Source organism: Tetrao urogallus (assembly GCF_951394365.1).
Source record: "Tetrao urogallus genome assembly, chromosome: 6".
NCBI lineage: Eukaryota > Metazoa > Chordata > Aves > Galliformes > Phasianidae > Tetrao > Tetrao urogallus.
The window spans coordinates 44,197,398-44,485,755 of NC_136819.1; the positions used below are offsets into that span (position 1 = coordinate 44,197,398).

Here is a 288,358-nt window from a genome sequence, read left to right on the forward strand (position 1 = left end):
CACAAGGGCCCTAGCTTTTAATTTCAGACATAGATAATGTAACATTGGGTAAACGTATTGTAGTTTTTGAAACACAAATGATAAAGAGGACTGTGGAATACTATGCCATAAACTGTGTAGGCAAGGAGAGGCTACCTAGAAAGTGAATGAATAAATAACTGATAGCCAATGGGAAAAGTTATATCCATTCTTGTCTAAGCTAAACAGGGTAGACCTTCACTCTGCAGTGAGCTTTTAAAAAGCCAATTGAAGAAGTCCTTTCAATTGCAAATCACAAATGAAAATTGACACTAATGCTGCATATTCAGAAAGTTGGCACTGGTGAGAGACTTATGCTGCCTATTTTCAAATGAAAGAGGTCACTCCTTTACTCATTTGTTTGGTGTTTGTCATAATAACTGTAATTATGAGGCACTACTGTGATAATTTAATGTAATTTAGCATATAATTAGTGAATAAAAATCCTACATAATAATTCTTTCATGGAGCCATGTCGCTAATAAATACTGGCATTCAGTGACATCTTTCCAGTCAGTCAGGGTTGTGTGGGATGCACAGTTCATACAGCCTTCAGTATTTGACTTGTTTTGTTTTTATTTGAAAAAATGAGCACAAGTATTATAGCAGAATTACTGAAATGAAAGCTGCAAAAAAGCCCTGCCCTTCGGCAAAGAGTGCTGATGTTCATTACCCAGTGAGGGCAGCTAAAAGAAGAGTGTTCTCTGAAAGCTTTATTGTCTTTGCAACGTTTCACTGATACTCAATGTCATTGCTACTGATTTCAGAGAAAAATACTTCCAATGGTGGGAATGGAAAAAAACCATTTCAATAAGCTTTTCTGGTGCAGAGTCCTCTTGGTTGATCTCTAATACAAGGAACAATTTCTGATGTACAGTTTATCTCTATGCAGAAAAGAGTGAGTTGAAATGTTTTGTATTTGCTGTGCATACATGTCATAGAAAGCTCAGGCAATGTAGTTGACACATACTAGAATCACAAAGATGAAGTATAAGAACCAAGCAACCCGTCTTTTGATAGACTACAGTTTGAAATTTTGATATGTAACCAATTCTTTGAATATCTCTCAGGGGATCAAATATCTGAAGGTATATCCTGCAGCTTAACATGTTAGAGGAGTGACTTTGTGCTCCTAAATCAGATTTTAAAATTCAAAGACTTCATTCAACTGGTGATCCTAATTCTTACAGAATAGGTAGATTTTATTGTATATGGGCCTGGAAATTCTTCTAGAGTGAAAAATGTTAAAGGGATCGTTTTGTCATAAAATTCATACTGCAGATGTATGTTACAAGCAATAAATTTCTAATAATTTCTCTTGCAGAAAGTAAGTATAATATCAATTTTGTCAAAACATCTCTTCTGGAAGTTCAGTATTCTTGGGAAAACACCAGATGTTAGATAATCCGGCACTACCCAGAATAGTTCACTCTTTCTTCCTTTCTTAAAACACTGTCTTTGTTCTTCACTTGAATTTGTTGGACAGAGATTCTAGTGGTTGATACTGATTGTGTGCTATTTTGTCATGTGAAGACCTTTGGTGTCTATTTTCTTTATGTATGCTTATGCTAGAATCAAATCAAATCTCAGTTTTTTTTTCTTGATACATAGAAAGAGCTCTTTGCATCCACTCAAAATAATTTTCTATGGTCCCGGAATCACCCCTTTGGATCATTACAGCACTATCCTTCAGATTTCTCCTTAAAATGAGGTCCTAAGATCTGTATGCAATTAGTCTTGCAACATTCTTGTAAAAAATCTATCTGAAGGCAGCTTCTGCAGTGTGTTCCTAATCCTACACTGAAGTGTGTTTCAGACCTTTTATCACACTATTCCCTGTGAGCTCACATTCATTTATTTGCCATCCTTGATGCATAGTTTCTTTCTAGGGATTGTAACATGAATCAGTTCTCTCATTTCACTTACTTTATGACAGGACATAAAACATATAAACACTTTTTTGGTACCTGAATATTGAAAGGAAGGAGCTGAACAAACATTCAAATTCATAAAACAAAAAGGAAAAAAATAGTTATAATAGTAAAATACAAATATATGAGGTGTATATTACAGTCTCAACAAAGCAACAATTTGTGCAGATATCTTTGAAGTGACTAATTTTTCCAGGCACAAATAAGTGAATTATGGGACTAGAGGAAACTACAAGTGCAAAATGAGTGTGGTAGTTAAAAACAAAAAACAAAAAACAAACAAAAAAAAAAAAACAGCTGTGAGAAATCATAAATAACTTTCTTTTTTTTTTTTTTTACTATAAAATCCATGGCTCTTCTATGCAAGCAAGTATGGAATATTTATTTATAGCACACGGAGAGTGTAACATATGTACTATATATATGCAGCTATTTGGGACACTGGGAGTAGTAGCCTCCAAATTGCTAGTTGCAAGAAAAGTTGGAAGCCTGTATGCAGTTGCAGGGATCTGACCTCGTAAGGGTCATGAAGATGTATGGCTAACATGGCTGGAGCACAATGGTTTTTGGGAAGGAGAGGAGAGGATGTTGCCCTTTATGTGAGAGAACAGCCAAAATGCATGGAGCTCTGCTTTGGGACGTGTCAGGAGTGAGACAAGAGCTCACAGGTGAAGGTTAGTGAGTAGGTCGACCTGGATGCTGCTATACTGGAATATTCTGTAGACTTATGGTTGCTAATGTTTTCCTCCAGTCACATAACTTATTTCCTTTATTGTACCTGATCATGTAGTCATTTCAAAGTTTTATATACAAGAAGTAGTGGATGATACATTCTTCAAAAAACAGAAAGAAGCCTCAGATTTACAGGCGCCTGTACTTGCGAGGGACTTTAACCACCCTGATATCTGCTGAAACAGTAATACATGCTTTAATATGTATTTTAGTTGTCTTCTCATGGACAGCTGCAACAAAAGGTGCTCTGCTGGGCATGTTACATATAAACAAGGAAGAACTGATATGGGACATGAAAGCTGGAGAGAGCCCTGGCTGCGTTGACCATCAGATCAGGATCCCAAGAGGAGGAAGCAGGGCAAAAACCAAGACAACAGCCTTGGATTTGGGGAACCAAATAATTTTCACTGCTATGCTGGAAACAGACCTTATTTGTCAATCCAAAGTATTTGTTTTATACATTATCGCTTCGTACATCATAGCACTATAACTGCAAGAAATTCTGCAAGAATCAAACCTACCTGTATTTCTGAGATAGAACATTGTTTATTTCAATTTTATATAGAAAGACCAAAGTAGAGATTAGTCAAGCAGCTCGCCTGTTCTTGTGGATGAAAAGTGGCGTTTAAAGTGGAACCTTCAGTGGAACCTGATCTAGGCTTTAGAAATATCAAAGATCTCTGGAAATCTGTAGCTGAATTGAGCATTTGCAACTAAAGGAAATCTGGGGAGAAAGGCAACAGATATGCTAAGAGTAGGGTTCTCATAACCAGATGTTGATTGTATTAAAAAAGGAAAAGGAGAGAACACAATACATGCCTCTGCACTGAGATGTTATTATCCTGCCTGAGTACTGGAAGATTTCAAGCTGCTAGTCCCGCCTTTCCACAAATCCGTTTTCATCATCTCTATTCAAAATCTTTCATTCTAAAGCTGAACTCTCATGGTCCTGCCCTTTCTATATCAGCCTATTGTATGAGGATGTGGTTAATCCCCAGGCCCTTGACCTTTAGTGATTTGTACTGCTGTCGAGATGCATTATACAGCTTTCCAAGCTGCTCTGCACTACAGAAGAAAATGTCCACAGTGGGGTTCTTTTGTTTAAACTAGCATGCAACAGGCACCACTTTTATCATGTAAACTCTTTTTTATTTTTCTACAGGGGAAACAAGCCCCCCCATCCATCCTCCAGAAGATTTTCAGTAGGAATAACAGAGCTGAGAGTTGAGTAGGTGTAAGGGAGCTATCTGCAATTTGCAAAGCAACGGAGATTATGTTAGACCTACTGAGACAGAAGCTGAGAGGAAAATGTGAGCTAAGTATTAATACCTAGGAAGATGATGGTTTGATTTTTCAAAGAAAAAACTTAATCTCTAAAGCACCCATGGCTTTGATGAAAGATGGCTTGCTGAGTTCTATGAGCATCTGCAAGGCACTCAGGGACCTCAGCTCTACTCTTCATGTTTTTTGATGAACGATAAGACTCTGGAAAAGGATACTAAGAACTAGATGGTATTTTTCCTGTATGCACAGAGACGATGGCAGCAGATGTAACAGGTACACAGTCTCCCTACCTTCAGTAATTCCTTCATTCAGAGATTTAATCATAGGATAGCAGGAAAAACAACTCCCTGATGATTCTGTTCTTGTCTCTTTGAGAACTTCAGCACGTGTTTCAGAGAAACTAATGGGAGTTTTGAAAAGGAGTAAAGACAGTAACTGTTTTCACAACTGTCAGTGATGACTTTCAGCCTTCAGTATAAGCTGCATTGTGACATGGAGCTGATACAAGACAAACATCCTGGATTTATTTAGAATTTCCATAAAAATGAGCATTAAAGAAAGAATTGGCTTCCAAGTTTTGCCATGTTTTGCTTACGAATGCTATGCTATTCTCATACCAAAGAGAGATTTCATACCATACCAATTGTTCTAACTAGTATCTTTAGGAATCAATTTCTCACACAAGTTTACCAATAGGAACATTTGCCTTGCTTGGTAACAGAGGTTAACAATCTATAGTTTAAGATGGTTATATTTTCTAACTTTACTCCTAGCCGTACATGGACAGCAATACCATTTAACTTAACTGGCACAATCTTTAGGTTACAGAGGATATTCCTCTGAAAATTGCACCCAGATCAACGGCTGCCAAAAACGCACATGGCTGTTACTAGAGAAAGACCCAAGGACAAAATACTCACATACCATTTCATAGATCCACCTGTAGCTGCCATCTAGAGCTCTGCTTGCAGTTGTGGTGCTGCTGATCTTCAGTGGAATTGCTGGACTCAGGGATGCACTGGGATGATAATATGTGAGGAGCAGCTCTCTGCATGGAGAATCAAACCGCCTCCAATTTTGCTTGTTTATTTTAAAAGAGAGATGACAGGGGTGAAAGATTCGATATCACAGATGATGTAGATAAAGTGAATGGGAAATGCTTATTCACTATCCCCTGCAACACAAGTTAGCTAGTAAAATTATCCATTGACAGATACAAAGCAAACAAAATGAAGTCAGTTTTCCCCACACACACCATACCTCCACACACTATTTTCTATATTTAAACAGTGAGACTCATTGCTGTGGTGGAGTTCAAAAGTTCACATCAGTTCAGAAAGTGATTAGACAAATTCAAGAAGGGTAAATCTGTCAGTGCCTATCAGATATCAAAGCCTGGCTGCAGCCTCAAGCTCACCAAGTTCCTAAATTGCTCATCACTGAAGCAGGAGGTTGTTGCTACAGAGGGATTGCTCTGTCCACGCCCCGCTTTGTTTTTTCCTGAGCATCTTCTCCTGACAACTGCAGGAGATTATCAGGGCTGGGTGGTAGACAGAACTATAGTCAGACTCTATCTATAGTTACCTATCCAGCTTACCACCCACTGTGTTAAACAAGTCTATAGATATTACAAGCAACAATATCCTGATTGCTTGGATAGAAATTGACAGCAACAACAACACAAGGTCTTCAGTGGAACATGCCTGTGATTTGTGCTTTCCTATTGTAACAAAAGTTTTGCCATGATTTCTGCACAGTGCCACAGCTGTACTATGCAGTTTACATTTTAGTGTTTTTGCCTACGCCAGTGTGTTTTGTAATTATACTTCAGGGATTTCTAACCAGTGAAAAGGAAAGAGAGTTTTCTGGTATTCCCTATCCCTGCTGTCTTACAAACCAACTGAGACTTTTCCAGTCCCTGTGTTCCTAAAGTCACACCTGCTTTGATTGATCTTGTATTAGCTGGGGACTGTGATTCAACACCTCTCCCACTCACCCACCTCCCACTGTTCCATTCATACAAAATAAATAGGATTTTTAGAAAGGAGTAAACTGCCTGGGAGAGAAGTACAACAAGTGAGAAGGCAGGCAAGAAGGAAGAAGAAATAAACAGTAGATGGATCTTTCCTGAGGCTCCTACCCAAGATCAGTTCTGTGCCCCTTTGCAAGAAGAGAAGCATGCAGCAAGCCACAGGGCCTAAAACAGCAAGAAGGAGATTGTAATACAAGGCTGAACCAGGCTGGTAGTTCACACCTTTTTAGGGTCTATATCTATCTATGCCCCATGTTTCCACGAGCACACTCCTATGCAATGCCCCTGGTGCTTGTGGAAGGACAAGTTTGCAGAGATCAGCAGGATCTGCTGACCTGAAGGGAGCAGGTGCATCTGAGACCTGGCTCCCAGCGCTGGCCAGAACCTGAGCTTGGCAAGGGCCAAGCTGCCCTTCAGGGGGAGGCTTCTCTTACACCAAGGGCCTCTGAGTTCAAACCCAAGAAGGTGATGACTTAAGAAGCCTTAGCTGGCTGGGAATGGCATGCGGCTGTGAGACAGTCACCAACATCCAACCTACCAGCAAGATGAGGGAGGCTGGATACTGCCTTCTCTCTTAGGAGCATGGAAGGTCCCACCGAGCACTCAGCTGGGCTTGCTGTAACCTTGCTCTGCTGTCAGTGAGCCACACGCGGTGACCTGTGATCCAGGGGATGCTGGCTGTCAGCAGCAAGTGATACCTCCAGTCAGCTGACTGGCAACACATTGCCAGGGTGAGAGGCAAACTGGGCAAGACACAGGGCTCACAGAGAGCTCGGTGGAAGCAGCAGCTGGCACTGAGCTCCTGCAGGTACTCCTGATGGAGCTGCCGTACCCCAGAGTGGCACTACACTCACATTCAGAATCAAACTCGGTGTACAGTCCCACTGCAAAGGTATGTCTATGCATATACCCAAGAGCTGTAGGAATACCTCATTGCTGAGTGTGCAGAGCTACTTTGGTTTGCAAAGCGATATCGATTGACAGAACAAATTATTAATGGAACAGACGCTTGCAGGGGCAGAGAGGTTTGGGAAGCGTTTCAGGATACTCACCCACTCAGCTGCAGCCACGTTCCTCCCTCAAGCCTCGTGTCTGTGTTTCCAAGCTAATTTGTAATCCATTGCAATCACTCTCAGTCTCTCCTGTGCTTTGAGTTTGCAAATCAGTCTGCCTGTCCAAAGCCATATCAAATGTGTTCCAGCAGTTCTGCTCTTTCATCCCTGTCAGCCACACTGACTGCATGAGTAAGCTCAGGAGTAGGGCAGGACCAGCAGACGTGACCTTCTGTGAATCAACTGTGGACGGGCTCCATCTAAGGGGACTAGAGACGCCCTCCAGCAAAACTCCCCATGGTAATTTAAGACTTTACCATCTGCAGCACCCCTTTTTTAGAAGTTGCTATTTCATAGCGGAAGAGGAGAAAGAAAGAAGTACTTGTTTCTGCCTTAACTCGCTTGCTTCACATTCCTTCTGCAAGCCAGGGCACTGGTCATCTGGCACAGGGCTACTTCTTCTACCTCTGCCATAGGATGAGTTCTTCTCCTGCCATAACATTTTCCTCCTCTTGTTACTTAAACCTTCACATGTGGGCTCTGTGATTTTTTCACTATAATTCACTCAAGGGAGACAAGATACCTCAGTTTTGCTTTGGGTGCTGCAGTAGGCAGTGTCAACTCTAGGAACAGCTGTGGGCTGCAGCTTTTCCTAGAATATGTAGAACGAGGTAAATGAGCACATTTTGTAAACCAGTCTCAATTTTCCCAGATTTCTTCAGTAGGAAGGAATCCTGAAAAAGCCTTTTAAAATATAACAGTATTTTTTTTTGAGATGCTTTTAAATATCCTTTTTATTGGAAGCAGTTCTTCATTCAGAAATTTTCTATACTGTTTTGAAGGCTCAAACAAAACATTCTGCCACTTTCGTTTCTTTGAATTCACACAGAAAAATTACCCCCATTTTGGATTGCCAAAAACTGTTGTGTTTTTTTCATTGTGGTTGACCTGAATTCTCAACATAGTTCCAAATTGTATTAGTATTTTTGTATTAGTATTTTTTTAATATGACAATAGAACATCAGCTATTAGCACATCCGAGAGTGCATTTTGGGTGTTTATCTCACAGTAAAGAGGATGCTTTCCTTTGCTTAATTGCATCCTGTTTTATACAGATACCATCTTCTTGTGCTGCTCTGAGAATTTCTCTGCCTCATCCTGGCTGGCCTCACCTCTCCAAGCCTTTGTGTTATATCCTTTTGCTCTATGTAGGTCACTACTGCACTTCCCTGGAGTCTGCCCTTGTCATTTCTGAAATGAGATGCTTCATTAGACACTCTCCACTATTCTGACATTACTGACTTCTGCAGACACCTCTGCTAGTGTCCGTCTTCCTTCTCTTGCTGGTTGCCCTACAGAAATAGTACCAAACACATCCATGAGTCAGAAGCTCTGGGGAATGCCCATTAGCGCCTGCTGTGTTATTCCTGGGTGTGTTTCACACCCCACGTCTTATGGAACCTCATTAAGTTTCTTCTGCATTTAGATGCTTGGCATAGCTAATATTTGAAGAGTGCAGATATGAGGTTGTTAACATTTTGTTTTAATCCTTCATCTCACCACATTTTGAGGGTAAAAGGAGAAGATTTGTAAATCAGAATTAGATCTATGCTTCCAAATCAAATGGCTCTATTTTATCCTGAGAGAACTAAATGAGGAGAAAAAGAATTACATATACGTATAAGTCTATGTCATCCCTTTCCCCACCAATGGGAGGATTGAAACTGAACATAGATGACTGGGATGAGACATTTTAAACGTAGAAAATGCAGAGAACAACACGTGCATGTTCCAGAGCTTTGCACACAATCACCAACAAATAAGCTTGGCTGCCTCTTTGTTTTCTGTAGGAGTGTGCTCCATACAGCTAATCCCATCATCCTGAGTTGCCATTTGGAGTATGCCACAGGCAGCTCTGTGTAACAGAGGTGTTACAAGTGTATGACAAGCAGGGCAGTGCACCGAGGGGCTGCCAGAAACCATGAGCTGCTCTTGCTCATTCACACTTGGGGACTAATACACAAAATGTACTTGGTGAAGGGCAACTGCCTCTTGTGAGAAATCTCCTGGAGATAAAATCCTGCATTGCAATAGCAGTATTTTCCTCCCACAGTTCGCAATATACCATTCAGAGCACCACAGGAACTCCACATCAGGGGGAATTTCAGAAAGCAGGAGAGCTACTGACAGCAAAGAACAAACAAACAAACAACAAAAACAAAACAAAACAAAACAAAACAAAAAAAACCAAACATGCTAAAGCCTGATTAAAAAATGCTTGGCTCTTGCTGTGCTAGGAATGGTCTTACTACTGTCTGAACCCCACAGGAAAGGCCTTGTGGCATCTGGGGGCAGGTGATTATCTGCCCAGCAGTTGCCCGTGGTTCCCATTGCTCCAGAGCACACCTGGGCTCTCTTTACCATTTGTCCCAGGCATCTGTGCCCCAGCAGCTCAGCAGTTGTGATCATGGGAGGTCCTGTGGATCCCTGCAATCTACTGAGCTGGGGAGCTGCACCTCTCTCCTGGCCCCGCACCACCAGGCACAGTCATCCTCCATCCTTCAGTGGCTACTGGTTTTTTTGGGGGGGAGGGGGGGGAAGTGGTGGTGGGGAGATGAGGGGGGGGTTGGGGGCTCTTTACAGCAGCTATTGCTGCTTCTGCTGGATGATCTGTATCTTTTCTCTCCTGTACTTCCCCAGCTTCATTCAGCCTACTAGTTGTTCTCACTTAGCTCTCTTTTATGGTAGGCATGTAAGCAAGCAGAAGTTTCCAAATACCTGGTAAAGCTTTCTTTTGGAAAAGGAAGAAAATGGGTCAAGTGTAGCAGCTAAGTCCTGATGGCTTTAACGTTGCAGAATTATTTGTTTCCTCTTTTTAGGTCTGTACTCTGTACTAGGCTTTCAGAGGAACAACAGCTCCGGGCAGTGGGGGAGCTTCTCACCCATTGATTTCAAAGCTGTCTACTATCAGTGGTGGACTTTATCACACTTCAGGGAAATGGGGAAGGAAGGATGGAGATTTGACATGATTCCTCCTACCTTGCCTGCTTTGCTCTTTTATCTCCTGACAGCTGCAATTTCTTGCCACCTTGAGACCAAGGTTCTCATGTCACTAAACAAGTAGAAAAGCACCCATTCATCTTCTCCCAGTTTTTCCCCTGAGGGCAGCTGTGTTTGTGCAGGCAGGGCTAGTTGTCTCAGAAAGGCAAGTGCTGCCTATCTGCAGCAGTCACCCTTTCTCTAACCCTCTCTAGAGGTCTCTCTGACACCTGCCTGCTGCTTGAAATCCATCACTAGTAAAATGGCAGCCAGGTCACCCTCTGCTCCTGAAACAAAGCACAAAGCCTCTTTGTTGACATTAACCTCAATAATGAAAGCTGCATGTTTGTAAAGAAAAAGAGAAAAATCACAGGCATTTGGTTTATGTGTCCTCCTTTTCCTCTTAAGCCCAAGGTCTTTGATCCATTTTGGGCTTTGCTCCAAAAGCTCATTAAAAGGAAAGTATAGCCAAGTATTAGTCTGAAAGAGAGGGGGGGAAATGGCTTATCCATCAGAAGAAAGACAAACAGTGTCAGAGACTGGTTACTAATTTGCTATTCCTTAGCAGGTCTGCTTCTTTTTAACTAAAAGGAACTGAGTTAGCTTGAAGTTTTCTGACCCCGGGCTCCTCCCTTTCCTGGTGTGGCTATCTCCTGCATCTGTTGACTGCCTTCCCCCTCTGAGGTGGTGGACGGGCACTCCCTGGGGAAGGGACATGTCCCCAGCACAAAGATGGCCCCTACAGCCACCAGCTGAAACATGGCAAATAGGTAAATTCAAAAGAGCAAACCAGCCTGAGCCATAAGCCTAGTAAAGAAAAGAAGGCTTTTCTTTGTTGAGGTTTTATTAAATGTACTTTAGGACAAAACTAATTCTAACAGTGTTATCAGACCAATACACAGCACAGTTTCTGGTAAGGGGAAAGGATTGAGGATGATGTAAAGAGAAAGCTAAATGATCCTAAATTATCTGTTGGATAAGGAATTGGCTGGAGGGCCGTGCTCAACGGGTGGTGGTCAATGGAGTGAAGTCTAGCTGGAGACCTGTTACAAGTGGTGTCCCCCAGGGGTCAGTACTGGGGCCCATCCTGTTTAATATCTTCACTGACAACTTAGATGAAGGGATTGAGTGTACCCTGAGTAAGTTTGCAGATGACACCAAGTTGGGAGGTGGTGTTGATCTGCCTGAGGGCAGGGAGGCCCTGCAGAGGGATCTAGGTAAGCTGGATCACTGGGCTGAGGTGAATGGGATGAGGTTTAACAAGGCCAAGTGTCGGGTTCTGCACTTTGGCCACAACAACCCCATGCAGTGTTACAGGCTTGGGGATGAGTGGTTGGATGACTGTGAAGAGGAAAGGGACCTGAGGGTGTTGGTTGATGCTCGGCTGAACATGAGCCGACAGTGTGCCCAGGTGGCCAAGAGGGCCAACGGCATCCTGGCCTGCATTAGAAATAGTGTGGCCAGCAGGAGCAGGGAGGTGATCATCACCCTCTACTCAGCACTGGTGAGGCCGCGCCTCAAGTACTGTGTTCAGTTTTGGGCCCCTCACTACAAGAAAGACATTGAGGCCCTGGAACTTGTCCAGAGAAGGGCAACGAAACTGGTGAAGGGTCTGGAGCACAAGGCTTATGAGGAGCGGCTGAGGGAGCTGGGATTGTTCAGCCTGGAGAAGAGGAGGCTCAGGGGAGACCTCATTGCACTGTACAACTTCCTGAATGGAGGTTGTGGTGCAAAAGGGTCTGGCCTCTTCTCCCAGGCAAATAGTAGGACCCGAGGAAACTGCCAGAAGTTGTACCAGAGGAGGTTTAGGTTGGATATTAGGAGAAACTTTTTCTCTCAAAGGGTGGTCAGGCACTGGAACGGCTGCCCGGGGAGGTGGTGGAGTCGCCGTCCCTGGTAGTGTTCAAGAGGCGCCTGGATGAGGAGCTACAAGATATGGTTTAGTGCTTGTGGTACTAATAGGAATGGGAGGGTGGTTGGACTAGATGATCTTGCAGGTCATTTCCAACCTTGTGATTCTGTGATTCTATGATGATGTAAATGCTTGTATGGGAACTGTTGTGTCCCGGCCTGAACCACTGATTGATCACCTGAGGCAAGGACTGGGTCAGCCATGGGAGCACAGGTGAAGGCAGTTCAGACGTGTGACTGGAAAACTGGCTCCACCTCTCCTAGACCCCATTTAAGGGCTGACTAACACTAGGGAAGGGTCATTTTCTGGAGATCCTTCCTTTAGAGAGCTTTTCATTGTGAGCCTAAATCTTCTGTTATAGGTGAGCATTCCTTCTCTGTTTGTTCCTTTGCTATCTTACTACGATGCTCTTTCCAACTGTACTTTGTTGACTGTGCGATGCTGCAAGATAGAAAGGAAATATGGAGGTTTATTTTGGTCTAAAAGTAGCCTAAAAGGCTTTTGAACAGAAACCGTGGAAGTGTTGATTTGTAGCACTGGGGAGATGTTTGAAAAAAAGTGGGAGCAAGATGGGGTTTTTACTAATATTTAAAAAAAATAAATGAGCTTTCCATTTATGACCTTCAAGTCCATGTAAAATAACGAAACAGCCAAATAATATTCTTTAGTTAAAAAGGGCAACTAATAAATGACAATTAAAAATGTCAAACCAATTGGAGACCTTTTCTTTGTTGAGATTGTAATTTTGATAGGAAAGATAAAGTACTAACGTACTTTAAAAACATACTTCAAATTTAGTTTTCATTTAGATATTTGCTTTGGGAAAACACAGTATTTTTTTTTTATTTAAAAAAAGTACATAATTAAAGTGGAACATGACCACTGGCTTGGAGAGTGAGTTGGTACCAGCACTCCTGTGTCAGGAACGTGCCCTCGTAAGTGTCTTCAGTCTAGCAGGAAAGAGCTGAACAGCAAAGGGAAGGAAGGAGGGTCCATGGGATGCTTTTCCAAATGATGTGTTCGTGTTCAAGTGAAATTAATTCAGGGAAGTTGTGTGGTCTCTGCTAAAGGTTCTCTTTTCATCTCTTTTTCTTTTTTGAATCCTCTTTTCATCTGAGGGCTCAAACAAATTTTGCCATTGAGTATATAGATCCCTTAGAAATGTCATTCATGTAGATAATAATACAGTTACAGAAGTTGCCTTTATCATAGTCATCTTCTCTACATACTAGAAAACACCCTGCATGGGAACTGTAGATGTGATGGGGTAACCCTGGAAGTCCTATCTCATCCCCTTGGTGCTTGTACCAACTTATCCTCAAGAGAAGGATGCATCCTCTGGTACAGCATTAGTCCTCTGGTTTAGCAATTGAATATTTTTAGTCATCAGAAGAAGGGCTGCTTTAAGAAATACCATTTGAGTCATAGGAAAACTGAACAGCGGTCAAATTTTGCTGTCCTGAGTAGGAAGCTGCACTCCCACTTCCTTCCCAAGTCTTTCCAAAAGATCTCTGACAGTTGTCTCTCTCCTGTGTTTCCGTGACCCAGAAACCTTCCCTGCTCCCTCACGAGCCTCTGCAAGGCTCCAAAATGCTCTCTGCCAAACCTCCTTTGCTGCTTCACTTAGGAAGCTGCCGGTTGTATTTCAGGGGAGTCACTAAACCTGGGCTTCTCTCAACTCTGTCCCCTATCTCTTATGGTGTCATGGTTCCTGGAAAGATGAGAAATACAGTGCCTTCAGGCTGAGAACATAAAAGCTGGTGCAGAGCACCACATCTTTTCCTATTAGAACACCATGCCTTAACAATGCACTTTGTTAGCTTTAATTATTGTATCTGCTGTAAGCTGAATGCTTAGTGTTTAGTAAAGTCATGCATGAAACCGGGCAAGTATGATTGAATCCCATTTTGCAAGCTGGGAAAGTTTAGGCTTGTTGCTGTGATGTCACATAGGGATGTGGCAAGGAGCCAAGAAAGAAGTAGGGTAATTCTTGAGCAGCTTCCTGAGCAGGAAACGGCTGAGGATACACTCATCTGAGTGTATTTAGATGTGTGCATGCTTTGTAAGCAGCACCCAAGGCAGTACTTCCTGCCTCCAGTCTGCTGAGGAAGGAAGCTTTGTGGTAGGAACATAAGGTTTGCAGGTAATTCTGGCTCACAAGCAGGGAGGGAGGATGTGACTCTCCATGTGTCACTGGGGCTGAGGCAGGGGTGGAATGAGTGGAATTGCCAGCAGCAGTCCCCACTGCATGTACAGAGAGTGGCAGCTGTGCAGCTAGGGTGCTGCACCTGGCTGGGGAGAGGGCCCAGGGCAAGGAGAAAGGGTTTGTCTGCCCTGGTGATGAGAACAACCCTGCTGTGTCTGCAGTAACCCATCAAAGAGAGGCAGAAGAGTGGCAGGGGTGGGTTTTCTGGCTGATTTAGTGCAGACCTATATGTCTGAGAGATCTCAGCTTCAGAAACCTATGTCTTCATCACCTTGGCCATCTGTCAGCAGCCTTGCTCAAGGTTTTTGGATGTCAGATCCAATTCCCTGTAGGTGTTAGTCTTCTAGGTTTCCTCAATTAAACTGGTGCCTTCTAGAAGTAGGTAGTAATAAGGAATGAGATTCATATGATTATAGGTATTATATAATTTTAAATGATGGCAATTTTTGTATATGCTGTAATACTGTTGGGTCTATAAACTCATGTGAGGTGAGAATAAAACTGTCTTCTTGCTTCCTGGGTTTGCAAGATCCATTTGTCTAATGCTGATAGAGAGCTTATGTAACACCTAGTTTGTCTGCAATCTTACCTTGTTGAAGGTAACCTCCTGTGGTGCCTCCTGTCCCACATGGGACCGATGTGCCTGGTGCTTCAGCCAACTGGACACCAAATCAGCAGCAGTAGAGAACAGCCTGGCTCTGGCAAATGCTGGCAGCTCCTTGATGCCACTGTTTGCATCTGGCAGCAGTGCTTTCTCTGGGCTCAGCATGTCTGCTCCTGGGAGCTCGCCTGCATGCAGGCACTGGTGTCTGAGTGCCACCCCAATGCTGCAACTCATCCAGCTGCAGCTGAGACACTGTGGACTTGTTCAGCTGCTTGGCTTTCTGGGTTCAGTCTTACTTCATTGTGAAAACTTTTACATAGATTATTCAATCTATCATCTCAGTTAAACCTTTAGATAATTCTATTGCACTGCATTAGAAAAGTAGGAAGTTTATAGCAGTCTGCAAATGGCTGCACATGCAATTGATGTATTATTGAGGAATGAAACAGGAGGCTACGTGTTCTGGTTTGTAAGAAGAAATAAAATTATTTCTTCTGCATCCTAAAAGATTGGGTGTAGCCCAGATTTTGAGCAAAAAGTCCAGGTGATGCCCGTAGTTCTTGTACTGAAACTCTCTCCTTCATCTGTGGTCTGATTCCTTAAATGAGATGTAGTGTCACTGAGAGCAATGGGCACAGAGATCTGTCACTGAGCCTCGGCAGTCATGGGAAATTGCCACTCTGCATCTGTTGGATGCCTGTGCAAGGAGGTTATGATAAGCTTGTCATTCTCTATGAGCTTGTACAAATGATAGACCCATTTATGAGAAGAAAGCAATTAGAAAGCTAGTACCTGGACAAGGTGTACATGACAAAAGCCTCAGACTGGGCTTTATAGTAGTTTTGAGTAGCAGCATCCCACCTGCTGCTATTTTGCTCAGATTTTCCCTAAGCAGAATAAGTTTGTGACCAGAGCACTGCACCTCTGTGAGTCCAGGTAATCTATCTTGAAACTGTTTCTATGGAGACCTTCATTATATCTCTGAATGACACTGAGCTGGCCTAAAGCATTGGTTTTCCAGGGCAGCCTGGGGCAGCCAGGCAGCCAGCTGGTTTTCCTAATGTTGTTCAGAGAGGAATGAAACCAGGGTCTGGACTGAGGGCAAGGGGGAGAAAGGAGGAGGAATGGTATTTGTGGATGAAAGTGAAGGCTGAATGCAATTAGTGCTAGGATATGATGTTGCACTGGAGGAAAGCTTTGGCCATCAAAAAGCCCTGGGATTATAGACTTCTTTGGGATCATGTGATACATTTCAAGGGACTTCACATAGAAAACTAAGTGTTTTTGTTTTTCTCGTATTGCTTCTGCAAGCCCATTCTTTAAATTTACCAACATGAAGAAATTAGTTGCAGGCAAGCAGCAGAAATGACTGCAGAAATAGATGGTGGGTCCTTGCTTGCTGCAACACTGAAGAAGCTTTTCTGCAGAGAAGTCTGGTGCCAAGGAGGAGATCAGGCAGGACCAGGACAGCAGAGGGGAAGGTCTGCTGCTTGATCCTGCTTCCCCCTGACCCTGGTGGCAGAAAAGTGACCTTCTGCAGAAGCCAGACTGGGGCAAACGGTGCTGGGGAGTGAGCCCCACTGCCAGGACATTGAGGTTTCCATACACTGGAATGAATTGGACACCATACAAACAGATGATAGATACTGTGACTGTGCATCAAACTGAAGGAGGATCAGTGGTGGGGATTGCTCTTACCGCAGTGTGTCTCAAAGTAATATTTCTGTGGATGCGTGAGCATGGACTGCATGATATTTTCTTCCTTGCAGAGAAGGACAGACAGTCTGACTAAAAATAAAATCCAAATTCAGACCGGAGTGGATTCCTCCATAATATTGCTTTTGGCCAACTGTTCTGAATTGGACAACAGCGTCTGGAAAAGATTCTGTGTCCCTTGACTGGCTAGACAAAAAACTGTACTTGATCTTGGCAAATATCCCAGCATTCTGCAGAGCACAGAATGCTTCTCTCCTTTTTGACCTCTTTGTTGGACGCTTGAGCCAGCCAGAGTTTAGAAGTTCTCAGTTTGTTTCAACAAACAGGCTGGCAGCTGAGTTCAACAGGTGCAGGAATAAGGCGACTTATTCCTTTTCCAGAAAGGCACAGAAGAGAGCTTTGTCCATTCAAGCATTGACCAGAAAAGGTATGGAGCAAAGGAGATTTCATCAGCTCCAGCCCACAGAAACTACGCTTCCTAGAAGGGAAAACCTCATTCTGAATCACCTAATAGTGCATTGTACTCTGCAGATCAGGAGACCTGTTTGCAAACTGCCCTGTACCCTCTGGGCTGCTGTATGAACAGTTAGTAATGACATGTCACCTAATTTGCTCTGCTGGGGAACTCATTTCCCCCCCCCCCCTTTGAAGCACTGGTTAGTCATCTTTATTAGCCCACCCTTCTATGACGTAGTAGGGAAGTACATTTTTAACTACCATTGTAGTGCTTCATTGCATTAACTCCATTGAAAGGCAGAGAAGCAACATCTGTTTTGAGGGGAAGTACAAATTTGGGTAGAAAGTGCCTACTCTACTGATGCTTGGTGAAGTTAGCTGCTGTGCTCTGCTGGTCTGCTTATGGGGCACGGCAAGGACAGATCCAGCCCTGCTGGGAACAGACATGAGCAGGGTGCCCATCTCTCAGCATAGCCTTTCAGGCGCTAGAGGAAGACACATTGAGACACTCGGCAATAATGCACTAGCAAAACACGTCCAGTTTTCTACCTACCCCTTGCCTGTGTCCTGAGCAGTGCAAGAACTTGGTTTCTGTGCTGTTGAGCAAGCTGGCTCCCAGCCCAAAAGGGTGAATCATAGCACCATCTTATTGCAGCAAGACTTACCTACAGCTGCTCACTCATCAATGGCATGTCTGAGAAGCAGGATGGCCTCTTTGCTCCACCTCCTAACATCCTTCAGGCTTTGAGCAGGTGCACTCTCTGCTGTGCTGCTAATCTTGTCAGGAAAGCTGCAGGGCAATCAAAATGTGGGTGCTCCTAATTAGGCAGTCCTTTCAGTGTATGCTGAGGTGTGTTAGCTTATACAAATCATATGCCTACACCTAAATAAAGTGGAGAACCCTTTTTTGTATCAAAATGACTATTTTGTCTTACGTGGCCAGCCCTTTATTACCCCCTGGTGCTACTTGATCCTAGATGTGTATATCCAGTTACGTAGGTATACGGGCTTTTCAATTTTTCTTTAATTTAAATTCAATTTTTAGAAAGAACAAGATGAGCTCCAAGTAACAGAATGTGATAACTCTGGAATATTACACAGCATTAATCTCAGAAGTGAGTGGGAGCAAGACACTGAGGAATGCACAGCCTGAGAAAACTGGAGAGCTGTATAAGTAGCAGGAACAGATAAAAGCCGACAACTTGGGAAGATACTTAGAAATGAAATATCAGTGTAAAGAAGACAGGAGAGAGACAATACAGGGTGCTTTTAGGGCTGACCTTTCAGTGATGCCAGCAGCTCCATTCTGGATGTGGAATTGTTTCATGGGTTTGTTGTTTCCATGCTCTTGGAAAACTATTGTCTAGGGCCTGACCTCATGGGAAATGCAACTACTTGACACAGCATGTCCAAGAAAAAAATGAAAAGCAAAATATGGAATTCAGTGGTTGACTTTTCCTATTTTTAGCTTGCTGCAAGTTATCCAGAAATGCTTGCAAGTTATTATGGAAGATTTAGGAAGCAGAGGGTTTTGCCAGTTATTGCAGAATTTTAAAAAGCACGTATGCTGCATTTTGTGCAATAGCTTATGATCTGTGAAAGATACCTGTGGAGGCAACATCACTAACAAAGTTTGTTTTTAGGCAGTTGCATTAAATATTTCTCAAGTAAAAGCTGAAGCAATTGATTCCCAGTGTTAAAGAGAGGCATGGAGTGAAGGACAGAGATCCAGCACACACCTGGCTCTATGATGAGGGTCAGAGGTTGTGAAATTCAGAAAATGGACTGCAGCTTCATTGTGGCTTGCATTTCTGAGCCCTCCCATAAGAAATTCCATGGTTACTGTTTGCAGAGATGACTGCTGACTTGGCAGGGATTTGCTAGCAGGATTCATGTCTCTGAGGGTCTGCCTGTGTTACAGTCTGTGGCTCTCCTTGGTTTCTGTTCTGTGCAGACACGAAGAACTCGATCTTGATTTCCTCTGAAGCAGTCTGGCTTACTGACTTCCATTCAGTTGCTCTTTTTGGATAGCTGAAGCTGTCCCTAACCAAATCATAGCTCCATCTGATGCACACAGGCTCCCTCTTTCTTCTAACTGCTTTTAATGCTCAGGGCTTGTTAGCTCCCCGGGAATATTTTTTTTTTTTCTAGTCAAAACAGGAAATCGGCCCAGAATTTCCTTGCACTAGCTCTGAGTGCCAGAGAAGCAGGTGTGGCAGCACCAGGGTTCTGGAGGTAAAGTGCCAGAATGTCATAGCCAAGGGATTTGCACTGTATTCAGCCAGGAGATTGTCGTCTGCCTATGCTCAGGCACTAATTGCTAAAGAGAATATGTGTATGCAACACATCTTGTTTCTAATCATGTAAATAAGTATTTTCCTGGCCTTGGAATTGGCAGCCAAAATGTGATTAAAATTCAGCGAGTTTCCCCCTCTCCTTGATAGGAAGCGGTCCCAACGAGTCAATGAAGGCAGCTGCACTGGCCAGGGCTGTGACCCAAGCCACAGCCTGAACAATGAATTCTGTGAAGGAAGAAGGGCAAACCTCTGGGAATTGCCTGTTTCCTTGGAAGATGTGAGGAGCCTGTTGCTTAGAGGACCTCACTGCATCTCTTGAGCAAGGAAAAGGCAGTGCTGCCCCACAATGGACAAAAGGGGTGCAAGATCCCAAGGTCTCCTTCAGCGTCAGATTTCCAACTTCAGGCGAGGAGGGACTCGAGAAGAGGCAGTCATTCTTTGCTGATCATTTCTGCATCAGCTTAAATCTGATGCACCCACTTCGGGGTTCCTGCTGATCAGACCTTGAATACTGCAGTGTTTGTTTCTCTGATAGTTATCCCCATCCTTCAGTGATGCAGAGGAGTGTGACATCAGTAAGTGATGGCGTGCAGAGAGCTGGGTTGTGCCCTCTGCAGTGCCATCAGCAGAGCCTGCTGATACTCGCAGCCTTTCAGTGATGCACAGAGGGAATTATATTTTACTGGTAGAGGTTGATGGAAATCACTATGTAGATTTTTTTTTTTTTTTTTTTTTTTTTTCTTTCTTCCTTTTTTTTTCCCCTTCTTCTTTTTTCCTCTCTAGCCTCTGGGGCCCTTTTTCCTCCTGTGATCACCTAGGAATTGCTATAAATTGCTTAAAGTCCCATGCTGCCACAAAGGACCTGAACATTGACAATGCCCATGAGGCTCCTCTGCCGTCTTCCTGCTTGCAGTAGAATTTTAACTTTTACCAGGTTTCTGTGGATTTGAGAATGCAGAATGGATATCCATGTTACCTTGCTGGCCTCAGCCAGTCAAAGGGTTCAAGCTCATATCCTAAGCAGATGCTAATTTATTTTGGAGGGCTTGCACCTTTGGCAGATGTTATGCATTTCACTACATCAGAGACTCAGCTGTCAGCAGAGAGGGCAACATACATATTCAGGGCTTTCTTTAATGTCAGCCATCACAGAAAGTGTCTGTCACTCAGCAGTATCTGCTTGAAATGCTGTGGGGCTATTGGTAATGCAACTCAGCTATGCAAGTGGGGATCTTCCTCGTAGGCTTCTTGAATCTCACTCCATTCATTAGAAGGGCTGATTTCTCAGATCTTTACTCTGGGAGACTACTCACTAGCAAGATAGTGAATTCACAACCCACTGGGTGTGGTGCACTCAAATCCTACAGGGATAATGAAATTTAAGCCTTTCTTTTAGAAGTGGCTTAATGTGCTTCTTGAAGTTTGTGATAATTTCTTATTTACTCAGGCTTCCTGGCTTGTAGTTTCATTTTTGCCAAGTCCTGGGGGCTTGAGATGTTGAGTAAAGGCTCTAAAGAACAGCTTAGTGGAGTGGCTGAGGGCCCTTGGTGTGCTCAGAGCAGGCTGAGGGGAGGCTTCATGGCAGCCTACAGCTCCTCACAGGGAGCAGAGGGGCAGCATTCTCTGGTGACCTAGTTTTTAGGTAGTCTTGCATGGAGCCTGATGTTGGACTCAGTGGTCTTTGTGGGTCCCTTCCAACCCAGGATATTCTACCATTCTGTGGCCTATTTGCTCCCGTCTGAGGTTGTATTCATTCATGGTTACCTTCTTCCTCAGGTTTAGAGGTTTGAGGGACTTCAATTGTGTGACAAAACTCTGATGGCAGAGGTGCCAAATCTTCAGCAGTTGCATCAGCAAAAAGCATGGTAAGAGTTTGTTGCTAGGAGTTGGATTCAGAATGAGTTTTTATTATGAATGCTATGCATCTATCTGACAGCGATCTGTACAGAGCAGTGACAGTCACAAATCATCACCAGCAGGCTAGCAGCAGGTCGTTAATGCTGAAGCAGCTTGTCTGCCTCTGGCTCTCAAGCAGGGACCTGGTGCTGCCAAGTGGAGTGGCTGGGCTCAACCAGCACCTCCCTTTGGTGGCACAAGTGAGGCCTCAGGCAAGCATTTGCTGTGATTTTCACTCTGGAGCAATGGGTGAGCACCTGCTTTGCTGCAGCTCCATCGGGCTTGGTGAGCCAATGTACTCAAGCCATGCCCAGCTTGGCACACCAGAGCAGCAGTAATACAATGCAACACTCCTTGTCAGCCCTGCTGGGCTATGAAGGCCCAAAGACTAGAACCTGTGCCCAGTAAATAGGACAGTTCAAGTCTTGCTTAATTTAGATGAAAAACACTTGGACTCATAAGTCCTGTGGCACAGAGGAGGGTAATCAGTCAACAGGGTAAGGAGGAGGGTAATTAAACAGAAAGCGTTCTCCTTTTGAAGCTAGCTGTCTTGCAAGGAAGACGGGATTCATGAAGGCCAGATGGCACACGGAGCAAGGTCCCCATCAGTACCTCGTTAGTGGAGCTCGGAGAGGGCAGGGTCCCTGATGAGTGCAATAGGTACTTTTTTTTTTTTTTTTTTTTTTTTTAATAAAAGTCACTGACTGACTATGATAAAACAAAGTCACTGATACCACTGTAAAATTTCTGCAAAAGATTCAGAAAACCTGAATTGTATCAAATGAGGAAAAACTGGCAATTTGAGAATTGCCTGGTACTATTCTACTAAATACAGTACAATAGTACTGAAACAGTACTTATTTCAGAATCAAGCTGAACCTGAATTCTGCAGCTCTGGCCATCTCTCCACACCATGTAATTATCCTGCCGCTATTCCAGCAAGCTATTTATACCACCCCCACTCCATGTAGGTTGCAGCCTGAGCCTCTGGGGCCTGGTAGGCTGCTCTTGAGAGGATGCTTTCTTCTAGGAATCGGGACACAAAAGCTGTCGGTGCGTATTGTTCACCACTTGCCAGTGAAATGGAAATCTGAGGACAGGGAGCAGGATGGAGGCAGCATTTGTCACTGATTCGTGCTATCTTTTGCACAGAAAGGGCTCTAAAGCATCACATAATGGCAAGGGCATAGGTAAATGCATACTGGGAATAGAATAAAAATAAAAAGGGAGCAAAATCTACAAATTCTTTCGAACTGATTTTAAAAAAAAAAAAAAAAAAAAAAAAAAAAGGTAATATGCACTTCCTCCAAGATGGTGGGAAGTCCAGCTTTTCTGTAGCATGTGCCAGCCTTCAGGAGCTCTCATCACCTGTCTTATGACTATATCCTCTCAGTTAATGGAAACAGTCTGGTGATAACACTAAATACTTGTGAAAATTGATTATTTTCTCACCTTTAGCTAGCATCTTTTAGGCATTTAACTGCTTAAGTGCATTCTGTGCCCTATTTCTCTGTATCCTTATGTGAATTTTCTAGATAGAGCAAGGATCTTTGGGCAAGTGAGTTCAGACAGATAGACCAAGGGGAGCTTGCTGCTAGATTCTTCGGGCATTTCAACAGTGCAGGATCACTGAGCATCAGGTGTGCCTGGAGAATACCTCTGGTGTAGGCAAAATGTCTTTCTGAACTGGCACAGGTCCTTTTTCTTTCAAGCAAGAATAAGATCCATGGGTGACATTGCTCTCTACATGCTCTAAGACAGCATCCCAAATGCTGCTGTTTATCATACTCAGTGGAAATCCTATTAGAAATGTCTGTGAAGGCTGAATGCTGATGTAGCTATCTCAAGCACAGTCAGACTGTTGGTATAGTCAGTCCATTGCGTGCCAGCACCGTATATAACTATTGGCCTACTTCAAACCTGCAAGACAGAGAATGATTAAAAAACTGCAACCCATGATATGCAGTACAGTGTTTGGTGCTAATAATGGCCAAGAATCACAAATGAAACCCATTTTGGGGCCAGGAAGGGAAATAGTTGTGCAACAGCATCACTTCCTACTCAAACGCTCTACAGACTGGGGAATAATCGATGTCTGAGATAAGAATCGTGGGGTGAGGCTGATACACACTGAAGTATGTTGACCATAAGAGTTGTTTTGAGTCCTTGGTTGTGACTTGTGTGATCTCTGTCTCCTTTCCTCCCACATCCGTAGTAAAGCTGGTAGATATGAGTTTACACTCCTGTTAGACAACTACTTATGAATTCTCATGATGTATTTGTAAGTCACTGGAACCAAAGTCAATATTATTTCTGATCGTGGACATCCACTTTTGAAGGCCTGCTTCAAAATAAATGTCTACTTTCTTATGTTGGTCCACAGAGTCAGAAGCTGATGTTGGTGGTACGGCAGAAGAGGCTGAACCTTCCCACCACTATTTCCTTCCGTATTGTTGGCATGTGACAGATGGCAGCATAGGCACAGTCTGTCAAAATGAAAGTGAAGTGTGGATGAAGCAAAGGTGTCACTGAATTCCTCTATGCAGAAAAAATGGCACCTATTGACATTCATTGATGCTTGCTGAACATTGATGGAGACCAAACAGTGGATGTGAGCACACAGTGGGGCAGTGGGTGGTGTTTCAGCAGTGGCGACAGCAATGTAAAAGACGAGCCATGCTCCAGATGGCCGTGCACAGCTGTCACACCACTAAATGAAGAACATCTCAATCACCACGTGAACTGTACCAGAGTATTGTGTACAGAACTGAATATCATCTTAAATGTGTTGGAAACAATAGTGACAATATTGGAATATTGTCAAGCTTGCAGCAGGTGGGTATCATGAATGCTCACACTGGAACAGAAAGAACACTATGCAAGTTTGTCAGGACCTACTGAACCAATACAAGGCTGAAGGTGACAGTTTCCTGGATCACATCATTACTAGTAACAAGCTGTGGTGCTACCACTATGAGCTGATGTCAAAATAGCAATCCACGGAGTGTTGTGAATTCCCCACTGAAGAAAAGGTGCGCTCTGCAGCCTTCAGCATTTAAAGTGACGTGCACTGTCTTTTGAGACAGAAAAGGGACTGGAGAAGAGGAGGCTCAGGGGAGACCTCATTGCACTCTACAACCTCCTGAAGGGAGGTTGTGGCGAAGAGGGATTTGGCCTCTTCTCCCAGGCAACGAACAGGACATGGGGTAATGGCCACAAGTTGTATCAGAGGAGGCTTAGGTTGGACATAAGAAAGAACTATTTCTCTCAGAGAGTGGTCAGGCACTGGAATTGCTGCCCAGGGAGGTGGTGGAGTTGCTGTCCCTAGCAGTGTTCATGAGGCGTCTGGATGACCTGCTGCGTGATGTGGTTTAGTGCTTGTAGTGGCAATGGTGATGAGGAGATGGTTGGACTGGATGATCTTATAGGTTGTTTCCAACCTTGTGATTCTATGATTCTAGGGGTAATCCTTCTTGGAATTTCTGGAACACAGAAAAACCATCTACTCTGAGCACTACATCACAGTGCTGGCTAAGCTGATGTTTGAACTTCCAGAGTCACGCCAGAGAAGAAGACAAGCTTTCTCTTGCAACACGATAATATCAGGCTTCATTCTAGTTTGAAGAACATGGAGCACATTGCCGATCCTGTCTGGACTGTCCTACCACACTCACAATACAGCCTGGATTTGGCACCTTCTGACTTCGTCTGTTTGGGCTGATGAGAGATGGACTCAGGTGACATTTTCCTAGCGATGACGTCATCATAGCAGCCATGAAACAGTGGGTCATCTCTGCTGGTGCAGATTTTTACAAGACAACATGTAGGCTCTTGTTCATCACTGGTAAAAATACATAGCTAATGATGGTGACTATGTTGAAAAACAGTGTTTTGTAGCTGAAAATTTGCTCTGTCAAATAATGTTCTTCTGCTGTTCATATCTGTTTTGCTTTCCATGGAACTAAATAGGAGGCAATGCTTTCAGAGCAGCCTATGTATATTTTTATCTTATGGACTATCTTCATCACAGTTGTAGTAAATGCATTTTAACTTGCCTGAGTATTTCCATTATCACCCAGTCTCTATTTTTTTCAAACTATAATGTTACATGAGACATCAGCAGCATGATACCTCAGGATATTATTCACAGCAAAGGCATCTCAGTTGGGAACAAAATCCCAACATGCTCTTCTCTACTGTGTTTCTCAGGGCAAGCACAGTACTCTGGAGCAAGGACAGCAAGAGAACCTTGCAAGTAAATGTGGAGGAGATACAGCTGGGAACTGCAACACCATTCACCCTACTTTTGCCTTCGTTTTAATGAAAAGGGTAAGGGAAGCAATAGTGAAAATTCAAAATACGCATAATCCAACCTACCTAATTATAGGCTATTGCTGAAAGGGGCTCACACCTCCTCCCTGTTTCCACATTTCCTCCTCCACATTTAAAAACATTTTTAGAAAAGTGAAGGTAATGAGCACAGTGAGCTGGTCTGACTCAGCCGGTAAGTAGCCTTACACTCACAAGATGTAACCAAAAACAGAGCAAAACAGATGTGGAGCTAAGATCTTGTATCCAACAACTATTGCCAGTATTTTGGGTTATGCATAGGATGAAATTGCACACTAACCTGGCATACAATCCATGTTTTGGTTAAGCCTTTGTGTTACTGGAGCTCATTCATGCAGCAGATAATCCTTCAGATGAAGTCTTTAACCCACAATGGCTGACCAAGAATCAGATGCAGTTCTCTGACAGCAAAAGATGAGAACCCTACAAGGGTTGGTTTGTATCTGTTGGTGGGCCTTCTCCAGGGCTTTTCATAAGCCAGAGGCATCTAATGCCTCCTACCTTTCCTTTTAAATCCTTCAGATGCAGTGCTGGATGACTCAGTGCACATCATGGGGTGACTGTTCACATGCAGGTGTGTTGGGCTTCACACTGCCTCTCAGAGGAGGCAGCAGCCCCAAGGCAGGAGCACCTGCATATGCACACATGCCCAGTCAGAATGCTGCCTCTTCCTGCAGTCAGGCCACAAGTGTGAAGAAGTAACACGGAAGCAGGGATGATCAGGCAAGCAGGACTTCTGCCTGAGGCACATGTGTGGAAGAAGTGATTTTGGCTGAAGAGTCCGTGGGTCCTGTGTCAGGCAGCGAGTGCAGCTGCTGCTGCTTAGGTTACAGGACCTGCCCTGCAGTTACAGCCAATATTTCTGTTTTCCAGCACACAGGAGTTTAGCTGTTACCCTAAACACCTGCCTGCACAATAAAACAGGGGAAAAAAAAAAAAAAAAAAAAAAAAAGAGCTGTCTGGAAAGGATCCATAAGAAAAAATATTGCTTAGAATGTTGCTGATCTACTGCAGGTAAAGAGCTCTATGAGCAGGATAGCTGAGAAAGAAGCAAATGGGGCAGCCATGTTTTATGGCCTCTGTTGCCCCCTCCAGTCCTCTGGTAGCAGTTGGTGCTCTTTTGAAAACAACCACCTTGGGAAAGCTTGTACTGATAGTGTCTCAAGCTCAATCGTTTGACATGTGTCTGATCTACACTGGAAGTAAAAATAGGGGGGTCAGAATTTCCTTTTTTTTGTTATCTCCAGCTTTCCATCAGAAAAATAAAACCTGTAGAGGAGACAAACAGCTTTGCAAGAGATGAAGCGAGCACTTACTTAGAGTAACTCAGAGCAATAAGCTGGGAAGGGCCTCAGAGTATAAAATGCATCTGTAACTCTGCTTTCAGCAACGCGAGCACTTGCAGACTGTTTGCAGCAGTAAAACCTGGGAAGAAGCCCAGATCTCCCCTTAGTGGCAAGGAGGGCACAGTCTCCCTGCTGTACCCTGCCCTGGTTCACTTGACCCAGCCCTGTCCTGCTGCGTCACCCTCCCATCAAAAGGGCCTCAGCCCCAGGAAGAAGCTGAAATGCATGGCTGTCATGCATTTTTAAAGCCACATCACTATATTAATAGCCAACAAATATCATCATTACCTATCACCTACTGATTATTTTCTCAGGCCAGCTAGATCAGGCACCTTTGGAATGGTAACTTCATACTCAGTGTCACTTTCCTGAGGAGACAATTTTAGAGGCAGAGCGGGAGCCAAGAGAACAGGGACTGTGTCCCAATGGTCCAGAGCAGGCTCAGAGCTTCATACCTGGATGAAACAAGCAAGGGGCAAGCTCTCCTAAAGATACTCCTGCTGCCTTTAAAGTCACAATGGAAAATGCAGCAAAATGACACACTTATTAACCCTTTAATGTCCAAAATAGATTTTTACACTCACTTTTTCCAAACACATTTTTAAAGCGAATGAAAATTTACCAAGCCAAAAGCCTTGTCTCTCCTACCTCGGGCAGCTTTGCTTTGTGTTCCCACTGTGCCTCAGGGACCACATGCAGAAAATCATGGCAGCTGCTGGACTTTGAAAACTTCAGGCATAAGTAGCAATACAGTGATGGCTGTGTTCATCTGCTCCACAACTGAGTATGGAGTAGGATTTGGTTAGAAAAGATCATATCTTTTTGAAGGATTTAGAAATTAAAAGACACAGCTCGGTCTCTTTGAAATAATAACTACGGAGCTGAGGCACTTTGACTACAGCGATGCTTTAAACAGGGAACTAGAAAGACCAGATGACAAATTTGCGTATCAGGAACACATCTCCCTGACATGTGGAAAATCTTGGTTTGGCCAAGAGCCTTGCCCCATCCTGACACTCATACTCTCTCCCAAAAGTTGGGGGTTGCATTTCTTTCTTACTTGCTTCAGACTTATCTTCTGCCACATCTCTTCCCGCCCTTGCTGTCTCTACAGGTCTGAGGGATTCCCGTCAAGATTCACATAATCAGCAATGACACTGATGCAAAAAATGAATATTCATTATCTTAACTGCTGGCCACAAATAAGATTCATATCAGGTAGTTCTTTGTGATGACATAGATCCATGCAGAATGTAATACATTCTAGCATAGCTTCTACTGCGATCTGAGAATGTAGCCTGGAGATGATGAGCTTAAACAGATGAAATGCTGGAGAAGTACGCCTGCTGAATGAGCATTTTAGCATAGAGGGGTTTTAACTTGGTGCTAGAGGGATAGGATGATTGCCAGACTGATGGCAGGAGAAAACGGAATTTTAATTGATAACTGAACAAAGAATTAGAAGTAAATCTTCAACTCTAGTCTAACCAGGCTGACACTACTGTTCCACAGTAGAACAAAGCATTCGGGAAAAAAAGACTTTCAAGGAAACCTATAGCATTTTTTAAAATAGCCTTTGATGTTTAAAATGCATATAAATAATGAAAAAGATTTCAAAGATATGGTTGGATTGGCCCTCACATTCCTGTAGCTCTCTCTCAATCATGCAATTAAATAATTCCTGAAGTAAAAATGGTTATCTACATCAAAATTAGAGATGAAGTTTAACCAATTAATTGAATTATTTCTAAGTAGTGCAGATTCAAACATTTTACCATGTGCAACAGAGAATGGTAGAACACTGCAGCTTGTGCTCAACACACCAAATTCTACTCACTCAGAGAAGTGCGAGGACACTGCAGAACAGAGGAGGTCTCCTCTGAATGCTGCTGTTCCAGTCTTCTGAAGGAAGGACTGATTCCTGTTCATAGACTGGAGATGTTGAGTTTGTGCAGCTTGTCATTAGTTATACACAGCTGGCATGTCTGACAATGCAATTTATTAATAATGTTAAGCTGGTGCAAGTACAGGCTGCTTTTTTCTTTTCTGTTTATATCACTCCTTATACAGCAGGTCAGATCAGAGAACTACCTGTAGCCCCTACCAGGCCTTCGTGGGAAAGCCAGTAAGACTCTAAGGGGCAACAGAGAAAGGGGCTGGCTGAGTTTTCAGCTGGATCAGTCCCCAGTTTGCCTCATAGTCTACCTGAGCGGCTATTGTTTCTAATATAGGCTCAGGGAGGAAGACTACAGGCAGCTCTGTGCACCCACGCAGAGATTTGACCACAGAGCAAAGCCTGATGTAGGGAGCACTGACCTGGGGGCAGAAAGGGAACAGTTCCCCAGGCCAGGGGCTCACATCGGCACTGCAAGCTCCACTTGTGGACTGAGGTATGAGAGCAGCTTGAGGAAGAAATCTTTCTGCATATCATCTAAAATGGATACCGAATATAAAAAGATTCTTTGGTATTCTTAATTAAATAGAAGGAAAAAATAAAATGGGGGAATAAGTCACACAGTCATAACACGTAGTGACATTGTCTTAAGGTGAAAACTATGTTTAAACAAGTGCTGCTGTTTAATTCATGTGCTGCAAGGACTTCCACTTTAGCCTGAAAACACCCAAATGTAAGGACTTACGGCAATAATCAGCTTTTAAAAATAGATAACTGAGCTTTACCAAGGCTGTTCCCAGGAGGCACAAGGCTGTGGATTTACACCAAAACTGATTCTAGAGTAAGGGAAACAGGAAAAAAACAGCAGCAACAAATTCTCCTTGAAGAGAAGACATGACTCTATTAGAGTACTAACCTTTCCACCTGGGGAGTTTATCAAAAGGGGACAGAACTGTAAATTAAATGAGAAGAATAAATGATAAATTATGCTATTACAGAATTCCTTTACACTCTATTTTTCTTCAAAGTTCTCTTGAGAATGGCCACTGCTCCCAGATCTATGTGCAACGTGCCTTGTTAGAAATGCTTTGATACTATAATAAAAGGTGAATAGATGCTACGAAGGAGCACATCTGTGAAAGGGATTACAAATATAACTGAACTTGGATAGCAGAAAGGATCCAGAGGAACTGAATTAAACAAACAAAGGTTTTGCAGTGTGGTTTGGTAAACCACATAGAAGATACTAAAGACATCAGCCCAGAGCACGCACTTATTATGACGTGGGACTAGAAAAGAGAGAATGGCTGGCAAACAGAAAAGAGAATAGAAACGCCAAGGACAGCATGAAGAAATCACATAGAACTGGCACTTTAGAAGGGAAAGGGAAACTTTGATATTTCTGTAGCAAACAAGATGACAATTGCTACTGATTTTTAAATAGATTTGAAAATATTGCCTATAATGCTTTGGTCCATTTTACAAGGAACATGTGATCTCAGCATTAAGTAGATATAATTTGAAAGCACCCTTAGTCTAACAGGCACAAGAAATGCCAAAGAAAAAGAGATATAAGTGAAGAGTTTCACCAGATTAAGGTATTCTGCCACTGGAAGATTCTCACTGGAGTGCACAGAGCCTGTCTCACAGTGGGGATCCTCGAGGCTCCTGAGTTGAGTAAGCTCTATGGTGAGTTGCAAAGAAAAACACTTGCCATTTTTCTGAATCATCTGCTATCTTGCAGTGAGCATTTTGAAACTGTTTCTTGCGACATATCAGGCACATACCAATGAGCATTCATTTTAATGGGAAGTCTGGAAGTCATCCCAGCTTCCACGAGCCCACTAGGACACAAGGCTGCCCTGGCTTGCACACCTTGAATGCTCATCACAACAAATTACTCTGTAATCTGTGCATCCCAGGAAAACTCTAGCAAGCATTTATCTACATTGTTTGGCTCTATTATATCAATATGGCAGTAATGTTACCAGGCAACTTTTCCTTCAAGGGAAGTAAAGAGTGCAAGATGTTGAGAATAGTGCACAAATATTTAACATGATCTTCCCAAACACTAATAACATATATGGAAAAGCCCATGTGTTATGTGGAAGCAGAATAATCTGGCTTCAACAAGAGCTGGAATGGAAGGAGTGAAAAAAGAGTAGTAGTGAAGACTTAGGGAAACCTGAAATCTCAAATAACTCTGGTACTGGCAAAGAGTACAGCTGCCTCTATTCTCTAGACACTAGTCAAGGCATTTAACTTTGGTGTCGCTGATCATCAAGGTCAGCCAGCCACAGAACCCACATCAATAGCATTCATTCACAAGATATCTATTACCCCCTAGGTTCTTAACCAGGGCACAGAAAAGGTTCCATTTAAAAATCATTTTATTATTAACATAATCTTCCCATTTAGCCAAGTGTGGGTCATGAATAAGGAATGTCGGTAAATACTCCATTTGAGGTTCTTTTTACATATTTCCATTGATAAATAAACTCTGAATTCACATAAAAAAGTTAAACTTAAATAACTAATATATTTTTTGTAACAGGCATACATTGGTAAAATATAAATATTCTTGTACTCAGCCTTTGCTCTAAATAGAGAGAACAGTTAGCCACACATCACAGTTATTAACAACTAAAAACAAGAACTCAACTGATTCTCTGGCCTGGACTAAAATAGAGATGGAAACAGAAAATTCGCATTTTGACTTTGGGCCAAAAGAGGTTGAGAGGCAGGAAGAAAACAGTTTTCATAACAGCCTTGTTAAAAATAGTCTGCTCTGCCACTGAATTTTAACTTGGATATATTATTCTACGTTTGGTAGTTGATTCCATTATAATTTTATGTAACACTCAAGTATCACTAACAAAGTATGGCACATCTTTCAGGAACAATATAATGAACTTTCAAAACTACCAGGGTAAAAACATTGGCGATATGACTGATTTGGCTCTGGTTAGCCATTCTGTCCTCTCAGTTCAACAACAGAATGCATCATGACACTGTTTTGGCCACTTTCCCACAGAAGATGAGTTTGTTACCTGCTGCTCTAAGGTTTTTCAAAATAATCAGTTACCAGGCAGCCTGAAACACTGGGTTTTCACACCCAGAAGTCAGACCAAAATAAGCTGGCCAAGGTATCCTCTCAAAGAACTCTCGGGATGATTGTAAAAGGGACAACAGGACTGCTGGCTTCAAGCTCCAGTGCCGTCAGGAAGCACTCAGTAGCAGCATCGTCATTGCCTTGAGCCTGCAGCACCTCACCCAGGCCGTTCCAGACCTCGTGGGCCGTGGAGTTCACCTGCACAGCATCTCTGAGAATCTTCTCGGCCAAGCTGTAGCGCCCAAGCTGGTGAAGTATCAGTGCCTGCAAAAACACAGCAGAAAAATAGTCGAGACTGGTCACAGTGGGATAACGCTGAAGCTCAAATGATATGTTGCAGCAATTAAACAAACGCAGGTAGTGGATGGGTTCAGAGTGCTATAGACTATATATCATGTGCATCTTTTTCATTTAAAGACATGGAGCAGGTTGATGCAAGCTACTCAACAATAAGTGGCTTTGGACCAGAAACATTGGAATGCAAAAAACAAACTCTGAACAACAAAATCTGTTTATTTCTCCCTGTAAATCTGTCCCTCAAATCCTCACTCTGAAGTACAGATAATTAGAAAACACTGAAATTTTGTGCAAACCCTGAATTGTCCCCGATGCATTTCTGGAATTCTGCTCACCAGGCTGGCTTTCAATCACAGACTGCCAGCTGCATCTTACAGAGCAGCAGAACAGACCATGCACCCCAAAACGACCACATAAGAGACACAGGTACAGTTTGATAAGTAAATAAATAAATACAACAATGGCTAATTTGCTTAGCAGATATTCTGTCATAAAGCTACTAGAGGTCTTCTCTGGTCATGGGTTTTTTGAGCTGTCAAGTGAGTCAGTATTTCCAGAGTGGGTGAAGAATATTTCCAATTAAAAAAAAACAGATAACTTTCAGAGATAGTATTTTTTCCCCACAGGAAAGCGATTACTAGTGACTGGCAGGTATCAGATGGGAAATTTCAAAAAATGAAGCAAGGACATGAAACCTATAAACATACATATGTATATGTATCTGTGTGTGGTTTGCATGCATTCAGTTTAGTATAACCATCCAACCTTAGAAACTTGAAAAGTGTTACTGACTTTCAACACCTGAATCTCTAATTCATTTTCTAAAATTATTTCTGGGGGTGGTGTTGGGGGAGTGCTGATTTCATACTGATCAAATGTGCAAATTGTTTGCAAATTATTTTTTTCCCTAAGTATACCAGACTATTTTCCCCACTTGCTGAAAATTAAGGCTTTTTTTTCAAGACCAAAGGAAGCAACCAAATCTTACAGTTATAATACTGTTGACTGGAACAGAAGTAAGTTATGCTAAATCTGGTCAATTCTGTTTGGAAAAAAAAAGTGCAGTAGAGACTACCCAGCTAACAGAACATAAGTAAATAGTTGTTGCTTGATGGTTGCTATACTCTACTAAGAATATACACCATGCAGCACTTGTGAAGGAACTGCTATGGCTTGGACAATCAGGTTGTGTACCCTCACGACTTAGAGGCCATAGCGTTTCAGAAGCTGACAACCAGACATTCTCTGGCATGGAGAACAATGGATATCCTATCACTGTGATGACAGGAGGATTCCTACTCTAGGCTGCAGCATCCAGGTGACAAGCTTTGCATCCACAGAACAAATGAAGAGGAAATTAGACTCATTTCATGTAAAGCATCAAAAGGATAGCAACGTTTGGTCACTATCGCTGTGGTCTGAGCTCAAACAAGTGATCTGGAGAAAGAAGGCATCATATCCTCTGACTCACTGATTTGCTCCCTCAGAACGATGGTCAGATGTCACACACAGCCAGTGTCCAGCTTGTGTCTCCTTCCCAAATGGCTTCATTAAAATTCTGAGGCACAGAATATTTTTGTCTGTGGTCTTTGCCTGGCTTTGCTCTATGAAGCAGCACACTACTGGCAGTGGGAAAAGGAGCAGGCATGTCAATCATGCAGCAGCATCCTGCAGCGACCCCGCACCATCACCCAGCCAAGAACACTGATCTCCAGACTACCAGCTGTCAGCAAACACTTGCCCTCTGAACTCAACTCTTCAGCAAAAAAAAAAAAAAAAAAAAAGAGAAATAAAAACTCCTCTAAGATTTCCCAACAGTCAATACAGATTACAGTAGTCCTTAACTTGTAAATTTCCTTTGCTTTATAATTGGAACTAAAAACTCCAATCTACTCGTTGTGGCCATTACCCATATACAGACAACATTCATCTGCAGTGTAACGCTAGATCTCTCACTTAATGACTGGAGATGAGCTTGAGAAATACCTCAGCACTGCATAAGCTCCAAGTGACATATGGCTCACACCTGCAGACCTGGCATGGTATTTTAAAAATCACACACACATTTTAGTAGATAGAACCCACAGTGATTCTAGAACCTGAATCAATTAGAAAAGCTGTTATACAATCACTCTGGTAAATAATAAGAAATACTAGTAGGAAAAGCACCTACTCCATAAATACAGAACGAAAAGAGTAAATTACTCAAGAGTTACACAGATATGCCCACTATTTGTTCTCTGTACATTTTAAAATGCTACAGTGCTTCACAGGTTTTTAATGCAACTGTTGGCATTCTGCTAAGACAAAGCATCCCATTGCATCTCTTTCACATGAAAGTGATAAATTTACGACATTTGCTGTTAGCATACTGTTATAAAAGCCTCCACTTTGAGTGGGTTCCTTCAATTTGCAGTAGTTTGGTTTGCTGAATTTGCATGTTTTCTGACAATTTCTGGTGGCTGTTTTTGGCAAAAAAATAAACCCTTCCCTATATTTCTCTGCTAGCCAATTCTACATGCAGAGGTTGATTTTGTAATTCAAAAACAAATAGAAAATTTTCATCAGAAATTGCATAGACAAAAAAACATTTTTTGTTTGGTGTGCCACCATTGCACACCAAGTAGTGTTTCATGTCTGTTTCTGCAATTCATTGCCACTGTTCTCAGAAATTCATGGATTTCAGATTCTGCCTACATTAGGAGAAGCCAATGGCCCTTTATCACACCCAGGCCATTGCTGGGGTTCAGAGACAGGACTAACAAGGACAGTCTAATTTCAAGAGCATACAAGACCTGAGTTCCTAAAATATATATATATATTATTGTGTGCTGTTCATGATAGGGAAATACTTTAGTCACTGGAAAACAAGGTTCTACACAAGTTTCACATCAAAACAGAAAAAAAACCCACCAGGAATTAACAAAAATGAAGAAAAAGAAGTTCCAATTTTCTTCCCTGCCACAGGTTATTTTCAAGATCTTGCAGATCTTTCCTCATTTGATCTCAAGACGCAAAGCCTCCCTCTGTTTAATGATTTCACACGTGCTTGTTCCCTCTCTCAGCATCTTTATACCTCATTGCACATTGCCCCACATAAAGAACTGCTATTCTTTGCTCATTTCTCAAGAACATCTGTTTTCATAATGCTCAGCCAAATAGAGCCCAACCCTCACTGAGGGCCCTTAGCACTGTTGTCAAAACATAAGTCATTTGTTTTTATTCAATATCTCCTAGGTACCTGCACAAACATAGTCGTTAAAAACAGCTATTGAGTCTGAATATACAGAAATATCGTAATGTTCTATCCAAAACATTTGGATGAATAATCTTCATTTGTACTTATCTTGCATATATTATGGAACAGGGATTATATCTTCTGTGTGTTGAACAGCATCTGAGGGCTAATCCTGTTTAACGTTCTGATTAATGACATCACAAGAATGTTGATAAAGCTAAGAGGATACAATACAGAAACAACAGGCTGATCATGAGAACTGGAATAACAGAAATACAGCAGAAGTCATTAACAGCAAGTGGAAAATAACAGGGCAGCAACAAAACTGGTCTGCAGCATGGTGTAAGCCCATCAACTGCAAGTATCTCGGGAGAATGCCTGGCATAGATCAGGCAGCCATAGGATAATAGTGTGAAAAGGTGTCAGTGTGGAAGAGGGAAATGCAGGTGACATCAGGAGAGGTTTCCAGCAGATAGTACATAATGACAAGAAGACATCCTCTGGCACTTCGCGTCGTTCCTGTTCAACAGACATCAGTCAAACTAGAACAAGCATAGAGAATGACTATTGGGATGATCAGTAAAAATCTTAATTTACAAGAGAAGACTGGCAGACTTGGTTTGTTTAACCTGGCAAATCAAAAACTGAGAGATAAATTTACTTGTTATAAATACAGTAGAACGGAATAGAGAAAAACTATTTTAGTTAGAGAATAATGTTGGCAGAGGAATAAATGTGTAGAAATTGGCTGTGAGTAAGATTACCAAAAAAAGGTGTGAGCATTCCTGGCAATTGGAGCAGGGAGTTTTTGCAACGGCGTTCTGCTTGTAGCAGCAGGGTGTAAAACAATTCATGTTTGAGGTTGAGCCTATGGGCTTGCATGCTCTGATGGGTGAGAAGGTGACTGCGAGCCCCCACTATTCCTGATCCAATATCAGGTTTTCCATCAACTGAATACCCACATTCCTTCTGGTCATTAGTGGAAAGTGAGACAATAATGGCATGCTTATATAATGTCATGACTTGATGCTTCCGTTGTTTGAAGGACTTTCTCTTAATTTTTTGGGTTACACTGAAGAAGCAAATGCAGAGAATATCCAATTAATGAATGCAAACATTAAAAGGCAAAATTATGGTAAAATACCCAACTTACTTTTGACGAAAACTGAAATGACAAAATATTGTCTTTTGGGCACAGAAGGATGCACAATGGAATTTTCAAATGCACGTAGCACAAGATGTTTAATTAAGCACTGACTTCAGTAGGACTAAATCTTCAGTCCATCTTGTTAACAATCAGCAAGACGTTATGCACCCATCTGGCCCCTGACACAATACAGCTTCAAAATCTGAGCTATGCAGATAGCAGTAGAAAACCAATCACAAAATTTAGTATACACTTTAATAAGTCAAAATCATATTTTTGACATGCCAAAATTATATTCTATATAGTCTTTTTCCCCCTTTCATTTTCAGTGCAGTGAAGCTATTTCTTATAAGCTAAGTCTAAGTATTTTTAAAAAGAAAAACATTCAAATGAATTCTAATTTCCCAATGCAGCTTGACACAATCTCCATGTAAAACCTTCAGTTAGCAAATGTACCATTATTATTAACAAAATATCACTTGGTCTGAACAACATGATACAATAAGCAATTGTATAAAGCTTAAATAAGCATGCAGTGAAGTCTTCACTGCAGGGAACCTTTTTTCTGCAAATAGGCTTTTTCTCTTTTGCAAATTAACCTGTCATAATGATTAACCAAACAGTCAATGGAAATCATGCATCTAGAAAAATAAACACGGAACAGAAATGGAAAACCACTTAAATAACTGATTTCTGATTTTGAAAACATTATTGGAACTATCTATTTAGATGAGTCGAGGAAGGTCACTTTTTACGTGCTTTTGGGGAAATGGAAGTCTGTAATTTTCTTTCCATGCAACTAACTTTTGAAAAATAATAGCTGTAATTATCACTCGTTTTATGCCTCAGCAAACCAGAGCTTTATCATGCCAAATGAATTACTTGAAATAACTATCAAAAGTAACAAAAGCAAACAAACAAAAACCCAACACTATAAAGATCACTGTGGTTTCTTCTACGTGACTAAAAATACGCTCGAGTGAGCAGGAGGCTTTCTTGAGATGGAATCATCTCACTGCTTGTCCACTAGCCCTGGCAAATAAACAGTTCCCAAACTCAGCAGAAGAACCACTTGAGATGCCTTCCTTCGTCCATTTGGAGATTGAAACAAACAATTTCATTTTCTTTGAGAAAAACACAGCCTCCAAGTAGGAGATGTTCTCAAAAGTCAGATTTTTTTTTTTTTTTTCAAAGCAGAAAAAAAAGATGGAATCTTGGACCATGCGTCTACTTGCAATTTTGCCTTCTTGAGAGATGATGCTAAACTCCCAGCACTGAACTCACAACTCTGCAGAGAAATAAATTGATAAGTGGGAGAAATGTAGGCACTTAACGTGCAAGAAAGCATCAGTTCTGCTGAAGATTTGCATCCTGTTGAGCTGCAAGAGACCTCAAGTATGGGAATTTCAGTTATACCAGGTAAAATTTTCATACTGTATTTTTTCCTAGGTTGATCTATTACAAGAGTTCTCTAAAGAGCTTCTAAATTTGGCCCCTTTTAACCTAAAAATATTTCAGCGCTGAAATCTTCTCTTGCAAAAACAGTAACAAAACTTTATGAGCAAATGAAAACTGTAGTGGATCAATTTTGCTTTTAATAAGGAGAGAGAGAACAGTGAAAACACCATTTGCCCAACTCACTGATGGCCCACAGAAGCCCAATAAGCTAAAAGCTGCAAATGTATGATCAGATACAGAGCTATACTCATGTTGGAAATAATGATTTTGATAATGACATGAAAGACTTAGAGAAATTACCACATCCCAAGTAAGTTTCCCAGTTCTTTATCTTAACTTCTTTTTAAAGTCCCAGCACGATAATTCATTTTCACATAAAAAGACATGGTAGAAACATGCAATCTTATTTAAAAACTTGAAAATGAAGAGTTATGACTATAAACAGTTAAAGCTCAATATGCAAGGCATGTACAGCATATCCATATGCACTGTAAATTTAGCATCACAAAACTGCCCCTTCTTACACACTGCTTTTTCAGCCTATTTTGCAGGTGTTAAGGTGGCTGCTATTTTCAGAGAAATCCATCAAACTAAAGTTTACCAGAGACTTGACAGTGTTGTGCTGTAATAATGAAACAGAAGCATTGGCGAGAGAAAAGTGAGCTATTTTCATGATATGTGGACAAATAAGTAAAATTCTGTACGTGACGTTTCCCATATTCTGCGATTAAAAACACATATTTAAGTACATCCTATGACAAATATAAATGCTGCTTTTTTTATTCTGGGTCTCTTTTGGATTCCACGTACTTCACAATTATGTAGCATGAAATAGCACATTATTTATACACTACACTCTCCTGTTTTCCTCTTAACTGATGAATTTGTACTGTACCATGTCCATCTACTGGAAGTGTTACTTTACTCAAGAAATTGTGTATCAGTTCCTTCTTTGGAAGAAGTGTACCAGGAACAGCTACATGTTTAGTCACTGTAAGTAACTATTTTCTGCAAGTACAGAAAGTTTGAAATGAGCCATTCCATCAGAAATAAGCATAATTCTATGTCTGCTATGACAGATATGGATGCATTTTAATTTAGGCATTCTGAAGGGCATCCGTATTGTAAGGTTTAAAGACAACTGGATTGATCAACACAAGTAACAATCGTTCTCTCTAAATTAAATACATAAACTTTTTGAACTGAAAAAGAAAATGCAATGTACCAGTCATTTGTTTCCACAATGTAGAATCTGAAATCCATTGAAATAAGATAAAAATTGAAATTTGTTTGAAGAAATAAAATGGAATATGCAGAAAATAGAATATTTTTGCAGCTCTGTGTGTTATTCTTTTTGTTTTGTTTTGTTTTATGAGGACAGGCAGCTGATAGCACTACAGCTGATCACTCACTAGAGCAAAGCAACTGATGAACAAATGTGAATCTGTGCCTGCAGCCAACATTTTTGCTCATTGCCTATGCTGAAATATTGCCTTTTTTCATGTTCCTTCCTGCCACTCTCACTTGCCTTATTCAGTCAGCAGCACACCCAGGAATTTAGCTGTGTATTTTGTGTCACCACTAAAGCTCCCAAGCTCCAGTCTGTTACGTTTTACCCTGCCCCCAATCCCAACATACCCCCTCAGGGATCCAATTGCTTCCCCTGCTGCAAAACACTTGTTGCTAGGAGAAAACTTACTGCTTGGCAACAGAATCATGAAACAACAACTTGGGCTTTGTTACTCATTGAACTCTACATTGCCAGTGTGAAATAATGAACATGTGTGATTGTTGGTGCATCTGTGTACTTACAAACCCTCGAAAATGACTGACCCTTTCTAGCAGGAGCATCTTTGCCCTTTAGTTCGTTACTGTGCACTGCTGATAACCCGGAGTTTCAAAATGGAAAGTTTGTTTGGCTTTAAGTTGCTGATTGCAGTCTCCTACTGAGATGAAGCTCTCAGGGAACTTTTTTTTTTCCCCATAAAATAACATAGTTATGCAATTGGCTGCCATAGCTTTGATTTACAATTTATTTGAACTTCATATCAGCTTATAAAAATGCAGCATCACTACCAAACTATATGGTGAGTTCTATATGGTTTGACTAGTTTGACACCAGCAAGTGCAAAGTAAGTGGAAGTAAGACACCTGACTGGTAGAGAGGAAAGCTCATAGCTTCAGAGGTAATAGAATGCTTTATCTCCATTTGAATATCACACTGAGGCTCTTAATATGCTTTGTCTACACACAGTGAAAACACAGCAGTTCTCCTTCCAGCCGTCAGACTGCCACGGCTCAAGCAGTGCTGTACCATCCTTCTGATCAACCAAGTACAGCCTGTCTTCAGACTGTGGTCTGTTCTGAATTTGGAGTATTTGCCTTCTGGTGCCAAATGTTTTACATTTCCTCCCAGCTGTGATATCAGTGCCTCCCCACCTTGCTCATCCCTTTTCTCCTCAAACATTTTATAGATACAAGTGCATGACCTTGTTACACTATACACAATAATGTGCTAATGGAATACTAACATTTTATCAGTAGAATCTGTGGTTGTATCACGACATTGCCTGATTTCAAAAGCAAGGCTGGATTTACTACCGCATCATCATGCTACCTACAGAGCCTCCCAGATGCCACTTTTTACTGATACCATTATTTTCCAACTTCCAAGTCACAGGGTGAGAAATAGTGTGAAGTTCTGTTACTCAAGACACAGGGCTAAGATAGAAGTGTTTTCAATTGTAGAAAGAGGAAAAGCAAATGAACAAATCATCCAAAAATGATACAAATGCAGAACAGACTGAGAAAAAAGCTCAGACCAAGATTATGGAAGGGAGGAACCTGAGATTCAGATTGCTGAGTCCATATTCAAAGACTTGAGCAAAAGCTTTATATTTTAAAGGACCTGAGGATACTGTGAATTGTTTCCTTACTCCACTGTCTAAACAGTAGATTTTATTTTACATTTGACATTCCTGCTTTTGAAAACTTGTTACCCATGCAAAATTATATGCAATGGACAGAAGAACCTGTATTTCTTGATACTGGCCAACCATTGATACCATTAAAGAAGAAATATTAACAAATAGCAAACTAATATTTTAGAAGCTGTATTGCTCTTCATTAATGAAAGATTTTCTATAAAATCACAATGAACCTACAGGTGGTATGTAGCTTGTGTAAGTAGCAATTAGAAAAACTGAACACAATCTAAAGTCTGGTGTATCAAAGAAAAAAAACCAAACAGTTTTAAATCCAATATGAGGTTCAGTGGTTAAAATTTATAATTAAGAGAATTGTTAGAATATTTCAAATCAGTAACTTTGGAAATCATTACCTAAAATATAACTATTTTCAAGGCTATTTCTGTATACATTTAATACTACAGAAACCGACACTAATCTGAATTTTTGGGACTATGGAAAGGTCATTAGAAGTGAATTAAACTTTTCCAGAGTATTTTTGCATTGATGCATGCATAATTCTCTCAAATATTCTGACAAATACTGCATTAACTATTGAGTCAGAACTGCAGTATAAAAGATGACGAATCCTTTTATTATTAAAATAAAATACAAATAGAAATGTAAAGATTTAAATGCATAATTGACATTTTTTTCTCTTACCCTTAGCCAGAGACTTTTGCATATGTACGTGCATTTGTTGTAGCTAAGCTATGGCTACAGTCATTGTTTCAGAAGTGTTACGACACCATAGCAGCACATACTAGACTGGTATTGCAATCATCTCCAAGAACAAAAGGTTAATTCTAATAAAGCAGAGTTCTTCACCAAGCCAAGTGACACTGGGAAGAGTTTCGCACTTTGGCCTAGGAAGAGAGACTGTGAGAGTTCCAACAACATCCCCAGGCAACAGCATTTGCCCACACCAAAGCAAATGCTGAGCTGCCATCTGCTCCTCAGGCCAATGCACTGCAATGAAGAGAGACTGGCGTTTTGCAAAGAGGCTTCCAGCATCTGAGGGCATTCATTCACTTTCTCATCCTCAGACTGTTCAATAAAGGACAGCAGTAGTAGGTGGTAAACCACCAAACTGTCAGTCTGACAGAACAGCTACCAGCAGCTCCATCCATAAGGGATGGATGTTTCAGTACCAACGGAAGCCATACATCCTCTCATCTGTGCACAATCAGGCAGCGATCATAGGAGTCAACCTGCAATCACTGGCTAACATAAGGCCTTTATCACTTAGAAAAAAAGCAAAACACCTCTTTGCATACTGACCTTTCATAAAACCTCAAAAAGTTGCATATGCTTTATGACATTATTTTCCAAAAAGGTAGGAAAAAAATTTTGTGTAATTTTTAGAGAGAAATCTCAAGGAGAAAAAAAAACCAGTAAAACAAAAATGTTTAAAATAGCAGCACATTTCAGCAACTTAGCCTTTTCTAATTCTGGCTTGGAGGAAAACAAGGTGACTACTGTTTAATGCGACCTACCTGTCATCTTTGGAGTGCATGTAAATCGATTCAATTTTCTCACATCTGTCTTTTTGCGGATCATTGTTCACTGTTTGCATAGAACTTGCTAACAAAATATTTTCAGTTTAATCCTGTTGCCACATCTCTCAGAAAATCTTCAGATATTTTCCACAGCTGCAGTTCAGTCACCTGAATGCTCATTGTGGATAAGAACAAGTCTGATACGAAGCTACAGACCCATTTTTTCATCCAGCCATGTCACTTCTTAAAAAATAAGGATAGAGCTAGCCTGGGAGGAAACCTGGGAGGAATCCACACTTCAGCTCACACTGATAGTACACTTGCCCTATTGGTCAGTCTCAGGTACTTCTACTGGATTTTTTTTGCTGTTTTTACTGCGTATTTGGGATCATGTGGTAACCTGTGGAGCACAAACATCACCTTCCTTCCCTAATGGAAGAAGAAATCTGTAGCCTCACAGAATTCATGGTGAGAGCAGAGAACATGATGTCTTGTAGTGGCTTAGCAACTCATCAACAGCTCAGATCAGCCAACAGCCCCAATCCCACAGGCAGAGGCTCCAGCCTTGCTCTTGCATTTTATATTTGTTAGCAACATCATATTTCTGTTATCCAAGGTCTGGAGGTTCTCCAGGTCTCACTTTTCATCAAACTGAGACTTTTCCCCTGTAACTGCTCTTCCCCAGTACAGGTATTACATCGACTGTCCTACAGTCTTTTTGTAGCTTAAGTTTCATCAACTCTTGCTAGACATCTTACTTACTTCACTTCCCTTCCAAGTTCTGCCAGAACTCGGGCTGGATCCTCCATACTCCTCCACCAGCAAGTGGACTCTTACCACCATTTCCATGTTACTAGGTTTGCTTTTGTCATCCATGATAAATACCACATTCCCACTAAAGACTCAGACAAAAAGAGCTTAATGTGGTTCTGGACTTTTTAAGAATGGTTTTTCATCACTGCACTGATTGACACAGCACTTTAAATCATATGCTGCTGTAAGTTCACAGCTCTTAATCCATTTTCTAAACTGTGTGATAAGTTAATGCACAAGGCCTAAATCTGCTGAGAAAATGAGTGTAATTCCAAATGCTGTTTCTCCTTCCCTTTGGTTTGCCAGTACCAGCTGACAGGCTGCTGAATCACACTTGATTCTTGATTCCAAAAGTGTCAGAATTTTGGCCATTTGAACCACTTTTCTAGTTCACTGGAGCACAGCTGGCAGGAAGAACACAAGAATGACATAAAAGGCCATCCCACACAAGGCTAAGATTCCATCAGAATAAGCAAACTGGGAAGCTGATGTTCACTGAGAAAAGAACTGAAATGTAGAGTGGCAGCTTCCACTTTCAAAGATAAGAATGACAGCAGCAGTGTGGTTTTAGTGGGGCATGTGAGAATGCAGGAATGTACAGTGACCTCTGAGTGCAGGGAGATACAAACCCTTCTTATCAGCTCTTACGTTTAACATTCAGAGGTTCTATCTTAGGCAAAAACTATTTAGATGTAAATTTTGTATTAAATCAAATCTAATGCGCACAACAGAAAGAGTGCACCTACTAATAGATTTTCCTACAATTTTAGGAAGCATGAGGTTTGATTCTGGAGCAAATGAGATGACTTCGGATGCCTAGGCTAAAGCTACATCATTTACTTTCAACAGAGATCACCATCTGCTCACACTGTCGTATCACAGTTTTAAAGGAAATTTTGTTTGATGCATCAATTACTTTAATAGATCTGACAGTGTATCATACTGTTTTAGACTTTACATCAAGAACAGCTATTTCTGGCAACTGTAACCTACCAAATTCTGGCAAGGCATTCAATTAACATGACAAAGCATCATCACAGACTGCATCAGTGTCACAGCATTTCATAGCTCTCTGGTAAGTCTTTGGGTCTGTGACCCTCATAATACCATCTGTTCCAGTACCATTGTGGCTATGGCTTTTTCAAATGGTCATAAATTAAAATCCAGACAGAATCCCAGAGAAGCTATCATCAGCTGTCAGGACAAGTTGTAGCACAGAGCATAAAAAAACTGGAAATTGAAATGAGTCTGCAGCTGATAGTGGTTTGCCTGCTCATCTTTTGAGCATCTGTAACTGCTTGATAACATCTGTTTTAAAGTAATACTTGCTTCCTATTTAGAATAAAGGGCTTTGTTTTTAAGTGAGAGTAGGTACTTCTAAAACCTCATCTTTGTTTCCATTTACTTATTCTAAGGTAGCAAACTCCCCTGTCCAGCAGAGAAAGTTTAATTTGGAAAACAAGACAAAAGCAATTTTTTTTAAGTAGGTCAGATCTCCCAGGCCATAAGGCAAGTAGTTTTCCAAAGTGCCCCTTAACACAACTATTGTCTGCATAGACTTAGAGCTCTGAAATTATTTTCATACTGCGTGTTCTATGGAAGCTATAATGAACGCACATGTTGGTTGGTTGGTTGTTGTGGTGTTTTTTTTTAAACACTCATAATGCATGATTTTGTCTAAATATGCTATGATGCCAAGTTAGACAGCTAACCCACATAATACCCAAAACTGCTTAGTTCAGAGATGAGCAAAAAAAAAAAAAAAAAAGGTCATAAAATGTTGTTATGTAGAGAGCATTTTTAGTTTCTGACAACTGCATTTTAAAACAATACATGTCAAAGAATCATAGAATCATAGAATCACAAGGTTGGAAACGACCTATAAGATCATCCAGTCCAACCGAATGTACAAAACTACATTCAATCTTGGAAACTGGACAATGATAAGTATTTATAGTATTTTGAGAAACTTTAGAACTTCTCTTTCTAGATTATCACCCATCAATCACAGAGTGAAGCAGTTACGGTTTGCTATGTCCTACCAAACTAACATAGGATATTACACTTCCATAGGAAAAAGCTGGCCTGAAAAGCCTTACTCAGACTATAATGGTAATATAATGGTAAATACATGAACAAACAAAATTCCCAAAGGATATTTACAATATTAGTTCTTTGAATCCACTCATAAGAAAACATGCAAAGGTTATATATGTGTTCAGAAGTGTTCAGAAGTTCACATTAGGGACTATACTATCTTCCAAGTTTCCCCAGAGGTCAAAAGAAAGCTCAGCTCTTTTTTCCAATACAGGCAGGAATCTGATTTGAAAGACAGGAGAGCACATCAAAGCATAGACCTAAGCAGAGTATCTGAGAAAAACTAGCAACTCATTATAATGAAAGGAGCAATTCTTTTTCCTTCAGGCCTCAAGAGCCTTCAGGTTTAGTGCTGTTTGAAGTTGTTTTGTCTTGAACTTTGAACTTTCCACCGAAAAATAAAGTAAGATAAGAAAAAAAAGATTTATGAAAGTAGTTTACGTTCATAGCCTTTACTGTAACATGGTGCCAAGTTTAACTGAACTCTCAAAACCAGATCAAACATGAATCAAAGTGCTCATGCCACAGATAATACCAAGTCTACTGTCCAAACCCATTGCTTTCATCAGCCACCTCAGCTGCAATGATTTGGGGAATATTGCATTCACTGAGCAAATCTAAGTGAACGTTCACCAATTCTTCCAGAAAGGAGGATAGTTGGGGAACATAAGATGTAAATTGACTGATTTATTATTTAAGACCATTAAAAGTTCTGCAGTGAATATGAAGCAATGGCCTCATTTGACTCTGTGTGATCTGAAATGGCTATCAAGGAGCTACCATGTGTCCCTTTCACTTCAACTGCATGCAAAGACAGTAACTATTAAAATATATATATACACGTATATATATATGATATATATGTGTATCATTTTCACTGATAAACGATCATCTAGATTTTAATAGAATGTCCACCTATGACAAAAAAATAAATTTAAATATCCTAAGGGAAAATCCTCCTAAATTTCTGCTAAGCACTTGGCAAGGAAAAACCCAAAGACAACCCCCTCAGACTCCCTTCAACAAAAGTACCGATGAGGCTGTCCTGTCAAGATTAACCGATACAGTGGAGATCCCCATGGAGAAAATAATTTTCTTCAGAATTCAAATGCATTGGAAAGAATAAGCATGAGAATTAAACATGAGTCTCATGAATGTAACGTACAGAATTAGAAATCAGAAGGCTAATATCATATTTATAGGTAAGTTGCAGCCTCTGAATCTCATTTTCCACATTTCTTGACAGGAAATAAATTACATAGACTTCAGAGAAAAGTACAGATTAAACTCAGTAAGTTAATCACTCAAAGCTGTTTTGAATACAAATACTGTAACCTTTTAAAGATATCTAGGCTTTAGATTTTTAAAAACCCTAATGAGCAAAAGTGATTTCCGTAATTGTCTTATGATCTGCCATGCCAACTGCCTTTGTTGCCAAACTGTCTGCAGCTGTTCAATGCAGCCAGGTACAATTTTACTTCTCTAAACTTGCCCAGATGCTTAATAACAGCACTGTTACCAGTTTACCAGACACTGGCTTGCAATAACAGTGTAGATGTTAATGCTGCATCACTTCATAGCAACAGCATAAAAAGATCCCTTGTGCTCAGCAGAAACCCAAATTAAAAAAGCATCCAGACTTCTGAAATGGAAGAAAAGGAATTTTCTTTTTAAAGCCAACATAGAAACAAACAAACAAGAAATTGAATGAGATCCAGATATTTTGAGAACTGAATTATCTCTATCCTAGAAAAGATAAATAAAAGAAATAAAAAAACTGGCTAGCAAGTTGATAGTAGAGCCATCTTTACTATCAACAAGTGATTTACTACTTGCATGTCAGAAAAAAAATGATTACTTAAGTTTTCTTAAATAACATGCAAGTCCTTAGAACAAATGTTAAAGAAGGAAAGGTAAGCACTTGCGTGATAGGGAAAAGTAGAATAAAACACAGCGTATGTTCATCACTGGTGACTTAGCCCAACAGTTTATTTGATTACTGAGATGAATTGCAAATGAAAAATAAAACAAAACAAAACAAAAGAATGGTCATGGTACCAAGCTGCTGGAGTTCAAGGAGTGTTTGGACAAAGTCTGCCCTACTGAGAAAGCAGGAGACAGCACCTTTCTGATCAACAATTTATTACTCCGTTACCGTTTATTTCTCCTCATCCCAAATATATAGTCTGTTATGAAGAATAATGAAGCAAATTGATCAAACCTTAGAATGAAATACAATTTTAGAGTCAGATGAAATACGCTTCAAATTTTCCCATGGAGCTAAAGCTAACTGAAGTAATTGTTTTATCTATTAGTTTGATTACCTGTGATAAAAAATTCCTGACAAAAAAATTCTGGCACTAAATTTAAAGACCAATTTCTTATTTCTGCCTAAAATCAGATAGCTACTAGAAAATCCATCTATATTTAAAGAAATCTAATATTGGAGAAATTATATTATACTCTTCATACATCTCCCCCAAGTGCAAAGTTCACCTTGTCTTTAAATCATGGAATCATACAATCATTTGAGTTGGAAATCATCCTTAAATGTCATCTGCTCCATCTCTCCTGCAATGAACAGGGACACCTCCAGCTCGATCTTGTTGCTCAGAGCCCCAAACAGCCTGACCTTGAACATCTCCAGGGACAGGGCACCACCTGGGCAAACTGTGGAAGCATGAGCAGAACTAAATACAATATTGACTGGTAGGGAAATAAAACTCCAGTAAATGGAATAGAGGTCTTAAAATGAAATTTAAAATGAGATGGGCAGGAGAAATAAAGAGACAAAAAAAAAAAAAAAAAAAAAAAAAAAAACCACTGGGGATTTGCTGAGAAAACTCTTTACCAGAGTAGATAACTTATCTGTCAATGCTGCTGCTTGAGACAACCCTGGCCAAAAGGAAACATTCAAAAAAATTCCTTGAGGGATAGTTGCTTCTAGATCTCTAGTTTTGTACTAAGGTGGGCCATTTTCTGCTTGAGGCGTACAAGATAAAGCATTTTTACAGACAAGCAGTCACAGCTCCCAGCCAGAAATAAAAGTTCATCGTCATTGACTAGGTATCTCTTGGTTCTCTTTAGAACAGTCTGCTTTGACTATGGCTTATGCCAAAATAAGTCAAGGCTTTCAGAGATAGATGTAAAGCAAAAAGCATAAGGTGATTTCATCAGTCCATTGAAACGCACCTGAGAACTGCAAGAGATTTATAGCAAAATTTATAGCGATCTCCCATGCAGTTTCACAATAATGAGAGACTTGACTAAAGAGCTGAGTCCCAGATGCTTTGACAGAAGTGCTACACCTCTCATTCAGATTACAGTTGATGGTAGAATTTAATTCCATTTCACTAGTATGCAAAGTAATGCTGAGAAAAGAAAAGACGTGAAAATGATTTCATATCTTGCATATTTTTCTGCAGTTGGTGAAATCTTACCTACAGAGTTCTGCAACAGAATCTTTCTTGGGAAGAGGAAAATAAAATTCTTTTTATTCACTTTTTAAAATTGACTTTAGTTGCTCTCTCCAGCCCATTCCATATCCTCTATATTGCTCCCAAAATAAAAGTATTTATAAATGATAAGAAATTATGTCATTAGTTGCCAGCTGTTGACTACAAGCAGAAGTCCTTAGAGACTAAAGGCAAGTGAGCCACATGTACCAGGTGCCAGGCAGCTTCTTGCTGTGCAAGTTCTCAGCTCCAGCCGTAAAGTAATACTTTAATATATTCAATAAGTACATGAATGACCAGGGAAGCAAAATAACCATAATTAGCCCAGCTCATACTTCAGCAAAACGACCTAATTTAAGAAGTGTTTTGCAAAGCAATTCTCATACCAAAAAGCAGTTGCAAAGAAAAAATAAAAACAACAGTTCTGAGATCTATGCAAAAAGGCGCCATCAAGTACCCATGAGAAGGGATGCAAGAGACTATAGAGGATAATAGAGTGTAGCACACTTTTTCAAATTCTTCCAGACCTTCACTTATTTCTACTTTATTCTTTCTTTGTTTAAACACAAAAAACATAAATATCACAAGCAGCTGTTAGTACTTCAATGACACAAGGTCTCCTGGCCATATTTAGTGAATCTAGAGACTACTGACATTTTAGTTCTATCCTATGAGTCTTACTTGGTACTTTTTTCCACAAGTTAAAAACTGTTGTTTTTATCTCTTCTCCATCCTCTTATGTCATCTGTAAATCAACAAAAGGCATGGGAGAAAGAACAAAGATTACACTGGATATCAACAAAGCCCAAGTGACCATAATTTTGAAACAATCAGATATTTGCAAGGTAAGGAAATGGAAACAGAAAAACTTGAAAAGTAAATTTTTCATTACATTGTGATGTTTTTAACAGCTTGCTGGTATGTTCATCATCTCTACCGGGTACTGTGAAACAGTGAGGTACCTTCCATGTAAAACTGTGGTAAAAATATGTTAAGTTACAATGTTAAGCTGTAATATTTGACATAGCTTTGTCTACTGAGACATCAACGTAGATCGTTAGGCTATCCTTGAAACTTCCCATGAGAAAATGATCAGGATAGATCTGGAAGCTCCAAAATTTAATTTGTGAAGTTTCCAAACTGAGACTTTTCAGTTGTGTTGTTTAGCGATTGACATTTTTATATGGACATTCCCCAACTACATCACATGAACAATCTGTGCAATGAGAAGATAACTCAGAGCATAACTGGCAACATTTTGGAATCAACTGGCCATTCCTGTAGTATGCTTCAAAAAAAACCACCAACAAAAAACCCAAACACATATCATTAAAGCTCTAGTATCTAAATTGCTGTGAAACCAAGCATGTAAAAATACCAGGCTGTCAACAACAAAAAGGCATCATTGTTAACTAACTAGCTGTCACAAAAAAAGGCCAATTTTATGGATCACGGGGTGCTTGCAATGCTTACAAAATGGTAATCAACAGACAACATGGCATATGGCCAGGCAGCACCAGACTTTCACACTGTAAAGACAGTAGAACATATTCAAAATAATAGGAAGGCAGGTTTGTAGTACAGAATATATGTATACATACATGTGTATATTAGATATGCATGTAAGATGACTGAAGAGCGTTAAGAAAGATAGTGATCTTTGCACCTTCCTTCCATTACTGCTGATTTACTGTGTAATTCAGGGTGGAAAAATCAAAAGCTATGTTTCATAGGTTTTTACCAGTGGTAATGTAAAGGGAAGCCTTGAGTATTTGGAAGACTGTTAAAAGAATATGTCCACAAACAAATGTTCCCATCATTTTGTCACAGAGAAATCATTTCTTCTATTTTCAAACCTTGTCTCATTCTTCTTCAACCATTACATGCATAAATATGCAGTTAAAAAGAAGATGAACGAACACTAAGATTCAGCATTAGCATTTAGCTCTATCATGATCAATTACAACCCAAACTACCCACAGGACCCAGCACAATGTGCTTGAGACAAGTCTATACAGACTAACCACGATTTTTATAGTATAGTAGCTTTACACTGAAAATCATATGTTTCAGTGAGCATTTCCCAAAAAAAGTCCTTAATAGAACAGAGTATTTCCCCAAAGGAAAAAAAAATACTTCAGGTGGTAGTGTTCTGTTTTTCTGTTCTTAAACTCTCCCGATTCCTTCAAAGGGGGTCTGAGTTCACATCTTTACCATCCTCTGCAGTTTTTCTTTCTTTCAGGCAGCACAGCATCCTTCAGACTCATAAGCATGTGTAATCCATACCTGCTGCTTGCTTTCTTTCAGACAAAGTATTTTGGGGTTGAAAAAAAAGCAAGATAGAAATCAATAATAACAACGTACTTGTAATTGAGATGTAAAGTGCATATAGTTAGCATAAGGCATCTTTAAGAGACCTGACACATATAATTAAAGAGAACTTTAACAGTGTGAAGAACATAATCTTTAAGGTGTTTTTTTTTAACTAATTTCTACATGAGTAATTTTGGATAAGTAATTTCTCTCCTTCTGTTTCAGTTTTCTGCTCTTAGAAACTAAGCTACTAATAGGATTAACTGGAAAGTGCCAAGATGAATTAGTTAATATTGAAAACAAATTCTGGGATTAAAATGATATACAGGTGCCAGAAAAATAATTTCATGTAAAAGCTGCATTTACCTAAGAATTTTTCAGCCCAAGAGAGGATACAGAGATTTGTTTCCTGGACAATGAGTCGAAATATTAATTGCCATTTCAGGCACTACTGAATGATGGTCTGTTTCAGGACTTCTCAGACGTCATCAGTAAGGGTTACTTTCCACAACAGCACTCTGACTACTGGAGATAAAAGTCTGTTTATTCCTTTTTCACAAGGGAGGAAAACAGTGACAAAAGCAGGAAGGCAGCAGTAAGGCAGAAATCTGGAGGTGATGATAAAGGATAGGGAGAATAGAGAAAGTTGCTCAAAGAAATTCTTTGCCAAAATCAGGCAGGTAACAACCAAATATGTGTGACATTCAGTTGAAGCGTGAAACATCATTTTTCAGTTTCATCATTTAACACATTTTAAATTTCAGTGGGTTTCATAAAGAGTTGTTTGAAACCCAGAACAAAAACTGAAGTATTTCAAACCTTTTTAACACAGCTTTGTTCTGTTTCAGAGAGTTTCTTCTACAACCCTTAAAAACAGGAAAGGAGGCTGCATTTCTTCAAGTGCATTGCTGCCACACTCTAAGTACACTTAAGTGATACTGATGTTGCTGCGTCAGTCTTTACATCTTGCAAGAGTTAGATTTAAGTCCAATAGCAAGCTGGCATAGTCCCAGGCTTTGAGAAGATTTTAATTAATGACAAATAGTAAAAAAAAAATTGTATCTGAGAACAAGATGAAAACTGCATAACAGAATGCAGTTAATGAATATATGGATATAAACATTAACTGTATGAGGAATAATTTAGATGCAGAAGCAACTAAAGAGAATTTTAACAACATTTCCCTTTGAAATAACTAGTTCCTGTTATTCAACTGACTGAATTGGAAGCACACTTTGGAAGAGACTGAAAGAGGAGCATGAACACAAACACACTGCCCCCTGCAGCCAGGTTTCTGTTAGAATACATCATGCCTTACGTAACATAATCCAAACAATGCGATTTTCCAGTAAGTTTAAGTGAGCACATAACACAGCTAAACAAGAATCACATTCCCACAACTCTGTGTCATGATGTCTTAGGCACTTCACTAAAAAGGCAAATATTAGCAAGAGTTAACCTCTCTTTCTACACCTTCCATTGTATCATTACTGTTCACCAAGGAAACACTTTCCCCCACTCTTAACAGCTTCAATTTCCACACCATTGCTCATCCCTCCTGTTTTTCTTACTCCTCCATTTCTTATTCTAAACCAGTTAGAATTTCTCTTTTCCTAGAAACTTGTTTCTAATTCACTGACACTTTCATTTTTATAAGCACTGTGATCTCTTTTGTAAGATGATCTTACCATTCTTACCAATTCAAGATGTTTTATCTAGCTTATAGACTACTAGATCAAAAAAAAATTCCATGAATTAAGTCAAACTTCGAAAGAGGTTATCAATGCTTTGCAAATTTCAGAAACACTATCAATGGACATTAAAGACAGTAGCTAAAAAGCCAGGTGAATCAGAAGACAAAATAAATAAATATCTGTTAACAACTAGTAAATGGTTTCATTTATGAGACAAATTTTGATCAGATCTGAGGTTTCAGGTGGTGACTCAGATTGCTTCATTCTTGGGTACGTTGGGAAGGATAGAGAAACCAGCAAGCAACATAGCACTTAACTCACACCCTGCAGAAGGACCAATGTCTGAATTAATCTAGCCAGAATCAGAATAGTGTGCTGTAGGAACCCTGCTACACTCCAGAAGTGAGATTATATCAATTAAAGCATCCTTCTATCAGTTGATGATGAAGCTTTCTCAGTAGACTAAACAGAGTTAGAATCAAGAAAGTTGCACTGGAAAACAGTAAAGCTTGTAAGTTTTATTTATCATCCCAAGTTCAGTTCATTATCCTAAGCCAGAGTAATGTATCACTAAAAGGAGACTGCAAAAGGAGAAATTGTGTATATTCCCAAAAAGCAATTATTTTTCTCCTCTGGCCAACTATACAGAGTATCTCAAATCAAAGAACCATGTTAACATCAAAAAATTCTCAATTTAAATTGAACCAAGTATCAGGTGACAATCATTCTAAAATTGTAATTAGAAGAAAAAGAAATCATAAAAACTGGATCCAAGTTTTAACTATTTCAAGTATGCAACTTGAAGATTTAGGCCTGGATGTGAATGGTACACGTGAGAACTTCCTGGACCATCCATTCGTCTCATTTCTTTCTTATCGTATTTTATAAATTAAGCCATTATGACCTATAACTGGTATTTGTCAAACAATAAATAAATAAATAAATGCAGCTTGTTAAACAAACTTAAGCTCTAAGATAAGTGGTACACTGAAACAGTAGCACTGCACACAAGCACTGCAACAGTAAACAGTGTAAATGTCTTCCTCAAAATATTTTTGTAATTGTCAGCAGATAAGAACAATGCAGATTCCTGTACTTCTCCCTACACTGAATGACACAAACTGGTATTTTTAAAAGTGTACATCTCTAATATTTGTATCTAAGCAGCATAAATCTCTCAGCATAGATTTAGAATAATATCTTAATACAGAAAATGTCTAGAGAAACAGGAAAAGCTTTTAAAAGCAAGATTTTAAATTATGATAATGCTTAAAAAGAATTCAATTTGTTTAAGTGAATAGACTTCTTCCAGACTGCATGTATTTGTCCCAAACTGAAAAGACAATAAGAAGATATTCCAGTTTAAAAAAAACAGTATTTTTCGTTTCTCAAGTCTCTCACAGAGCTAATAGAGTAATGAGTGCTTGCAGACTTTTTATTACAAGGTGGATTCAGAGAGGAGCAAAAGCTACTCATAAAAATGTAAGCCTTCATTTTCACTGTACTACACTGGTTTAAGGTTGACTGGTTCAGGCTTTGCTTTCTTGAGAAAAATTAACCTCTCAGCATTTGTTAGTAGGCTCATATATAGCTGAAAAAGTGAAACAAAAAACTTCATCTGCACTGCCTTCCTATCTGATCTTTTGTCTCATATGTTCCCCTTGGGGATGCATGAGAAATTTCTGTGAATAATTCACAAGTGCCTAGGCACAAACCAGCTTATCCCACTCAACAAAAACGTTGAGCAAGAGATGCTGCTTTGCTGGATGAAAGAGAAACTGTCCTAGTGGAGTAAGAATAAATGTGTGAGTGTGTATAAAATTATATAAACAAACATGTACAGTCATACTGGGGATGGCACCTTTGTAATTAAAGATATACATTTTTTTGAGGACATGATAGATTCCTACAATTCAAAGATCTAAGAAATCACATAGCTTGAAGGTGTACATTGCCTCATGTGAAGAATTCCACTTTTAGACTAGAATTAGAATGACAGGTCTTCCCTCTCGACCACAATGCCCAATTTTTCTGATACCATCCACTTTTATTTCCTAATGGCCCCAATATCTACGATTCTATGAATATTAGGTAGATGCAAATAATTTCTCTTTCCTGCAGTCTGTTAGGATGTAAATACTCACAGTCTCCAGATCCTTTTCATGCTCTATGCACAGAGAAAAGAATAAAAAGCCAGAAAAGATTGTTCTCAAAACTATGAGGCTGCTCCAAAAGTAATGCTTCATTGCATTATTAACAATGCTCTATTATGTTTGCCCATAACGTCAGAGGTGAATGTTGGTGGTGCAGCAGTAGAGGCTGAACTTTCCCACCAACATTCCATTACTTTTCATTGCCATGTGATCAATGGCAGCAGAGGGGCAGTCTGACAAAACAGCATCTGACATGGGAGCACGTAGGAAGCAAAGGGGTGTTCCTCCACACAGAAGAATTATACAAAATTCTACCCACTGATATCCATTTATGCTAGTTGAATGTTTATGGAGATTAAACAGTGGATTAAACATAGTGAAGCAGTGGGTGGTGTGTTCCAGTAGTGGTGACAGAAGATCACCTCCGCTGGTACAGATTTTTATGACAATGGCATGAAGGCTTTTGCTCACTGCCGGCAAAAATACACAGCTAATTGGTGGTGACTGTGTTAAAAGTAGTTTTTTATAGCTGGGAATTTGTTCTACCAAGAAGTGTCATTGTGCTCTTTGTATCTGCTGTAGTTTCCATGGACATAAATAGGAGGCATCACTTTCAGAGCGACCCATGTATTTTGATAATAAGAGTATAGATTCTAATTAGATCTGCAACTCATATAAGCTATGTGGCAGCCATACCAAGTTTGTTAGGGTTTTCCTATCCAATATCACTAGTGGCAACAGAAGAATCTACCAATACGAACTCAAGACTTACCAGCCGCTGCATGCTTTTCACATGAGTAGGACTAATAGATAAGGCCTCTTCATACCAGCGTTTGGCTTCATCAATATTTCCACGAAGTTCAGCCACCTGACCTCTCATGTAAAGCACATAGTGAGACATTGGGAAGAGATTAGCTGCTTCCTGGGTGCATGCAGTGGCCTCAGCAGGCTTCCCAATTCCTATGTAGACTTCAGCTGTGGAAGGAAAAAGTGAAGACCAATGAATGATTCCTGCATCATCATACCATGACCAGATGAGTTAACAAGTGCTTTGTCTGTATGTATTGTTTCATAACAGGCAAAGGCCATTTTCCTCAAGAAATTTTTCAGCTTACGAGAAACTATTACATAAATTGTTTTAAATGGCTGCTTTAAACACCAGAAAACCCTCTGTGGTCTTTTTTAAACTCTTTGTGGTTATTTTTAAATGAAGTCTGTGATTTTTTACTTTATTTTTAAGCATGAGTGCTGCAGTATTCTGATATAATTAAAGAACAGTAAGCCCAACACAAAACTACAGAGATCCTTACAGAACGTAAGAACATGGTACTAATAATGGGCTTATCTGAATTCCATATCAGCCATCAAGAAAGAAATAGCAATTGCTCCAATTACCAATTGTTATAAGTCAAGTCTGGTTCAGCATCCTATTTCAGAGCAAAAATCTTTTTAAAGAAATACAATGCATTTGATGAGAAATGTTTCCTAGCTAAGGTGGCAGAACTGTGAAACGCTTATTCAGCACTCTGACAGAACTTTGTTCAAATCTCATAGATACAAAAGGTGTATTTAATTTAACATAAATCACTCCTGAAGAAAGCATGGGATAGCTTGACATTTGTCTGAATCAGACTGCTTCCGAGTTAAGATACACATTTCTTCCATCGTAGTACAGACCCAAAAAAACCCGAGCCTCAAATTGTATGACTGCATTCTATTGTATCACATTGTACAAAAGAAGTCTTAGATATTAAGAATTAAATGAAAATACTCATTAGAACAGTGAGGCCAGCTCCCCCTGTTCAGGACACACTTCTTTCACTACCCAGTGTAGGGTGTCCCTCTTGGGTTAAAGGCTGTGAGATCAGTATCTCACACCACAGGAGTGGATTTTGAGTTGAGGTGAACCTCTGGCTGGGGTTGACGCTGGTCTGCCTTTGAAGGAGCTTCCTTCTGAGATAACTTTTGCATCAAACAGATTTGCTAGTTGGTATCTGTTATTAGTCAACTTCAGTACAGTACAGTGTATCAACTCCATGCGATATGTTTATATTTTTATCTCTTGCTAACATCAGCATACATACATATTTCTATTTGTTAATATTTAAAATCATAACCCATTTATAACAATGACAAGAAACAGACTTGCAGTATTAGATTAAAAGTCCTATTCATTTCCTTGCTTCTCACTGATATCTGTAGAGTTGCTGGAATAATTACTGCTTTTCACTTGGAGACCTGATCCTGGTGATGAAGAAGAGACATTTTTACTACAAGAGCACTCTTTTTTTGTTGCTTGGATGACTCAGTGATTTCGCAGAACGCATTCTACCTAGCATAAATAGTATACCCACGTGGACATATGGATGAATGCAGTGCATTTTCAAAAGCAATTTAATAAAATTCTTTTTCATGGAAAAATCTCTCAACTACTCTGAATAACTAACACACAAAACTGCAGATCCAGAAATGGAACCAGATTTAGTCAGAGATGGCACTACATAACTGGAAAATAGCAAATCTGGAAGATAATGAAGATATAAAATTTGGAAATCAAAAGCTAATGCTGGGAGAAATCCATTTTTCCTTGGATTTTACTATTCTAACTGTTGGTAGACTCCAAAATTGAAGTTGTTGCCATAATCTGAGAATAAAATGTGAATTCTACTGTGAGGTTGTTTCACTGTTGTTATTTGTTTTTGTTTTATATATACTTATGTATATATCTGTATATATATTTAAAGCTCTAAGTGGTTCATTTCTGAAGTGCTTTTCCAAAATCTGCCTGTCAGTATTACTACAAAATGAACAAGATTTTAGTGGGAATAGAATACACTATATTATTGTAGTGCAATCCACTTGGCCTCTCCTTGTTTTATTGTTTCTTCTCCAGTATCAGACTTGAAACACTTTAAAATAAACACTCCCAACTTGCCAATGAAAATACTGTTAGGAAAAATGTAATTTATATGTTGTGATTGATTTAAGACAAAAAAACCCACAAAAACAAAACAACAACAAGCAGCTTATTCAACACCACCCTGAAAGCACTTATGAGCACTTATGAGATCTGTGGTTCATACTTTCAGTTGTAAGGTAAGGGAGATGGAAGCAGAAGCATAACACAAGGCATGCACAGAGACCTACTGGAACAGTCTATAAAAGGTGCTGAGTAAAAGCTATAAAAATCAGCAAATAACATGCAGAAATTAATCATCTACTTAAGTCATTTTTATCTGCTACCACAACAACTGAAAAGTAAAAAATACGCATTGTTTGGCTAATTTAACGGACTGCAATTGGAACTTTGTGTTCCTTGAGAGGATACAAGTAGGGAAGCAACTCGGGCTTTTCACACTAGCCAGTGCAGGTTACAACACTGCTTATAAAGATACTGTTCTGCAATATAGCACAGTAACTTGACAATTATTAAAAAGTCTCCCTAAAATGTAATTATTTAAATAATTCCCTTCTGTACAAAGGTACTTCATGTTATGCTGCTATGATTCTGCCAGACTATACACTGGCCTTCTCCTATACAGTACCTTAAATCCTAGGGAGCATTGGAAAACTATGAAAGAATGAATAGAATGTGGAACTTCTGGCTAGCTGTTAAGCATAAGAGTTAATCTGAGAAATTTCTGCATCCGGAGCTGTTTCTTTCAGGATAATTTCATGTGATGTATACAAGACAAAGTACATGCCTTAAAATACAGAGCAGTTTATTTAAAATAGAAATTACTTCAAGCTGAGAAAAAAGTTACAGAACAACATGGTAATTTCAAATAAATCAGTTGCAGAAAACTGACAGTGCCAGGTGACTCCACAGGAAAATTTCAGAGAAGAGAAACAGTTTGACGAGAAACCAGATGCCAAGGCTGACGTTCCACTTCTCAGCATCTGCTCTCTACACTCAGAGAATGTCCTCAAGCCCCTCTGAGCTCAAACCCTTCCATCATTATGCTTCTATTTTACTGGCAAAACAATCTACTTTTCAGTCAAGCTCCAAGCATTGCTGAGTTCAGTCTTGACACATTTCTCAGAGCAACCATCACAGCCATTGGTAATTTAGGGTCGGATCTGTTTCTAATATCATTACACTGAAGAATGTACTAAATGCAAAAGTTTTGTTTTGCTTTCATATTCAAAATAAGTCTGAACCTCTGCTTTTACATTGTCTGCCCAGAGATGAAAGGCTGAAAGAGTTCATTTGTAAACACAAGATGAGAAATCTAAAGCCAGTTACTGTCTGCAAAATCAACTTCTTCAGACTGAATGCCACATTCATTTATACTCATGACAACTGGAATGACAGTTTATATCAATATGAAAAAATATTTTCTCTCCCTCCCCATTGTATATAATATTTCAGGTAAATACATGCCTCTAAAACTTATCTTGTCATACCTGCTATTCAGGTATAACTTCTTTGTGTCTCTATAACCCAACATCCTCATTAAAAAAAAAAAAAAGAAAAGAAAAAAAGAAAGAAAAAAAGCACATTAAAGATTTTTCTCTCCATTAAGAAGTAAAACAATACATATCTATGCAGGAAGCCAAACAGTAAGCATGGCATGATTTTCAAAAAGCAAGCAATTTCCCAATGGTAAGTCTTCATTTTTATTTAAAGAATGTGTGTTGCAGGTTAGGTGTTAAGTAATCTTATGGCAGCTTTCTATGAAAATATCCCGTATACACAGATGAAGATACCTTTATCTGATTTCTATGGTGCTTTTTGGAATAAACTTTACTCTGAGTGAATGTTTCTACAGGAAAGAAAACTTCTCTGAAGACTGACAGCAACTGTCCTTCATTTCCTGCTTGATTTTTGCTTGTTTGCTTTTTTCCTTTCATTAATCTCTACAGACAAAGAGTTAGGGCACTCTTTACACTTCGCTGTGTCCTTCCTCTGGATCTTTAGTATTTATTTTGCTCTGCTCCACACTTCACTCCCACTTCTCACCTACGCTTCCTCCTGCTGGGATGAGACTATGGCCTACAGGCCATGCTCACACAGATAGGAATTTTTAAGAGAGGAAAGTGAACTGTGCAACGCAGCCGAAGACCAAGCTGCGGACTACAAAGAAATCAGCAAAGAGCATCCCTTCTGGAGGAAATAGCAGCAGTCATTTGTGTGGACTGAATGGAATGAACTCTGTGGAAAGATTAGGGATTACAGCATTGCAGATGCTAAGAGTTACTGTAGATGGCTATCTGTGTTGGTTTATAAATATTTACAATCAGAAAGGCCATGATGCAAGGCAGGTGACTACAGCATGCCTTGGTAAGCCCCGTCCTGTTTTTAGTCTGTGTGGCCTTGGAGGAACATTCCCTCCCCAAATGAGGTCAGTTATCAATCACTATCATTGTTCTCCCCAATCTCCTGTTGGCATCTGGAGTTTTTTTCCCCTGAAACAGTAATTAATAACTGGGAGCCATTGCTCTGTAATGACCTTCACATAAAAGAATTGTTAATGAAAAACATGTAAATTAAAATGCCAAGAAATGCAGTACTGTATCTAGAATGTAAACAAGAGTATTTCTTACTAAAAGTAATTCCCAAATGATTTGAACTCCAGCACTTTGGAAAATAATATACAACTCTTCCTGACAGAAAGCTTAGCAACACATATACAAGATGAAATATATCTTGGAGTGTTTTTAACACATGGTTACCATTCACAGTAAACATGATAGGAAATATATCACGGCTATACAGTATACAGTGAATATAATGAAAAAATAGTTCTGTCACTGAAAAATGCTCGAGTCTGAGAGCAGAATTAAATAAAAAGAACAACTGCTGATTGATTTCTGAGTAACACTTTTCTGCTGCAAGTATCAATCAAAACAAATACACAGTAATAGTGTAACATTGGTAACAGTGTAAAAATACATACACTGCGGCATCATTATCTGATTAAAAGTTTATCCAGCAGTCACTTGTGATACTGACTTACCCTGTAGCCTGAGCCTGGAAGCAGTGTAACAGTAACAAACCCACTGGAGATCAAGGGACATTCAGACAAATACTGGGTCTTTCACATCAATGAAGCCAGAAAGAAGAGAGCTGAGCAGCTGCCACAGCTGCAGTGGACAAGTTGCTTTACAGTAAAAGGCTGCTACCTTTTTTTTTTTTCTGTCACGTACAGAGTTAGCAATAAATGAGATGGGAAAGAACAAGAAATATTTTTCTTTCATGGTACCTGCATGAAGCCATATTTGAGCTAGCGTCATCCAAGGATGCAGGGGACCTTGTTTAGGGGCACTGCTTTGCAGAGATGAAGCAACTTCAGACAGCGCCTGCTCCACTCTGGAAGCTGCTATTGAAGTCGCATGGATAGAACCTGTACAAGTAATTTTGAAAAATTACAAATCAGAAAAAGAATAGAAGTCAAACATGCTGCATAAAACATTTAATCATAAGCCTTTTCATAACTGGTTTTTCCCCAAAGCCCTTTATGTTCAATTTACATGTGTCATTGCGGAGAATTTTTCAAAATGGCAGGTTAATTTTCCCTGTTACAAAAGCTTTTATACTGTTCCATAGGATTCTATGCTAAAATCACACTCGACAACATATTTGTGTTGCTGCTCTGGATATTCTCTGTTAAACTCATTGTCTCTTTTATCGCAACCTATGATCCAAAAAAAGGCTTGTGATGGTATCGTAACACTGTAATCTTCAGTTAGCTACATGCACTCTGATGTTAGTAATTGCTATGTCTTTCCATAGAGTGCAATTAGATGACTATTTTAAGACTAATAATAGCATTAAAAAAAGAATAAAAATATACAAGATGATCACAACAAACCCCAGCACAAATACACAATTAAACTGTTCTGAATGTAAACCTCAGCTATTCAGGAAGACTGAATTGAAATGCCTTCTGGTAAAAAACCCCTTGCAGGAAGAACATACCTAAAGTTGCTTTGGGTAATTCCCTTAATACAAGGCATTTACAAGTGAGATTAGAACATTACTGGCAAATATTACCTTTTTCCAAGTATTGGAAATGAAAAATCTCCTAGGACAAGAAATTACCTAATGACAATGGTACTTTGTATATCCAGTTATTGACAGTATTCTTAGTTTTGATATAAAAAAGTTTTTTTTTTTTTTTCAAATCAAAACCATGTTTTTTTTTAAGCTATGCTCTTTGTCATCTAACCTTTAATGCATCTCTTGTTTTATGATTACAACTTACAAAATCTCAGATTGACCAGGCCCTAGTTAATAAATAATGGAAGTAAAATATTCCATATTGAATCTGGTAAGAAGTCTTCTACGCTCAGTCACATATCTGTAATGGTCAACAATGGCAGGTAACTCAATAAAAGTCCTGAATCCTGTACAGATCGAAGGCACATCTCCCACAAGCTCAGCACTAACAGTTAAACAATAAATAAAAACTTCACTCTTGTTATCACAGGTTTTCTGAGAAGGTTCCCACATGAAGCACGCATTCTTATGTGCAACAAGATACCAGCAGATTAGAAAAGTAGGAGTTCTAGTACACAAATTAGTTGGAAGGGAAATTTTGTCTAAAAGCACACATCATGTTTCCCTAAACTGACAAAAACAAGGGAAAACCAGCACAGGACATAACAGTATTTCTTAGGCTGTTTTGAACAAGGAATCGCCAGAGACCTGAAAGAGTACCTGGCTATGGAGTTTGCTTTCCTCTGCTGGTTAATGAGAGAATTCGCACTGTAGTCTGCATCCCTGAATATTCACTGAGGTTTCTGTATATCTTATCTTAAAGGCTTCCAAAGAAAGGCAAAACGGAAGTCTAAGTCTAAAGACTCAAGTCTAAAGAAGCATGTGGAGCATATCTGAAAAGAAGCATCAACCAAAGGTACCATAAATATACTCTAGTCTCCCCTCCGTGTCTGTAAATGCATGCCACTGCAGCCTGCCACCTGCTACACCTCCAGTGCAACTCACAGCAAAGGAGTCTCTTCAGCAATTTAGCAGTTTGTTTTTTTTTGTTTTTTTTTTTAAGGTGTGATTTGCTGGTGGAAAGGATATCATCTTCTAATCCCTTCCTTCTGAGAAGCAAGTGTTCAATTTATTATTAAAAAAGACCTACATTTTCTGTAATCTAAGGCATGGACTCTGGCTACTAATCAGACCACAAGTGCTGCTACATTTTAGGTATCCAGTATTTATTTAACCATAAAAGATAAATGGTACTATATTATTATAACTTGTTGCATATCAATTTCTACATAGAAAGAACTATAGTGTGATAAAATTTCTATGAGAAGCCATGCTATGAAAGTATCTCCACCTACGCCACAGTTAAAATGGAATGGATACCAAATATTTTCTATGGTAATTAACTGGACTTTATAGCAGAATAAAAAAAGTCTCTTAATGAAAAAATATGCATATATATTTCTATGAGATTTATTTCATAAAGTGTTATTAAAGTGGCTTGTTATGAAAAGGGGTTACAGGCTGTCCAGAGAAGCTGTGGACACTGCACCCCTGGAGGCATCAGAGCCAGGTTGGATGGAGCCCTGGGCAGCCTCATCTGGTGGGAGGCAGCCCTGATCACATGGAAGAGGGATGGAATTGGGTGGGATTAAGGTCCCAGTATTAGGCTTCAGGAGTCTCAATCAAGCCACTAAAAATATTTACCTCTCAGCTTTCACTAAATTAATACAGCTGATATAAAGATGTATTATATATTCACCGTGAACACTTAACAATCTAAAATTCAACATGTGCCAAGTAACTTAACTTTTTAGAAACTCAGATTGCAGATTATCCAGCATGACCAGCTAAATTTAAGTCATCTCTAAACAACATCCTAAATAAGAGATTTATTTTAGCTTAAGTTTGAAAACCATATTTTAAGCAGAATACAAAGTAATGATGTAACATTCCACAGAGGTATTTGGAAAATCCAGCCTCTGAAATCCACCATGCTTTAGTCTTATTTAAAAGCCTCAAAAACTTAAATACCTTAAACAGCACAAAAGCACCAATGCTTGTGATTTATTTTGTTTCTTTAAAAATCTTCCTTGCAGTAGCTGTTAAAAGTCATCAGGCATATGGCTATACAGTTTCCAAAAGGACAGCTGACTTCCAGATCAGCCTTGTATGTCTAATAAGAACAGTCACTCACCTTTTATCACAACTTTGCACCTTTATTTTCTTTTGTTAAATAAAATAAAGAATTTGAAATAAAATAATTAAAAAAATATATATTTAAAATAAATATATTTTACTTAAAAAAATAAAGTAACCACAGTCGTTTCACAGTGCCCAATTTAGGCATCTTTCAGGTACACTGCACCCATATTAATAGCTCTAACCAAGAAACTCATGAATGCTTCTTTAGCGTTGCCACAATTAGGCAACATCTGACTTATTTCTAACTCTGTGTATTAAAAAGACAGTGAATGAGTCTTCATTCTGTACATAACCAAAGATCACCTGAAATCATCTCCTGTGTGCTAAAAGCTTCAATTAGAAGTGATGAGGATATATAGAGGTTTGTGAGGTAAAAAGTGAAGCTTAAAGTGTGCTTGAGGCTTCAATATGCTGGCAGTTCCCTGGGCTGCCTGATGGCTTTGTCATAAGTTCTCTCCCTTCCCAACCTTACCTGTATTATTCTTATCTCGGTACATATTTTCAAGCATATCTTCACTACAATAGCTATAACTCACTTAGCTGTATCTTCCTTCAAATGCTCAATAGAAATCTCCTGTTTGAAACCTCACCATACCTTAGAAGCACACAAAATTCTTGATCTTCCAAGACATCTTCTAAACCTGCTATTACAGCATGACACTTAAGAATAAAGAAAAAAAAATCCCTTAAAACAACAACAACAAAAAACCACAGGCAGCAGCGTGTCTCTTTTGGGATGCAAAAGAATAAGGTGTGAAATCAGTAAGTATAGCACCAAAATTGATCCCATCTATTCACTTTCAAGCCCTGAGGCTTACTTACACTAAATGGGAAAATAGTGAAACAGGGATTGTCTTAGCAAAATCTAGCATACATCATTTAAATTATTTACTGACTGAGATAGGGAATAACAATTACATTGCACATTGCAAAATGGGACAGAATGTTTCTAAACCAAAAAGCTTCCTGTAACATTTAGCCAGAATTCACAGAATTTCTGCTCACCACACTAGCATAATACGTGCTACCTATATGTGAATACCTGTTTATGTGAATGTTTCAATTCAATAGCATAAACCCTTCCTGCCAACAGACTTGTACAAACAAAATTTAATCAAGAAGTAAAGCAGTCTCACATGGAACCCTTTGTTTTCCAAGATACTCCTACAGTTCAATTTCCATGAACACCGAAGTGCTCAATTCACTTCTCTTTAGGCTTTTCTCAAGATAAATATAGGAAAGTCTGCATGAAACTGATCTTTTAAATATCAACTATAAGTCACACAATGTAAACAGAAAGCGCGTCTTGACTTTTTCTGTTCTTTCCTTGGTCATTCCCCCAGAAATTCTTCACCATGTTGCCTAAAGGATATGAACTAATATATAGACTCAATCAGAACTTGTAGAATGACTACCACTACATCAATTTGCATCAAATTTGCCATCTGAGAATGAATAAAAGAAAACAACATGGATGACATCTTTCATGAAACAGATTCATAACAAGTGACAAGAATACCAAAAAAGGATTTCTTTTTATATCACAAAAGTACATAGCAAAACAATTTTACATTTATCATGTTTTCAATCAACATTTCAGCATTTATATAAAGGAAAAAATGCTTCAACAGCAATGCTCATGCAGGAATGAGGAGGAAAAAAAACATGTGACTGTCAACTACATATTCACGCAAAGCTGCCAGTAGGAACATTAGTGGTGAGGCATAGTGAGAACTGTGCTAAACAAAGCAAAAACAGAAAGCAGAAAGAGGCAGCACCTTCTGCAGGATGAAAACAACTGAAATGATTCATTCAATATAACAAATTGGCAGGTTTAGTCAACATTTTTTTTTTTCCTATCAAATTAATTATGTGTCTTAGATACCTTTCACAATAAAAAATTACTAATCTAGCTGAACTTTCAATATGGTTATACATGGAGATATGCTGTATGCATATGGAGGTAGGGAAGTATGGACAATGTCATTTACAGAGTATTCTTCCAGCTCTCTGGAAAACACATCTCGTGATTTGTCACCATCAAACATGCTGTTTTACATCTCTTCTTATCTTTTTTAAGGCAAACAAATTTAAACTTTACTATCCAAGGCCAAATGTACAGCCTTATAATATAACTGGTTAGAAGGAAAGAATGTTGTTTTTGCACCTGGGTTAAAGCAGAAATTATTTTTATTGATCCATACTCTCAATTTTCTCTAATTTGGCTTGTTTGTATCACTTCTCTATTTTAAAGCAAACACTTAAGAGATCTATTCTACAAGCAAAACTTGTTCAAGAGAAAGTAGTAGTTTATTATGACTCATGACAAAAGTTGCAACGTGTCCTTTTAGACCAACATGCTCCTTAGGAATAGCTGTGGCAAAAAATCTGTAGTACAACATACTGGCAGCTGGCCATTGTGCTATACAAAACTCTCCTAAAATATCTTTATTTGCAGTCCTCTAGAAATAAATACTGCCTCTTTAACTATTAAATGCAAATGTTAGTCAAGTGCATTCAGATCTTGTAAGTTCACAGCCCATAGGGTGACTGAATGAGCAAAAAGCATCAGCCTTCCTAACACACTATTAACTTCTACTACTGATGGACAAAACATGTATGCTTTGTGGTGAAGGAAAAGGTGATTTAAGTCCTTAAGAAATTAATAGAACTTCAGAGTAATACTACTTACAAACTGAAAAAAGGGAGTAAAAACCATGAAAGTAAGCATCTGATGAATTGCCTTTGAATAGATCAAACCACAAATTAAAATCCAAGCTAAAAAGGAGATAAACAAGACAATAAATTGGCAAAAAACCACAAACTCCAAGAAAGCCAGAGGATTTCCAATAATCTTCAAACTGTAAATCATGTTTACAGGGATCCAAATGACAAAATAAATAAATAAATAAATAAATAAAATAAAAAAGGATATTATTATGTACCATAAATATTTTCATAGAACCTTTGCTACATCCTTAAAATCACGTTCCTGTTCAACAGAAATCGAATGTCAAGTTAATATAAAGAGTTTTATTTGCTCTTTCACCAGGAGGGAAGAAAAAAAGAACTAAGAGAACATGAGACTTTCAGTCCTGTTAACTATAGCAGAAAGTATGAAAATCTAGGCAAATTTCTAAACTTTTACTTATTCAAAGATAGAGGGCTTTGACTTTCATATATTATTTACACTATACAAAGGACTCCAATATCTGTTTTTTCATGGTTCCACTATTTCTTGTGTACGTTGGAAGCTTCTTTCCCTGAGGACGAGGTAGCTTTAATCTAAAATGGAAGACTTGGCTCTCCATAATGGTATATGTGCATGAACTTCTACATTCATTCCATTTGCCGCCATTCTTGAGTAATGTTTATTGTAGCACTGCAAAGAACATGCAATTTAATGCTATCTGTACTATTTCTAGAGAAGGCCTCACCAAGTCCAACTCAACAGCACTCAAAAGTGTGATAGAAATTAATCAGCCATTCAACTGCTTCAAGAAGAGTCAGACTTAATCAAACTTTTCTAGGACACGGTTCCTGAAGTCTAAAGGAAGTGCTCTCCTGAATTTCCAGTCATAGGCTTATCTATAAGGCAGTGTTTTCAAAATTCGAATCTTAAGTCAGCTACTAAAATGAGTGAAAGATTTATTCCCTAGGTTTTGCTAGGAATTAATATCTTTGACATAATGCAAGTTACAAGCTAGTATCAAAAGTGAACTTCATAAGACTGGATTAGTAACTGCAGTAATGTAACACAGTGCTCTGCATAAATCAATGAGTGAAGCACAATTTAAAAGAAATAATAACAAATTAAAAATAAATGGAAGACTAATTTAATTTTACACTGCCATTTGAACAATGCTCTGGCAGTTTGACTCTACAGTTTGTATTTAAATGCGTGAATTAATTTTACAGCATGTTTAAACTTGTATCACTTCAATGAAGAGAAGAGCTATTGATTTGGGAGAGCAAAATGCTGATTTTCACTACTCCACTGCCTCTGAATTGTTTCAATAAATCCAACCTGCACTATGAAAATATATGCTGGTATTCAAAGCATTTTTTTCCTTCATGTGAAGTTTCAGGGAAGGTGTGTAAGCAATTACTTAAAGGCTTTAACATCAAGGATCTAGATATGATTAAGATAACACGGAAATCCTTTGAATGAACAGATTTGTTGGACAAATGATGCCAGTAATGAAAATAGTTACAGCTGCAATACAATGCAGTAATGACCAATAGCCTCTTCTGCGAAACACCTACCATTTTCTGTAGCAGTCAAGAGAACAGAATGTGGTCTGTGACTTTTCATTTTTGGGGACCAATAAAAGAGTCTGTTCAGGACAAACTCTTAAAATCCGTTCTGTATTAAATGACCTGCATCTGAAAGGCCAGATTTTACTCACACTCTGTTGAAGCTTAGATTATTTTAAACATGGTTTATCAGTTATGAAGATTATCAGAAAAATACAGCACAAACACATCCATCAGGTAGAGAAAACCAGTTTACAGTGAGAAGGTGAACAGGGCTCAGGAACTTGGTCACAGCATGGAGAGGCTGCATGGGGCCAGACAAAGGTATCTGATTTAGGATGAGGAAGATGAGAAGACACAAACACTTGGAGAGGAGACTCTGCTCTTGAGAGAGAAGATGAGGAAGTATCAGAGGCTAAAAAGTGAAAGAAAGAGAATGATAAGGGTGTGGGGCAAGGGGTGGGAAAGAAATAGATCCAAGAACAGGGTTTAATGGACTCGTTAATGGGTGTCAAAGAATGCAAAGCACTTATTTCCCCATTCAGTAAGATGGAAATGGCTTCTGCATGAACTAAATTGAACTGTTTCTGAAAGCAACAAAAAAATGAATGCTGCACTCAATAATGTACTAAGTAATTGATGTGTACTTAGTAATGTACTAAACTCTACTGTACTAAGCTAGTTTTGAAAATTTTTCCCTCTGTTATAATGCAGGAGTTTGTAAAATATATCTAAAAGGAAATAAAGAACAAATCCCACTGTTAGTTTCTATGGCAAACGAGGTGGACTGTAACAACTACACAGTAGATTGGACATTTTAAAAAGATTGAGTGCAACTTACTTTAACCAAAATAGTCAACTGTCAAATCTCAAGTGAGTTGCACATGCTTATCTACCTTCAAAAAGGAAATCTGTCCGTTCCTCTCTCAGATTTTACTTCAGTGAGTGATTCATAAAGCCTTTTATCCCCCTCCCTCATATTTATTTATTTGCGTAAAATGTACAAACTTGAATATGCAGCTCATAGCAAATCAGCTCAAACAGAAGGAAAGCTCAGAGTAGATTTGCTACACTTCTTGATTGGGCCAATGAATTAACAGCTTAACCTTGTAAAAATATGGGATACATGGTTATTATATTACAAAGATTACAAAAATTTAAGCCTGAATCATTTAACCATTCCTCAATTAATCACCAATTTTATCAGATGGGTAAAAGCTTTATATAAACACTTTTTTCAAGAACTTTTTGTTCAAATTTCAACTTTCGCTAAATTGACATACCTTAAAAGAAAAAGTTTTACACCCCTTATTGCTATCTGAATTTTAAAATGCTTTTTTTTTTTTTTTTTTTTTTTTATACAAACAAACAAAAAGTTGCAAGTATAAAAAACATCACATTTGAATTTTAGGTGTCACTTCATGATACTCAGATTAGTCAAGCAGTGACTAGACTGGAAAGGAGATCATCATTTCCACTGATGGCAATTAAAGTAAGGAAAGGGAAGGTTTTCACATTTTCATGTGTATGTACATACATAAATGCATACGTACGGTTGCACGAAAAGCAGCAAAGATTTCTGTCCCCAGCAACTTTTCTGCATACCCCATCTCAGTACTGTAAATGCCAATTCAGTTTTGCATTTCCAAAGACTGGAAATGAGCTCTTTCAAGTGATAAAGATCTAATATCTAGATTATCAACAGTATCTATTATCTGTTTTTGGTAGGTTTTTTTTTGCACAACATTTCTTCTACCCTGAGTTTTCTCACTCAAACACTATGGTAAACTTGAATTTTTATCTTACCATAACATAATTACTGTAATATTTTTATATGTTTGTCTGGATAAGGAATTTTTTTTAACAAACTCTGACATGAAGTTTTTACATTGATGCTACTGAATCACAGAACTGTAGGTGTTGGAACAGACCTCCAGAGATCATCAAGTCCAACCCCCCTGCCAAAGCAGGTTCCCTACAGCAGGTCGCACAAGTAGGTGTCCAGGCAGGTCTCGAATATCTCCAGAGAAGGAGACTCCACCACCTCCCTGGGCAGCCTGTTCCAGTGCTCCGTCACCCTCACTGTAAAGAAGTTCTTGCGCACATTTGTGCGGAACTTCCTATGCTCCAGTTTCCAGCCATTTCCCCTTGTCCTGTCTCCACACACCACTGAAAACAGTCTGGCCTCTCCATTCTGCCCCCCAAACCTTAGATACTTATAGACCTGGATCAGGTCCCCTCTCAGTCATCTTTTCTCAAGGCTGAACAGTCCCAGTTCACTCAGCCTTTCTTCATAGGAGAGATGCTCCAGGCCCCTCACCATCTTTGTGGCCCTCCGCTGGACTCTTTCCAAGAGATCCTTGTCTTTTTTGTACTGGGGAACCCAGAACTGGACACAGTACCCCAGATACTGTACAGTATATTGTACAGTCTACTGTATAGATACAAAGCCACAGTCTCTACCAGAATTTGAGTATGTGCACTGTAACAAGGTTGTTTCTGCTAAAATTAAAAGCTCAAAACCAGAACAAGCAGAAAAATAAAAAAAAAAGACCCTCCCTGTTCCACCCATCTTAATTACCTCTTATAAGAAAAATAAACAAAAAAAGACCCCAGATTTTTAATTTCCAATCTTGTCCTCTTTGAAAGTAGTGATAAGCTCTAACGCTACAGCTAAGATTCATAACACAAAGGCAGAATCACAGAATCACAGAATGGCCAGGGTTGGAAGGGACCTCAAGGATCATGAATCTCCAATCCCCTGCCACATGCAGGGCCACCAACCTGCACATTTAATACTAGACCAGGCTGCCCAGGGCCTCATCCAATCTGGCCTTGAACACCTCCAGGGACGGGGCATCCACAACCTCTCTGGGCAGCCTGTTCCAGCACCTCACCACTCTCTCTGTAAAGAACTTTCCCCTGACATCCAACCTAAATCTTCCTTCCCTCAACTTATAACATTTCCCCTTGTTCTGCAGTTATCAACCCTTTCAAAGAGTTGATTCCCCTCCTCTTTGTGGGCTCCCTTTAAGTACTGAAAGGCTGCAATGAGGTCACCCCGCAGCCTTCTTTTCTCCAGGCTGAACAAGCCCAGCTCCCTCAGCCTGTCTTTGTAGGAGAGGTGCTCCAGTCATCTGATCATCTTTGTGGCTCTCCTCTGGACCCTCTCCAATGGCTCACTGTCTTTTTTGTACTGGGGGCTCCAGACCTGGACACAATACTCCAGATGGGGCCTCACAAGAGCAGAGTAGAGGGGGACAATCACCTCCCTGTCTCTTCTGGCCACCCCTCTTCTGATGGAAAACTGGCAATCTGGATCCTCAGGAAAAATCTAGGGAAAGTTCTTGAAAAGCTCACTGTTTTGGATGAATGTTAATCTATGCTTAAAAGCTCTGAGGAATATAAAATTTATAAAAGACACCAATTACTTATGCTCTGAAGTGTGGCATATACAAAAATAGGACACCTTGAAGGGTGAAGAACTTTGTGTCCCCGTGGAAAATATGCAAACAAACAAATACAATCACTCAATTCCCATTTTTTGAAAGGCACAGAACAAATTGTCTGTTCTAAACCTTTAAATACACACATGAAACATTCAAACTCAAGTTAGCTCCTTCAAAGAAAACAGTGAGCTAGACTAGAACACAGAATGATTGCTACCAGATTTCATGCTGTTGTCTTATACATTGTAATTACGAGAACACAAAAAAATTCTTTTGTAGGAACAAAGAGGATGAACTATGCCATGCTTCAGAACATGTGATATTACAGTTCTTTTAAACCAGGTGACTTGATCTTTACCATTGAGATGCTTGCCACTATAGCAACCACAGAACTCTTTCTTCTAGTGAACATTAGCTTCAACTTCAACTTTCAGACATGAAATATCTCAAGTGGATTTTTCTCTACTGCACAATTCCAATATTAAGCAAAGATATAGACTACACTTGAGTGCATCTTAGTTTATGCATCAGATTGACAAATTTCCTCATAAGCTGTTTATATTGAAGTATGAATAAGCAGAAATTGATATCTGAAGGATGTCAAAATAGGCATGCTACAGTTCGGAGATAAAACCAAGGAAAGAGGAGAAAAAAATTTTTTTGAAAGCAAATAACATATTATAAAGGTTTTTGCACATCTAGTATCATAACAGTAATTATTTCTGTGCTTTTCACAGGATGTATGGCTCATCTGTTTTTACTTAAATGACTTGATGAGGCATATGAATTTGCCTTGTAAAAATTTAATATATTAAATAAAATGTACAAGTTACATACTGTTAATACTTACTGCTATGTAACAATCATACCTTTTATGTAGTGCAATTGTGAAGTACAATTTCTGCAGTATATATGATTTATAATAAATCTATATTTTTAAAGCTATGTCTAAAGTAATCCACTTATGTAATCCTATTTTAATATAAATAGTGGAGATTTTAGCAAATTCCACAAGTCACATCTTGAGTTTTCTTGAGATTTAGTTTTCTTAAATTTTTGTGATATGCTTTCTTAAAAAAGAAAATATGTGACAAACACTTAATAGGCAGAAAAGGACTTTCGAAAATAGGCTAATAAAGCACATTCATTTTTAGCTTTTAAAAAAAAATATATATATACCACCAGCTCAGTAAGATCCAGACCACAGAAATTTTTGCTTATAGTGAACATACTATAAAAAATACTTCATAAATAAAAGATGGTTCCAAAATGTTTTTTTCAACTCATATGACAATGAAAACATTCTCACAATACATGATATCATTTTACAAAGCATACAACTAATAAAAAAAGTTATGGGAAGTCCATTTTATTCATCCTATTGCTCAAATGCAGCTCTTACCTGTTTCAGGATCACTGAAATCTGGTAATGTAATTGTATTAAGCTGTCGTCTATCGGCAATAGCTCTGTCTAACAGGCTGCTCCCACGTCCAGAATCACTGTAATGAAGTATAAAAATTGTGAGCTATTAAAATATAAAATTATATACTGAGATACAAGTTGCATGCTGCCCTCCTCCCACAGAGGTTCTTGCTATAAAGGTTCTTTCTATGAACAAATTTAGTACTGAGCATCGCTAACCACTCACAGTACATTAAGCCAGCTGCACAAGGACAGAATTAAGCTGAGCAAAACTAAATCCATATTTACTTCAGTGACTTTGTTGTCATTATTAGTATAACCAAGAAGCAAAAACAGACTTAACTCGATTTATAACTAGCAGCTTCACAAAAAGGCTTTATTGTGCCTTAATCTATTCTGTAAGATACAGCACTTCTGTTTCAGCAGCCCAAGACTACAGATGCGAGTCTGAAAATCCACACTTTTCCCACACTAAAGAGAAACACTGAACTCAAGACGTCTAATTTTAGATAAAGATGTCATAAAAACATTATACCTCCATTTTCCTTAAAGGGAAGCACTTTTATCTCTACAGATTTGAGTGATGTGGTGTTTGTGTCTTTTTTTGCTTTTTATCACGTACGTTAGCTATCTAATGCAGAATTTGATCCTAACTGTGGAGTTGGAACACTTTGAACAATTAAGAATAGATCAGGTGCCTAAGCACTTTCCACAGGTTTTCCCTGTTAGCTCTCGTGGAAAAATGCACTCAATTTCCACTTCAGTTGAAACTCACTGCCCCTCAGGCTTCTTGCTGATAGACTTGCTGGAAAACTGACTGGTCCTAGAACTGTGATTAAAGATTCAGCAGAAGAACAGATACTGGAGAATTAATGGCTAATGCAGTAATTCTGCTTTTAGGACTTAGGACTCCAAGTTAGTACTACTTCCTATCAACTAAGATTTTAACAAACATCTTTGTGTTCTTGTTTTTGTTTTTTTTTTTAAGAAACAATCCACAAACTTAAAAATAATGAATTTTAAAATAATTGGGTTGTTAGATCAAATTAGCAAAATGCAAAATTTTGTCTGATTCTTATACCCCACAAAACAGAAAAAAACTCTACAAAATTCCCACCTTAAAGTAAAACCTAACAGATCTTAGTCTAAACTGCAAGACTGGAATTTAATACATCTTTACAGTTGCCCTACATTTTTAAACGTCTCTTTCCAAATTTGATCTGAGAGAAAGGCAAGAAACCTTTCAGCAACTCTTAATAGTTGCACGCTTCAAAAACCAATGAGACAACTTCCTCTCTTTATACAGCTGTTCTTAAAATAATATAAATAAAACTTTGCATTATACTAAGATTATTGCAAGACCAATTTCCTTACAGAACGATGATAGAAATCCACAGGAAACAGAAGGGGACTTTCTAGGACACCTACTATCAGCTTTAGTTGCTACACCAGTAGTTGCATATTTTCTGTATTAATTACTTCCTCAGTCCACAAGAAATGACGTGCCAAATATTGCAGACAAGGAAAGCGAGGCTTAGCATAAATATCTTTAAAGCACATTACTGGCACTGTGCTTTGTTCTGTTTTCTTAAGGCAAACTAAGTACTAGAAAATAATTCAACTATTCAAGGAGCATGCTGAATAGAAACATGGCTGATGTAATCTTTATTTCATACACATTCCGAGTCTCATATCACAAAATGATTTTGTAAGTGTTATTAAACTATTTAAGGAGAAAAATGTGTATATAGAGAATAAAGACAAAATTGTTCTAAATTAGCTGAACAAAGATAAGAGAAAACGCTGCATTTAGCATGTACGCTGGACTGTATCTAGCTGTTCAAAATCTATTTTTAGTAGTAAAAGATTGTTGAGGACAGTGAACCCAAGTTTGAACCACAAAATAAAATTAACTGCAAGAAGAAATATTTGACACTGATCAGCTTATCAGAAAGGTGAGTTCTTATCTCACTGGGAAAGTTATATATGAAAATCAGTTTCGAGTCTAAATCAGAATAAAAAAACATGTTTCACATGAGCTTGAAGTATATTTAAATATTTGAAAATAAACATTTTCAGTTTTAGATTAAGAGAAGAAATGACAAAGAGAACAGTAAAGATTAAGAGACTTATTTTTAATTGTCTTAAAGAACTACAAGAAAAGGCTTCAATTATTTCCAGTGGGAAAATCATTGTCCAACAGTATTTTTCAACAAAATAAAGTTTGTATTAAAATTAAAGGTAGGAAAATACTGATTTTACACCACACTCCTGCATTATCTGTAGTGTAGCTGAATGAAAAGAACTTACCAATCACATTTCAGGCCAGAGTGACATATTTTTCCCTAGGCAGACAAATTAGGATTACTGTGGCAAAACATGAGAGAGTATTCAGCCCTTAAATTTCACCCTGGACAATCCAAGTAAAGGTTTCAGTTCGGCATCGCACTGCTTCATACAACTCAGTGTATGAATCGTGAAATTCATCATGATCCCTATCTATCGTCCTTTCTATTTCATTACCAATTTGATTTTAATTTCTGTCACCAGTGAGTCAGAACTTCAAGACAGTCTTAAGCATCGAGATAAAAAGCACAGTAGAGACTATCAGGCACAATGTAGTCTGGTGTCCAAAACTGGCACAGCCAAAGAGTAGGGTTTTCATAATCACTGCCGACTCCTGAAGGAAGCATTATTTTATATGTCCTTAATGTGGCATAGTAACTCTTAGCACAGCAACAACATAAAAGTAATTACAAGCTATGATTAGAGCCCTGAACTTTGTAGAGAATGGGAGAGAAACAGACGATGAGAGGTCGTGTGGAGTACATTTAAAGCCTCACTGAAATTAAGTTTGCAGAGAAATTTTAACGATTCTCTACAGCACAACCTTTTGATTAAAAATTCTTAAAAGCACCCCCTAAATAATCCCTTTCCCCAAAACCCAACCAAAGAAAGCAAACAAAAACACCACCATCAATTAGCTTAGAAGAAGAAGAAAAAATTCTGACATACTTGCTTTCTATCAACTCTGAGTCCTGCTCCATAGTGCAGCATCAGCCTATATAAATGATCTATGACTGACCCAAGTGGGGGCCTCCAATGCTCTTTCCCCTATTTCCTCCAATCTTCATACCCCCCCAACTTTTTCTGCTCCAAACTGCTCACAAGAGGGAAAAAATTTTCACTAGCCCTAAGGCTCCAGCTCTCCCAGTCTTCGTAGAGGTACATGTGTTTATGTAACTGTGAGATCAAACAAATCATCATACCAGCTATCTGATACAGTCTGGTATGAGTCTCTTCTTACGCAGCATCTCCAGAAATTTTCAAGCCTTCAGACAACCAGATAGCAGAAAATTCTGCTTATCCTCGTTTTCCTGTTGATTTCACAGGTGATCAGAGGTGTGTGTGGCAAAGGACTGAAGTTGTTCGGAAACTCAAAGAGGACTCTTAACAACTTATACTTGCAAAGGCATTTGAAGAACTGTAGTAGGTTCATAAGCCAAACTTCTCTTTTAAAAACAAATAAAATAAGCCATGATGACTTCTCAAGCATGTTGTATTTATCCATGTGATCTCCTTCGTTTCTTTAATCTTAATAAATATTTAGCCCTCCTTCATTCTATTTAGCAAAAGTCCTTTAACTAGATTTTATTCCAGCACTCTGTACACTTGCTGATATAAAAGGTTCTACAATTCAGATCAGGAGGAAAAACAAGACAACGCCAGTACACAGAACCACATCGCAGAGCATGTCATGAAGTTCTGCCCTTTCTGCAATCCGTTCTCATCAAAGCAGAGCATATTAGCTTTGGTGCACATTACTTCAGAGAACTCCAGGTGATTCCTGCCTATCCATCAGGTAGTGTCTTAGCACTTCTAGTTCTCCTTGGGGTTTTGTTCATTCACAATAGCAGATCAAGTAAAAGGAGGACTGCTGACCCAGTACTGCCCTGTCTAGTATTGCACAGTCTAGAATTCTTCAGCACCTTACCTTGGGTTAGTGAGATTATAGCAGGATTTCCAAATCTGGAGCATGTGTTTACAGGTAAGGAGTGCTTCATCTGGGCCTCTGCACAGGGATTCCAATTTGACTTTTGTGAACAGTAATCTAGAGAAAAATGAAAAAGAATTAAGAAAAATAAGAGATTCAAGCAAAACTTCTTTAAAGATATCCAATCTCAGGCCACACTGGGGAAATAACATAACTTCAAAGATGGTGTTAATTCAAATCTTTGTTTCATTAAGTAATTGCAGTAAAGTCAAATAATGAATTATATCATCAAAGTAATAGTACTTTTTATAAGAAACAACAGGATTTAATTTTTTTTAGCTTTTTTTTTTTCAGTTAAGTAAGATAATAGTAGTTAAGAAATTAGCTGGATCATTGAAAACACTATTTTGTATGTTGAAGAGAAGAAATGCCTTCATTAAGGAAAATCTTTACTACTTTTATGAGAAAGGAATGTTTTCACACATGAACTTAGGAAGGAAAACAAATCAGTTTACATGCTATTTGCCTGTAATTCATAAACTTTTTTAGCATCAACTTCTTTTATAAGAAGTAGAAGAGGCTATATTGAAAAGATACCATTAGATCAGATAGGTACATGGCAGTTGATCAGCATTAGTCAGATTAAAAAGTTTATGTAGCACCATGCTATATTACACTGCCATCAGCAGGAACTGAACATTTTTAACATTTTAAAGTGATAACATGAAGAAAGCACATAATTCATTAGGTACACAGCAAACTGTTCCTAATCAGAGCAAGCATTTGCTGGAAGCCACTATAATTTAATTCTGATTTCAAAGTCAATGCTTCTTAAGGCAGCAACACAGATGATGTGCATAACCTCACAAGATGACAACTGCATATTCCTTTTACATGCCACATACTGAGGTATCAGTAGAAAGTTTTTTTGCAGAGATTAACTTGGAAAAACACCTTCCTAGATAACTAAAGATATGAATGCAACAGGATAGCAAAGCCGTTAGTCAATTGGTATGCACATTTATAGACATCACAACATCTGGGAACAGATAATACACTAGAAAAGCACTAATTTAAAAGCAGATTTTAGTATGTTGCAAGATCAGAGAGCACAAAGCAGGAGGAGAAGACACAAATAAAACTGTTAGCCTACTTTCCATTTTTAAGCCCAGGTGTACTTCGGCATTTTATTCCAGTACAACCTCAATCATCCTAAGTGAAAAATTTATTTGATTGGTCATATGGTTTGCGTGGGAAGACTGAGAAGGGTGGGCATGTGTGAAAGCTCAGAACTTTCTTATCCCAAATACAAACTTGAAGGCTGTTAATAGCAACTGCAAACTGCCAGAGGGTTTTCTCAAGAACAAGAAATGATAGCGAGTGCTTCAGCACGCACAGTAGCTAAAGCTACAGCATTGCACCGAATGTCCTTTACAGAAAATACGCAGAGTATGAATCTAAAAGTCAATTCTATAGTGTGTGTGTTGCTGGGACTGAGAAGCAAAGGGAATACAGGTCACTGCATTAGTTAAGGGAATGAGAGCCTGCGGATAAGCAAGTGTAATAATGTCATATGGAGGCTCATCCGATGTTACAAAGCAATCACTCATGCTTTCCTCTTATAAGTAAATCACATTTTAGTATATGGGGATCTATATAAATCATTTAAAGTCACATTCCATTTGACAGAGTGCTGCTTTGTAGATAACACTTTAACTGTACCTATGTAACTGGAAGAAAAAACATTCAGGTCTGTCCACCATTTTACCCAGGAAAGAAGGAAAAAGAAGACAAGCAATGTCCTCTGCCCCTCAGACTGTCACATCTTTTCCATCCCTAACATCCCCCTCCCCAAAGCCAAACCATATCCAAAAATAACAGCAATGTATTTAATGCAACGTTTCCCATTTCTCTGTACTTTAAAACAAGGAAGTGTTTTTAACAGTATTTTTATTAAGAGTGTTAAAAAGGTTTTTGTGCATGTGGTTTTACTTCTTTTTTTTTTTACAGTGATTTTGAAGCATTTTACAAAATGTATGGAACATAGTAAGTTCACTTGCACTGAATTTACAAGTCATTTTAGAAACAAGGTGATTCTAATAAACATCTTATTGCAAACACTTTACAGATAAAACTAACTAACACTAATAGCTTTCAAAAGCATTTAAGACTTCCAGAAATGCCATAGGAGAGAGAAAATAATAGGTCTGCAAACCACTGAATGCTTGCAAGAGGTAAAAGAAGGATTTAGTGGGAGACAGAATGGGAGGAGATGTGATTATTAAGAAATGACTTAAACACACGTGTACAAAATAGCAGGAGTCTGTGCAACAAAAATATAAGAACCTGGACTAGTACACTACAGGACTCAAAGGAAAGACAGAAGGGAAATATTCATGCAAGAATTGAAGCAGTGCATCAGAATTCAATACTGTTCGTGCACCTGGAGCACATACAACATTATCCCTGCTTCTTACAAATTTCAGAAAACAAAAAGGGCCCAAATGGCTGCAGGTTTTCCAGTATAGAAACAATAAATTGAAAGTATGATGGGAAAAGGAAAACACTCATAATTTTGTGAAAGGGTAGGCAACAGTATCTAATGCCAAGATATACTAAACATATGTGTGTGTGTGTGTTTATAAAAGAAGTACCATAGTGTAGGATTACTCACATGCTAAAGCAAAAATAATCTTTTGAACAATAATGCTTGCATATATAAAATCATAGAGAGCAGCTCTCCTGTAACTGTGAAATATTTTGACTATAAATCAAAGAATAACTAAGACATTTTACAAAAGTCAAACGAGCTGTTAAGAGAAAAATGAAAACATGCCAAATAAAGTTTTACTTAATGGATGGCTAACGAAGAGATGAAAAAGAAAGAAAGCAAAGGGCAGAAGCAATACTGTGAGATGAACAGATCTCTCTAGCTTAATTCCTCTGAGTTCTCTATAAACATTAGTGGAGAAATGAGTCAATAACTAGATGAGCAAGCAGCTCAGATATAAGTATTATCAGGAAGGTTTATGAAACCATGAGGTACATCATCCGAAAAAGGATTTTCTTGTAAGGCCAACTTAAAGCATCTGTGGAAACAACTGCCCTGGAACACAGCCCACTTTACTGACACTCCAATTACGGAGTCAAAAGCTTCAGAAGGAATAGTCCTGGTAATTTTCACACACATTTTTACTACACTGTCAAAATTGAGAATGATGAAAATCAATCTGTACATTTTATAAGAGTATCAAACCATTTAGCTCTGTCTGTTTGTAAGAGGCTAATGTTTAAATTAGTGGCACAGAGCAGAACAAATCTCATGGTGGAACAGCACTGATAGCTAAGAATGCAAGTAGTGAGGAATAGACAATATTCATGAAGTGTGGAATGGTATCTGTCAGCAATGTGTGAAACTGGAACAAACAGACACAAAGAGAAATCTGCTTGGGTCAGATCCTTTGGGGAAGAAAAGTAGGTAAAACAGGCTAGGTTTTGTTAAAGATATGTGACTAGGAAGACATTTCGGCATCACTGTTTGATATGGATGTAGATCTTTAGATAAAAACAAAGGGAACTGCATCATTTTAGGAGAATAATTATCCAGACAAAATTGAGAACAAATCGAACTCCTAAGTGAAAAGGCTTTATTATTCTTGGAGCTAATGGCTGATCAATTTACTAAATAGTTAGTGAAGCAGGAAATGACTCCATTACTTTAAGACTGATCTCACTAGCTAATGAGGACATTATAAGACAGCCACTCATAAGCTAATCCATACATTGCTGGATTTTTCTTCAAGCAAAGAGTGAGAAGTCTCAAATGGGTTTATAACCAGATCTTTGAATATTAACAGGATGTGCTGAAATAATGCAATAGCAAAGGTTAGCAAAGGTTAGCAAAGATATCTATGATACAGAGAAGTCTGGACTTTAACAGAAAAGTGTTACAACACTTAAGGATTTGCATCTCAAGTTGAAGGGGTAAAACCCAATGCTTGACAGATCAATCATCAATAACTGTACCAGTAAGATACCAGAAACCTGTAGGGATTCTACAAAGAACAGCAGGAGACAAATGGGGGAAGAGAAAAATCAATAAAGAAAACTACATCTTTGGTACACACTAAAAGGTAAAGCTAAAGTAGGGATATTAAACAACAACAAAAAAAATTAGTCTTTAAAGGCATTTTTGTACCTAAGTAGGTTATAAAAATAATATTCAGGAATAAATACCCTGCCACCATAATCCTTACTTTTGTCATCTCTGACGTAAAAACAAAAATATATAGGGAACGGGAACACTTTAAACTAGAAGAAAACTAACGCATTCAAAAATAGTCCTTTTCCCAGTGTTTTCTCAGAAGAATCCCAGAAGATTTCAGGCAGTAAAAATGTTTAAGAAAATATCGTGTCTGTGAGTATAACGATTGAAGAACAGCAGCTGTATTGCTGGTGTTCTTTTAAGAGAAGGTAGACAGATCATTACAATTTTAATCACACGCAGAAAATTATACAAAAAAGAAAAAATAAGACAGTACAGGAAGGACGTGGAGCTCTTGCAGTAGGTCCAGAGGAGGGCCACTAAGATGATCAGAGGACTGGAGCACCTCTCCTATGAGGAAAGACTGAGGGCTTGTTTAGCTTGAAAAAGAAAAGACTCCAGGGAAACCTCATTGTGGCCTTTCCATATTTGAAATGAGGGTGTAAACAGGAAGGGGAATGGCTGCTTATGAGGGTGGATAGTGATAGGACAAGGGGAATGGTTTTAAACTGAGACAGGGGAGGTTTAGATTAGATATTAGGAGTAAGGGTGGTGACGCACTGGAACAGGTTGCCCAAGGAGGTTGTGGATGCCCCATCCCTGGAGGTATTCAAGGCCAGGCTGGATGTGGCTCTGAGCAGCCTGGTCTGGTGGTTGGCGACCCTGCACACAGCAGGGGGTTGAAACTAGATGATCATTGTGGTCCTTTTCAACCCAGGCTGTTCCGATTCTGTGATCAAATAACATTGAAACAACAATGAAAAAACAGATCATCATGCACACTCAGTAAAGAAAGACTGGAGAAAACAGTCTGGGTAAAAGTTATTCCAAACCAGAGGTGCCTAACAGCCAACTTCATCAAGGTGAGGCTACAGTCAAGAGGGCAGATGTAATTTTGGAATGCAGTAGCTGAAGCAGAAACAGAAAGAAACAGCCTTTCTACAATACCCTTGTGAGGCCACATCTGGAATGCTATAATAATTCTCGTTATAACAGTTACATACACAAAATTTCAAATTGGAGCAGCTGCAGAGAAAGGCTGTGAGGGTTATCAGCTGACTGGAGACTGCAGAGCATGAAAAATATTTAATGTAGTCAGTCTACCAAAACAAAAGAGGTACAATTTCTACATACAAATACAGATGGGACAAGCACCATAGAGGGAAAGCACAGTTCACCTAGAGGACAGTGTTTCCACAAAAAGCTAGTATGTATAAAAGCAATACAGATTAATAGAACACTGAAGACGGAAATCAATTCTTCTATCATTAAAAATGAAATTGAAGAACGGAATGCTTCCTCGGTTTGCTTTCGATAGACTGTAGAAGAGATGGGGAAAAATGTTTAACTGTTCTTAAAACACCTCACGAAAAGCATTACAAAAGTAATGCCTCCTATTTTGTTGTGGTATGGCCTCCATTGCACTCTTTGAACTATGTTTCCCTGTATATTTATTCACAGTGCAGTAGCACTGTTTCTCAGCAGACAGAAGCAGTAGTCAATCCCGCGATGTTTGGTAGACATAATACATGAAGTATCCCATCTTAGGAACACAATGTCCTTACAAAAATGCAAATCCGTAAACTATAATGAAGATAGTTTCTGACTAAAGCCAGAACAAATTAGTTATACTTGAAAACTTTCTGGTTTCCTGTCTTCAACAGCCTACAGCAGCTAGTTCATAACCCAAACTAGGACTCCGTCAATCAAGTTTCAGAGGAGTATCTACAGCCTAGCCATGCCGAGCAAATATAACAGTCAAGAATAATGCCCTAAGGATAATGACAAATCTGTTACATAAAAGAATATCTGCCTATCAACAGCTCCTTGGTTAGTCAACCAGTTGGTAAAAGCACATAATAACAGCTAATACAAAGCACACACAACAGACAAACAAAGACATTATGGAAAGAAAAAACAGAAGCACTGGTGCTCCCTGCAACTCCCTGAGAAGGGGAAGCAGAGGAAGGCAGGGGGCTCTGTGCCTGGGAATCAATGGCAGGATGGGAACAACAAAGAGCTCAGACTGGATATTTGGAATATTTATTTACTGTGAGGGTGGTCAGACAATGGCACAGGCTTCCAAAGTGAGGTGGTTAATGCCTCATGCCTGTCAGTGTTCAAAAGGCATTTGAATAATGGCCTCATTAATATGCTTGAATGTGTGGTTATCCCTGAAGTGGTCAGGCAGTTGGATCCGATGATCTTTGTAAGGTCCCTTCCAACTAAACTACGCTATGCTATTCATGACTAAGAACTAAAAACTTCGAGACTTACAGAAATATCATTCCTGAGAACAAACTTATGCCCAAAACAGAAAAGACCAAAATTAAATGGATTTGAAAAAACTTTGTGTCGGAAGTTGACAAGGATGCATACAACAGCCTTCCCAGACACATGACTTTGGCAAGGCCAACAGGTGACTGCTCTTTGTCCATTCATATATTACTGCACTTTTCTCAAAGAATTCCCCGTGCTCTACTTATCAAGAAAAAAAAAAAAGTGCCAGTTCATCCAACATCACACATAACAGTGCAATTATTCCCAACCTTGGCAAAATAAACTGGTGCAATCTATTCCCTCTAATTGATAAATACATCCCTCCCCCACAAAACAGCTATGAGTGTATCATCATACACTCCATGTACCAGTAGCTCTTATGTTATGCCTACTTGGACAACAAGAAATTTGCTAATCAATGATTTGCAATTCTGAGATATTTACTGTAGCTCTGGAGTCCTGCAGAGTCAGTAATGAAAGAGTTTAATACTTTTTAGTGAAGAATGATACACTGGCTTGATGCTTCTACGAAAGATTCTTGGAAGAAAAAAAAATAGCCCATCACACTTCAACAAATGTAAATGTTTAAACTGTGAACTTAATCTTTAGCTGTCTTCAAACCTGTTACCATATGTCTTTCCTTTTTGAGCGTACTTAACATTAAAATATCATGCTTACACTCCTCAAATAACCCATCTGCTGTTTCCTACTTCTCCTACTTCAAAAGTTTGTCAGCTGTTATCCATTGCAGTTCTCAATTTTCAGCATAAAATTATCAATTAATATTCAATATTTATTTTGCTTTGTTACACTAATTTCAGGCACAATACTTATCTTTAACTGCACCAACACTTGAAATAATGACAGAGAACCTAAAAAAGCTAAGACAAAAAAACAGTATCATAAATGTGTCACCTAGCCTTGTCACTCTTTATTGAAAAACTACTTTTGACTAATCATGAGGTAGAACAGAAGTGTTATTTCAAGATTTCATACCAGTGGGAAAAAAAAAAAGCACTACGATTTAGGCTCACAACAAGGGTAAAAAGACAAGAAAGTGTCATGGAAAGGAGGTCACTAATAGGCTCCTCAACATAGACCTGTGCATGAGATATAAAAGTTAATTATGGAGCAGTGCTCACTTATAAAAAGCCAGAAATCTCTTAGCAACTGAAGGATTGGATTTACTTCCAAAATGTTCTCTTCCCAAGAAATTTAGGCATTGTTTATTTAACCAATATGCTTCTCACCAACACAAAGTGTCCAAAGCATTTTGGCTTTTCTCTGTCAGAAACAGAGTTCAAAACATTAACTCAGTATATTAGCTTGACCTTAAAATAACTAAGTATAGCTATTACCTTGGGTTTTACCAATGAACTGTAAGAGTTATATGCCCTGTTGGTTTAACTGCAAAGATGCAGTTATCACAAGTAGTGCTCCATAGCTGATGTTGAGGGAAATAAATGGAGGGACGACAAGTACCCCCAGTATCAACGCAACTCAACAAGCTTGCATCATACTGAATACACCTTCAGACTGTAATGCACACCTCTAGGACTGCTTATATACTTAAAGTAACCATTATCTTGAAATAAATAAAATTTAAGGCAAATCCAAACAGCAAAAAACTCACTACCTACAACCTCATAGTTAACTACTTTAGTAGTTTAGGATATACTGTGGCTCCTTCTAGCCTGCTCTCATATTTTTCTTGTTTTCAAGAGGGTCACCTCACCAGTCTTCTGTAGAGTTTGATGGCTAGGACTCAGCATCATCTGTGGCTATAAATCCTGCCAGATGAAGGAGAACTGAACTTTGCATTTCTACTGCAAGGACAAGTTGTCTAATAAAATATGGGAAGTCATAACTTCTGAAGTTACACCTCTGATGAATTCAAATGCCTTAGGACCTGACTGAGATTAACTATCTGGATTTTTTTGGTGCTGGCACCTTACTCTTACCATTTCATCAGAGCAAGGTACTCAGTCTCGTTCACAGTAAACTTACAGTATACAGTAAGTTTGAGTGAACAGTGCTAGAGTTACTCAGCAGATATCTTGTATTTGACTATTTCTAGAAAACATTAGTACATACCTATTTCACTTTTACAGGTTTATTATGTTTTCTCCAATAGTTTGTTCCCTTACTCCTTAAGGTCTCAGCCCAGACTGCAAATTTATGCTGACAATATAATGGACAAAGAAAGAACACTTAACTGTCTTTTGAAAAATAAATCTATATCTTGCTATTAACAGCACAGTGTGACATTTGTTAATGTCTTCCATTCCTTTAGATTAAGATGGGGCAGAACTCTTTGGCTCTGTTAAATTCCTTTCTGTATTAGGTCCTTTCTGACCTAAAGATGAATGGAGCCAGATGGTAATCTAATCAAGTTATACTTGCTTAGCAACTTTCAAGCCCTATAGTACAGGAAAATTAATAATAATTTAAGATATGATGGTATGCCCACAGTATTCTTCAAATGCTGAACATGAAACAATTCTGGCAATAGCAGCTCTAAAAGGTTAAAAACTGACACATAACACATTTATTAAGTGATTACAACAGGAAAATGCTTTAAAATATCCATTTCTCAGAGTATGTTCTATTATTTCTTTACACGTGTAGAATTTCACAAATACAGAGCATTAATAAGCTTTTGAAAATTTAGAATCTTTTCACCAAAATAGAACATACAGCTGTGAGGAGGGCACAGGAACACTCAGAGAAAAAATGCAAGTATACCATGCAGAGGTAGATGGATAAGAATAACAACAAAAGAAGAAACACAAAACACAAGCATTGTGTTTTACTTCAGTGTTTTCCAAGTACAGTGATTCATTACACTGTGAATCTACAAATTATACAAATTTTGCATAAAACCGTGATAATGGATATTGACTAAATATAGAGAATACCAAGAAAAGCCTTGCACTTTGCAGGGGTTCAGACATAACTGAAAGACTAAAGGCAAAATATGATGATATTTGAAATTTTTACAAAAGCCAATGAATATAACAGGAAATAATCAAAAGTTTAACTAAAAATGAGCAAGCCTCAGATATACACAAGAGGATCACTTCTCAGTCTGCTAGGAAGTACTATGAGATCATATCTTATACAAAAGTTGCAGTCTAAGATAATAGACTCAAGAATAAACTAAGCATTTATGTTTTATATACACACACATACATATTAACAACTATATAAACAGCACCAGATATTGAGTGCAAGAACAGATTGTAAATTTGAGGTCGTGCTGATAAATCCTTACAAAAATAATCCAGTTACATGAAGAAGTCAATCCAAATTTATCTTATTGACCAGATGGGGCTGGCTGCTGTCAGCAACAACTGCAGAGAGCACACAGAGAATCTCAGTCATTACCTTGACTTCTTAGGAACCAGAATCAACCTGACAGCACTAAAGAGAAGATGCTAAAAGACTGTCCAGAAATGTATATTGAATTCTTCAGCAATTGTTGTTTATTTGATGGAAATGCTTATTAGAAAGATATTCCTCTCTACAGCTCCAGTAGGTTTTTAGGTAGTACACTATTTTACCATTGTGTTTGCACCATACAAGATGAACAATTTAGAACCACCGTTAGGAACCCGTATCATTCACATACACTTACATTATCAGAAAGATCAGAACTTTAGAAAGATCAGACAACTCAGGTAAAAGGCTTAGCCACAAAATGTAGTTATAAACATAAACAAGTACAGAGAGGACATTGACCATACATTTAAAGCCCATAAGTATGTTTTGAATGATCCTTTGTTTTCTCACTAAAACAGGGAGAACTGTAATTTCAGAAATACTTCTTCTAGATCATTAATGATTCTGAGAGAAATAGCAGCTTGTTCTTTGCAATTTACATCATCACTAAGTAGCAGAAGATGAACCAAAAACAGGTAGAAGATGACAGACTGCAGTGCTTTGATCATGTTTGTTTTTAAAAATGGTAGGATATGAAATTAGGTAGCTGATACTTCAATTTCCTCTCAAACCAGGATTTACTGGCAGAGATCCCTCAGAGTATAGACAGGTCTAGGAGAAAAATAGCTAGATAGTTCTGAAATTCTGAAATGAGTGGAAGCACCTAATGAGAACACAGTCAATTCATACACAAATAGATGAAGAGGAAAATGTGAAATAGCAGAAGGCTATAAAACTGTCAACTGTATCAACTGAGGTCCTGGTCAAATTTATGAAGAAAAAGGCAGCAATAATTCTTACAGACAACAAAAAGGTGGCATTCAACATCAAGGAATAGGATATTTGCTAATGTATTACAATCAGGGGAAAACAATATTGGGGGAAAAATAAGTAAAAAATAGACCAATTTCAAATCTATCCTCTCTCAAAATTAATGATATAAGAATATTAAAAAAAAAAAGAAAAAGAAAGAGGGAAAGCATACAAATTAAACATGACATTTACTCACATAAAATTTTCTGGGTATTCACTCAGGGCCATATCAATGATGTTCAGAGCATCATGGTAGTGTTTCTGGGCTGATAGCAAAAGTGCAAGGAGATGAAGAGAGTTGGCATCATCCCCTTGTAGCTGCAGAGCCTGACGAACATAACCCAAAGCTTCTGGTATCTGATAAAATCAACAGAAAGCAGAAAAAGAAAGCACTGTTAAAAAAAAAGTTTTTTATTAAAAAAGCATCTACTAGAAATATTGCTTAACACTTCATTACTTGCACCTAATGTTTTTATACTGTTCACCAAGATATCATGTTGAATTCTACTGACACCTTCAGAACATTACTCAGAAGTTTAAAAACAGACCCAAATGCTCAAAAATGAATTGTAAAAATTGAAAACTATATTAACTATGGAAAATAAGTTGCAATTTGAAAAAAAAAAAAACAACCCCCTTCACTCTAGCCCTTTAAAATGTTAACCTATATATAAATGAATACTTTTTTTTCAAATATTGACTGTATTTTTATATGATTTTTAAATATTTTATTTGTAATACACTAACAAAACGTACAGCTAGACTGCCACAGTAAATTCTCTTCACACAAAATTTCGCGATCTACTGTGGTACCTGTGTTTCCACTCGAAGTAAAGTGTTAAAACCAGGAAAACTAACTGAGCAACACCAGAAATGCAGAATTCAGAAATACAATCATAGCTTGCTACTTGAAGAACAGTACGTGATATTAACGGGGCAATCCATTTCACTCTGACTTTGCTTAACGTCTCTGCTGCTCATTAGCAATGAAAAGCAGTCACCAAGATTGTGTCAACTACCATTTACATAACTGCTACCCAAAATAAAATTGACAAAGGAAAGACTTATGTCAAATACAAAGCAATTTTGCATTATCCAAAATTCTTGTGATACCTGGTAGAACACTTATCTTCCTTACATTTAAGAGCTTTTCAAATTAAACTCAGCTTTGATCTTTTTTATAGCTTTAAAAGTCTTACTAGTTATCATTTTAAACATGTTTTGTAATTTTGTTCACAAACCTTCTACAAGCATTCTGAAAAGACACACATCTTAGCAGATGCTGCAGACTTGTGCATTATCTAAGATTCTCAAAAGCTAGATTCAGTAGTTTCATTCCCTTGATAATCTGTAAGCATAGTTTACGCGAAATAGACGTATTGTGTGGATGTGCTCTCAAATTTGAATTTTCTTGCTCTCTGCCCAGCAATATAAAGGCTGAAAAAAACAAAACAACTGAATTTCACATGTCTTATTTCTGATCCTAGGGCTGGAAATACTGTGGTAGAAGTCCAGAGAAGTATGAAAAACCAAAGGTGTTGAGAAAGAATATTTCCTTTTTTTCTATTAAAAAAAACTATACACACACACACACACATATATATACATGCATATATGCACAAAGAAAACCAGGATTTTATTGAAAAAAAAATCTTCACCTGTATCCAATCAGCAGATATAAGTCTTAAAGTTTAAGTGATAATGAGACGTTGCACCTTCAAAAGAGCACTAACCTGTCTGGATATGGCAAGCTGCAGTGCCAAGTAAAACGCTGCCAGATGATCTGTTGGAGACAAACTGTGAGCCCTGAAAAAAAAACAGAGAAACAAAACTGTAAATCTTTTATCCTATTAATACAGGTAAGAAATACATACATATTGTGAGGATGTGCTGTCAAAGACAAGAATGATACAATCTACAGGAGAATTACTCGAGCATTTGCATTAACCCTAATCAGGATAGTTCCGAAGCACAGAACTTGAAGACCAAGAGTAGCAAAGTAGATCTGAGATTTATTTCTTTAAACTCCCAAAGTTTAAGGACATTTTCAGCATACTAAGCCTCCTAGGAAGGCTCTGATTTTTTTTTTAATACTAAATTAGAAGAGTACTTTGCTATGTAGCAATGTAAAAGAAACCTATGTTGGATGGTTTATCATATACCTATGTTTGAAGGTCAGATGAAGAAAGCTATGCTGATGATTGTTTTATAAATAACTCCTGTTCAAAAAAAGCTTTTGTTGAGCTTTCCAATCTCAGCAGCGTTTCTGTGCTTATTAATTCCTGGAGTATTGGTAATTACTGTAGTTGCAAGTAACATAAATTACCAAAAGAAATAATATTTTTCCACATTTTTTGAAGTTTTCTTGTTTTATTTTGTTTTGTTTTTGTTTTGAGTGTTTAGGTCATAGAATCATAGAATTGCTCAGATTGGAAAAGACCTTCAATATCATCAAGTCCAACCACAACAAACCATATTACAACTGTAGGTCAGATTTGACTTGTTCGTATTGACACAAATCCCACAGAAAACAGTCCATACAGCCATTCCCCCTTCACAATAAGGTGCTTGCCTTTGAGCACAGGTATGGGTTTTTTGTTTTTCTTTTTGGGAGGAGTCAGGAAACTTTAACATAGATACAAAACAATTGATGACTGTACCCCAAAATTATGTGCATTAAACACTGGGCAGCACGAATGGAACTACATTTCAATGCATTCTTATAACGTAGGCTCAGGTAGAACTAGTATGTATAATAATCATCTTCAGAATATATAATCAGTCTTCTTTATAGGCAGAGAACAAAATCCTTTAGAATATATTACAATCACAAACCTTCTGCTTCTGAATTGTGCAATCGTGTCTTCTCAAGTCCAAAGAGATAACTCCAGTAGTTTAGCAACTGTATCAACACGTATCAATGTAGTTTAACTTACTAGGGGGCTGCTTCTTATTTTATTGAGTATTTCTTTAAAGAACCAGTGGTGGCTGCTGCAATTTCTTTTTGTTTTGTTTTCTTTTTCAATTCAAGAATCAATCAAGACTAAGTGACTCTGAAAAGGAGAGATTGGATCTTAAAGAGTACTAGTTCAGTCACCAAGCTTCAGCTAGTGACAGAATAAAGCTGTTACTATCTATCACAAATTTGGTGAGTTCTGTGAAACTTCAATTCACACCAGCCACAGGAAAAGCACTGAAAGTCTTCCAAAAGAAGCCAGTGAAACAAACACCCCCTCACCAGTGCAGAAAGATAGCAAAAAAAGCCTTCTCAAATGGCTAGTGAACCGGTGGCCTTGGAAACCAGCACTAAGTTCCCAGCAGAAACCTGTATTTCTTCAGGAATACATCCTTTATGTGAACAATTAAAGGCAAACAAACAAACAAAACAAACAAAAACCAACACCACAAAAATGAAATAAACAAAACCAACACTTTGACAAATCAAAATACTGATCCCAGTACAATCGCTTGATCTTTAAACTGTGTAGGAGATGAATGGAGAATTTCAATTTCTATCTCCTCAAAAAAAATATTCTTTAAATAAAGAACTGTGAGAGAAAGTGGGTATGATTCTGCTAAGTAGAGCATAATTTATTCGGAGCCGTAGCAAACTTTCAGTAACATCCTCTACCTAAATCATCAAAACAAACAACTAGCAACACCGTGATACATGCTGAAGCCTGTTTATCATTTGTAGAGTTCGAGCTGTTGATAATCAACTATTATCATATCCATCAGTATTACTTCCATGTAAAACACTTCAAAGATGGGTGCATTTGCGATGTCATTACCTACACTATTAAATCTCCACTTAAAAAATAATTATTTTCCTAACTTACTACTTGCACTTCACCTCTCATCCACAGCAGCAGGTCCTCAATCATTTTGCCTCTATAGGCATAAATTTCAAAAACCTGCTGTATAATCTAATCAGCAAGTACCTCTTCTAGAAACAGTCATATTGAACCATGACTTAAAACTTTGCACCATATCATTTTTCCCTTCTAGATCAGAACAGAATACTCCTTTAAGCAAATATTTTATACTACAGAATCATACAAGTGTCTTTAAAATGAAATAAAAGGAAATCCTTATGAATAGATTTTTACATTTCTGGCAGAAAACGATGGAATGAATGTTAAAGAAATACGTTCTGTGCTCATGAAGAATAATTCCCAGAGTCAAAAACCTAATTCCATAGTCTTTTACAAGTCCCTCTCCAACATAAAATAAAGCTTTTTCCTACATAAGCAGAATGAAATGAAAAGATTGATATCCACTCACCTCTGAAATGCAAGAAGAGCCTTTCTCTGCAAGACCTCTTGCATCCCTCGCAAAGATGCTGAAAAGGATATATTTAATCAGTGATGTACAAGATCAAGGGTTTACATTCCACATGCTTACCGAAGTAGTGATAATACATGGACTGAGAAAAGTGGTTGCACACAGAAGCTTAATATTAAGTTTAGCACTCTCTCGGTATCCTTCTTTAAGCAACATGAGAATTTCCAGATGTGTTTATTCTTATCTTACCATCAGTAGCCTGCAGACTGTAAGTCAATCCTAGTGCCAAGTATCCTTTTGCTTTGAACTCAGACGTTTTGTCTCCAAGATCAACAACTGTTTCGGCAAATCTTTCTGCTTCTTCCAACTGAAAATATTATAAAACATCCACATAAGTCTAAAAGTAGCTAAAGCTTACATAATGTGAAGAACGCACAGCATGTTTATTTACGCTTACCAAGAATGTCACGATCTCAGTCGTAGTCACTGTAAGGACTATTTTCCTTTTCATTAAACCTAGGTTTTCTTGCTAAATCAACAATATAGAATGCAGATTTAAGAATGCTGAAGCACTCACTCTTATGGTTGAGAGAAGGACTGGTACATAATGCCCAGACGCCGTGTTTTCAACTTTTAAAAAATAAAATGGCATTTCTGCTCTATATACCATCTACAATTTTTTGCACTTCATATTTAATCAGAGATTTTACTCTGTCAACCTTTTTTTTTTTAAAATGAAAATCAATTAAAAAAGCCATGATTCTACAACTCTGCAAAAAAAACATACAGCCATGCAGATCCCTGCATCACATACAACACTGCTAAATGTATTCAAACTCATAGACACATAAATGACCAGGGTTTTAACTGCATGCCCAGGCTACCATGCTATCCAACAGACTTGGAAAAAAAAAAAAAAAAGAAGTTTGAATCTGTGCTAGTAAATGTAAATCCTAAGTACAGCAAGTTACATATTGAGTCAATCCATAGGAAAACAATCAAAGAAGTAGAATCTATAGAATCTATGTTAATTACTAAGACGGTACTTTTGTCAGCCTGAACAAGTCCCATAACAACTACTGTGCTATTTTCTCAGTTTCTGATTGTGACCTTCCTTTTTTCTTCTCATCCTTTCTGAAATAATGTTCTTAAAGTTATATGTGTATTCTGAAATACCACATCTTCAATCACCTGAATGTTTTTCATACAGATACACTAATTTCAAGGCTATCTAAAACACAGGTAACACTTTTTAAAAAGACACTGCCCCTTCTAAGAGCTCATAAACACCAGCTATCTCCAAACATAGTATCAACAGTAGAGCATCTTGAAAAATTAAGAGAGGTTTGTCCTGTTCACTTCTCAAGATAGTTATTTTCCTCTTGCACAGAAGAAATAGAAGTCAGTTAAATTTTTCATCTCTGTATGCCAACACTTAAATTTGCAATTCACTTTAGATGTGTCTTAGATGAGTATCAAGATATGCTATGTGGTTAATCACAACCATTGCTGTCAAGTATTTTCAAGCCATACGAACAGGGATGCACATGTGCATACACTCATCTGAGATGTATCTTCAGTGATGATCTAGTAATCACTGTGCAAAAGTATCTGCTACATCTCTAATCCAACATTTTCTTGCATTTTAATGTCAGCTCTTGCTGAAAAAACAAACAAACAAACAAAAAACAGTGGCAAAGCTTACCCAGTGGAGAGATCCCATACAGAGCTTTGCAGCAAGGAGAGGAATAGTTGCATCATCTGGTTTCAAACGAATACATTCCTTCAAGACCTTAACAGCTCGAGCAGACTGTTAAAAACATTTTTCATTGAAATTACTAAAAGCATAACTATGTTTCACAGATATAAGATTCCCGTTTCCATTATTGTCTCTATTTTTCCCGTAAGCAAAGGAGCCAATACCAAACATTTTGCGAAAATGTGCCTCAACTCACGCAAGTGAAACACATGACTGTAATTGCTGCTCTCGTTTTTTTCCCTTATGAAATACGACTAAGCGTTCCAGCAGACATATTTGCTCAGAATACAATTTCAATAGGTACATTTAAAGGTTTGCTAGGCCTGCAAGCTCACAGCATTTCAGCAAGGCAAATGGAAGAGCCAGAATGCAGGCAGTCATAGATATGGTACAGGACTTTATAACAGACTGTCACTGCTCTTCTTTAATTTATTTTCCTCTATCCACTCAGAGTTCAAAATAGAATTTTAAGTGAACAGAGAATGGCAAGAATAATTAATCAAAAGGAACTGAAAATGGAAAACCATCTGATAACATCAGCCGTTAGTTTTAAGAATTAAAATAACATATCCCACTTCACTTGCATAGGATACTAAAACAACAGTAAAAAAAAAAAAAAAAGAAACACATAGAAATTCACAAAGGAAAAAGAACAGGAGCATCATGAATCAGCAATCATCTGTACCTTGGCATAAACTTGGTTCATCAAAACAGTACTTGAACAAAGACGTTCCTGGAAAATGTGTTCTGATACAAAACACTACTGTGTTTGTTTAACTTAGCTTAAGCTTGATGTCAAGACTGCTCTGACCATCAGCTTTCAGTCCTCATGAATTAGAAAATATTGAAAGGATTGTTACATCCTTTCTATAGCACCAGGCAAAATTCACAAATACAGTGAGTTGGATTATTTAAGGAATTATTTTCAAAAACACTGCAGATGAAAAATTATGAAAGTGCCAAACATTGTTATCAAAAGCCATAAAAAAAAAAAATCATATCCAAAAATTAAGACTTACTTTTCCTGCTGCCATCAAGGACAATGCAAATTGATACCAGAGATGGAATTCTTCAAACGCAAACTTCATGGCTCTTTCTAAACACTAGTTTTGAGGAGAACATTGTTTATTAAGGGCATATCTTTGATTATTAAGATATAGTAGTATAAAATTTCTTATAGATAAACACCTAAACCCCACATTATCACAAATTTGAATTATTTAAATAAGTGAAAACAGCTGACAGATTGCATATGGAAGGAAACAAACTTGAACAAAAACTTTATTTCTGATATAGTATATTTAAATATACCTATCTGCACTATCCTGCTTAGTTTGACAGAAAGAATGAGAGATTTCAGTCAGTTTACTCTCAAATGAAGGTATTGGGAGCAAAAGCTCCAAGAGGCAAGAGAAACATTAAATGCAAAGTAAAACTGTACATGGACACACACTGTAAATTGTGAACACTTGTCCAGCAGTGGCACCATACGTACTTATTAGTACTACTTAAGAGATGAGGGAAAGTTCACCCAGGAATATTATTTCTAAGAATTTTAACTTATCACACTAAATATTCTGCTGATTTTTTTTATTTAATAACTGAATGCCAATAGGAAATTCATTATTACTATACTAGATTTAGTATATTACATTACCATTATATGTTAACTTTGAAGGTTTCATATCCGCAGCTGTCAGTAAGAAAAATTTCATTTTGCTATACTCAGTTTAACTAATCAGATCAGGTCCAAAGAGTTGAAAGGTTGAATATTTCTCTGGATTAAACTGTTTTAGCAATGAACTTTCCAGTCTGCAAAGTCCAATTAAGGAAGCAGCTTTTCTGCTCTAATAGTTATAATATGTATGTTATATAGCAATAGCATGAATTATTTTTTGCATTCAGACTCTGGAAGAACAGACAGTTAAGTAGTGTACTGCTATATAACAACAAGAGTTGAAGCAAAGAATAGCTCTAAGGATGAAAAACAAAAGAAAATATGTATATGTATGTATGCATATCTAATGTCAGCTATAATTTTTCCTACTATACAGTGTTCAGCATCAAGACTATTTCTAAACAGTATTTTTATTAAATGACAATACAGGGACAGAAGTTTCCTAAAACAAACCCTTTCTAAGTGTTTAAAATGTTCATAATTAGTATTTATGTGTATCAGGTTAAATATCTATTAAGACAATGCATTGATTTTTTTTTCATCATTGGAAGTTAAAAGAACAGAAATCAAATAAGCTGCATGTGGATTCATTTCCTATTACTTTGGATATTTGACAGAGATGTCCAGGTGAGGCACAATCCACCACCTCCACGCATGGAGCTGGCACAAAACAGCAGTTGCTAAACCTGTCTCTATCTCCACTGATTAGAACAACTGTAGTCCTCACCTGAGTGCTTCTAAATGAAGAAGGATGAATTCAACCTTATGTGTTTCAAATACTCTTTTTTTTCTTTTTTTGCTTAATTGAAAATTAATTGCCCATTTTAACTGATGGAAGATTGCATCTGAAGTTGTAGAATTTGATAGTAACAAAATAATAAAAACAAAGTATAAGAACAAAGAATGCAAAGGTATTCCATTTGTAGAGAATTCTAGGACTGTGTTGCAGCATACTAATTAATGAACTATGTACTGCTCTTTGCTGTCCAGCCTCCAGATCACTGCTGTTCCAAAACACTCTCATGCTAGTGAGACACGACTCTGACAAAGTGAGAGCAGATAGTGACATGCTGGACAGGAGCTCTTTGCTAACAGCACTTGGCAATTCAGTCACATACTTGTCTTTGACTACAAAAATAGTGTGGCAGTTAGAAAAACAAATACTTTAACCACATTTTACTGTGCCTAACATCCATTCTGGAAGCATTAACACAACTTCATTTAGAAGCAATCCTGCTGGATGATATTAAGGACAAGAGGGTATTTCATCACAGACAACACCTCAACACCAAAGGTCTCTATCTTTGCTTTTCTGAGTTTGCCTTAGAAATATATTTAACTCTCTATCATCAACTGCTTTTCTTTTCTTTAGGGATCTTGAGCAAAAGGAAGAGAGTGACAATGACAATGAGGAAGTGAGGAAGAACTACATAAAACAGAGAATTCTGCCTCTCATTTATCTGACTTATGGTGCTTCTTGACTGATCTTAAAGCATTGAAGGACTTTCCAGTGAATGGAAATTAAAGAATCAGTTTAACCTAATATTTAGGTTGTGCTCATGTAGAAATAAGCTAGTCAACACCTAGAAAATTTAACTAATGCTCGATTTGAATAACAATAATAATAATAGTAAACTATCTATGACAACTGAAGCAAGAAAAATCAAATCAATGATTCTGGCCACTACGTAAACATATCAGATGAGAATTATTAATGCTTTGGAAGAAATGGCTGGAAAGCACCATAAACTATGAATACTAATTCTGAGTCTGACCACTTAGGGAAACAAGATCTATTATTTCCTTAACAGTTTTGTCCCTCCCTTTTAAACTCCTGCATACTTCACAAAGGTAAGAAGCCAGTAGGAGATGGACCTACAAAAGATTCTTGCTTGATAACAGAAATAAATATCCACAACAGTTCTGGACATCAGAGAATCTGCAAAAGGATAAGCTCTTTAAAAATCCTCAGCTACAGGAAGATATCACAGACATACTCCTTTAAGTCTAAAATAAATTGGGATTCATGAATTCCAGGATACCATAACTATTTTCTATACCTTTGAATTAGGAAGAGTCTGCCTTGTTAGCAAGAATCTGCCCTGTTAGGAAAATCCCCAAAAAAAGGAAAGTATCATACACCAACATATGAAAGGGTTTTCCAGATGGCTTGAGCAAGCACTGCCTGAGAGCCTTTATTTCAACACAACTCCAGTAGTACTGTCTAAGAAGAAAACGTTTGAAACTAAAAGGTTGGTTACATACTTGACTATTCTCTATAAGATTTTACAATCTTATAGATATAAGGTAGATATAGATATAGATAAAGATGTAGATATAATCTTATATATATATAAGGTTGCATGGTCTTTTCTTCATTATTTCACAAAACTATTAGTACAGGGCAAGAGTTGTAAGCACTGTATATGTATTACATTTACATAGGTGATCTATCCATCAACATGAAAACCTTGTAAAAGGAGCGTTTCTGCACTAAGAAATCCCAAATTCAAAGCAATTGACTTCATGAAGGTGTCAATAAGAAATACATAACAAGTCATAGTACCGTGGAAAACTGAAAGTTAACTTTCAAGATAACGGCAACCAACTTAAGCAGTTGAACATTTAGCATAATCCCTCTCCTGAAAGGCAGAAATGTAGCTCTTGATACGGAGAAATTACCATATGGACAGGTAATATTGAAAGCATTACTGAATTCTGTTGTTCAGCATTATAGTCTTCTAAAAGAAACGTGCTTGAAGCTAGAGATTTGAAAGATGAGTATCTAGGAAAATTTCTGGTCTGGAAAATTTCTTCCCTGGTAGGACATTGATAAAGTCCAACATGTCATATCCTAAGAAGCTTAAAAAACAATCTGAAGACAGCCTGATTTCCTGTCTTTAAGAAGAGATTTATGACAGCAGAAAGTTCTTTGATCTAGTTAAAAAAACCATAACTGAAAGCCTATTGTGTACAAACTCCATAATTAAATAACCTCTCCTCAACCATGACTCAGCATTAGAATAGTAGAATAACTTACTAGAATAACACAGATGTGACAAATTTTTGCTCATTTAATGTTCTTGCATTGTATTTTTTTCTATAAGTAATCAGCTACAACTTAACCAGAAGATTAAAAAAATACTAGAACTGGTCAATTTCCACAGTTAGATAGACTAATGGTGTTTTCTGACATGCAGCTGCAACTGCTCCACTAGAACAATCATCACTAACTCAAAGAGAATAAAGCTGGCAAAAAAAATTACATTCCTGTTACATAACTTAGCAATGTTATGTTAACACTTCTGAATTTGCATTGAATGTAATGCTTATAAAAGCTGCAGACTCCGGGTCACAGGATCTAAGGGCAAGTCACTCTCCAACCACTCACTGAGCTGTAACGACCTCTTAAAGTTTATGCTTTCTTTGTTCTTTCGATGACAAGACCTGGAACAAATTGGGTGTTCTGATCATTCCCTGACAAGTTCCTGCTGGAGTTGCTTGTATCCAGAGTATCTGTATGCAAAATAAGAATTGCCACTTGGACCAGGTCTTCATAACATGATTATGTTCTACTGTAGGATCAGAGTCTCTGTGAACTTTCATATTCTTTAGATTCAGAAAAGACCTTCTATTGTACTAACGCACAACATGCAACTATAAAATGCTTTCAAGAGGAAGAACACTCAAATTCAGAACTTGATATCATAGTGTCACTATCAACATACATCAGAAAAAGACTTTCATGAGTGAACTTTCATTATTAAAAATAGTTTTATTTTTATCCTATTAGAATAATTCTGTATTAAAGTGAACAGATATGATTTCTAAATAAGTCAATCCCTGAGTATGCCTGCTTACCACACATGCTGAAGTATTCCTTCTGGACACCACTAACTAATACTCGTCACTGACAGCATTCTGCTGCTGGGTAAGCATTGTTTTCAGTAGCAGGAGCTCTGCTTAGCCCAAAGAGTGGCTGGGCAGGTTGTTTCTCAGGTATGAAACAATACTTGAAAATTTCCTAAAAGTATTCAGTTGCCACAGTCTAACAAACACAAGACATTTGAGGCAGGGAATGCACTTTCCCACTGACCTAAAAAAGTAATACATTCCCCTTTATTAATTCCAAAATCATTTTAGAAACTATCAGGAAGTTGGAACACTCCAAATTTTATGAAATGTACAAGTCAGTCTTGTTTTGAAACAAAACCTCACAAATCCTTTTTCTAGGTATTAATACTGGTGACCTATCCATTAGAAAATATTTGAGGTGAGAAAAAGCCTCCAACCAGTAATATTTAGATCTTATTACAAATACACATTAATAAGGCTTATATTAATATATTCAAATAAATACAGTTTAAAAATTAAGTTTGGCATCCCCTTAACTTTGAAAGAGAATTCAAAATAAGAAGCAACTAAATCCTCCAGGCCAAGAGAAGTGGAAGAACCAAAAGGCAAAGGACTATAAACATTGTTTTCCTTGTAGTACCTCAGCACTGTCAGCTGAGCTATCTGACGTGCATCTATTTAAGCAGATCCATTCCTCGCCAACCAAAAAGCATGTGAATTGCTGCGCCATTAAACATTTCTCACATCTTTCAACATTTCTGTGCTTGAGAACCTTGTGAAAATTCAGACAGTACATAATGGGGGTTGAAACTACCCATTATTTATACAGTAGTATATGAAAGAATCCTTTATTTGTTTAACCCTAATGTACTAATACAATTAATAAGATTAACAGAAAAAAAACAAAGACACAGTTCTATCATGGACGCTATGGACAAACCTCTGAGAGCATTTCATATTGGCCTCTTCTTCCCAAGGCTATAGTAAGCAAATCATATACTACAGATGCACTTTGCAAACTGATGATACGATCATTTTTGTGTTCTGGTATTCTGCTTAGAACAGCATCACGGTTAGCCTGAAACATAACAAAAAGAAATCAAGTCAGACATTGAATTCAGCCTTAATCTTGCTCAAATAACTATTATTATGATCAGATTGACTGTCAACAGCTGGCATAGGTGATACAGAGAGAAAGTACCAGTTACTGATTTATAGACAGCCTCAATCACTTTAGCTGAAAGATTTGGGTTTCTACACATATTTACTTTTCATTACTTGATTCTAATTACATAAATTATGAGAGTTCTCAGAAACCAAAGACAGTATGTTTTAAAATATAATGTATATTCATCTTCTAAAATTTAATTTATTGTTTTGTAGGCAAGTAAAACATATGAGAAGAATCTTCAAATCTTCTACTTCATCTTTTTGTGAAATGAACCAATCAATTTCTTTTGTCTTCGTGACATTATGACACTACCTTCTCACTTGCCCAGATTAACCATGCAATCGCCTTCAGGAATTATTAATGAGAAATGAAAACTGCCCGTTGTTCCAAGCACAGGTTCAGACTCAGCTCTTGTTTGCAATACATCTTTGTACTTTCAAGACTTCTGTGAAATGCACATCCCAAGTCTAAGCCCTTGCTTTGTCTTTTCAGAAGGGCATAAATTAAACTAGAGCTGGTTAAATGAGTTGACCATATTCAAAAAGAAATCCTGCCAAAGAGCAAAAAACAAAATTCAAGTTTCCCAGGAGCTAATGCTCATTTACTCAGTATTTCTCCACCTATACCATCAACTCTCTGAAAATATGTTATCTTGACATCTTCTCCATTTCCAGATTTTTTGATTGTTAATATTCCTACTGACAAAAGTGCTATTATATTTGGTTGCTTGAAGTCAGCCAGTCCTCCTCTCTCTTCACCTCTCCTCTGCCTTTTCTTTTTCTTTTTTTTTTAATTACACATGGTATGGCCTCCCTTATACGTTTATTTAAATACATTAAATTAAAATGGAGAGTTTGTTTCATCCCTTTTTCAGAGGGGAGGAGTAACACATATCAAGCACACATAAATTTTTTTTTTGCTATAATAGGAAAACATTTTATGCTCTGGTCATACTAAAAACATAAATCTTTAAAATCAGTGCAGTTAAATACAGAAAGAAAATTTCAAGGAGATACTCAGAGTATAAAATGCGCAGACATTTCAAGATTTATCAGCTGAACAATCCACAGACTGACTGGTTTGAACTTCATTCCCCCTATCCCCCCCCTTCCAACCCGAAACAGGCACAGTGCTTTCTTCTGATCAAGATGACTTTGGCTTTTTCTTTCCACACTGCATAAATACTTAGTCAGATTCAAGAACTTCTTCCTTTTTAACTCCACATTTAAACACTGATTCAATTCCTTTCCTTGCAAGCACAGAACAAGCCCTAAACTAACACTTCCAAAAAAACGGGTGGCAATGCCAAAGCAGTATTATGGGACAGGATGCCTTGTAAGTTTTAATTGCTATATATCTGAACAGTAATTTTCTGCATAATCGTAACAGTTCAACGTACTTAAAACTTTAAGTTCTCAGTGTTTCAGAACTGCTAAAGTCTCAGACACAATTAAGTGAAAATTAATTAAGTTGCAGTATGCTACACTTACCCTATACACGCTTTAAGCCCGAAGCAAATATGAGTAGAATAACTTTGTTCTCTTGCATGAGCTGAGATAAACACATACGGTGAGGTGTGGGAGGTGTTCATTCAAGCAAAGGCTACCCAGCAACTAGTAGTGTGCTTCAGGGAGCGACACTGGATTCAATCCTGTCCAACATCTTCATTAACAACCTGGATGATGGAGTGTAATGTGCTCTCACAGCAAGTTTACTGTTACAAAATTAGGAGGTGGATCTACTAATGGGTTGTGCTACTTACTATTTAGAGGGACCTAGACAGGCTGGCAAAATGGGCTCACAGGAACCTCTTCAAATTCAAAGCCTTAGTGATGCTAAGTTGGAAAGTGGATGCTCAGTGACAGGACAAGAGGAAGTGGGCACAAACGGAAACAGAAGGTTGCCTCCAAACACTAGGAAACACTTTCTCTGTTGACTGTAATGGTGATTGAACACTGGAATGAGTTGCTCAGAGTGACTGAGGATACTCCATCTTTGCAGATATTCAAAAGCCATGGTACTGGGAAACCTACAGATGGCTTTGCCTGAGCACGGGACTGGACAAAATGACCTCCAGAGTTCACTTCCAACCTCAACCACTCTTGATTCTGTTACTATAGCTCAGCTGACATTCAGCAACAAGTACTGCCATTGTAACTTGAAGTTCCCAGCCCTTCAGATTCTACCTTTCTACAAATTCAAACTTGGGTAAGAAGAGGCTGATCTACAGTTTGTAGGTGTAACAGCTAAAATACAAGAACGTCTTACAATAAGTGATGGCAGGGTTGCAGCTGACTTTCCTCATTACACACGACAGTAAACTGCAGCAGCAGTCATGTGGCTAAAAGACATTTTGTACTCTGAAATGTACCTACAAGAGAATTAGAATACTTAAAAAGCACATAACTATCTTTCCCACATCATTTCTTTCATAAGTATTACAATTCAAATCTTACCCACTAAAGCATCCATTCTGAATTCAGAAATTAAGGGAACTCAATTTTCTGGATATATGTTGCACTAGATCTAATGCAAATAAGAAGTGATGATGTTAGAGTGTATTACTTCCCTGATACTAGAAGTATGATTTGGGGGTTATGTGCACAGTGATGTGAATGTTCTTATTTACACAAAATGTTACTTCTATGTGACGCTCATTCTGTTCTTCAGTATTTTCTTAAATAATTTCATAAAGGAGAGAAGTTCTGAAGCCTTGTGTTTTTAATAATTCACAAGTAAAAGATCATACTATATTGATAATACAAGACCATGTCTAAATACTAATGTTTCATGAGTCTTTTGTAATCATTTCTTACTCACATACCAATTTGAAAATGATGAGTCACATTGTTCTTTAAAACTACTGCAGGTAGAGTTAGCACACAGTGCTGAACAAAGAGCTCTTAACTCTCAGGAAGCAACTCTCACAAAGACAAGTTTGAAGCGATAAATATTTTTAAGGCTAACACTTGTGCCTCAGATAACTTGCAATAATTACTTGTCAATAAAGAGATTACTGAAAGTTTGCTAAGAGTGTAATGCTCTACCATGATAAGCATCCAATTTAGACAGATCTAATTCATAAAGGAAAAGTTGTAAGTTACCTGAAAGAAGAGCTAAAAAAGCATTATGTTAAGGATCTTTTTGAATTCTTAGTGCTGATATGCAAGAAAGTACTCCAGCAAATACAGTAATCGATAGTCAGATGCTGCTGCAGTGGGCATGCTTCTGCTTCACACTGTGACTGCTGTTCACATTAGAATTCTTCTTTAGGTTGTCATAAGCTGCTCAAGCACCTTAAAGAGGCATGTGTTCCCTTTCAGATGCAGCAAAAGCAACACACGGTATATGGAAACGTTTGCTCAGTCTAGTTTTCTAGTGACATCACAATGCAGCTCACTAGGAGTAAGGATAGTAATTTGCACTACTTTTAAAGTGTACCCAGCAACTTTAAAGGAATTCAAATAGGACAACATTCAATAAACTATTCTGATATTACTTAACTAACAGACTAGAAATTTTGCCAGAGTGTAAAAGATCTCACCTAAGGAACTTAAAGACTAAGTGCCATCGGTGTTCAGTGGGACAGTCTCATATACAATGCCTGAGATTCCAGAGGTTCCACCCCTCCAGCTAGAAACTCAGCAAGGGTTTGAGCCTAAGCTTTTCATTTCTGTTATTTGAGAATACATAGTAGAACTGACCTGGTACGAGAAAGTCAGTACATGGCAGTGGATCAGTAACTAGTAAAATCATGCTACAGGAAAATACGAAAAACTGTTAAAAGGCACAAGTAGTCCACTGAAAGGAATTACCTGCTGGGGAAAGTAGGAAACTTGAAAAAATGAAATACAATCCAGCAGAAAAGGCTGAATGTCTGCATAAATAAAAATAACTTACAAATATGACTGACATCTGAGTTTTAATGATCAGTGGAAAATATTTTTTGGTGATGCTTATTAGGCTTACCTAGCAGTCTTTGATTTTGGTTTCTACAACAAAAAACAACTTATATTTTGAAACTGTCTGAATGACACCTGCTGGTGTATCTGTGGTCATATTGATAAGTGACGAGAAAAGACCTGGCTTTGTATTCACCTGCCTATAATTTGGAGGCTATGTTCAGTCACTCTACAGGAGAAAAAACTCCTACTCATAACATCTGCAGAGCTCATCCTGCTGCTTCAGAGGAACAGAAGCTTGAATTTCAGAAGTAACTGCCTGTTTTCCTAACAGAAAATGAAACATGAGTCAAAAAGCAACGCATGACAAAAAATGTTTTCATTTAAAAAAGAAAATGGAATACACACAAACACAGGCAACATTTGCACATCCACTGTTTTACCTACCATAGATTCACTAATAAGTAGCAACAGTAAGGCTTCTTCTGTATTTTCTTGAGGACAAAAGATGCTGTTCAAAACAAAAATTCAATTATTTAAGCAGAAAATTCTACTTTTAGGAGTAGCTTACACAAATATCGTGACTGAGTACTGTAAAAACTGGAAAAATCCATAAAACACAATAGATAAATTACACTTTAAAAATTGCTTAGAATTCATTTATCTGCAGCGCTCTACATTTACTTTTCAGAAAAGTTGACAAATATAATCACAGAATCACAAGGTTGGAAAGGACCTATAAAGATTATCTAGTCCAACCCTCCTCCTAGCACTATTACTACCCACATATTGTAAGACAACAAAACAACCATGGCTGTCAAGTATTAAAGAACACATCCAAGTATCCCAAAATTTAGTATAACTTGACAACTATAAAAATATAGCCTGTGATTTAACTAGCTGTTGGCATCTAGCTACATGAACTGAACCTGCAGCACTGATTCAAAGGTCAGCAACAAGAAACTCTCAGAGGAGAAAACTGAAGAAGGGTGTAACAGATATCTATAAAATCATAAATGATATTTTTCAAACATCATTCACTGTCCTCAAAAGACTGAATGCATTTAATAATTTAATAATAAAACTGAATGCATTTAAATAATGTATTAGGCACTGTATTTAAAACAAACCAGAACATTTCTGACTCAAAAAGCTGGAGGTCAGGGGAGCATGTAGTAAGAAGTCTCCTTTAAGTCTTGCTATTTCTTGTCTTAGGTACTTGCTTTTCATCACTGTTGAAGATAAGGTACTAATCTAGACACATTGTCTGATCTGGTATTAATCACTTTGATGTGACCAAAGAAAAGCACTTAATTACACGCTCTGCTGAAATCGTGGAACTCCTTGCTTATATTTCCAAAGAACAGAAACATTATACTAGACAAAGCCACGCTTTCGAAAGGAGCTCTGTTTCTACAGAAGAATAAGTTGATGATGAAGAATATAAATAAGTTTGAAAGATTGAGTCTGAGTAAAGTGCTGTAAGAGTTCTGGTCTGAGGAATCAGAATTGCTAAAAATCTTTGAAGAGAAAGGCCATTCTACTTTGTAGCAGCAGTGTGGTACAGTGTTACAATTACATGGGGCTACTACTATATAAAGTGTTCATAAATGGAGATCTGCAATAAATAATAAATCTGCAGCTAATAATAAAAAGGTCACAATCTGGGAAAACAGTTTAATATTTACTACATGCCGTAAGAGAGGAACTGACTCTTCTTTACTTGGGAAGCAAAGAAGTTGTTTGAATGTTTGGGAAAATGTACTCATTGTAAAAGAGACTTCCTTATTTAGTAACTTTCATAGAGTGGCCTGGGTTGAAAAGGACTACAACAATCATCCAGTTTCAACCCCCTGCTATGTGCAGGGTTGCCAACCACTGGATCAGGTTACCCAGAGCCATGTCCAGGTTGGCCTTGAATGCCTGCAGGGATGGGGAATCCACAACCTTCTTGGGCAACCTGTTAGAGTGAGTTACCACCCTCTGAGTGAAAAACTTTCTCCTAATATCGAACCTAAATCTCCCCTATCTCAGTTTTAAACCATTCCCCTTTGTCCTATCACTATCAATCCACGCAAACAAAATACTCATAACAGCTCAAAACACTGCCTTTAATGACTTAACATTCAAGATATACTCAGACAAGTCTGAAATTCAAACACCCACAATTCCTAGCTTTTAAACCTACAGCCGGACAATATTCTCAAAAAAAATATGAGTCAGTTTTTTTGGAGAAAAGAAAGTCAAGAGTTTCACATAGAACAGGTAACAGCCTCCTCAAAGGAGATTCCCAAATCACACCAATTTCTTAGAATAGCTGAAATTGGAAGGTCTCTGGAGATTGTTTGGTCCAGATTTTCTGCTCAAAGCAAGGTCAGCTGGCAGATTGCTCAGGACTGTGTCCAGTTGGATTTTGACCTTCTCTAGCGATGGAGGCTCTGCAACCTCTTCTATAAAGGATGTTTTCTTGAGTTCAAATGGAATTTCAATCTTCTCTATCTCAATTAAAAATTAAAACACTCACTGTCCTACTAGAACAAATCATAACTTTGCCTAGATAATTATTTTCACTGCTACAATTCTGTTTCTCAGTTTTCCGGCTCACAGTGTTTCCAACATATATCACAGCAAGCAAGCAGTGGTTGTTGGCTACATTAAATAAGGTGATCCCTCAAGGACTTTGAACAGGTCAGCCATTAATTTATGAACAAGATTTTACTGCGCATTACATATAATATGAAAGCAACAAAGTTTCATTGGATCAAACTTACTATAAATGAAAACCAATGACTACCAAATCTTTCAGATTTCATTACTTGATTTGACAAAAGCACAGGAGATACAAATAACAAGTTATAACTATTTAAAGAGTCCAGATTCTAAGAAATATTTAACACTCCTACTAAAGCCGATTGTTTGGGGGGAAAAAAAGAAAAAACAAAACCACACAGAAGCATAAGCTGCAACTCTGCTATTTTCAAACATTTAGACAGAAACTTTCCATTTTGAAAAGCTACTTGTGATACATGCAGCAGAAGAGGTGGAAGAGCATAAAGCTGAGTAGCTCAAGGTGACAGAAAGATAGCCACGAATATTACGATTTCTTGTAGATCTCAAAGATAATATAGAACTCCACCATGTACCTCGGTATGGAATAAAAAGGTATTTGGAGGATTGAGAACAAAAGGTCTCGTGATACACTGCAAACTTCTGCCTAAAGAACATTCACACTGCCCAATACCTTCTGCATTTTCAACCATATGAACTAAATTACGCAGTGCAGTGGATAACAATTGCAATTATGGAAACAGAAGAGAGAGGTGTGAATTCAGACATACTTTTCTCCAGTATATACCCGTGGTCGTCTACTGAGTGTGTAATTTTTTGTATTTGAACCTTTCCTAAGAGGATCATCCAGTGGCGATTGGTCAGGAGGATCTTCCAGTGGATTCCAATAACTCTGTTCACACATGCCTCGTAACAAAATTTCAGCCAGTTGTCTTGCTATCGTCTGTAAAAGCAGAAGATAAATATTTTCCTTTGAAATGCTGAATGCAGTCTCTTCAAAAATACCAGATTATTTTAAATGCATATTAGTCAAGTGGAATGTATTTTCTTTTATTTTAAAGCATCCAAAATATCAGGCATTCTGTTGTTTGAAAGGCGTAAGTATCCATTTAAATTCTCTAAATGCAAACTAAAAATGGCAGTAACAAACTTCCATTTTGCCTATTACAGTTCACATAATTATAAACACCATCAACTGTTGCTCCTAATAGTGGAGCACATTCAGGTATTTTTCTGCGTATTTTATATTTTATACTCAAAAAGCTCTACCTCTCCTAACCTCTGCAAATATTTCCCTGGAGCCTATGGGACAGATGATGTAGAGAGGCCACAGGGAGTAGGGAATTGTTTCCTGAATGAACTGCTGAAGCACATGGGAAGGATCCACACAGGAGTGTTGGGAAAACACAAAGATGAAGAAGTACAGAGCAAACGCTAGGGACACACTGCAGCTCCCCCTTTTCCATTACTGCTGTGCGCCTTCATCTACCTGCTTGCTCACAGCTAAGGAAGAAGAGGTAGAAGAGTTAGGAAGGAAAAAGTGAACCTGAACCTGGGAAAGGTGGTGGTGGTGGTGGTGGGTATTTTAGATTTTGCCTTTGTTTCTCTCCATTCAATTCCGTCTTAGTTGACAATAAATTTCATTAATTTTCCCAAAGTCAGATCTGCTTTGCCCACGACAGTAAAGTTCTTTATCTGAACCCACAAACTTTTCTATCTTTTTGTTCCTGTCCTGTTGATAAGGCAGAGCGAGCGAGAGAGCAGTGGGTGTCTGGCAGCACATCACAGCTACAATCCGGATCCAAACTGATCTGGACTTCTGACAGCTAGGGCCTGAAGGTGCTAGTGTTTGTTGCTGTTGGTAAGGTTTAGCAAGAGTGAAAGTGCGCTGCAGATAAGCATGAAGAAATTTATTTTGACCACTTATTCCCAGTACCAAATATTTAAGTACAAAAATAATTACATAAATATTATATAATAATTTAAAGCTTTGAAAAGTCATCCTACAATCTTTAACTAGCAATTTAATCTGCACTTTAATGTTTACTGTCATGTAGCATACAAGCTACATAAGTATATATGAAAATGATGACAACTCAGATTACTACCAGCAAAATAGAAAAAAGGCAAGCATTTACATCAGAATTGTCAGCATTTCCCAGGAATAAATGTGTAATGATCAAGCCATGAGCAGCAGCATATGGCCTACATTTTCCACGTTAATTCCTATGTCATTTATTTCCTAACATTTGTAATATTATCCCTCTTCATTGAAATTCTGCCATTTAATAATTTAAATATGCTTTTTAGGCATTCATTATTAAATTCATTAAGAATCACGTTACCTTATTACTATTCTGGAAGTCGTAAACGTGTAGTATTAAAATACTAATCTAAGACATTTTAAATGTCATTACCTTAGAGCAAAAGATGCAAGCCTTGGCCCTTTGTTATACCAAAAAAAAAGCAAAAAAAGATAAATCATTTATTTGGTAGAGGTTTATTTTATGGCTGTATCAATAGTAAGATTTTGTCTTCTTTTTTTCCTTCCCTTGAAGAAGGATTTCTTTATTATGAAAATAAAGAAATGATAACTTGAAGTTTCCAACTTAAAGAACAGAAATGAAGACACTGCACACTGTCCTCAATCTCATTACATTACAGAAAGATGAAATAATATCCTGGTGAAAGTAGAGCAAATCACAAATTGGACAACTATGACTAAGTTTGAAAGCATTGTTGGTCAGAAACCAAAGAACTAGGGAAGACCAGTCATCAAGCATTCTGTTTTTACTTTAATAAATCACTTCAACCAAGAAACGTACCTTTACAAAATGGCAGATAACACATCCTGATCAATATGCTGTAGCTTGATTATTTGTCCCTAGCTCATATTTATGCTTCATCTACCTACTGGAATTCAGAAGTTGCAATAGGAACATGGTTTAATGACTTACCATTCGCAGATTTTGTGTAGTTCTTGTTTCAACAGCTCTTAGTAATTCTCTAAATCTACCAACTCCTCTTGTCAAGTTCCTGCACATAAACAAAATTTAACAGCATTCTCAGACATGGCAACATCTTGATATATTATTTGATAAAATCATTAAAAGCCACAGCAACTTTTTTTTTTTTTTTTTTTTCTCCCCTGTGCATCAAGATCACCTTTCTGTGAATTATACATATCTGGGCACCCCATCACTGATTATAGAGAACCTCTGCTGCCAGAGTGCTAAAAAAGACAACCAAAAACATTTGCAGATCAGCAAACAGCTCAAGAGAAAATGTAAGAAGTGATCAGTTCAATTGGAAAACAAACTGTTTCAGGCTGTTACAATAATTTTAATTTTTAATTGCATTAAAAAAAAAAGTAGAAACTGTGAGCGTTTTCTGTGGGGGAGAGGGAGGAATTAAATTCTAGCCACCTTTTAGTATCTTATTGTAGGAAAATAGGAAATAAGAATAAATCTTTCAAGACCCAGTGAAAGTTAATGTCTTAACTCCTTAGGAATCAAGACAAAACAAGGCCCAACACACGGCCAGAAGAGAGGACTGAGAGATCAGTGTTCTTGATTTCAGTTGATTTTTAGTGTGGCTTCTACAGCTCAAGTTTCTTTGCTCATGTTTCTCCCACTTCTGCTGCCCTAAACATATACACGCCCCTAAGAAAGGAGGCCTCAATCACACCAACAGTTTTAGCAGATCTGAACTTCATTCTCAAACAGTAGAATTAACAGATTAGTTTGAACGTTCCTAAAGTTTTATCTTTTTCTTACCATTCTATCATCTCTGCTATCTTATTTTTTATTGTATTTAAAAACCCTCAGGAATATCTTCTTTGATATTACTACAGCTTGTTTGTATACTGCTGACAGACTAGGTTGGCTCTTTGTTGAGATGAGGTTGAAGAATTCAGTTGTTCAACATATAACATAAGATGGCCATGTCATGACAAAGTTTACTTACAAAAACAAATTGAATCAATCCAAGGTGCACTTTGCATTAAATTATTGTTGTTACAAATTACGTGTGTATTATCTTAAGACACGGTTTTACATGCAAGTTGTATAACATTCACTTAACTTGGGCTCAAAAGCCCACTCCAAGAGAAATATTATGTATTGTGTAAGTTTTTCATAAAGAAAAGCACCATAGCACTGTGCTATAAAGCTAAATTGCCTTTCTCCTTGATGTGTAATTTGTACACAATCTATTAAAAACATCTTTTAAATTGTGATTTGATACAAACAACAGCAACAAAAAAAATCAGAAAACACCACTTTTTATTCAGATGTTTTCTTTAATTCTAGTGTCTGAGTACCTGAAACTAGCATGTTTGAAGAGATCATTCTGTAGAATTGTAAAACTCTTATCAGTTTAGCTAGAGTCCCATTATTTTACTCTTCAGATTACGCGACAGAGGTCATCACTGTTCTGCTACATACAATAAAGGATTATCAGCATATTTCAGAAACTTCAGTCTCCAGCACAGACAGATGTGTCTCACTAGCACAAGTTCACCTTTTAAAATACTTACAAAAAAGGTCATTAGAAGGAGCTAACACCTTCCAAGTAACAAAATCCATACAAACAGGTTGAAAGTTATGTTGAAGTATTCTTAACATTTTATTAATTCTGAATATTTTAATTCTTAATTTTATTAATTTTGTATTTCTTTTAATTATTTTAATCTTAATTATTTAAGAGATAACACTTTTCTAACAAAATAATTTGGTTGTACATCTAATACTTAAACAAATGCATAAATGAAAAATTTAGTTATACTTTAACACAGGACTTTAAGTATCTAATAAATACTACATCAACTTCATAGAAAAATTAAAGTAATACAGAAATTTAGCAGACTTCATCTTGGAAATCTCTCTGACCTCAGTGGAAACAGGACACATTCAGCACCTTTCTATATGTATTCAAGAGAGCCCAAACCAGACCTCTGGAATCCCAGATTGAAGTCTTCTAAGTCCTAGAGTGTATTTTAAATGAATGAAGCTTCCTCTCAAGGACTGTATTGTAAATTCAGAAATGTGCCCTCTTGACAAAAATTATAAAAAACAAAAAACCAAAAAATCTACATTGACCAAAATCTGAAGTGTTGACTGCAAAATTATCAAAAAAGCAAAAGTAACAACAAAAAAACCCACAAAAACTTGTCATCTTAAGATACTATTTTACTAGAAGAGATGAAATACACTGCATATTAGTAGAATATGCATATTCTTATAATGTAGTATAGTAGAACTTCAGATCACAATAATATGAACTCTGTGGGAAAAAAATGCTGTTTCCTAAAATTTTGTATGATATTTACATCTTTTGAAGTGTGACAAGAACAACAAAAGGAAAATCTCTATGAAAAAAGTATGCAACTGTTAGAAGTTCTCAAGGGCGCCATGATACTGTCATTATTTGCCTACAGCTTTTGGTAAGTATCTGCGAGGAACTGAAACTTGTGACTGAAGTTCTACTGCTTCATGGAAAACGCAGCAAGATTGAATAGAAAAAAAACCTAACATACAGAATTAGGTTTTGCTTCATAAAGCATTTAACCTTGATTCACTGCACAAGTGAACACAAACACAACACAAATTTGTCAAGCATCTTCTATACAAGGTATACTAAAAAAGAATACAATTTAAAACTACAATCTAAACCAGCAAACTGAGTTAAATGCTTTGAGAGACAAGTAATGAAGCAAAAAATACCATGATCAGTATGGCTGATCTCCACACTGCACTACTTTTAGCAAAGTACATTTCCTGTATTTGTTAAGTGTTTGTAATACGTGGGAGAACAGGGTGGCAGCTATTCCTGTCTAGCCAGAACTACCTTCTACCTGCTCTTCACCATGATGTGCCTTCGCATTAACAGCTCCACTCATACTGTTAGGCAGATTAACTTAAAAAGCAATGACCCACAGTGTCTGTAAAAGACTTGGAGATTCTTTCCATTCTTGAACAAAGGAATTTTAGGGTACATTAACACATGCCCGGAGCTGACAGACTTTCTAATTTCAGGCTTGACAAAAATAGACATTGTTAGTTCCAAGTTTGTTTGTATAACTCCCTTGCTACTATATTGACAGAGTAGCACTACACCAGTTAAAGACTTGGCATTAAGATCTAAGAGACAGTAATCTTCTATTGCAAGTCTACATGGATACAACTTCTATGCACATTTTAGAATTATTGATAGCATTACTGTTTAACATAATAGAAATATTTTAATTGCATCTATGCAAAGTTGTTCGTTCCTAAACAGAGCAATAAATGCAAAAGTAGAGATATGACACCAAAAAAGAAAAAAAAAAAAAAAAAAAAGCACAGGAAGAAAATAAAGAGGCAATATAGACAGACTGTTGATACAAAATCAGATAAACTGTATCTAAGCATATAGGCCAGCATAAAGCACAGGCAAGACAAATATATCTTACCTTTCTGGTTTTAAACACACAAAGTAAAATGAGAAGGAAAAAATGAAAGAAACTACTCAAGGAATAAAGATCCATACCTGAAAGTTAGGACAAAAGAACAAAACGATATTCTTTAAAACAAGAGGAGTGAGGTGTACTCACAAAGTGCTCAAAACAGACTAGGACAAAAGTGCTTCAAATTAAACCTCAAAAAGTTTGATAAGATCAATCTACTTTTTATTTGCAGTATATTTTGACATATTCTCTATTAATGTGAGAACCACTTTGTTGTGCTTTTCCCTTACGTTTTATGCATTTAAAAAACAAATATTTAGTCTAACTCATTGACTTACAGACTAAAGATGAAATTAGAATAGATTTTTGTTTAGTGAGCTTAGACCCAACCTCCCCTGCTTTGCAACTTGTTGGCTAAATTGTAGGTGCTTATTCTATCTAACACGGAAAAGCACATGCATAGTCATGGCAATGAACAAGCAAAGTTTCCTATATCAGCCTATTACCTCATTACTGATGCTTACTGTATCTCATTTAATAAGTATTCATGCTTCAAATAAGGGGAAAAACAACAAAAGACACAACGAAATCTAAATTGCTTGATAAAAGTGATAAAAGAAATTGCTTTTGGAATTACATCCATTTTCCAAATGCTCTCTCCCTCTCCTATCCAGACAAAGAAATGTAATGTTTGTAAACTCAATGATACTTTTAAAATTAAAAGTTTGTTGTTGCTCTATTTCCAAGAACTCAAATAATAAAAAATAAACGCATTTGATTTAAACATGGACAACTGCACTGTTGAACAAAGGAATGGGGGCTGGCAAAATTCTTGATATACACGCGTACACAGAACAGAAGTTTCAGATAAACTCTTTATTACTAAGAGAACACCTTCATACCCTGAGGCACATTATTTACCATACCAGAGCAATGGTTTTATGTAACACTACAAAGATTAGTGTTTTGTTTGTTTGGTTTTTAATTTTTTTTTTTCCTGGATTGAAGTTCTAGCTTATAAATGAAACATATTCAGTGTGCCATTACTGCTGCATAAGTCTAAGTACTTGAAACTGCCCAGTCAAGCAGTAACTCTTTTTGAACACACAGCAACAAAACATGTCTGAACAGCCACACTTTATATTCAGCTATCTTTCTCCTTAAGACTGTAACATTATGCATTTGAAAGTAAAACATTTATTGCCTAGACTGCAGTTCCACTAGTAGCTGAGTCCATCTAATGGTTCCCTACCAAAAAGAGGAGGTCTGATTCTCCCCATTCTCCTCCTGGCATTTGTTCCCTTTTTCTACCTTCATATCTTTCTACTCTCACTTGTTTGGCCTTGTCTCTTTTCTCACCAGCACCACCAGCTGTTATCACATCTTCTGGTGAATCAACTCAGCCCATTAAAACTAAAGAAAGCTGTGATTTCTTGGCTGTGTATTTTCTGCTGTTTTGGAGAATGAAATGAACCAAACAAATACCAAAATAAATAAATAAATAAAATATAAAATAATAATAATAATAATTAAAATAAAAATAAAAATAAAATAAAAATAAAATATACATGCCAGGAGTGTAGGTACAGGAAAGATCACAGCTGGTAACTACATCTCTTGACACTACCAACTCAGATACTCCTCAGACTCTCAAAATACTCATTGCTGTAAGTATATAAGCACACTGTTAAGGCACAACAGCCAGATTCACAAAAGGAATGGACACAGAGTGGATTAAATGTCTCACATTTTACCCCTTACGATTTTGCAAGTTTCTCTTTCTGAGCAGAGATAATGAGAAGAAATGGGGGTAGGTTAAGAAAGTATCACAGAAAGTCACAAACAAAAAGGTCCATTCTTGAATTCACAAGAAAAAACATGCTAAATGTGCCAAAAAGCTTTACTAATGAAATAAATTAACAGATGGAATGAGGCAAATAGAATCTACTCTGATAAATATTTCATTTGGTATTACACATCATTCAAGCTGTATGGTCATCAACTTTATCGTGTTACCTAGAATTACATACTATATTCTATCTATAGTTAGAAGAAAATATAAAAATTCCACAAAAGTAGAAGGAAGAAAGTGCAGTGACAACAATGCTTTTGTTTAGAATACCAAATTGAAGGTCTAGGATGCTACTCAGCTTAATACAAAGCATGACAAAGCATGGGGAACTTCAGCAGACAGAACAACACACAGTCATCATTTTACAACCTCTCTTAAAGATAACAAAGGTCAGAAAATAGCATCAGGAACCATGAAGGAAGTATGTTGTGATAAAATATGGGATTTTATACAGGAACAAAACAGCTGAGATACATCCATGTAAGAAGTGATAGAACTGAAAGAGCTAAGATGAAACAACAGATCAAATGTTTAGTCAGTGGCATTGCTCAGCAAAACACAAAGGCCAGCTCTCAGTACTCTGCATGGGTCAGTCCTCTCTGGGGTGACACAGAAGAGAAAGGAGTGTAAGGAATAAAAAGGTGTCCTTTCAATTAACGCAAACAAGGGGTGACATCTGTGAAGAAATGAGCCAAGCTGTGAGGGGGAATCCACTGCCCCACACACCTGCCACTGACTATGCCCAGTTCTTCTGACAAGGAACCTAATGCAGAGGCAAGAGAAACTTACAAGCCCTTATCCACAGGAGCTTCATGCAGAGCCCCAGCAGCAATACAACCTTCTACTGCTCTCCAGCCAGGCAAGGAGTGGACTCCTCACACCACACAACCATTCTCCAGGTAAAACACAGCACGTTTTTTTAAGCTATCAAGAAACACATCCTCATGAAACTACATGTTTCTGAAAAATCAAGAGTTCAGAAAAAAAACGGAGGTGGAAGGGGAGCAGGACATCCAAGGTAGTATTTCAGCACTAAGAGCAGTTTCTCTTCTAAGCTGAGAACTCAGAACTTGTGAATAATAAAGAAAACAGAAACAGGTTGCACAGGTATAATACAGGGTATAATACAGGGATAAACCACAGCAAATCACAGCAGACAAAACTCTACTCAATGCTAATGCTTTTCTAGAAGATAGCTAAGAACTCACACACTTTTGTTGATCAAGTTCAAAAAATGAGACTAAAAAGAATGAAGGGACTGAAGAAGATGCAGGGCAACAAAACCCATTAACTGAGAACTGAGTAAGAGCACAGCTTGGTTAATCTAGGAAAACAAAGACTAAAAATTATTTAAACACAAAGTAGGGCAGTTGAAAGAAAGAAGGAAAGAAAAGGTAAACACCAGCACGGGAGCAAAAATATACTTAACTCAAAGTTTTATGTATTAAATGAAATACATAACATTTCTAGCCATTTGATGTTATCAATTCTCTTCTGATTTTTCTCACTCATTAGCCCAGGAGAAGTCTAATTTTGATGTTACTGCTCCTATTATAGACATCCTAGAGATGTTAATATCTGAAGAAAACTCATTGTTCTCCACTTCTTGAAGTTGTTTATGTGCCGTTTATTCATCAGTACAGTTAATAAGAGTTTTGCTTTTTTACTCCTAACCCTAGTTTTTGCTATTGGACCATTTTACCAAATCAAAGTAAAACTGAAGACAAAATTTCCTATTTTCTATTGCATCCCAACAGCAAATTTGAAAATGCTTACTAATCTTTCTTTTATTCTTATACTCTTCAAAGTAAACATGAACAAAGCTGCCATGTAACTGAATATACTAATTTGGAGAAAGGCAGAAAGATAAAGCTGGAGTCTCAAAATTCATGCTATATACAGCACAGAAAACATGAGTTATATTCACAAACAGGTACAACAGTTACTGGAAAGAAAAGACTGTGCAAATGCCTCCAAGTAAACAAGCAGAATCTGTATTAGTAATCACTTATCTTTATACTGTTCCTCTGTTTATGCAGTATTACTGAGAATTCACACAATGTTCCTAAGCACGAGGCTTACAGGAATGCTTTGTTGAGGGAACAGAACATAGGACCTCTAAAAACATCCTGTTGATAGTCTTGTAAAAATGTCAGAGTAAAATAAATAAGGCAGATGATTTCACTGCTGAGTTGCTAATTATACTTCTGTCTGAATGCAGCCTCTAAGGAACCACTTTTTCCCAAGTCAATTCAATTTAAAATGCCCACATTGCAGTAACATGGGGATTTGCTGGGAGTAGAATCATCGAATTGTATAATGGGCCCCAAAGCCCATTCAGTTCCATCCCCCAGACACAGGCAGGGCTGCCATCCACTAGGATCAGGCTGCCCAGACAGACCCCTGCCATAGCTTCTCTGGGCAAAAAAAAAGGCATTAAAATATGGTCAAAAACATTCAAACATGCCTTATGCTTATGCATGGAAAAGAAATTCAAGGCACCATGCACTACCACACACTCAGAGAAAGAAACGTTCATTTCACCTTCCCACATCTACAGTACAGTGCATTAAAAAGAAGTTGAGAAGAACGTGATTTGGGAAAAGTAAGGCAGCAATGGATGGAGAGTTCGGGTGCAGAAAAGGTCAAATCTGATGTGCCTACCAAACGTGTTGTAAGAAAACATATTTTAGTACAAACACAAAATGCCTGCATGTCAACAAAAATTCCAAGCATTCTCCACTAAACTAGCTGTAGAACACAGTATATATGGTTATATGTTATATAGAATAGTTATATATTTTGTAAGGAAGAATATGTAAATCAGGAGATGCCAACAGGAATTTTCCCAGTATTCACCTGAAATCATGAGTAAAGCTTGCCTGCCTTTCTGTTCAGCTGCTGAAGCTTGAATTTCTGCAACACATCCTTGTTTCCAAGGTTTTTGCAGCAGCTACACGTTTTGATTCTTACAACAGCCAATTCAATACCACTTAAAAATTTGGAAATACTTTTTGAAATTGTTTGGCCAGTGACAAGAAAATAATCTGAGTAATGCACACTTTGAAAGAATTGATTAATTTTCAAGTGCCATTAGTTTTAATAACAAACATAAACAGACATCTGCACAGTATTCGGTTTTTTCTTAGCACAGCACCAGCCTTCTGTTTACAGCCAATCTGCATAGTCAGAAATCAATCTGATCTCTGCACTGTCTCCAACTTCAGGAACAGAGTTAACAAATGAAATAATGGAATTTTTTTTTTAACTTTTTGCAAAAAAAGGAGGTGGAGAATGAGGGCACAGATCCTGCTATCTCTCACAATAGTTTCAGAATAGTTATCACAATTTAAAATGAAAATGAGTTATCTTCTAGTACTAGACCTTCACATCTCTGTAGGTATTCAGTCACCTAGCTCTTCCAAGAGTCAATTTCCCTTATGACAACTATGACCCAAACAGATACAGTCCCTCCTTGGCAAAGTTATTCAAATACTTAGCAAATGAGCTCCTACTACTACCCTGTGTTTGTACACACATACCAAAAGCACTTAAGGACAGGCTTCTCTCTCTCATTACACTCCTGCAAGTGGCATAGTGGCAAAACAAAAGAAACAACTCCTACACAGACAAGTCCTTCACGTGAGTAACTCCGAGGAGTGTTTTTGTTATGCTTGACAGATACTTTGTAACCCAATAAAAATCAGTTATACATAGAGAATGAAAAAAAGAAAAACAATTTATTTTCTATTGTGTCATCTATTGAGGGCTGGCAACCAAGCAACATCTTTATAAAGAGGAATGGGACACTGCAGCTGTGTCAGGGTGTCAGCACAAGTATCAGCACTACAATGGGTACAGACCAGGTCCAGTTCCTTCAGGCTTTGATTTAGCAAGTCAGCAGCAATGGAGATTAGACCATATTGCAGTCTGGATCCTGGACTGTTTGCATGATACAGCAATATCCTTGAGAGGGAGCAAGATACAGGAGGAGTGACGAGAGATCTGAAAGGTTAGGGCCGGTTTTAATGCGATGGCTACCTGATGTTAGATTCCAATCAAAAAGCTTTTGTTTTTTCTTTTCCCAGCCTACACAAGTAGTACATTCCTGAACTCTATTGATTAAAAAAAAAAAAAATCTACAATTTTATAGTGTCTTGTTTTAATTAAAGCATATATATAAAGCAAATATAAGGACAGAAGGATTACTGCTGTCGATTCTCAGAGGCATCCTCCTTGAAAAAGAGCTACATTAAAGTACTAGTGTCAAAGTTTCAATGTTCATTGTTTTTCCTGGAATAAATTCAAGTCTTTGAACTCCTCCAATTTCAAATTGCAAATCAACTAACTAGATGGTAGCTACTACTGATTAAATGGTGGTTGCATGATCAGCCAGAAAGACATTTAGAAGTTATATATATTTCAAAACGTTTTACGTTTGGTTTTGGTTTGTTTGTTTTTGAAGGTATGTAAAGCCTCCTTTTAGTTTCAGAATAGCTTCCTTAACTCCTTATACGCCACAAGGCTGGAATGTTCCTCAGCTGTTAAGTGCCATTCCATGTATTTTCAAAACACTGGCACTCAGCAGTTAGTCTTCAAAGGTTTAGAATATTTTATACCTTTTCATACAAGTTAATGCATACTTGAAAGATATTCACTTAATTCTCTACAAAAACTTGCTTTCTTGACTTACAAGGAAATCTCTGCACAGTTAGTGAGAAAAGAGAAATTTTTAAATGGACCAATTCTAGGTATGAAGCAACACTCCGTGTTACTCCTAAAATGTTATTCTTCTGGGTGAAGTAAAAGTTCTCTTATTCTCTTTTCTAGTTTGTTCCTGACATATAAAGAAGAATGGATTTTCCACTTATACTGGATGATGCATAAGTAAAAGCAGTGAATAACCTAGTGAACGAAGACACAAAACAAAACAATAAAACACGAAAGGACTTTAGACAAATTCAGATCTTCATCAGATTTAAAAAGAGATTTTTCAGTATTTATAGGAATGGAACTGAAGTCGAAAAATAAATGCTAAGAAATCCATACCATTTATTCATAAGTGTATACTCAGATGTTTCATATGATGATTTATACGGCCTAACATACAAATTACTATAATCACAATTCTGGTATTAAAATACAATTTGAATTCACTCAGTAAAAAGTCGTGCTACAGTTTAGTGGAAGGAACTTTTAGTGCCACAACATCACCTCCTGAATACACACAAGGAAGACTCCACTGCACTGCAGTGTGAATACCAGAGCTGGTCTGCCTGCAAAAGCAGACAGGCACATTTTCTGTTTCACTCACAAGCAGCTAAACTTGGGTGACTTCCTGCCTCCTCCTCAGGATTCACCCCCTTTTAACATCCACAGCTTCAACTGCAAAAAGCCTATTTAAAGTAAGTGCTTCCGTTTCTAAGCTATATTAAAAATATCTACACTCCTCTGTTTGAAAAATTTCACATCATCTTTACATTTTTATATTAAATTAAAATTTGAAGTGCGTTAAAAAGCAGAATGGAAAGATCTTGTACCTAACGTGTATAAACAAAATATCAGGATACATGCTAAATTTAAAAATAAAGTATTACAAAACGTTAAAAAGTATGCTCTATATTTGTCCCTATTTATACACACATAAATATTTAAAGTAGCAGTCCTCTGTTGGGTTCTGGTAAATTCAAGTGAAAACAAACAACAAAAAGAGAAGGAACCCATAAAAGCAGCAATAACTGAAAGCCTGGCACATTGACCATATTAGGCAATCTTGACAGAACCGGGATTGGCTCTAAATTAAGAAAGGAAGCTAAAAGATATAATGGTAGAAGTATGTAAAATCATGATTGGCACTGATTTGTATTTCCCTAACACTTCTTTTTCTTTTCTACTATTTCTAGCAGTGGCCTAAAATTGATAAATTGGCCTAAATAAAACTGATAGATGACATTTAAAATTAAATTCATAATGCGTAATTATCTTGTAAACTACAAGTGAGCACTGTACTAAAGATTGGAAAAAGACTGCATGTTCATGCAGGAGTTGACAACACCATCAGCTTTACTATGAAGGACTAAAGTGTACACAGAACAAAATCAGATTTTTAAAGTTTATGCCAGACCAGCTGATATGTTCTAGGAAAAATCTAACTCCTCTATAGGCCAGATGTTCCTTAGTGAACCATTATATACTTCTTTGTGGGGTTGTGGTTGGCATTTTTTCGGTTGCTTGGTTGGTTTGGGTTTGTTTTCTTCATTTTGTTTCATTTTGCTATATGCAGAAGATGTCAGATTAAATGGACTATTTCCATTAGCAGCCTTCCATCAAAATCATTCAAAATGTGGAATCTAGCTTATTCCTTACTATGATTGTCGCTGATTCTTTCAATACATGTATATTAATTGTCTTTTGTGCAGAAGTGAAAACAGTAACTCTGGTGAAGGACAAATGGGAAGTTTTAGAACATTCAACTCCTATTGCAATTAAATGATGAAAATGGAACTGAGATGTAATTCTCATATCACGCACTATGGCAGCATTACTCCATTACTTTGAGAAGCTTAGTGACAATTCCCACCATGACATCTCAGAATAGTTTTAAAATTTGGATGTCCTTTCTTCAACCAGCACATGAAAATCTCAAACTCTTTACAGACACTGCATGATTTACCTTTACCTCTTGTTTACGTACATGAATGAATAAGAATTGTTTTTGGAACAAAATGCTTTCCCTATCCAGAATTTCATTTCAATCAAAAAGCAATTTTCCAACAAAACAAAAAGCTCTGCAAAATCTATGTGCTTTCAATAACAAATGCCAGAAATGTACTTAACAAACATCTGTGCAAAGTTCTGAAGCTTTTAAGTATGGAAAGTGGTATTCCTTTTTTCATTTTTTTGAATGATGACTGAGTTTAATATTAATCTTTTAATAGAAGCCTTATTTAAATCATAAAGGACCTCCCATGCAGGATCTAAAAGGATCTATAGAGCAGGTATAATGGAGATTGTATACTTGAATACATACTGTTGGTCTTCATGCACATTTATCCTGCAGCACAATGTTAAAATAAGTGATAACTGAAGAGATTTGTAAAAAAATTATACAAATCAACATTATAAACATCAGGAATTTCACTGTTATCAATCACCTTCTAACAGTCTTTCTAAGATTTACTTTCTAATAGTAAAATAAAAAACAATATCAAAGAATAGTTCATGCTTAAGGTACTTTAAGTTAATACAAGTTCATGTTACATATATTTTAATCAAAGGATCTAATAACAAATAGATGAATACAAAATGGACTGTCACGCTTTTCAATCAAAACATTAATACTTTATTAATACAGAAGCCTCATGATTGCACTATCCACAACTGTTAAAAATGTTTGTAAGGATAAAATACAAATCCTAAACAAAAACAGCAACAAAAATGGTGAATCAAATCTTACCCATTCTTGAAATATAAAACATGCGCCCTCTGTAGTCCTGTTTCCAAGAAAAAACCAAGTTCCTGTTCATGTGTAGTAGGCCCTGGCTTAGGGCTTCTGTTTTGTATATTAGTATTAATTACCTACAAGTACAAAAGACAGAAATGCTGACAACAAAAATTAACAAGTTTTGTAATTTCAGTAAAAGCTTTCAATGAAATCAAAAGCTTGAAAGAGTGATAAATGAAGCATTTACTTATCAGTCACCCAAATTAAAACTAAGAATTTGGTGAATCTAGTGAAAGAGAACTTTCAGAAAGGTCATCCTGCAATGACACAATGGAAAATGAAGCTGAACAGATGAGAAAACAACCAGATGAGTAACCAAATGAGTAACCATGCAATTCTTCAGCTCTACAGAGATTAGCTTACCCTTTCTATCTCCTGAAGGTACAGAAGAGCAATATCCCCAGCCTTCTCATAGCACGTAACAATTTCTTGTTCACGGTCCACATGGAGGTTGCTAGCTGAAGAAGAAATTGGCAGCTTCTCAAGACAGAGACCTGAATATAAAACAATTCCATAAGAAGAATTAAAAAGTAACATCATATAGTACTACAATACTACATAATACTGAGACCCTTCAATTAGAGGAAGAAACAAAAACACACACAAATAAATGAAGTTGTGGTCCTCTGATACAGACACAGACAAATAAATAATACTGATGCCTCTTAAAAAAAAAAAAAAAAAAAAAAAATTTTTTTTGCAACTTTGATTTGAAAGAACATTATGATGGTCTACCAAAGAAGTGTCCAGTGTGTTTCTATATTAGTTTTAAATCACTTCATACAAATCTTCACTTTTCCTGAGTGAACACAGCAACAAAAGAACTGACAAATTCCTCTTAAATGTCTCTTCATATACACCTTTATAAGGTCCTTCATTGAAAATAAATGCAGCATAAGATACTATGCAGGTAGCAGTTTAAGCAGTAGATGAGTAGGAGAAATTGTTGTGACAAATATCCAAATATATATATATGAATGCCCAAAAATAACTCAGTATAGCCAGCTTTACTAAAAAGTACCTCACTCATCAAGCACAGAAGCCTTTTTCCTCACAGGATTCCACTGGGCTTATCCAACAAAAACCTTATTTGGTGCTTTGACAGAAAAAAAAAAAAAAAAGAAAAAAAAAAAGAAAAAAAAAAAGAAAAAAAAAAAGAAAAAAAACCTTGTCTAAAATCAAAGCCCAGCAGCTCTCAATAACCAATTATGTCTCTTACACAATTCACACTTCTATTAGAGTTATTTTCAAAATAATTAGGGAAACCAGCTGGAAAGAATCTCGAGAACAATCACCCACCTGACCAAGGAATCAACCAACCCCAATTTTTTAACTTGCTCTTAAAGCCTCCAGCTCTAGGGATGTCTTGACCTTCCTATGCAATTTACTATAGAAATCAATTATTCTTAAATTATTATTTTTTCCTAATGTCTAAATCCCTCTCCCTACATTAACTACTCCTAGTCTTCTTCACAGAGTTTATTCCTTTCTTTACAAAACCTCTTTTTAAATGTCTAGAGAAAGAGAAACATGTCTGCTACAAGGAACATCAATTCTCACTCTTGACTGCTAATCATTTTCATCTCCTCTGGACACTTTACAGCATGTTATACCTATTTTGACTTTCTGATCCAAAACTGGATACATATCTCCATTATCTCTGCTTGAAGCCTCAACAGTACTAAGCAGAAAAGATGAAAAAAATCGTGCATTTAATGTAGGATACTTTTTAATACAAATGAACAGAACTGAAGTGCCTTCTCCTCTACTTAAAGTATGCAGCAGATCATCAGATCAATCACACAAAACATATGACTCATCAATTACACCCATTGTACAATTTTTCAAATACTGTTTTGCATTAGAAGTGTAGCACTTTTCACATATTCTTAAGAGACTTATTTTGGGTCATTATTCCAGCTTGTCAGTAGTAAATGTTGATCTGGAAGAGCATTCAACTGCTCCCATATTAGTATAATTCACAATTTAAATGACCATACGCTCCCTTCATCATCTAGGGCTTTTAGAAGCCATGAATTCCATTATTTGAGGGAAAAAAACCACTACATATAATTACAAATATTGGGTACACACCTGTAGGATGCCAGGTTGTACTAAATCCCATTTTAGTGTGTTGAATGATATCTGTCCATCAGTACTGTAAGGTATGGAGACGGGTTCACTTGAACTCATTTTCTTATTAAAACATCTTGAGAAAAGACAAGTAATCTGGAGATTATTTACTATTAAACTTGAGCTACACAATATTGGTGAACCCCATATTCTTTTAGAAGATCTGTTAAGATTCAGTACCTCCCCACAAAAGTATAAATCTTTATTAAGAAATGAATAAATAAAGCTACATTTCTTGTTCAAGAAGATGACTTATGCCTACACCAGAGCTCATTGGCCACCTTCTTTACCACTTAGAAACAACACAAAATCTACACTTCCTATTTGTAAACTACACACCCAGATCAGACACAATCCTGACTTTACTACAAACTGCTCTGTTAGAGAAAAGATAAAATTCAGTATACTTCTCAAAAACCTGTATGCTCCTTAAGCCCAGCAAACACGCAATAGACCACGTCTTACAAGCCTGCCAAATCTGAATACAACAGACACTGGACTTTTCTGACATGCTGTGGTTCTCATCTCACATATCTCTAAAAATTAATTTTAGCAACTTTTATACCAACCTTTGCTAATAAAAACACCAAGAGACTGAAAGCATCAGCTAATTAGTAAGATTCATTCCTCCCTACTCCTCTCCCGTGACAAACAAGAGCCCTACAGTAATTCTCCACTACATGAAAAATATTACTCAAACAGCTCTTCATAGAATTGACATGGATTTATTATTACTATTTTTATAAGTTACGACCACAATTATAGTCTTTTCAATCTGAAAAACTCAGTATACAGACATTTTCTCATTTTACACAAGATTTTTTTTTTTAAGATGTGATAGAATCTCAGAAATAATCACTGCCAGAAACCAGTACAGAGTACAGTAGGAGCACAACATTCTAGCGACCTTTTGATGAAGCACATAATTATATTTCTTATAGTAACCTTATTATACAAGTGCATTCACTGTATTTTTCCTAGGATGTTTCTTGCAACCTGCAAAAATATGTATTTTAAGCACAAAGTGCTTTGGAGCAGGAAGTAAATTGGGAGAACTTCCATGAAATGACGACTTACTAGGATTGATTTATTTGGTTTGTCAACACAATTCAGTACTGTATCAAAAACAAAAACACACAGACTAGAAGAAAAACCTTTAATAAATTACAATTTCTTTATCAAGTTAAAATAGTTCCTTCACACTCCAATCATTTATATTTTCTTAAGCACAGCTAATGAAGTGCAAAAGCTAATGCATTAAAATACAGGAACATATTTTTAATTAGAAATAGATATAAATAGTAATATAGCAATAACAACCATATAATATACTGCCCATTTTTCATAAGAGTACTGGGAGAAGATAAACAGTGAAAGAAAAATAAGGGATTATTATATTAGCCTCCTGGGAAATAAACAAGCAAGTGACAACATACAGTATCCAAAACCACGTGAAGACACACTATCACCTTAAATCATCTGCTGAAGTGTTTATATATATTTGGACAAGTCAGTTCTCCCCTTTGTGCTTGTTTCCATCTGCCAGGCAATCATCTCTGCTTCTCTCCCGCAAAAGGGCAGGAATTTCTCTACTATTTATAAACTTTTTTGAGATATTCAGTAAAGAGCTGTGTGCCACTTCTATGAAATATTACTGTATTTATTGTATAGGTCATGGCTATTTCTTTATTTAGCCTTTACTTTGTTTTATTCGGCAAGAATATTGTGCCAGTTGGTATCACACAAATTGATTTTGATACTCGTGGCTTTTAAGTTTAAGTCCCTCCAACCAAAACCACCTGCAAGTAAAAGCTTTCAACAAACTGGGTCAGTTTTATTTTGGGAAGACATTTATCTCATACGTATCTAATCCTGATATCAAGCAAGATGACTTCTGAGGGAAAAGAAAGTGAGAAGCAGTGAAATGAATACAAGTCCACACTAGTGAAGCTTACATGTTTTGCAAAGTAACTCTAAAATCGATTGTCAAAACAGCAAAACAGCAACAAACACTATTTGAACAAGAAAAGGGTATGTCTGGTATTTCAATTACATGCTAACTAGCAAAGGTTTTCTTTAAATATTTAAATCCTGAATAATTCATAATTTTTTCTGTGTGTGTAAGGTTCAGAAAGCAAACAGTGCATTGCCTAATCACTTATCCCAAGTGACATTCATGTCTCTATGGTACCAGATTAACCATCTCAACTTTTTTTTTTTTTTTTAGATAAATAAATATAAAACAAGAGCTAACCAAAATACACACACACATACACTAGCCACTACCTACAAACGATGGTTCCCTGATAAGAATGAGCAATGAACTAACAATTTTTAAGAAGTCCCCATGGAATAGATTTGTATAGCTAACAGTTTTTATTTTGAGAACAATAACAGTAACCATGTTTTATTTATTCAATTACAAATCACCTCTAAAAATTAAGAAAAAAAATAAATTCAAAGCAAACCACTGTAGGAAAACCACTCAACACCCCCATTTCATTTCCCAGAGTAAAACAATAATAAGAACAACAAATAAATTTCTCAAATGTAAAAAGGAATCCACAGAAAACAAAAGGGGGAAAAAGAAAAAAAGCCTGAGGGAAGTCTATCATATTTATAGTGTTGTTTGACCGATGATTTTCCATGATGCCAACTAATGCTTTGCCTGTATAAACGCTAGTACTGAAATAATAATCCTCTGGTTTACCTACTGTCTTCAGTATACAAGTCAAAGGGCAGACAAAAAAAAGCTGGAAGACTATTTTATACTTCAGTAATATTTTCGCAAGTGACAAAGAGTTGCAACAATAGAATGGTGCTCCTGGGTTTGCTGTTTTCCTTATACACGTAAAACACAAGCCTGAGTATACAGAATTTACTCTTCCCTATGATAAGCAAGGCAGTACTATTAAGTAACTGTAAAACAACAACAATAAAAAACACCCACCAGCCTTTCATCAGTCCTTTTAATGAGTTCTGTATTTAGCTTATATTTTTAGAACAATCAAGTATATGGATTACAGCATGCGCTTATTTGTAGTTTTTGACAAAAAATCGAAACTCTAGTTAGTGCCATCAAGGAACTCCCACAGTTCGTTTCTAAACTTAGAATGAACACTGCTAATTTCACTTAAGGACTTATTTTTACAAGTCTTCAGTAAAAGATTGTGACTTATTTATAGAAAATGTTTTTTTAAAAAGCAAAGTATGAACTTTTTTTCCTTTCCAATTTACAACCGCTATTTGTTAAGTATTATTGAAAGGAGAAAGACTAAGAATAGAGGAGGAATGGAATGGGCTGCCCAGGGAGGAAGTGGAGTCCTTGGAGGTATTCAAGAAAAATTTAGATGTTGTATTGAGCAACACGGTGTAGCAGAAAATATTAGTGATAGGTGGATGGTTGGACTGGATGATCTTGGGGGTCTTTTCCAACCTGGTGATTCTATGATTTTCTATACAAACAAACAAACAAAAAGCCAACACACTGAAACTGAGTTCTTAAATTTGTTTTAATACATTCAGTGTTTGGGTTTCAAAGACTGGCTCTAAAAGCACGGAATCACAGAATTGTATGGGTTGGAAAGGACCTCAAGAGATTATCAAGTCCAACTCTCCTATTAAAGCATGTTCCTTTAGTGGAACATAGGAACAGTAGGCCACACAGGTGAGTGTCTGGATGGGTCTTAAATAGTAAGAGACTCTACAATCTCTCTGGGTAACCTGTTCCAGAGCTTGGTCACCCTTGCCATAAAGAAGTTCTTCCACATGTTTGGATGGAACTTCCTATGCTCAATTTTTAGGCCAGTGTTCCTTGTCCTATCACTACATACCACTGAGAAGAGTCAGACCTCACCCACTTTCCTCCCACCTCCCATTAGACAAATATTAATCAGTTCCCTCCTCAGTCTTCTTTTCCCTCAGGCTGAGGAAAATGAGGCAAACTTTTGGTTTTCCCTCTTCAATCTCTGTTCAAGCTGGGAAAAGAAAAGGTTTATCTGGAAAAGTTTGAAGCAGCCATGATCTGCAAACAGCCTGCTGATGGACTGCAGCTCTTTAAAGAAGCTGAGTTCCTGACACATTGCCTAATGAGGCTAGGGATCTCTGGCATAATAACTAAAATTTTCATTTAGCATTCTTCCACAAAGAGCTTCTCAGTGTCTGCTGAAATAGGCTAGCAACGTACATGATCTCATTACAATCGTATACAATTAAAGATCAGCGCAGCATCTTTTGCTAACTGCAAAGTAGCAATTCACAGGCACCTGACACTTCTGATGAACCTAATGAGTAACGCCATGTTTCTGTAAGTAGAACTAATTAATAGCCAGTCACTTAACTTGGTAAATGCAACATTAAATTTGAATATGGGTCAGCAGCAGTAAAGACAGCCTCACCTTACTCAACACACATCATCTAAATATAAACACATATATATAAATATAAGCAGCAATAGGGCTACAATCCTATAATGTCACATTCTAACTTGTATAACATCTCTCACATACTTAACAAGAACGTAGCTGTAATGTAACACAACTCTCTTGTCAGTACTGTAGTATTGACCTGTAGTGTACTGTAGAATACCTGTAGTACCCTACTATTCTATGACAATATAGTAAATATGAACACCATTTCTTAACTAAAATCAAAAGTTTGCAGAGTTGAAAACTGGAAGAAGCATCAGACTCATAAATTGCTATGTTTGTCTTTGAGCATCTGTAGAAAGATTCACTGACATGCAAAACCAAGTACTGTAAATTCATTTTTCAGCCATCTTTACTTACTCAGCAGCAGAAGAATCATGTTACCTAAGACTTCAATAAGCTGATTTCCCAGTTAAATACATACTTTTTATTTGAGCGCCACTGACAAGCTGCACCTCCCCAAAGTAGCACAATATCCCACTATGCAAGCATCTCATCCCTGCTTCCATAAGCAAACAAAAATTGCTTAGAAACACAGAAGAAATTGCCACACACAGTATTTGAATAAAGCCTATGTGCTCTTTCCAGTATGTTAGCTCATTCATACACTGCTGAAAACTTGCAGAAACTTAACTGTCCTGATCCCAGAGAACATAGGAGATCCCTAGGAGAATATTAGCTTCAGTCATTAATGAAATGGATTCTAAAAATATGTGCTTCCGTGTGATAATAGAGTTACACCAATTTTCTTCTGGTTCATCTTTTAAGGAAAGCATGGTAGGGAAAGCTGGAGTTAGATACACAACCTAACCTAAAAAAGCAAGATGAAAAAGGACACACCTATACAATCTTCAGTTTCTTCTTTATGGATTCAAAGTTTCTCTTATTTTAATTCTTTATATGTTAAGATTTTCCTCTGTCTCAAAATGTACTACTGCCAATTAAATTGATCTAGTGAAGAAAGTAAACAAATGATAATGAAGAGACAAAATTAAACTCCTGTAACAGAGGTTTGGAAAGCTCCATCTTTTCATTCCTATCTTTTATACAACACTCAAAAATGGCCCCCCTGGTGACTTTAAGTCAGTCACTGAATCTAAGCAAATCATGTCTTAATAAAGTCATAGTTTTGATACTGCAGCTATTCCAATACAGCACCTGATACACATACATACAGAGCGCAGACCTGAATCCTGACCTATATTAATCAGGTTTCTGAAGCTTTGCTATACTCACTTGGCTAGTACACTCAGTGCTGTTTTAACAGACACAAAAACACATAACTTCTCGTCAGATCCCTCTTCCATCTTTCCTCTAGTCAAGATTTACTTCATCACCACACTAGCAATTCTGAGCATTTTCCCTTGTAGAAGTGAAAGCCAGGCACTTTGCAACATCACTTGTGCACTGAGGCCTCTCGTTCACAAGTTCATGAAACTGCATGGTGCAGGGTTGGAAAGAACCCAACACTATGGAAAACAGAAAAGATTTCAAAGGTCATTCAATAGGATTTTTCTCATAATTTTGTTGAAATCTTACACTGATTTTGAGAAATCTAATGAGATGGATTCTCTGGAAGCTGTGAAACAGTATATCACTACTTAGACATTGTCAAGAAAAGAATAACAATATTTTAATCTTCCTTGCTGGATTTGAACGCCTTTTCTGGCTTTCTCAGTATTACGCCTCTTTCTTATATTCCTACTAAATCCGTCTTCTGCTAAAGCTAAATATAGCACTGAGACTTAAAGGCATTCTTTAACGAATATTTATGCATATGTAATTCATTTGTGTAATAAAGGTTTTGAGGAAACCTTTGTGAATGCATCACAGCCAGCAGACTGCTTCTGAAGAACTAAATTGTGCTTAACAACAGAATTAATTCAAGTTGAAGACTGCAGGCATGCAGAGACAATAAATTTCATATTCTGGACAAAGATCCAAAATTTCCCAATGAAAAATACTGTAATTTAATGAACATTTTTCCATGAGGTTTGCAAAACAAACAAGGAAACAATCAAACAACTTTTACGGATAATACATTCAGACACACTTACTTTGGAGAGACTGAAATGGCAGTAAGAACTCTTCCAATATTTTTTCCCCATATCTTACTTTCTGACAGAAGAAACAAATATATGCACATTTATGCACGTGTAACCCCTCAAATATCTGTGTATACAAACACGCACGAATACATACACTCCACAGTTCAGCAAGCTCTTAGAGACCTCACTTCTCCTGCCATGTTCCAATTCTGTTCCTCTCCCCACAAACAGCACTACAGTTCTTCCTCTTCCCCTTCTTTCCAGCAACCTGTAGATAAAGCTCCAACAAAACTCATCTCAAATTTGACCTCGGGCTTGTTTTTGCACTTCATTTCATTCATACACATACACTGAATCATCCTTTGCTGTGAAGAATTAAAAAACATACTTCATATGTACAGAGCAAGGGTTAAGATTGCACAGGTGCAAAGCAAGTCAGGAGACTAAACTGTTTAGGGTTACAGAGTTACATTCTCATTCAAGCACCTTGTCAAAGTTGCAGAAGAATAAACAACATTTCTGCTCAGGCACCTCACTCAACCCGTCACCTCTGTTACAGAGAGGAAAGATCAGAGCAAGACGACAAGCATTTGTGGTGGTCCTATCTAAAAGTAAGAAAAAAATTGTTAATAGGGCAATTAAAAACGGCTGTCAGTTTTCAGTCATACGCAGACCAGTATAAAATAGGATACATATCTCCTGTTGGCCGCACATCCAGATGTGCTGGGTTTGCCCACAGGTGGATTGACATGAGGCAACTGAAGCAGGCTTTGGTACTGCCAGTCTGCAGGCCGCTGCACTGAGCTGTGCAGTCAGGCTGATGTGTGCACATGAGCAGTTCCCTACTTCTTGGAAATAACAAGAATCGGTCCATGACTGCCACAGAAATAAAAACTGAAAGCTTAGAGAACTTTTTCTCTTTGCATATTCAGGTTATCCTTAAACCTGCAAACACAAATACAAATTGCAGTGAAGCACAAAGTCCCCACAAGAATAATTTGTATTTAATTGTGAAGTAACTACAAACCTCCAGTAACCTCTGAAGAGGTTCTTCAGACTGAAATTTTTTATAGTCCAGTCTTACAAGGAGAAAAATGAAATTTCAGGGGAGGAAGAAAAGAAGAGGAAAATTAACCATACTACTGCTAATTATGTACACTATTTAGCTGTTAATTACTCTAAGTATTTCTAGATATTGAATACGGAATTTAAGACTGCTCTGCGACTTCAATCTTATTCTAGAACACACAGGAAATGACTTACAACTTGTTTGGAGGGATATTATGTTTCATTAATCATCCATTCAAACTGGAAACAGAAAAGAAAAAAAAAAGCAGCACTTCTAGACATGAACAGAACAACAGAAAAGCAATAGTCACCAGGTTTGCCCAGGTAAGCTGGTAACCAGGCACCTAGTATAAAGGACCAAACTAATGAAGTCTGATCAAGATTAGATCATGCTTGATATCACAGACTGCAGTGTTTAAGTAGAAAACTTGAAATCAGAAGCAGTAAAATAAAAAGCATATCTAGGCAGCGGACATGCTTTTCTTCCTCCTTTTCTTTCCTTAAAAGATGAACCAAGAAAAACATTCCAGTGTAGAGAAGAAATTAAGGCAATAAACCACTCTTACTATTTTCTAATAAATTAATTTTTCATCAAATAAATTGTATAATACCCTTCCTTTCAGCAAAATTGCCTCAATCGTTCTGTATTTTCATGAAGTTAAATAAAACAGAGCCAAAAGAGTTGAACCCTGGGAAAAAAAAACTTTGTTAAATTATTGGCATTGAATTCTTTGGAAATATAAGCAAATTTATGCGCATGAAGTTAATCAAATGAAAGAAATTTTCATAAGAAAAATGTGACAGATCCAACACAAATCCTTGCAGATGGGCAGGCTTACAACACATGTAAAAAATCCCCATACTCTTTCCTTTCCACTCTCAGTGAAAACAGTCAATGCCTTCCAAGGGTGTTAGAATCAAAACTTAACCATTTAACAATGAAGGCTACTGAAGCCTCTCCTAATTTATTTGTTGACTCCGACACTCCATCCACCGTAACAAAAAGTATATGCACTTATCAAACCCAATTAAACATGGCAGACCAAGGCAAACATTTAGACACAGAAAATTCTCATAAACCCACGGCGCACAAACTGCCACTTTCCTCTAAGCACTGAACTCACAGCCCTCCAATGAGTTTTCTAAACTGAAGAGGTACTGCCACCTTCAGACATCAGAGCAGCATTACAATTTTCATTATCCTGGATTCTTCAAAAAGAAAAAAATAAACTTCACTTTTTGAATTATTTTTAAATATATTCAATCCTCAAAGTTTCTAGAAGTTAAACTGCAGAACAAAAATTGTTTTAAGTCCTTTTATCATGTTATGACTAATTTTATGAATTAGCTTACTGTAACCTAAAAATTCCAACATTCACCTAAAAAGCATTGTGAATCAAGGTTCTTCAATTCTGACCATAACAATTGCAAAACTGCATCACTTTTTTAACCCTTAATTTTCAGGAACAGTGATAATAATTCTAGTTTATTGTTACAGTTATTTTGGCATTCAGATATTCAAGGACTTTGAAATGCACATCTAAAAAATTGATGGGGTGACAGCAGAGTTAAAATGGAAATCTTCATAGAGGTGAGAGTCTTGTCAACCTAGACAAACTCTGATCAGATTAAAGGAGCTAAACTATTCTCTTACTCATCTGCAAATACAGCACTCAACCACTGTGTTAATGATACATACGCTAGTAATTTCTTTAACTTTGGACAAGATACAGATTAACTTCTTAAATACTTGTTCCACTTTATTGTATCGGAAAGAGTAATCTTACCTTTAGTAGAGTATGCTTCAGCAATCATCCGTAACCTATATGGTGGCACAGCAGCTAGCTGCAAATCATCAACTCCAACTCTGGCATATGTGTTCAGAGCTTCCTTGTAGTCACCTTCCACATAGTTCAATTTGGCCATAAGTAGGTTAGCCTCTTGTAAGAATTCTGGCTAGAAGCAATACGAATAAGAAAGTTTTTATTCCCGATCCAAACACATCAAATTATTTCTGACAGTTATTTGGCCTGTTTTCAGCATATATTCACCGTGAAAACCTCAAGTAGATTTTTCCTCAAGAGAGCAAAATCCCACCAGAATTCTAACTCCATGTAATATTAGGGAATCTTGAAGCAGAGGTTGAAGTCATTTAGTAATACTCCATCAAGCTACTGAAAAGCATTATCAGACATTTTACATAGTCATATACTTACTCACATGTGCAAGAGAAATACCTCTCTGGTAAGTTCCAGCTTTGCCAGGTAACAAAACTATTTAAAGGCAGTTTATCATTACAACCTCTCCAATGATTTCAACACCATGAGCACAACACAGTGTCAAAACTTAAAGTGTGCTCTACAGCCTACATATTAACATAATTTGCACAGTCCCAGAGTGCCAAGGTAGAAGGAAGGTATTCAGAAAAGGATTCAGGGAAGAATGGAAGAAAAAAGGAAAAGAAAATAACTCTCCCAGGCATCACAGAAAACACAAAATAGGAAGTTAGAGATGACTGTAAAGCAAGGTTCTCATCTCTCAAGAGATAGCCATGAACATAGAAATGCCAAGCGATAGAGTAGTTACAGCAATAATTGACTTGTTAAGAATATTTTTTAAAAAGTGGCATAATTATTCCTCTCAAGTATTAACTTTACTTTTCTCCACAAACATAACTTAAGAAATCTTTCCTGAGTACTTATGAGACTATTAAAGAAATTAGTGAAATATTTCATATTTATAACATTTAAATTACTGCAAAGAATGATTTAGTTATGCACTCCAGGTAAAACTTCCACAAAACAATCTGCAAGCTCTTCATGTAAGCCTTCAAGAAGTCAATGAGAATTTTCCTGTTCTTCTAATGAAAGAAGGCAAAGAACTTATGTGAACAAAGATCCATGAAGAAAGAAAGAGGCACAAAATAGCACAGCACCAATGATGGGAGTAACAATAAAACAAGAAACTAGAATTTTCTATGTTTTTCTCTATACTCAGCAACATAACCCAGTCAATTTCAAGTTCTGACCAACTTACCTTTAGGTTTCCTCTATCAAGTGCTGCTGTTAGATGCTTCCTGACCTCAGTTAGCTTTGGCCGGGGGCCCCGCGGACTACTGCTCTGCTTAAGAGCATTTTCCTTCAAAAACTGTTCCAGTTTGGACTCTCCAAGAAGAAGTTCTGCCATGTCATCTGAAATAAATTTTAAAAAATAACAACATGAAATTTTAGAAATCATTTTATTTCACCAATATTTCTGTGTAGTTACCATTGCCTCCACTGAAAATTTCCAGACCTGAATTTTAAATACAAACTAAAACAGGCATAGAGTCAACTACTTAGATTTAACATATCAAGTGGGTACATCATTTTACTTTTCAGTTTATCTGTTACATGCCTGCTATTGTAGATTTAAGTCTCTTATGTTCTAAGGTATAATGAACTAGAGCATTAATCTGAAGCCAGTACTCTTCTTATTTTAAAAACAACATGTATTTCAAAAGCCTTGTGGATACTGTAGCATTCTGAATTTGTAAAAATTCATTTCTAATACTCATTTTAATGAAAAATCCTGTTTCATAAAATGCCTGTTGTGGTTTCACAAGTATGAACACAAAGATAAAGGATTATTTTTTGACACAAGTTGCATATTGCATGTCATAGAATCCAATGATCATCTGATTTGGAATGAACCCTTACAGGTCATCTAGTCCAACTCCCCTGCAACGAACAGGAACACCTACATCTAGATCAAGTTGCTCAGAGCCCAATCCAGCCTGACCTTGAATGTCTCGAGGGACAGGGCATCCACTACCTCTCTGTGCAATCTGTGCCAGTTCTTCATTACCCTTATTGTAAAAAACATTTTTCTTATACACAGTCTAATCTCCAATCTAATCCAAATCTCTTAAAATCAAATTCTTTTAGTTTGAAACCATTTCTCCTTGTCCTGTCACAACAGACCCAGCTGAGAAGTCTGTCTCCTTCCTTTTTACAGCTCTCTTTTAGATATTGATAGGCCAATATCAGGTCACCTCAAATCCTTCTCCAGGCTGAACGGCCCCAGGTCTTTCAGCCTGTCTTTATAGGAGAGGTGTCCCATCACTTGGATCATTTCTGTCGCCCTCCTCTGGACGCACTCCAACAGGTCCATTTCTCTCCTGTACTGAGGACTCCACAACCGGATGCAGGACTCCAGGTGAGGTCTCACCACCTTAAAGGAATGTCACCCAGGATGTCTCTGATCATTATTTCACATCTGGGCTGTAAGAATATGGCTGTCAACCAGATCTTGTTAAGGCTCCAGCCATCTCACACCTTTCTATTTCTCATCTTTCTCAGTTTCTTAAGAGGCATACCACCACTTCTGGAGACAGTTTGTAATACTGAAATTCAAGAAAATTGTCATCCTCTACCTCATGCCTATCCAGGATGATTAAACTTATTTTACTGAAACACATTCAATAGTTCTTTTAGTGAAAAGAGAGCTAGAAGCATCATCACCTTACTATTCGGGACTTGAAAATATCACATCATGTCTTGCAAACAATGTTTGCATACTGAAATATGAACTGAAAATAAATAAGTAAAACAGATTTTTAAAAAGGGAGAAGGCAAAATGCTGACAATCAGGAAACTGCTGACAGCCCATGCCCTTTAGCACTATCCTTAGAGGCTATAGGAAGGCATGGAAAGGCCGAGATAAGCACAACTTGGTGTTAATATACCAGAGAAAAACCTTCCTTCAGCAAGTATAAATGCATCAACATTAGCTTGTATTTAAGTACAGCAAGTCTCAGTACTGTGCCTGTTGGACTACTATATGTGCCCTATGTACAGTGCCATTATACAGTAAGCTACAAAGATCAGTTCTGTCCTGTAATGGCTTATCAACTGAAAAGACAAAAGTCTAGAAAAAAATTTCCATGAAAACTTGAGCTTGCTGCTGATTTTTAAATCTAAAATTTCTAAATTTCACCAAGAGAGCTTAAGAGACCAACCAAATAGCAGAGGTATCAAGGGATTTGTTATTTTTCCATTTACAATTTCAATCTGATGTTCTGGTAATTATATCCATGGTGATCTGGACATTTATGTGTTCTAAACTGTACCCACTCATGTTTAATTGTTCAAACAGTACTGCAGAACAGAAAGATCTCAGCTTCCAGATGAAGATGAGACAAGCCATGTATGCAGTCTGGTTATCAGCCTGCTTAGTTTTCAGGTTTTCAGAACAGTTGCCAGACTCATGACTCAGGTTTGCAGTAATTAACAATTCCCTTCCTCTGCCCACCACAGAGAGTTTCTCCTGATAATTTTGGTGGACATCTCATCTTTAGACCAGACTGCATCAAGTAATTTAAAGTGTCATGCTTTAATCTATATTTCTTTTAAGAACACCTTTATACCTTCTCAAGTGTTCTGTTTTGCCTAAACTGTGCTCCTCCCCCTTCAATTTGCCCTCACAATGATGAGGCCCTCTGCACACAGCTTTGACTTACCATATCGAAAATGTTGGTCTCTTAGAAGATAAAGAATGAAAAAGTGAAATATTTCCCTGGAGCATCATTACTATGGAAACACTCGACAAAGCAGTGGCACTCAGTATCTTTCAAATAAGTATTAAAGGCACCCGATTCCCAGCCCAAAGCAAACAGTGTTATTCAACAATATACCTACAAGATAATAATAAAACTGCATTAGCTACAAATGGCCAACTAAAAGAAAGCTTTTATGTGCCTATTCAATGCTCATATGGCAAAATTTATAGCTGTTCAGCTGTACTAACAAGCAACTGACAGTTTGACATGCATCTGAAAGTCCAGCATACAATTTCTGTGACATGACAAAGTTCACCACTTCACAAATCCTGACTGAAAAGGTTTTCATTTAAAACATCTGATACTTAAGGACAGTTTAAGAAAGCAAAACAAAAAATGTCAATTTGTCAAATGTAAGTTCTGAGAAATGTGAAGACTATTTGTACACTACAGTATTTTACATACAGCCTAGAGCACACAACACTGAAGGCAAACTTTACCTTATTCAGATCATAGTTCTGCACTACACTACTCCTATCTGCATTTTCCAGAGTTGCTATTTTTAATATGACAAGCAATCAAAGCTCCTATGATTTGAAGTTTCTTCTGATAAACTATACCTTAAGTTTGAAATCCCATGAAGAAATAAAAGTAGAGAAGGACACAGGTTGTTCCCATAAATTCAGTGTTACCAGTGCATGTCCAGGAATTTTTGAAGCAATTTACATTTCGCTGTGCAATTCTGAGAATAGGCTACACCTCGTAGTCAAGGGGTGAAGGAGAGATGACAGCAGAAGGGTCCCCTTTTAGCTTTCTAAGATTTAGTAAAATTGGCTGTCAGCTGTTCTCAAAGGCCAACGCACTCCATCCTGTCATACTGGTGTACTCACTCCACTATACCAACATTCTTTTCATTCTGGGAAGCCCAAAGCTAGATGCAGAATTCCAGACATGGTGTCACAAGTGACTAACAGGGAAACACTAAATTTCCCCAAGCTGCATCTGAGCCTCTACCACTGCTTGAGGAACCAGCCTCATCAGTACAGATAGCAGCACAAGGGTACCATGGGCATCCATTTTGTCATTTGGTTTCCAAACCCCACAGAACACCAAAACACTGATCTTCCTTTTACCGCTACCATACTCAAATTAAGACCTCCTTGTTGCTCATTATATGTCTTACCAGTTTCATCCTCAGCTAAGCATTGCATTTCCCTTTCAAACTCATTAATACGCTGGCAATGTCTCTGAGCTTCTCCCAGTCCAGGAAATCACATGTGCTAACCCATCACATCTCTAATCCCAGTAAGAACGTTGCTTCGCAACTGCACACGTTTCTAATTCCTTCATTATCTATACAGAAATACTGACTAACACCTAAATAAGATTGTTTTACTTTCTTTAAAGACACTCAGCCACTACTTTGTTATAGTTTGATTTGTTTTCTGCATGTTCTTGCTTTTCCTTCAGACATGAATCTTAGTGCAGCTGATAAATATCAATAGCTTGGGTTGCATAGCTTCACTTTCAAGTCGCAAGATATGAAATGCACCCAATCTAGATCTGACATCTCATATCAAATCCCCTTTGTTACAGTCTCATACCAAATTCCACATTTCATTAGCATTGCCCACTGCATTACTATAAACAAATTAAAAATAAATCAGGTATTATGCCTATTATTACCCTGCTCAGATAGATTTCACATCCCATTCTGGAAGACTGAACCTTCTCTACCTGCTCCACCTCTCTGGAAATCAAAGCATGTAAACTGCTTGCACAGAAAAGTTAACTGCTTTTACGTAGCAATGCTTCAGTTCAGGTTAGAATTTGGTGTAAAGAACCTAATCAGCTGTGTGAAAGGGACACAGAGATCACTCCAAACCCACAGAACCATTCCTCAGAGCAGGATGCAACTATTTGCCTCGCAAAGAATAGGCACTGAAAAGTCCTTTCAGCAAAGGCATTTTACTAATAATATTTGGAATACTCCCGAGTGCTCTCACTCAGTACACAATTTCTGTTTATGAGCCTCTTGACGCTTTAAAAGAGGAAGAAAAAGTAAGAGTGGGACTTGAAAATAATACTTGATGTCAGCACAATAACATCCTACTTTGAAGAGGAACAACTGGGATGAATTCTGCTTAATTGTATTTTTAAAGCAAAGTAGTGGCTAAAAAGTGGATACAAACATGTCAAAATGTTTAAGCTTTAAAAGGTTGATACTTAAGTAGATAATTTCTCCCTGATTCATATCTATCAAAACAGTAAGGTCAACCATTGACATTCTTCAACACTTCAAGTACGAGAATTACTTGTATAATGTAAAATGCCAAAGAAGAAACTTGGACTTCCCTCCTGTATGCATTCCTTTTTAGCACGTCTCAATAGTCCTGGCCTACCCTCCCATCACATGCATTTCTTTAGGTCAAATACAACAGTTTTGTCGTGGAAGGACAGGCTATTAAAAATAAAAAATAAAATAAAAAAAAATAAGATAACCCCACAAGGGAAAACCATACAAGAGCTGGACGAGATATTTTGTTCATACAAATTGCGAAATTGTCACTGAAGCACGTGAAACAACTAGTTTTGAAAGGTTACATTAGATTGATTATTAGACAACTTGAAGAAGAGTTAGACATTAAAGAAAGAAAAAAAAACCCTTTTCCTGCTACATGAGAAAAATGCATTCCCTGAGGCATGAGGATTCCTATATAGCACTGAAGCCATCCCTGTTACTAAAGGACGTGGAAGTGTTGGTTGATGAGAGGCTCAACATTAGCTGGCAATGTGTACTTGCAGACCAGAAAGCCACATGTATCCTGGGCAGCAACAAAGGCAGTGTGATCAGCAGGGGAAGGCAGGAGATTGTACCGCTCCGCTCCACCTTTGTGAGATCCCACCTGCAGTACTGCATGCAGCTGTGGGGCCACCAGCACACAAAGGACGTGGACCCGTTGGGGTTCAGAGAAGGCCACAAAGATAATCAGAGGCCTGAAACACCTTCACTTCAAATATGAGCTGAGGAAGATGGGGGTGTTGAGTCTGGTGAAGAAAAGGCTCCAGAGAGACCGCATAGCAGCCTTCCAGAACCTGAAGAAAAAAAATTCTTTACTCAGAGGGTGGTGAGGTGCTGACATAGGCTGCCCAGAGTAGCTGTGGATGCCCCACTCCTGGAGGTGTTCAAAGCCTGGCTGGATGAGGCCCTGGGCAATCTGGTCTAATCTCTGACTGTGACAGGCAGGTTGGAACTAGATGATCTTGAAAGTGCCTTCCAACCCAGGTCATTCTGTGATTCTGTGTTGCCTCTGGAAAATTTAATTTAGCACCCCTCTTTCTATCCTTTCTCCTTTTCCCACGCTAGCCCCTCTACCCTCAGTTTCTTCTCTCTGAAAATGTCTTTTCAAAAAGTGCCATCTCTAACAAGAGACAAGCAAGACCAAAGCCTTAAAGCCTTAAGCCTTCACGCTGGTGTATACTCAGAAACCATCCCGACACCTGAACATGGGAATCAAAGTAGTCTACAATACCCAGATATTTTGTTCCCATCACTGGTGCAAGTTAAGGAAGCTAACAACCCATATGCTAGCTAGAGATAGTCACACTGCAGCAACACAAATTACACATGCTTTCTTTCAGAGGAAAGATGGGAGAGGAGAAAACAACAGCTGCAACTTATACATAGATCTGATTAAGCATCAAAACAGAAACTGTTATTCCAGGTCATCCACATATGGCACAACACCCCCCTTTCCCTGTACCACTGCTATCGAACATGAGAGGAGCAGTGACTGTCAGACTGGCTTTCATCACAGAACTGTTCCACGTGCACAGTTGCTGATGACTAACATGAGAAGACCACTCATCACAGAATGCAAATCATAAAAAACACTGCAAAGCAGGACTTCGTTTTAATTGAGACACTCATTTGTTAAGTCAGTGACTCAGGGCGAGAAACTGGCAGTAAATTTTTAAACTAAAGCAGGTCTGAAGGAAGGCTCTATTGACAAAGCATTAGCTTGAGACCTGTCAACTGTTCCGTGCAAGTAAGAAAGATTATTAAAAGCGCCATGAAGGTTCCAAGTTCCAATTAGATGGACATTTCTAAAACAAACCATTTACTGTTATACCATAGCTCTAGCAGGGTGATTTCAATCAGTTTTGAATAATCCTTAAGTAATCCTGAAATAACGTAAGTAAAGTTTGAGGAAAAGCTTGGTTTACCTTTCAGCACAATGAGTTATCTAGATTACATTCTTCTATGAAACACATCATTAACAATTAAACGGCAAAAAGATACTACAGACCTTGAAGAGTAGCTTTGTTTCATCTAAGTAAGTTTGTCTCAGAAGGAAAACCTGTTTGTAAAGGGTTTTCATATACTGAAACTGGTTTGTCACTTTCAGAAAACTGAGATACTTATAGATCAATATAAAATCAAAGGAGGATATTCATACATTTTTCTGATAAAGAGTCCATCAATAATAATCACACTATACATCACAGTTGAAAGCAGAACATTTCCTCAGTGAGGAAGGATGGCCCAGATTGCCCCCCACAGAATTACTGATACTACCCACTTTTCTAATATGAAATCCTCTGCTATAACTACAGAATATAGAATGTCCTGAGTTGGAAGGGATGGGACCAACGAGGATCACCAAGTCCAAGCTTGGCTCCATACAGCATCACCCAAAATTCAAACTCTACGTCTGAGAGCATTGTTGAGACTCTGCTTGAACTCTGGCAGCTTGGGGCTGTGCCTGCTGCCCTAGGGAACCTGTCCAAAAACAAGTCTATTATAATGAGAGACAAGTCTGAACACCTCAGAAATCCAAGTCAAACCGAAGGATGCTTTAGGTAAAATAATCCATGCTTGTTAACACAGAAAGGAAAAGCAAAAAATCTGAATGCTTCTAGACAAGCCAACTGTTTTCTTTCAGCTCAGATATGCTCATACAAAGCATCTTGAGAAGAACCTTGCGTGAGCACAGTTATCCCTTTCTGTAATACATATTAACCTTGACCACCTCAAAAACAAGAATAAAGGCTGGCATAAAGACAGGAGAACAAAACAACACTAACATATCTTTGTAAGGCAGTAGCTAAAAATATCATGGCAGCTGCTCTGTAATTTGAGCTTTACCATTTACTTTTTGAAGGAGAATTCTTATCATAACATAATTCTTGTTCTTATAACAAGATCCAAAGCATTTACAGAAAAGAAAACAGAATTATAAGGGGTATTCTTCATTTATCCTGGATCATGGACGATGAAGAATACTTACTGCTGTTAGTTTAAAACTTGCTATGTCTATCTTCAGCATTCCACTGAATTACATGATAAAATATAAAACACAATCAGTCTTCTGAAGAATGCTACCATAACCTCAAGGTGTTTGCTAAAGAACAGAGGGGCTGTTAGCAGGCTATGTGGCAGGAACTCCTCTTGCTAAATTCCTTTCTACGAGTACATTTAGGAGAAAAGGTAAAGAATGGCTGCACTGAACACAGCTCAAACAGTAACAGTTGGAACAAGAACTGAATACAGAACAGGAGCTGTTTCTCTTGCCTGCAGAATCCTTTTCCAACAGGTGACTTAGACATTGTTCTTAATTCCTCAGCATGCCAAGATAAAAATAGTGAATGATTAAGTGCTTCCAATATAATGAATCAATCTGCTACCTGTTGTTTTACTGGGTAGTAAGTAACTGCTTTGTTAAACTATTGCTTCTCCTGTGGTAGTTCACTAGTCTTAGATTAAAAAAAAACAAACAACGTTATCTAGGCCACACAACTACTATTTTTGTGTCTTCTAAACTGTTCTTAATATTCATGCAGAAAACATAAAATTTAGAAGGACACAATAATTATTTTACTTCAGTTGTATTTTCAATAGGACAAGGAAGTGCCCCTTGCAATTGCCAACCCCCTCTGGCAGAGGTCATCAGTAGCCCAGCTCCTGGTATCAAGGCTCTTTGCACACAACCTTCCTCCACACCTCAACATCTGCAGTGAACTGCTGTGGAACACCAGCAAGATCCACAATCCTGTGCTAACAAAAATAGTTACACCTTACAGAGCTCAACATCTAAAGCCAGATAGAGCATGGGGCAGGAAACAACCAAGAATGAGTGTTTTCTTTTTTAGATGCCAAATGATCACAGTTTAAAAGAAGTATTTTTAGTATCGTTTCACCCTCTTCTAAACTATGCAGCTGCAAGAAAAATGCGCAGAATTAAGATAAAATCTCTTACTACAAAGATTTAAGCAAAGAGGCTCAAACTCAAACCCTGAGGATATGAATTTGAATAGAAGGTATTTAGGAATAGAAAACAGAGCAAACTAGCTACAGAATCTGAGGTGACCAGCCAAGCAGGAATTAATCTTTCCTTGTAAGTAAGCAGATAACAAATCTAAAGCATATTGCATCATTTCACCTTCTTCCCAACAAAATCTCCAATGTCTCAGGTGACATATTTCAGACTCTTAAACAGAATAATTAATTATCTGAATGTGTTGAAATTGAAAGATCACCATTATCATTAGTTGAAAACACCGAAATAGGGGAGATAACTAGATGAAGTGGAGAGTTGTCGAAACAGAGCAAGAAAGAAGAGGGGGAGAACACCACCTCAACTCTTCACTCCAGAATGCCAAAAATGGGAAAAAAGAAAAAGAAAAAAAAAAAAGTAGGTGAATAAGGCACCAAAGGGGTAATGAGAACATGTGCGAGATTTCCAGCTTTCTCTGAGCAAAGTTTCTGTAAGAACAGCTGAAGAAAAATCTCATGACATCTCAGAGTATGTTTATTAAGTAGATCACTCTGAAATGGAGCTTTCTTCCAAAGAGGAGGATCTGGAAATGTTGGATCCAGAGCTGATTTCATGTTCACCTAGCAGAAGTGGCATAAAACTCATGTTTCTGAATACAATTGACCATACACTTAAAGACATTTGTTTTGTTTGTGACCTATGTAGCCCATAAAGAGCAATGGCCGTACCTGACAAGGAATGTTAGCAAGTCTCACGTACCCATACAGGTAACTCTAACCAGCAGTTACATACATTAAACTGAATGCTAAATGTTGCATTTATATGAAGGTTTACATTAAAGAAAATGTATGTAAAATAACATGTAGACACAAATGTGCTACTTCATCACTGAATCTTAGGTAGTAAGGATTCACAGAACCATCAGATGACTGAGGAGGGAAGGGGCCTCTGGAGGTTATACTGGCTAACTGCAGCTGATCCAAAGCAGAATCCAGTGGGATCTCATCTGGTCAGCCTTACACACATGGAAACCAGAAGCACAATATACACTGTCAGCTGTTCAAAGACATTTAATTCTATGCATTAGCACCTTTCATTATACACGGTAACTCATTCCTCTGACTCTAAAGCACAGGGAGAATGGAACCCTTCTACTGTGCTGTTCTGTAGCATCTATGCAATTATCCTCTTTGACATCCCAAACTTGAAGAAAAATATCACAGAATCCTAGAGTATTTGTACATACACTTACAAATTAAGCAAGTTTTCTCCTATAGCAACACTACCACAAACACGAGGGCATACATTAGAAAAACTTCAACAATTTCAAACTACGTTATTTTTCTGCCATTTAAAAAAGAATTCTGGGTCTCAGGTTTTGTGAAGTATTAAGATTATCAGAATAGTAAATATCAAACCAGGACAACCACAATTCATCATCTAGATTATTGATACGTGTGGAATACTTAAATTAAACTTGGCCCATTCAATCAAGTGCAACACAAAGCTAAGACTCATAGAATCAGGAATCACAAAGTTTGGAAAAGACCTCTAAGATCATCTAGTCCAACTGTCCAGCTACCACCAATATTTCCCAACTAAAACACGTTCCTCAGTACAACAGATACTCTTTCCTTAAACACCCCTAGGTTCAATGACTCCACCACCTCTCTGCGCAGCTATTGCTGCTCCTATTGCTGTTACCTGGAGGATGAGGCCAACCCCCACCTCGCCACAACCTCCTTTCAGGGAGTTGTAGAGTGATAAGGCCTCCCCCAAGCCTCATCTTCTGCAGATTGAACAATTCCAGTTCCCTCAGCCGTTCCCTAAGGCTCCAGACCCAGCACAGCTTCACTGCCCTTCTGTAAACACACTCCAGAGAAGAAGAAAAGATAACATAGGTTGTATCCAAGATGTGGGAGCAAGAAGTATGGCAAGCAGGACTTTCACCATCATGATTATGATCTTTGTGTGTTTAACTGAGAAAAGAAAGTATGTGTCTGTATTTGATTGCAGATTTTCTTCTAGGAATCATACCAAGGGAAAATGATTTAAAAAATAGCTTTTTCCTACTTATATTTAGTTTAGCTTACAAAGGCAATCAAAGAAGGACTTGGAAAACAGGAAAAGCATATATCGTGGCAGATAGAAATTCTTTTTCATCTTGCTTCTTGTCATATTTTGTCTTAAAGGAGAAGCCACTTTTCCTGTTGCTCCTAAGCAGGAGAAGACCCTTGGGAATACTTAAATGGACAGCAAAACCAGACCACGTCACAGTGGCAGAGTCCCTTCATCCATGCTCTACAAAACAGCTACATGGCAGCAAATCTGAGATGACAACAACATAATTCAGCTTCTGTTCTCTCAAGTCAAGGAAAAAAAGTAGCTGACAAAAAAGAAGAATGAAAAGATAGAGGAGATCCTGACTCTACCCAGCTTTGCATCCATCAAGCCCATTTCCTTACTCCTAAACCTCATCAGTTAGGGATCTTGCTTCTTCAGTGCCTGGCCATCTCTCCATGTTAGTCATGTTAGTTGCCAGGCCAGAAGTGGGGTGCTTTTCTTCCAGAGGTTGATCCAATGCCCAAAGCTCAGTCAAAAGCACAAAGATGAGCCTCTGCTACCCACTACAGGAGATGAGACAGTTCTTCACCACCTACCAGTGCCAGACAGCCACAGAAAGCAGCCTCATCTTGTCCTCTTTCCACCCCACATGGCCCATCAGGGAAGCTTCAATATTTGGAAGTTTATAACCTGTGCTTGTCACTATCAGAGATGCTTGTCTCAGATAAATAATTACAACTTTTAAGACAAAAAGCATCTTTTAGCAACTTTTTAAAATTCTGTCCACTGTTTTAAAGTTTTTTGTCTCTTTTTACTTCTCCCTCAATCTGGCTCTAAAACAAACCCCTTAAAGCCTTGATTAATGCAAAATATTTCTCCCCATTCTGGTAAAGAGACTTCCCTCTGATCAAGTGGAAGCTCTAACCCAGATAGCTGAGGCAGCTAGACAAACAGAACTAAGTGCAATTTCAGATTATAGGTAAAAAGACAACTCTTTAGTTACTTAAACAATCTTGCAAATACTGTCCCATGAAAGTCCTCTCTTATTTCCTCTTTTCTTTCAGTGCAGATGAAGACCTACCTTCATTATGAAAAACAACCCCCAAATATATGCTATAATCAAGTCCTGATCCTCTCTTTTGCGGACATACAAGCACACTGCTCAAAACTCTTCCTTTCCTTCATCACCTTTTACATGTTACGTAGCAGAAACATCAGCTGTGGAAGAGCAGCTGCCTCAAAACTAGAATTTTTGTTTAATCTCTGTTAACATGCCATATCTTCAGAATACTACAGTGGGTGACAAACTTAGTAACAACTGAGTGCTTAACGTAAAAGCTTTCTTCCTGCTACAGTATCACAGATTTTATGGATTTTGTAATTCAAATATCATTAGCAGGCTGGGAACCTGCAGAAACTCTTGCAGCATGTCCTGAAGCAAGAGAGTAACTGATAACATCTCTAATCAGAGTAGCTTACTGTCACAGGTGTGCTGACAGAAAAAAAAGACAAAAAGTCAACAGCAAAAACTAATGATTAAAGGTTTTGCCACCAACAGATGTTGCGCCACCAGACAGACATCCTCCAATTCACAGACATCCTGCCACACTGCTTTTTATCTGGTTGTTGTATCCAATCGCTCCTGATTAAATCACCAATTAAATAGTGTTCAATGCAGACAAAACTGCAGAGAATGTTACCATTGAATTTTTAAATCTGCTTACATACAAGACAGATATGGGGGATGGAGGAACAGCCCAGATTTGGCACGGTTAAGGATCTTCTGACCCACTTTCTACCACCACACACATAAATTTCAAATAGAAGTGGTGTTGACGACCAAGAGTTTCTGCTAATATACTTATTTTTCTATTGAAAAGTTAAGCTAAACTTTAACCCTTGAGGTTAACTGAAAGGCATCTGTGGCAGCTTTAACACACAGAGTCAAGCTTTCTTATAACTTTTAAAGAAACAGCGTACCTAACCCAAGGCTAGTAGTGATAAAGGATGTTTCTCAAACAGTTACATGTGTAATACACGTAATTTCTTACAGATCAACACAAATGGCAACTAGCTCTGAATACCCAGCAGCGTCAAGTTGACTCCGTTCAGACCAATTTTGCACTTCCACACAATGGAAAGACCACTGGCAGTGCAGTGGTCAAGAGGAAAACCTCTCCCTCTGCTCAGCCCGTTGCTGGCTGCGGCTGCCGTCCTTTTCCACCTGCTGCTACCCTCGGCAGGCCCCCAGAGGTGGCTCAGCTCAAGCAGCCAGGAGCTAAACCAGACCAGGGCAGATGGCTTTCTGCTGGCCCAGCACAGTAAGTGCCACCTCTGCTGTTCTCCAACACAAGGGAGAGACACAAACACGTAAGAGGAGAAACTGCACCCGGAAGGTGCAAAGCAGGAAGAACTCCTCCAGCAGCAGCAGTAAGGTGTTAGACCAGCTTGGCTACTTGTGAAATCGGGCTGCCTAGGCCAGCACTTTCTATTCCAGATGATAAGCCGTTTGGAATACAAGCAGCAGGTCTACATCATCACCCGTGCTGTTGTAACACCTCTGGCTATCTAAAGAAACAAAGCTGTCTGTCAAAAATAAGGCAACACATCCAAGTGCTGCCACATTTACTCTTCATTCAGAAAAATGTGTGTCCTTAGAATGTTTGTTCTGTAAATACAGCAGAGAATACAAGAGGAGTGCATTGTGTGGGAAAGCAGAAGGCATGTCACACTGCGCTCTGCAAGCTTCTCCGTGAGAGGCGCAGACCTCTTCAGAAAGCTTTGCATGCATAAACTGCTTTCAAACTGTATGTACAAAACACACAAACAAATTTGATAAACACCTACGTAGGGCAAGAGTCCTAAGAGGTTTAGAAAACCCTGGGTTACTGTGAGGATAAGCTTTAAACATATATCTGAGGTCTTACATTTTACAAGAGAGCAAAACAAATGAAAACTGGTAAGATGTTTCTACTGTTAGTTCTTATTTGGATCTTAGATCTAGAAGGAAAAAGCACAGAAAGTGACAAGCAAAGAATAAACAAGAAAAATACTTCTTGACCTTTGCTTTCAGTCACTCTACTCCTAACTCCTCTCTGCTCCCTTACTCTGCAAGCCTAAAGGGGAAGAAAGACAAACGACAGAAACAAGCTGCCAAGAACAAAAGGTAGAGAAAAAAAAAACAAACAAACCAAAGAAAATGGAGGAGTAAGATAGTAAATTCAACAGCAAGCAAGCAAGCAGCACATTAAAAGGTTGGTGTATTTCCATCAGGAAACTTGTAGCTATAGGTAATGTTCTATTTTCATGGCAATGTCACAATGCTCTTGATAGCATATAGATCAACAAACTCCTGGGGCATGCTCTCTCCCACTACAGAAATGCAGCATTTTGCATCAGTGAAGGTTTCTGCAGATGGACATCACTCTCCCTCACTTGAACGTCATAAATTCACCTCCTCGGCGCCTTTTTAGATACAGATCTCACTGAACTTGAGCAAGGTCACGTTCTGACTGCTGCAACACTACACGGCCGGAAGCACTGCTGCTCATTCACAGATTATTTATTTCATCCATTCAGCTTGCCTCTGAACCGACCCAAGGTTTCCTCACTGCTTTTTCAAAGGAAGGAAAGCAAATATTTGAGCACTGATGTTCTGAGAACACCCTGAGCAGCTGCAGCCTTCATGTAGATGCCCATCGCAGCCACTTCCCTTCAGATGCGACTGTTTCATCACATATTTGTGACTTAAAGCAGCTTGGAAATGTGACCACCAATTTCCAAAATTAACATTTGAACTCCAGCACATCCCAGGCAATCTGAAAACCCCAATTCCCAGAACCATGAAGGTCACAGCAATTTCACTAAAAATACTGCACAAGTTAACCCCCCCCCCCCCCCAAAAAAACCCAAAAAACCAAAACAAACAAAAACAAGTCCTCATCAACATGAATTCTGCAATAAAATACACCTGTAAGATCAACACGTTGCACTGAATTTACTGAAAAAGAATCATCACTGGTATTTAATAAATCTTATTTCCCAATATCTGAGAACAGCAAGTTTAAAGATCTCTTAAAAAATAAGTTTTTCAATTAAAAAAAAAAAAAAAAAAAGTCCCTTCCAGCATACTGCACTTCATGCATACAATCGAGGTTTTGATGCCAATCAAATTTAGCAAGACAAAGTTGTGCATGTTTCTCCTATATGCTAAGGCCTCTATTTAATAAGTAGCTCGTTCAGATTGGTCTCAAATAGAAAAGATGTGCATAGCTGATGCCTTCCAATTGTGGGCACATTTTAAAATACATTCTGAATAATATGAGGTGTTCAACATGTACTATTTTGTTTACTCCAATAACCTGAGAACAAGCAATTGCATACTTGGAGCTTTTGCTAACTCTCAGCATAGCACTTCACCACCATCCTGTTTATTTGCTACGGCAGGCAAAACTCAACAAAGTTTAGGTCACTTTCTTAGAAAGACCTTTTTCTTTTTTCCACTTAGTTAAACTACTGGGGAACACACACAAAGCTTCCTTAGTGAAAACTACTTTCAGTTTTATTTCTAGCAACTTGGGGTTTGTTTCCATTCCATTCAATAAGTCACATTCAGGATGCGGACTTCGAAGACAGGCATCTTTGATACAACCAAGCAGCCCACAGCCAGCCCACTGCCTCACCTCTGTCAGCTTGAGAGCAGCACAGTGATTTCTATGGCAGCTGCTGCAAGCTTTATAAATCCCTTTACATGGGGTGGGGGTGGCAAGGTGCTGGCAGCACAGGGACTGCAGGGATGGCCCCTGTGGGAGGAGGCCAGACACAGCTGGGACCAGTGGACCCGCTGCAGGACAAGCTGGCAGCATCTCTGGGAAAATGTACTCAGGAAGAGCAAAAAAAAACAAACACCAAAAACAACCAACAAGTAAACCAACAAAGACAAGGGAACAGAAAGAGCAAGAATCAGCAGAGGGAACACCAAGGTCACAGTAGGAGGAGGTATTCCAGGTGCCAGAGTAGATGTCACTGCAGCTCAGCCAGAACATGGAGCAGGAAGATGTGCCCCAAAGGGCTGCAGTCTGTGGGAAGCCCCAGCTGAAGCAGATGCTTCCCTGAAGGGCTCTGCCTGCACCTGGGCAAAGAAGAAATATGGGAAGGAAGAGCAGAGAGGAACTGCCCCCACCAACTGTGCTGAGCCTGGGAAAAGGCAGGAGGAAAAGTTTTCTTACAGGGTCTGAGTTTCTGTTTATCACTGACGAATCTATTTTAACCAACAAATTAATTTTCCCCAAATCAAGACTGTTTTGCCCACAGTAGAAATTCGTACGCAACATCCTTATCTTTTTCCATTTATCCTATGGTCTGCCTCAGCTCCCCTAAGGAAGGGAGCTGCACAGATGCTGGGTGGGTGCCTGCTGTCAGCCAGGGAGAACCCACCTCAACTCACAGTTCTGCCTGACCTTTCCTGAGTGTGCTGATGAAGCAAGAGCTCAGACAGATTTGTGTTACACAGCATGAGCGTTATTACTGCTGCTGAGTCCCAGACCAGATGAGGAGAAATGTAGTACAAACTGGCTCCGTGCCCAACAATTCTGAGTGAGGTTAAAGACTTTTCTTTCATCTATTTATCCTTGTGTAAAACCAATGCTAGTCACAGAGCATTTTCTACGATCCAAGCTGCAACTATTACTTACGGAATACCAAAGGCAGTGATGACTCCATTAACATTTATCTTCCTTGTTTATCAGAAAGCTCTCTGAAAGTTTATAAAGCCTTTCAGAATTAATCCAGGTACAAAAAATAGTTCCAGTAAGTGCCATTTTTGTGCAACTGAATTCCTACATAAGCTGTCATTTACATTTGAACCACTGGCTTCGAACCCCCAGTTTTAAGAGGAGATAAGAGCTATTGGTAGCACAGAGCAGAACCACCAAAGCAATAATTAAGCCCACTCAAAATACTGCACCACACTTCTCCACAACAATGCCTAATGCATACACACAAGCTTCACCCTGGGAGCTGCCACGGTTATTTCTTCCTTAATAGGTTGCAGGCTTCAAGAGGGCTTGATACGGGAAAAACACTGAGCCCATGTGAGACAGTCCAAATAATAATGTGGTCTAGTCACATTTCTGTCCAGTTCTCTCACCCACAAATGGTCAGTTTCCAAACGGGAGGAGTAAAGAATTAACAGACTACTCTGTTGAAACAGCATAGGAAGAAAGGGATTATAAGACAGCTTCCCCAAAAGATCCTTCCCCTCTGTGTCCAACAGCAGTCAGCACTGCTCCCAGAAATACTCACAGCCCATTCAAATGCTCCAGCATCCCAAAGCTTGTTCACAACCTTCTTACAGCAAACTGTTTTATGTTTATCTTCTGCTACCAGGCCGCAGCTGATTTGCAAAACTGAGCGTTGCTGCAGGAGTAAGTGAAGTTCTCAGGATGTGCATCAAAACATCTTTCAGTTCGTGCATCTCCACAGGTGGAACAGAGGCCCTGCCTCTCTCTAGTGTCTCCAGCTGATAACTTTGGCCTTCAGCCTATTAGCTACACCCAGACCCAGCCCATAGACCTGCAGATTTAGATACCCTCAACAGCAAAGGCACATACTTCATTAAATTCTTTTCATTAAATACTCTTTCTGCCTTACTCCATTAGAAGAGGAGCATTGTTATCACTTAACTTACCATGGGCATTCCTCTCATTTAACTAGAATTTGGAAGCCTTGGATATTGATACAATCATTTCTATGCTACCAGAAAGAGAGGAAATACACAGATGATACTTTCGTATGTTTTAAATACCAGAAAATGCTCTAATCCTACGTACTTTAACTGGTTCAGAATCTGGAAGGTACCATAACAAGATACTCACTGAAGTGTACAGTAATTTCATCTTCTCTGATGTGCTTCTGCTGAGTAAGAAGCACTCAGGTCAGATAAACTGAAAACTGCCAGTGATATCCTCTGCCCATCTGTCCCTACCTGTCTGAGATATCTTCATGTGTCTTAAACCGGAGATGCTCTTCTCATCCAGGCAGCCAATAAGCACATCTTTACTTGAACCAATCTGTAAGTAGTCCACACAACTGAACAACGCACATTCTTAAACTAAACATAACACCTTTCACTTCATGCTTATTTTTAACCAGTATAATACTATTGTGTTTCAGGATCATCACTCAGTTGTTTCTAAGGCCAACGTACGTAAGTCCATCTACTCGCAATCCATCAGCCTTAAATTCTCTCTCCTCCCTTTTATTTTGATTCAAGTTTCTGCTTTTCAATCCACATTTCCACAGACCCAAACCACACCGCTTTCCCTCTGCCTGCACACATGAATGAAGCCCCTGCAGCCGCCCACGATGCCTCCAGCTCTTAGCCCACCGTCTCTCCTGTTAGCAGCACTGCAGCCACACTAGGATCTGTCTCCCCAGAACCGACTTCTCCCTAAAAACATCCTCAGGCCCAACACCCTCAGCCGAGTGAGCTCAGATGCCATCATCCCCACGTCTTTTCCGAAGCACAGAACGAAACAAGCTCAGAACTGCAGCCAAAGAGAAGAACATCTCCCAGTTCGCTATCCATTCCCACACCTCCGAAGGAAAAGCAGCTTTTCACCTCCTTTATCCGAGCATTTAAAAGCGATGTATGTATACAAAACAAAGGACCAAGCAAGTCATTCATAGTTTTTAACGAGAAACAAAACGAAGGGGCACCGCACTGCCGAGGCTTTGCTATTTAGCGCGGGAGCGGAACCCTCCGTAAGACGCGCTACTTACGGCCACGCACAGCAGCGCAGGAATCACAGGTAGAAGGGCACGCGGGGCGTCACGCACACCGGCAACATGTGCGCCCGCAGCCCGCACGCCTAGCGCGGATCCCGCCGCTGGGAACCGGATGGCCACGCCGCCAGCACGACCGACGGTGGAGGGCGGCTCTCGTAGCACCCGCCGCCGGCCCCGAGCCCCGCCGCTCCCCGGTACCCGCAGGCCCCACGCCGGCTGCACCTGCCGAACCCGGCGCCGGCGTCCCCGCCGCGGGCCCTCCGCCGCGGCCTGCCGCCCCGCTCCGCCCGGCCCTGCCCGCCCGCCGCCGCCCGGCCCCGCACCGTTAGCGATGAGCTTGGCCGAGAGCTGCTTGACAAGCTCGGGGATCCGCTCCCACTGGCACTCCGAGCGGCACCGCTCGATCTCCGTCTCCAGCCGCGAGCCCGCCTTCTTGGTGGCCATGGCCGGACCGATGGGTCCCGGCGGGGAAGGGGCCGCGGCGGCGGGAGCGGGCGGGAAGGAGGAGGCGGCGGAGGCGGGGAAAGGACGGCGGCGGCACCGGGCGCCTGTGCGCCGGGAGCGGCGGAACTCGAGGGCCGCGGCCGGCGCCGCGCTCCTCGCCGGCGGCGCCACCTGCCGGCGGCAGCGGGAATAGAGCCGGGCCCCGCCTCGCAGCTCCCGCGCGGGGCCGCGGCCTCAGGAGGCGGCCGGGGCCGGCGGAGCGCGCTGCGGGCGGACGCGGGCCGGGCGCCATGACAGCCCGGGGAACGGAGGCCGGGCACGCGTGGGGAAAAGGGGGGACCCGGCGGTCTCACCTGTTCACCTACTACTGTACGCGAACACACACCGCTCCCGTTTCCTAGGCTGTTCCATAATACATAGATCAATTTTTGTCTTGAATGGTCCTCCCTACCTCGCAATTTCTCATCTGTCTACCTCAGGGCCTTGGAAGATATGTTAGTCACTTCCATGCAGACACTGCTCGCTCCACTCTCTGGCTGTTTCAGGTGCTTGATCCATGCCTTCACACCCAGTTACACAGAGGCGGACCTCAGCCCAGCCTCCCCGAGTGGCTGCTCACCTCTTCAAGCCCAAAAAGCAGGGGGTAGAGCAGCACACGCATAACAAAAGCCCGGACCACGTGCATGCTGTCCCCTACTTTCTAACAGAAGGAATGCATTGCAGCATCTGAGTGGAACCAAAACAACCGCAAACCAAGTTGAATAAATACCATGCATCTGCATCAAATGTTACCTCACCTACGGGACACAGCAGTTCTGTAGACTTACACAGACCTCAGAAGAACAGTCTCGACTGATTTGTACTGGAACATGCAGCAAAACCACAAAGACTGCACTGAAGATTATTCTTGCCAATTGTCATTTATATTTCCCAAAATAAGGATAGAGACCCCACTTTTAGAAGAACCAGTTACACAGGATGCAGGGCAATCTAAGGCACTAGGCACAACCAATTTAAATTATTTAGATGTCTCCACATCCAAGTGCAGACTTGTACAGTTTATTCTCTTTACCCACCAAAAGAAGCGCACGCATATGCATTCACCTCAGCCTGTGAGGACCGCTTACTGGCTCAGACATTCAAAGCACAGGCTGGGTGCAGTGCTGCTGTAAACACTGTATCGCTCTGGATCTAATGCATTTTAGACTTCAGAAACATCAAGATCATACATGAAACTCAAAGTCGAGCAAACTTCACACTGCTATTGTGAGAACAGGTCAACTCCTGTCCTTAATATTGTTTCCCAAACCCCACGAGTTATAATCTTCAAACTCTTGGGGAATAGTACCATCACCAGCCACCTTTATACAAATACTTCATCTAAATGTAAATGCAACTCACCTGTGGGCATTGGTAGAGCTGCTATCCACAAAGCAAAATTTCTGTAATATTCCCTCATTAGTGTGTGTGTCACAAATACTAGGAACAGGTGTTTGCTGGTTTTTGTTTGTTGTTTGTTTTTATCATCAGCTGAAAGACGACAGCTCTCAAAACTCTATGCCAGGTAGCAACAAATGCTCTTCTCGGTGTTTCGGCTAATTTACTTTTAACTCCCAGTGCTATTGAAAATGTAATAATAAAGAATTCAGATATTATCTGGCTTTTCCCCAAGTTGCTGTTACAGTACTTGCAGGCTTCATTTCAAATTCAAGCAGCATAGACTTCAAATTTAAAGAAGTGAAACAGAAACAAAGAATAGCAGAACACAACAGTGTTTAAGAAATAGAAGGGAGTACTGTTTAAGAAATAGAAAGGAGCAGAAAGAAGATTTAGTACTGCAACAGAAGCAAAAGGATAAGGATGTGATAGAACATTCCTTGTTGTAAGTGAGGTTTCAGGAGATCTAGAGGACATTGAACTAATCAGAAAATTGAGTTTTAATGGTCAAATGAAAGAATTAAATGAAAAATGAGGCAGCAAACGAATGACAGCTAGAAATCCCTGACACTGTACCTATTGGTTCTTTTAGGCATAAGAGGAGGAAAACCAACATTTTAGTTTTCCCAAAAAGCTGATTTGCTTATCATTCATATTTATTCATAACAATTTTAACACATTTTGTTTGCACTGATCACATCATTTCAGTAAAAGCTACCAGTGAAGGAATAGTATTAAAATATTTACATAACAGTTCAGACTTACTATCTCAGTGGTGACTGCTTATGAAGTGAGATATCTATGCAAAAGGATTAGAGTACCTTGAAATGTATTGGAAAAATTAGGAAATCTATTTTAACATTAGCAAAACTTTCACATACCTATGATGCTCTAAGATTCTGTTGTAGATGACCCACAACCACGTGCAATAGTGAATGTGGAATTAATAGTGTAGCAGTGATACAGGAAAAATAAAGTCTGATCCTCTATGTTCTTATCAACTATCATTTCTTTTTCCAACCAAGACAAAATGTTGATTTCTGAAAATGGCCAATTAATTAAGCTTCCAGTATGGACTGATGCACTTGCACATGTTAATAGACCTCAGGTACAGTGAGTTAGCTGGCTAGTTGGAAAAGATGGATAGAGATCTCATTTCTGAAAATTATGCAAATCATAATGCATGGCAATAAACAAAGTTATGCCAGTCAACCTCCTAGCCTCATGCTGCCCCCTTCTCACTCAGCCCCAAATCTCCTCCAATATAGGGCAATAGGAGAAATAATGCTCAATTGTGTTCAGTGCAATTACATTAGCTAGGTAGGGAGGAACAGTAACTTTCAGTCTACAGGAACACCTTAATATAAACTCTGATACTTGGGTAATCTGAAAATAAACCTAATAAAGAAGTTTTCTGCACTCCTATTCCATATAATACAAAAGTGCTGGTTGTTCAAACTGGTAAAAATCTAACAGAGAATAATGACTGGCATAAAACATTTCAATCTCTACCGTGATATTAATCTGTAACAAGGGATCAGAAAGCACTATCTGTATTTCTAAAGGTAATATATTCGAACAGAATGCTAGGAAACTACATTATCAGAAAAAAAATAAAAAAATCACAAGCAAACTTAGAAGATTACTGGGTTTATTCAAGATTGAGCTTTTGGCTTCTTATGCAAATATTATTCACTGCTGAAATAGCAGAGATGGAACCAAATCTCACCTTTGTTCTAATTAAAAAACATTCTAAATAATTAAAAAAAATCATAAAAACACTTCCATGACAGCTGTGCTGAATTCAGCTCACTGGTATGCAAGCCCTTGAGAGAACAGGCTAGCTGAAACTTAAAATCCATTTTGTGTCAAAGGCTATCAGTGCATAACGTCAAGTGTTGCTTTGCTATTACCAGAAACATTTAATACACAAGGTTACCTATTATTCACTACTGACCAGTTTTTCTTCTGAAGAGTTTGAAGCTGCTAATCAAAGTGCTGCTTATTAAAACAATTTTCTTCATATCAGAGTTCTTATAGCATACATCACAGAAATGATATTTTCAGGCAAACAGAATCACAGGGGTTGGATAGGGCCTCAAGAAATCATCCAGTCCAACCCGCCAGCTAAAGCAGGTTCCCTATGCAATAGGTGACATAAGTAGGCATCCAGATGGGTCTTGAATATCTCCATAGAAGGAGACTCCACAACCTCTCCGGGCAACCTGCTCCAGTGCTCCATCACCCTTACCATATAGAAGGTCTTCCACATGTTTGTATGGAACTTCCTATGTTCAAGTTTGAGGCCATTACTCCTTGTCCTATTGCTATGCAGCACGAGAAAAGCCTGGACTCATCCATTTGCCTCCCACCTCTCTTCAGATATTTATAAACGTTAATCAAATTCCCCACTGTCCCCCAGTCTTCTTTTCCCCAAGCTGAACATACCCAGGTTATTTAGTCCTTCCTTTCACAGGAGATGCTTCATGCCCCTAAACATCTTTGCAGCCCACCACTTGACTCTAGGAGATCCCTGGTTTTCGCACTGTGGAGCCCAGAACTGGACACAGTACTGTAAATGTGGCCTCACCAGGGCAGAGTAGAGGAGGCCTCAATCTGCTCACCTCGCTCTTTTTATTGCATCCCAGGAGTCCTTTGGCCTTCCTGCCCACCAGGGCACACTGCTGGCTCATGGCCAGCTTGCTGTCCACCAGAACACCCAAGTCCTTCTCAGCAAAGCTCCTCTCCAGCAGATCATTGCCTAACCTGTACTGATGCATGTGGTTATTTCTCCCCAGGTGCAAGATTGTACACTTACTCTTGCTGAACCTCGTCACGTTCCTCCCAGCCCAACTCTTCAGTCTATCCAAGTCTTGTTGAATGGCAGCACAGCTTTGTGGTGTATCAGCCTCTCCTCCCACCTTTGTAATATTAACAAACTTGCTGAGGGTGGACTTTATCCACCTTCATTCATCTCAGGTTATTGATGAAGATGTTGAACAAGACCAGACTCAGCATCAACCCCTGGAGAATGTAATGTAACAAAAGACAGTTCCTCTAATCTCCACAAAGCATATATGAAATTAAAAAGTCAACGTCAAAAAGGGAAGCCTTTCCTCAACAAAAGTCTTTATTTCACCAACATCTTATTTTTCACTCCAGATTAACATTTTAATTTGTTAAGATAATGAACATATTCTACTGCAAGTTATCGGAGTACAATTCAAATACTACTTGTATTTTAAAGAAAACTTATTCAACTCGTATGTAGATACCATTTTCTCAAGTGCAAAGTGCCATTTTTTTCCCCAGCTACCTAGTTTCACTAATAGCGTTATGCTAACTGCAGTTCTCCATGCCTACTGCAGCCAGTCATCTCCATGAAATTTAGTAAAGTCCCTATGAAAACTGTCGGAGAGAAAATATTTCATAGTGACACCTGGTTCCTTTCTGCGAGTATCAAACTGCAATTTAAAAGCTAAAGAATTAACAACATCCTCAAAACCAACAGTATGACTATATCCACAGCCACACGCAACTTGCCTTCCACTACACCTCATAGCAAGGAATGCAGTCGCACATACATGCTTGTAGCAAAATATTCCAACATTTCAAGGATTTTTATGAGAGTTTATTTTCTTAAAGGTAAAATAATTACATCTGCAAATGTACATAATTTTGTAAACCACAAAGCCCTTAATGCTGTTCAAAAGTTAAAGTCATACACAGATTCAGGAAAACTCAAAAATCTAGAACACGTTTTTTTCCCACTCCACAATAACTTTTGGTTTCATAGCTCACTGCTTTCAGATTTGTTACATAATGCGTTTTTCAATTATATATGCAATATGTTGTATATAATTGATACCTGAAAAGGAAAGCATGCCTTAACAATCAGATATATTTATTTTTCACAATTTTATGAAGTCAGTAGATTTTTTAGTATTTAATGAAAAACAATGCAGCAGTTATCAGCACTGACAGTCTGAATCTGAAGCTTAATGACTAACTGTGCTACAAAAGGTAAGAAGTCAGACTCCACAACATCTCCTTTCCACAGCCATTCATACTAAATGGAAATCAGCACTTGCAATGAAAGGGCAACAGCATAATTTAATAAGCAATATTTTAAAAATTACTCTTTACACAAATGTTTCATACTGTATTTTAAACCTGTCATAACATTTGTTATAAAATATCCTTTGAACAAACACATATTTACACACACAAGGAAAGATGAGAAACATGGCTTAAAAAAAAAAAGTACTTCACTATCAAAAGGCTTAATAAATGTTTTTTAATCCAAGTTTAATTACTTACTCCACAAACATGTTATTAGAGTTACATCATTACACTGCCAATAAAGTTCTATTCCAAACACTCAGTGACTAACATGAAGCAGAATGGGAACAAACTTAGCTTTTTCCTCAAATTTATTGTGCCAATATGAAACTTTCCAGCCTTTGTGACAGGTCTGAGGATTTAAAAGGCATGCTTTAGCTACTTCCAAGTTCAGGGAAAGGCCAGGTAAGGTCTAAACATAGCTTTAAACATAAAGATGTTTTCCTATTCTTTTGACTCACTTATGCAAGAAATGGCCAGAATAAAAGTACATTGAATTAAATAAATGTGATTTTAGAAAAAAGCTAACCTTGTTAGACTTCGGTTACCTCATTGCTTTTCAGTTAATTTTGTTCTATCCAGCACAGAAAATACACCCCATACTATTTTAAGCTATTTATTCAAGTAAAAAAATAAGGTACATACTACATTTTAAGAAACTAGGAGACTGTATTTCAGTAAATATGAAGCTCTTCATATTATGAATCTGAATAAAATCTCTTCAGCTAGGAAAGCAACAGAAGCAGCTCTTTTGTATTGTGAAGTTGCTTGATTTCATTACATTACTGGCTCAAATCATACTTAGGTTTTGTTCCAAGATCAATTTCCATCTCTACGGGAATGACTGCCTTGATACAATTGGTGTTCCAAATGGCACCTCTGCACCCACTTCAAGGGAAGACAAAGATTATGTGCTTTTGGCATTAGCATTACTGATGTAGCAAGTATAGTGCAGCAGTTGGCTTACAGCCTTTCTTCAGTTCCTAAATTCAACCCTTTTAAGTATATGCTATTGCTACACAGAAGAAAAGCTTTGAATTTCTGGTAATTAGTTATGCAGTGTGTCCTTGCTACTCACTAGTAATAAAAATTTATATTATTAACAAGCATCAATATTTTCCACATTGCTATTTAAATACATCTGGAAAAACAACGACAGTTAAATTTTAAGAATCCAGTGTCATACTGCATTCAAACTTGGTCTTTGCTACTGTGTAAGCAGTTAAACAACTTGCAAACTGCAGCGTCAGACCACTAGAGGGAGTAAAAAACTACATATAATTTATGAGCTTCTAAAGCAGTAACTTAGTTCAAAACGTTCACAGAGAATGCTCTGTGCTGCTTTACAACATAAGGAAAACTAAATAAATCAGAGGAATTCACGGGGATTAGCAGCTGCTGGGGATGAAACAATGGCTAAATGCCAGCAACCTCACTTGTTCATTGTTACTAGAAGGAAAAATGAAAAATGTGGTGTGTTCTCAGCAAACATTATTTTTCTGTGTTTGAAATAAAATTGGAGCGAATTGCTTCGGCTTCCCCCCCCCCCCCCCCCCCAAATAATGTTAATAATTGGAGGGAAGTCTTAAAGTTTTGTACATAGTAGTCCTGAAACAAAGGATTGTCATCTTCAATCTCATCATATCCCTCTGATTAGCTTGGGAAGTGCCTGTGACACCCCATGAAAAGGCTGGAGTCACGCAAAAGGAAGGCAGAAGAGCAGTAGGACACAGTCTGACATGACCCTAGGGGAAAAACCTGGAAAACTACATCCACGCTTACTTACATCATGATTTTCCAAAGGCAAGGCTCTTTTCAGAGAGAAGAGGAGACTTCCTAGAATCAGCTGGGCAAATTCCAAGAGACCTGTACTTCAGATGGGTAGGAACACTAGGAGCTGGCAACACATGGACTCAATAAGAGCTGGCTGCCATTTCTGCATTGCAGACAAGAGACCTGGCCAGTCAGTCTACCTCTGGCTATAACAACTGGCAGAACCACCAAAATACTAGTATTAGGTTTTGGAAATAAAACTTCATGTAAATGATACAGCATTTACAAATAGATTAATAAAGAAAATGAGAACTCAAATTTGGAGACTTGTGACAAAGAAATGTATGTAAAAATATAGATCTGTTTTTAAAGCTATCAAGGAGATTTAACTGTTTGGTTAAATATCAAAGAGATGGTGGATTCTTCAACCTCGTGTCTCCAGAACAAGACTGTATGCTTTTAAAGTAACATGAATTGGTGAAATGCAAGTTATTTGCTCAACAGAAGACAATTTACATTTGAAAACCTTTTATACACAGGGCATCACAAATGAGATCATAAGCAGTTCCCCAAAATCACTGGTGCATTGTGCACTGGCAGCCTACAAAATGCCTGTCATCGCCAGAAAGGCTGTGAAAGCAAAGCAGTGGACATCATTCTGCTGCAGTTCTGCAAACCATGGCACATCCATAGCTGGGTGCTGCGTGCATTTCCTATGTTCTTGCTATATTCAGTTGGCTTCATACACAGCCACTTATATCTCAGCCTATTCAACCTTTTGCATTTCTACTACGTAACACTTGTACTTTTTAGCAGAAAGCCAAATTTTGCCAGCACCTTCTGAGATTCCACAGATATCACAATTTTCCCTCTTCGTGAACTGCATTACGTAGCAGCTCCTTTCTACAAGAAGTTGCACTGAATCTTGTCAGGGAATGATCAGGACTGATGCATAGCCTTTTAATATACTCTAATAGATGTTAACGTGATCAAAGAAGTCTCAGAAGAGTCTAGCATTTGTCTGAGGACAGAGAACAGGTAATTTTGAGTCTGCTTCATTGCCCAGGACATCATTCTACCTATCAGTGCACATGGGAACAGTATATATTAGACGGATTGATAAAAGCAAGTATAAATAGCAAGAGTGCTACTGTGACTACAGTTCATTAGTGAAAGATATGAACTATGCATTCTGTGGGCTTTAACTTTTTAGCTTCAGATTACAGAGACAATTAATGAATGAATTTTCTAAGGATCAACTGTCAGTTTTCAACCTTGCAGCACTCCAGTTGGGGCAAAATACAGCTTCTTAAAAAGTTTCACATCCGTAGGACAAAGCAAATATCTACTGCTTCCAACTCAATCCTACTTCAAAGTATAGCCAAATCTGACTCCAGCATACATTTCTATTCAAGTATGAAGGTCTACCCTTTTAGGTGGTTACTCACTATAAGGTAAATGATTTTTTGTACTTTTTCTTTTTGGACTTCTAAAATTTTTCACTCCATTTAGCAAATGTAACAGTTGCTTGAAGAAAAATATTCATTAACCACTGCATCTTAAGCTAGAAAGACTAGAAGAAATCGAATTAAAAGGGTTAACATAAACAGGAAGTTCATGAAAAGAACAGAGTAACGAGTGTTTTTTGCTCTCCTAAAAACCCCAAAACTGCATAACACACTTAGCCCACATGTATCCTGGAAGAGTGTTTTGGTTTCTGTTGTTTGTTTTTAAATATACTGATAACACCACAGGCATATTCATACTTTTCTTTTTTTTTGTCAAGCTCCTGACAGTGCTGGAGATTGGATCAGTCTAAGCTGTTACAAATGCTATCAGTCTACTCTAGAAAGTAGTTTGGATACTTCTCCCTCCTGCCACAGAAGTAGTGCATAACTAACAACAGACACCTTGGGTTACTACCTACAAAGCTGGATTCATCTGAGTATCATGTGCATAAAATTCATATACTCAGTTTTATTTTTAACTTTTTTTTCACAAAAAGTTACCAGCATGACTTTAAGTGTCAGTGGAACAACAGGCATGCAAGATCACCAGCTATCCAGGAGAATACCAATACTGCTTTATGCTGTGCACAGTTCAAGAAGCCTCTCCTAAGGGAAACTATGGTTCCCCCTCCCGTTTATATGCTCCCTTCAAGTACTGGAAGGCCACAATGAGGTCTCCTTGGAGCCTCCTCTTCTCCAAGCTAAAGCAAACCCAGTTCCCTCAACCTTTCCTCATAGCAGCGATGCTCCAGCCCTCTGATCATCTTAGTGGCCCTCCTCTGAACCCGCTCTGAGGGCTCCACGTCCTTCTATTACTGGGGGCTCCAGGCCAGGATGCAGTACTGCAGATGGGGCCTGAGTTGTTCATAATGACATAATGCACTTCTTTAGATTGCTTTGCACTAACTTTGAAGCCACCACAGTGGTTACCCACACAATTTAAGGCAACAAAAAAACTGTTTTCTTATGTCTGAACACCATGACCTGGAAAAGAAAATAGACTGAAGATCAAAACATATTATGAGTTATCATCCCAACACAGACAAAGGACATGATCAACTCAAAAGCTGCTGTTCATTCCTTGGAGGTTAGTAAGACTGGCACGTAAAGGGAAGTACCTCTTAAGGGAGAAGCTCCACCAATAGATTTTCATAAGCCAATAGTTCTGACAGGCAGGACACCAGGCTGAGCTTACCATCCTCTGGATCAGCCTGGTTAAGCTTTAACAGCTTTAGAGAGAAGAACATTCAACCAGCACCTGGATCTGCAAAAATCTGATGACTTTTGGAGATGTCTTCCAGCAAACAGCTTGTTTTTCTTCCATTACTGCATTCACAGAATGGTCACACCTCTTCTACTTTTTTCCACATTAAAAATAAATAAATAAATCCACATTTCATTTCCTGAATATCCCAAAGCTGGGTAAAATAAATTATTAAAATTCTTCAGCTTCCTTTTTGGTAAAATTCTGCTGCAAAGTTTTGCATTTTTTGACATGACTAAGAATTTTGGAGATAAGCATATACTTCACTATAATGCGTTGAAAAATGGTATAAAATGAGTTAAGGAAATCAAGACTGAACATGTATGTATTGATGCCTTAGAAGTTAGAAAATGGCACCACTCCCCTCCAAGAAAAACATTGATAGGTAAGTATTTTTTTTTTCCCTCAAAAAGTTTGGAAGGATCTTTAGTACATTCTTCAAAAACAATTCTTTGAAATCAGAATGTCCTGTAAATTATGAGCTCAATACTTCTTTTTCGCATTTCTTTGCCTCTTCTCCCTCCCTGCCAACACTGAAACAAGAAATAGCACGTCCTGTTCAACTTAGTGCAAATTAACACAGCCTGCTCCTTTATAACTAGCTGTCAGAATTCCTCACTAATGTATTCCTGCATTTACAAGTTCAAAAGGTAAAGGTAGGAAATTATAGAGGATATAGTCTACTGGCATTCTGGTAAAAGACTAATAAAAAACAATACTGCAGATTTTCTTCTCTATAAGTGAAAGAGATCAGTGCAATAGGGTCTGGATAATCTCAGAGGTCTTTTCCAACCTTGGCAATCCTATGACATTTGGAAGCAACAAAATTTGCTGCCCCAGCACCTTGATGATTAGACTGCCAAGGTTGAAAGCCAATGCCAAACTTTTATTCACATTTGCAATACAGATGTGAGTTACGATTAAAGGCTTGTTCTGTCTCACTTTGGTGTTCCCTTGAAAGAGATCTCAAGATTTCCTTCCAGTCTGACAGTCTTTAAATCACACCAAGTGGCCTGATGTGGCAAATAAATTATACAGAATAGTATTAACACTTGACCTTTACAGCAGCAGGGATATAGCACCTTGAGTTCTGATTTACACAATCACTGTACAATAAAGTTACAGTGGAATCCTGTTTCCTCAAGTATGCATAGCTTTAAGAGAGTAACTATTATGTATAGCTGAGCTACATATTCAAAGGAGAAATCACTAAAGAGACATCAGAGAAAAGATTTGAGAACTCACTACTTTCGTGAATTAATTTAGTTTCTCTACCTCACAATACATTTATTTTAAAAGGAAACAGGATAAAGACTTAAGTATGAGTACATTCCTTCAAACCACACAATGGTACTCTGATTTCCTTGTCACTCGTAAACACAAGTTGGAGCAAACCTTCAGCACTGTCCCTTTTTTGCATCACAGACTGCAAACTTTTTTCCTCCTTTCTTCTCACTTTGCCATAATTACAAAAACTGGTTTATACATGAAACATATTTTAGCAGACCTGAAAAGTGTCAAACACAAGATTACACTCAGAACTGATATAAAATGCACTAAGATAAATTTTGTTATGGTCTGCAAATATTAGTAATATAGATCTATGTAAAACTAAACTAGCAAAGAACAGTGATTACCTTTCCCAGAAGAATTCTTTTGGTTGGTCACAAGGCCTTATCCCAAAACCTTAGATTTTCCTCTTCCTTATGAAAATAAGCCTTCTGTCACAATCATACGAAGAGAATAATGCATTTTAAAAGAACAATGACAAAGAAAATCAAACAAACATAAATGAGATCCCAATTTTAAGATTTGATGAAGTTTGATTTGTTGACAAGAGTAAAATTACGTTTGTATTGAGAAAAATGCAGCAAGCTTGCAATCAACTTGTAGTTTCATCTGTGACAGGTTTTTGAACAGCTCCTTAGCAATTAAAGAGTTCTGCTTTTCTTGGCTTTATTGTTAGCATTTCAAAAGAATTTAGCATAACTCCACAGGATTTTTTATTTTTTTATTTTTTTGATACAGCCAGATTAGTTGCCAACACGTGTGAATAGCAGGGACTCCTTTCTACATTTGAATAGAATACAAGCTTTCAAAAATTGCAGTAATGCATTAAGTTTTGCAGTGTTTCACTGCTACTTCAAAAACAATCCCTTTTATTATCAGCATTCACCAAGATGTCTCAGTGAAGTTGACAGAACACAGGGTGGCTGAAAGGTAATAACACCCGAACCAGGAAAAGACCAGAGCTGGGGGCCAGGAAGACCAGGAACAGCCCTGAGGGTGACAGGAGGCATCCAAACCAGTCTGTACCATCTCATCTCACTTACCATTGACTCCCAAGAAATCTGGAATTTTCCTTTCCACCAAAAAGAACATGAAGACCATTAAAAAAGTGTGCTTTATTCAAATTCACATAATTTCAGGTGTCTTACATTTCTCTGCTCTTGCTGCATCCAGGCACAACAGACAAGACTACTCCCACTAGTTTAAGTAATTGAGAGCATCATTACTCTGTCCTAGTACACAGTACTGGAATAATCCTGATTCCTAGATTGTCTTTCCTATGTAGGTGCTCTGAACACCCAGTATGTATTGAAAAAGCGATACATAAAAGTGACAGAGAGTGGGCAAGAGCTAGCCAATAGCCTGCAATATTACTTTTTACAGACTCCAGAGCCCTGTGGATCAAGAGAGCTAACTCAGAAGCATTTCTGACAGGTAAACAAAGATCAAGACACAGAAGCAGAAGCATGCTATCTCCTGAAGGAAGGGAATGCAACGTTATACAATGTAAAATTCAGTGAAAGACTGTCATACACGGGAAAAAAGAATGAAAATAGTAAGATTTGTTATAAAAATACCTGGAATTATATCTAATGAATAACAAAAAAGTCACCTGAAGCCTCTCATTACTGATCTCCCTTAACCTTCTTCCTCTTCTGCAGCAGTCTCCTTGTCTGCTCCTCTGAATCTGTGCAAGTCAAGAATTCATACAGTAAGTAAAGGGTCTCTTAAAAAAGGTCCATTACTTTCAGTTGAGGCCTCGATTTGTGCAACAGAGCATGAATCTACACGCATGCACATAATACGTACTGGAAACATTAAGAGACTTCTACAACACTTTATCAGAACTAATAAAACGTATAAGAGAATCATGTGATTTTTAAATTTTTTCTTAACCAAGACAGCATTCTGCTCCTGCATGAGTGCAAGAGAACATGGCTGCGCAGGTACCATTATTTTTGTTCCAAAAAGCAGCCATGGAAAAGGGCAGAGAAAATACACACATCAGCACTGCCAACTCAGAAGTTTCAAATCATTCTGATGCAATACTGTATTTTTATGTTCTCTCTCAGAACTGTTAATATAGTATTTTAATCAAGATATTTTCTGTAGCAGTAAACAATACAAATGCCAAATGCCCAGATCATTCTACCAAGAAACAAACATTTCACTTGCTTTTCCTTACAAAAAGGGTAGACACTTCACTAAGTCAGAGGAACAGTAAAAATATAACCTTCTTTGTGTTCCTCTAAAACCTTTAACAGTATTAATATCTGTATTTCAAGAAATATTACAAAGAAATAGCTTTAGCAACATAGCAGCTAGTACATTTAAGGCTAATATAAACATCTTTAATGATAAGAAATTTTCAAAGAATCTTTCAAAGAAATCTGCCCACAACATTGCTGACTGTGTCACATGTGATAATAGTAAAGAAAAATCATTACTAGACGTTAAGGTTGTTTGACCCATAGCAGCACTGTAAATGAAATTTGAGTATAAACAATTTACAGTCTAACACTTCTTTAAGATGGCAATAAAAAGTATTATACGTAATAATCAAGATTAGCTTGTAGATTTCAGATTTGAAATAGTGGTATGAATATTAGAAATTTGGTCCATGTTTATCATATACTTTGAGTGCCAGGCTGGGCAACAGATTAAGCTGAGACAGAACATCTTTCTGCCATGAGTAAATAGCCTCCTGCATTTGAACAAAAAGTGAACCTACTTTTGAGCTGCCTAGATTGCAAATCCAGTTTTATCAGTGTAAACAGAAGTTGTTTATGTAAAGATGCCTATCTATAAACCCAAGCAGCTTAGCGTCCAATATAAGAGATCTGTTACCCAGAGGCAGTAGAAAGTCAGAGCTGATAATATTTCAGCTGTCCCAAGTAACTGGTTCAGAGCAAATGCAAGTCAACAGCTAGGAGTACTTACCCAGACCAAAAAAAACATCCTGTTTTTAATTTTTTTTTTAATTAAATAACTACTGGTAGAGCACAAAGAAGAAAGAGAAATATTACTGAGTAAAAGTTGTATTTGATGCAAGTGATCTAATAATTTTAGATTCACAACAATCTCTCAATACCTGTGTGGGAAAAAAAAAAAAAAGCCATCATTTGCAGCATACAGTTTCTTGTATGAATCTTCTTTTTCTCGTTTCATCAGTTTGTCAGGCATCAGCTTAAATTTCCCAAGAGAGAAACAAATGTATGATCCTTCTCACTTTAAAAAAAAGTTATTTCACAAGGGTCAAAATATTCCAGAACTATTTGGTATCCAAAAGATTTTTTGCTACTCTTGAAAGAAATGAAACCCAAAATTGCTTTTTTGTTTTTTTTTCCTCACTAAGACGACAATACATTCCAAGAACTCCTTAAGGTATAAAATTTAAGAACAACCTTCTCTCCCTCCCTCAATTTACTTGTACTGTCTACACAATAAGTATTAATTGTGGATTGTTGTTTTTGTATTTACAGCAAGTTTATTGGGGAGAGGGAAAGTATTCTTTTACAAATGAGCCATTTTCACTATTGAGATCACTTCCAAAGAGAGCATTCAGAAAGCAAACCTGAATATATTACATTGACAATTATTTTTCAATATTTTAACATCAGCCACTTAAAATCGGTTGTGTTATTAGCACATATACTGATCTTTAAATACACTACCTCTACATAAACAGTGCAAATCTCAATATTCACATCAACCTGAAATTAATGCTGCAATTACTGTTGACATTCACATCAAGAAAGTAGTAAACTATTTCACATGAGCAATTCCAAAACCTCAGAATGCCATTATTAATATTAAAGAAACACAGAACAAACATGTTGGGCTTCAAAGCCTTGTTTTGATACACACAATCCCTGTAAACATGGATGTATTGTATCTGTCAATACTGATATTGGATGTAATTCTATAAATAAAACCACTGATATAAACAATTTCTATATCTTTTTTTTTTTTTGCATAGGGTTTGGATTAAGTTTACTTTATAGTAGAACAAGCTTTTAACAAATTCCTCATGTCAATTATTCTACCATCACAGACATTTAGGCATTTAATTGACTTTACACAATGACTTGCTCTGACTTTAGTGGAAACTTACATCTAAGCATCTGCAAAATTGGAGTTGTTTCTAGACATGGAGAATACGAGCAATAAAAGAGCTCTCCATAAATTTATAAAATATGCTGATTCAAAAGTTTATGCTGATGTTTCTGTAAGTCACATTTATGATTCCAAACAGTTATGTACATACTATACTATCACAGTAGGAAATACTTCACTGTAGAACACCACAGTGAACAAGTTGTGAAGCACAGTGTTCAATATAATTTCCCTTTAGTATTCCCAGTGCATAAGTTGTTAACAACTACACTACACACAAGGTGCCCAGGTCTAGTATTTGTTATATACAATGTAAAAGCAGGATAGAAAGAGTTTTGCAGTTTTAAGTAAGGAATGGAAACAGCGAATAATATACAGGGATTCACTCCTGCAAAGTACAGAATTCTCCTTCACAATGACCACAACCACCACATAATGTGGATTTCAGGTCACTCAATCCAATAAAACAGTGCTCAGCACCTTGTAGGAAGAGAAATCTGAGTGCACTTTATTATAAAACATCTCATTTTGATGTTATAAAGTGCAAAGAAGAAAACATATATTCTAATATTTTACAGTCACTATTATACTGACGTATTTGCACAATGCAAAATTCAAATAACTTGGTATATATTTGTATGGACCCTATAATAACAAATGCTGAAACTGGAGTTTTTGCCTTTTTAAAAAAATCTCAGTATTTTAAAGTTCTTGTGTAAATATAAAAAGAAAATATAAATTATAATTAATTCTTGAAATAGATATTTTAACACGTGACCATTTTTCAAACATTCAGTATGAAATTTCACTTTCTGTAATATCACTATGTTTTAGAATCTGTAAAACATTTTAAAAGTTATTAACTTCAAAAAGTAGAAATAAAAATTACTGTATCACAGTACTAGACACGTCACCTTAGGCATCTTTTACTCTAGATGTTTTCTAAAAAATTAAATAAATAATATCTAAGATATTCTCAATTGTTTAAAACAAGATACATGGAGCAACTTTTTAATGCAACCTAAGAGTTGCATAAGACTTCATTTTGTTCTTAAAATTCAAATAAATGGCATAGAATGTAATCCCAAATTTAAGAGGCCTTTGAGTACTTCACTTCTTTGGTGGATTGTACCAATCATTCCTTATGTACAGGAAGAATCAAATGCTATGAGATTCTTCACATAGCTGGACATATTTATTTAAGCAGAAGATTCAAGAGTTCTATGTTTTACAGAGCTTTCTTTTCTTTTAATAGCAGAGAAGAAACTGGGCGGAAGATTCTGATGCTGAGAAACAGCTTTCCTCCAAGCTGTACCAAGGGCAGAATAGCTCCTTACTATGAGGAGCTTGACTGCAGACTAGTAATTTATCCCAAGTGAATATAATGTTGGTTGTAATACAGTATTATATCATATCCAGTGATACCAAACGTAATGCTAAAAAGAAATGTATTGAAATATGAAGCTAAAAAGGTATGACTGAAATACATTACTAAAGCGGCGGACATATTTCTGTGGCCTGTAAGCCACAGGGAGGAGGGGTGGGAGAAGACAAAGGTACTGCCCAGTTTATAACCACGCAAATCTTCAAGACAAAACATTCTCTGCTTTTCAGTCAGAGAACTGGAAGATAGTTTCTGGGTTATTGCTGTCTGTAGGGTTTGTTGGCTGCAGTGTCTTTGTAGGTGTAGTTTTACCATGAGAATGAGAGGAAGAAGAATGTGAACTTTCACTGGAGCTGCTACGTGTCTCTGTGCTTGTACTCGTTTTTTTCATTTTTCTTCTCTTTGCAAGAGGTGCCTTGTCAACATTCTGGAGACAAAATCCTTCCCTTTTGTACTTGTTAAAGGCCTGTTTAAAAATAAAAGGTAATTCTAATGTTTTTACGAGGTGTAAGACATTCTACGAATAGACTAATAGATTTTAATGAATAATGATTTTAATGAATACTCAACGGTAAATTATAAGATAAACTGTAATTTCTTGACAGATTATTACTAATTATTTTAGTTATATCAGTAGTTTTAGTAGCCTTTACATATATTTAAAGACACAATTTGTCATTATCCATATTTGAGTAATACATAACATTAACTGGCATTTTTCCTTCCCTGTTCTTCTAAGCTTAAGAAGTTGTTGTTTTTTGTTTTTTGTTTTTTTTTTTTTTGAGACTTAAACTACATTAAGACTATATTTTCAGGAAGTACACTTGGTTAAATAAAACTTTTCCTTCTGCTCAAATTATTTTGCATTATTGAGACCTCTCAAAAAAACAAGTACTTCAGCACAAAAATGCACAATTTCAGTCCATTTTCTGTAGAAGGAATAATGAGAATCAATACCATGCTTGTACAACATGGCTGAAATTCAAACTTATTTAATAAACATATATTGGTAGATGAGCAGGTCTACTTAAAATGTATCCATAATACTTAAAATATAAATACATACATACAAAAAATATAATCTTGATTTCATAACCATGAGAAGGATAAGAATTCTAGTGACTGAAGCAGAAACTTCCTTTTCCCTTCTACAAAAGCTAGATGGTCTTTCAATATATTTTTCTAAAAAACAGAATATTTTTCTAGATATTTCAAGAACAGTTGTCTCTCAACCCCAAAAACCTCATTAATATAAATGTCTTCAAGAAATTCATTTTTGTCTCATCATTCATGTTTTCACTGTACTTACTCAAACGTTAGGTGCAGAGGGGAAAAAAGCAGTTAAGGAATCACTGAATTACAAGGACAAATACTTTTAAGAAGAAAACATACAAAAATCTAGATTAGCAAATTACAAGATTTGTTACATAACAGAAGATTTTTCATAACTTACATGAAAAGTGGCTTTGACATATGTATGCACTGCAGCGCCTGAAGAACCCAAGTTATCAGGAGTCATTAGGGGGTTAGATGACAGCTGGCTGCCATCCTGAAGCCATTCGTTGTATCTCAGACTGGACATCTTAATTCTTTTGTTTGGATCCACTGTCAGAAGTCCTAATAGAAATATATTACATTCTCTTCATTTGTCCTCTTTTAAGAGACAATGCATTGCTTTGATAATTAAGTCATAATATTTATCCCACATAGGCCAATGCTTATTCTAGATAAAATTCACATAATGTTATACCATCATTCACTGTAAAAGAATCATTAAAACCAAGACATCGTTACATGTTTGATAACTCATCTCTTTTCACATGAATTGTAAACTACAAGAGGATTGAGTCACTTACAACATGTCTAGAGTGAAGTCCGAGAAAGCAATCCAGATTCTCAGCACAATCCACTGCGGTCTGAATCTGGATAGGTCTACATTATTGGCACAAAGACTCCTTCTAAGCCTGCTTCTATTGACTCAGACCTTCTCCTTAAAATGCCTTAATTAGATGCCTACATTGGCTAACGGGAACACAAAGCATAGCAAATGCAAAAAAAAAAAAAAAAAAAAAAAAAAAAAAGTAGCTCCGAAATACAGTAGTCTTGACACACTCATTCAAAGACACACTTCAAGGGAAAAGACAGTAATACATTTTATTCTGAAAAAGCTCTATTTTCAAAACATGTATCTCACCAACAAACCTGGCATTTTCACAAAACCGAAATATAACAAATTTTCTGCTTTTAAACATACTTTAAAATGACTTCACCTTTTCTAAACCTCTGCAATTATTTCCTACCCCAGGAAATTCAAGGATTAACCTTCGATTAACATCTTACTACATTAGCTCTCTGCCCAGCATATGTGTACAATCCTGAATCCCACTGTGGTATGTACCAACTGTGACTAAAACTCGTAATTCAAGCTACTCTGTCAGGTGAGACACAGCACTCAGGTACTAGATAGCACTAACTGAAATGTTACCTTTGGAAATAGAAAAACAAAGTATTGGTGGATACCTACCTTGAATTAACTCTTTGGCCTCTTCAGAAACATTTTTCCAAGCTTCCCCTTCAAAGGAAAATTCTCCCTTCTTTATTTTTTTCATTATTTCCAGTGCACTAGTACATGTTAAACTTTTGTCTTGAGACTGAAATGGTACCTGTCCTGATAACATCGTATACTGCCACGAGAACAAAATAATATTAACAAACAACACACATTTACTGAAGACTCTACATAGTAGTTACTGTCATTTATACAGCATCACCAGCACTATATAAAAGAACATTGACTGGCACATTTTCAAAGCTATAGAAAATGCTAAACGCACAAGATATTCAATGGGGCCCTTATTAGAAAAAGAATTTGTATGTTACAGGAAACCACAGTAAAAACATGATGGTATTTAGACCAAGCTTACTTTTCTTGAAAATGCTTCTCTGTATTTCAGAATACAGGCTGATTCCTTCTCTGAACTGAAACTCTCAGAAGACTACAGATGCCTGTAAAATCTCCTGACAAGAATGTTTCTTTTTAAAAATCAGACTGTATTAGTAAAGTATTTTTCAACTCCCAGAAATACTGAAATAAATGTACTGCTTAGGAAAAAAATATATATCTTTACTCCTAGAAAATATCTGTCTTTGGAATCTATTATTTGAGCAGCAGTATCTTCTCATTTGAACGTCCCATCTACCCAATACAAATCTGAAACAGTTTTAAATCTTTTGCATTTTAGTAAAAAGTAAGCATTCATAATAAAGTTACAATTTAAAAACCCATTCACTTACCAGAATGACTCCCAAACTCCAGAGATCACAAGATTCATCATAACCATTGTGATTAAAGAGCTCTGGGGCAGCATAATGCAGAGTAAAACATGGAGTCTTAAGAGGCTGATTGTCAGGTGGTTTTAAACGAGCAAAGCCAAAATCAATTATTTTTATTTCTGAATTATCAGTTTCATCTGTAAACAACAAATTCTGAGAAGCAAACAATACCATTATTAGCATTAATTAGAAAATTTTTCAGAAGACCCTACTAGATATTCTTCTACACTTATTACTAAAGAAAAAATTATACAAAGGGGCATTGGGAGACAATGGAAAAAATTGAAAAGTACAAATACTTTGAAATGCAAGAAAATACAAGGTGTGAATTGGCCAGCCATCCAAGAGTATTAATGAAAATGTATTCAGCAAAGACTAGCAAGAAAAACAATTAGGCAAACACAGACAAGAAAAAAATGTAAAGACAAAGTACCAAAGATGAATGCATGAAAACAAGAATTGCCTTTTCCACAGGAAAAAAAAGTAGATCTTATTTAAGCTTTCACTTTCTTCTGGCATACTGTGAATGATCATTTTCTAGTGTGTGTGGAACTATTCTTGCATGCCTTGTCTTGCAACTGAATAGACTTTGGTCCTCAGGTGGTAACAGGCTGAAGCCATATTGCCATGACAGCACAATAACACAAAAGAATAATCTGGAAGTAAAAGACTGAGTACTAGAAAGTGGCATGGATCTCAAAAGCAGAGATATACTTTCAGTGAGACTTCTGATGAACATCAGTGTTTAGGCATAGAAGGTCACAGAACAGAACATCAAAAGTAATAAAACTTGATTTTAGCTGTTGCCAAGAATTTCAGCTTTACATACGAAATACAGCACTTCAGCCTTGAAGAAAGACAAGTTGTTGTCAGTTCAGGAGAAGATTTAAGATCTATTCTTTTCTCTGTGTGTATTTCTCAAGGGATACACAAGAGTGAAGCTTAGGAAAAATAGCTGAGGCAGAGATTAATTATTACTGATTTCTACTTCTCCTTGAACTTTTGAGAGAGCAGCGGGGAGCAAAAATCCGCTGTTATCTTCACTGTTTGATCTCTTCAATGCTAGGAAAGCCTACAGCCCTATGTATTTTTCTAATACAAAAAGTTGAATGACTGAACATGAAATAATTATTTTCAAACTCATTAAGAAGGAGAAAAAAAATCAATTCCTAGACTGCAAGAAGATCAACAAGGAGAACCTGAGAGCATTCACCATGACATATGCTACATGCAACGTGGCAATTTCAATTTTAACAATATTGGTTAAAACAATCTGTCCTGAGCTGAAAATGAAATTGGTTACATATGGCAAGAAAGATATAGTTTTAAGTTGGGTTGAGATTCCTTTATTGATGAGGTAAATAAATTGTACTTCACCAAGACCCCAAAGCTACAGTCCACATCGCTTCAACCTACTGTAAGGAGCCTGCTTTAGGCAGGGGGTTGCACTTGATGAACTCACAGAATGGCTAGGGTTGGAAGGGACCTCAAGGATCATGAATCTCCAGCTCCCCTGCCACATGCAGGGGCTTCTTCCAATTCCTACAATTCTGTGATTAGTTATGTCTTGGTATATTTTTTCCTAATATCCTTAGAGCCCAATTCACAGATTAATGATTACTTCACAGTAAAAAAAATCCTCAAATCCTCTACTGAATGCCTCTAAATGGTCACATGTGCTTCATTAATTCCTTTCTTCTGTAATTTCTGATTTTTTTTTTCCTATCCAGTACTTCTCCATTTTGCAAAGCAATATATGCGTTCTAATTGCTACTGCTTAAACAGAAGAGCCTTCCAGTCCACACTAGTAAAAAGAAGCCCCATCTTTACTGACACATAATCAGTTCCATTTTTAAAAGTAGATTTACCAGTAACAGTTCAGATGCCAAAGCTGAACATCAAATAAATGTGACTGGACTTGTTAGAAAAACAATAGTTTTATATATATATATTTACAGAAAGGTGCACTAACCACATCTATATTGGGAAACCTGCATATCCCATACTAAGTTCATGCCTGAACCTAAAATAGTAACTTTCAAAACAAAAAGCAGGAAGGAGACGGGTTGGTTAAGTCCAACTCTGTAGAGGAAATGCTTTCTGTAAATTGTTTGCTAACCCTTCCTAACTTGGACTTTCCAGGCTTATCTTCTTGAATATGATATAGAACCAAAGACTGCCCAACATATGACACGGCCAAAAGAAGCCCTGCTTTACAGAATCCGACCTTTATATTCAAGTTAGCAGTGAGAGTAAAACTGGGAGAAAGGTAAGAGAGAATGGATTTCTATTTTTCATTCTTTCAACAAGGACTTGTTTCAAAAGCTGTTTTGTTTCCTCGATGGTGTAAGCAAAAAGTTTTTCAAAGAGTTACATTTGCAACATTCTGACACACAGAATTTCACAATAGCTCTTCTTTATTTCACTGCTTATTTAGTAGAGATGCTTTCAAACATAGGTTTAGCATTTAAATACTAACATCTAGAAGTCTTCTTTACACGTAGAATTCTAACTAAATAAATACCAGAATGTATGTTACAAAAGGATGAAACTGTAAGGACTGTAGATCATTTTAAACTCCAGATACAAACAGCATAGCTATTTAATGACATGTGCTGACTGTAATCACCAATACAATATAGCATCCTCACTGGACAAACTAACATGAAACTACACCATTCCTAGGCTAAACAAATGTAACACCTTTTTGCTGGCAAAAAGCAAAAAAACACTAGAAGGAACAAACATTGGCTCCACGAAGCAGAATAAAACCAGTGGTCAGCTGTATCACAGTAAACAAAAATGTCTTGAAGGCAAGATGCTGCTGCACAATACTATTAATACTCAGAACAATAATTCCTTAAAAATACATATGAAACAATATCATTTTTTCCATCTTGAGAAACTACTTAATCACACACCTCCAATAGTTCATTCTGTGCTTAACTGGGAGAGTAAGATGGTACAAGAGTGCTGCAGTCACTTCCAAAAGAAGCCTCACCAAGTGAATTAAGATTGAAAAAAAAAGGTGAAAATGTACAAGGTAACCAAACAACCTCACTCTGCTTATGGATTTCTTCATATAGTAAGTGTACTTACCACTAGCAAAAACTGTTCCCCAAATAGGTAAAGAATGTTTTCAAACATGTTATAATGTAATTTTTCTTTCTAACAAAACTCAAAATGCTTCCCAACAGTTATTTTTACCTAAGAGCAGAAAAATGCCTGCGGAAGGGATACCACTTGATAAAAAAAAATAAGAAACAGCAGCAGAAAAATGTACATGTTTCAGTATTAAGTTATTACAAGTCACTCTACCTCAGGTTTCAGATCTCTATGGACCACTCCTACATCATGCATGTGGCTCACTGCCGAAACAAGTCTGCGCATAATATGACTGGCTTCTGTCTCACTGAAATGCTGCTTCTTCTGAATACGTTCAAGCAATTCTCCTCCTTTCAGTAATTCCATTACTAGAAAAGTGTGAAGCTAAAACCATAAGGAAAAAGACGGGATATTAGAAATGCACACATTAGCACACATTGGCTGCACTTCAAATTTCTTGCCATGGAATGAATAAACATTCATCCTCCAAAACATCCTTTCTTGCATTTTTTCTTTATATCTTCAGAACAGACGAAAGTTGGAAAGAATAAGGAGATTTTCACTAGCAAACTTTCTGTGGTTTGCTAAACATAACTAAGTAATACTCTAAGGTTGGATTACTAATTTGATCAAACTAACATTAGATTAAGTTAAAAACTGGAGTTTCTTCAGACAAATTGGAGAAATATCAAGACCAGATCATTTCAATCAGTTCTGGACTTCAGAATATTGTGTTCCCAAGTGGGAAAGGACAGACAGAAATCAGAGTCCAGCTCCTGCCACCACACAGGATCACCCAAAATTCAGACCACATATCAGAGACCACAGTCCAGATACTTTTTGAATTCTGGCAAGCTCAGTGCTATGACCACTTCCCTGGGGAGCCTGTTCCGGGGGTGCTGACCACCCTCTTGGTGAAAAACCTTTTCCTGATATCCAATTTAAATCATAGAATCATATCATAAAATGGATTGGGTTAGAAGGGACCTCAAGGACCATCCAATTCCAACCTCTCTCTGGAAAAGGCAGGGCTACCAGTCACTAGATTAAATACTAGATCAGATCGCCCAGGGCTTCCCATACATCCTGGCCTTAAATACCTCCTGGGACTAGGCATCCACAACTTCTCTGGGCAACCTGTTTCAGTCGCTCATCACTCTCTCAGTAAAGAACTTCCCTCTGACATCTAATCTAAATCTCCTTTCCTTTAGTTTAAAACCATTCCCCATTGTCCTATCACTACCTACCTGTGTAAAAAGTTGATTTCCCTCATGTTTGTAAACTGCTTTTAAATATTGGACGGCCAAAATGAGGTTCTTTTCCAGGCAGAACAAGCCCAGTTCCTTCAACCTATCTTCATAAGAGAGGTGCTCCAGATTGTGGCATTCCTCTGGACCCTCTCCAACAGCACCACATCTTTCCTGTACTGGGGGCCCCAGACCTGGATGCAGTACTCCACATGGGGTCTCACAAGGGCAGAGTAGAAAGAGACAATCACCTCCCTGTCCCTACTGGCCACCCCTCTTCTGATGGAGCCCAGGATACCATTGGACTTCCTAATTTCCTAGCTGCAAGCGTGCACTGCTGGCTTATATTCAGTTTTTCATCCACCAGGACCCCAGATCCTTCTCCACAGGGATACTGCCAAGGATGAGTTCTTTATCCACTGATGCTGACACTCCAACATAGAAGGCCACCAAACTGGTCAGGCATGACTTTCTCTTGGTGAAGCCATGCTGAACCTCCTCTCTGAAGGACTTTTCTTGTCATTTTTCACATGCTCAGCTCATTTCAGAAGTGCTTCACTTCAACATTTTGCTGGTCCTTGTTTAAACAGCATGATGGGGATAGTTTGGGATTTGTGAAGAGTTAAGAGAACCCATAGTAGGTTACAAGACTGTACACTAAAATCATGGAATAGTTCAGGTCGGAAGGGACCTCTGCAGAATAGTTCAAACCAGGGGCCAATCTCCATTACATGCTGAGGAGCTTATTATATTATTATAGTAAGGAAAATAGCAACTAAGGTATCTGAAACTAAATTAAACTGATCTCAAATATTCAAATAGAATATCTATTTTCACTTTCAGTAATTCAGCAAGTATTTGGTTATCTCCATTAAAAGTTACTTACATGCAAGAAAAAAAAAAAAAGCTACATATATCACATACCTTTCAAATGCATTTTTAATTTGCAAAAAGTAAATGCTAGTTCCCTTGAATACAGAACTTCTGCTTCAAAATTGGACAAAACCCCTAGGAAAAAAGTTGCCTATGCAATAATAGTAAGCTTAAGTTCTAGACACACTTGGAAAACACCAAGTAATGTGTTTGGCAAATGCTGATTATAGCTTCAAAATACCTGGTCATGATAAACTTCATGCAACTTCACTACATTGGGGTGTCCTTCACAGAGTTTCAGAGCTGTTATTTCTCTCTGGGTGTTCGCTTCCATCCTGAAAAAATTGAGAAAACATTTTGTATCAGTTTTACCAAGCAAACTGCACAGAGTGTAACTTTTTTTTTTTTTTTTTTTAAATTGTTTGCTATCCAGGTTTTTCAACATTACAACCCCTTGAGCATAATTAAAACCATATTCAAAAGAACCTGAGAAAAATTATCCATGTAACCAAGTGCAAGTTCGGACATTTAAGAAATACCACACCCAAATCAAATGACTTTTTGATGCAACTGTAAATTACTGCAGCAAAAGCTGAAAAGGTTTCACAAAACAGTTTCTATCTTAAACAAACCTTTCCCTTAGACCAAGGCAATTTGATTTCACCTCTGCTCCTACAAATATCTTTTAGCTCAGCTTTATCTTGAAGACTCAAATTATTGCCCCAGCACTCTCCATTCTTATAGGAGTAAATACTGCCACTCCTGTGTAGAAATAATGAGCTCCCACTAGAAAAAAATAAAACCTGTAATGTAATCTATATAGGAATTACGTGATACATAGGAAACCCGGAACAGATGACTGTAAAAATATGAAATGGAAGAAATAAGAAGAGTCTTGCTCCAAAGTAAAAAATGATCTCACAATTCTCTTTCAAGTACTTAAATATCTACAGCCAAAAAATTTCAACATGTTGAACATTACGAAAACTTATATGAATACTGACTGAGATGAACACCACTTTGTTTTCCTTTAAATACATATATTGACATATTTGGGGCAAAAAATACACAAATATTTTTGCCAAAACTCTCTCCTTTTGAGTAAGAAAGGCTAGTCCTGTACTAACTTAGGGAATGGCCTTATGGATAACACAGGTAGAATACCTCTCACCACATGTTCTGCATTTCTGGTTGCAGAAATGGTTCTGTGTTGTTGTTCTTAATTAGGACCAGAACCACAATGAGAATTTTGTACAGAAGAATTCTGCCTTTCTGCAGGCTTCATATAATCAAAAAGTTAACTAAGCTGTACCTCTGTTGATTTTCTTGTTTAAACTGGAAGTGATTTCAGGTCCTTAGCAAATTCAAAAGCCATCTTAGATAACTGTTTCCTCCTAGAAACTACTAGGAGAAGGTGGACCTAGGAAACAGGCTAAAAGGGCTCAATAATGTAAACAAACCTTTGAAATATGTGTCTGGACTTTTCTGAGTATTTCCCTTCTATTAACGGTTTGCATCTCAGTTTTGTAGACAGACAGTACTATGAAAAGCAAATGGAAGCTCTGAAACTGTAACTCAGGGAAGTTTACAGGACTCCGTTGTTTCTCTGGGTTTCAAGACAAACAGAAAAAAATTAAATTGTTGGATGGATCCAGCTGTACTAACAAAGCATGACCACTGAGGAATTTCTCATTTTAGCTTTCATCCCAAGAACCTTGAAAAGGCTTGCCCATGTGTAGGATTCGGGTTGCGTATCTTTGATGGATAGGAGTAAAAGACCATCTGACTTTGAGGCAAAAGAAGTTACTAAAAACCTACTACACTTCTCCTATCAGCAAGAGCTAGTGTGATTTTAAGAGCAATGTTATTTACAGTTTAACAGTTTCTTCTTCAAGGCTAGTTTGTGTCATTCTGAGAACAGATTTACTGCTACCTCTAAGAGCTACACAAACATGCTCCATGTCTGCTCACAAACTGCAACCCTGAAAAATGTTAGTACACAGACCACTTCTTACCTTCATTTAGCCTGGTCCACCAAGATGAAGGAAAAAGAGCAAAAGAACCTGTGAGTAACATCATTTAGAGATGCCATCCTAAAAGACTAGGCCTATGTGAAAAGTCCGTACTAATTTGATCATTGTTATCCAAAAACAATAATTATTTAAGGTGGATTTTTCCTTAAGATGAAATGCAAGTACTGATCAGCAGCTCTACACGCAGCACAGAAAAAAAAAGTCTAAGCATGGATGTATGACAGAAATTCAGATTAAAATATCCAATCTAGGTGTCTACTGCACATACGAAGTCTCAGTGTAACAACAGAAATTCTGGTTAATGAAGCTTACAGGGTGAACTATCCCACTCCAAAATATGTACTTCAAACAGGATTCAGTTGCCAAAGCATAGGAGAGCCTGGAAGAGATCTAGCAGTCACAGGAGTGATTTGTGAATTGGAGGACTCACAGGACACCAGTTGATTCTAAAATAGCATTACATCAATGCCTGTGTTTAGGTAACTGAATTCTACTGCTGCTGCCTGGTCGTTTGAATCTCTCTCTATAGGCTCCCTTAATAGCTTTAATGATGTCATCACTAATCATAGCAGACCTTAAAACTGGCCTTCTTACACTCTTCCCATTCAAGAAGCATATGATCAAACACTTAAGTCTAATGGACATTTAATTCAGAGGTATAGTTAAATGTACTGGAAGAAGAGACCACAACGACCACTATCATGCTGAGAGTAGAACATCTGCACATTTCCCTTGCCTCTTCTGCCAGCACTGTACACCATGCTGGGGACATATTTAATAACGAATACTGAGCAAAATTAACCTATAGCCAATCCCAAAATAATCCCTTATTTCCCTCTGGGAAGAAAATGCCAGAGGCATCTATTCTGGAAGAAGATCAGATGGTATCCATGAGCAAAGTGAATCAGCTGTCTCCACTGAAATGCTGCCTTCATGCCTTCAGAACATCCAGGAAACGGATGTAAAGCAAAACTCCACGATCTAATTATATTTTACACACAGATTCATATTCAAATTAACTAGACCTGAAGCAAATCAAACTACATATACTGCACATACTTTTCAAAAACAATGTCCTACACAAATCACTTGAGTTGCAAAAAAAAAAAAAAAAAAAAAAAAAAAAAAAAAAAAAAAGGAGCTACCATAAACCTACATTTAGTTCACTTAGTTCTAAAGACTGGAGGGCCTTTTACCCTCAACTCTGGTTTGGAGCAAAATCAGGGATAGAATATAAGCATGAACCAGGAAAAAGCCCTTCTTCTTGTGTCCTCCCAACAACAACAATATTTTGCTTCAAAAAACTCTCAGATTCTTTCAAAGGTCATAAGTTTACTACATGTTTCTGTAGATACTGCAGAGGTATGTCAAAGAGGAAATCATTTTAAAGTCAATTTTCCACCTTCAAAAACGTAGCGAGCATTATTCTAATCCATGGGTGACAGTAAGCAAAGAAAATATTTTTATTGTCTTATAGAATATTTATACCTTTTGCTAATTATTTTTACTGCATACTCCTGGCTAGTTTTCTTGTGTAAGCACTTTCGACAAATGGAAAAACTTCCTTCTCCCAATGGTTTCTCTTTCAGATCCAGTTCATAATGTTGAAAAAATGGAGAGTCCTGTTAGGAAACTGTCTGTATTTAGTTCTGCAGAATACTTTTAGTATACACAGTCAAAGACAAAGAGTAAAGTTTTGTGAGTATTTTTACAATTTTAAATGTAGATGAAAAGAGCTCTCTTTTTTGATAAAATATAAATCTTAATTTCTATTTAACAAAATGCATAAACTTTATTTTAACAATCAAAGAGTAAATCCTATGTTATTAACAAAACAGTCTCTAAATAAAGCATCACTACTACAACAACAGCTTAAGGTACAACAGGTTCAGACAAACAGGATCAAAGAAGCTCATACATACATTTATTCACAAAACTATGTGTTAGTTTGAAGACATCACAATAGCGTGTGTTCATCTAAGGTTATTATACTTGGTCTTCTGGAAAACTAGACAATCATCTCATTGTTCAGACTAAACTTTAACCACTTCTTTATAGCACCACATGCAAATTATATGCTTGGATCATCTGAGTAGCCATTACAGAGAAAAGATACACGCATAATGACTATTTTGTAATCCGTAACACAGCTTGTGATTGCTGCTTTGAAAGTTATATGCTGTTCCAAGTCAACCAAATTAACTTAGTCTTGCTATTATTATTACCTTCATCATAGCACTTCTGGCAATAGTTGTAGTTCCAGGTCGCTCATCCCCCACATAAAACTGAACAGGATCTACTGTAGCTGCATTGCGTTTAAACAAAATAGAAGGTGCAACGAAAGAATATCCCTATTAAATTAGAGACATCAGAAAAGGACAGATCTTGAAAAGTGTTGCACAAAAACCACGATACTGCATATAAAATATCAGAAGTTTCTATGGAATTTAAAAAAAATTAAAACATTCATAACACGATACAGAAACTGCTGATTGGCTATTGATGAGGCGTTGTTACTATGTTTGACGTGATCAGATGTCCTTCTGAAAGTAGTTACACAATTATCCAAAGTTGTAGGTAAAATAGCAACAATACAAAAATTCAGGGAAACAGGGCTAAAAATCTGACTCCTTAAATTATTCTGCAGTAATAAGAAAGGTTCATAATTCAAACTACCTGGCTTCCCCAAACACCCATAAAAGTTAAGGTACGAAACAGTTTTTATGTTGTGATATAAGCAACAGGCAGTCTTAAACGGCAAGACAAAATAAGCTTCATGTTATTGATGTGCCCCATTTAGGCATAACAAGAACAGCTGTGACTACCACTGCAGGATGAGTCAGATATTACTGTGACATACATAAAGGCTTTTCAATGGTCAGTACAAATCATACATTTCCAAAATACGATCCTGTATTCCTTTACACTAAGCATTAAGTTGCTCAAAATAGGGGGCAGAGAAAACAGTAAACTGCTGGTGACCTCTGCAGTTTTCATCCCAAATTTGAGGCTGCATTTGAGCTGTTTGCCTGTTTGACATGCAGACTGTGCAGTCTAAGTAAAAATCATTCTTTAGTAGTAGCGTGGAGGAGATGGTAAAGAAACCTGTGTTATTGATCTGCATGTGGTAGCCTAGTAATTAGAGCACTCAAAGTAATTGAAAGACCTACTTTCAATTCTGCAGTTAGCTCCCACTAATTTTGCAGTCACTGAACAAACAGACCTGGGAACTGGCACTGGAAATTACACAGATAATTCCCAGTAAATGAGAATGTGGGGAAAGCAAATCAAGCTGTAAACTTGGAATTGCTCAAGGCGTGATTTTTTTTATTTTTATTTTTCTAAATGAACGCGAGTCCTTAAAATACCTGAAATATTTTTTCTGAAGTCTGAGGGGTTGCTGCAGGAGAATATGTTGGGTCCATTTCTGTAAACTCTTCTGCAAAGTTACTGACATCCAACTCATCTCTAATTACTGGTTTAAATGGAGCTGGCACTTTTTTGGCAGCTAAATCATCCCAATTTATATTCTAAACAAAAAAAGAAAAAAAAGAAAAAAGGAGAATAAGCTTGAATGAAATCAAAATTTAAGAGAAGAAAATATTAAGGAAAGAAATATCCAGAACCATACAGTCTTACTTCTACTTGCTGCTTTCCACAAGAAAACGCATTCAAATTATATTTGGCTAAATTCCTAGGATATACTGTTTATATCACAAACAAATCTTTGCATAAGATGTCAGAGGCAAGGTTTCAACAGTTACCTACATATTTTGGCAAATCTCTCCTGGCAGAGTTTAAGAAAAGGCCTGATCAAATGCATGTTTAAGTCTCATAGAAAGAATATAAATATATTCAACAGTGGAGATGAGCCAAACAACTAGTGTGACAACCTTCGAATTTCTTCCTCTATTTCACAGGAAACATCACTCATTTTTGTAAGCCATACTGCAAGTATATGGTATCCTGAACTCTTCATTGCCAATTCCTACTTGTTTACAAATCTCAGCTTCCACGGCCCTAAGATGAAGGGCTTAGTTGAGTAAATGGCTAGAAGTGGGGAGCACAGATACGGTACTCGTGAAAAAATGATCCTATCTCCGTAAATGAATGGAACTGAAATGAAACCAAAATCAAGTAGTACTGTATTAAAAAAAAAAAAGTATATTTTAAAACGAATGCTGAATAAAGGAATTTAATGCTATGCAGATATCTGTCAGATTCTCCATGAAGGGAAGGAAATACAGAAGACATGAGAAGAAATTCAGGAGTTAAAAAGCCAATATGCTCACACTGAGTGCTGTAACTACATTGAATAGATTTATTTGAAATGTCTGATTTATCAACTATCAACTTTAAATACTACAAAATCTATACTAGTTAGAAATATATTTAACTTCATAAGTACCAGAAAAATATGTATTTTTCAAAGAAAACACACAATCTTAGCAACAATGTATGGAACAGAACAACTCTTGTACACAAGTACATTCCTACATCACTGCTTGATATCAAACGCCAACACACTAAAATCTGAATTGACTTAAAATCTACTAAACAAGACTAAAGGTTTAATTAGGCAAAGGAAAGCACAGAAGAGGAGTTCATCATTAATGGCGAATTCCACCAATATTCAAATTATGTTGTGGCACTGGTGCAAAGTTTTTTGTTTTTTGTTTTTTGTGTTTTTGTTTTTTTTTTTAAACAAAACACAAAATGTATAATTTAAGAGCTTTTCGTTAAATCTTCTGGTTTGTATAATGTGGCTTTTGGCTGCTTCAAACAGCTGGTAGGAACAAACTTGGAAGAAATTAGAAAAGTTACTATGCCCTTGCTGTAGTGTGTACAAAAATTGTATGTACAAGCACATGGATATTCTTACTAACTCCAGTGCAATTAACACACTCGCAAGCTACTTGTTACCAAAACAATGCAATTTCTTTTGAATTAGATTTCAAAGGCATTAACATAGAGTAATGTGGGGAAAATTCTTTATTTCTTCACCTGGAAAAATGGATGCTGCTTGATTTCATCAGCATCAGTTGGACCACAACCTAGTCTCTTCTTGGGGTCTTTCATCAAAAGGCGCTGAATTATATCCTTTGACAGTGCACTCATTTCTTGTGGATAAGGTGGCTCACTTTTCAATATTCTCCTACAAAACAAACAAAATCACATCTGATAATTACTTAATGTGTTAAGTGTTAAATCAACGAGTTACCATACTAATGGTAGTGCTATGTACCTAGAGACAGAAGAATGGTAAATCTGAACTTTTTTTATTGGGTTTTTTGTTTGTTTGTTTGTTTTTAATAATACTCAAGGAAATACGTAAACAGGACATCTTTTGGGGGTAAATCAAGCAAAAAATTAGGTCAAATTCCCAGACATATGGACAAGCACCAGCAGGAAGTCAGCACAGCTTTTGTAAGGAGTCTGTGGAAGAACTGTCCCTTAGGATTTCTTATGAGTCAAGAAGTGAGTCAGAGTGATTTGTCTAATGATTCCAATCACCATTGGGATTCATGAAGGGCTTTTAGTTAAAAAAAAAAAAAAAAAAAAAAAAGTCAGACACTTAGGGAAATTAATTTGTTACGTGATAAGGATAACAGTCCTGGCATAGATAACATTAAGACAAAACAGAGGGATAGAGTAAATGGTCAATTCTTACAACAGGTAGAATTATGAGTTGATGTTATTTTTGGGGTGTTGTGCTGGGACCAGTGCTGTTGAACAGGCTCATAGCTAACCCAAGAAAAATGCTGAGCAATGAGTAATACAAGCAAACACTGTTTCATAAATTTCTTAAGGGCAAGGACAGATGATGAAGAGTTGTACGAGGCTCTTCTGAAGCATGGCAATAAAAAGGACAACAAATTTTCAGTCTAAGAAAGAAGCTTAATCCAAGAGAGAAAAAACAATCCTAGCTTCATACTTTATTACTACTGCCCAAAACAAATCACATAGCTAACAATATAGCTTAATAAAAACACCAACATCATGCTTGACAACAGTCAAAAAACACAACTCCAACGTGAAGAAAACAAAGAGAGAACACACTTATACCACATGAGGTTTGCTTGCACACTTAACATTGTGTACAGTGCCTGTGCCCTCCTCTCAAAAGGAAGCACTATGACTCAGAGAAGAGTAACAGAATTAATCAAAGATACAGAATACATTTTCGATGAAGAACAACAACAGAGGCTACAACTTTTCAACTTTGTGAAAAGATGACTGTAAGTGAACAGGCATAGTGTTCCCCTGAAAATGATGAATGGCAAAAAGAAAGTAGGTAGGGACCTCACTGTCTCTTCCAAAACAAGAACTAGAAGTCATCAAATGAGATTAGTGGAAGTTCAACATCTTGGAAACCCGAAGCGTGATTCTGCTTAACAACTAGCTTTGTATGTGAAGCTCCCATGTTTTACATAAAGAAGGCAAATTCTTCAATTACTCCAAATGTACTATCTAAAGGTAAGGACACTGAAGGAAAAAATCGAGAACACAAATAGCATATCCCAAGGATACATTAAAAAGTTCTAAAAAGGCAGGCACACACATTGCCTGCGTGCACACTCACTGTGGTAACTTCAGGCAGTACAATACATGGAGAACTTAAAATACACAGAGGACTCCAGTAAGCACATACTGAAAGATTTTGAACACCGAGATTGAAACAACATGAGATTTTTAGCGCTGCTACAACCTTACATTTTGAACTGATGTCAACCTAGAAGCAAGCTACAGTGGTCAATTTAATCTCTAAACAAGAAGAATCTTACACTAAGCCCAGAGAAGAAGGAAAGATTCAACCTCTTTAGAAATCATCCAGTTTTCATTATGAGATGAAAGTTATCATCTATCACCCTCCTCTGGGATTAGCCTGAAAGAAGATGCCTGAACCTGACTATGGAAGTCATGACAATAAAAGATTCCAAGCTCAGAACCTAAAGTTTGTTTTTTATTTCCACCAGGTAAAAGAGTAATCCATCAGATTACAGAAAACTGAAAGGACAAATCTGTTGTCCTTTTTATTGCCATGCTTCATGAGAACCTTGTACAACTCTTCATGAACTGAAACCATAGCTGACCAAAAGAACATTAGGTTCATGCCAGAACTGCTACCACAGCCTATCATCAGTGCTGGTATAACTGCATCAAACGCATCACCAAAAATATACATATCCATCCTCATTCTCAGAGGATAATGGAAAGTAACCCCAAGCTAGAAACTTATTAAAGGGTATGGGGACAAACTTCTGAAGAAGATTTTTCATCTTCACATTTAAAAACAACTCTACCGAATGTCCTGTCCTCTCAGAACTATTAATACCAGATTCTTTCGTACCAACTCATAGATGACAGAACATCCCTAATTCTAATAAAAGTTAAGCAAGTCAGAGGCCTTGATATGATAGTTATAACTTTCTTGAAACAGTCTGCTTTATTAAAAGCCTGAACTGATGTGTAGGCAATGTCACTGATGCAATTCATACTAAATTTAGCATTAAATGCTTTGCTTCTTGTGCAAGAAATATAACACATTTCTATCTGTTAGAAAAGCATCACTGCATTATCTCCTATCATTTCTTGGACTCCGAGCTCCCTACATTTGGCAATGCTGTGCACTGCAGGTAAATAGCTATAAGCTCTACCTGCTTACAAACAAGAACAAAATTGCACAGAAAATACTGTGCAAATCAGGAGTTCAATTTAGCAACTGCTCTGACCTTGAAAATATCTAGTAATTACTGTCTTAGACTTTTACAGATAGAGAACAAAGAACATCACTGTCATCCCAACTTGATAGACCTTTTCCAAACAGTTTCACAACAAAGAGGTTTTCTGCAGAACTGTGGACAAAATGTACTTATGAGAGATGGCCAAGTCTCAGCCATCCTCTCTGAAGCATAAATAAATTCATAGACAGAGGCTTTAATACAAGGGAAATTAGGTATGAGCTTACATTGCACATCCCATGAAAGAAAAGTCCACAGTGCTATGATAAAAGAACTGAACACAATCTCTCATCAGAGTAAAAAGCATAAAACACAGAGACTATTTCTGACAGAACAACTGAACTGCTCATAACAGATATTTGATAACAGAAGTCAAAGCTCATATTTAAAACCAGATATCCTTTGTGTCACACACAAGAATAAAATTTCAGTATAGAATATTTAAGATTATTTCCCACCTTGGTAAAATAAGAGAAAGGTCTGCATTCATTTAGAACAAGACTTCTTCCCCAAACCCAGAAAAATCAAAGGCTACAAGAAGAAATAAGAGAAGAAAGAGAAGAAGAGGAAACTGTACTCTGTAAGTCTACTCTTAGGGAATACAATTTCTGCTTGGAAAGCTGCCATCAATAAAGAAGCTTCTAACAGCTTTTATCTCTGTGCAAGTGCCAGTCATTTCATCACTACTGGCAACTACAGATATTTGATGACATTATCTGCAATTCAGTTTTTCCTAATTTTAGAGAGGAAATGAAACTAGAAAGATCAAATGATATCCATGGAGAGATGCTGTATAGTATAAACGAGTGTGTAGCATATACATCAACGAGAAAAAAAACACATACCAATATTAATACGTGGGCAGAAGAAGGCAGTAAACTTGCTACAACTAACGTTTGGTCAGAGATCAGTTTACTAGCTATGGATCCAGCAGCCTTGCAACTTTGACTTTAATCATAAACTATCAGGAAAATAAGATATTCAAGAACTCATGAGGACCTACCAAGACAGTTGGTACCAAGAACCCTGTAGAACTAAGTACTAAGTAGTTTAGTAGTTAACCAGTACTAAGAAGTTTTCTTGTTTTGTGGACAAACTGTATCTATAAAGTTCTAGTCAAGGCTTTCTTTAAAAAAATAATTTAAGAAATCCAGACTTCAGAGTCTCATTTAGACATAACAGAAGTGAGAAATCAACAAACTCCCAAATTCAAGTAAGCCAGAGTTAATTTGAGTGTAATTCCATAATGACTGAGAATGAAGCCTGGACATTTGTTTTGTTACTGGATTCTTCTTTCCCACCAAGAACAACTTCTGGAGGCGGTTCTATGAGTTTTCTGTTCTGACAGACACACAGAAAACAAAATGCATATCTCAACATTCCAGTAAATTTTCTGAACTTATAACAGAAGTTAATAAATCATCTACATGACTCATGTAACTTCTCTTACCAATTGTAACTTCAGACTTCCTCAGCAGAGAGTCAGAATCACAGCAGTCATATTCAAAAAAGAGCAAGACCTCTTGTCCAGTTAGTCTGGACTTCCAAATTGACCTTAACAGCAGTTATTAATTTGTGCAATTTTAGCCTTCGCCTCCTTCTGCTCCAAGAGTAAGCTAATCACAGGAAATGCTTCCTTCTGGGAGAAAAGCTTCCTTCTGGGAGAAAACTCAGTAAGGTATCTGGAACTATCTTATTGTACTGTCTTTTTTAAATGCTTCGGTATTGAAACCAAACCTTAAAGAGTACAGATTACCAAACATAAGGAAGCTGACAGTCAGGAAAACTTGACACATAAAATATATTAATGGTATAGGTTATTTCATTTCCATGTGTCATTCTCATTTCTTTTCAGAAATCTAAGTATGGCTAGAAAGGGTCACATTCTTTGTTTCACGTTATACACTAGCAAAATAAATACTACCCATGAGAAAAAGGTGAGAATAGGGTTCATACCGATAATTTAAAGTTATAAATGTGATGGAGGAGTCTAGAAAGACAAGATAAAAATCTCCATAGCTAAATATTTTTCATTACGTATCAAAATGTTGAATGTAATAATTCTATTCACATATAATGTTTCATTTTATTTCCCTTTGAACTGTAAATACGTAACAGGGCCAGCCAGCCACAAAACTGTGGGTTCCACTGTAGCTTAAACAAAGCTTTCATAAAAGTCAATTTCAGTTTTTTAACCTCAACAAACCACTGAACTAATCTATCTGCTTTCAGATGACATTCCAACAGAACCAGAGCACATGAATCATTAAGCTGGTAACTCTTTATTCCTAAATTTTAGATTAAAATTCTCACTAAATATGTATTACAGCACAAGCATCACTTTGTGAGGAAGCATGTAGAACGTGCTGTTTTGAACCTTACCTAGAAATCTCAGCTTGAGAATTCTTCTCTCCATCGACCGTAAATGGTGATGCTCCAGTTAGCAATTCATACATAAGAACACCAACACTCCACCAATCAACAGCCTATAGAACAATGAGAACTAAGTTAAGATGCAGCAAAGTAAAATCATTAACAAAAGGAGGAACTAAGCAAAGTAACCAATAAACAAAGTAGCTAGCAAAAAACAGCCCGCCTATCTCTCCAAAGACAAACCTGGACACGATAAGGCTTAAACGAAAGCAGTAATGACTGGATGTGTTTTCTATGCTAAAATAACTTAAAACTGAGCAGAGAGTTTCAAAATCAACTAATTTCTCAAGTTAAGTCCTTCCATTTGCTAATAAAGATTCATCCTGTTTTTCACCAGAATTTATTTTTACAATTGTGAAATAAAAGAAGTGAAAGTAACAGAGGAACCAAAGGCTTACTAAGAATTAGCAGAACCTGAGCTTTTAGGAACTTCTGAAAAGCACTCTTTCCAAAGAGCAACAGATCTCAGTTAACAGTTAATCAGGACACCTGAAAATGCTATAGAATTTCACCTTACTCTTCCACAGTAATGCGATCTTTTGGCTTCATACATAATCACATTATCTGTATCTTTGAGACCGAGCCTGTTGTTCGCATTTCTTAAAGCAGCTCTATGTTAAAAAATGCCTTTGGCTGTGGATAATGACATTCATAGCTACACTGTATCTGATTTTGTCTATTCCAATATTTGGAGCAGGCTATGTTGTTTCAAGGATAGATAGTTACCTGGAGGTAGAAAGCAGAGGTTTTCTAAAAGTAAAGAACTTTTTCCAGGTAAAATACTCAAATTACCTCTGCACTCTCATATCCACTGTTGCTTCTGAAACTTTTAAAAAATATTTTAAAAGTAATTTTTCATTTTCCATAAACTTTTTTTCCCCTTTTGTAAAAAAAGAAAGATCTGCAGAATCCAAATCAAACCTAAAAATACCAGAGCAAGCTTTTAATACAAACAAGATAGCTATCTAGAAGAGATTACAAGCAAAACCACTGATTTATCAAAAGCAGAGCATACCAATGCAATCTCATTTTCTCTTTGTAAACTGGGTTTTAATTAAGCAGTCAATACAAAATGACATTCTAACACTGTGCCACATAAGACCACCAAGGATGAACCAAGAATTTATGGTGTAAACAATTACCAGCACATACAGAACTGAAAATGATCACCCTTAAACAGTTGGCAATAATTTGCCAAACTGCTATTTCTTATAGCATATTATAAGCTCTGCTATACATCTCATGAAAGTATCATCAAGTAGAACTAATCAAAGATAACAGAACATAGATGGCTTTTAAAATCAGCAACAGAACTGAATTTGTAAGCACTTGAGAAAAAAAAAAAAAAAAAAAATCACAACTCAAAAGTGACCAATGCATTGCAGATACTCTGAAATAGGCATGATCAAACTAAGGGGAAATACAGAGTACAGGAAATGGGCCTTAGATTCATAAATCTGAAAAAACTGTATTTTTAATAACGATCACACAAGCAGTACTGCAGAAAAAGATGCAGAGGCTACAGTGGAACAAAAACAGGTGTGAGACAAAGACTAAATGGAAAGATAAGTCATATTTTATTTCATGTTTAATAAAAGAATCAGGGAGGCAATCAATCTGCTGTACTTCAAAACGCCAACACTTTGCTGAAGTACTGTGCCCACTGTAGTGCAAATTCAGATAAAAAGAGACGCAGAATGAACAAAGAGAGGAGAAAGGACCTTCTAAGGCAAAGTCAAACTGAGTCCAGTAATTTAAGAAAAGGAAATAGAGGGTGATGTAAAATTTTCCAGTGCTTAAGAAGTCTATTGTAAGAACTGTGATCAACTATTTTCAAGAACACCCTACAGAACAACAAATCAATTCAATCTACAACTAAACATCAAATATCAGATATTGTCAAAAAATTTTCAGTGCACCAAGTAATCAGAATAATTTATCTAGAAATAATGTAGAATTCTGCCTATGGAGTAGAGCTGGTGGAGGTCTTCTTGTTTCAAATATCATCTGTGAATTATGGTCATCTTAAGCTCTGCCATTAATTACTGCTACTGTAATTCGTATTAAAACTTGTGCCTCAAGTTAAACTGCATTTTTTTGGATAATCTGAAATCACTTCCTGATCATATGTTAATAACTCCCTTGAGACCTCTTGAAAGATAATAGACTTACCTGATGTACAATTTAAAAAACGCATCAGAATTAGTCACAAAGCAGTTGTTTTTTCCACTCTAAACTAAACAGTTTAAGTAAAAGGAAGTATGAGTTAAATTTGTTGTCACACTGTATGTTTAGAATGAGATATGAATATAAGAAAGAACAGCCTTCATAGCTTTAGAAATACACCTTTTACTTAGATTAAAAACTAACTTTACAATAAAAATAAATTATATTGATGTTTTTAAATAAAGGCAATAAATAATTAATCTTAGGATAACCTGAAACAATGCATGTTTTTAAGTAAGGCACCATCTTATTCTATATCAAAAATTACCTCAAAATGAACAACAGCCTGAATAATTCACTTTTTTGTGGTAATAAACTTAGACAGAACATACCTTATCATGTCCTGTATCTCCTCCTCTTACAATATCTGGAGCCATGTATTCTATTGTTCCACAGAAAGAATATGCTCTCTCATTCTATTAAAAAAAAAAAAGAAAGTAAAGTTTGTATCAAATAATTATACTGTACAAGTAATATGGGACAAATATGGCTAATCTTCCAAGATGTTGGCAGCAATTCTTCTCCACATAGCTCAGAACTGCTAGCTAAACAATACGTAGAGCTATATCACAAAGCGCTACAGAATATTTAGTCTTCTACAAAAAAAAAAAAATGTTGTAAGTTTGTGTGGTAGTCTAACATAAGCACACAAAGAAGTAATACGTCAATATCTTAAAAATATTCCTTAGTCTAAACGATCCCTCCATTTCAAAGCTACACAATATAGACATTCATTCTGAAGGCTGCAACATCAACACTCTAACAACAAACAAAACCTTTAGGTAAAGAAGAGCAATTCACTATAAGCTGCACAACGTGACTAAATTACATAAAAGATCCTTCGTGCTTCTCATATTTAGGAATTTGTTATGTCCTCTAGAAAAGTAACTCCCTTTCACAACACACAAAAACCCACAACATTCTCCCAAGAAGAGACTTGGAGAGAGACAAGAGAGAGAAAGTGAAAGACAGAAAGAGCTGTGAATTTAATTTTATTCTATATACTGAAATTACTGTTCTGATTATGTTCAAAACTAAGGTGCTTGCACAGGCACGTATAATTGTTCCCTGTTAGCGATTTACCTTTGAGGTCAACATGAGGTCATGCTGTACCTTGCTAATGACGAAAGCACATGTGTTTGGGCCATGCAACTTTGTTCCTCCCTTATCCTTCATGCTTCTAGCATTTTGGGGAGAGATCCTGACAGGTCCTTTAAAGAAGAGTGTTCAAAAAAGCAAATATTTCAAAAGTCAGGTTTTACATTCGTAGACTCAGATTCGGAGTTTAAAACAGGTGCTATCAATGTACTGCACTAATGAGAGCAAGCTTCTAAAATTAGAAATAGTGCTCAGTGCTATTGTGAGGCATTAAAAAAAATATCAAACAGTCAAACAGCATATTTTTAAACTGTTATTAAAACACATATACTGTGACTGGTAGAGGGGGCATTTTGGTAAAATACTGAGCTTAAAGTAGTTCTGGGCCTCATTTGGTTCAACTGTTCACTTGATATATTGAGACAAAGTCATAAAAATAATAAACTTTTCATGATACTACTTTCTTTTGACACAAGCATTATTTCCTCTTCTAACATCTTTCTCAGTACCTGTTACCTAGAAGAAACATCCAGAAGTGAAAACAAACCAAAAAGTTAGAAATTCCAAGCCCCTCATCCCAGCAGCAGCCAACATGAAGCTATTAAAGTATAGCTCTGTTCACTCTTCCTTAAACTGTGGGAGGAGGGAAGGAGGGACGAAGGGAAGGAAGAAAAAGGAAGGAGACTAAAAAAGAAAATGAAACGTTTCTTTGCATGCTACCTGTCCAAAGAGTAAAGAAAACACAGTCAAGCTGAGCTTAGTGAAAACAATTTGTAATGTTTGTATTTCAAATAAATTGATGATTGCTGTATCATTTAGTTAGCTGCAAAATCAGCAGTTTGTTCTTCAAAATTGTGGTTTTGTCTCCATTGTGCACAGTAAAACCAGGCTTTGAACCCCTATGATGACAAGACTAGGGACATAGATGTATATATGAATGCATACAGTGGTACAGCAGAATGTTTACAACCTCCACTATCTAGCACTGGAATACCTTCAGATGGTAAGACGGCTCACTGAAAACATTTCAAAACATACAAAATTATTATCAGTACTTTCTGAAGAAAAATTACAACCCATCAAATAACAAATTATGAACAGGATTTTCAATTATATTTACTTCTTAGCTTTTTGTCTAGAAGATCAAAAATAATAAAAGATGCATTATTAAATAGTTATTATTTAATGAACTTTATATTTTAATATGAAATATTGAATTTCTAGAACAATTTTTGAAAATTAGTTATTTCTTTCTTAAATTCTTGTCTCAAGCAGCTTTTGCTGTCCCTTGCAAAATTCAATCTCCTGAAATAATTCTGAACACTTAGATATCTGTATCTTTTTAAGTCTTTTCTTACAATTGAATTTCAATATTAAAAAGTCATAATGTAAGTGACAAAGTTCTTCATAAATCAAGTACACTCTGGAATAAATCTGTAACGAGGTTCATAAAAATTCCAACTTCTTATTCTATGAAGTACTTTTATCCTTTAGATCTTGTTTTCTTTCCAAGCAACAGCAGTCTACTGATAAAACTCCAAGGCTGAACAGAGCCAAGAAAAGGAAAGCAGATGTTTATTACAAGCAGAGTTCTAAGCAAGAAATTAGATAGGAAACTGCCGAAGTTAGGTAAGAAAAAAAAAAAAGACCCACTGTGTGTTTTCTTCATACTCAATACTGATTTGTCATTAAATGCACTAACTTTCATACATCAGAACCCCTGTTGGTAACATTTGTTGACTGTTAAAAGGAGACAACAAGGAATTTATATCAACTATTCATCATTTCTCAATTAACTACACACACAAAAAAAGTGAAACCAAACCAAAACAAGGTGAAGATGGTGAGACACTGGAAAAGGTTGCCCAGAGAGGCTCACTGGAAGCATCCCCTTACTGGAAGCATTCAAGGCCAAGCTGGACGGGGCTTTGAGCAACCTGGCTTAGTGGGAGCTATCTCTGCCCATAGCAAGGGGGCTGAAACTATAGGATCTCAAAGGTCCCTTCAAATCCAAACCATTATATAATTTGTTTGTTTCTTAAGTTCAGCAGCATAGGGCACAGTCCCCTAATTTCCTTGCAATCATTCTGCTTAATCTGAGTGTCCTAGAGAAGCAATACTTTTAGCACCATGTCTGCATGACTTTTGCAACGTTTGCACTGCACATTCTACCAGAATATGCATTTCTGCATCCTGTTTCCATTTTCTCTGATCAAAAGAACGAATAGCATATTTGCCTTCCAACCAGGAAACATCGATAATACCTAGCCACAGAGTACCTAAAGCTGCTATCCAAAAGGACAGAGAATTAGAACCTGGTGATGGGTCAAGATGGAGGTAGAATATGGGTTATCAATTGACCTGGAAAAGTCATTATAATAAAGCAAAAAACCTCAAATGCCACCAGAAAAACAGAGATCTTGCAACATCATGCACTTGCTGACCTTATGGTACCATCATTTGGCCCTACTTTAAAATGAAGGAATGCTAGGCAGGCATTACAACTACATAAAGATCCAGAAGAGACAAGCATAAACCTTCCTCATTACAGAAGGAGGGCCTGTGGCCTTTGGAGATCTGCAATAGGCTCTCCAATCCAGAGAAATGACATAAAATCTGGCAAAAGAGCAGGAAGAAGAAACTCCATTTCCCTGCAGAGAATAAGCAAACTCACCACTTCTGACAAAACATACTCCAGAGCTTGAGTGATTCTGAAGGGTGGATGAGGGCATAGAAACAACTCAGGTGTCTTAAAATAGTCATTCTTGTTTGCAGATATGCTTTACAACATGCACCACTGCTCCAAGAGACACATGGCTCCTACAGCCCTGTAGCTTACTCTATTCACAAGAGCCTTTGTGCAAACATATTTTAGCCAATGGATTGGCCAAGTATTCAGTGAAGCCATTCTTTTCAGCATTCACAACAAAGACCCACTTCTCCAGCTGCATGAAAGGTCACCTTTGAGAGAAAAACACAACAAAAAAGCCAGAAAAACAGATTCTTTCTGTTCTCCAGCTATTTCATGTGCTTTGCTTACAACCAAGATGGACTTCTACCCCAACCATCAGCTGTGACACATTCTGAAGACACATCACATTCCTATGAGATATGGAAATTTAGACCTTAAATGAATTTTCCAAGTGTTTGTTGCTTATTTAAAAAGAAAAGGAAGCTTGTCTTCTCAAAATATTCTTTAATACTATATACTTGTGTTGTTTTTTTTTAAACAGGAATGCCTTGCTAATAAAAAAAAATATGCAAGGATAGAGATGAAAGAGTTCTGTGCACTTGGCCCTCACTAGTAGATCTGTATCTAAAGCACTCAACATGGGTGGGTTATAGCTTGATTGTGAAAGTGATGCCAGTACCCTCTAGACAAGGCAAAACAGCTTAGTTATAACAGGATAACAACTTAAAGCCAAGTCTCTGATAAATTTCATGTGAACTGTCCATGATATAAACAAAATATTGAATTTGTAGAAAAAAATCCAACTCTATTAAAAATACCTGAAAGGAAGGACATATTAATTTTTACAGCTGATAAAAAGAATATATCTATGAAAAAGCATAAAGACTAAATGAAATTTCATAAAATAAGCTGTTTGTAGAGAAAAAAAAGAATTGCTGTGCAATATAGTGTTTTATGTACCAGTTCTGTGAGTGAAATCTGTATCTGAAAAACACTGAGTTGCCCAGATCAGGAAGGTGGAACAGAAGGGACCCAAGTAACCTAGAAAGAAGCCAACTGAAGGTATTACAGGCTGCTCTCAAGATCGACTCTTTACAAGTTTGTTTGTTTTTAATTCTCCAATCCATACAAGAAGTATTTGCTGAGTTGTCATATTTGTTTACTGGAAAAATAATAGAATTATTATGTATGTTTTGGATGTGTTCTTCCACAGATTTCAGTGGAACATTCCAATAGAATTCCTTGTCTTGTCCAAACTCGTAAGCTGGCAAACTAAAATGCTTTGTTCGCTTAATCTGACTTCATCCTTATGAAGGTTTCAAAATGCTATGACCCAGCAAGACAAGATGTATTGTTACTACTGTTTGAAGTGCTCTGAAATTGCACAGTAAGTTTAAACAAAGTTTAAGTCTAAAATAGATAGTTTTCCTACTAAAAGTGAAAATCAATCTCTATCAAAGGAGGAACAAGATTTCTCATACCAAGCAGGCATATAGATAAAAAACCAAGGAGATGAAAACCATAGTTTAGCTAAAGCTCTTCATATCTTCAGTGTTCTCTTTAAGTAGCTACCTAGCAGACTGCATCTAAGTGAATGCATACACAATGTAAGTTGTATGAATAACTACTCACGCAAGCTTCAAATTTTGTAAAATACTCAGGGAGGTAAATAAGTAAAATCCAATACTGTTCCATGAATGTCTCTCACCTACGGTAAAGTGGCAGCAGTCTGTACGTAATATACACAATGACACAATTTGAAGTTTCAGACCAATCTTTTGGAATTGCTTAATTTATAATCAAAACAAAGACCTTGTTTTGACTTTTATTTAGTGAAAAAGTGTTCTAGAAAATGCAAACTTGTAATCTTGATAGTTACAAATTGCATTATTTCCAAGTTCTCTGATGGTGACTAACTTCTATGGATAGGATATAGGTTTTTTCATTTTTTGCAGTCTTTTAAGTTTCCTAGGAAAATCCAGCAGTCTCCAGTGAAGAAATTGAGAGGCAGTTCTTCCCTCCTGCAGTGAGACTCAAGCATAGCATATTACATATTTTCTATGTAAGGAAACGTTTCCTTGATGCACAAAAAAGTACAAAATTCAAGGTACACAGAAGGTTTCATCTGTTTTTTATAATACAATAAAAGGCAACTTAACAGGGCAGATTCTTCACAAAAGAACAGGCTTTTCTTGGTATTTGTGATGTCAGCAGAAAGGCTGCTGTGAATCATGCTGAATACTGTCAGAGTGCAAGTTTATATTAGCCAAATGCAGAACTGCTTCTTACAGCTCCTGAAAGAACTACTACCTTTTGCGGTAGGATTATCGCTATGCTACCTGCCCCTACTTACTAAGAAGTGCCTCATACAAATTCTGAACAGGACACCCATGGAGTAGGTTTTTTTTACTCAATGATCACAAGGTGCCAATATCATGTTTTGATGTTTGCTCTTTCTTTTGCATAAGCAACTACAAGACAAGCTAGTTGAAGTAAATACAGTTAACTAAACTAAGATGCATACACTAGATTGTATCATTCTGTTTTGAAGGTAGAATGGTGCCAACCAACATCTTCCAGATGTTTTCATGAAAGCTTTAGTGAAAAAAAATTAACTCAGAGAGGAACTTTGTCCCAAAAAATGCTAAGTACTCTATTTTAGAGCCTCTAATAGCACTAATCAAAACTGAACCTACAGCAGTCCCAGCACTCTTTGGGCAAATACCTGTTATTGATACATGGCTAGGACAGGGTTCAGCCAGTGGTGGACAATTAAATACATATTAAGCTTGCATGTTACATTTCCAATGAAACATCACACTGAAGAAGACAAGACAGTGAGACACCAATTCCAAACCAGAAATAGCAAGAAAAGGTAGTTGTACTGGAAACATGTTAAGGAGGCAGTAAGCCCTCTTGAAGAACAATGGTAATGGATTTCTGTGATGTTTCTACAATCTTTGTGTGTATTTTGTCAGTATCAATTTTAAAATAGTACAAACTACAGCAGTACAGCCAATGACTCTTCCTTGCATTTTAAGGTTTTACCAATTTCTCAGTTAACCAGAAAAAAAGCTTTAAATGAGCTAGACAAACTAAAAAGTTCTGCTTTCAAAGGGAACATGGAGCTAGGCTAATGAATGTTTCAAGCAAGAATGAGATTTGTTTGCTAGCAGCTGCCATCAGAACAGGCACTTGTAAGAAGTAGAGCAAGAACAGCTAAAACTACCAGTGAAGGGTCCACAGGCCAGGTAAGAAGTGTGTGTCATTCAAAACTAAGCTCTCATGTAACACGAAATGAAGATGTGAGGAAGTGTTTTCACAGGTTTAGATCACAGCTGTATCTGCTTCTGAAATGCAATGCAATTGCAGTTCTGCAAAGAAATCTTTAAGCCAGTTACTAATGATAGATTTGTAAAGCAAATGACCAAGAAAAAAGAAAACAAGAATCCCATTCTGTCAGGCAAGACGACAGTCAGAAACAGCACCTTCCTGCATGGGAGGAATGCAAGTATGCACCACTTTCAGTCCTGATAAGCATTCTGTACTGTGTTTTTCTCAAAATTCCTGGTTTTGGATAACCTGTTTTCTAAAACACTATCTTTTAATAAGAGAGTAAGAGTACCACAAGAGGGAATAAGAGAATTGAAAACAAAATCTGAAAAGAAATCCCTCTTGCTTCAGAGGTTCAGAGTTATAAAGTATAAAAGAGAATTCATTCTGCAAAGAGCTCTACTAGCTCACTGTAAAGCCTTTGAAAATTTTTTAAAAAGAGAATGTAAATAAAAGCAGCACAGAAGATGTCCCATACACACACCTTTATTCCCCTTGCAAAGCGTGAACAGAATATTTTCCAAAGTTGACTACCAACATATTATTCTAACATGTGATAGATGACAGCAGACAGTTTTACACACAGGTACTCCCCTCTCATACCATTTATAAGTGATGTATTACACTAATAAAATTGCATATTATAAATTATGATGGCAAAAACATGTTAATGGCACTTTGAGATTCTGGCATAAAAACCTAGACAATATATTTTGCGCTCCAGTCTTCTGCTTTACTGTTTCATGCCAGAAAAGCATCTGTATCTATACGATAAGGGACCAATAGTCATCCAACCACTGATGACCTGGTTTTGCAATGAAGTGAGTCTCACCCTGCAGTTATGTAATTTTAGAACGTTTGACACGTCATGCTACAGTTCTCAATAAGTAATTTCAGAACACCTAGCAAAAAAAAAAAAAAAAAAAAAAAAAAAGACCCCACAACAGAAGCACACCCAGTAGATCCAAAAATTTTACCTAGTGCTGTTCCATATCCTTTTCCAAAACAACGGCAGTAATGACTGACTGTCCTGACAGGATCTGTGACCTACATTAACTTCAGCATTCACTCTTTCATACCTTTTCCTTTTTTGAGAATCAGTGAATAACTCCTTAACCAAAACACAAGCAGATACAGTAATTCATCAGCAGTACAGATTTTAACTCATTTTTTGCAAGGGAATACTCAAGGTTCAAAGCATTTACTCTTTCAGTGATCAGACACCACTTCAGTTGGAGAATTACGAAAATTTTTAAAACGAAGTGTACAGCTGATTTACGAGGTCATTCAAGTGAGTTCATATAGCACTAAAAGAAAATCAAGTTGTAGTCAGTTTCCCTACCTTTCCTGACTATGTCTGCAGTGCTCTAAAAATGCGTATGAATCTTTCCTACCTCATCTACCAAAATCCATAGGGAGCTAACAACCTTTTATTCTTTTTCTTTTAATGAAGCCTTTTAAGACTACCTACTAATTTTTCTTCCAGAACAAAGTGTTCACTCAAACAGTGAATGCAACACTGATCAAAAGATTTTCAGATGAGAAAGCAACTGTATATCTAAACTATTCACACTAAGAATTATAAACATAACTACATAGATACCCAATTGGCAAAAAACAGACAATTCAATCATTCCTAGCAGAATGATTACTAAGGCATTTGTGTTCTACGTAATCTCAGACACATTGTTTGAAGATTGACAACCTTCAATATTTACTACACAATTTCTTTCATCTTTATTAAGTAAACACAAAAATTTCAAAGCAAACCTAAGATAATGCAGGATGTGTATCAACACAGCAGACTTCAGCAATCCACTGCACTTCAGACAAAAAACATACAGGACTTAACAAGAAAAAATGCTAATTGCAATGCACGATCCAATAGATTGCTTCTACAATAATTCAGTGAACGCATTTAGATTAAACATCTACATATTACATTCTATAACATTTAGGATAGTTACAGAACTGAAATTGTCAGAAAAAAATATTAAAAACGAGTTAGCACTTCAACAATAAATATTAAAATGAAGACCAAAGTTTATGAGTAGGCTAAAGTGATATTAACCAAATCAAAATAACGCCAGCATACAAGTAGAACTGTTAAATAAGACAAAAGTATATTAAAATGACTAAGTCAGTAATCCTAAAGATTAATATACTGCACAAGAAATAGGATGTCAAACAATAGAAATCTAGGAGTTCTTTAAGTATTTCTTAAGATTTAAAAGCAATACATAACACCAAAATGATTGTACCTATGCAGTAAGAAAAAACAGCGTTGAAGACATTTAGATGCAAACCCTGTAACTCTTATTTATTTTTTCCTCAAGATGAATAATTTATAATACACAATCTGCAAATAAATTCTATATCCCACTAACATGGACTTAAACTGAGATGTATTGAAGCAGAAGGCTAAAGTGTCCTCACCCCTTCCCCACCCTTAATTCATCATTGCAGCTAAGACTGTACATGATAAAAAGTTATTATCCATACCAATTTCTCCAATTCTCTTACCTAAGCTCATTTTGTGATTAGACTAATCAAGTTGTTGATGCTCATGAAATATTAAGTACTGATTAAATATTCGAAATTGTTTCACACTTAAATAACTTGTCATACTGAGCTATCCTGTACAAAAATTAATTTTTATTCAAGTACTTTATTCAGGCCAAGTTGTTTCTTCTTGCATGCAAATACCAGCATATGGACTTTTTAAGACAAAGCAAAGGCAAAACCAGACTGTTTTATATAATGTTAATGCCATTTACTAGTTGTTTTTATTACTATTTCTAAAGAGAAACAGTAGCATAAAATGCTTGAAGTTTAAGAATATTGCTTTGAGACTGAATTCGTAGTTCTTACATGTTTAAGTGCTCTTTCATAGTAAATGAGAAACAGAATATTTGACAATGCAGTCTGGTACTCTTCATATTCAGATGTCAGTATCTGTATGGCAGAAATCAACAGGCTTCTGGTTTTCCTAGAAGTCACATGCATTTACTTCTTTTCACTCAGACACTGCTTAGGAAAAGTGCTTGGTGTTCGTTGTTTTTTTTTTTTCCCCTCTTTCTTTGTTTAATCCGCTGTGGTTATTTTAATCAAGAGTTAGTACATTTTTTATTTAAAAGCTTCTTTTAGATTCTAGACTGGCCCAGATAACTGGAAATATATAACAATAATCACATAGAAAGAAGGATCAAGAAAACGCTGAACTACGATGCTTCCTAGCCAGTATCTCCAATTATAAAACCATCTGAAATCCATAAATATATGGTAGTACAATTCTCTGCAATAACTCCAAATTTAGTGTGTGACTGCTGATAACTTGTGTACAGTCTTAGTAACCTAGATACTCCAAAGTGGGAGGAGTTACTAGAATGAATTCCACTTGCATAAGCATGCTTCTGTACACTTGGAGAACTTGCAAGAACCAGGGTAGGCAGGGGAAGAAGTGTAAAGAAAACAGAGAAAGGAAAACATACTAGCATTGCAATGCATTTGCAAGAGCATACTCTTGTCTTATCAGACTTCTGCAGGTGTGGACTTTTAAGTAAGAGTGCTACCCAATTAGCATGAAAACAGGTATAAAGCTATGCAATTACACAGGCAAAGTCACCCCTTTTAAGTACATTGAGTCAGAAGTATAAATTAACAGGTAACTTATGTAATATGAACCATGTTTAAGGAGTGATCACACACAGAGCACAAAATGAAATATCAATTGCTATGTGTAAATGGGACATTTTAATCATGTTTGAGCTTGGTATCTAAATCACAATAGCAAACATGAAAACTGCAGTCAAGCGCAGGCAATCTGTTAGGTTTTGAAAGCTAACAATGAAACTGCAGTTACATTTCTCCTTTCTTTTAACAGTAGAAGTGTTTCAGTTTTCCAGGAAGATGAAAATTCATAAAGCAGAATGAGAAAAAAATAAGGGTAAATGAACACACTTCAGTACAGGCTGAAAACAGAATGGATTAAGTCAGAGAACATTAAATGACCAAGCAGCAAGACTGTATTAATTTCAATGATAGAGTAAGAGGAATCGAATACACAGTGTGAGGAAAAGCTGCCAGGTATCCCTGATGCTTCTCCAAGTCTTCACATCATCGAATCAAAGAATGGCCTGGGTTGAAAAGGACCATAAAGATAACCTAGTTTCAATCCCCCTGCCACAGGCAGGGTTGCCAACTCACTTTTTCTTGCATTGTTTATAAAGAACATCCTAAAGGTGAGCACACATGAGAAATAAGCAAACTTCTTAAAGCCATCTGTTCTGGGACTTTTAAAGAAGGTTCTGATACACTATGATACGCCTTTATCATAAGAAAGATTTCTACCTCTTTCAAGGCCTAGAGGACGACTCAGTGTATTCCATCTCCTACATCTACTACACTGCATTTCTCAATTCCAAGCAGGCTCTACTCTCTTTAGCCACACCTTCTACTTTACTGTCATTCTTCTCTGCTGAAAACTGTATCTCTTTATATTTCCTTGCTGGAAGCACACTGGTCTGACAAACTGCTGCTAACTCTTTGTTGTGCTACTTGATCCTCCTCTTGGCTTCACTTCATAATTTAAGGGGAATATACTGACAGCATTTGTACTATTGCTCTGCTTCAGAAACTAACATTTCAAGTCCTAAAATGTTGCCCTCCAAACCCCAGCAGGCTCAATTAGGAATTAAAATATTCTAGCGGAAACTACCAGCTACCTATTTTTAGAAAACCCCTTTGCTGTATCTAACAATGACTTTCAAATTTGCAATCCCATATTTCAACATCTGATACCTAAAGTGAAAGCCAGAAAATATCTATTTTTAAATTCTCTCAACAGCAAAATCCTGTGCAAGTTTGACTCTCTGAAATCTAAAAAGCATATCTGGAGATAAAACTGTACGTTACAAATAATTAATGTCAACAGACAGTGATCACTGTGTTAGGTACTAGGCATGTATTTAGTAAGAGATAAGCTTTTAACCTAAAAGCTTGCAATTAAGCTTATCAAAAATGACACGTATGTGAGAAAAATACAAGATAATAATACAATAATTATCATTAGCCTAAGTAAGAGTCATAGCATACCATTTGCCTAGTCACTGCAAAGTATTAGCACAGACAAACATTTTAAAAAGGCATCTAAGAATGACAACCTAAGTGACTTTAGATCTCCTTTTGCACATAAAGGGCAGCACAAGGGAGGTAAAAACATTTCAGGGAAAACTAGAAGAGATGAAAGTGTCTAAAAACCCTGGCAAGCCAAAGATCAACGAATTGAAAGCTTAAAACCCCGTAAACAAAGACTACCAGATAATGTTCTTTAAAGACAATGTAGAGAAGACAATGCTATTATGATTTAGTGGTCAAGCTGGATTCTGCCTTCAACTGAAAATTCAAATACTCACCTCATCAGTAAGAAACTCCTTACTCAGACCAAAGTCTGTCAGCACCACGTGGCCATCAGAATCCAGGAGAATATTCTCAAGTTTTATATCGCGATATATAATTCCCAACTGCAAAGAGAATTTAAGTATTTCCAAATAAGTGCAACCATGTCAAAGAAACACTGAATGCATTTCAAGATTAAGAAAATGAAATTCCCATTATTTAATCTGACACCTCAATGCTTACCCTTCAAAGGGAGAATTTTAAAGTGTCTATGAAGAAAAACCTTTGAAACACTTGTCAACTCTCAGAAATTAATGCACCAGGTTTTGAAGACTGAAGCACAAAATACGTCCTTTGCATATAGAAATAGCTGACTACTGACCACAACTGAAGTAATTCTGAAAATATTTTTTAGCTTCAGAACTCTTTCAAAGAGCTGTTTCACTGTATCAGAACAAGGACAATTGAACAAAAGCACAACCCAAACACTGATCAAGTTTACTATAAATTAGGTTTGCTGACATATTCAACCATTTGATAGAGAGAATTAAAAATTAACCATGATTTGTCAATAATGATTCTTTTCACATAGGCAAGAATGTGTAGCCTTCAGCTGACGCACATGAATACACATTTTATTGGAAAGTATTCTTAACGATACAACTAATTTCTCCCTTTTGTAAAACGTCTTTGCATTTAAGGCTAAAGAAATTATCCTAACTTTATACGGCACAAAAAGAACATAGCTGGAGCACAAAATCAGTTGCAGTAGCCATTAAAACAATAAACTCACTTTACCTTGTGTAGATGTTCAAGTGCCAAAACAATTTCCCCAATGTAAATTTGCACCTCATTTTCTGAGAATCTCTCTCTTTGTGAAAGATGAGTGAACAGTTCTCCTCCATTTATATAGTCTAAAAAGTAGAGCAAAGATCATGTAAATCCACTTTCTGACAACTTAATTTTCTTATTTCATAACTTAAAGCACCAATTAATATTGCAAGAAGATGTGCCAGGATCAGATGCTTTTATTGTATCATTTCAACTGCAGTATTTCATTGTGCTGTACAATACATAATTTCCTTCTTAGAGGGGTGACAGAATAGTGCCAGATTGAATAAGCAGCAAAGCCATAAAGTAAACCTCAACTATCCATTAGTTATGAAGATTTCTTTTGCAAAAAATCTGTTTTAGTTTTTCAGAGAAACAAAAAACAGAATATCAATGACACCTGTGTTATGAAATATTTAAGTCCAACAAGACACACTGACATTATAAAAGGCAATTCCAAAGAACAGGTATTGGGTAAAATAATTAGCTATATGCAATTACAGATTTTAACCTCCATAACCTTCATAAGTAGAATGTGAATAGCAAAACTTATTCAAGAAGCTATGGATGCCCCATCCCTGGAGGCATTCAAGGCCAGGTTGGATGGGGCCCTGGGCAGCCTGATCTGGTGGGTGGGCAGCCCTGACCACAGCAGTGCATTGGTGCTACATGGGCTTTAAGGTACCTTTCAACCAAAGCCATCCTGTGATCACAATAGCTTAAAGTTGATCTAAAAACTTGCATTGGCTCCAAATCCTGCATTCTGGAAGACTGTTGGAAATGCAACTGTATGCCTGCAATTGATTCAGATTAAGTTACTACTGCTATAGAATCCAGCACCATGCAGGCTTCTGGTAAGTGTTACTATAGAGTCCAATTCTAAAACCCCTAAAATCTGAAATTAAAATGTTGCTCATTCACCAAGGCCAACTGAGTATAAGGCAGACAGAGACTGTTTTCCCTGAAAATTCATAAGCCACTGAACCACAGAATTCTAATATTACAAAGAAGTAATTTACAAACATTTATGTATGATTTTCAAGAAACCATTATATTATTTTGTCAAGGAAATCATGAAGCTCAGATGACTTTGAAAGTAGCTTCAGGCCACACAAAATAGGTTTCTCGGTTGGTTTTTTTGTTTGTTTGTTTTTACTGTTATGAAGGGTGGATAAGAAAAATAAGACAGCCAGAACAATACACTATACAACTTTTCCCATTTCCTGCTAAAAACAAGAAGACACACAAGAAAGAAAAAGACATTTCTAGAGCAACTGTTACTTTGAGAATGGATTCATAAAGACTTTGTAGAATAGAAAAACACAGCGAACAAAGCCTTTAATCATATATCACCTTTGAATTTTTTGCTTTAAACTGAATCTTAATGTTGTGTTATGGTGGGAAGTAAATGCACATGCCCAGTCAGTGCTATCCACTGCATGATCAAAACTACCACACTCCCACCAATTTGATTGTAATAAGCACATAATCCCAACCTTCAAATGTTCCTTTAATATGTTCTTGTATCTCAACTCTTATCTTTATGATTTTTTTTTTCAAATATTCATCTATAAATACCAGAATAACTGAAGATGATACTCTTTGTGATGAAGAATCACAAAGCTATTGGTGCATTTCCAGTTTGCTTCATCTCTTGCATCCTTCAGCCTCTGACAGTATTTCATATATGCCTTAGTGTCCTTATCAAAGGAACCTGTGAAAACCATTCTTACACTTTTCAACAAGAATCTAGTGAATACTTCATTTAAGCTCAATTTCCTCAGGCAATGGTTTTATCCCACTATAATATACAAAACTATGGTAGGCATATAGAACACCTTCCTAAGAATTGACAGCTAGTGGGAGAGGATTCATACAAGCTTTCAAATGCCAGACAAATAGATGTGGAAAGCAAAGTGTCAAGGTCAGAAGATTATTCTAATAATCTAATAAAAATTGTTATATAGCATTCATTATCAAGTATCTCTTGTAAATGGGCATTTAAGAAAGTTACTAGAATTTACCAAAATGAAGTATAACTGTACAAAAGCAAGTAACAGATTAGAGTTAAAAACAGTAAAAAGTGAAACATGCACTATGTTTGAAGCAGGAGGACCCCAGAAATAGTCACATTCAGTCGCTCCACCTTGCCAACAACCTCTGTACCATTTACACAATGGAATGACACAGAAAATATTCATTTCAATGTTCATGAAAACATTTTCATTTGTAGTAGCAATCGGAGATTTCGCAGACAACTAATGCAGTGTTATAATAGTAAAAAAAAATAACCTACAAGATGAATCTAAGTGCAAGAAAATGTTTGGTTTTGTTTTTTTTTTTTTTGTTTTTTTTTTTTTGTTTGTTTTTTTTTTGTTTTTGTTTTTGTTTTTTTTTTTTAGTAATTTTCCATCTCTGTTTTAGGCAGTGACCACACTAGTAACTTACAACAAAACAAGTATAATACACAAGTATAATACTTTTATTTTTCCCCCCTTAAGTCACAGTAGAGGACTGAAGTTCAAACAGGAAAACCACAAATAAAGGCACTGTTGAAGGCAAACAGCATTTTACTTCCTATGCCCTCCCATACAACCTCCAAACACACAGTACTTAAGTCCACATGAAAAAACCCTAAAAACATTAAGGAGATATAAGGATAGATTATTATATTTGATTATCATATTTTATTTTTTCATTAATAATACAGTTGAATGCTGAAAACTACTTACCTAAAATGAGATGAAGCTTTGTATCTGTCTGGAAGGCATAATGCAATGTGACCAAAAATGGTGACTGCCTAATGTGTTCCAATACTTGTCGTTCTGTCCTTGTGTGCTCAGTTGTTTTGGCTTTTTGAACTATAGTTGCTTTCTTCAGTACTTTCATGGCATACAACTTTCCAGCATCATGGCCGCTTACTTTCCTTACTAGGAACACTTTTCCATATGCTTAAAAAAGAAAGAGTGGGAAGAAAAACAGTTAGGCTACAAATCTGGTAGATACCTTGACATTACTGCTGATTATTAATGTTACACAATATTTATCATTTGGTCCTTATTTCAATTATTCTTTGTTACGCCAGCGCCAAAGTTCCAAAAACTTTTGGAAGCTTTTTCAAAAAGCCCATGAATTCTTCCTGTTACTATTTAGAACATCGGAAATTTAAGTCTGTTCTGGACCTAAAGGAGAGCAAAGTAGGGGAATGCTCTCAACATAAATTTCCTGAACACAGGCAGCAAAAAAAGTCATCAGGATCAAAAGACAGTCATTCCAGACTCCTGAAGCACTGAATCTAAGTGTTCTGTTTACATACTGGTTAAAAAGACACTCCACATCAAAGTAATTCGGAAGCAGCAAATACAGACTTTTTTTTTTTTTTAATCAAAAGGTTCTCATAGACCAACAAATTTGACATCTCTACAAGACAAAGCTGTAGGAAAAGCAGCATTCAATTTAGTGCATACATGAACAAAATAACATGAGAAAGAATGAGGGTTACATTTGAAGATGTAATTATTACTTCTATTAATAAATTCCTTAAAGGAGTCATGAGGAAAGAAGCATAATATAGCTGACTTATATTTCTAAAGTATATATCTCTTCTTACAAAAGAATCTTAAAAATATTAAGCAATTGCAGTTCAAAGAGGGGGGCTCACCATCAATTAAAAAACATATTAGCAGACAAAAAAAATATCAAAAGGCTAAAAGCAAATATTCAGCTTTTAAGATGAAAAGAGGGCACCACAAGAATTTGTCCTGCGTGATTCAGTCATATCTGAACTAGAGTGAGGAAGTTAGCGCTACGTACTACAACAGATGTCAAAGCTGACTGCTAAAATGGCAAAAACAAAATCAATAATAAGTAGCTGAATAATAACATGGCAGATAAAATTCCAAGCCAGTAAATTAGTAATCCATGTGAAGATAATAATCAATTGGACATACTTTTCTAACTGTTAAAAACTGCCATTACTATAGACGTTGCAATGACTGGTAAACCAGACCCCAATGGCTAGTGATTATCCTAAAGGCAAATAGCATGGGAGCAGTACGCACAGTAATAAAGGGGGAAAAAATGGCACAGATACACCACAACACAAAACCAGAAATATCTACTGCTGTGGTATGAAATCTTCGTGCATTCCCATCTTGAGTAATGCACACTATTTCAGTCCTCCTTGCTTCTGCCCCCAGAAACAAAAAGTACAGAACTTCAAGTTGCAGAGATGAATTACACTGATTATTCTAAATACAAAGGGAACTGAACAAAAAGTCTTTTTATTCAGTCTGACAAAAGTAGAATACTGAAGATGCTAAAAAGTTAATCCAAAAAACCTGCAAGAGGGTAAGCAAAGAGATAGTTTTCATTGTCCCTACAAATAAAACAACTAAAAAAAAATCATCAGGTATCAAAACTAAGAAGAGCACAACACAAATATTCAAATAAGCTTTGGAATCTGTAACATTATGTTGCAGATGTCAAAAGTGCAGATGACTTCAAAAAGGTTATATAAATCCTCAGTGGCAAGGAATTTACAGAAAGTACTGCAGAACGTGCAGAGTCTCCCGCTCAGGCAGGCCCCAAGCTGCAGCCTGCTACAGGCGTATGAAAAAAACCATCACTGCATGCCTCTCCATGTTCTTCCAGAGTCACGAGAGACAGAACCCTGAGCCAGCAGAGTGTTTGGCATAACCCCTGAGGGGCCATTATCATCACATCACATTCCCAAAGAGAGCCCTCAAGCATCTCAAAGCTATAAATGCGCTACATAGAATACACTGTCCTGATGGGAGACACTGATCTTTAAACACACTACACAGCACATACAGCTGCCAAACCACAACTGTGCCCAAATCCAGTTTTTTCCTAGATAGGGAAAAGTTTTGAGTTACCAAGTACTTCATTTATATCTCTGCATGTTAAGAATGGCAGAAAAAGCCAGTATAGGTTAGTTTAAGCTTCATCTGATGTAGGTAACAGATATGAGATGGCAGGACTTCCCACTTCCTCCCCAGAATTTCAGTATTACACAGCACTACCCAACTTCTGTTGTAATTCTTCTGTAGCGTGCCAGTAAGTTGGACTCAGCATCCAAGCTGGTCATCAAGAAACAGGTAAACATAGACCTACAAGATCACCACATGAAAAAGGGCATGGGCCATAAATCCTCTCATGATGGACAGGGACAAATGATCTGAATAAAAGCTGTATGCATCACTTATTCACCTACTTTCCAATACTGAATGTTGAATTATTTTTAGCATCTGAAAAACAGGTACTACAATTGATAGGATTGCTTTTAAAAAAACAAAAAAACAAAAAAACAAAAAAAAAACCCAAACCACCACAACTGCTTCCATAATAGCGATTTACATCTGTTGGAGTTACTGCTAAAAAAAAAAAAAAAAAAAAAAAAAAAAAAAAAACACACCACACAACCAAGCAAGATGTTTCCTCAAAATACAAAATCCAGTGCGCAGAATGGCTTCAGCTTGTTTCTCAACTGCTTAAGGGAACAGACCCAATTTTCACTGATTTCCAGCTGGAGCTTGATCCTTAACTTTCTTCTGCCTCTTTAAAAAGCACAGGCTACAGCATAACACAGAAGCTTGCATAGGTTCCCAAAAGGCAACAGCTCTATCAGAAATGTTGGAGAATGTTAAGTTACACTACATTAATTGAAAGCCTCTACATTTTAACAGTTAGCTACTTTTATCTTTGGTTATACATTAATGTATTGCAAGCATCAGCACTCTAGTATTGTATTAACAATGTGCTTCTACAGTTTTAAATATAGTGCATAAGAAAAATTATGCAATAAATGTATGAGCTACACAGAAGTCTCTAGAAACTATACCAGTGTTAACTTAAAAGAATTTCCAATACAGAGCTTTACCATGGTACAAACTGTTTCTTTAGAAATCTGAAAATGACTGACGGCACAAGGGTTCTCAATAGTTTTCATGAGAATAAAGCTTAAGTAGCACTATTTTAATCAAATGACTCATGACACAGTCAATGCCACAATCTCCAGTACCCTATGAGAAATCTGCTTATAAAGGCAGCACTGCTGCAGCCATGTGAGTGGCAGCAAGGAGAAGGCACACGGGCTTATGGCAAGAATGCTCTTACCTGATAATCTTATTTCAGAAAGGCTTTTTATCTCTCTCAAAGGACCACATTTTGATGTTCATCCTCATAAAACTACTTGATACGTATACCAAGCTAAGGCAGAAATGTTTAGCCAGCAATACATTCCCCAACAGAGAATGAGAATCACAAACATGCAGTCACCAAATATTTGATCCCAAAATTAATTTACAATGTATTAAATTGTGGAAGAACTAAAAGACTACATTAAGTATGCATAAATAAACTAGATAGGACTGATTCTTATGGTTTTTTTAAGTGGAGCAAGACAACGAAGGTGATTGCAGATTGATACAGATATCAGTCCTTATAATACAGGGGTTAAGACTTCTTTTCACAAACACCTTTTTTATGAGTAAGTACTTAGTAATACACACTACCGTATGTAACAATTCAGCAAGTAATTAGAATATTCACTTATCGAAAGCCAATGAACTAGAAAAAATTGTTTGTCTAAATGCAAAAGACATTAAGCCATTGCATCATGCCAGCTAATTCTAACAAGAAAAAGAAAAGCAATTCCTACTGTTGATAGCACACAATTGGTTTTGTGCTTTTTTAAACCCACTAAAACTTGACATTTATATACGGAAGAGTTTCAAGTAGTATTTTTAAGTGCTAACTCAAGGTAAATTACATTTAAATTACATTTTCACTGTCAGTGTAAGAACAATCATGATACAGCAGTAACACAAGGCTCAGAGGAACAAGATACCTAATATATGAATGCATTTCACTGTTCTTGTATGAACGCGTGCCTTATGACCAATTTCATCTGAACTTCTTGTTGTTGACAGTGCATAATTTAATATAATTAAAGAATTCTGAGGCAGAGCTCCTACTGTGCAGAAACTTGTCCACATACATTAAAAATCAGGATGCAGCAAAGACAGAAAGGCAATCTGATCTAGCAGCTAAAAAAACCAAATGGTAAAAACAAAGAAAAAGAGCCAGGCAAAAACCTCAAAGATTGAACAATAGCATTTTGAAGAAGCAACTGTAATTCTCATTGTTCAGCATTAAATAACCAACGACAACTCATTCTCTGCCATCTTCCCTTACATATCAGACACACAAGAGTCTATAACGGACTTTTCTCAACACTATTAATAATAATTTCCTTATTCCATCAAGCAGCCAAGCCAACAATGATAAATACAAAAGGCGGAAAGTGGTAAAGAGGGTAAGCTGCACCTTAAAAAAGTACTTTCTACCAACAAGTTGCTTCTGTGGTCCGTTCTCTTTGGTCTTGTTCTTTTCACTTTGCTTGCCTTAAAAAAAAATGTTTCCTGGTAAACAGGTATTGCAAACAATGTCTAAGTTTTTTAGTTTTAATTTTTGATTCCCTTCCAGAAAGTTCTTAAATGAAACCTTTCATTATTCAGATAACCTACTAGTGGGGAAACATCCCTCATCTTGCACTGTTACCAAAACTGAATTATTTTTTTCCAAAATTTCTTTGAAGACACTGCGTGCTCCTGGAGTCTGATTACTAACTGATATCTGCCAGGATCATTTTTATACTTCCTTCTGAAATGCGGGATTGCATTTATTATTCTTCTCCAATTAGGCTGCATGACTTCTGACTCATTAGTTCCAGTAAGAATCTTTGCTATTCAACTCCAATTTCACGTCCCAATTCTTTCAGAATTCTCTGATGGATGAATGGGATTAAGTTGTCCATGTTTCAGGTTCTTCAAGTGAACACAGATCTTTCTTTTCAGTCTGCTCTTTCAGTACAGAAAAATTACTTCCTATTCCTAAACCTCCTCTCCAGTCAGCCAACCCACTTTCCATTCAACATACCTTACAGTTGTCCGAAGTAAAATGGTAATTTTAGTTTGGAATTATTTACAGGCACTCTCTGATTTGGGTTCATTCTTCTGTGCACAGTAAACCCACATCTTTCTTCTTCTTCTTTTTAATCTTACAGGAGAAGAATGTGTTACATTTTCTCCAATACTTCTAAAAAAATCTAACTTAATTTTGCAGTCTTAGCTTCATCTGAACACTTGGACCTCTCAGATGGAACTACAGTATTCCTTACCCTCTAACAAGATTGTGAACCTATTATTGAAATCTAACATTATTCCTATCAATTTACTTTGAATTTATATATCCTCCTAAATATCCTCCACATGTAAGTCTGAGATGGAATTCATGATTTAGTTTTTGTTTTCTTGGAGAGGCTTTATATCTTGATTTTTTGCTTATTTATTCATTTATTTAAGCGTTTTATAATATCAATCATGGCTTATAAATGAAAACCTTTGTATTTTCATTGCATCTTTTCAGCCAGCTTAGTCACTTCACAGTAGTTAATTTCCTTGAGTTATTGAAACGAACTTGGATAAGTATTAATGATTAGATAATTTTTTATTTTTACTGTCTAGCCACATAAAATTAATACACTTAAATCCTCATATGTTAGCAATTTCCATTTAAGCACTTAATTCTTGATGATTACACACAAAAATATTTTACGTATGACAATTTCATTCTCATTTATCTTCATTGGGGGGACTGTAGTTCATCCTGCACATCAGATTAGCAGGGCTCATGCTCAGCAGCCACGTGCATTCTCCCTTAAGCACAACTGATGGCCTGATTGAAAGTGGCACTTATTGAAATCAAAAGCAGAAACAGTTGAGCAGAAAAAGAAGGAATAATTATGTGTAGCAAAATGTATCCCCTAGAAAAATGCATTTCTTACTGTTAGTATTTCTAATAAGCATTTTAGAATGAAGTAAATAAGCCAAGCAGAAATGCATAAACCACTGCAGCCACCTCCTACTATTGTCCCCTTCAGGGCTTTTTGAAGGGTTTACATTAACCTGACTGCTAGGCTCTATAGACTGGATAGTTTGTCACAGGAAAAAAATAGATAGGAATAACAGCTGGAAACATTAATTCCACAGACATGAAAATTCCACATCAGCAAAGTTGTATAGAAACAGCTGAAGAAAAGGATTTAAATGAGAACAAAAAAGCTGGAATATCAAAAGGATATACTACACAGAACAAAGACAAGGCAGAGAAGTCAAGTAAACAGTAATTCGCTCCCAGAGTAGCGAGCATATTATTAATAGTTTTATTAGCAGGCATGTTTCTGTGTAGTTTGTTCTACTGATGTAAAAGTTTATTGATTTCTATTACAAGTTTATCATAATGATAGCACATCATGATCAACACAATACAAAGGGCTCCAATTTTGATTAAAGGGCTACTAACTCAGGTTTCCTTGAATTTTCCTGTGAGACTAAGGTGAAAAGAGATGGATGATTACGATGTTGTTGTAACACCAAAAAGTAAACTATAACCAGCACACTGCCAATCGTGCGTGTAGAACAAAGGAGGCATACTGGAATGCAAAAAGAAAGAAATGCAAATCAAAGAGAAAGTGTGAGATTATACTAAGCCATAGCATGAAGAAACACTATTTTAAAAATAGCTTATCTTAATTTATTGTAATTTTAACAAATAAACCTTCTAAAAAAAAAAAAAAACAACTTAAAAATCAAGATAAATTAGCCTTCACTGCCAACATCTGAAAAAACAACACACCAAACCTATATATGAGCTACCATAATCACACATGCTTAAGCATAGTGTAATTTCACATATTTTGAATATCATCTCTACTTACTACAGTTGCCTTACACCAAACTGTATTTTAAACTACAGTAATTAGTTAAAAATAATATTTACAGACGACACTTAATATGCCTGACAGGCATCAATACATAACATACATTGACTATATAATGCATCTACAACACAGAGTACGTTGAAAACAGTGCACTCTGCTTAACTCCACAGAGAAGAATTTTGAAAGCAGAAACTCAGCTCTCATTTAGCATTAACAGTATTGCAGTAATACCTCAAAGCTCTCATCAGGATAAGGCTTTTCAACTGCCAGAATAAAGATAGCTCTCGCCTAAAAACAGAGCAACATGTAAATAGAAGCCATGAGATGCCCCCTTTTTCTTTTTTCTCTGATTTGTTCCCAAACACAAAATAGTAGCCCTTTTGTCACCATAAATCAATTTGTCTAAAGTGACATCAAAAGCCAAGCACATCTTCAACTTCATAGAGCTTACAAGTAAAAGAATCGAGCAGTTCCCAAAACTTCTCCCCCTTCCCCCTCCCCAAACAAAACAAAAAACACAAACAAAAGAGCTCCCCCATCTCATCCATATTTTCATAGTGATAAATCACTAACGAAATTACAAGGGCTGCTTGGACAAGCGGTTAGGTTTAGGTTCCAAGAGTCACCCTGCCACCACAAACACCCTACACCATTTGAAAAACATCTGAAATACTTCAAATTTCTGAAACAATGAAAAATATCATTTCTCATCATTTTTTCCCCAGAAATGTAAAAGCCATCTAATAAAACCTAAAGCTTGCACCACAACCAACAGGCAGTTAATCTTAGAATGGCATTTTAGCTTCATCAAATTAGGTTGCCAACACACAGATAAAACTTGAATATACACTGAAGAAAACATCCTCCATTCTTATTCTCATGGAATAAAAACCACAGAACAAAGTAATCAATACAAAAGCATGCAAACACCCTCTGACCATTCTCTCTCTCTCTTTTTTTTTTTTTTTTTTTTTTTTTTTTTTTTTTTTTTTTTTTTTTTTAGAGCAATCCTAAGGATGACAGCAGAAATGCAGACAAGTAGTTTTGGACAACAGAAACCACATATTAATTGAGGCTTTTAGGGTATAATTTAATGCTAGTCTCCAAAGACAGCCTGCCATTCCAAATACTTCTGAAATGTTGTGATTATAGATAGTTGTCTTTATGCTCTTTATCATTCCCTCAAGCAAACATATATTCTGGTACAAAGAACTGAAGAGCAGTCATAGTCATTTCTCCAATCTCAATTCAAGTATGAAAACAAGAAATTACAGGCCTGAACAGGACTCTCACAACTCCCGATACCACACAGTTAAGATCTTGTAGCAAAGTTTTCATGTAAACACTTGGTTAGATTCTTATTAATAACAGCTTTGATAAAATAATCTCTCCGTTACAGATGCTGCAAGGGAAAAAAAAGCAATGCATGCTGCACAGGAGAAAAATACATTAAGTAAAGTAGTGAATATATACTAACTGCATATCCCCAGACATTTCACATGCAGCAGATACTCTGAAATTACATTGAAATTTATGTCAAAAATTATGTTGAAAATTAAGATAATGTTCAGAGCTGCAAAGTTTCATTGACAATATTTAAAGAAGAAACACCAAGCACTGGTATACCCTGTTGTTAAATAACGCACCATTCATTCAGCAACCTCCTGCAAGGAGAGCAATATTTGCTTATTGCAACTCCCAGAATGCTTCTCAGTAGGAATTGAAACGTCCTCAGCAAGAATACCTAGGTTGCAGAATCTGCCAACAAGTATGACTGACTGTGTGTTGGGACGAGCAACGAAAGGACCTCTTCAAGACCACTACAGCCCTGTTCCCAGGGATTCCATATCACTACAAACACTGAAGTTTCAGATGGTCATTTCCTGGACAAGCAAAGAGAACTTGCTCTCCCTTAAGACTCCAATGGTCTTAAGATTTCTTAAGGACATATCTTAAGCTACTATTGGAACTACCTATTAAAGCAAAGCAACATGGATTTCCTAAATATGACACAATACTTCCTCCAAAACATCCCTTCAGAGTACCCAAGACGTCCTTGGCTTTCTGAAGTTTGCCTGGATCTTTCAGTCAGTTCTCGACATAGTTTGAAGCCCACCAAGAGGATGCCCCTAGAGCAACCTAACTACTAGACTATGATAAAGATAGACAGATGGGTTCCCTTTGGGTTCTTCACATACACAAATATTCAAGTCTTCTTGTCCCCTATCATCAACTACTGAAATTAAACAGCAAGAGTTCAGTTGTTATGAAGCTTTTTAAGTTTAAATTAAAAAACAAAAATTACTTCAGAAATAGAAAAATACACTGTCAATGATCTAATGGCATAATTTATATTATGTCTGCATGACATAAGTGTGATCACCAAAAATCTTTGCTCCTTTCATAGGAGTAATTTGTGCAATTACGGTCTCACTGCTAACTACTAATATGTAAATATGCTTTTAGTCTGCATGCATTCCTGTGAACATCCTTTCAACAAAGGGGAAACACAGTTTCAGGGCTGCTAGCATACGACATGTTGCAGATTGATAGGATGCTGTAGGATTACTTTCTGTAGTCAGCAGCATCACATTAAAATTTACAGTACAACAGTGAACATTTTCAATCTTAAAAACTACTGGGGCTTGACTACAACAGGAAAAGACTAGTAAAATTTATGTCAAAACATATAGTTGGACTGGAAAATGCCACTGAATAGTATATTGAAGCTGCAGCTTTTTCAGAAATGCATCAAAACACAGTTTGAGAATTTAATGAAGTTATCAAGTTCGTGTCTTAACTTAGATCAGATTTTTCACCAACTATAAATACCTTCACAAATCTCCATTACTCCTTTTTTGAAAGTATATCTTCAGCAGACACTTCAAGCTTTAATATCTGACCTCTAACTTTGCTCTATGTTTGCTGGAAATCAATGCATCTTCATAATGTTCCAATTACCAAAAATTCAGTGAGAAAACAAAACTATACTTAAAGAGTAATGCTTCCAACACTCAATTTATAAAAACAATGCATCTTACCCCCAGTTCCAAGGACTTTCAAGAGCTCAAAGTTCTCAATGCCAACTTTCTCTGCATGGCCTGTCAAATTTGCTGAAGAAGGAAAAAAAAAAAAAAAAAAAAAAAAAAAAATCACATCAGATATGCAATACATCAAAACACCATATTCCTACAAGCTTTAGTAAAAATCAGTTAGCAGCTGAATGAAATAAGCAGCATTAAAAGGACATTCCAGCAGCATATTGTACTACTGCTTGAAAAGCAAGGAAGAACAGTACTTAATGTCTTCATAGAATTCTCACTGAAACCCACCTAGCCCAAACTTCTGCTCAGGTGCTCGTGCTGCTAACAGCTCCAGGGGCTAACATCCACAACCTTCCCCGCACAAACTGTTCCAGGCATTCATCCACACCAACAATAATGTATTCTTTCACTAATACGTAACAGGCACTTCTCATGTTCCAGATGGCACCCGTTACCTTGCATCCTACCACCATGCACCACTGAGAAAAGTCTAGAACTGCTTGCTGTGTAATCTTCAACAGTATACTTCTAGAAAGCAATCATATATTTCCTTAATCCTAACATCCTCAATATTACCGCGTTCTTGGATTACATGGCATTTAAATTGATGTAAACAGAGCTCCAATGACCATTCATTTAACACAGAATTATTAAATGTACAAAGACATTTTGCTACGACAGAAAGGGAAAGACCTTGAATCTACAAGGCCAGCACATCTGGAAAAACCTTAAGCTGAAACTGAGTTTTTTCATTGGCTGGGGAGTCCGGGAAGAGAGCTCCATGTTTGTATTCTGTACCACTGAGTATATTTTGTCAAATATGTTCTTCTAAGCAGGGAAACAAAGAGCCCTATTTTTATTTTTTCCATCTCATTCCTGTCATAATATTAGCCATCCATTTCTATTAACACGATGTAATAAAGCTGCTCGGTGAAATTATACAGATTAAAAGTAGGAAGCCAAAAAAGTAAAGAAATCTGATTTTCCAAGCCAAGTTCAGTTCATGATCCACTTTAACAAGCAGCTGCATAAACAGTTTTACTAGCAGAATTAGGGATGCAGTATCAAGCACCAGAAGCTGCATACGCTGCCACAATCACTAAAAGAAAGACTCATAGTAACTAAAGGCTGGTTTTAGAGGGAAAAAAAAAAAAGGAAAAATAAAAAGGAAAACCAACAGAAGATGACAAAATCATCTTCCTCCTTTCAAACCAAACCAGAATGTGATGTCTGAGAAACTTCATAAAGACCACATGCTTTCTGAATTCACTATCAAAATTCATATTATTTGTTGAACTGTAGTAATTCCAACAGCTCAAAGCAAATAGAACGCTAGACTTCAGAAAGACATCTCTGTGCAAAGAACAAGCAAGCATAAGAAAACCACACTAAATAAATGAAAAAGAAAACTCATGACTTATTCCAACAATCCTAGGAATCTGTAAACACACACAAATGCATCCACTGGGGATAGGCTAACAGTGCTCTCGTGCAAAGCACTGATGAAATCTCATCTGAAATACCATTTTCAATTCCTAACATCCATTTTTATGGGGGATTAATCAAGCTTGGAATAAGCAGAAAGAACACTTAAAATTACCAGGAGATTAAAAAAAAGTCTAAACATTTTCAGAGTTTTCTCCCTTGTATGAGTAGAAGTACATGACAATTGCAGATGTGAGCAAACCTACAAGCTATCCTAATATTACATGTAATAAAAAAACAGATCATAGAGAAATTATTCTTGAACTGATCACGAGTAGTTATTAAAATACAGAAATACATTTGGTAAGCAAGATTTAGTGCCAGAACTATTTACAAATCAGTGAATTAATATGCATCACATGAATTAAACAGAAGCTTGCTTTACTATTAGCAGCAAGTACAGCATTACAGTAATTGCTGAAGTCAGTAGCACGGATAACCTACCCGTCTACCAAGAGTGAGGTAGACCCAGACTGAGTGAATAACATAGGTGCTCTGAAAGTCACCAAAGAAATTCAAGACAAAACTTCTCTAGACTCTGGCTCAATAAATGCTGAACTCAGAACAGTTAGAATTTTTTTCACTTCAAAATCCTGATTCCAAACTTCCATTATGCAGTATTCCAAGAAGGTTTTTTTACCATCTGATGCACTTGAAAGGCATTCTGCTGACAGCTCTTCAATTAAACACTCTTCTAGAATGCACAACAGTCGTTTAACAATGCCATATTCTTGCAACTGCGTAAGACAGAGAACGGAACACAGAGAAACACTGCATCCCCAATAAAACGCTGATGATTCGTAACACTGGCTACAGTCCTAGAAAGAGATCAAGTCACACAGAATCACAGAATTGTAGGGGTTGGAAGGGACCTCTAGAGATCATCGAAATCCTGAACTCTGTCCATTAATCTGAGTTATACCTTAAACTCATTTTAATTTGCATTCCATATTAAATAACAGTAGTGAAATGTTATCCACTGTCATGAGACTAGACAGTAAGTAGATGAATGGTAACTCATTTATGTACTTCTTACAACGTGAACCATTGTTTTGCACCGTGGACCACAGTTTTGCACTACCCGCTTAATTCCATTTTACTTTCATTTTGGATATTTAATTGCTTTAGAAAAATGATGAAATGTCTTGAAAGTTATTGTATTTTTAATAACAGAAGTGGAAAAGAATACAGTGGAAAATACGCTTATTTGTGATAAGAAGCCCCCCCCCATTCTTTTGGCATTATACTAGGGAAAAAAAGCATTCCTCAAGACCAGGCAGCTAAAGGTGCTGCATAACACATGGAGGCACGAGAGGACACTAGTGTCATACAAACTCTGAGAATGACTCCCCATAAAGAAGGCAGCAATATTATCCTCAATGTAAAATAAATCAAAACACTAATAATACATCTTCAAAGCTACAGAGAATGATCAACAATTTCTCCTCCCACCACTGTCATGTCTGGCAACAGCCTCAGTCCCTCTCTAAAGTCATTACCCAAAAAATGCAAGCTGAAGAGCCTGTGAGTGCCCATGCCATTCTTTCCAATGACACCACTAGAACAGCTCTTTATCACCATTTCCTGAAAGTAGCAGCAGCAACACTTTTTGACAATGAGATATGGTGTGGCTTCCTCCAAAACTACAACTGCTACATGACATCTCCTTGGATTGCTTTGAGGAGCACTACTCCCAAAGATCAGTTCTTACCTTCACCAGCCACTCCTAAAGAACCCAAGTGTCCACTGCTGAAGACTTTCCAGAACTGCTTTCAGCAATTCAAAGATAACTGTTCCAAAGAGTCCAAGAGTCCTTAAAGGGCAGTGACAAGAAGGCCTTCACAATCTATGACAGAACAGTGAGAAACCTCTCCCATCCCCAAGTCATTGGCACGCTAGCATTACTAACAGAACATGACCCAACAACTACCTGTGCAACCCATACAAGGACAGGGGTGCAACAGGATGTACAGTCATCAGTGAGGCTCCTTCCAGCCGCAGTATCACAGCATCTCAGCGTGCGCAATGATGCCATTCAGACATAGTAGCTGCAAACGCAGCTCAATTTAAGAGGTAAGTACAAGAAAAGCAGCTTTGAAAACAATTATTTCTCCATGCCCTTTTTCTTCACTAGCAGAACAGCACAAAAGAAGGGTATCAAACTTGGAGATGAAGGAAGTACTGCCCAAGTCAGTAGGACAATGGTTTCTCAACAAACTATGTGAAGCTGCACATAGCACAGCAGTACAAATGACATGAACACATCAACGGAAAATACACACATAGTAAGTACACGATTCATTCAGGGAAACAAGCAAACTGCATAGGCACCCAATTAGAAAAAGTCCATATTTGCACATTTCCTACAGTACATAATCCACAGCATCAGCATTGGGCCAACACAGCAAGGAGAACATAGAGCTGAGGTGATGACAAAATACAGCAGACCAATCCAGAAACAAGGAAACTGACTAAAAGGAAAGGCCAGGCAAAGGCCATCCATGAAAACAAAGAGGAAACAATGGTATTGGTCTCAATTATCACCTTTGATGAATGCAAATGTCTAGAAAGACTTGCACTGTGAAAACAAACCTCCACATGCAGAGACACCAAAGCATAAAGCAGCATGTATTACTGTTCTCAGCTCCCAAGAAGCAGAGCAGCCTACTTGATTCTGGCAATCAGGACAAAACGCTTCTACTTGATGGAATATCTCCAGATGACAAAGGAATTGACACCGTCACCTGCATTACACTTGAACTTTGAGATGGCTCACTGTGAACTGAGAACTGCACAAGACAGTAGAGCAGAATGACTACTTCCTTACTCAGTGAACTCGGACTCTTTTTCCTTGAGATTAAGCAAAACTTGCAAGCTATTTACAGGAGGAGGAGGGGATAACCAAAAAAAAGAAAACCAACAAACAACACAGCATATAACCAAAACTACACAACTGCTATTCATTAGACACTGATGAAAACACATCCAGGATGCTGTATTAGTTTTCTGTTGTATACATGTTTGAAATTACACCTTGGATTGTAACTCATTTCAGCAACTGAGATCTATTGTGAAGACAAGTAAAAAAAACATCTCACAATCCTTTCAATATGAAAGACTATCACCAGCTAATAATTGTCAGGCCACTGAACAAAAGTTCCATCTAATCAGTACAAGGAACCATCTTACAAACTTAAAATCAAATTCTCAAATAACAGCTATGAAAAATATAGGTAGATCTTGAGGTGATTAAAAAAAAGCAAAAATAAAATACAGCCACAGTTTGGACCCAAAGTGAAGGAGGAAAATTGCAATTCATGCTACTCTGAACTCTAGAATCACAACTGAGCTAACTGTGGCGACAAGCATTCATCCTCTGTAACACTAGGTGTTTAAGAAAGAGATCATCTGAGATGAAAAATATTCAGGTTTTGAAAGTTGTTAATCGTAGTCCAGTAGGCCTGGAAACCAAAGCTTTGCATAGCCAAAGAGGACAAAAATCTTCTGAAGTATTAGCTAAGTATAATACAGAATGTGGAAATTCAGAAGTACGAAATACTGTGGGAAAGGCAAAAAAAACAATCACTGCCATTATTAGCATGGATTGAAGCTGTAGAGCAATACCCCAAAGTTGTCATCTGTATATCAGAAGCTGGAAAAAAAAAACAACACACATTAATAACAGATTAATGATCCAAACACACAGTAGTCTGAGTTGGAAAATGTTCCATGTTAAAATCCATTTGCATTCATCAGCAGAAGCTATTACAGAAGTGATTTTGCTATGAGGTCTGTCATTACTGTAGGATGAATCACTATGAGGTCACCAAGATTCAGCCCAAAAGCATCCCATGGTTAGCAAGCTCAACATGCAATAACAGTATACACCACATAACAGCTAAGAAAAAAATAATTAGGTAACACAATTATAAGAACTTTATTCATTAACAAATACCAGAGTTGAAACAGCCAGATCCGAGTAAGAGATGTCTAAACACGGTGCACGCCTTTTTAAACCAGAGATGATAACCAAGAACAAGGTATGAATGAAATTTGGCCTTCTCTTTCAACAGAGATCAGCATACCATTTCATCAAAACAAACAAAAACACTCAATACAGCCCATGACTGAAGTGAGAATTCTTGATACAGTGTTAAAGTAATAACACAGGTTAACAAGAGAGTAACTGAAGTTTTGGGGGAAGGTGTTTACATACTGGCTTACAAGACAAAAGATAGGCAAACTGAAGAATTATCTTCAGAACAATCCTCTTTCAGGTGAAATTTCGTGACCAACTGTTCAAACCAGCATAAAATACTTATGAACGTCAATAGTCCCAACAGATCCCAAACCAAAACCAAAGCAATGACTGTAGTGCAAAGCCTCCACGAAGCAGGCCATCTGCCTACGTACAGAAGGTGTCAGAAGCAAAGCAATCTTAGAAGAGTTTGTACCTCATCATTGCATAAAGTTACAAATGCATAAAGATACAAATTTACGTTTACCAGAAAACAAACAACACCAAGCGATGAAGGAGATCCAACAGGAATATTTACATCAAGAGCTGCAAATCACACCCTAAGATATACAGGCTCTCACTTAAGTTTAATCAACTCTGTCAAATGCTTTCTGAACTGCTTCTTAAATAAGAGTAAAATTCACAGATCTGAGTGGTATTGAGGTATTAAAGGCTGCCCCTGTATCTCCCACAGCAAGACCAGCACAGATATATTTTAGTTCTCTAGGAAAGGACTGAAGTAGAGTACTCTACTACAGTAGAGTTTTGAAATATTTAATTATTAATATCTCTTGATATCTAAACATTATACACAAAGTATGATTATTAATTCCATAAGAAACAGCTTTTGTATCATTTAAAAAGCTTCCATAAGAATGTTTTCTTCTAAAAATAATTAAGAAATAGTGCTGCAGAGGTGCCAGGTGTAGCACAATAGCAAAGGCTGAATTCTCTATTTAATTCTCTATTTAACTCATGATTTCATCTCCTTTTTTAGGCACAGGAATCCCTCCTTACAAAGCAATAAGCTACCTTACAGCTACATGTAAATTCATTCTTCTTCAAATAAGAATTTGTCATATTAAATCCTTCAAACTGTTTTAACCCTTTCATAGCTTACAGTTTGGTGTGAAACTATTAGACTCAAGTGGAAATTCCAAATTGTTCTGCCTCCAGAACTCTGCAGCCCTTTGCTAAGTTACTTGCAGGCTTCACTCTCCTCTTCCCTTGCAAGTACAAACTAACACAAGTCCAAAGTTTGTGACAATACAATGAATCCAGTATCCCCTTCAAAACAGATTAGCTAAAAGGAAAAGAACAATGGCTTAAAACAAACCAAACACTTATATTGCCTATCTCTCACTAGCTTGCCTTAAGATCCCAGCTTTGCTCATTTTTGCCTCGCACCAGGCAGTACAGTAGTGAGATGGGCAACCTCCCAGCTAGACACATGCAACGGAGGTTCAGAATCCTTTAACCTTTATTTTTGTTCCACCAAAAAAATCGAGATTTATGAAAGAAGAAAACAAGAAGAAAATAAAATCTGTTGGCAGCTTATCTCCTTCTTGCCTTTCTATGTCACAGCTCTTTCCTCCGATATTTGTCATTATATTTTCCATATCCTTCCCCATGTAAATTGTTCTCTGATAGGCTTTACATTTGTCATTGTTCAGATCCCTGGCACTACGAGGGAACAAAAAATGTTAACAGGTAATTATAATACTTTCTCCACTGTAAATAATACAAAGCTTCTTAGGTCTCCAGAAGAGATGCAAAATTCTGACAACTCTAAGGTTAGCCTTTAAGAATATAGCCCCTCCCTTTACAAGATACAAGAAATGGATCATCCTGAAAAACTCATTCTCTTAGTATTTCCACTGCTGGAGAGCTGCAGAGAGAGTCAAAGACAGTCACCACTTGCAATCAGTTGATCTTTGCTATGTTTTTTTTCCCTTCCTGTCAAGAGAAGGGGATTCCACTTCCCCCAGAAGCTCACTTCCTTCCCAATATAAGGGAAAGGAGATGGCAACTATTCTCGGATGGCTGTTTCTGTTGGTTTGTGTAACAATCTCTTCAAAACAAAAAAGAATTGGTTGCCAAATACAAGAGGAAAAAATAAAAAAAAAAAAAAAAAAACAACATTAATTCAAATCTGTTCTAAAAGTCACTGCTGTGCCTACAAAACAGCCAACCAAAAGTAACAGTCAGAGTACATGTACACATACAGTTTGATTAGTAGTAGGGAAAAGTCTGATTCTATGCATCATTAGAATTAAACATAAATGCACAGAGCAGTGCCCAAGCATTGCAATCTAACAAAGAACACAGCATCTCACAGGCAATCGAGTGCCACCGTTCCTTCCCTATCACAGAGCCCATCTATGAAATGATGTTATTTTCTGCAACTGCTTTTTGCTGAAGCAAAGGAGAATGAGTTTCAGTGCCCTAAGAACACAGAATATAAAGTTAAAATTAAGATTGACCCTAGATGTCAAAAGACAGAATTATAATTTCAAACTGAAAGTTTAAAAGAAGTCAAGCCATGATATATAAGGCTAACAAGTGACTGTTGCTTGATACTAAGTAGAACCTCTGCAGTGTAGAGATAATACTACATGTCCTCCAGTTGTGCATTTCCCACAATACCACAAATTTGTGCATATACTACAATACTGGCTTGAAGGTAAAAAGCAATCACATGTTTTATTCTCAATTTGTTTCATCTTACACCAAAGTTCTATAGTACATTTACTTACTCACCTGACTGCAGTCAATGTCAGTCTGTAACCAACTTCATGTTTTTTGAGTAATTACATGACCCAAGTAATTGCAAAGCACAACTAGAGGTTCACCTGCACTATGCTGATTTGAATACACAATTCTTTCTACTTTGAATGAGCTACTGTTATCAAGAGGTTCACGCAACAACTTCCACAACATGAAAAGAAGGCACTCCCTTCTCAAAGAAGCCACTAATTTCTACCACAATAATACACTCTTCCGAAGCATGGTGGAAACTGACCTCTTTTTCATCTGCCAACTACTTTTGATACTCTCTAAATCATTCAATTAGTCACAGAGCTAGAAACATCAAAGGAAACACAAAGAGGAAGGGAAATCCAGAATCTAAACAAATCACACGTTAAGAAGATATTCATGGTACACAACCTCAGTGTTTTAAAGCAGCAAAGATTCTTACAGCTACAATTCCTGCTTTGAGGAATGCCCTTGCCCTCTTTCCCAAACTGCAGTGAAAATAAATAATCATGCCGTGCATTTTATAACTCTGCTGGGTTGACCCCAGGCAGCAGCTAAGCACCCACACAGCCAGATCGAGGGCAAAAAGCTAAGAAAAGCATCCAAAGTATCCTTATGTATATGTATAAATTATACCTTTCTATGCAAAAGAGCTGAGGGCAATTCTTCTCACCAAATTATCACATCTTCATGCATTGCACAGATACAAGTTCTGAGACAATCTCTTGCTATGCCATGCATAGCAATGACACTATTGACATCTTCAAGAGTAGGAGTCTCCCAGGAGTACATGACAGAGCAGCTCCCTCCTCCACCCTAATGTTCCTGAAATAGACGAGCCATTGCTAGAAAGCATTTTTCAAAAAGCAGAGTTTTCTAGATACTTAATATGGAGAGGGAAAGCAACTGACTCCCATGAAACTACATTTCAAAAGCTTACAAAAAGACAAACAAGCCTGGTCTTTTCTTATTTAAAATTAATTAAAATACCAGTGCTTCCTGATTCCATAAAGCTTAAAAATCAAGATCAAACCAACTGTGCTGTTAGACAACATTTTGTCTAGTGTCACTGAACACATTTATTTTTCAAAGTACCTCTAAATTACTGTCTTGCAGGGATATGTGCTGTCTCAATGTCTATAAAAGAAATCTTCACAGAACTGGAGTCCAACATGGAACAATCGCAATCCACATCCTTTTCCCCTACTTCTTTCTCTCCCACATACTAAAATCTAGCAATACCTAATAAGACAAATATGTATTCCACCATTTCTTTTTTTGTTGTTGCTGTTGTTCTTCAAAGAAGGAAACCACAGCTTCTTCGGTTTCTGCAGGAAGAGCTTTTTTTTTTTTTTTTTTTTTACGCTGCAGTGATAGCTATGCTCCACTGGGGTACATCTACAGAGCCCCTGGACCAGTGCGACACCGGGACGGGAAGCTGAGCAGTACCGAGGGGACTTCAGCAATACCACCTGCCGTTCCCAAGCGGTGCAGCACAAGATGCCAGCTACGTGAGCCGCGGGGTTGCTTTGCTCAAACTTTTAGGGTGAACAGCATCCTATAGTTGCTTTTACTTACAGAAAAAAAAAAAAAAAGAAAAAAAAAAGAAAAAAAAAGGTGAAAGGAATGAAGGTCGTGGGTTAATAGCTGCGTTAAATACTGTTAATAAACACAGAGAATACGTATCCCGACTATGTGCTACACACACTTCCGAATTAACAGTAAGTCCTGTATTTACCGTAACGTTCAAGTTGCCTGGAAACTTCAGAGGAGCACAGAGCCGCAATTAAAAATACATTTCCCGAGATCTCCCGCAGCACCAGGTCCCCGCGGGGTCGGACACGGACACGGCCACGTGCGGGGCTGCAGCTCGGGGCCGCACGAAGGGCTGCGCGGGGCCGGGCCGGGCCGAGGGCTGCGCGCCCCGCTCGCCGCATCCCGGCCTCCCACCGAGCTGTCACCGAAACTACCTCGCTAAGGGCTGCAGTGGGCAGCCTCCCCTCCACGCTGACATTGCCATAAAAGTCAAAAAGGCGATTAAGGGAAATCGCGACCCTTATCTGCGAACCTTTATCTCCTTCAAAAGCGCGCAGGACCCGCGGGGAAGTGGCACAGGAGAGCCCGAGGCGCAGAAGTGTGGCCCAAACACTTCTTCAGAAATACCCCGCTGCCATCCCTCCCCCCACCCATACACACACCCCCCCCTCGGCATCCCCCCCCCCTCGGCCCGGCCCCGCCGCCATACCCCCGCCGCTCACCGTTCCTCAGCTCGTGCGTGACGGTAAGCAGCGGCCGCTCGCTGCCCTGCGCCGAGCCCGAGGGGCCCTCCATGTTCTCCCGGGAGGGCGCTCCCCCGCCTCGGCCGCTCCCCGCGGGTGTGTGCGTGGAGGCGGGGGGCGGCACCCAGCCCCGGGCGGATTTTATTTCCCGGGGACGCTGCGAGGAGCGGGAGCCATAGGCGCACGGCGAGGGAGGGAAGGGAGGGGACTGTTCTCCCTCCGCCTTGAGGTGGGGAAGGGGGGGGCGCGCGAAGAAAAATAAATAAATAAACCCGACAGCAAGCAGTTAGTAAAATACGGGGCGGCACACACGTAGGCTGCCCTCCCTCGGCCCTCAGAGCCGGCCCATGTCCTTGCGGCTCCCCTCCCCCCTGCTCCAGCCGCCCAGCGGCAGGGAGCCGAGCCGAGCCCAGCCCGCCCGGGATAGGCTGAGCCGTACGGGGTGGAGGGCTAAGCGAGCGCCGTGGCCGCTCCTCTCAGCGCCCCATCCCTGCCCGCCCAGCCCTCATTGGCGCGAGCGCTCGAGAGCGCCCGCGGCTGTTGGGCAGAGATCGTTCCGCGCACCGCCCCCCGCCCTTCCGCCGAGCGGCGCCTTCTCTGATTGGCCCAACGGCTGCGCCAATCGCCGGTTCCGCCTCCTCGTTCCCCACCCCGCCATCGCTCTACTCCCTAATCTTGTTTGTAAACATTCCCTCCCGCCTCTCCTACATCCCCCAACCCGCCTGAGGGCGGGCGTTGCGTCGCCTAGAGAAAAAAAGGAGCGCGCTGATTGGTGTCTGGGATTGCCAATCATCTGCCATCTCTCTTTACTGCGGGCCGGTTCCATCGTATTGGGAGGGGGGGGAAGGTTGGACGCCTTCCCACTCGTAATGGTGGCGGGGGGGGATCCGAGCGGCGCCCCGCCGTGCGTGGGGGAAAGGGAGGCAGCCTCCCGGCGGCAAAGACCGGGCAGCGAAGGCAGGGGCAGAGAGAAACGGTGGAGGGGGGTGGTTCCCGGAGGGCGATGGGCTGCGGGCCTCCCCTCAGGAAAGGCGTGTGCGGGCCCGCACGGCCCGGCACGGCTCGGATGGAGTCAGGTCGCGCTGCCCACCTCCTTGAGCCGAGGCAGCGGGAGAGCAGCCGCCCGTCCGGCACGCCGGTACGTCCCGGCACGGCAGCGCACGGCGCGCGCGTGCATGGCGCGGAATGCCCCGGCCTCACGGCGTGGGAGCGCGTGCGGCGCTGAGGGGGTGGGAGGAGGCGGGAAGGAGCGGGGCGGGAGTGGCTCCGGCACACCGAGCGGGGCTGTGCGTCTGCGCTCACTTGTTCGGTGTCAGTGCTGTTTCTCGGCCTTAGACAAGGGTACAAGTTTGTAACACCGTGTCACAACAGCAGCATTCACACGTGAAGTCTTAATTCCGGTACAGCAGTCATCGGTGAAATAGAATGTCTTCTGCTATCCTTCCTTCATGTTCCAGTATCACATATTTCTTGGTGTGTGTTTGTATGCACAGATATCTAACTGTTGCATGTTCGTACGTAGCTATACACTGCCTGAGGGGACACTGAGTTGAGCTATTTGAAGTTGATCAGAGATTTCCACTATCTTTCTACTTCAGCAGTCTTTAAACACCATGTCTTGATTTTAATTTTAGGTGGGCTTTTTTTCATGTTGTTGTGGGTTTGTGTGTGTGTGTTTTCAGACCAAAAATACATCAGTTTGCTAACTTCTGTCACTTAATGTCAAAAATTACACTGCCGTATCTCTATTGCAGAGGTAGCAAATGTTTCATCATCATTTCCCCTGCAGCAGAGAAAATAATGAAGATGCAAAATAAATGGATGAAGTTAATTGTTACATTTTTGCATCTTTGTAACTAGTGGCTCCTTGTAGTGGGGTGCCTACTTCTCAAGGAGGAGTAACAACTGCTGATTATTCTTTGTCCCAGCTCACATCTTAAGGACTGGCGCAGTGTCCTCCGGCAGCTCTGTGCTTCGGAGGGCCCCTGGAAACCTCGGCAGAGAGACTGAAACCTGACTCCCCTCTGTTCTTTGCACGAAGCACCAGCAGAGCTGGCAATGAATTGAGTAGTTGCAAATAGTTTCAGATGTTCATAGCTTTACAGACTTTATCTGCTTACTTTCCTCATGCTGAGATATTCCCTTTTTTCCCTTTAAATGTCAGGTTAAATGGTATAGCAACTTTAACTAGTGAGGTGATAACCCTAACAAATGTAACCGAGGTTAGTGATCCATTATGGTAGCTGCGGACTGTGCTTATAGCAAAACATACAGCTTGCTCTATATGCTCTGTCTGGGCTTGGAAAAAAATACTGCATGAGCTGAAAGTTTGTTGTTGTCACTGAGAGACACTGATTTGTGTGCACTTTGGCAAAAGCAAAGCCAAATATTAACACATGGAGATTTTTATGTAATAGTATATCCCATGTTAAAATATATTTTTTGCAATAGGATTCTCCCATTTTCACAAAAAGAGCAAAACTTCCCAAGTGAATGCTTGGAAACAAACCCACCTCTTGGCATACGTTATGACAGAAGGACTATGTTGACACTGAAATACAAAACCTCTCGTCTATTCTAGAAGTAGAAGAGTATGCATAAGGTTTCATTTGAACTGAACTTTTAGGAGTAAGAGATAATAAAACTTGGTCAGTGCTCAATTTAAGGGTACTTAAATTTTACTTTCAGTTAAATGGTCCAGGCGTAGCAGCCTAGTTTAATTAATACCATCCCTTTTGTCTTTGAAGCAGCATCACATGATTTTATGGCTATTTGTAAAAGGATACCGTTTTTTACCCTTAAGGGTAAATAGGATTTACAGGAAATGTACAGACTCTATCCATACTAGTAAATGAAGTAGAGCAGGATTTGTTATCCAGGTGTCAAGTGCAAGTGGCATGACATAGCATGGCATAGTCTGCATGTATACAGCTAAATTATTTACCTGTGAAAACAGGGTGGCCTTTTCCATACTGCCTGCTGGATTTAGACAGATTGTAAAGTTACTGAGCCATGCTGGCCTCCAGCTTGTATGAGGACGTTGACTCAGGGAGTACTAGTCAGGGGCCCAACTGTGCCATGCCAGCAGTCAGAAGTGTGGGCAGTTGTGTGCCAGCCCTCAGATTCTAGCTTTGTTCCATTAAAATCACCAGCATGGAGAGTCAGTCAGATGAGGGAGGAAATTGGCTTGAGCCTGCAGCTGAAGCAGGCATGTGAAAGTACAGAAACAATGATGGGCTATAGACCCACAGGGAATACAGAATGGTCTATAACAGATTTCTTTGTAGTCTGAAGAAGTAAAACCACCTTTGCTATGTAGACTGTGCTTTTAGAAATGCTGCTCTGAGTGCAATTTAACTGACTGAAAATGTTATTTGCATTTTAAATAACCATTCAGGTGTGTGCAACAAAAAATACTACTTGGCGTAACTGTGTGTTCAATACATTACTTCTCCAATGTGAAGAGGCAAAGAAATATTTGATGTAAAGACAATTAAAGACTACAATGCAATGAGAAGTGTAGTGTAGATGTATTTTTTTTACACAGTATTTTCAAGCCAAGTTGATATTCTTGTGTACAACAAGAGCAACCTGACAGATCGATCAACCAGCAGTTCAGTGTTTGGGCTGAGCATGTGCTGCGAGTTTGGGAACATGGAGTAATAGAGTTCTAAAGATAGATGTCCCTTCCCTACCCCACAGCACAACTGTTCAAAAAATATGTATATTCACTTGCCATTCCTATTTTCAAAAGGAGAAAGGAAAAAAATGTTGTGGGAAATACCCACATCACACGAAGATATAATTGAACAGTTTTTTAAAAATGTCACAACATTTCCTCTTTGGTTCTAAAAGAGGTTATATGCCAAGCAGCTTTGAGAGCTGAGGTGCAATTGAAGTGCTCAGTATACAGTCTTCTGAGACGAAATGAGAGAGAAAGAGAGAAGAAAATGAGTGCTGTATCTGCCTACTTCCAGGGTGTCACTGCTTTGTAATATCAAGGTGCTTGATTTATTTATTTTCTGAAGTGGAGCTGCATACAAAAACAGTAGCTTATATGATGCTAAGAAGGCATCTAGCACTTTCTTGAGGTCATTGAATTGTTACAGGTGTAGGTGCTGTTTTCAAAGTACAAGTGTTGGAAAGCTGGATATGGAGTGTTTCCTTTAATCAGCCCGCTGAGAATATTTGCAGAGCAAGGGAAAAAGAGGATCAAATTTTGGAAAGCAAAATATAAATTTAAGGAAGGACTCCTCATGAAAGACAGCCATAAAATAAAACAGACTTTGGGTGAAATTCTAATATGGTACTAATTTGTAGTTTTATCTGCATTTAAGAGCTCTGTTGTTATTGTTGTTCTAAATCTGCAGTTGAGCTTTTGTGCTTGCTAACTGTCAAAAAGTAGATAGAGTAGGTAAATTTGCTGTTTAAAGCATTTTTGTATGAAACTGCTCTGGCCAAGAGTTTTATGTAAAACCACTTAATGTCATACCATGAAAGGAGAAGTTATGCTAAGCATCCAAGCCCAATCTTTCTTTTAACGGAAGTGGTACAGCTTTGTCAGGAAATGGATTCTTTCTTTAAAGAGTGAATGATAAGTGATGAAGATATGTCACTGATTCTAGGGTTATACCTCAGCATCAGAATGTATTTCTATGTTTAAACTTAAGTCCTTCAGTTAGCGTTCATTTCTTCACTGAAAATTCACTTGTTTTTTTCTTCAATTATGACACATCTACTTTTCCTAGCAACAGTTTAAAAATTTTAATTGTTAAGAATGCTTGTAAAAGAGAAATAATTTAAAATGTTACATTATTTGCTTTCTGATGTGGAAAAGAAAAATTAATGAACACTATTTTAAAAATGCAAAACTACCTGTTAGAAGTAGAAGGTCGTTTCAATTTCTGATCTGCATAAATGCTTAAGCTAGATAGGGGTAGAATTTCTGGTTAATAGAAAAAATTGGTTTTTGGGTCATAATCCTCACTCATAATTTAAATTATTTTCAAATTTGTCATTAAAACCATTAAACCTCTGAGTAATACTGATGGCAGTGTAACTAAACCCCAAATCCTTTTCAGAAGACTCATTTGTGAATTCTTTTGAATTTGAAATTTGAATTTGAAATCTGACTGTACATGTTGGAGACGGGGACTTTAAGAAGGAAAAGCTAATCAACATGATCTGAAAACTCCAGATGAGGAAATTGAAACTTTTAAGTCAGCACACAGACCACAAGTACATCTTGATAGTTGCAGAAGCCACGCATCTGCTCTCCACCCCCAAAAAAGGAAGCAAAAAACATGAGGGGGGGGAAATAGAAGAATAACAGGCAAAGCTTGAAGGTATGAGCTGTAGTTCTTAAAGAGATCCTACAAAAAAGGAGAGAAAGTACTGCTTAATGAAGAGGGAAGGGCAGTTTATGAAAAGCATAAATGAAAACTAATAATATAATTTCCACTTTTTTTTTCTACTTACATATTTAAGCATATTATGTCTGTTAAAATGCCATAGAGCAAAAAAGCAATCAATGAAGTGACCAACACTGCAGAGATTCCTTGGTTATTTTTACCTTTACCTTGACAAAAGTTACATGGTTATTGATTCTGAAACTACTCTTTTAAAGAGACAAGATGCATCTTTTAATTGAAATAGCAGAGATGGCTAAATAAGAGAACTGTATTTCGGAGTCTGGTGGTATATCTCTAGGAGTTGGGAAAGAACTTGTAATAGGACTACTGAGCTCTTCAGAAAAATATCAAAAACCTCTACTAGTTTCAGGTATTGTACTAGATGACTGGAGAGCAACTCTCAGCGTAGTGTAATATATTACAGTATAATATAATATAATAAATATAATATAATATAATATGATTTAAGATAAGCAGCATTACAGCTAAAAAAAATCACTTCAAAAGGCCCAGGAAATTGTTTTGATGAAAGATTTGAGAGAGACTATCATTAATTTTGAACAATTATGAAAAAATTAAACTTCATTATAAAAACAGCTTTTAGACATGATTCTAATGATACACAGCAGATACAAAATATTGTGGTGAAAAATCAGCTGATAAAACAAATATCTGTAATAATAAATCAGAAATTTTCAATAGCTCCTAAAAAATTAATCTAAATAATCTTTAAAAAGGGAGAGAAGGAAGAATTGTTACCTATTATCTCCTGCATGGAATGTTGTCTTTTCTGTTGGATCTGCCACTATTTCATATTCAAACCCAGAATATGAAGCACAAGTCTCCTCACTTCATATTGTCCAGTGAAATACTTGCTATGGGTGAGGGACGTGAACCACACACTAGCAGTTAATTGAGTTTTCAGTAATCCATGTGCAGTGTAACTTGGACTTAACCACTTGTTCTCTGAGCAATATGGATTTGCAGTGTGCCCTTATGTTCCCATCAAAACATTTGTTTTGAGCAGGTAGTGAGATGCAGTATTTTCCTAATTTTTTGGATAATAAATTAGTTAAAACTGTTCCCCTGTGTGACTGTATTTCTCTTTAAAAAACTATGTGATTGAAGACAGTGCACCAGTATAAGATATTCATTTGCTTCATATGTTAGACAAAAATGCTTTCTGATAGCAAGTGTTAACAGGACAGAATTATGAATTGAATTGGACGTGAGCCCACAGTGTTCACTGGAGTTCTGGAGTGTTATCTTTGATTAGAGGGAGTAGATGAAGGATATCTCTGCAAAAATGATTCACAGATAGATTCACAGAATCCCTCCCATTTGTCAAACAGACTGTTAATCCCTTATTTAATCTTGTATTTCAGGCCAAACCGGTGCGGTTCTTTCTGCAGCCTTTTAAGCACCCTTTCTGACTTCAGAGAGCCCATGAAAAAGTCAACATTCCCTCTCAAAGGCAACAGTTGCCTAATCTTTCCTCTGCCTCTTTTTCACTGCATTCTCGCCCCTCTGCATTCTCACCCCACCTGCACAACCCCAGGGAAATGGACTTATTCTCCTCCCACCCCCAGAGACTTCCTGTATCTGCTATCATAGCAGCAACATTTGTCTTCAATTGCAGATCCAAGGATGTTATTGTCATAGTTCCAGGTGATTCTGAACATTACCATTGTTTTCTTCCTATAAGTGCTACTACCTGCCTGAGTTGAAGCTTTACATTGCATCCTTCCTCTTACTGTACATGAAGCTTTGGGTTACAACAATCTGTTTCAGTCCTGGTGATTTGATTGGTCTGTGGTTTTGTAAACTTCATTCCTGTAGAGATTATTAAAAGTGACAAATAGAGAAATCATGCAGTGTTATTAAAACAGAGCCCTCTCACGAATAACAATAAACCCAAAACATTTAAAGAAAGTCTGGCAATCCATCTTACTTAAAATTCTACTACCACCTATTAACAGAATATCAGTTGCTTATTATTGGCCGTTCACTTGAGAGCAGCTTTCCTCTTGTCTTTCCAGTTTGATTCTTTGTCTTGCATCTATCTATTAAGTTCATATATTCATGCAATAAATATCTCAGCATTCCAGTTACCTACAGCATTCATAAACAAAGAAGCCGCACATCTATTCAAATTTACTTTAAAGTCTAAATAAATAATTCTAGATCTTATTTTCTGTATGGTATTGTATGTCAGAGACTCTTTTCAACAAAATTTTCGATCTAGAATTGAAAATGTAAGCTTATGGTTGTCACAAGACAAAGGTTCAGTGCAGATAAGATTACATCACACTGCAGTAATGCTCAAGAGCTCTAGCTAAAGAGCTCTACCTGTAGAATGGTGCTCCTTTGTGCTAAGTAAAAAAGATGTCCCCCCAAATTTCCCATTCATGTAATGTGATGAAAGTCCCTAAAGCACAACTGAAAACTGGGAAAATTGATTTTTCCACTGAAAATTTTTCATCTGATAGTTACTATATAAGGCCAAATATTGATTCTCCATCAGAAGTGCGTATCATTTAGGAACTAAATGGTTCCTCTACATATGCATAGAGTCATAGAATCACCAGGATTGGAAAAGACCTCCAAGATCATCCAGTCCAACCATCCACCCATCACAGATGTTCCCCACTAAACCATGTCCCTCAGTGCAACAAGTAAGTATTTCTTGAACACCTCCAGGGTCAGTGACTCCACTTCTCCCCTGGGCAGCCCATTCCAGTGCCTGACCACTCTTTCGTGGGATAAGTCTATATTACAGATTACTTATAAGATGGACAACTGTGATCTGTGGGCTCTGAATTCAAGGTGACTGAATTTAGATGCATATTTGTTAATACTCTCAGATTTTTTAATATATATAGATTATATCCTAAACTGTACCTGCTTAATATACTTTGTTTCGCACACTTTCTTTTGTATATTTGATCACTATAGAAAAGTCATACTATTTCTTAAACGTTAAGATATTCATTTTAAAGTGTATTAAAATAGCAGTCTTGAAATAACTCTCTTTAACCGAGAGCAGTTTATTTTTATGTGATCAGCCATGAAATGAATGCATAGATATGTGTGTTTAAGTACTCATATACATATGAGTGCATTCCTGTGTACATATATATATATATATGCATTCAGACATTTTTCTGTTGAGAGTTTGAAACCAAGTACTGATAGTAGCAGTTTCCTCCTTCAAAAGGAGCGGAAAATATTTGGTAATATTTTCCAGACCAAGGTTGCACCTGCTCAGAATGCTTAGTGATTTTACTTTCCAGTAATTGAAAAGAAAATGCATATTTATTATTCAATTAGGACACCACAAACTTGTTAACTTTTATATATGGATTCATATTCTTTTATAGCTTTTGGTAAGCTACATTTTGTATGTAAAATACAAATGTATATAATGTATGGTTCTGCAATACTAATTAGAATTCTTATCAAGGGTTTTATCTTGTCCCATACACGTATATTTATAAAAACTATGTGATATATTGCATATGTCTTCTTCTGTCTTGTCTTTAAATTCGCTTTTCTCCCCTGGCATATCATTTTTTGACTCAAATTTGTGTGTAGTGTATAGCTTGTTCTCAAAATCTTACATAGGTGAAATACAGTACAGCAGATGCTTAAGAACTTTGTCTGCCCTTGAACTGAATAGGACTACTTATCTCTATTATTTATATTCACAGAAGTAGTATAGGTTTGAATGCTTATGTTGTAAACTCAGATACAAGGTTTTATGTATATAACCTTACTCAAAATAAACAAATAAAAATAGTAATAGCTTAAATTTTGTTCTGTCCTCCTTCTATACAAAATACAAAATCAAGTCTCTATTAAAACATTGTATTATGGAACTAGAACATAGTAAGAAAAACACTCTGTAGTTCAGGTCTTTTAAAAATGTAAAACAAGGCTATGGATACATAAGGCATTTTCAGCCCTTAGTTTCTTACTCTTTAGTAATGAACATCAAAATGATGACATTAACATCTCTTTCAAGTCAGCTAAGTGATACTGCAGCATTATGAATCATCTCTGTAACACTGAGCTGCTTTTCAAAAGCACAGTTTTGTGATGATAAAACGTTTGAAGGTGACAAGCCTGCAGATCTTATTCTACTTATCCACAGAACATAGGGAAAGCTTCACTTCAAAGCCATCTTTCTCCTAAACAGTACTAACCATTGCAGACATAGAGGATGTCATTCTCTAATTCATTAAGGATGACTGTAGTGGACAAGCACAGTTGCCCAGTGGGAAGATCACATTGTATGCAAGTCTTGAATGACTGTTCCAAGTTATAGAGAGAACAACTGGAAGCACAGGGGAAATTTCTGATGCCTCGTCTGCGGTACCAACAAGCTACAAACCTCTTTTCCCATAATCAATGTGGTTACCATTAACTGACTACCATTAACTGATTTACCATTAACTAGCAAATTCCTGGCTCCTACAGATGAGTGGACAATCAGGCCAGTGTAGCAAAACCCATTTGCTTGATCAAACTGCCACATCCTCCAGATTTTCTATCCAACGTGATACTGAAAAGCAGAGGTCCTCACGTTTGCTTGCCATAGTTTCATACTGTCTCTATATAAGTATGGGAAGAAAAGCTGTGGATGAGGTATAGATCTTCATTTGGGTCCCATCACAAGGGATTTTAACTATGTTATTCAGGATTATAATTAATCCTGCAAGTTTTTATTCACAAGTTCAAAGATTTATGGGTTCTGCGTGGCCATCTATCGGGATGTGTAAGTATGTAACATCTGTGTTTTCAGAGCTTGGGCATCATCACAGGGAACAAACTAGCACACTTTTATTTATGGCAAATAAATTGGTCATTGCCAGCCTTAGAGAATATGCTTCATTGTTGATTCTGCTGCTTATCACTATTACTTTTCATCAGCTGCCCTACTCAATCAGTGTTTGTCAGTCAGGCTATGCACAGGTAAAATGCAAATGTGTCTACAGGCTCCTGGCTGCACCAAATAGACCATCAAGGGCAGGTTCCAGATAACCGTGGAGACATAGTTATGAAATAGTACCACAGCTGTCAGGTATGCAGTAATGAAAACACAGAAATGCAGCCATAACTTGTCTGAAATATTGCGAAGCCTTTTCAGTCAGAATGGATGCTGCAGAGCAAAGCTGTCCAGGCATCCTTGATAATGCAAACTGCTATTAAATATGTGGGCAGTGTGGATCCTCCAAGATAAAGTGGTATGCACTCCAAGTGCATACCATTTGCCATCACATGGAACGGCTGCTGACGGCACTTCACCAACAATTCCTTCTGGAAGCTGCAATGACGTGTTCTTGCACAGCCTGCCACTGACTGACCTTGTTATCCAAATTGATACTGTTTAAGCCAAGAGTTACACATGTGAAGTTATGCTTAGTCCTGTTGGGTTCTTCTCAATACTTCTTGGTCTAAGAGTTGAAGAAATCAAGTGGAACAAACAACCAATGTCTGTATCTCTCCATCAGAAATATTTGTAGAGGCAAAAATGTTTATGCTTGGTAGCTTGGTAGAGGTAAAATTAACCAGAGTTTCCCTGGATCTAGCCTACTGAGATACTTGCATTTCAAAAAGGCTCTCTTTGTGTGAATACCTAAGCTACAATAATTCTTTTAGGCACCATACCTGAGAAGTGCTTGGTGAGAAGCTAGAGATGGAATGACTTCACAGCTGTCAGTAGACATGTGTGAAATAGCATAATCCTTGCGGAAACATGAACGACCTGTACAGCAGGAGCATAGCATTGTTTTTTGGGGGGAGCACAATACTATTTCTAGGGTGTGTAGAGAGCAGAACATCACTCACCTACTTACACCTGGATGGAATTCCTAGGAAGGAACAGGCACCCTGTCAATGCTGTGATCATGCATGACATGACTGGGTGTAACCTAGGCGGTGGCATAATTTCTTATCAAGATAAGCACCTATGACTGCTGCTTTACAAACAAAGCAGTACAAGTCACTGTACTTTGCCCTATGGACTTCCATTTTCATTCCACGTGAGTAAGACTAGAAGAGTTTTCCTCACCTCAGGAATTTTTACCCAGCCAGTGCTCATCGCCTTGGTTCCAAAATGCAGAATTCTGCTGGTTAGCGTAGAAGATGGGGTGAAAAGCTGGCATTTATGGTCAGTGAAGACAGCCCTCCTGTGTCCTCAGGCTGCCTCAGCACCAGACGAGGCCTGGATGAAGTGCTCATGACTGGACACAGCCTGGAGAATTGTGGAGCAATTTTGAATCTCTTCTGTAGCTCAGAGTAAATTAGGCAACTGTATTTAAATTCCACCCTCATGTGTTCATCGTTTTTTCTGTTGCTGTTGTTGTTTGTTTGTTTTTCCATTTCTTGAAGTTGAATAAGCACTTCATGTCATCTTAAATGAAAACCTCTGGTAGATCATTTGCTCTCTCTTCTTACAGCAGCTGGTAAGTATTTCTGTGAGCAAAATCAAAGGCATGAAAGTGGTGCTTTTAAATCTTGATAAAGGTTCTTGCCTTCTCATATGTGCATGTTTTATCCTGCTAAAGCTGCAGATAAATGTTCCAGTGCTTGTTGGTCTCGTGGTTATGTAGGATGAAGCAGGAGGCATGAAGGAACTAGGTATGATCCAAGGAGTTGGAAGGGTGCATGAAAACATGAGGAGGGTATAAAACACCTGAGAAGGATATAAAAGCCTAAACAATTCCAATCTTGTGTAGATTGTGTCCATGCAGGGGTAGGGCCTGAACTCTAGTCTCTGGAGAACTGGTTTCTAGGGAAAAGTTCACGGCCTGGGCTTTTCTCTAGTCTCTACCCAGATTTCTCCACATCAGTAACAATTTATTTTGTCCCAGAGTGGAAGCTAATTGTATAATAATATAAACATAGTAGAAATTCAAGGGATTAGTGCTGTACAAGATGTGCCTTGCTAACACACAGTGCTGTCTGACATGACTGCGTTGGAACTGGTGATTACTTTCTGATTCTTGTTCTTAATATACTGGGAGAAACTAAACATTGTGTGTCTTTTTTTAGCAAGTAAACAATATTGCATCAAGGATGCACTGATTCTCTTACCAGTTGCTCATCTTGACACAATCTGCAGGATCATAAGTATAGGATAACTGCTTTAGGCAGCAGAGAAAATACTAACGGAAACTCATTTAAAATTCTATTTGTGGTGCTTATTTAAGGTTCCTGAACTTCAAAGCCAAATACCCTGTGTTTCAAATGTAAAGTTAAATCTTAATTTGCTAGATGAACCACTGTCTGAAAATACACAAAGCATTTCCTCTTTGAAATTGCACACAGAGCACTTCTGTGCTTTGAAATGATTCAAAGCAGATGAGGAGCGAAAGGATCGTTAATGGGTTCTTCAGATAAAGCATTACAAATATGGCTGTGAGACCTGTTTGGAAAATGAGATTAAATAAATTTTCAGAGAAGTTTGTGCGCTTTTCACAGAAGTCTTTTGGCAGAATTTCAGATGAGCTTCATAATTAAGCAACAAGTCTTTTAAAACCATGTTTGCATTAAGAAACCTCTGTAACCATATTCATACTAGGGCAAGGCGCAGTACACAAAGGGCTTTCATGGGTTATAATTAGTTTAGGTTACTTTCCATTAAGTATTAGCAAAGGCAGCCCGTGTGCTGGCTCATGTTTCAAATGACCCTGCTGTTGCTGTTCTTTCAGCAGTAGCTTTGGGTAAGTTACCTGCACGACAATGTCTAAAAAACCTACCCAACAGTGTTAAGTAATGCTCTCTGCATATTTTTGGTCACTGAGCTATATATGTCATCACCCTGTCTTGTTATCAAATTTTAAATTGAAAGTAGGATAAAAGCTACAGGAAAATTGCAAGATTGTATTCTATAAGAGATTTTGGCTATTTGCAAGCAAGTCTCTTTGCTTTGAAAAATTGCTGTGTTAAACCATATTTTTATGTATACCAGTGCCACTGAAAAAGCAGACCTGTAACATCAGAAACTGTTAAAAACTACTTTCCAGTCTTCAGATTGACTCATATGTTACTGCTATCAGCAGCACATTTTACAGGCTGTAGATTCTCAGGTGATTCATTTTGAAAATTACAGAAATACTTTATGTATATTTTATTTCATAAATTTTCTTGACACTTGTGAAGGCGAAACAGTCACACTGATGCTTCTGAAGAATATATGAATATGAATATGAATATGAATATAAATATAACAACACTAAAGGATTAATTTTTATCTGGAGTAGTTCAGCACAGTTGTATGGACACATCCACTGCACCTCAAAATTGAATCTTTCTGGCACTTAAACAGAGTGATAAACTGAGTAATTTACAGTGTGGATCTTGAAAGAATCTATACTCATCTTTAAATATCTGCAAAATTTACAGATTTGCTTTCTTATTTTGAAAACCCAAAGGTAATATAAAATCCTTTGCTTTACATGCTTCCTTTTTCAGGATATCAAAAGTGATTATATTGACAGATTATAAAAATGCTTTATAAACCTATAGTTCGGTCAAGAGTTTAATGTGAAGGTACATAATCTTGCAAGGATATTTAATTGTTCTGTTGACAAAAATTAGTGAGATGCAATGGAGAAAATAGAAATAAAGCTATGCTTAATCCAAGCCTATCATCTGTAATATTAAGAGAGCAAACATATATATGTATATATATATATATATACATACATATTGATGCTGATACTGAGATTCAGTGGAGTCTGCATCTTAAAAGTGTACAGAAGTATTACTTATTTATTGTGGGTTTTTTTGTTTTGTTTTGTTTTTTTTAAATTTACGAAGTTAGATTACATTATTTCAGAAGAAGAATAGAAAAGTGGGTTTTAAGGATGAAAACTGAGGGAGAGTTTGAGGAGCAATCAAGAAAAACAGCATGGATGTAAATTGAAATGAGCTAGTGAAATGAGCTACTGACATTCTGAAGTTGCCAGAAGGTGCAGTCAGATAGAGCAAGGAAGCAAACTCCAGGAGAGTCAGCCCAGCTTAGAGTTGTGAGATGAGGACTGAGCTCAGGGAGGACAAAGGCAGAGAGAAGCACATTGTAGACAAAAGAAAGGAGGTGAAAATGAAAAAGCCCAGGATGTGCATACAGTGGGGTGGTACAAGGAGATTACTCAGTCCATCAAACAGGCCATGTGAAATACAAGACTACTTCATTATTAAATTCAGTCCGTAACTGAACTTTTCTTGCTTCATGTTGGGTTAGAGATAATTTGGTAAAGATATGTGGATGCTGGTAACTTTTTTTAAGTATAGATGTACAATGTTTAACTCTTACCTTGGTAAACAGTAACTAACTTTGTTAGCAGATAAGGATTAAAGTTAAAAACTAGTGAATCACTAAGTGATCTGTCAGGGAAGGGTACTCCCCTGGAGAACATCAAGTCTTTTAGCAGAATAAAGTAACACTCCTCTCAAAATGCCTTTTACCTACCATGAATTGTGAGATTCAACGGAAAAAGAGCACATTCCTTACAATGAGTGATAAAGATGACTCTTAGAAACAGTCTACTACACTTAGTAGATGCCTCTTGCTCACCTCATTGCTCATAGTCACAGTACCCAACAACGGTCCTAAAAACTACACACAAAAATGCTTAATGACTTGATGTTTCTCTTGGCAAGAATTGATCACAGTTTCTGTATTCAAAAATATTTTTTTTAGTCTACTTTTCTGAAAATCATTTTTGCCTAGATAATGGTGCAGTCTGTACATCAGTGGGGACAAGATAATCAGGTTGTTTTTGTCCACCCAACTCCACTAATGTGAGTGGTGCTGCACAGATGTATACTTAATCATAGAATCACCAAGGTTGGAAAAGACATCCCAGGTCATCTCGTCCAGCCATCACCTACCACCAGTATTTCCCCACTAAACCTTGTAAAATGATATTTTACATTAAACTTAATAAAACCGCATCCCAGACCTGTTTACCGAACCTTTCTGATCACCACTGTGATGGAAAGAATAGTTATTTTCCTGAATATGTGTATATTTTTAAAATACAATACTGCTTCCAACTTCCTTGTCAAGACACAGGAGCGCAGCTCAGAATGTGGCAGTGTCCTCACATCAATAGTGGGTGCCATTTTAATGGCTAAAGACAGCAAAGCATTTTAAGTCATTCGTTTAGGTTCAGTATATAACACTAAAAATACATGTGAAATAATAAGTTGTGTTTCTAATGTGAAACCATATTTTAAAAAACCTGGTTATTTAAAAGTGATCGTGACACCTCAGTGTCCTGGAGAAACACTGCAAAGGATACCCTCAGGCACAACAGGCATTTCATAGGCCATGTAAGTATCTTCAAGGCTTTTTAACACTAATCTTGCACCTTGTCTTATCTGTACCGTGATCCATCACATCTACATAAGGTACCTGGTACTGTTACTTGAAACTATTCCAGAACAAAATAAAAGCAGTTGAAAAAGCTAAGCAAAGGAACAAGTGCTGGTTACTGATTAACAGCCCTACCAGACCATTTAGTTAGTGAGCTGCTCACAAGTCCCATGAAGATAGTCTCTCCACTTGTTAGATATCCTGATGAGACAAAGTGGAGAAGGTACTGTAAGACCTGAATAATCTTGGTACTTTTCCCTTGTCATCCCAAACAGGCCACGATCATTTTGTCCTCAAGCTCTTTTCCAGGTGGTCTTGGAGGTGGCTGGGGAATCTAAACTTAAGCGTGCCCCCTAGCACGGGGAAGCAACATACTGTGCAGAAATTAGCCATTCTTGAGGAAGTCAGATTGCAAAAGCTACATTTTTACTGTAAGCATCTGAGTTTTTATTGTCTCTTCAAGTTCAGTGACAAATAAATTAACAGAGACATAATCTATTACTGACATTATAGAGCAAATGCAGTGATCTGAAGTTACAGGTCAAAATTTTATCTTATAGGAGACTTTCCCCATAGTTTTATAAAATTAGCACAGTGATCAAAAATGGTTGTAAGGTGTGTTTTCTATCTCATCTGGAATAGGTGAGTCATCCTACTTTTATACAAAGGTAATGTTTAAATTACTTATTTCCTAACTAGTCAACATATCATATCATATCATCAACAACATATCTTGCTGTGCAGCTAGGGGCAGTGTACACAGATTGAAACTACAAGATCAAGAGTTTCTATAAGGTATTTAGAGCCAGTATTTTGACACTACTGATAGTCATAGTCAAATAGCTTGCTATCCACTTACATTTTTATGAATCTAAAAATTTTAGGTGCCTAAATGTTTGCTAATAAAATCCCACTGGACATAAATTCTGTACACTGAGGGTCAGACTTTCCCAACATCACACTAGGGAATTTGTGGCAAAATACTGAACTGAAGACAGCTTTTGTCCCAAACTAGTTTTCCTGAACTTCAGACTGTCTTTCAAATCCAAGTAATCTAGTAGTTCTTAAGATGTTTTCAAAGATTCTTAGAAATAAAGGATCCCTTGAATACATCTGTCTGAATGCATAATTCCAGATTGGTGTTAGAAATTCCCTTTGCAGTAAAAATACTACAGGAAGTTATAGGCCTGGATCAGAACTCAGCCACATTTCTCTATTCATATTCCTGTTATCTTAAAAATATGCACTTGGAATTGTTCAGAATTTTGCAATGAAGACTATTGTTAATTGGCGTATAGATCGATATCTAAAAGCAGAGAAGATGGGATGAGTCAGAGACAGTAAGTTAGAGTTCAAGAAAAATGTGCAAGCTTATTTCTTTTGGCTGACAATGTTATATAAATATGTCAGAATTAAGAATTGACGATTTTTGAAGTCCAGATACAAAGCTCAATTAAATCAATTTAACCTCTCAGAATTCTTCAAGCTTTGGGAAATATTTTGGACAGACAGCATATGATACGAGTTTAATTTCAGTCAAAATACATAATTGCTCTTTCTTTGAGTTAATTAAGGTATGAGTTACTCAGAGGTACACGTTTTCATAAGGAAGTGGCTCAAATGCATTCCACTATGGAGTGAAACCTTCTGCAATCATAGTTACAAGTACAAAACGTGGATCTTTAACAGGAAAGTTAACTTTTGCTGGAAGGCTGTAACATTTCATTGCACATTAATTTACTGGCACCTTTAAAAAAAAGAATAACGCATATTCTATCATAGAATCATCATAGAATCATAGAATTGCTCAAGTCAGAAAAAAACTTAAAAACCATTAAGTCCAACTGCAAAGTAACCTTACTACCCTAACTGTAACAACCCTTCTCTAAATATGCCCCCCCACCAAAAGGGAATCATCATCATTGCTTCTCATGACTGACATCAAGAATGGCTCCTCCTGAATTAAAGAAAAACTTGGAGGATGGTAATTCAGTTGCTTGGAGGATAGCTCAGTTTCTTTACTTAGAGTGAGCATATGATTAGATAAACAAGCACATTATCTCTGAATTAGATCATGAAAAGCAGCCGAGGTTAAAATCATAAGGAGCCAAATTATTATTTTACTCTAAAATACATTTTACTTCTTCTTTACGGTGTTATGATAAACAATTTTAATTCTTGATACTTTAGGTTAAGAGAAAAATATTTCAACTTTAATAATACTGTAAAAATACACAATTTTAATTTCCAATATACAACAAAAGAGTAAGATACTGACTGTAATTTGGGTACTTATCTCTATTCCTTCTCCAGATTGAATGAAGTACGACTTAAACTTCTACATGTTTGTTTTCCCAGTGGGAGAATAGCCATAGGATTGCTTCCACATAATGAATATTTGAGAAGTATAACAGATGTGAAATACATTAAAATGACATTTTCTGAACATAGTCTTTTTTTTTACCACAAGGTTGCATTGCTAATTGTCTGAAAGCATTTTCAACAAATAAGTAATAGTATAGAATATATCTTGTAAGTTAATCCATTTATATTTTGGCAATTCTAAGAACATAGCAAATTTTGGAAGAGTGAAGTCCAGAAAACAAAAATTTAACTACGAAAAAAGAAATGTTTATTAGGTTATAGGCTTGCAAAACTTGGCTTTTTATCCTGAATGTTAATGTGCACATCTCTGGCAAATTTACTGAAAGGTTCAGTTTGCTTTTATTCAGAAAATGTCAATGAAGTAACCTTTTAACTTTGGTTTGCCTGTTGGGTTATAACTAAAAATTTCTGAGTGATAATAAACTTTGTTTGGGGCATAAGAAGGAAATTTAAATCATGTTCTCCAGCAATTTAAAATGTTTTTTACAAGTATTTAGATTTGTAACTAACATCTTTCTGTTAAGGCCGAACAGATGCTTTTGACTGGAGGTTTGAAATCTCTCCTTCCTCATTTGCGAAGAATAATTCATTGCAGCAGAGTTCATAACAGGAATATTTCTGGAATGGCAGAAGGTAAGGCGACCTAACAGCTCCATATGGAGAGAGACTCTGTTTTGGACTCACAGCAACGTCTTTGCATATATTTTTTTTCTTTTCCTGTTCATGATGTTTACAAAGGAATGTAGAACTCTCAAAAGCAATGAAGTAAATGAGATGAAATGTCAAGTTGACTTACATTCTTAACTTGTCCGGGTTTTTTTAAAATCACATTTTATTCCCCTGACACTGTGTTCTTAAATCACAAAGCTGGATTAGAGAAAATGTATCATCCTACACATGTAAAGTACTTGGACTTTGTTTTCAAAGCTGTAGTATACTCTTCAGCTCTCTGTTATGTCAGTGAGAACTTATGGATGCAGAAAATATCTGAAAAAAGGTAAATCTGGCTTTCCTTACACACATTATCATCACATTTATTAGGCCACATAATGTGTTCATCACAGACCTTGCTTTAATTAGTGCACAGAGATGTATGGTCACAGAACTGATTTTTCTGATTCATTTGTTACACTATACTTCTAAAGTAAGTATTTCTTGTTGCCTTCACTATCATCCACAAAATAAATCAAAAAAGTCTTTCAAAATTTCTCTGAACTGGGACAACAGTGTGTTGAACTCATGCCTTAATTATCAGCATGTCCAGCTTAGCTAGAACTGTTCAGGAATATATTCATAGTGATGGATACATAATGAAAGTATACACTTCAGCTGATAAGAGACGTGAAAAATATCTTTTCATTATACAAAAAATGAGGATAGTTATCAGGAGGAAGAATAAAGTTATCTAAGAGTCGGTAAAAAAAGCTTCCTGGCTTTAGAGTATTCCTGGAAGTTGTCTACAGACTCAGTCTGACAGAAGTGAATAGCATTTCAAATTCAGTGCTCTCCAAGTTCAATTCACTGACTAAGGCCATAATTTTAAGAATCTGTGAATATAATCAGCACAGTAGAAAGTGCCTGTAGATTTCACATGGGCAGTAGGGAATGAGGCTGTAGGGTAGCTCAGTGTAGTCTTTTCTTCTGTGGTTATATTTAGTATGCTTATTTAACAAAAATTATTTTCTGTATTTAGCAAGAAGCTATTTCTGTATTTAGTAACTTTCGTTAGTAATAAAAGGAATTTTTGTGCTGAATAGTCCCAAAGGAGCAGTTTGTGGTCACATTCAGTATGCAAATACACGCTTGCCTCAGTTTAAGCCTTACTTTTACATTTTTTCCATCAGGAACAGCGTTTTATCTTTTGGTTTCTTGGTTAGCTTTGGTCAAAAGTAGAATTTGGCTGTTTTCTACAGGTTTTGAAGAAGATCATTGATTTCAACTGCCTCTTGGACGACAGACTACCATAGGAAATTGGGGAACGGGGGCTTCTGCACAGCCTCTTGTCTGTCTGCTGTCTGACACAGTAATAGCTTCCCAAGACGCACCAATAAGCATTGCAAAAAATATGAATGTCTTTAGAAACAGCTGCATGGAAGTAGTCAACAACTTAAGTCAAAGTTGATTCTAAGTGAAGAAAGTGTAGCAGTTCTGTTCTTTTTGTGAATTTTGATTTTTTTTCTATTTGTGTGTGTGTTTTTTAATTGGAAATGGTAGCAATGCCTAAGATTCAGTGTGAGAGGCAACAGATTATTCATGATCTGTAATTCTGTCTGTTTAACTGCAGCTCAAGGTAAAATTCCATAGCAAACAAACTCTAAGTCAGGCATGTCCAACCCGTAGCCCACAGCTGGCTTGGCACAGCTTTTTTTAAAAAGTTAAAACTAAAAAAAAAAAAAAAAAAGAAAAACCATTTACTGATGCTGAGTTTGTTTAGCAAACAGGTTTTTCTTGAATTCAAGAAAATGCAGTCTGATTTCTCCAGACTGCAGCCAGGCAAACTGAAGAAACAGGAAAATCTATCAAAAGAAGTTTGGGGGGTAAAGCTGCTAATTTTGAATGCTGAGCTTTGACAGCAGATGAAAGTTGCTACTGCTACTGATGCTACACATATGGCTCAACCTGCCATTTTCATTAGAGGTATTGATGATGAATACAGTGTCACTGAAGAAATGGCTTCTTTGGTGCCATTAAAAGACACAACTAAATCTCTTGATTTTTATGAAGCAGTAAAAATTACACTAAAGTGATTTTCTTTAACCCTTGCCAACATATCTGGCATCCCTACTGATGGTGCCCCAGCTATGGCTGCTTAAAAGGAGGGAGTTCAAAAATTAATAGAACATGATACAATTGCCACTGGCAGATCATGTTTGATGAAATATCACTGCACTGTACATCAAGAAAATTTATGTGTGGAAGCTTTAAAAATGGGTAATGTCATGCAAATCATCATCAAAGCTGTAAATATCATGAAGTCCAATGGATTGAATCATCACCAGTTCTAGGAGTTCCTTAAATGTACAGATACAGATTATGAGGCCATAATTCACTTTTCTGAAAGAAGGTCAGAATAAAATGCTAAAAAGATTTCATGATTTGTGAGATGTCATTTATGGAATCAAAAGGAAAATTTGTGCCAGAAAGTGAAAATGAAAAATGGCTTAAGATTTATCATTATTGGAGGACTTAATGAGTTAAACATGCATCTTCTCAAGGTGAAAAGTCAACTTATCTGTGCTGTTACCAACTTGTCTGTTTCAAACCATAATTCAAACTTGAATTATGGTGAGCTCAAGTTACAGAAAATAATTTCATGCATTTTGATGTGTTGGATTAACACGGGCCTGTGAAAAGAAAAAAATATGCACCCTTGCTTTCAGTTTCAATAAGTGAATCTGATAATAGATTTCAAGATTTCCAGAAAAAGCATCTTTTTATACACATATATCTGTGATTACATTTTCAGTTGAAATAAATGCATTACCTGCACATTTTCAAACATGTATAGATTTGCAATCAGACATTGAACTCAAAGAAGAATTTGATGAAAGTCTAGTAAAAAGACACAACATGACCTGCCTTAACAGAGAAAAAATGCTCCCTGCTTTAGAGTCATGCCTTATTCATGTCATTGCCTTCTGGCAGCAAGTACAATTGTGAACCGCTGATCTTAAGGACGAAGCACAGGAGGAGCAATACTTGACCTAAAATCTCTGAGGAGCACCTTGAGAGCTCACTGAGAATTACAACCACTTTCACTGAACAAGACATAGAAGGATTACATTCATGAAAGCAAGGTCAAATATCCCACTCGTTTTATGGGGTTTTTTTTGCTGTTTGTTTTTTTTGTTTTGTTTTTTGTTTTTTGCTTTTTTTTTTTTGTTTTGGTTTGGTTTTTACATTTTATCAAAAAGTAAGCTTTGTTACTTATATTCATAACTCTATTACATATTTTCTATGTGGCCCAAGACAATTTCTCTTCACTAAACCCAGGCAAGTCGAAAGGTCTGACACCCATGCCGTAAGAAATAGGCTGCATATGGACACTGTACCAGAACTTTACTATTTTAGGGGCTACAATTTGCAGCTCAGCATTACATTTTAAGTTGAAGAATTCCACAATTCCAGGCTACAAACAGGCCAGTGTCGTGATTTTGCACAAGTCCCTTGCTGATGACTTCGAGAAGTTCTGCCGTGCAAACAGTGGAGTGCTGCCACTGCTACACAGAAGTAAACCAGGGGAATGGAAGTGCCCTTCTCTGAATAGTGATTCTGATATCAGGTAAATACAGACTGACTCTGTTTCTCAAAGTTCTGCAGTGAGTGCTGATGATGATTAGGAAAAATCAGTGTTTCAGGGAATAACCCGCTTGTGCTTATATACATTTTAAATGAATTTATTTTCTTGGAATTACACCTTTAAGTGAAAACTGCACGTGAATATAACAGGATAGAGTCAGCCTGATGGTTTTGTTCTTGAGAAATGTATTATCACAATTATCAGTACTGCAAGTATTTCTCTAAAGCAAAAGGAAACTTCTATAAAATTTCTTACAATTCTGCAGTCTGAGAAGAATGAAGTTGTAATGTTTTACCTCTCCTCTATTGATATTAACACAGGCATAGTGGCTATATGATATTTCTGAGGGTCTCCTGTTGCAAATACTAAATTTTTTCCCCACTGTTTCTCAGAAAGAAGTGAAATGGATAAAGTAAGCTATATCTTGTGGCTTGATAGTGTCTTAAAATACTTTAATAATAATTTTTGATAATTTTTGTCATACGTATTTTCAAAAAGTATGAGAAAGCTGTGATAACTTCTTATTTCACTAGAACTGACTGCCTGCAGTACAGAAAGTATGAGTACGGAGCTTTTACTGGATCTCTAAAAAGTCTAAAGGATTATTCTGAACAACTGAAGGACATGGTGGCTTTCTATTTAGGCTGCAGCTCTAGTTTTGAAAAAGTACTTCAAGCTGCTGGCATTCCTGTAAGAAATGTTGACCAAAAATGTAGCGTAAGCATGTATAAGGTAAGGATGCACAGACATAATCTTTGCTATAACCTTTTCATTATTTGTCCATATTTATTTTACGTGCCTACACTGATCACTCAGAAATTTTTCAATTCTGCACAGTAACTTCAGTCAGATACTGGTGTTAAGAGTATGAAAATATGAGATAAAATATGCCCAGCAAATATGCCAATCAGATCAGTGCTTTTCTTAACTTCTTGCAAAGCTGAATTGGTATTTTATTCTTTTTCATGAAATGGCAGCCATTTCATTTGAATTTAGTCCTAGGTTATCAGTTGAAACTAAGAAGGAAACATGTACTGCTCTGTCGCTCAACTTTAATACATGTCCCACTCTCTATACCATTCCCAGTTAGCAGCAATATTATTTGCTATGAACCATCACAGCAACAGTTTGTTCTGCAAGTACAATGGTCACATTTCGGATTTTTCCTATGGCTGTAGAGCCTTGATACTGCACACATGCTAGGATCCAGGCCTCTGGGACCTGAAAAATGCCTCCCATAGCATGAAAACTGTAAGAAACTGCATAGTGCAGATTTTAATCTTGGCAGAGCTCCTAGTATAATTCTGACTCTAGTAGGTAGACTAATATTAAGAACACTTTCAAATACAACTGAATGCCTTTTTCATATACCTAGCGTACTGCTCTAGTAAATGAATGTTATCTTTTGGCAGTCTTTTTACTGTACTGCCTGTCAAACTGAAGGAGCAAATGTGCTTCATGTGAGACCCTTAACCAAGCTTAAAGAAAAAAGAAAACAGCTACGTATCTGTCTTTAATGTTTTTAGAATTAGGAGAATGTCATTGCTTATAGCACAAAAATAGTGTGAAGAACTACAGAGTGCATTTATTCAGTGACAGGTATAATTGTTATAAAAAATTAACAAACATTTTTTATGCAGCTGTTGCTGTCTACATTTTTCACTTATATTCAAATGCAATTTTATATATCAGATATTTACATCTAGCAACCTTGGCTGCTGTATTTCTGAATAGAAAAGGTGTTTCAGCATCCCAGTGAAAAAGGATGATGAATTCCATAGATCTTTCCTAGAGGCACAAAAGACTTTTTTAATGCAAAGAATTGGCACGCTGCTTCTGCAATAGAGGACTGCCAGTTAGCAGCCCTGACCCTCACGTGTTATTGAACGTAGTTTCTCTGAATTCCAATAGAGAGAAGAGGTTCAAACCAAATTGATTTGTCACTATGATGCTTTGTTAGTTTTTCACTTTCCATGTAGGATGTACAGAATTGTTTTCTGGCAATATTCTGAATATACTGAGGTCATGCTCTACGTTACATGTACTGAAGCAAAAAAGACATGGTTTGGAGCACTTAGTGGTCTGTATGAAGAAGCTTAAGAATGGTAGATTTCAGCTCTGAATCTTAAAAGAAGAAACTTTTTTTCTTTTTCCAAAGGATTTGAAATGAGTATTATTATCTGGCTTATTTCTTCTAATACTTTTGGTTCTTTTTAACTGCCAGACAGCTGTGCCATGCTACGCTATTTCTACTTGTTGCTGCAACTTAGTTGTCACAATGAGACCAATTCCTGAAAGCAAATTGGAAGCAGCTGTGCTAGCAACATCTGAATTAAAAATAGAAAATCATGGAGCACCAATTCACATTGGTAACCCTGGTCAGTACTTTCCATATTTCATTCCATGTGGGGTTTATTATCAATTAAAAAAATAAGAATAAAAATGGTGGAAGGGAAGCCATGGGAAATGTTAAGACTTTAATACCTGCCCCACTATTTTAATGTTTTAATTATTTTAATGGATACAAGCCTCAACTAGAAGAGAAAAAAAAAAAAAGAAAAAAGATAAGGTAGTTTTTGACTGAGTGGAATACATAGAATTCTTGAATAATGACAGTTATATATCAAGAGTGCTTTTGGTAAAAAGTATAGTTGCGTGTTTCAAAAATGTATGCAGTTTCATTTATATTTAAATGCTTTCTTGTTGCCTGGGATTCCACAGACAGGGTAGAAAAGAGATTGATGGCACGGGGAGAAGTATGGGTGGATGTGTGTGAATGACAGAAATTTGTCAGTCAGTGGGCTCATGAGCTGCATACACAGCCAGATCACATTGCATGGCATGGAAAGCGACGCCATTGGTAACAGTACACTGCAGTAATTTATTTGGTCTCGGTGCTTAAATCTGAGAGACTAGTGAGAATTCATTGCTCTGAGTAGAGATTGGGTGAGGGTCTCACCCGTGTATTTAATTTTAACAGAAAAAAAAAAAGGTAAATGAATGATCTAGAATACTGCAAGTAGGTGTTAAAGGAAAAGACAAGTTAGTGAAAGCTGGCTAAGAGTGAGATGTACTAATCCAACCCAGAGAAATAAAAGATTTCTCATTTCTTTAGCTAAATAATGCAGGAAGCTAAGGAATTAGGATGTGTGTTCTAGAAACAGCCCATTTTGCATTGCATTAGTTTATTCCTGCTTGCCATCATTGCAATTCCTATGTTGAGGGAAAGATGTACAATATCTTGGGAACTCAGTATGAACATCTTGTCTGTGTTTTGCTGCAAAAATGAAGTGAACACATTTTTACTGATGTCACCAACAAAAAGGAGGAACAAGACAGCTCAGGTCCTGAGAAGATGCACTCAATGCAAACTAAATATGCCACTTAAGGGGAATTTGCCATTGCCCTTATTCTCTCAGTATCACTGGGTAGGATTTGGGGTCCCCCTCTCACCTTCTGTAATATTACTGCTTGTCTGAGACCTATGATGAGGTTATATTGGTCAATGACAGGTCTGCTGGGAATACAAGATCTTTCCAAGCCAGACTACGGAGATCCAGTTCACCTTCACCCTGGTGATATCCCTGTGTTTTGGGCCTGCAGCGTAACAGGAATAGAAGCAGTCATCAACTGCAGTATGTACTGTCTTTGGAAACTCTTAAAATCATCCTTCAGTTGTGTGTGTGCGTGTGTCTGTGTGTGTCTGTGTGTGCATGAGAGAGAGAGAGAGAGAGAGAGAGAGAGAGAGAGAGAGAGAGATTGACCTGAAAAAAAGATTTTGTTGTTGTTTTGTGAATTTTTAAGTTTCAGTTTTTGTCTCAGTGAAGTTTATGTGACACACTTTATATAATGAAAACCTTACCCTCTGTAAAAAGTTATTATCCTGTGCTTTACCCAGTAATTTACAGCAGACATGAGTTCAAAGGGCAAGAAACCTCAACTAAACCATAGTGACAGCATTATATTGCTCCAGGTCATTGATCTATCAAAGTCTAAGTCATTGCTAGCTTCATTAATATGTTGTCTATTCACGTGGTTTGGTGAGGCATATAAAACCTCAATGATCACATTCCCTACTTTCCTTTAAATTGCTGCCCATATATTCCCAACAGATCCAGCACAGAGCAAGCATGTCTTCTCCCTTTCCACCATCCCAACAAAGTAATGTTTTGCATGTTTGAATATGCCTGATGTGATTTATCCAAAAACATGCCCATTTTAGCAAATCAAGTATTATGTAGGTCAAGTATTGAGATTTCCAGAATTAATATATAAATAAAATATTTTCATATTAGGGAGGTAACATACTGTCAGATCTGAATAAGCTTATTGCTCATCAGGGTTTTAGTGTTTCTCAAATTCCCTCTTCTAGTTCTCTAGCAAAAAAAACTTCAGGAACTCCTTGCCTGTTTATACCTTATACCTCTGTTTATTATTACAGAAACATCATCACCAACACACTATGAAAACTTCAGTGTTAACTTGTTCTTAGCTCATGCACGTCAAACCTAGTTTTCAGACTTGCCAATTCCTGACTGGCTTCCTTGAAGGGTACCAGTTGTCAGTTCCTGAATTGCCTCAGGCTGATATCAGAGATGGTAGTGTAGAAAAGCCTGATCTCAACTACTCACATGAGCTTTCCAGAAGTGAAAACATTTTATATATGTGTATGTATATATATATATGTGTATGTATATATATATATATATATACACACACACACACAAACCACAAACACACACATTTTATATATTATATAAATATATGTGCATATTATATATATATATATGTGCACATTTCTTTCCTCAAAGTGTTTTTATTGCTGCAGTGTATCTTAAAATATCACCTGTTTTATAAGTATCATCAGGCAGGGATTCTGTGTTGCTAAATAGCTTCTTGTGATTGTATCTCTCTGACATTTTGATACATTGCAATAACAAAGCGTTTAATTGAAGTTTGTGGGGTTGTTCTTTGTTTTATCTGTTTTAGGATCTCCATTGGCTTTTACTTATTCTTCTGGCTGCATGTTCATTACTGACCTGAAGAATGACAGTGTTATGCTCAGATCCTCAAGAGAAGTCCCACAAGTCCATTGCATTTCACAAGATCCTTTGCATTATAGTATGGTGTCTGCAGAAGCAGCAAAAAAGATAAAGACTCTAGAGAGCCTAATTGGAATAGATCCAGGTAAAAACAAAATCTCTTCCTGTAACAGTTCAGTTCTGAGGTAGATATGAATGTTTGTATAGCTATCCACAAATTTAAAGAATACAGTAAGAACATAAAGACAACTTTAACCTTAAAAATATATATATATTTGTTAATATAACTTGATGTTTCAATATCATGGTGATATTTAATACCAGACTTTGACCTGAACCATTCAACTTCATCAGTAAAAGAACACACAAGTTTGATGACTGTATTCTCTCAAAGTACAGAGAAGCTTTTCTGTTTACAGCAGACTGGAGTGTCCACAGGGAATAAGAAATGTTTACTGAATAAATCTGAAATTGATATGTAAAGAACAGGATGTCTCAGCAAGCTCATAGCATCTATGTTTGTATTCACTGTTGAGTAAACAACATGTTTCTTTAATATTTTCATGACTAATGTTTTCTTACGGGGATATTCTTGTAGCTGCATGTGTTTTTCAAACGTCCCTCTCTGATCAGTGAAACTACACCAAGCTCTGCTGAATGTTTGTCACTGAGCTCTTTGTGTGATGGACCAAAGTAACCTGATCTCAAGAGAATGTTGAAAGATAGGGCTTTGAGTGTATAAAAGAAGAGAGGAGAATAAAGGATTAAAAGCCAAACAGAATAGCATAGCCATTCCTAAAATATCTGTTCAATTAGACCCTTCTATCTGCTGTAAATTCTGATTTCAGTTTACCATGAGTTTCCTGAAATCCTCTACAGGCAGCAGTGGAAAGCAATTAACAGACTGCTCTCCCCAGCTCAGGGTTTGGCTGCATGCATATATTTGGGTCTGTTTATTTTTACTCACAAAGCCTTTCCTTTTATCCACTCTGGAGTTCAGCATGGCACAATGCCACGCTCTAGAGAAACATGAGAGCTAACTTCAGAGCTAGCTTATTTTGTTGTTAAAATGCTAAGAGTGCCTACACTGCTGTGGTACTTTATCTCACTTGAAACACCGTGCTTCTCAGAGACTAATATATCCTTCCTCTATCTGAGTTCTGTTGAGAACTTTCTTCTGTGTCCAGTGTTTACATTTCATCTATGCATTGGCTTTATATTATGTAGGAGGAATTAAGAGATAATGACAGAGGAAACAGTTTCAACAATAGGAAAGAAGGAAAAAAGCATGAGAAATATTAAGATATGAGGAGACTAGAAAGCAATAGCGAGGACTTGCCTCTCATTATCAGCTCATGAATATCAGCACATCATGATAGTATTCGTAGTTTTCAGGAATGCAAGAAAATCTAAAGGACTGCATTGCACACTTGTGTTTCTGAATCCCAGGAAATGAAATAAGAAAAAAATATGAGATTTACACAGACGCAGTGTTGCTTTTTCAAGACCTGACAAAAGAGAAGAGAGATCTGCTACTATGCACCTATTTGTCAAGGTTAGATAGCAGGTAACAAGATCCTTTAGTAGTCACCTAGATAATACTGTAGTGATTGAGTTTTGCAAGTCTCCCAGTAGCTTACAGCAGCTCTGAACCTTCACTGCTGTGGTTAATGATTTCATTAAGTTGAATTGATTTGGGAATTAACTCTTTCCTGAGGGAATAGAGTTAAGCGGAGATAAAGAACCAGCTTACTCATCTGAGGTCTGCATTGAACCTTCTGTAAAACTTGGGAAGATAAGTATTAATCTAGTTTCAGTAGTTAGATGTGGTCTGGCATGACTATAACCACAGACCAGAGGGAAGCAGAGGGTAAAAAGACGGAAAACAATGTTCAATAAACTCTTCTTTGGGGGAAAAAAAAAAAAAAAAAAAAAAAAAAAGAAAGAAAAGAAAATTATTTGCATTAGTACATAGAAATGCTGGTATAATGATTTCCAAAACCCAGTTAACTGAAATTCTTAACCTGGAAGCACAGCTCGCTCCCCTCATTACTCATATCCTACACCTTCTTAGGTTTCCTGAGGAAATCAGCCCAATTGCTGCCTTGACCAGAGGTTTTTCTTTTTCTTCTTCCTTCCTTTTTTTTTTTTTTCCTTCCCTTTTTCCTCATATTATGTAAGGAAAGCACATGGATTCATCCAGACAGAAACTTCAAAAAGAGAGCAATGTCTAGAAGCGTACTGCTCCCTTAAATAAGTCAATGAGCCTCTAAAAATACTTTCCTAGGCAATCGCGGCATCCTTCATTTACTCCGCCCTGGTGAGCTGCTGAAGGCCTGCCTGTCCCTGTCCCATGCTCGGTCCGTGTTGGTAACCACTGGGTTTCCCACCCACTTCAATTACGAGCCGCCGGAAGAGAACGACGGGCCCCCGGGAGCCCTTGCTATTGCGGCCATGTTGCAGGCCTTGGAGAAAGATGTAGCCATAGTAACAGATCAGAGAGCCATGGATCTGAATAAAAAGATTATTGAAGAGGCTGTGCAAATAGGTAAGAGACATTTTTCCAGTTCTGTCTTGCTAATCTGAGCCAAGGTTCACTTCAGTTAATCTCACTGTAACTTACTACAGGATTTTATTTTTTCCAGAGAACAAGCAAGCATTCATCCTGTGAGCTCAGATCAGCAGTGCTATGATGTTCAGTTAAAGGTAGCTGGCAGCAAATTAATGCTTATGCACCTGGGTGGTGAGCCTGGGCGAGCTGTTTGGGAAGAATTCTGGATGTCTCTTCTTATTATAGTAGCTCTCTATACCAAGGTCCCATTTAACAGTCCTAACATGTATATTATTTTAATTTAAAGTAAGGATGTAGAAAGCTTATCAGAAACTACATAAACCTGTTGAGTCCTTTTTTTTCTCTTAAAAAAAAAAAAAAAAAAAAAAAAAAAAAAAAAAAAAGTTATTGAAACATACATTTAAAAAAAAAAAAAAAAAGAGAAAAGCATCTGAATTGTATTTTGTTTTCCTTCAGGAGTCCTGATGGAACCTGTCCCCTTGCTGAGTTATCAGAGAGAAAGTAATGATTCAGCTTTAACATTTTTGTGTGAGAATGGGAATCCCAGAAGACCTAGGTATGTTCATTTGGTTTTTGAGATAGGGTCACACTTCTACTGCATGGAGTGATAATAACAGCCATGATCTAAAAAGGTGTAATGTTTGCAAGCCATTAAGAACTGGAACGAGTAGAGCAAACTTTGAATCAGAGCATCTGTACTGGAGCACATGTACAGAATTCCATGTTATTCTGAGATTATGAATTTCTGGAATACAAAAGGAAAAAATACTTCATGTATCAATAGCTCTTTTTTTCTGCAAAAAGAAAAGAAAAGCTTTTTAGCTGTTATTCCACTGCAATATACATAGGCATTTCAATACTGTATATGTTTTTCCCAGTTTTTAGATCAGTGGAAAAATCAGGATGCTGAGAGGTGGAATCAGAGAAGGACCAGGGAAAAGAATATTTCTGCTTTCTAGAGCTTTGGTTCAAGTCTAAGAACTGAGGAATCAAATCTGATTTAGTAAATCCCAAGCATTTTTAATACTGCGAAAGTGATTGTCCTATTGCCTTCAGGCAGCCCACACCAAAGTTACAGAAGTATGCACCAACTTCTGAACATCAATTTGAACTGTTTGCATACATAGTGTTCAGTGTACAACATTGGGCAGAAATTCAGATGTATACAAGTGTGTGATTAATGTTAATGCACCAGGAAATTTTGCTAAGTAGTTCCATGCACATTTCATTATTCAGTAAGCAACTTACATTTCCTTTAAATAAGCGTATGCTGCTCATTTTTTATTGATCTTTCCTTTTGCAGCATTTTAATCCTGTTACCTTCAGTTTTTTCTTCTTAATATAAACCATTTTTCACCCCGGCATTTGGTTCATCAATTTATTCAGTTTATTCATATCCCATTTCCCTCTAAATAGAATCATAGACTCACCAAGGTAGGAAAAGACCTCCAAGATCATCTAGTTCAACCGTCCACCTACCACCAATATTTCTGCACTAGACCATGTCCCTTAGTACAACATCTAAATGAACACCTGTGACTCCACCACCTCCCTGGGCATCCTGTTCCAGCACCTCAACAACTCTTTTGGAGAAGAAGTTGTTCCTAATGTCCAAGCTGGACCTCCCCTGTTGCAACTTGAGGCCATTCCCTTCAGTCCTATCACTAGTTTCATGGGAGAAGATGCCAACACCCACCTCATCACGAGGTCCCTTCAGGGATCAGCAGAGAGTGGTAAGGCTTCCCCTGAGCCCACTCTTCTCCAGACTGAACAATCCTGGTTCCCTTAGCGGCTCCTTGTAAGACTTATGCTCCAGACCCCCCACAGCTCTGTTGCCCTTCTCTGAACACACTCTAGGGCCTCAGTATCTTTCTTGTAGATACAAGAGGTACGATGTTAGTGTGCACTGTAATTTTGGCATACTACAGTCTTCCATTATTATGTACTGTTTTAAAAGCATTTTTTTCCAAGCATAATTTAATTACAGCCAGCTTCTACTTCAATGGATCACAAATTCCCCAGAACCCTGAAGCATTTCTTAAAAGTTGACAACTAAGCTGTTTAAGGTCTCCTCTATCACAGTAGATACCCACACACAAATAATTAAGTAATTCAACAGAAACAGTCACCCCTTGACAGTTCAAGCTGCAGAAATGGAAATAAAATAATTTAATTATAATATTAAGAGGCAGAATTAGCTACTAAACTTCTGCTTAAAGTGTTGGACATCTGCAGTACATCTGTGTACTTTCACAAGCCACAAACTAACATCGACTTAAAATTTAAAAGAAACCTCAAATCCACAGCCCCAAGATGTGAAACTCCCTGCCAGATACAAGTGAACAATTTGCAAGTAACATTCTTTAAGCAGACACTACATTTTTACATAAGTACAGGCATCTTCACCTTGTAAGACATTGCACATTTTAACATGAGACAGTGCAAGCCCAGATGGCTAACACAAAGAAAAATTGATTTGGAAGAGTCCACAAAAGTCTCTGTTTATTGGCAACAAAAAAGTAGTTTGAGGAAGTTGTGTTAAATCTGTAGATAAACTAGATTAAGCTCTGAAAACAAACTGTAGGAAACTACACAAAGAAATAACAAAACAGTATCCAAGTTTTACATCACATCTCAAATGATCAAGAATTAGAACTAACTACAACAGGAGAAGCAGTGAACAGAAAAATTTTTAGATAAGAATCATAGCTTTGACTGTTTTCTTCCTCTCTCTAACCAGATTTGATCACCTGATAGCAATAGAGCGTGCCGGGATAGCTGCTGATGGCAATTACTACAACGCCAGGAAAATTAATATTAAACATCTTGTGGATCCCATAGATGAACTGTTTTTAGCTGCACAAACCATTCCAGGAATAACAACAACAGGTATGTATGTGCCTGTGTTACAATCTCAGAAGCAAAAGAAGCATGAAACAGGAACTTGTACTTACTGGAAATGAGGTGAAGCAGGAGGCAGGTGCTGAATAGCCAGCTGCCTGAGGGCTCTGGCTGTTTGTCTGTGTTGAATTTAAAGAGGCAGTGTTACAGGAAAAATTACAAGTTCCCTTGGAAAGGTGCTGACAGAGGAGTTGAATTCAGAGTTCTTTAAGGATAAATAAGTGATCCCAGGTGTGTGTATTATCATTACGTGAGCATTATATACATATGAGTGGGCCTACCTACAGTCCCCTAAGTCTAGTTTCTGACACTGACTTTGTTACGTGTTGTATAGGTGAAAGGCAACAGAGAAAGCAGATGACTACTGAATTTTGAACTATTATAACCATTTTATGGTTGCTATAGCTGTGTTAAAACAGCAGTCTAGATGCAATCTTCATTTAAATTGCAATTAACAGTACACTCTCCTGAGCAGAGATTGTATAGTCTCATCTGGTGTAATAGGTCCTTTTCTCTGAGAACACATGAGTGTGATATAATCATCTGGAAAGGAGTGCGTTGTCCTCAGTGGTGTTGAGAGAAAACTTAGAATTTCATTTACAGAAGTTTAGTATAGAGATATGTGAGATATTCATGTAGCTAAAATTATTGATTTTCAGCACTTTAAGTGTAAATTAGAAATACTGTACTTTCTACAACACGTATTATGCATAAGTTACATTTGAAATTCAAATGCCATACATTGCAGTGAATATTTGGAGCTCTTCACAGTTCTGGAAATGGATATTCTTTTTCACAGACATTAACTAGCATAAATTTGAGAATATTCCATTTAAATGATCAGGTAAAATATTTATATCCACTTAATTATATTCTTTTTCTTTTTTTTTTATGCTAGAAAGAGACTAAAGGCAGTATTTAAGCTGATAATTTCTGTTATCCTCATCTCCAGGTCTCCGAGTGACAAATGTAGGGTTCTGACATTACATAGAATCACTGATACTCAGGATTGCTGGTAGACAAATATGCAGATTTTCTGCTTGACCAACAAAAACAGAGGCACTGTTCTTTAAATATACACTTCAGAAAAATTGCTATTTTTTTGTAACTTACCAAAAATTGCTTGATAATTTTGATTTCTTTTGCCTGCACAAGCACTACATACACTGTGTACACACACTTACATGTTAGCATGTGGTAAAGTGATGCCTTCAGCTCCTTATTTCATGACCTTCTGCTTATAGACACTTTCAGTAGAAAGGATAAATCATCTGGGATGGAGCTTTGAACAGTCACAGAAACTCCCAGGAAAGATTCTGGTTCCTGTGTAAATGGAGCGTTATATGCTGGTTTCATACTCATTTGATCTTTTTCTCTTTTTATTAAAGGTGTTGGAGATGGAGGAAATGAATTAGGAATGGGCAAGGTAAAAGATGCTGTAAAGAAGCACATTAAAAATGGAGACGTTATAGCTTGTGATGTTGCAGCTGACTTTGCTGTTGTAGCTGGTAAGGGATTTGTTCAGTGTGGGAGAGTTGCTGATGTTGTGAAGAGAACTGAACAGAAAGCACCTGTCTTTCCAAATGATTTGTATCAGCCCTTTCTTTGTATGATCACAACCAGTCTCTGTATTGTGTCCATCTTCTGAGCAGTTAAGCAACAACTGCACATGTAGGAATGACTGAAAATTGAGGATGCTCTGTCAAAAGTGCATTTAATTGGAAACAACTGGGCAAGCCCTCAATATTCTGGAGAAATCACACCTTAAATGAAATAACAGGGAAGAGTGACCTGAGAATTTTTTTAAAAATATCTGAATATTTGAATTGCATATATGAATTTTTGGTATAACTGATGAACCTCTGTGGGTGTGACCAAAACTGACAGGCCCAAATCGGCTGTATTGCTCTTACACGAGGGGATAAATTGTTTCAGCAGCCATACTTATGCACATCTTAATGTACAACAGAAGTTGAACGTTACAGATTAAAATTCTCCTCTAACATAACGTCTGAACCAGTGTTAAATAAATTCCTTTGTGAAGAGACATGCTCAGCAAGGACAGTCTATGAACTGAATGGTTCATTTTGTACGTGAATTGGATTACCTGTGTTTCCAACATTGCAGAGACTGGAACTGCAATTTTAGAGGGGAGAAACGGGACCGTGGTGATAATTTTATCTACTTCTTACTGCTTCATGTACATGTCAAACATGCATGGCTGTTGGGGAAATCCTTGTGATTTTTACCTTGAAAGCAATCGTCACACCCAGATCCTAAAAGCGAGTAAGGGGAATGTTCACACATTTGGGAGGATGCACTGAAACATGCACTGCATCTTCAGTGTATCAATACATGCATTGAAACAACCCCCACAGTTGTTAAAAATCTGGCTGTTCTGCATCTCGTGTGGAGGTGTCAGAGAGAACTTCTTACAGCAAGTTTTAAGTCTAACATTCTCCAATGCAGCCCCAACAAAGGGGCTGTCAAACAGGGCTGTGTGGAGTGATTTAATCACAGCATGCAGACAGTCTGGATATTAACTAGATTTGAATGAATGTCTTTTTGCACACAGCATTTGAACAAAAGACATATCAAGACACAGACAACTATCAGTTCCACCAGACCTTTTTATGTCATAAAACTGCTGAATTCTTTAATCAGATGTTACCTGTGACAAAAAGGGACTCTCTAGAGTGGTGCAGCGTTTCACTAAGAAATCTGACTTCAGTGAAAATCTGCATGGTTCATCAAAAATCATCTGCTTTTGTATTGTTAAAAGCAAAAGACACTGAGCTGTAACACTGTTCCTCAAAAGTTCATGGACTTCACATAAACTAAACAGAATTGTTTTATAAACCAGTCCCAAGGGAATTTTTGTTTTGTTGGAAGACAAACCAGAGAGAAAGCTAGGGGAAAACTTGCAGAAATTCAGTCTGAAGTACCGATGAAAATATTTTAACATCTTATCTAATTGTATGTTTCTAAAATATATTTTCCAAATTACTGTCAGTAGTTGATTCACATCCCAGTTCTGTTACAGCATTGCTGTGTGACTCAGTTGAAGTGCCCAATGACTTCTGGGGGTTAGGTATGCTTACAATAATTGTTGTTTGATGTAGTGTTACTTTTAACAGTTTGGTTTCATGGTGTTTCCTTTGATTCGCAGGCGTCTCTAACTGGGGAGGCTATGCCATTGCTTGTGCTCTGTATATTCTCAGCACCTGTGAAATACACGATCGCTATCTGAGGAGAGCTGTTGGGTTTTCACAGTCACCAAAGAAAACAGCCTGGCTGTCTGCACTTCCATCAGTTACAAAGGTAAATTCCACAGGGCCAGGGAGCTGGGACTCGTTTGTGAGCAGATGGAATCAGCTATCAGCCACTAAAATCCTGCCCAGTCATTGCATTTTTCTCATCTTTCTACAATTCCTGGCTAACTTGCTTCCACATCATGGTTAGAATATTCAGTAAAGAATTCAAGGCAGTATGAACATCAAAAGCCTCATAAATGAATTTATTTCTGCGTTGTAACTTCAAGCATAGAACCATTCTGCAATATCCAGCATAGATACTGTCTGCAGCGCTGAAGTATTTTCACTAAGATGACAGTACGTTTTGCCTGAAATTCCAACTAGGTTTTTAGAGTAGGTAGTACTTCAGTTTGTTGCTGTTTTGGTTGTTCATTTAAAGGATATAAAACTGAAACTGATCCCAACATTCAGCGTAGCTGTGTTTGCTATCCTTTGACTTTTAACAAAGTGTAAGGCAGCTCTAGCATTAGACTAAGTATTTTTCATGGTATGTTTTTTCCATTTACATCTCATTTTCCTCTGAAGTTAACATATCCCAAATCTACTATGATCAAATTTCCTGGTAACAGATATTGCAATTAAATGGGATATTGTATACAGGAAATCCTTCTTGCTTTTATTTTACAATGCTGCGCAGCTGGCAATATTGATAATAATCCAATAATGAGCTGTTGAAAGTTCAGCACAAAATCTATTGAGATAAAATTAATGGAAGCAGTTTTGCGGGAAGAAAGAGAATTACAAATTTTTCTGACAAGAGGAGATTGTATCTTTAATTATAAATCATGCAACAGTAAACAGTGCAGAAGATTTCCTGAGCCTGAACACATTATTGTTCACCTACTCCACTAGTACCAAAAAAATAAAAAAAATAAAAAAATCAGACAATTTACAGCTGCTCTCTTCCTGATAGTTTCTTTTAATGCTGCAATAATTCCCCTAATAGGATAAAAAGTACATATTCGTGTACTTGCCTAAGCACCAAGCTGCCTTCTTATAATATTTCATTTTTACTCCAAACTAGCGTTCCTTCCACGAAACCCAGAGACCGTAACAACTAAATGAAGATGTCTTCCTCAGAATGTGTGTTATTTCTCTGCAGCCTTATAGAATTGTTCAGGTTGGAAAAGACTTTAAAGATCATCAAGTCCAACCGCAACTTAACCATACTACCCTAACTCTAAGAACCCTTCACTAAATCACGTCCTTCATGTTAAAGCAACATCACGACTGCACTGCAACAGAACTCAGAACCACAGTGTTCTCTATTCCCACTCAACTGAATATGAAGATTATTCTAAATTACCCTTTACGTATATTTTACTAAGAGATACAGAGAAGCATTTGTTGATTGCCGAGAACTTTATCAGGTGGAAATATCTTGACCAACGTAGTTTTACTTACCTTCCACAACTGTGGAGTTGAGTCACAGCTGAGTCAGTTCATGATGCTGGTTTGATTTTTTTATATTCTTTTATATTTTTTTATATTCTTAGAGCTTTTCTGAGATGAATGTAAAGAAAGATGTTAAAACCTCTTTCAGAGTTGTTGTCTGCATGATCATGAGCAATATATAAAGGTGTCATTTGTTTTAGTGTTCTTTATCAATTTTTTCATTCACGAGCGACTTTTTCCATGAAGTAAATACAAATTACCAAGTTCCTTTTCTATGAATTTGGTGGGTTTGGATTTCATTGGCGTTCTTTTTTTTTATTTCTGATTTCCTCACTCCCAACATAAACATTTACTAATCAGAGTACTGTGAGTAAACTGCAGCACTTTGCAGACCACACTGCATGTTGTGTATGTTTCTTACAAGTTCAACGATAACATTTGTTGATAGAGTACTGTATCAAGCATAGTTTCATAACGTTAAGTAAGCAAGACCATTTCCCCCATGTAAACAGGTCAAAGAGCTGGAGCTTGTAAATATGTAGGAGAAACAATTTGAAATTACAACGAAATTTTGCTTATCCACTTCAGAGGTCTCTTTTGTGACATGAGAGTAATGTAACAGCTGAATTATTTCTGTATGGCTTATAGGTCTTTGTGGAAAGAAACAACCCTTTAAGGTGAGAACATTAGATATTTTAACATTACACATTTTTGGTCATTCATATTTATTCAGGATATAAAAGACATTCCTAATGTTATTGTATGGGAATAGCTAATAAGAAGTATTTCAACCTATACAGCTGTCTGCCAAGGACAAGGATAGGGCTTTGTTTGGTCGTAACAATTTCCCTCACAGCAGTGTATCATGCAGATGAAATTAAAACCAATCAGAAAAGGCATTCATAGAAAAAATAGACATTCTCAAGAAATAAGATATATACATATGCATATATATATGTATATGCATATATGTATGAGACTATATTGAGGTATTATGTAAGTTAATAGGGCGTGGGATGGAAGGAAGCTAAGATGTGATTAGGCTACTTATTCTCCTTAGATTTTTTTAAATTTAAAATTAGAGGAATACTTTATCTTTACAGGAGATGCTAAGATGATATATAAAGTTTTAATGGGCACGCCTCATGTCAAATGAAAAGCAGAGTAGCAGGAATAACTATTTTTGAATGTCTCCAAAATTCTCAAAGATTACTGAAACAACAGACAATTTACGCACCGCTGTCTTAAAGGTCTTCATCTTATAACATCACTCTAAACTGAACATGTATACACAAGTAACCTGTATAGTCCCCAAGGAAGGAAGGCATACCCAGTCACATTACCCGCTTCTTTGCCAGCGTTCCCTGTGATTGCAATTGAATCCCCTTCATTGAAATTCAACAGGAAGTTCAAAACTTGCCAATGGGGAGGTCCCAAAGTTTTAAGATTCTGGGAAATGTACAGACATGATAATCTAGAGAGAAGGGGAGGGATCGATCTCTTCGCTACTGCTGCTAATGAAGCTGCGGCTTTTCAGAAATTCTGGGAGTGGGCAGAACTGCAAGATGTGAGGCCTCTTGCAACTGTGCCAATGACACTGCTGATAGAAGTAGCGTTTTTTTAAGGCTGATTTCATCCCTTCTTTTCATGCTAACTTACCCATAGGTCCCTATCAAGGATTTGGTTCCCTCTGTGTACTTATAACAGCTCAGTTTGGAACATGCTTCATATCTGCTTACATTACTGTTAAGCAAGAAAATAACTGTTACAAACACAAAATAGAGTCACAGTTCTAAACATAGCAAGTTAAACATTATTTCAAAGAATTCCAGGAAAGAGCAACTTCGGGGTATTTCTTCTCCCCAGCCCTTTCTTAAGGGCCCAGAACTCTCAAAATCAATAGAAAAGGAGGTCAGGATGCAAAATGCACATTGGCACCACCCAATACGCAGGAAAGGAGAGTGATCATGCAGCCTGTTCAGGTTCTGCCTGTAAGCTTTTTCCCTGTTTCCTCCTCGGTACTTTTGGTTTAAAGATGCCCCTGCAGCTTGCTGCTCAGCGAAAACTACAGCAGGTAGTTCGGGTGGAGGTTTCTCTCGTTCTTATTTGTGCAATATAGGAATTTCAGAGTAGGTGGAAAGGATTCACATTTCTGAATTGACACTATCATGCTCCTTGAAGGAGTGTAGAGAAGAAAAATGGTGTCTGCAAAAAAATCCAGCGGGTGAGGTCGGAGTCTTCCCTGGGTTTAAAATTAAGGCCTCAGTGTTTTTGCCTGATATGGGATTTTAATTGTATCGTATTCATTTCTTTTTTAAGGAAGAAAAGCTTCTGAAAGCACTTGTGCAGCTTGAGGTCCGCAGTGGAGTATCTGCCAGCCTGGAAATGGAGGTGGACGCGCTGCCCTTCTACAACACCCATTCAACCATGATTGAAAAACTGCTGCAGGAGGTGCAGCACTGACTGCTCCCTACTGATTTCTAATCAGGAGGTGATGCTATGTCATTTCTTTATGTCGTAGGCTCTTGCAAGGTAAAAAAGGATCAGAAAAAGATGAGCCTGTATCTCTTAAGTCTCTTTCATCTCTGGTGTCTTGCCAATGCATAACTTTGTATTATTGCCTTTACAAAATTTCTGTGAAATGGGAAGAAGCTATCATGATGATTCAGTCTACCTTTCTTTCATGTGATTTTATAATGGATATTAAAAGATATTACACACTAAATGGTGATCTGGCTTTTACAAAGAAATCTTCTCATTAAAATGAAATACCATTGCATTGCTGTTCCTGTTTTACTAACCTCATAACTGCAACAGGAAGTAAGTCTTGTAGCAACTTGGATTTAAAAATACCCTATGGGGGGAGAACAGCTGCAGTGGAGTGTTCAAAACAAAACAAAAACCTGCAAGTGTTACAGCAGTAAAAATTGTTAAATACAGGTCTTTTGTACACTTCTTCCTATAGCCCCTCTAGCACCATCTTCTCATGCTGGTGGGTCAGTGGTGGAGATGCGATGAGGTGAGGGCTTTAACGAGAGTAAGGGTAACCTTGCAGACTTTCTGTGTAAGGGGAAGGCTGTACTGATGGCCTCCTTTATGCTACAAGTTTATGTAAATTTTGCCCCTTTCTTCATAATACAGAAATACTGCAGATGTTTTACTCTTAACATCAGGATACCATAAAGGAGTTAAATACATAGTGATAAAATATTTATGCTTAGACATTAAAATACAATCAGAAATTAAAGAACTTTGGCACTCAGTTTAAAACAGAATTGTGTAAATGAGCATTTAGATCAATTCCAGTTATAAGAATACTGCTATCAACAAGACTGTTTGAAAAACAACTAACCTGCATCTAAAAGGCCTACAAACACTGAAGCAGCACATGACAAACGGTTGTGCCTTAAGCTTGGCTTATGTCATTTAAAGTTGTGCTGTTACTTCAACTCTAGGTAGGTGCCTCTGCTGAAGACCTAACAGATGTCAGCCCCCCCAGCAGACAGCACAGGCTGTGCTTTACACTGCACACTCAGATACTGATGCTTTACCTGTCATAAAAAGATGATAGTGGTACAAAATGAGGGTACTGAGCTATTGTGCTTCAGCAGGATCAGGATGGTGGTTCTGTTTAGCCACTGCTATTTCCAAAGGACAGGAGTACTTCAGCAGGTAGCAACATCCTCTATCTATTTTCATGTTCCTCCTCTTATGTAAGACAAGCACATAACTCTTTGAGAATAAGAAAAATCAGTTTGTACCACAAACACCAGCATTCATTTTCTGAGCTCCCCGAAGATACGCAGCCCTTCAAGGCTTCAGCTGTTGAACATGTACGAGAGAAACCTTAATGCCAGAATGCTGATACACATTCAGACTTGCTCCCAGTGGTTATTTTATGACACATCACATTACATTAACTTTGTCCAAGGAACTTGATTTAATGAGCTTTCACTCTTTTCTTTCTAAAATTTAAGCTTTAACAGATCTTGCTAAGAAATAGACAATTGCGTGTGTTTTTGAAATCCCTTCTTCTCCGTCATCCCAAGCCCCACATTCAATCCAATGGTATTGAGCAGCATTATCTCCAGCAAACCTTGCTCTCATCCTGAATAGAATAATAATAGAATAAAATAGAAAGGCTCTGAGGGTTATGTTCCTCCTGTGGTGGTTACAGATCCACAGCCTAAGCTGAGCTGTTACAACGTAGAAAGAATTAGAAAGTAGAATCAGTACTGACATCATGACCAGGGAAAACAAACCCAAACCAACAGCCCTGCCCTCTTGGCCTGGTCAGCAGGTTAGATGCTACAACTGCAGCAGAACGCTGGGCCGTCACACAAGTTTTCATCTGATTTTAAACCACAGCAGCTGACCAGAAGTGAACCACAACAAAGTACCGACTCCAGCAAGCCTTAATCTGTTCAATGTAATAACTGCATGTAACAGGGCACGCTCTGCATTCCAGCTAGTTTAAACAACACGGACAGCCATAAAGAAGTAAAGCACAAACAAACAGCAAAATAAATATTTTATCTTAGAACAAATCATGTGTGTGCCTTGCAGCATGTCAGGTCATGGGAGTCTGAGTGTTGGAGCTCCTCTTAGCAACGCACAAGCACAGACTGCAGCAGCCAGGAGCCCCTGCTTCCAACCAGCTGGCACAGACAGCAGGGACTAGAGGAAACATTCACAGAAAGCAAAGCTAAACAGCACTAAATAGTAAGAAGAAAAGTGCATGTAATAAGGTAATTAATCCAGCATGGAGAGTGGTCTAAGTATAAAGAAATGTAAAAGAATTAAACAAACCAAATATGAATATAAGCAAACCTAATCCCCTCCTGGAGTAGGGACATGAATCCCTTCTGCAACAGCAGGGAGGAGAGGAGCTATAGTCTCATAAATACAATCTGTGAACAAACACAGGAAGGGAATAATAAAAACATTATTTATTAAACATGTCTCCTAATTACTTTTAATATTGCACTTCCAGTGTGGTTTCCAGAAAATTCTTAGAACATATTACCTTTTAAAAACCAATAACAAAACCATGCACAGCAACATACCTGAGAAAACCCAATGTAGAATGCCTGTCTAGGCCTTCCTCAAAAAATAATTTTGAAATTAAATATATGTATACCTATATATGTGCACACACACTCTCAACTCCAGGCTGCAGAAACAGAGAGGTGCTCAAAGAAAAGCTTGAAACCAGAGGAGAAGTGAAAGGATAAGGCAATATTCGTGGTGTAACAGCTGCAGATACCAGAAAGCACGGTGAGGTCACAAAGAAGAAACAAGACTCACATTCTTTAATAATGAATATAAAAAAACCCAAAACAATAAAAAATAGAGGAGTTGATTCTAGAAACAACTAATACAGAGCACAACAACCTCATCTGTAACTACCATTATCTCCAGTTATTCCTGTATCTCGTTTCCATCTAACCCAAAAAGCCACAGAGATCACTCATACATCACATTTCTGATATCACATTTACTCAATAATGAGCACACCTTAGCTGTCGTATTGACTGGTGAAAACAGAGTTTAAGCAGAATCTACTTAAGAGTTCCATTGACAAACATCTTGTTTTTTAATTGCCCGCAAGTTCTGTGCTGCACAACACACACAAATTTGTAAGAATGCAATCAAAATCTTAGCAAGGTCTGATAGAATTTAGGTGCAACTAAATTCACCTTTAAACACAGTGACTCAAAGGAACGCATGAGATAAAAGTGCCTCTTGTACTATGAACCTCCTGTTCTTTTCCAAATCAACAGCTTGAATTATTTATCCTCATCTGAGCCAAGAGATCCCATACCTCTGAAAGTCAATAGAAGCCTTATGAGGAGATTCAGCAGTCAATACGCAAATCGAAGTTCTCATCTGATTCTGAGTTTCTGTGCCTGTTGTCCCAGAAGATTCCACATAACTTCATCAGCTGTTTTAGCAGGTTGGCTCCGGCAATGGCTCTGCTCACTTTGAAACTTGCTGGAGGAGTTATTTCAGAGAGTTACAGTAATCTGCAGAAATGCATATTTTTCCTTTTAAAATTAATTTGGATGACATTTAATTTGTTCTGCCTCCAACCTGTTGAACACCTTATGGAGATCTTTTTCACCAGCTGCTACAGAGGCAAATAGCAAGGAAAGGCAATTTCAACAGAACCACATCATGAGTGTGGTTTTTCAGCCATGCCAGTTGACAGGTTTGAGTGGTATCAAAAAGACAGCAGGTGTGATTTTGCCTAAGATCCATGCACCTCCAGAAACTACCTCACTGTACTGCTCTGCTAAAAGACCTTTGGAATGTAAAACAGTTGTAAAACACAGATACATCCAGTGGATACACACAGTTATATAAGGAAGATTTTACACGAGTGCCCTTTTTGATGAATGCTATAGATGGCCTGCCCTAGTTGAAGAAGAGTCTTTTGTTCCAGAATCACCCTGTGATTCTTGTAATAACCTTGGCTGATGCTCATGCTGTGGCCTGTTGGGAGTTTCTGGAGCATTCAGCTGATAGGATTCCTTTGTCTCAGTCCTCAGACATCCTAAATGCCTTAAGCAAGAGTCTCGCATCTTGACAAAGTTCAGGTAAGTGCTTTCGCTGGAAAAACAGTACAGTACTGGGTCAGCGATGCAGTTAAATGTAGTCAGCAGGAGAGAAGTATGGTAAATGTTAAATATTTTGCCAGCAAATGAGCAGTTGCTCTCAAACACACTGCGAACTACAAGTAAGATGTGGTATGGTCCAAAGCAAACTAAAAAAATGAAGACAGTGCTCGAAACCAAACGTTTAATTTGGAGTTTCTTCTTCTTTTGAGTGCCGTGACTTCTGTGGACAACTCGTAAAATGCCACAGTAAGAGAAGGCCAGCAGAAAGAAGGGGAAAAGGAAGCCAGCAGAGAAGCGGTAGTAATTGATACTGTGCTCCCATTCTTTGATGGGGTAATGCTCAAAGCACACCACATGGCTCTCGGCATCCATACTGACCTCCCCGTGCACAAAGACAAATGAACATGTGACTATTTCTTTGGTCCAAATAATGGCACTCACAATCATAGCAGCCTTCATTGTCCGAAACTGATGAAACCGAAAAGGGTGCACGACTGCCAGGTAGCGGTCAATGGAGATGCAGCAGAGGAAGCCCACACTGATATAGATATTCTCATACAAGAGAATGCCACAGATTTTGCACAGCAGTTCATCATATGTCCAATTGTCATGCTGCAAAACATACTGGATCCAAAAAGGCAAAGAAAATATGTAAAACAGGTCTGCTACGGTCAAATTGCAAAGGTAGATACCCAACTCATTTTTAGCCTTGATCTGTAAGTACCCATAGTACAGTGACAGGCAGTTAGCTGGGAATCCTATGATAAATACAAATATGTACACCACAGGGGATAATGTCTGGTGAATATTATGATCAATAAAGCACTTTTCAGTTGCGTTCTCTGTGAAATTCAACATCTTCTGCCTCTCAACATACACCATTAATCAGTGTCCCAAATGAATAGATGTAGGATTTCATCCAGTTTGAAGAACCACTTTTCATCCACAAAAACCTCAGGCTGAAGAGATGCCTTGCTGCAGGATGTTAATAACCTGGTGGTAAAACGTATGAAAACCTTGAAGAAAATCATTATCAAACGATCAGTTTTCAGTGAGATACCTGTTCTAAATTTTCTTTCAGTATTTAACAGAAGATAAAGCCTGCCTGGGAAATCATGATTCGTATCAGTAAGCCCTAGGAGTGTGTTCTGTCAAAGAATTCCAAAGCAACTTACAAACATTTGTCACCTTAGCTTTATGAGTATCTAAACGGTGAAGAAATGTAATCTCTGTTTTGCAGATGAGGCAGAAAAGCAGTAATCTGATCTGATCCAAATGGAAAAATTCCTCTGGCAGAGCAGCAGTTCACTCAGACTTCCTTAGAGGATGCGGGGTGAGCAAAACCGTTGCTTTCTTAATTTCCATTTCTGGAATTTCCCTTTAGATACAAAATATCATAGTACATGCAGCTCAACCCATCGGGATGATGAAAGTGGAATTTTTAGCAGCTGCTTTTACAGTTAAGTGTAAACACAGTCCTGAAAGGGAGCTGCCTGTAGGAAAGACACCATGAAATTCTGCCTTAATGTATCCATGGTGTCAGCCCCCTACAGAATATACCATTACTGATTCCTTACTTGCCATAGGCTCTGAAAACCAATCATTATCTGCATGTTTGATCTTTTCTTTTTGCCAGCACTGAAAACAAACACAATTATTTTCACCTGAGGAATCTTTTGTGATCCACACACAGACCCATGCAGATCCTTTCCACATTATACCATTACTGTTAAAGGCATTTTTAAAACCCACCTGCTGACAACAGGTTAGCACTCGGTTTGGTCAGGTTGTTTGGCCTTCAGCCTGTCCGCTGTGATTGAACCCCAGACTAAACGAAGTATCATTTTCATCCTTCTATCAGCTCGCGTGGTATGTTCAGTCACTTTGGCACAAGTGCTCAAGACTGTGCCCCCCTGCTCTGCTCTGTGAGGGGCATGTGTGTTTTGTGCGATGACACAAACCAGTGGGATTCATTCTTTTAACCACTGCCAGAAAATACCCAGCTGCCGAGTACACTTGGATGAGGTTAGCAACTTGTATACTCTTTACAGAACTTCAGTTAATTGAAACAGATTGAAAAGCAGACTGCATTGTCAGGAACAGAGAAAAGTCCTTGCTGTTTGTTTCCCATTTACAATACATATCTGCATTTTTTGTAATCATCATCTGTCCTCTGTGAGAACAAACCATTTTTTCCAAGGCAATCCTTATGGAAACATGACCATGGTATGGTAAAATTACTGTGATTGGCAGCATTTGAGAATGTTACTGTAGAATAAATTCTTCTGTGAGTGATGTAATTTTGGTTTTGTTTGATTGTGTATTAGGTTTTGTTTTTTAAAATAATGGTGGGCTTCAGTCTCATAGAAATTGAAAAGAAAATCACTTTCTTAAGGCTGAAAAGATTGACCAAACCTGAAAAGATGTACAGTATTCAGCCTCAGTCAGTGTACCACAGTCCCAGTGAAATAACAGCAAACTTAACGACAGAAGTATATATTTAATCATTAAAACTCTCCTTTGTTCTTCTCTTTTTCCCCTTTTTCTTGCTAACAAAAAGAATATCAGCCCTGGATTCCTTGAGTCTCAGGTAGCTTCAACGACAGCGTGAAGGCCAGGTTAAGTTCCTCTCCCTCAAACTTCTAACTTCATTCTTTGTCGCTATCTGCCTTAGCCCAGCACAGTGCGAGCTCTGCTCCCCTTGTTCTCATACAGCCGCCTCAGGGATGCACCTACCTCAGAATCACCCCCTCCTTCACAGATGGCACAAGTGTTACCGCAGCTCTACCAGGCACAGCAGCAGAGAGGCGAGCCAGCCACAGGTCGTCCTGGCTTAGCTTGAAGTTTGCTCCAAGAGATTGCCATAACCCTCCCTGCAGAATAACAATGATAATGTGACCATTATCACACACATGCGGCAGAAAGCAATGAAGTTAAGTGCAGATTTTCCAAAGCACTGCTACTCAGGGAGCATCCTCTCTTCTCTGACACCATCCCATGCACTGTGCTTGTCTTAATGGCTGCATGACTGCTGTGTGGTTTCTCCACCTACAAGAGGTCTGGCTTCATGCCTGCAAGCACAATGCACAGAACTCGGAACAGATTTGACAGCGTTACTTTCCCCCTCACCTGTTCCAATCCAGGGCTCCAGGACAAGTGCAGTTGTATTTGAGACTGTATTTGATACAATTTCTGTATGATAATTTGGTGACTTTGACATGTAAGAGTTTGTATGAGCAGAACGAAGGACATACATATGCACAGTGAAAAGTGTCTAAATGTCTGCGGCTCCCTCATCTAATCTAACAACTAGAAGCACCCAGTCACTGCTCATCTCCTGCTTATAAGACCAACTTACAATAACTCGAAAGCTGTCAATAATTTTCAAAAGGCAGAACTGTCCTTATACATTCATATTTCTTGAGCTCAGTTTTGTTCTGTGTTATCCTGTAGGCCAATATGGGCCACAGGATGAGAAAAAGCAGATGTACTCTACAGTTGTACTGTTGTTTGTTGTTGCTTCTTTTTTTTTGAAAATGCTTCTTTTTCTGTAAGAACTCAAAATGTTTTTACTAAATTATTTCACGAAGAATGTGATTGTAAAATTCGTATCTGTTCAGCTTAGAAGTCTTGCCAGAATTGCAGAGAGTAAAAAACAGAAAAAGCCTCATTGATACGATATTGTCCTAATATAATACACACTTCTGATTACAGTGATGTTTCCTGCTCCTGGAGGAAGTGCTGCAGTGTGCTGTTTCAGAGCCAGGAAGAGAAAGCTGCCCGTTACGTAAACAGAAGTCCAGATTCTTGTTTGCACAATAGCTGTTTTATGCTGCTTTGTGGAAGAAAGAGAGCTTAGAAAATTCCTCCCTTGTTTCAGCCTCCACAGCATGCAGGCTCTGGGACACTGCTGTGCCTTCTGACCAGCGACCAAATGGGAAACAGAGTTTTCCTTTCCCCATTTTTTTCCCTTACTCCAAGTATGTTAACACAGCTCTGCACTGGCCAAGGAAAGGAACTGCAAGTTTTCTCAAGGCTGATACCAAAACACTGCGATTATGACAGTCATTACATAGTTCAGAAGAGTGATCTTTAAAGACCACCCTGTTACTAAGAATATAATACACAATACCTTACAAGCTCCCTAAATGATGGGAAACTCAAGGAAAAGTGATGCTGAGTAGGAAAGAGGAGACAAATAGCTCCTGCATTACTTACTAAGCTAGCTTGGGTAGTAGGAGGAGAAAAATAAAAAAGTTGCTCTAAGAAAAACATCTGGGGTGCAGATAATCACTGAGCTGAGAGCAGCTATGGCTGGGAACACACAGGCATTCCATTTAGACAACTTCAATATGGAAATAGTGCAGCTGTGTGGTGTTCTGTTTTTAAGAGCTTAGTTTATATAACACATTCAGTATCACAAGTCTACAGACATTTCCAGGCAAGACATCTCTCTCCTATGCCCACCTTTTTTCAGTGTTACCTATCTAAGCCCAACTCTTGGAAAGAAACATCTAGATGAGCTCCAAACATTTCTCTTGTTTCTGGGTAAAGAATTAAGCCAACAATCTCAGGGCTTTAGACAGCTTAACTTTTTCTCAGTCAAAGTAAGCCAACTTTCATTACTCACTGGACAATTCAAAAGTAGGTTTTTTTTTTCCCCCCCAAGTCCTTTTGTATCCTGTTGACAAAGACACAATTCCCACCCCACATCATGAGCTCATAGAACAGCTCACATTTGGCAATAGCCAAGGATTGAGCCCAGGGCCACCGGCACCAACAGCTTGTTCTGCTCTGACTGAGCAATACTGTGGAGCCTGGGTGTTTTTTCTCAGTTCCAGTGAACATTCCTACAGTTTTCTCCTAAGAAACCTGATACAATTAGACCTAAACATTTTAGTGGTGACAAATGAGACTATACATCAAAGGATTTCTTTGTACATTTGTAATAGATGAGCACACAGCTTGTCTCATCTACAAAAGCACCTGTCACCATGAATGGGGAGGATAAAACGTGGTTGCGTACCTTCATGTCATAGTAGATCTCTTGCTGTCCCTCCACCTGTCACACATCACAAACAGACCTGAGTCTCTTGACCTCCATAGCAGCTCTTGGACCACACTGCACAAAATCTGAGATTTGGTTCAGATCATTACCTGGATAAACGTTAGACTTTAGACTCCCACATCAAACGGGCAGAAATCGGCTGGCCCACACCTGAGGGTTTGAGGCATGAGGTGGAGTGAGTGTAAGAGCTGCAGTAGCAAAGCTGCTATAGAGCAGGAAAATGGCAAAGCTTACTAAATGTTCCTTCCACAGAACATAATCATGCTTTTTGGGCTATTTCAAGAGAAGTTTTCTGCCCCTTCCCACATCCTCCACATACAAGGAAGAGCTCATGTTGTGATGGGGTGATAATCTGGTAGAAAGAGGGGAAAGAAGGACCAACAATTCCTTCGTATCTCCTTTCTTTCTGAAGTCTATCACTGTATCTCAGTACTTGGGATAGCTAATACACTTAGAGAAAATCCCCCTAAAATTGTAGAACAAAGTGGAAATTGGGGGCATGACTAAGGATGACTGTAAGGAAGTGGCACAACAATGCTTGGATTAAACCAAAGGATTATGTAAAAGGGTCACAAGTGGAAAGAGCCATGAAAGGCAATAAAGGATGTTTCTGTTCTTTACTGGATAGAAAATCCAGTTCATACTGGAATATTCAAATTCATTCTTCTACAAAAAAAAAAAAAAAAAAAAAAAAAAAAAAGGGAAAAGAAATCCAAGCACGAGGCAGAAGCAGAAATTATAGATCTAAACACAACTGAAATATTTGCTGTTATTTCTTATTTCAATCTTCAGAAGCAGAATTGTGACAAGAGCTCCCGGCCCCTAAGAGTGTGAAACACTGCAACAGAAAGCACACAGAAATTTTGTCAAACATTTATGGGAAGAGCAGTTGGTTGCAAGGAGTTTTGTTTCTGCATTCTGCTGGTTTTGTTGTTTGTAAAGCAGTCGGGCAATCTTTGCTACACTTTCATTCCTTTTTTTTTTTTTTTTCCTGTTTTATTGTTGTTGTTTTGGTGGTTTTTTTTTTTTTTTTTGTTTTTTTTTTTTTTTTTTTTTTTTTTTGCAATAGAAGTACAAACTCTGGATGTCCCTCTATTTGCAAGAAAGTCATGCCAGGGCATACAGTACATGAAGGGCTGCACCTTTCTGAGCCCATGAAACCATCTCACATAAATTTCACACAATTTCTCCTCACATTAAATTCCTTTCTAAATTTCACTTAGGTCTTTGCACAACTTATTTGTACTTGTTAATGTGTGAAGGGACAGCCTTTCCAGCAGGAATGTCTTCATACAACAATAACTATTCCTCTAAGCATTTGTTTCAGTGGGAGGAAACCAGAGAGGTATTCTAATAATTACAAATCACTTTACTTTTGTTGTTATTGCATGACTTCATTTATAAGTCTATTGTCAAAAGAGGAAGCCAGCAACATTTTTTCAGAACCCACATAAACAAAAGACCAATTAGTCACCAATGTCCAATTCTTCCTAGCACAGACACGCAATTATTCACAGCATTGGGTAAATCACTCAACTTGTTCAAACTTTGATATCTTGGGAATTTGTCTCAACTTCTTAATTTCTGTTTATCATCAAACTTCTCCAAAGTCTGAAGTAAGGTAGTTGCATTTCATCTCTAAAAGTTTGGATCTGAACCACAGTGGTGGTGTAATTCAGGGCTTCATGCCTGTGAATGTCAGTAGGAACTGATAATGCAGATTTGAGTGGTAGCTTCATGTCAAAATCCTAGATTTGTAAATCTTTCCTTTTTCTTACAGTGAACTCAATGCTTGATGAAAGCATTAGATTGGACATCAAACGTGTGTGACTTTTTTTAATACAGTATTCCATCACAAAAATGTAAAGTGTTATGGTATGAAGTGGGGTATGCTCAAACATTTGCATTTACTAATGTGTTGCAATGTTTGCTCCTCGTTCCTCTGGTCATTAGTTACATCCTCCTCTATCTTTAACTTTGCCACCTCACACATTCTCCTCCTGGAGAACATTTGAATGGCTTCATTAGCTACCTTACAGAGTATCAGGTGTATCATTAAATGTTCTATGAAACAGCTGAAAAATGTGACCTGTGAAGCCTAGTGCGAGCAGTACAGGCGGATTGATGAAGGCAGCTAGAAGCCAACGGAGATAGTCCCTGTATATTAGAAAATGAATTAATTAAAATACTTTAATGACTTCAAAACTTAGTCCTAATGCTCATTTCTCAATAGCAACGGACATGGTGATGTAGTATAATCTTGCCAGATTATGGCTCACAGATCATAAAGCTTAGTAAGAAATATCTAAATCATTATAGACAATAAGCCTATGTGTTCTACATTCAACTTAATTCATAAGTCAAACAAACATTAAATTAAGCAGGGAAGCCACTTAGAAGGAACAGAACGGAGCACGTCTGAATGGTTGTGAGGGAGCCAAAGTATCACCTGCAGGAATTCATGGCAACACAGCATCCCAGAGGCTACTCTGGGAGAGGTCACAGGGATGGACTTGTTGAAACACAACATTCACATTCCTGGAAAACAACAATATTTCAGAAAAAAATTCCCAGAATGCCCGAGCAGATTATCAGCCTAACCTAACCTTTGTTCCTTTGATTAGAACACTGAGTATTCCTCTTAATTGATGTGCAAACTGCTGTATATGAGATATTACATATTATCTCTGAAATGAGAAGTCTTTAACAAAGCAAATGCTACCTTACAGCAGAACACTAGGAAGGATAAAGGGATTACAGTGATCATATATTGAGTAGGAGTCAACAATATATTTTTGTAAAAATATAAGAAAAAAAAGCAAATTATCCTGGGATGTGCCAGCAGCTGTGGGTGCTACTTCTCTATCCTGAGCATAATTGCAAGGCATTATGGAGCTGCTGGCTGTGGTTGGGGAAATGAAGGGGGATGGTCATTGGTCTAGGATTGCTTAGTCTAAAGAAGACCATAATGAGGGCAAACAGCAGAAACCTTCCAACATGTTAAAGTCTGTCACAAAGAAGAAAGCACACTCTCTGTGAAAACCTGAATGAAAGACTGGGTTAAACACTGCTAAATCTTTCCACTAACAAAGTTAAGTGGGGCAGCACTGGGACAGATGACGAATGGGATGGAGGTCTTCAAGTTGGAGGACTCAAAGTTTGGCAAACATCCTGGGGATGGTTCAGCTGATGCCCCTTGAAGGCAAATAAATGTTTGGAGAACTTTCAGACCCTCCATTCCAGTCTCTGTTATTGCTCAGTGACACGACACAACTCACCCTTGCCCTGAGACACACAGCAGCATGAAAACAAATGGTACAAACCTGACGTGAAGTAAAATCATTTCCACGTTAAAGCTATACAGAAGTGAAATGTCCTTAATTTCACAAATTCCAAAAATAATTAAACGGTACGCGTTCTGCTGTTGGAACATTTCATTTCATGTTTTTACACCTTTGGAGGCCTGCATGTGTAAAGGACAAATAGTGGTAAGGAAGGCAGAAGGGACAGCAGATTGTCACATATCTGACACTGGTTCATCTTCTTTCTCTAGGTTTGGGGACTTTTTTTAACCAAATATAAGGCCCAAACGACTGGCTGAGCACAAGGAAGTGCTGAAAAGAAACTACATTTTGGAAAATCCCTATTTATGGTAATAAGAAGTTCACACAGTGTGTATTTTTGGTCAAGCAGTCCAACTAAAAACAGGGCGATGAATCACACAACAGGAATTAGTCATGCCACAGTTGCCTCAAGGAGCTGGCTCATAGCTTATAAAAATGACCCCCATCTGCCCCCTCCTTCCTGCTGCTAAAGAGCAGCCAGGTGGGTGACGTGGCCACCAGGCTCTCAGCACTGAGCTGGCTCCTGCTCCAGGACAGCTCCCTGGAGCTCCTGCATGGCTCACTCAAATCCACAAGTGGGAGTGGAAGAGAGCTCCCCATCACAACACTTTCTGCAGAAACCTTTTCTCTGTTCCTCAGAGAACAGCTTCCAACCTTCCTTTTGCCCCAGCCAACAGCCAGCTCAGCCTCTCTCTCTCCTACATATCTCCTCAGCACAGAGGCCAAACCGCCAACCTGCCTCTGCTTTACAAGAAGGTGGCAAACAGGTTATGAGCAACTGCAGGCAGGCAGTAGGGCCCTGAAACTGTCTGATGATCCTTGCTTAAGTGAGGGGGCAAGAGAAGCCAACACTGAGTAAGTCTTAAGGATTAGGAGACACACAAGTCATGAACAACATGTAGAAGTATCAGTAAGGAATGAGAACTGAAACAACCATAGCGTAGGCTTGGGACTGAGAAGTAGGAACTTCTTTCTCCTGAAGTAAATGGGTTCTGATTCATTTTACCTTCTACAGCCTTGGAGAAAATCCCCTAACTCTTCTGACTCATTTTCCCAGACTGCATCCCCATCCCCTCTGAGGCTACAGTCTCTCTGACACCAGGGTTGATGTGTCAGCAGCTTGTTCTCTGTACACATGTGCTATCAAAGAAAGGGAGAGGGTGTCAGCAACATGCAAGTAGTCCCACTATTGAACCTCCCCAGCATCACGCACTGGCTACAAGGGAAAATTTGCTCAAAAACTAAGTTAGAGACCAGATTCCCTTTCTGCTGACATCTTTTATAATGCCACTGCCTCCAGACAGAAGAAGGTATAATTAAACCTAAATATCAAACAGAACTATCTCATTAACAGAAAGAAATTTGGAAAGCTAATCCCATTTTCAGCAACCAAACATTCATCTGTGCAATTGTTCTCCTCCTTCACTTTTCACTCAGGGGCAGCACTGATTTGCCAGCACTGCTGACAAGCAGTGACTTGGACCAGCGATGATCAATGTTTGACTAATAATGTTTGGCAAATAGCAAAGGCTGTCTGAGAGAAAAATGTGAGTTGCCAGGTCTGACTGAAAGGTGGTTGGAGCCTTGCTGCGTCTAAAGAGATTGAACAGATCTCCTGTCAACGTTTTCATTGTTCCACACATCAGCAAATAATGATACATTCAATAAAGTCATCTCTCTTTTAAATTCTATTTTCTGCATTTATGATTCAGTACATGATTCATTTTGTACAGCAAAAGTTTTAAGACAAGGGAAAGTGGGAAGCCATTTGCAGTATTTGGAAATTTTTCCCTCCCTTCCCTCATTTTTCTTTAACTTCATTCTCATTCTTCTGTTTGGATTTATTTTAATCAGAGACAAAATTCGTCACAGGATATGAGCCTATTCAATTCAAGTACCTAGCATGGCATGCATTGTCGCTAGGAACTGGAATAATTCCTCTATGGCTTTGCACTGTGCTTGTGTTTCTGGCTTACGCTGGTTCCATTGTGTTTTGGATATTTCTGTTCTCAGTCCAGCTGTAACCTAGCACACCATCCACCCTTCCCTGCACCGTTCCTTAGCCATGCTCATTTCCTTTCGACAGTTCTGTATTTCTTGCTTGGATCTTACTTGGTTTGGGGGTTGGGGTAAGAGGGTGGCACACCTACACCTGTGTGTGTCTTCCAATAGTCCCCACACAGCCTGGAGAGATGTAACTCTTCTAGCTACCCTTTTGCACTGCCTTTAACTAAACTTCCCTCTTTATTTTTTTTTTTTTCCTCATCTTCTTGGAAATCAGCCTAGTTTCCAGATGATCCAAGTCAATATCCTCACATAAGATTTGTTCTGCAATGTTAATTCTCACACTTCTGATGATTTTGTAGAAGCAGTGTGCCTTGGAGAAGATTTCTTGCTGTTCTCCTCCCCTCATTGCTCTCACTCCCCAGATGACCACTGAAAACTTCAGCTTTTTTTTTTTTTCCTCTTTTTTTAATTTGAAGATACAGAGCTCCAGTACCCCAGTCCCCAATGGATGTATTATTCTAAACAAAGCGCTGGCATCTGTATCTGCAGACTTCCTTATGTTTTAATTTCCTGAATTTTCATTTCCTCAATTCCCTTAATTTTCATGTAAAAAACTCTTTTTAGTACTCGCATGATTTTAAGCACTTGTTCCTTTCTTTCATTAAGATGTAAACAAAGCCTGGGCTTCTATTCAATTCCATTACTCCTGAGAATCCCTACTTTGTCATGTGCATAAACCCTTCCTCCCTCCTCTATTTTCTGTCATACCTTGACACTGCCCCTCCATACCCCATGTGGACTTGCACGGAGTGCAAGAAGCCTTCCCCAGCACTGTTGCTGAATCCCTGTGCAACAGCACCCTGCCTAATGGCTTAAATGTTTCCAGCCACTCTCCATCACCACTGGATGACAGTAGGACCCACATGATCTATGGCCACCTGTCCCCCACCCCATGTCAGAGCCATCAGCTTTGCCACCTCTCTCCTGGAAGGCAAATCACAGCATCCTCCCTGAAGTCACCAACTCAACCGTCCATGTACTTGAAATCTGACTCTTATCTCATCTTCTCTTAAGGAAAATGGTGAGAAACAACCTGTCCACAGTAATGGTGGGTAATCTGGGTAAAAGATCTTCATTAAAAAAAAATTGAGAAAATAGTTAAGGACCCATAGCCTTATAGAAATGGAAAAATTCTATAGCATCAGAGAAGCAACCTACAGTAAAAGTAACAACCTTGCTTTAAATCATTCTCACTTTCCAACATTCATCTAACCAGGGAAAGGGGAGAGAATCAAGTGTTGTAACAAGGGAATTCTGATGTGTTACTGGGTAGGAGAAGGAAAGCTGCACCAGAAGAAGAGCGATTCCAGAGCTGCTCAGAAACCCAGGACCTGCTCTGGTATGGAGCTGTGGAACCCTGAAACTCAGACATAACTTCTAATTCCAAATAATAATGTTATGCCATAATAGACTAAGGCATCTTAGTTTAAGCTTTCTACTCTACCAAACAATTCCTATGTTGAAAGCTACACCCAATCACTTTTTAAATGTAGGGTGTAAAACAGACACATCCTCAAACAAAGAATGTGCAGAGGCACTACAGAATTATAATCTGTCAGACTGAAAATTCACCCTGTCCCCTTCACAGATGAAAGACAAAATACTGCATTTTATTCAAGTATCACTAAAGCAACTTAAGTTTGTTAGTTTGATTGCATTTGCTTTTGCAACTCATTCAATTCTTGATTTTCCCCTCCTCTGTTAGCCATTTAAACCTCCTCCAAAGCTTCTACATCTTTACTGTCAGTCAGTAAAAAATGATGTGAGAGAAAGGAAAAAGGAAAATTTTATCCTATGAAAGCTCATAGGATAAAGCAGCAACGCTGATGATAAACTGAGTGTTTGGACTCATCCTGCTACAGTTCTCAAGGAGAGAATGTTAGGAGGATCTCTTGTGGAGCTCCAGGAGCAGCAGCAGCACCTTCTCCATTACCTGCAGACCAGAACTCCCATTTGCCTCTAGCAGTGACAGATCTGTGCTTACCTAACCCCAGGATCCAGTGCTACAGCAACACAGCTGGAAAGGAATTCATCACCTTGCAAACAA

The 288,358-nt window shown here is 37.7% G+C and overlaps 4 protein-coding genes across 12 annotated transcripts; 1 reads left to right on the forward strand and 3 right to left on the reverse strand.

The window, feature by feature from the left end:
• Positions 1-31,919: 31,919 nt before the first annotated feature.
• Positions 31,920-154,880, reverse strand: TTC7B (tetratricopeptide repeat domain 7B; the record flags this gene model as incomplete). Of its 3 annotated transcripts, XM_079536813.1 has the most annotated exons (22): positions 31,920-32,141; positions 55,780-55,982; positions 61,214-61,354; positions 66,845-66,895; positions 68,666-68,824; positions 73,261-73,358; positions 77,276-77,392; positions 88,270-88,430; positions 89,807-89,879; positions 92,358-92,415; positions 92,607-92,724; positions 94,063-94,167; positions 95,136-95,219; positions 100,590-100,727; positions 105,170-105,233; positions 108,061-108,233; positions 110,248-110,326; positions 123,044-123,165; positions 123,455-123,585; positions 134,555-134,723; positions 135,804-135,958; positions 154,760-154,880. In XM_079536813.1, the coding sequence occupies 22 exons, from the start codon at positions 154,878-154,880 to the stop codon at positions 31,920-31,922; spliced, it is 2,742 nt and encodes a 913-aa protein (XP_079392939.1). The 3 variants fall into 3 exon arrangements, with proteins under 3 accessions (XP_079392939.1, XP_079392940.1, XP_079392941.1); XM_079536814.1 differs by lacking the exons at positions 66,845-66,895; positions 68,666-68,824; XM_079536815.1 differs by lacking the exons at positions 68,666-68,824; positions 135,804-135,958; positions 154,760-154,880 and having other exon boundaries at positions 134,555-134,693.
• Positions 154,881-172,000: 17,120 nt separating this feature from the next.
• RPS6KA5 (ribosomal protein S6 kinase A5) lies at positions 172,001-231,557 on the reverse strand (the record flags this gene model as incomplete). 7 transcript variants are annotated; one of them, XM_079536892.1, is made up of 17 exons in its annotated part: positions 172,001-172,240; positions 173,228-173,391; positions 174,299-174,458; positions 175,069-175,260; positions 178,426-178,596; positions 180,574-180,667; positions 183,854-183,987; positions 184,591-184,716; positions 185,734-185,895; positions 187,370-187,520; positions 192,490-192,593; positions 195,099-195,182; positions 207,304-207,411; positions 208,085-208,200; positions 210,850-211,068; positions 220,964-221,035; positions 231,485-231,557. In XM_079536892.1, the coding sequence occupies 17 exons, from the start codon at positions 231,555-231,557 to the stop codon at positions 172,001-172,003; spliced, it is 2,370 nt and encodes a 789-aa protein (XP_079393018.1). The 7 variants fall into 7 exon arrangements, with proteins under 7 accessions (XP_079393018.1, XP_079393019.1, XP_079393023.1 ...); XM_079536893.1 differs by having other exon boundaries at positions 174,299-174,437; positions 231,485-231,509; XM_079536897.1 differs by lacking the exon at positions 210,850-211,068 and having other exon boundaries at positions 231,485-231,509.
• Positions 231,558-250,221: 18,664 nt separating this feature from the next.
• On the forward strand, positions 250,222-271,675 carry DGLUCY (D-glutamate cyclase; the record flags this gene model as incomplete). The annotated part of the gene is made up of 12 exons (XM_079537916.1): positions 250,222-250,321; positions 253,817-253,970; positions 254,522-254,720; positions 256,213-256,366; positions 257,501-257,623; positions 258,978-259,175; positions 261,318-261,578; positions 262,059-262,158; positions 264,343-264,491; positions 265,892-266,011; positions 267,673-267,824; positions 271,532-271,675. The coding sequence occupies 12 exons, from the start codon at positions 250,222-250,224 to the stop codon at positions 271,673-271,675; spliced, it is 1,854 nt and encodes a 617-aa protein (XP_079394042.1).
• Positions 271,676-275,613: 3,938 nt separating this feature from the next.
• On the reverse strand, positions 275,614-276,714 carry GPR68 (G protein-coupled receptor 68; the record flags this gene model as incomplete). Its single annotated transcript, XM_079537565.1, has 1 exon — positions 275,614-276,714. One exon carries the CDS (start codon positions 276,712-276,714, stop codon positions 275,614-275,616), a length of 1,101 nt encoding a protein of 366 aa, XP_079393691.1.
• Positions 276,715-288,358: the final 11,644 nt, after the last annotated feature.